General features: G+C 33.6%; 2 protein-coding genes across 7 annotated transcripts; both read left to right on the top strand.

Annotated features, from left to right (window-relative positions):
- Positions 1 to 27,561: 27,561 nt before the first annotated feature.
- Positions 27,562 to 192,445, top strand: LOC118199055 (inactive tyrosine-protein kinase 7-like). 4 transcript variants are annotated; one of them, XM_035370845.2, is made up of 13 exons: positions 27,562 to 27,791; positions 71,855 to 72,169; positions 156,587 to 156,874; positions 157,734 to 157,881; positions 160,855 to 160,994; positions 167,875 to 168,171; positions 173,808 to 174,095; positions 174,660 to 174,929; positions 178,143 to 178,415; positions 180,000 to 180,194; positions 182,132 to 182,341; positions 186,149 to 186,381; positions 186,992 to 192,445. In XM_035370845.2, the coding sequence occupies exons 1-13, from the start codon at positions 27,722 to 27,724 to the stop codon at positions 187,568 to 187,570; spliced, it is 3,306 nt and encodes a 1,101-aa protein (XP_035226736.1). In that variant the 5' UTR covers positions 27,562 to 27,721; the 3' UTR covers positions 187,571 to 192,445. The 4 variants fall into 4 exon arrangements, with proteins under 4 accessions (XP_035226736.1, XP_035226737.1, XP_035226738.1 ...); XM_035370846.2 differs by having other exon boundaries at positions 182,135 to 182,341; XM_035370847.2 differs by lacking the exons at positions 27,562 to 27,791; positions 71,855 to 72,169 and adding an exon at positions 149,260 to 149,462.
- A 9,051-nt stretch (positions 192,446 to 201,496) lies between these two features.
- LOC118199054 (dual specificity protein phosphatase 3-like) lies at positions 201,497 to 230,354 on the top strand. 3 transcript variants are annotated; one of them, XM_035370842.2, is made up of 2 exons: positions 201,497 to 201,878; positions 229,719 to 230,354. In XM_035370842.2, the coding sequence occupies exon 2, from the start codon at positions 229,737 to 229,739 to the stop codon at positions 230,274 to 230,276; it is 540 nt and encodes a 179-aa protein (XP_035226733.1). In that variant the 5' UTR covers positions 201,497 to 201,878; positions 229,719 to 229,736; the 3' UTR covers positions 230,277 to 230,354. The 3 variants fall into 3 exon arrangements, with proteins under 3 accessions (XP_035226733.1, XP_035226734.1, XP_035226732.1); XM_035370843.2 differs by lacking the exon at positions 201,497 to 201,878 and adding an exon at positions 221,253 to 221,335; XM_035370841.2 differs by lacking the exon at positions 201,497 to 201,878 and adding an exon at positions 221,259 to 221,362.
- The last annotated feature ends 58,004 nt before the right edge of the window (positions 230,355 to 288,358 follow it).

Consider the following 288,358-nt stretch of genomic DNA (forward strand, 5'->3'; position numbering starts at 1 on the left):
GAAATTTATGAATTCTATCAACAATAAAAGGCTAAAAATATTGCACAACATCTCTGCAAACTGAGAGGATTCGATAAGTATCAGCAAATAAAATGGAAGGAGTTTTATGAACACCTCTTTTTTTTTTTTTTTTTTTCCTTAATCTCTTACTAACTTGAGTATTTTTGTAAAAAAATTCAAATATGATCACTGCAAGCAGCTCTTCCTTAGCAGGTTAAAACAAAATTTCCTGACAGCTTCAAAACTAGCGTGAAAAAATGAACTCAGATATTTTTGCATTGAAATAACTTAAAAATAACCTGTACGCAAACAGATTTGAATGATAGAGCTAGCTGTTACGCTATAAAGTTTTATAAACATATATTTTAATACCTATCGAAACGCATTTAACTTTTGATCATAAAACGTATCATTTAAAATTCACAGAATTCTTGAGAAGTAACTCGGACTATCTTGAGATTTTCTGCTCTGTTTTTCTCGAATTAATAATCCTTTTGCGCAGGCACATTTTTATTACAAAAACTGTTAAATGTAACTGAAATATTTTTGAAATAAGAGTTTCTATAAAATATGAATGTTGAAAATTTGAATACTACTTCAATCAACTTAAGGAAAATTTTATGACATCCTTCATAAAATTCTTAAGGCATAATGTTTATTTCAGTCTTATATTTCTTGAAAAATCGGCACAGGGAAGTTGACATAAACATGGTAAAATAACTTTTAAGTTCAATTATAGAATAGATTGAAATAATGAAGTAAAACAGAATCTGTTCCGACATTTTTTAGACGATTTTGCTTTACTATAAAAAAATTCGCAGGTTTGGAAAATTTTTTTTAACTGCAACTATATTTTTGAAAGTGTAAATTAGCGTTGCTTCTTGACCATTTTGTTTTCATGCAAATTAAATTGCAAAGGTAAGAAATTCAATGTTAAAAAAAGTTGCGAAGTAAAAGGACATTTGCATAATCATTAAAATGCTGATTTGAATCTTAAAAAACGGAAAAACGTAATATGGCCGAAAACCGAAGGCGCTGCAGAATTCTCTATGAGGTGTGGTGTATTTTAATTATGGCAAAGCACACTAGGGCTATCTGCCTAAGGAAAGGGATGCCTTCGTGGAGGACTTTCTAAGGGAAACTGGCTCGTATACACGTTACACATGGGAAAAACCACGAAAACATCCATGCAGCCAGCCCGTTCGCGGGATTCGAACCTCGGACCGAACTACCAGTGTTCAGCGACTTTACCGCTCGGCCGCTGGTGGGCCCAATTCTCTATGAGAAAAAAATTATTCGCACAAAAATGGGAAAATGTTATTACAATAAATGAATCTTGGGTACATTTAAATGACCCCAATAAAATAGATTCATTCATTTTCATTGAAGAGAAGGAAACAAATCTTAGAACACGGTTCAAAAAATCTAAAAAATGTTTTTCAACGGGATTTATGATTGTTGCTGGTTTTTCATATAACGACAAATAAAAATTGAAGAGAGGGCAGAAAACTGTTCAAGTCCACTTCACATATTATCAGGAACATACGCTATACCGAATTTTCAAATATGAAATACCTTTTGCTTACCCACATCACCATCAATCAGTAGAGCTGCATCAACACCAAACAAGCAGCCGCATTTCAAAATCCACTGTTAATTTCCTGGAAAAAATAGAACAAGAAACTTGTATCAAAACCATTTTAAACTTCACTGTGCGATTAAAATACAATTACAGCAATACATACTGTTATTCTTAAAAATACCTATTTTATTAGCTTCGTAATTAATAAGGTACCACATATAAATCGCAGTGAATTTGTATTTATTCGTCTCCACGCGTTATTAAACTTTTAATGTACAAAATTAAGTTTAAAAATGATATTATGCTATATAAATTCATGAATTTTTTGCTCATGAATTTTTAACAGATATAACTATTAATTCAGAAGTCAAACAAAAAAAAAAATCAGCGTTATATTTACAAAATTTTCACAGGACTAGTTTCGATGGTTTTACCGAACCACCATCCTCAGCTGCAAAACCACAAATGAGCAAGATAGGAATTAATGATTAGATAAGATAAGAAAGCCTGTACAAGAATAAGCAAATGGCGCCATCTGTTGGTGAAGCCAGAACTAAAACATAATTTCTTTAAAGGCCGAAGGAAAATTAGGATTGGAATTAGGATCGTTAACTAGAACAGAAAGATTTTTATGAATGTGAAATCACTCTAGAAAATCCAGTTCTCCAATGGAAGATGTTTTTTGAATAATTTTGGCAGCAGAAAAATTGAAAGTGTGATTTTCGGACCAACAATGTTAAGTAACAGAAGACTTCTGTGTTTCCTTTTTTCTAACATACATACATACGCCTCATGTTCCTTGACGAGAAATTTTAAGGCTCTCTTAGTTTGGCCAATGTAAATTAAACCACACTGGCAAGGAATCCTATAAATATCCCAGGAATTCATATCCGGAATGGGGTTCTTGAGTATGGAACTCGGAATTTTATTGATGGGAGAACAAACGACCCGAAAGTTAAATTTCTGCAAAATATGTGCAACTTTATAGCTAATTGATGGAAAGAAGGGAATGACAACAGAATTTTTATAATCTCCTAAAACGAGAGTGTGCCTTTTAGTGTGTTGAGATGAGAATTTTTTAACTACTTGATTAATAATGTTGGGTGAAAAGCCCCTGTCAATAGCTATTGCTTTTAAATAATTTAGTTCTTCATCAAGGGCTAGTTTGGAGGAGCAAACTTGAAGAGCACGGAAAACATAGGAATAAAATGAAGCTAACTTTTGTTTAGTCGGATGACATGATTTAAAGTGTGGTTATATAACTATATTGTTCATCTTATCCAAGATAGTAGAAAGACACCCCTTCACGTCGCTGTAGGGCTTCGACACCAACCTCGTTAAGAAATAATTAAATTTTCTATCAAAACTAATGCGTGTTTCGCATTGCATTCAGTTCTCCATATTTTTACAACTTACTTTTTAAAATTAGATACATGAAAGAAAAGGAGCGCTTTTTTAACATTTTGTGTGTTACTTTTATTTTATAAATATCATATTCTTCGCACTTAAAAAACCATAAAATTCAATTCAACAGCAATATCGCGAAATATTTAAAAGAACAATATCTTTAGAATTTTCGATACGCAGTCTCGCGCGCTGGAGTTTTTTTTGGGGGGGGTGGAGTACAATGTTGCCATTGCGTTTGTTAAACACAAATTCGTTAAATGTTTTCAAAATATGAAATAGATAATAAAACAAATTCCAAATTCGAGCTTCCAGATGCCCATATTGGAGTGGAGGACCACGTTATTCAGAATTTTATATCTCTAGGTACCGTTGTTTTTTCTCAGTGCGAGAACATACATACATTCATGCAGATTGTTCATTGTTTAATTTGTTTTAAATATAATGCAGGGCTCTGATATTTGGTGGCAACAACTCGAAAAGTAAAACGCCGTTTACAGTGAACCAAAGCAAAATGCCAAAATGAAATGAATAGCCCTTCTGTGCAAATTGCCAGTTTGGGCTAAAAAAAGGATTTTTAATGCAATAGTAAAAAGATCCCTTAAAAAATTGAATTACGAGGAGGTTGGGAAGAAAAAGAAGAAAAAATAAAGAAGAAAGGATGTTATTTAAAAACTCAGATTAGATTCAGTAGCTTTCTTTATATGAATTATTTAGTATTTCAGGGCTCTCTGCTTCAGTGAAGGAAAGTCTTCGTGGAGGACTTCCTGAGGAAATTTGCCTCATATTCATGCTACACATGAATCCCGAAAGCTCCCAAAACAGTTATTGGGTAATCGCCGGAATTTCAGTGGGATCGTACTACCTAACGACTAGGAATTTTACTGCTCGGCCGCTGATGGGATTCTTAATATGGAATAATTTCTTTTAAATTGCACGCGTTATACCTTTTCTTCCATGGTATTTGAGCACATATGAAGCAAGTCTTTCATCAAAAGAAAACAATTTTCACTGAAGTTTCTCATGACAGAAACATCGACTTCTCACTTCAGAATGTGTAAAAAACGTCCGAAAACGGAAGAAATAGTTTCACAGTTACAATATTTACCGAATGATAATAAATTATTCACTCAAAAGTCTTATTAATAAATCAACATACGTCTTATCAGGCTAAGTTCAGTGTACGTCTCTTTTAGGAAGTAGTATATTGATGACTCTAAACAAAATCAATACCTTGAAACAAAAATGTACACAATAGTTTGTTAGCTTTAGCACGAACAATTTCCTTTAAACAAACTTTTATTCAGAAACAGCGAAGCAAATTGTTCTGTCTAAACATTAAATTATTTGAAGCGCTGCCGCTTTTGATTTATGAACTAAAACTTCTTGACTTTACTCGGGGCTTGTTAGAGCTCTAAAGAACTTTCCATCAATTCCGGAGCAAGAAATATGTCTTCCAACAAAGCAGCTGACGTCAGAAATATTAATGGACGCATATTCCGAATTTAATATGAGAAAACGGGAGTGTGGGAGGGATACAGAAAGGGGGCTGCGTGTTTCGAACGCTCCCTCTCATTTCCAAAGTAGGGTCCGGCTGCTAGGCATTTTTTTCTTCCCTCTTGTTGAGATCCCATCGGATCGACGATGGGTACAAAACAGGGGCCATTGGCTTTTCTGAAAGAAGAAAACTGGATAAGCAAGCTTTGGGGCCTTTGGGCTCCCGCTTGGCCGTAGGGGGGCGGACGCCAACCTTGTTAACAAGACAAGTGAAGTCCGCTTTCACCAGTTCCCTAGGGTTACTCGCAACAGATGGAGCGTATAGCGCCAAACAATGACGCCAACATCGTTCGCGAAAGAGCCAAACAGTTTTTAGGACTTTTTGCCAGATATGAAGTCTCGAAATAGGTCAATACGTTGATAGGCATTTTTTATTAAAATTTTTAATAAATTAATGCTTAATTTTATTTGTCAACTAAATAAATTTTGTAATTATAAACCAATTAAAGAATAATAAGAGCGGAAAAGAAGAATGATCTTGGGAGTGAAAAGTTAAAATTTTGAATCATTGTACCATTACCACATATTTTCTAAACATTAAGAAAATGTCGGATTTCTTCTAATAGACAAATAAAATCAATATTGTAGTTTTCCAATCTTCTCCCATTTTTCGACTAGTCAAACAATGATTAAATTAAATTTTAAAAATAAATTATAAAAATATCATCTGATCTTTGTATTCAGATTCTAGCTGACACTCCAAACAGTTAAGGCATTCCCCAGAAATCAGTTCCAGAGACAAAGAACATAAAATCATACTTTTAAAAAGGAAGCGTTCGAAAAAGCGGTATCAAATTTTAGAGAAGAAAAACTACCGTGATTTTATTCCTTTACAAGTTAAGACCGTTTTAAGGCTTCACAACGCTTTTTACTTATTAACAAAATCAAGTCTTAATTATTCAAGACATAGCTGTTAACTTTTTTCAGCGAAGCTTGCAGTAGTGTCCAATATTTGTAATATCCCGAAGTTCGCGAAGCAAAAACAGTAACACCTTATTCCAGCAGTTGAAACCTCCGCTAATGCAGACAGACCTAATAATCACGTATGTCTACAAATTCCTGGGTTAAAGCACCGTATTTAAGGGGACCTAGCATTCTGTCATATTATTGTAACTAAAATGTACTTAAGTATGAGCACCTCTACAGAAAGTATTCAGTTTAAAAGTAATTTAAAATCATTTAAGCTATGTAATGCACATTTAAGTAATTTACATAGTCTTTCTGATATATATCTCACTTCCTTTAAACTGAGCATGTGTATATACAGTGGATGACGTTTAATGTAATGTGTTGTGCATAACTATTTTGGTAATATTATCCGAAGGATAACAGTATGCGATGACAAAAATATCCTTCAAACTATCAGTGGACTTTAATATAACTAAAAGCATATAAAAACTTATTTTCACAGTATTTTAATTAGGAAAAAATATTAATAATTAATTTATCCGGGAGTATTCCGCAAAAGTTCATGTACGAACTATTCATATTAATAATGTTTCTGGAAATTTGTTTCAGAAAGCGACAAGCAAATGTGGTCCTTCATTGATGCTGTCACTTGAGTTTTTTCATCAATATCTACCCAAGCATTAAATTCATGTTAGTTGGAGACATTTTTAGTCATTCAGCTTTCTTTATTTCATCATTTATTAAAAGGTCAGCATATAAAAAGCAGCTTTTTATTATCTTTTCTGAGACGCAGTTCCAAGACTTGAACATTACCTGAAATCAAAATCAAGGTTCTTGACGACTCAGTTCCTCGGCGACATTGAGAATTTATATATTATATTGCCACCTTATTCAAGGAGTTTATCTTTTATTTGATGGCGTTATTTCAGTTTGAAAAATTCATTCTATAATATTTTAATAACATTATCGAATAGTTTATCAAAATAAGCGATGCGTTTTTTATGTTTTCGTGTACATGCAGGCGGGACAATTCGGTAATAATATCCGAATGATAACATTAATGCTGTCACATTAAGCAGCGCCTACTGTATAGGTCATTGTAACGAGATACGAGGGCCATCCAGGAAGTAGATTACGTTTCCGTCTGTGTCCGCTAGGGACGGGGCAAGCGCGGCCATCTTGGGGTCAGAGCGTTGCGCAGCTCAGTCTGCATCTAGCCGTGCTAGTGAGAGGTTCGTGCTGTGCTCCGTTCAGATACTGTGACGGTTTGAAATGTCTGCGTTAATTGAAAATCCCGCGAGCTGCGAGGTGCGCTCAGTAATAAGGTTTCTGACTGCAAAAATCTGTAAACCGATAGAAATCTATCGGCAGCTTCGTGAAGTGTATGGGGACAACATTATCACTGAAGGTGGAGTGCGTCAGTGGGACATAAGATTTCAAAATGGCCGAACCAATGTTCACGACGAAGATCGAAGTGGGAGACCCAGCATAGTGACCGCCGAACTTCTCGAAAAAGTCGATGCTAAAGTCCGTGAAAATCGAAATTTCACAATAACGGAACTTTCTTTGAGTTTTCCACAAATTTCGCGAAGTTTGTTGCACGAAATCATCAGCGAAAAGCTTGGTTACCACAAGTTTTGTGCAAGATGGAAGGCAAGAAGAAGTAACGAAGTGGTTGAAGGCGCAGGCGGCCGAATTTTTCGACGAAGGAATTTCCAAGCTCGTTCATCGCTACGATAAATGCCTTAATTTGTATGGTGACTATGTAGAAAAGTAGTATTTGAGTGTGGCTTTCATCTGTATATAATAAAATTTGTTTCCTATACTTTGTTTATTTTTTTATTCCAAAACGTAATCTACTTTCTGGATAGCCCTCGTATATCCACCCCCCCAAAAAAAAATACGTTCAACATCTTTACAACTTTTCACAAAACCATGACCTAATTTTTTTAAATGTTTGGTGATAAACTAAAATCCAAATGATTTTATATTCAAGCCTTTGTTTATTCGAAACTGAACACACACACACACACACACACACACACACACACAAAAAAAAAAAAAAAAACAGAAATAAATTTTTGATACATAAGTATAAAGCGCAAAACAAAAAAAGATATTGTAATACATAGCAAAATTATTACAATTAATTCATTTATGATATTAATTTTAGTCGTATAGTTAGTTGTTTATCACAGAAATATATCACAATATTCTAGAACGTAAATGGGATAAGAAGACAATAAAACTTGGAAATATTTCCTAACCCTAATCATAACCTATATTAATGGCTCAGCTTCTCCATCCAAAGAAAATTCATTATCAGTTGCATGTGTATTCTACTATGTTCTTATCCGCACGCAAAGTTTCAAATTTCTGTCTATCTGCATAATGCATATTAGTTTCTTTTGTCTTCAATAACGTTAAGTGGTCCTTCTCTGTATTATGTCCTCATTTATATGCGACTCTATTACTCTACGCTCCTATTGTGTCGTGCATGCCTCATAGTTCGTAGATCATAGTCAACTGTATTCTAATCATGTTATAACAATTATTCATTATAAATTATGTATTACAAGCTTTCATCTGCTTGGTTTTTAATGCACTATTTATACACTGAAATATAATACTTTGTTTTCTTCCATCAGTTTGTTCTTGTCTGTTTATATTTCGTATTTAGTTCACTTAAATACTGAAAATTTGGAAGAAATTGGAATAAAATTTACTTTTTATGCGATTTAATTTAATTTATCTGTTTCTTTCTTTGTTTGGGTCGAATCCTAAAACTGGATTTTCATCCTTTTTCACTGAAACGATTTTTTTTTTTTTTTTTTTAGAAAATTTCCACACACACATAGCTGTTATGACAATATAATATTCCACAGCAATTAATTAAAAATCTGATTCTTCTTTCCTTATTTATTTGTTATTTAATGCTGAATTTTTCTAACAAATTCTTGTTTAACGGTTAAATTAATCATCTTAGAATTTCGGTCTTTACCCGAGATCGCTACATTAGGAAGCTGGGAAAAGTTGGAAGTATGTACAACTATCCGACTGTTCAACAGTAGGCGTTCACGAACAACAACGGCAGTGGACGACTGGTATATTGTTCTTACAGGCGAGAAAAAACAGGCGATATAGAGCAAGAAAACTGGCAAGACACATGCAACAGACTACTAAGATGTCCGATGTCACGTTTTACCGTAGCTAAGAGGCTGCGAAAACGTAGTCTGTATGCAAGACGACCAATACGGTTTGTGCCATCAACGCCTGCTCGTCGGAGACGTCGGTTTCTGTAGTAGCGGGGACATAACTGGAGTGGGATCGAGTGCCCATTACGGATGAGAGTCAATTTAGTCTGACGAGCGATTCTGGGGGTTATACACATCTGCAGAAAAGAGGGAAACACGCAACTACCCACTCTAACATAATCGAAAGAGACCGTTTTGGAGAGGTGCCGAAATTCTCGTTTGGAGTGGTATCGTGCTGATAGCCTTACTGACTTCCACATCTTTCAAGGAGGTTCAATCACTGCTGTCCACTATTGTATCGAGATTCTCTTGTCTCACATGCGTATGTTTAGAGATTCTGTGAAAAGAAAAGACTTTTTTTTGGGGGGGGCAGGCGCCTGTCACATGAACATTGCTGTTTTCTCTCCAGCTGTGTTTGGAGCTACCTTTTCAATAAGGTGTCTTTTTTATCATTTTGTTTCTTTGTTTGGATGGTTTTGCTCCCTTGTCCCTTATTTTCATGTCTTGAGGACCTTATGGTATGATTTGGGTCGACGTGGCATACTTTTGAACGACTTTACATTCGAAAAACGATCTCTTCCTTAAATTTTGTATACCAGTGTATTAAAACATTAACTCCATTTCAAGGAACGATGCAAGTCAGAATATAGTCATCGATGTGATTATATTCAACTCACTTTAAATTTCTCTTGAACAATTTTGATTTAGAATATGCCAATGTAAGCAGTTCTCCAATTTTATTTTTAGTCACTTATGATCAAAAATAGCCAAAATCATTATTCTTATGGCACTTAACCTAGTAAATTAAAAAGTTTTACGCATTTTATTAAAAAATCTGTACAGCTATGCTATTGGTTTTAAAATACCAAATTACCAAGATCACCTAAAACACATTGTGATCGAGAGGTTGGTGGTAAGGGAAGAGGGATGGGAGACCCTCAAACTCGTGCCCCACCTCCCGGGATGCTCTCCTTCAAAATTGAGAGCCAAACTGAGCAAAGTCGTACTGTCATCCGTGTAACTTCTTAGCTAGAAGAATCAAAATTAAAGCAAAAGTTTAAATAAATGTATTTATTCACACGTCGACCTAACTGTTACAGAAATTGAAGCAACACAAGAGGAACAAAACCTCTGCTACTTTGCAAGTAAACAAACACACTTTCAAACTCAATTAAATGCTGAGTACAAATTAACAAAACTAGCCTAAATCTTGGTTCACCTTTGACTAAGTACTCGCGATGAAATACTTTCCTAGTCGACAGTTTCTGGCACTTCAATATATTCTCACGTTTCTGCATTTTTTTCAGTCAGTTGGTTCTTCTAATATATATTTTCTTTCAGTCAGTCACTACATGGTTAGGTGGATGCACAGCTATGCAGTTTATATTGCTGCACAGATGAAAACAGTCTGAAGTATGGCTTGTTAAGCCTGCTTATTTGTGCTTATTATCATGTTTTTGTCATATCAACTAGTTGAAATGTCAAAATGACTTACGGGAACTAAATTTTAGCTCTGTTAATCGTTGTAGAGAAGTTTTATTTTCATCATTCAATTATTTTTTTTTCCCTAAAAACCATAGATGGAATTACTGAGGTCTCCTTGATAGCTCCAAGAGTAGTTGTAATGTAGACGATAAAGAAACAAAAGGTAAACAGTTACAGCTCTTAATTACTTTTGAAAGATTTTTATTTAGAAAACTTTTCTCGCAACTAGTTGCGCTTAAGCACCTGTGGGGAAAGATCGCAGTAGTATAACTATATTTGGAACTTGGTTCTGGAGATTGTATTTTAAAATAAACTCCAAAATTTCAAAAGGACCGTCCTTCCACATCCCTGTTTCGTTTGCCTAGTATATCGGAAATAAAACGTTTGAAATACTTCCATCTTAACGAAAGATTCTTCCTTATTAATAGTTAGTTGATGCTCGTAATTTTCATTTAAAAGTTTCGACGGAATAAAAAGAGTATAATAAGGCTGTGTAGCTTTTGAAATTTCATGGTGATTTCTTTGAATACTTTACCTCGAGTAAAAGCTATTTTTTTCCTCATTTGAATTCGGTTTGCAATTCAGAATCTCATCATTCTTTATGTATCCTGATGATCCACATGATTAACCCCTATAAGATAATGTTTCACTTGAAAAAGGCTGCTCCAAAAAACATGCCACTTGGGGCGAATCGCCCTCCTCTAACTATATCATTACATCCCTGCAATACCCCAAACCGATCACCGATGTCACATCTGGATCACCATCTGGAGGCATAATACCATGCAATTTTTAATTTTTTAATTTTACTGCTTGTTGCCGGGACATGGCCGGGTTGCTGGATGCCCTCATTTGTGGTTTTTGCTTGGCGCAGCCCTTGTTTGTCATAAAATCTTGTCGATTAGGTGGATGGGGCTGCGCTCTATTTGTACCATGCAATCGCAAGCAGGATCCTATGTCGTTTTTGGCGTATATGAAGTTTTTAGTGCGTAGAGAATTTTATGCAATATCTAATACTTTGCCCTTGTATGAACCTGTAATGTCTCGATATCGGGATGTTTCTTTAGATGGTTGCGACATCTGGACGATACCCAATTAGTCTATGCAAGCCGACGGGTGTCCGGAGCTGCTGTCACCTGCACCATCTGAAAAAAAGAATAGAATGAAGCAGAAGAAGAGTATATAAAATGTATAAGTTCCCCTCTCATATGACCACATCTCATATAATTTCTTGACAAATCTATTCATAAAGGGACTTGGCCGTTTCCCACATACTATTTTGCTGGAAATCTAAGCGAAACAGGTATCTGCATATGTGGGAAAAGGGGTGACCACAAGCATCATAAATTTAGCTGTCAACTTACAAAAGAAAACAATTTCAAAATCAGGCAGCTAGTTACACCAGACGATATCAGATATATCGTGAGTGTGAAGCAATTAAGAAAAAAAAAATGTCGAAAATTATGATATAGCTCGTGGAATGTGACAGAACAGAAATATGCCAAAACTAATAAAATGAAGTTTTTATACATGCACCCAATAAGATCTTCTTTGAAACAAATAAAAAAGTGTGCTTATGAACAACGAAATATCAATATAGACCTAAGTATTATCAAGATACTATTAACTGAGTTAATTAACTAACTTTTCAAAGCAATTAATCTCCGTCCATTGAGAGCAATTATTATTATTATTATTATTATTTTGTCTCTCCTTTAAAATATTTTTAATCTTTTACAATAATTTAAGTTTTTTTCAATTCTAAAGTTTCGAGAAGTTTTCTTTTTTTTTATTATTATTATATTTTAACTCTAAAGTTTCGAGAAGTTATTTTTTTATTATTATTATATTTTAACTTTTAGCACACACTTGCACAAGAGTTGTTTTTAAAAAATTGTTCTTTTCGTTGGAGATAATTTCTTCTTATTAAACAAATTTTATTACGCGTCAATATATAAATTCACGTATATCTTCGGAAATTTTGAATAAAAAACTCTTATTTTTTGCAGGCATGCTTAGAAATATATCTACTTTAATATGATGGTAAAAATTTTATAGGTTATAACTCAAAATTCTTTTCGAAAATTTATAAAAATTATTTAAAAATACAAATTTTAAAAATAAATCATAAAAAAATGGGTTAATTTTATTTGAAATGAACCTAAATTTCGAAATGTCAAAAGAAGAATCAAACATTAAAAATCAAATAGTAAAAAAAGGGAGAATAATATATATATATATACCAAATTCAATTAACATTGAGGAGCTAAAATTTTGAGAGCTAGTTTTTTAAAAACCACTCGTGCGATTTTTACAAAATTTGGCAGTTTGACATAATTTGAGTCGTAGAATCGATATAAAAAAAAAAAATCTGATGTGTACACCACATGACTTCCTTGTACGGAATATTAAATTATACGCATTTTTTCTTCCATTTTGTTTAAACTTATTGGATTTACTTATATCTACATCGCATAAACACAATAGACAGCGCATAAACCAATATACGTTTGGCGTGGCCGATTGAAACCAAAATACGAGGTGCACATCTACATGTTATAGTAGTCCTATATACAAAATTTCAACGTTCTGAGGCTACTTGTTTTTGAGTTATGCGAGATACGTACGTACGTACATACGTTCGTACAGATGCCATGAAAAATTCTCTTCAGAATTCATTTTAAAGCAGTTTTTTAGTTTTTTTGGAGGAAAAGAGTCTTTTATTTTGTCCTGACGTACAGATATCACGCAAAAACATCGTTAAATTGCATTCGAAAGCGGTCAAAGTGGATATTTTCGTTGAAATATGCTGCCTGAAGCCTTTCGCGATTACAATACTTCCTTTTTATTTCATACAAGGAAGTAAAAAATGGTATGTCCTTTTAGAAAAAGTCGGATTTTGGGTCAAAATACCTATATTAAAACAATTTAAATAAATTTAAATTCTTAACAAATACGTATAAAAGTAAAAAAATTTTAAATTCTAAAAAAGGAAAAAAGCCAAAATAATTTAAAATAATTTTAAAAATGTGCAAACATGTAAAAGATTTAATTCTCGAACTAATCTACAATATCATTTAAATTCAGAAGCATAAGCAAATCAAGTGCAAAATCTATCCATGAAAATAAAAAACTGGGAATTTAAGTGTTATTGCTAATTAATTCACTAAATTAACAAAAATGAACTATTGTATTAAACTATTTAAGTTAATTAAACTAAATTATTTAGAGAGCGAGTTTAAAAAAAATATATATATAGAAAAAGAAAAAGAAAGTTGTTTTTAATAAAAGAGAAACAAACCAGTAATTAGCGCTAAAGCTGCTAAGTACAAACAAAATTGTTTCATAAGAATAAATTGAATTTAATTAAAAAAATTAAATTTAAAGATAAATTTAAATACATATTTAATTAAATATTCTTTGCGCCATTGCTGCAAGGAATGAAATTTAAATTTAAATAAATGTAAATTCTTAACAAATACGAATAAAAGTAAAAAAAATTTAAATTCTAAAAAAGGAAAAAAGCCAAAATAATTTAAAATAATTTTAATATATATAAATCTAATATATATCCTAAGTTTCTCTTTCGAGACATGTGGTGTGGTGTGGTGTATTTAATTATGGCAAAGCACACGAGGGCTATCTGCCTAAGGGGAGGGATGCCTTCGTGGAGGACTTTCTAAGGGAAACTGGCTCGTATACACGTTACAGATGGGGAAAACCACGAAAACGCCCATGCAGCCAGCCCGTTCGCGGGATTCGAACCTCGGACCGAACTACCAGTGTTCAGCGACTTTACCGCTCGGCCGCTGGTGGGCCTTTCGAGACATGAAAAACGCAATTTGAATTTCGTCAATCGGCCCAGTTAGAACGGGAGATATAGAAAAGCAGCTGTCCCCTCTTTATTTATTTATTTATTTTTTTTTTTCCCCGCAGTGTACATAGAAATTTATCATATTTAATTTGGAACACAGATCTTTACCGGTGACTGATGACACACATCGTTACCGCGTTGCATCGCAGATACCTATCGTTTAGGCTTATGCATAATTTTCGAGAATTGCTTAACTTTTGTTTGTGCAGTACAATATATATCTGCGTATGTGTAAATGTATATGCATTCATATATGTAGGTATATGTATAAAAAATCCTCTCAAGAGGTCGATGGTAAGGGAAGAGGGGTGGGAGACCCTCAAACTGTTCTTCCCCCGAGGTGCTGCTCTTCTTCAAAATTGAGAGCCAAACTGAGCAAAGTCGTGTTGTCACCTGTTTGGTGGCCCAAGCTCTTGCCAACGACAGGCGCAGTCTTTCCTCCTTGCCTTGATGAAATTCTTAGGCTTGTCCTGATGTCAGACAAGCGAGGTTAATTACAACAACAACACAACAAGCTATGTCATATAGTGAGGAAGAAACGATATAAAATAAATATAAGAAGGGGACGAAAAATGCCTAAAATTATTGAATATTTCTTTAATCAATAATATTTGTTTAAAAATATACACATATTTTACGCAATGTATGCAATATTAAACCGTAAGTTAATATGTTCTCTGAAATTAACAACATCAAGGGAAAAAAGAAACTGTTTAAGCATTAGATAGTCTGAAACACATTTAATGCATGGTTTTGTGTCTTCACGGAGAAACGCAGAAGTATATTCATGTTTCACACGAAAAAACTGCGCAATTATTTGCATTATGAATGTATTGTATGCAACATATTATAAAGAAAAATGTAACAAGGTAAATGAAAGAAACTATTCTTTTAAAAAGTATCGATGAAGGAAAAGGATTGGGAATTCCTGACCTTATGAAATGCAAATTTAAGCATCTGCAAATAATTAACAGAAAAATATTTAATTAGTATTAAATTTTAATTATTTAATAAAATTAATTAGTATTAATGGATAACACAGTTATCAATAACAAGAAAATAAATTTTTTTTAAATTTTAAAATGTGTATTTAAGGTTTAATGAACAAAGTTTAATTCTGTAGCTGTTGATAAAGCTTCTGCTTCTGCAGAGGCTTTCGTATAAAAGTCAATTTAATTCTTTCTCACCTGCCCTAGAAAGAGGAAAATTAAAATTTATTATCAAACAGTTTTATTCATTGGATTAAATGCGAGGGGAAACTCGTTAACTCATCTCCATTTACGTATCTGTTACCTTACCATCCAGAAATTCTTAAACGTTCTTATTATGGCGTCAGTACCTTTTGTTAATAGCCACTGGAGCGGGAAGCCACATAAGCAGCGTGAAATTCATTTGCGTGATTCCCAAATCTTTTTGGTTGGAGATATCATATTCATCCAATTCGTCAAACAGCTCATTAGCTCTTCAGTTATATGATCAATGGAACATGTTAAACTTCTCAGCGTAATTAGTACTTAATTAGAGGGTGACACAAACAGAACACACCCTTGTTACTTCCGGTTTCGCATTCGAATTGTGGATCCAGCAATTTGAATTCTTTGATATTGAATAACTATGTCGCACGCAACCACTCTCCTCCGTTGAAAAATATTCTCAATATTTTAATGGGATATTCTATTATCACCATTCGATAGACTTTACAAATAATAACATTATAATTAAGGATGGAATATTCAAATCCTCTAATCCCACAGATCTTGAAAAGATTCAAATCTGAAAACTCAACACTTAGAGTATCTTCGCCATTCAAACATTTCGCAACTTAACCTAACACACCATTAAATGTTTTAGAACTCAAAACTTTAGAAACAGTAATTTCGTTGAACTCTAGTAGAACCACCTATTAAAAACAAAAGGGTTACCAGTAATACTTTTGGGGCTACTCTAAATGCCGTATTAAGAACTGCTTTTACATACTTTTATTTCTGTTAATTTTTAGGAAAACATTTATCATTCCGTTGTTAGTGTTTAGTTGCTTGTTAACATATAAAAAAATCCTGTTACTTTTCTACTTGTTTTGCCTCAGAAAAAAAATATGAAAAACTGCAAAAAATAGGAATTGATATTCGGACGGTGGAAATAAATTTTTGTTCCAAATTGCATAAATGAAATAAACTCGGATACTCAGAAGTAATGTATTTTATGTACTAAATTCTCTTTTTATTTTCTTAATAAACATTAATGTATTTTGGAAAACTACGTCCTTAAATTTATTTTTTATTAAATGCAACTCAAATCTCGCTTTAATTAAAAACTTTAAAATTAAACAGAGATTTTTTCCCTTTCTTTCTTATTATTCTTCTGTGAAGGATTCGAGAGATTCCAGATTCGAAAGATTCGAGAGCATTTTAAAATTTCGAACTCAATTCGAATACTTATGGAGTGAAACCTGGATTATGTGTGACCCAATTAGCAGAGACTTTTCATAATTCAAAGAGAGCCTGTAAGCGGTGTGCATCAGGTTTCATTACAGTGATAAATACTTATCAAAAAGCACGATATCGAACATACGGAAACTGCACATAACAGATATAATATAAATAAAATGGAAACGACGCATTTGCGTACTGAATAACAGAAAGCCACTGCAGTTATACACATATAGGTACTGAGATGAATACGTAAAATGGTGCGGGAAGAGGAAGGGAAAAAATGGGGAAAAAAGTGAAAGGAAGGGGTAAGAAAAAGAAAAAGAAGGAAAGAAAGAAGAAAAGAAAAGAAAGCAAAAATTGGAATTCAGAATTCAAGTTTAACAAATGAAACAATTTTAAATTCACACTGAAACCTGCCTTCAAACAGTTTTAATACGTTTAAAAATTAAGTTCCAATAATTAAAGTCATAGAATATAAAATTCTATATTTAGAACGAGATTTTCAAAATGAAAATTTCAAATGTTAGGAAAAATAAATTTGAAACTGTCAGTTTCACCCATGCATGTGTCGGAGTTGCGCAATGTTTATGGGAGTCACACAAAATTTTCGTCCCTTCCAGGTTTGATGGAGAACACTCCGGGAGACGAGTCTGAGGATCTCTCACCTCTCTTCACGCTCGTCCACCGCACAGACACTATACACTTACAAACATACATGCCTTCTCCGAGGTTCGAACAGACGCTCTCCCGTACATCAGTCAGGTACGGCAGTTCGGTACGGCTAACCACTATCCCGATAACACGTCTTATATGTTAATGACGTATGTATTTTCGTAACGGCAAAAGTAAGCCGAATCTTTTATCTAGTAGCAAAGAAAATTTGCAAACCGAAACTTTTAACTAACGATAGAAGAAAACCGGAACCGTAACTCCGCTACTTTTAACTACTCCATATGGTAATCCCCGCCTGTTCTTAGGCTTCTCTGTTTTGCTAACATGTTGTCAGCCGTTTCGTTTTCATCGCTATTTGCAATTTTGCGAATTCGTGAAAAGCAAGTTAATAATTATAGAATACCGAGAGCACGGCTTGTGCTAATTTAGATGCATATATTTCAAAGATATTATGCTAAGAATAATATATATATATATATATATATATATATATATATATATATATATATATATATGTTTAATTGCCCCTGACTGTAGACTGCATCTTTTTCTTTTTTAAGCCAACCAATCCCAATCATCGTCGTTATTACAAACTCAAGAGTTTCATTATATCTAGCTATTAATTAAAAACTCACGATATTTCTTTTAATGATTTAATTAAAAATAAGTTTAAAATAGAGAATCTGTAGTTTAGTAAACTCTAAATATATTCAAAATAACATTTTTGAAGGAAATTATGCGTTTCCTATTTTTTATTTTCCAAAAAAACAGCACCAATATGGATTTTCCGGGGGGGGGAACTTGTTATTCAAAATTGCTCCACTCTAAGTAATTCGAATAAGTGGGATTTTGCTTCTACTGCGTAACAGAGATAGAGCATATTTTTATGTTTATGGCTCTTGTACATTAATTTTATAATAAACAATTTATTAAGGACGAAAATATATATAAATGGGATGCATTATTCTTTGTCTTTAACTAATACTTAAATTCGCTTAAATATGGAAGGGGATTTAAAATAGGCAAAGAAGCATAAAAATTTTCGAAATTTATTATATTAGCAACTTTTAATCCGAAATAACTGTGACATCTCTTATTCACAGGTAGCAGTTAGCAGTCGTGAGACAGTTTATAAGCTCTGCCATATTATTGCTGTCGCAGCTTGCTATATCTTTCTTATCTTTTTCAGCAATAATCGCAAAACACACCTAAACAGTCATGCATTAGAGTCCCTTCATAATGTTTACTTATTCACACTTAATTGTAGATAAGGATGAGTATTTACGTAGATCAAGCTTGAAAAGCAAAGCTCCACTAACATACAAGTTCGTACTTGATATCACAGTTTAAAATATAGAATAGTACTTGGCATACGGCTGAATGCTCCATGCTATAGATAATTCTAATCTTAAAAGGAGACATTATTCTTTTCTACCAAAATCTTCCTTGCAAGAATTGCAATATGTACTTTCTTATCTGCTTGTATAGGTAGAATTTTTTGTTTATGATCCACTTAAAGCACATTATGAAGATAATAACTGATAGTGCAATCCATTTCTAGAAAACAGCTATGTTAATGAATACAGATACATCCCGATTTTAAATTAAGGTATATTATGTAGTTAGTTATTTACAGCGCTGTTATTCTTCTGTGCATTTAAATTAGTGATGCTCTTTGTTTTTCCTTTTGCTATCTGAAATTAGAAACGCAACGAAATGTGAAGGTACTTCAAAGAACTTCGCAACAGATAGGCGATCTCCAATTAAAAGATTATCTCTCTTATAATGTTACAGACCCTCTCCGCATCGTTCGATTCTATTGTCAATTCTATTGACTGCTATAAGTAATATTAATTTTTAGTAACTTTCAGGTTTTAAATTTCCTTCTTGATTTTTCAGTAAACATTTGTTAATTGATATAAAAATATGACATATAGAGGTAAAAATATTCTTACTTCTTAAGCACACAAAACATTACGCCAAATTTCCCTTAAATTTTTTATTTTTATGGTTACTACAATGTTATCATCATACGATGATTTACGTTTTTTTTTTTTTGTTTTTTTTTAACACGATATTTTCTGGGACGATATTTTAAAACTGAGTTTTCAAACCTCTTTATTTTTTGTTACGATGTTCAATGTCTGCGCTGCTTTCTGCGCGGTTTCTTTTCTCCCAAGATACTATTTTGTATAATAATGTTTTCCTCTTGCCTCGTTTCTTCGCAATGTTTTCGGCCGCGATGTTTCCACCTGTGTTCCACTTAGCGCTAGTGTTTCTGCGGTGTGGAAAATCTAAGAAAAGCTATGAAGGTAAATATAGAGATTTCCATTAGTACATTGCCTGGCTAAACAGTTTCTTTATAGTTCATTATCCTATTAAATTTTTGGCTTGTCGGTTTCTTAAGTTTTTCTTTTAAAATTACAGCCCATGGAACGCATCTTTTCAAAACAGGGTAAATTTTTAGCCCAAAAGGGTGGTAGACCGGAAAGCCTTTTAGTCTCAAAACGGAATCATTGCGCTGTATTATATTTAAATATATTAAATAATGAGGAATCTACATGAAATATGTATGTTTCTCGCATTGTGAAAAAACGACGGTACCTAGAGCCATCAATTTTGAATAACTTAATCCTCCACCCGAACATTGGCACTTGGACGCCCGAATTTGGAATTTGTTTTATTATCTGTTTCATATCTTGTAAAATTTTAACGAATTTTTAATTAACAAAGTCAACGATTTCAAAACCAGCCATGGCAACGATGGGAGAGAACACTTTTATCTCCAACGCGAAAGACTGTCTATCGGAAATTCTAAAGATAGGCTGTTTTAAAATATTTTTAGCCCTAAGGAACATTAGGTCAAATGCACAAAACGTGTATTTAAATTTAAAAAAAAAACTTGTGCGGTTTAATATAAAATCTGTAAGCTTTCATATTTTTTCAACATTTATTTTTTCAAAAGTTTAATAGTCTGTAACACGTCAGTCAGTTGAAATTTGCTTTCAAAATGATTCTCGATGTGATTGCTTTGAAAAATCAAATAAATTATTTTTGTTTTTTCAAATTGTACCTTTTGTATGCTAGTTAGTTATAACCTAATGTCTCTACAACGGTAATTAAAATGATAATAAATAAGCATTCAAAATTTGTAACTAACTATATTCACCTCCAAAAACTATTCCATATGATTACAACAAAATATTAAGTTTGCAGACTTAATATCTCCAGCAGTGCACACATAAAATTCTCAGCCAATGCTACAAGTTCTGACACTCGCTTGAGGGGGTGGGACGAGTTATGATTACAACATGATGATGATAACTATTAGTTATGATAACTATTAATTTCACTTTGGCGTTTTGCGTTGGTTCATTATAAATGTCGGTTCACTTTTCAAACTGTTACCCCAAATATTATCGCCCTGTATTATATTAAAAAAAAAATTAAACAATGAAGAATCTGCATAAATGTATGCATTTCTCGCATTGTGATAAATAACGGTACCTAGAGCCGTCGAATTTTGAATAACGTAATCCTCCTGCGAATATGGGCATCTGGAAGCCCAAATTTGAAATTTGGAATTTGTTTTATTATCAATTTCATATTTTGTAAAACTTTTAGCAAACTCGAGGATTTCAAAGCGAGCAATGGCAATGGTACACACACACACACACACACCAAAAAAAAAAAAAAAAAAAACATTTTTATCTCCAGCGCGCGAGACTGTGTATTGGAAATTCTAAAGATATGCTCATTTTAAAAGTATTTTGTAAAACTGCTGTTCTTAAACTGAATTTTATGGTTAAGATCGAAGAACATGATATTTAATAAATAAAAGTAACATACAAAATGTTAAATGAACGTCCCTTTGGACGTAATTTAAAATCTGAAATCTTTCAGATTTAAAGTTTTTTAACTGTTTTTTTTTTTATTATTATTATTTTGTTTTTATTTTTTGTTTTCCTTTCTTGTGAAAAGTTTTGATAAAATAAAATGATGGTGATCATTTATACGAGGGTAAGTTGAAAAATAAGTTTCCCTTGTCGACTGTGGTCAGAGTTGTGTATGAAAGTCAAAAAATAGAATGAGACATTAAAGATATGACATACCTTTATTTTTTCACATAGGTACCAAGTACATTGAGACATTTTTCATATCGCTTGATAAGCTTCAAAAAGCCGTCCATTAAAAAAGCAGGGCTTTGCATATGGAAGAAGCGTTGAACGGCTTGTTTCACTTCAGTATTGCTTCCAAAGCGCCTTCCCCCGAGAATTTTCTTCAAAGCCGGAAGCAGATGGAAGTCGCTTGGTGCGAGATCAGGACTGTATGACGGATGATGTAGGCGCTCCCAACCAAGAGTTGCAATATGGTTTTGCGTTGCCATCGCCGAATGTGGTCTGGCATTGTCATCCAACAGCAGAACGCTAGATGTGAGAAGGCCAGGCCGCTTTTTCCGAATCGCCTCTTTCAGTTTCGACAGGGTGTCATAGTAGCGCGTAGCATTGATGGTTCCGACCTCCAAAAAGTCCAGCAACAAAACTCCTTGGGCGTCCCAGAAAACTGTGAGGAGCACTCTACCTGCAGAGGGAGTTGTCTTGAACTTCTTTCGGACAGGTGATGACGGATGTTTCCACTCCATAGATGCGGCCTTCGATTCTGGTGTGAAATGGTGGACCCACGTTTCATCCCCCGTCACAATCCAAAATAGAAAGTCATTGCCATCTTCATGGTAACGCACGAGATGTTCCAGGCTGACCCCCATGCGTTGTTCCTTGTGTGTCGAGGTCAATTGTCGGGGCACCTATCGTGCTGACACTTTTCTGTATCGAAGAATGTCGTGGATGATGTTTTGAGCTCGCTCTTGTGAGATTCCAAGTTCTTCCGCTACTTCATCGATGGTGATACGCCGGTTCGCTCTAATCATGTCATCCACCTTCCTAACATTTGCATCATTTGAAGAAAAATCTCGGGGAAAGGCGCTTTGGAAGCAATACTGAAGTGAAACAAGCTGTTCAACGCTTCTTCCATATGCAAAGCCCTGATTTTTTCCTGGAGGGCTTTTTGAAGCTTATCAAGCGATATGACAAATGTCTCAATGTACTTGGTACCTATGTGGAAAAATAAAGGTATGTCATATCTTTAATGTCTCATTTTTTTGACTTTCATACACAACTCTGACCACAGTCGACAGGGGAAACTTATTTTTCAACTTACCTGCGTAGAGAAAGATGAAGGTGAACTGATCTGTCTGGGAATAACTTTATTGTTTGCAGTAAACTATATGAATGTCCAACCAGCTTTCAAGCTTTTCAGGAATAGAAAGGGAAAAAAAATTTCTTTGGATGAAATTTTCTCCATGTTAATTTTAAAAGGTGAGCTTCAATGGATTTAGGCAGACAAGGGAAAAAAGTGTTTTATATTAAATTTTAGAGCGGCAACATCTTTCACAATTCTTCTTGATTCGTTTCCCTTATATATATATATATATATATATAATTTTTGACCAAATAGGTCTTTTTCGTTTGTTTTTACTACTTTACTTTAAATTATATATATATGTATATAGGTTGCATAATTTATTGAAACAGGGCCTGATATAGCTTGCAGGGACACCTTTTGGGCAGTCTAAATCTAGGTAATTTTGCTTTAGTTTTTCTTAATTATGCTTGTTTCTTTCGCAAAAATCCCAGAATAATAATTACGTTTCCTTATTCGTGTACTCATTTTTTCTCAGATTTATCAGAAGAGTATAACAATTCAAAGAAACCTATTATTTGGGATCAGCTAAGTATTTGGAATAAAGCCACTATTTAACCCTTTGAGGGGCGGTATATAAAATAATTTAAATTGTGGTAAAATTTTGCATGAACTATAACTTATGGACCCTAAAGACACAAAATTGAGACTTAAAAAAAAAATCTAGAGCGAAATGCTAAATTTTGAGAGCCGGTATATATTTTATACCGGCGCCCCTCTAAGACATTTTTTTTTTTCCAGGTAGCTGTCAATTGTTAATTTTTGATTTTCAAATTAATTTTGCATACTTTTGATGTGCATCTATAGAGATGGGTGCTTGAATATAGTTATGCAAGTCTTGAAGACAAAAACTTTTAAAATTTCGGTAAAAATTTAAAATTAAAAAAATAAAATTTATGTTTTTATGCACTTTGATGATGCAACCCGGCTGAACATACTTATGTAAAATATGGTTAAAATGCTTTTGAACTTGATTTAAATTCAATATTATTATTTTATGAAAAAAATAGTAAATATGACACTGCATGCGTAAATCATATCATGCTGTAACGGAACTAGTATAATATTACAAGGAGAAAAATTTTAAAAATTAAAAAATGAAACACTAGGACTCAGATGAGAAAGTATGTTGCATTTTTGAAGTCCTATTTTATGCTTTAGATAATATGTAAAAAAACCATGGTTCGTGCTATGATACGAAGAATCCCCCCCCCCCCCACGCACACACACTTTAGATTATCGAGGACCGTAAATGCCCCTTTTTCTATTTTTTGTAAATATAGGTTGTAATATATCTTTTTGTTCAGGAAGAAACGCCGTTAAACAACTTTATTATTTTATACACGTCAACGCCCTTATTTCGATTTTCAATCCCTTTGGCCTCCCAGGGGCTCCTTTTTAACATTTGGATAAATTCTAGTTTGCACCTAAAACGGGCCTTAGAAATATTTTCCTTCATTTCACCAACTGTGAAATTTATTTCAAAAACAGCCTGCTTGTAACCTAACCTTAAATTTCTCTTGCGTTCCCTAGTCTTTCATCTAAAATTAACAAAGGCGATAAGAATAAAAGCATGCTTTCAAATCAGCAGTTTTTGTGATTACACTAAGAGATGGACCTTCAGTGCACTTCCATTTCCCGTATTTTTGAGTGAGCTTTCTCTTTGTGTGATCTTATCATACCACACAAAGGAAAGAAGGCGTGAATCCCGAATGACAAATCAGTTGTCAATCACCTCCTTTCATTTTCGCTGGATTCTAGGATTTTCGAAAACACGAAGCCACGGGTGTCTTTTGGGGGCTAACATGTCACATTTAACCCCTAAAATTGTGTAAAATTCAAGAAGGTTAGAATATAAGGAGGGAGGGTTCGCAGTTTCCTCCACTATCGGGGAATGAAACTCCACGGAACAAGCGGCGTCCATGTTTGTAACTTCAAAACATTGCATTACGGCAGTGAAAGATACGTGTTTTTAAGCTGTTCCGTGCATATATTTTCCACTAAAAATATGTAAAATTTATAATGAAATACTTCGCTATTGTTAGTTTTTTGTTTCAAAGTTATAAAGATGATATCCGTAATTTACTACGTACAGAAAATCATTAAGAAATAGTTCGAAATCTAAATGCATGCGCATAACATTAAAGCCTTTAAAAATAGAATTTGTTTAGGTTTTATTAGCAACCTGTTGGGTGTACTTTCCAGTTTTTCCTTTAAGAAGTGATATTTCTGATTTATTCACAATATTGTAATTTATTAAAGAATAATTTAAAATATATTTAACCTGAAATTAAAATCAGATAATTATCTAAAAAAATAGTCACAGGTTGCATTTTTTTAAAATGAAAGTTTGAGACTCTTTTCACAACTAACAACCTTATAACAACAAGAAAACAAATATTAATAAAATAAAACAGATTTATGTGAATTCAGTGATTTCAGTTTATGCGCGTTTCATATTTATGAATCTCAAAGAAATTGCCTTGAATTAAGCTAAATTAGAGAAATATACCTATATTTTTGGATACATCTTTCCACATGTTCAGTTGTGTAAATATTTTACTTACTTTTATCGCTATACTGCACACAAATTTGTAAATTTATGCAAAAAAATTTTAACAACAGAAAAGTAAGTTTATCTTGATCAAATGCACAAATTATATTCTTAACAGTTCAAAAACTTTAAATTGAATAATAATTAATACATAAAGAAAAGCATTACTTTATTTAACACCTTTAAAATTCATAAAAATAGTAACAATTGGTGTCTTACTTTTCATGAAAATTATCAAACGAATTACCTAAAACGTTCAAATTATAAAGTTTAAATCCTAGCATACATCATTGTATGTTAAGGAACAAAGATACCAGTTATAAACAGAAACATTAAAATGTATTTAACATATTTTAAGTCCCTTTTTTTTACATCTGGAAAGAAAACAACATGGCATTGTGATATTTTTTACCATAGTTATCAAATTACATAAAAAAAAAATAAATACTTACGCGTGGAAAGTAATCCCAGGAATCTTTTCAAAAATCTGTTTGTGCATCCGTATACAACACAAGCTGACATGCTTCAAAAAGAAAAGAAAAAAATATTGCAATTACAGACTTCCTTGCACAAGTCACAGCGATAACATGAACATGGCCGCCAAGCTTCACCGTTTGAGTTGAACCTTCCCTCCTTCTATTCTAACCTCCTTGGTAAAATTTTGACCCCAGACGCAATTTTGAATTAGATCTTAGTTAGTTAGAAGTCTTTCTCTTGGGAAAGGGTGAAGTGCTGAAGTTAAAATTTTAGCTAAATAGAGAAGAATGAAACTCGCGCAGAGTAAAAAAAGAATAAAAAGAAACAAATATACTTGCATTCAGTCCTAGTGCAGGGTCAGTAAACTCCCCATTCCTTCATGAACATAATACTGAATCCTAAACAACTTGTAAATTAATCGTAAACAAATTATTACATCATAAACTATTACAATGTAAAGAAATGCTGTTTTCTCACACAGTAGAGAAGGAGAAGCCTGGTGCTGCCATCTATTGGCAAGGTACCCTCAGTAGGGGCGCCGGTATATATTATATACCGGTATTTAAAACGCATGCATAATCTTCTTTTAATTATCAGTTTTGATTGAAATGCAGTAAATATAAAAGGTTCAGCATATGTACGTTATATATTTACAGATTTTGAATTTTTTCTTTCCCTCCAATAGAATTTATCAATCTTCAAACATGATACCCTGGAACGAGGTATATTAATTTCATAACTGAAAAATATTGAGCATTCATAGGGTGGTGCTGCCATTTAGAATCGAAAGGAAACACTAGAAACTTACGATTATAGCTTTTGGTGTAGAGAAATTAGAATTTTTTCCGAGGTTAAAAAATTGACAAACAACCAGTATATAATATACCGGTGCCCTTCAAAGGATTGATAAGCCTTTCGACCAAGTATGCCTAGAACACTATTGAGGAGGCTTCGTAGGAATTGGACCAATTCTCCTGGACATGATCTTCGGCAACGTTCCTCTCCCCCAGCTACGAATTTCCATGGTTTTTTTCTTCGGTGATTCCGCTGGAATGATGATCATGCATTTTGCCGAACCACCAAAGTGAAACGTCGATCAAAGCAGTTTTCTTTTCAGTGTTAATAAATGAAGCTTAGGTCTTATTTTATTACTGTATTATTATTATTATTATTATTACCGAACTTCTATTATTATACTATTAACTACTATTATTATTATAGAACGAAGGAACCCTTTGAGACGATTCGCGATTTTCTTGTCTTGCTAAATAGAAAGTATTGCCATCTGAGTGAAATGTCTGTTGCGCAAGCGATTCAGTGAAATAAATACACAGCTACGTCATGAATAATTACATTTTTTTCTTTGCACGACTATCGACTTGGCATTAAGTTAGGAGGAAGTAATATTATATTAGTTTTACCCCTTCCCTTTGGCCTTACTGTTTTGACAGTCCATATATATATTTTTATGTTGTGTATCTTTCATTTCTGTAAAACTGATTTTCATAATTGGCCTTTCATAATTGCTTTGCTTAAATTTTTTTCGGATGATCATCATAAATTTGCATATCAAGATCAGCCTGCAATTTCTTTTCAATGTTTTGATTCTTAAATTTTCTTTAATTTTTATTTAAGGAATTTTACTGCTAAATTTTTTTTATGTTAATTTGTAATCTGAAATTTACTGGTAGCAAGCATATTTTTTTTAAAAAATTTTTATTTATTCAAATTATTGACACTAAATGCTTAAAATTTTGGCCGAGAAAAAAATTCAGCGTAAAATTCTTAACTCCGAACTTCAAAATATATAGTTCAATAATCCGCGCTTTTGTTGCCAGAAGAGCGATGAATAGTTGCAATAAGAGAGCTTTTCTACCCAGAAGAGATCATCATGGCGGATTAATACACAGAATTTCAGAAGCGACTAAAAGATATAAATACCATATAATCTATAGAAATCTACAATTTATAAACTCTTATCAAATATTTAAAAATATATATTCAATTTTAAACTCCTGAACTCTAACTATATATAGAACTATATTCCAACGCGCAAGGAGAAAAATGTAGTTCCGGTTCGCGGTTTCTTTGATCGCTCGGTAGCTCAGCATTGTTGCATTCCGCCAAGTGGCCGAATCAGTTGAAAAGTGTGATTTTGTGAAGTTCAATTTGTGTTTTGCACAGCTCGTTTACGCTTCCACGCGCATTTGACGCGCCTAATTTTCTGAATTAATATGACCCTCAGATAGTGTCATCGTAACGATGGCAGTGAACGTGTTCATAGCTGTGAAAATGGATATTATTTCGCGGCAGGCTGTACGTTTCGCAGTTGGTAAGTTGTCATATTTACGTTGATTTTTCTGTTCTTTGTTATGGAATTGTTATAAACACGTGATGAAAATTTTCGCTTAAAATAAGCGAAAATATAAACGAAATTTGGAGTTTATATATGATTAAAAAATTTCCTGACAATAACGAGTTTTTAAAAAATTTCCTGACAATAACGAGTTTTTATATATAATATAAGGAGTATTTGGTATACAAAAATCAGCTGACAAATGTTCATTGACAGTTGAGTGATTGACATGCTCATGCTCATTCAGGTTTGTTTTTATGTGCATCGAAAAAGCTGCGATGTTGCTTTTTTTCCCGCGCTAAAGATATATTTATGAAGTTAAATTATATTTGCTTTGTGTCATGATAATAAAAAAAGGATAATGCTATCGGAAAAATAGAAAAAAAAAAAAATATTCGGTACTTTTCTGTTACGAGACTGGATTCGGAAATGTATGAATGTATACGCGTATGTGTGCATGTATGTGCTTATGTATATACACACATTCGTGAACACGTTCATATGTACATTTCTGGATCCGGTTCTGATAATAGAACAGTTGCAAATATTCTAGTATTAATTACAAACATTGTGAAATAAAAATAATTAACAAAATAACTGACAGCAGAATTCTAATGCGCCTGCAGTATCGGACGTTTCGAAAGGAAACTAATAAACAAACTTTCTGCTGTGTTTGATTTGCTTCATTATTTATCTTTTTTAACATTTTGGCGAATAGCAATTGGTTAGCCTTTTTATCGGCGATGGAGGAAAGAGGAAAATGATCGTTTGTATGCGCGTTACCATAGAGATAACTGAATTATTTATAAGTTTCTGAATTCTCTGTTACTAAATATGAATTTAAAATTTAGTCTGAGCGCATGTTTTTATGTGCATAGTATCTTTTAAATTTTTATTTGTTCTGCATAATTTAACAGGGAAATAGAGAAGAAAATGTTCCGGATATCAGTAGAACTCTCATTTGAAATAAATAAATAAATACAAATATTTTATAATACTCTGCTGGAAATTTATTGAAAATACGCACTTTGATTATGTCTTTCGTGTTTTTTGTTTAAACATTTTTAATAGTAGATGCGATTTTGTTTTTTATATGTATAAATTAATTCTTTATTGAATGCGTCTCATTGATAATTAACAATTATATCGTCGACACCCAGCCAAAGTAAGGCATCTGCAGCTTTTTTTTTTCACTTATTGCCTTTTCTGTCATATTTTTTGACTCTTTACATTATGGCTAAACGAGAGAGATTAAAAAAAACCTGAAAGCTTTCAGATTTTACGTTACGCGCAAAGCAAAGGGGCATTTTTTTAAACATTTTTTTGTGTTACCTTTATTTATTAAATATCATGTTCTTCGCACTTAAGCAATAAAATTCAATTCAATAGCAATATCGCATGAGCATATTTGTAGAATTTCCGATTACAGTCTCGTTGCGCTGGAGATGATTTTTTTTTTTTTTTTTTTTTCCCGTACAGCCATTCCTCGCTTTGAAATCGTTGAGTTTGTTAAACAAAAATTCGTTGAAGTGTTACCAAATATGAAATCGATAATAAAACAAATTTCAAATTCCAAATTCAGGCTTCCAGATACCCATATTCAATGGAAGATTACACAAGTCGAAATTTGATGGCTATACATACCGTTGTTTTATCACAGTGCGAGAAACATACATACATTTATGCAGCTACTTCATTATTTAATTTCTTTAAATATGACACAGGGCTCTAATATTTGGTGGCAGCAGTTTGAAAAGTTAACCGACATTTATAGTGAACCAACGCAAAACGCCAAAACGAAATTAATAGTAATCATAATTAATAATCATCATCATGTTGTTATCATAACTCGTCCCCCCATCAAAACAGTAAGCGAGTGTCAGAACCTGCAGCATTGGCTGAGAATTTTATGTGTGTACTGCCGGCGATATTAAGTCTGCAAACTTAATATTTTGTTGTAATCATACGGAATAGTTTTTGTAGTTAAATATAGTTAGTTATAAATTTTGAATGCGTATTTATTATCATTTTAATTACCGTTGTAGAGATATTAGGTTATTTTATGCAGGAGAAGCGAGAAATGAGCAATGCCCGGCCGGGAATCGAATCTAGACCTCTCGAATACGCGCTGAATGTGCTAACCATTACACCACGAAGGCATGCCGGTAGGAGGAAGAAAATAGTATACTTATTTGTTAATACTCTGACAAAAATGTATGTCATAATTAATATGGAATTTTGATATTCACAGATTATATACACCGCATGTTTTTAATCTCAAAAACTTAATTAAAATATACTTAAAACGTAAATGCAACTTTAAAATTTTAAAATAATAATTATTAAAGAAAAAAGAAATTTACTCGATTTTTCGAACTTTAGCGTACTAAATGGGAGGTGATTTAAACCTGCATCTTCACAATTTAAACTACGGAATCAGAAAAATTGAAATTACAAATTTATATTATTTTATTTTTTAATCATAATCAATATTTCTCATATAAGTATGTCATATTTAAAGTATGTAAAAACTGGATCAAAGATTATGGCACGTGGTTGTGGCAGCGCTGACGTTAGCTTACATATGTTAATAAAAATAGAAAAATTTTCAAAGAATGTTAACAATATTTCTCGATTTAATAATCAAAAGAGAATTTCTCATAAGTTTAGAAAATATATTTCAAAATATGTTAGCAGTATTTCTTGGTTTAATAATCAAAAGATAAATTTTCCATATGTTTTAACTGCCCTCGTATGAGGATGATGGAATTTTGTTTACTGATCATCAGTGTAAAGGAGAGTAGTTCAGATTGCATTGTTAAAGTATGCAGGTCTTGGATGAAATATTATGGTGTATTGTACATTTTAATAGATTTAGTTATTTCACGTGCACTCTATGAAAGCTACCGTATAAAATATGCCGTATTAACTGTTAGATAAAATGACGTGACAAACGTAACCTGAAATAATAATGATTTATTTACGTATGTTGTAATGTAATAGAAAATACCATACTTTGTATATTTGCCTGTTCTCACTGGATTGATGATTAATTTTTCAAAACAAACAATGCACTTTTATAATAAGCGTAACTTTTCCAAAAAAATATGTAAAACAGCATTTTATATTTATTACTGACATGTTATTTTGGAGTTGCAACGAGCTTCATGTCTCTTACGTATACGTTTTTGATCGATTATTTGATGATTTATCCAGCTATCGATGAAGCGCTGCAAGTAGCCTCATAGAAGTGCCGTTGACTGATATTAGATTTTCACGATTGGTATCCTTTAATAAATCTCTTCACTGCAGAAAAAATGAACGATGTTTTATGAGAGTAGTTTTTGATCAAAACATTATTTGTTTATTTAAAGACTAATTCCTGATTATTCTACAGCAACGGGTTGGATAATAAAGAATTAAATTATATATATAGAAATGATGAATGATGGCCGAATAACACTAAATTGCCAAAGATCAATTATTAAAAAAGATCTACTGAAGGGAAAACAAGTTATAAAGAAATAAAAAGTTGATAAATTGACATTTATGACAAAGCCGAGGTAGCTGTTTCCCTGAAGAGTGATGCCTTCATGGAAGACTTTTCTGGGAAACTGATGGCCATTTCACTTTCTGATGATGCAGTACACATACATAATTACCGATTAATATAAATCAATATATAACTTCATATTTGTATCCTTATAATAGTAAATTATTTGATTGGAAAAGAAAGCTAAATGCATTACGCTATGTAGTGAACTGTATAGAAATCGTCGAATCTTTACATTATAAAACAAAATGCTTCAAATAATTTTCTCTGGAAAGGTATATGTTCTAATATGATACTTCAAGTAAAAAAACGTACTTTAGTTAATCAGCATATATCGATTGTGGTAACATTTTCTAAACAAAACATCTTCTGGTTAGTTAATTTAATACACAAAAAATAACAAAATAGAAAGGCACCCTTTATAAGCATTGTATTGATAGTACTTACGTTGAAAACGTCGGTATAAGACAGAACAATAGCACATTTAATTTCACGGTGGCTCCATCCTGATCGGTAGAGTGGTTAGCGCTGTTGGTTGCTGTATCATTGGGTCCGGGCTCGAATCCCGGACAAGGCTTGGATAAGTGGATAGTACCTATGCAGCATGGGTGCAAATAAATGGTGAGCTAAAGGACCTTTTAAGAGGTTTGGTGGTAGGAGACGAGACTCTCAAATTCGCTCTCCGGGAGGGCAAAACTTGAACGGAACATTCCCATTCCGTTCGAGTTCCATTCTCACAGATTAAAATCGGTCGTCTTTTGTATTGCATTTTGGGCAATCAATGTTCTCGGTGATGAGAAGGCTGCATGTCCGATGGGATTGGTCATTTCGAGCCAATACACTAAATTGTAAAAGTTCCGCCATTTGAAACAGCAACAACAATGTAACGGTGGCCAGTAGGCAGCCGTAGTATAAATTAAAGCGCATATATCTCTCTATAGAAAACTGTTTGGCGCATGTTGTCCTACAGCGAAAAAGATCCTAATTGTCTGTAAAAAGACAGGCATTGTTATAGCGATAAAACGTATTCTGCAAAATTTAATATTTCTTTAAGACACAACTGGAAATTATTTAATATAGTTGCAAGCAGTGTTCGTACGCCGAAGTGAGAAAATTACACTACAAAATTGTAGACCTCAGGATTTTTTTTTTTTTTTTTTTTTTAAGTCAGAAAGAGTCATCACTGAATTTATTTCCTTCAACTTATATAGTTTACAGTTTGTTACAACAGATATGTAACATTTTATTTTAATTGTTCAATACGATTTTCATTACTGTTGTTTGAAGCTTATAGAAAAACTTGGCTATTTAATATTCGTCTGCTCAGTTTTGCTGTTTTATTCTTTTCGAAATTCAAGCAGAATATGTATAATTTCGAGATGGGGAGGAAAGTGCAATTCTTCGATAATTCCATTTCAGTCACTAAATGTGAAAAAACATGCGTTATCATCTATTCAAACAACTCTTAAGTGGTAGAGACAGGAAACACCTCTCTCTTATCTTTATCTTCCATATACTATATTCCCTTGTTCTATTTTGAAAACGAATGCTGTCATCGATAACATACTTCTCAAAGAAGGTAATAATGCTCAGCTTCATGCATCATTCATGAACTCCGTTATTTGTAAATACAAGTATATTTTGAACTTGTATTTTATACTTAAAAATTGGATGCGAATTAAAAATTGTCCTTACATATTATGACATTTCCTTTCCAGTTCCTTTATTAAAATCTGCTACGCACATTTCGAAATTAAATAAAAACTGTTAACTTACGAAATTTTTCTCACCTTCAAAATTTCCGTTGAATTAATATTAACTTTTGCTTTTGAATTGCTTGTTTTTGTTTAATGAATACATCATTTTCAAATTTATTTTTCTTATTTTAATCAGTTAATTTTCTCATTCGTTATTTATTTATTTAACATCTCGAAGTAAACCTCTTCAAAATATTTGTTGTTTTCAGTTCGCTAATTTCGAGTCTTTGCAATAGACAAAGTATTTTCATTTCAGGGAAATATTTGTTGCAAAACTCCTGCGCAAGCGATTCTGGGAAATAAATGTAAATCTGTATCTTGAATAATTTTTTTTTTTATTAAATCTCTATGTGGCGTTAATTTATAATGAAATAACATGAAACCACCCCACTCCCATCATTTGGCTTTGCTATTTTGAAACACGTATTTATGAATATTATATATATTCTATATATATTCTAAGTTTGTGATTTCTGAGCGGCCTTTTATAACTCTTTCGCTTCAAATTGTTTTAGGCGGGAAACCGAAATCCGCGTACTAAGATTAGACTGCAATTTCTTTCTAATCTTACGATTTTTACATTTTTTAATTATTTAAAAATATTTAAAAATATTTTTTTTTGGAAGCTTAATGATAAACTATTCGATATATTTAGACTGTAAACTGAAATATTCGATACGTTAGACTGTAAACTGAAATATTCAGACAGTAATAAAAAAAAAGTTTGTTTGATTTATTTTTTTTTGGGGGGGCGGGCACATTCCCAGCATTTTTACCTAGCACAAATAAACATTTCATTTTACACGGTTGCAAATTAAATATATGGTTCATATTACGAGAATATCAAATGTATGGGGCGACATCTGCTTTTAAATTACGGTGTGGCCTGGAAGGTATTTCAAGGACTTCAAGAATGTGCAGCCATTTTTCACGTTGCAATAAATATGTAAATCTACCATCTGTCAGGATGGAAATGTAATTACGAGTGATGAGAAGCTGTATATCATCCGTACATTTCATCTTTTTTAAATGACAGGACCAATTCATAAACGAGTTACTAGAAGAACAAAACCGAACCTAAACACTTTCTTCCCACCGGTCGACGCGTTAAATCTTGAATAAATAAACCATTAAATTTATTCCACCTTATTAAGTTACTAAAATATAGTAATCTTTGGTAAAATTACTTAGTACATTAACACGTGCACTTCTTTTAAATGCCAAAGGAATTTGCATAAATGAATGAGCTTTATTGTTATGAACAATTTAATGTTTCTTAAAGTCCTAAAGTGGCTTTAACCGCCGACTACTAAGCATGGAGAGCAGATGCATTAAGCGGGCTTAATGCTGCGGAAATTGCAAAATGCTCCTTCTCTCGACCGCTGATAATTTTTTAGAGCTGCAGCAGTATAGTGTGCTGTAAAATTATAATAAAAAGCACTCCCGTATAATCAACCGGTTGAATAATCCCAAAATTGCTACTATAAAATGTTTTAGTAGGCCTCTTTTAAATCGTGCTTCCCCCTTCACTTCAATCTTAAACATGAATGAAAGAAAAGTGCATCTGTTTATTTAAATTTGGTTATGCATTTAAATGGATTGTTTATTTATTAATGCTCTGTGTGAGATAATTTTTGTGCGTTTTGCCTACGATATCCAAAAATGATCGTAGTGAACCATAGTGGTAGTTTTTGTTCGTTTTGCCTATGATATCAAATACGATCGTAATGAACAATGGTGAATTTAATATAAAGATTCAAACTTTGTTTTTCTAAATATTGCTTTGAAGACTGAAGGAATGTAATTCCAGATTAAAAAAATTATATTAAACTAGTAACAATTTATTAGTTTGATATAAGTTATTTTCTGGCTCCTTTCTGCATACCTTCGTGGTGTAACGGTAGCACACTCGGCGCGTATTCGAGAGGTCCAGGTTCGAGTCCCGGCGAGGGCATTGCTCATTTTTCATGTCTCCTGCTTCAGAATTACAGGGAGAAGGGTAGCTGTAAATTCATTTGAGATGGTGTAGGCTGCTCTTGATATGATTAATGGCATGACAAGAACAACTACCCTAACCAATTGTGCAGAGCATGTAGCAAAGTGACTTTCTTTATGAGTGCACTTTATCTTTGTTGAAAGGCGTAAGATAACTCAATGCTGTTATTTCATATCAAGTTCAATTCTTGCCACCTGCTTGAGCTCGCAGTGTGAACTTTTTTGGTTTTCCCTGCTCTCCGCATATGATGTATGTAAATATGAGCCATTTCCGCTTGAAAATCTTGCATGAAGAAACCCTTCCTAGGACAGACAGCCTTCGAGTAATTAGTTATAATCGCTTGACTTGAGATATAAAGTCTATAATATATTTCGTATTTTTATAGGCATTTGATATTTGTGTGCCGGTATTAATGGGCGTTTGATAATGCTTTGTGTTTAAGTGCATTCAGTTGAATAAATGCGAAGCACACAAGAGCTGTCTGCGGAAGTTTCATCCCAGTTTTAATAGAGAGTATTGCGGGGGATAGATTCAGGATCTCACGAATGCAGGCAATGGTTTTGCCTTAATATTTTGTAAGAATTTAAGGCATTTATTATTAACTGAGTAATATACAGGTAATATGTAACCGAATAGTATACAGGGTGTCATAAAAAATTTCACCGATATACGAACCCCTATCCGCTGAACCAATCGAAATGAAATTTCAGACAGACAAAAGTCTTGTTTTGCACCCGCTAAGTCTTTCTGCACCGATGGGCGATTTCAAATATTGCTATTCGAGCTCTCACAGTTATGGTTGCACTGAAAACATTTCGAAGTTTTCGAATGGCAACACTCACTTTTTTTTTCTGCGCCAAATCGATCAGCGCACTGGAAAACCATAAATCGCGTTGGAATGATACACCTACAATGAAAACTGTCGGCTTAAAACATTTGCAGAGGAGGGCATTTTAAAGGCTATGTGAAAACACAAAAGAGGAGAGGGAAAAAATTCTTTTATTGGAACTAAAAGTTTTGAACGTGCCATCTTCGCAGATAATAATGCTTTGCATGCGAGAGATAGTTACGAACAACGACGAGCGTAACATCGCTGTAGAAATTTGTATAACTTCACACTTTATGGCATCTTTCAATTCTGAAAAATCTCATTAATTTGAGTGAATGCCTTAGGTTTCAGATGACCTCTGAATTAGAAATCCTTTCCTCTCTTGTATTGTCATTGGTCCTTTGCAATGTTTTTCTTTACAAATGCTTTATGTTGCCAGTTTCGTCACACGGGTATCATTCCAACGCCATTTATAGTTTTTTTTAATGCGGTGATCAATTTGCGCAGGAAAAAATGGGTTTTGCCACTCGAAAATTTCGAAATTTTTTTCCCTGTAACCATAATCGTCAAAGCTCTATTGTTTTAAATCTTCACAATCTCGAGCGCATACCTTCAAATAACAATATCTGAAATTTCATTTCGATCGGCTGAGCGGATAAGTCGCTAGTAGTTCATATAGTATAGTAGAGAAATTTGTTTGTGACCATCCTGTATTTGTTAATTGTTTAAAAAAAGTATAAATATTATCATAAAATAAACTACATTTTAATACATGCTAAAATTAACCGAAGAACTCAATGAATATCTCGAAGTCCGGAAGGTATTAAGATTTTTCCAAATAGACGAAGGTGGTTAGTAAAGATCGCTTTTGCTGGAAAGTCATCGAGACCACTGAGTAACAGCTGTCGTGCAGTAGCACTTCTTGGGATCATATAGTGGGTGTATACAAAAGACATATAAGCAAAATGAGAAATTTCTTGTAAGATAGGAATGATAAATTTGTAGCACTGCTTTTTTTCTCTCTCCTGGTCTTTCAAACAGCTTTTTCTTTGCTTAATTATTTATAAATGCTTAATATGTTGTTTATTTTAGAATATCTTTTCCATGGACGAAAACTCTACTATATATGTTTCCTTTCGTGTTAAATATTATACGCTTTGATCGCCCCGAAACAATTAATTTCCCTTTATATACTCGCCTTTTCATTTTTATTCCTTCTAAAATGATTTCATTTCAAGCTGAGATTCAAATGGATTTCTAATGTACGTGACTGGGGTACATTTCTTACCGGAAGAAGCACTTGACGAATTTCAGCTTTCACATGATCTCCACCGTGGATAAAAATAAAATTTCTATTGTTTTCAAACTGATCTGGTAATTGGTGGGGAAGCTTTTTAACTCTGTTATGGACATAGTGCATTGTTTCATTGATTGCTTAAAAGAGTACAGAATACTACTTCATGTCCGACGACAATGAAAGGACGCGCTTCGTGGTTCACTGCCATCATCATTTTGTTTACCTTAGTGCAAATTGCTACTGCTCATGTTTCTTGAATTGCTCAGTGGTCAGTAAAAGTGCACAGTATAAATAGGGCATTGTACTAAGAGTGATTAAGGGCATTTTGTGCCAATCCGTAATGATACATGTAAGAAAACACGCAAAATTCAGCTATAAGTTTACGTGCGATTGAAGATGTCAAAGAACTTAAACATTCTTTAATTTTTCTTATATGCGTAACAGCACTAAATACCAGAAAAAGTCAAATAAAAATCTTAAATATTTTTTACTTTATTACTTATGGAATAGGATAGCAATGGAGTGTACTTACACCTTCCTTGATGTGAAATATAAATATTTCATTGTTTTCTAAGGAACCATTCCATACATGTAGAAAAATTTCGGCTGTGAACACAGCCATTTATTCACCACTTTCTTTATTCGTTGCAAGATTTGCAAGACTACTTCTCAACGCCGCTTTTAGAGTCCAACTATCGGTAAATCATTAGACGCCGAGGTCCGAAGACTACGGTAGATGTGAGAGATACCGAAATTTTAAATCTGTGTGTGTGTGTGTGATTATGGCAAAGCCTCGAGGGCTATCTGCCTAAGGGGATGAATGCCTTCGTGGAGGACTTTCTAAGGGAAACTGGCTCGTATACACGTGACACATGGGGAAAACCACGAAAACGCTCATGCAGCCAGCCCGTTCGCGGGATTCGAACCTCAGACCGAACTACCAGTGTTCAGCGACTTTACCGCTCGGCCGCTGGTGGGCCTTTAAATCTGTAATGGTTGCAACAGTTTTACGCGCCCTAGGATATTAGCACATGCATTCAGAAATCCACATCGCTTGAAATTCACTGCAGGATACAGGTATTTCTACAGCAGATCTGCACATATTGCTCTGGCGGCTGTTTTGCCCTTTGGCCATATAATGTCTGGAAATTACTCTTTATTCATAAGTTCCCAAAACCGAGTAAATGTTAATTTTTCCCACCGGTACTATTGTGCAAAATATTTTCGATTTCGGTGATGATAAATTATGAAGCCACTTCTTGTCTTCCAACTGATACTAGTGAACCTTTGATTTCATGTTTAGTGACATTCGTAGGAATCTATCACTGCTGGTTTCCAAGCAAAACCAAAGTACGTCACTCGCAACCAGTCGTTCTTTCAGTTCTTCAGTTGGCATAGCATCTATCTCGCAGAAACTTTATTAAACTGTAAAACATCTTAGAGAATATGGTGAGCTGATCTATGGTTGATATCCATAGAAGCGGCTGTCTCTTGCATTGTAAAAACTTTATCACTTATCTCCTAGTTTCAGAGAATCAACCTGTTTTGAACAATTTTCTACTGGATTTACCACGAAAAGAAAGACACTGCACTTTTTCCTCCGTTCTGCAAAAAGTTGCAGTTTTTTTCTTCTTCCAACTAATCAGTTGTCTGAATAAAAACTTATCTCTGTGGGTTTATGGAGTCCTGTACATCAACCTTTTTCACCTCTTTCACGATTGCTGGAATTTCATTCTCTCACTCTCCTTTTCGATACTTGAAAAATACCTATACTTTTATGTAGATTTAGATTATTTTGTAACATATTTATTACTTAACAAAAAATATTGGAATAAAAGTAGTTTTAATACTGAGCTGCTGAATAAAAGGTTGATCGCGTTCCGCCCTGGTTGAGAACCCCTTTTTCACGTGATAACTCTTGAAATCCGCAGTGGGTGGCAGTGGTATCTTATTACGGACATAACACAAAAATTGTACGAAATAGTTGTCCTTTTTAAAATCTTTTCATGTGTGATACCAGCTTAACATGCTGATTATATTTCATCACCGTTTCAGTTTGCGCAGTTATGTTCGACGTCAATATTTGGTGAAATTGATAAGGTCAAGGAGAATCATCTTGAGAATAACACCGTTTGCAAATGTTGATGCAGTTCTTGCTATGACAGGCATACGTCACCATACTAATCAATAGTTAAAAAAAAGAGAGAAAAGAAAAACAAAACACTGCTGTTCTTTGGAGCAACAAGCTTTGCTGCTTCTTCGGAACGAAAATAGCGGAATAGCGCCATTAGAAGACAGCCGCTGTGTCATTGCTTGGTTCTTAAACATTTTGCTACTACCAATATTTCTTAAACATTGCTAGTACCAACTTTTAGAATAATGGCTCGATTTTTCAAATTTTTAGCAGTTTAATAGTTTTTATTTGATTTGATTATCTATATTAAACTTACGTATGGTAAGAAGTATTGAGTAGATCCATTCCGGGGTGACTGAATTCCAGAGGCTGAGTAGCCATGTGTTCTCCTGCCTTTGAATATTCTGATGGCAGTTTCATCGAAGCCTTCCGCAATCATCACAATCTATCAGTTAATTTTTATTTTATTTTTTTATTTAGTTTAGAAAACGGTATGTTATAAATATGTGTTTTGTTCATTCAACCTTTCTTTCATGATTTTTTTTCAGGGTCGTTGTAGCCTTCTTTACATTTAAGGCCATGAAATTGCCCAGAATATTGCATCAACCATCCAAAGTTCGGAATGTCCGTAATCTTGCGAATTTTAAGAGAAGATTTGCATCACGTTTTTTAGGAATCATTTCTATTTTTTTTTTTTTTTTTTTTTTTAATGAGTAAGAGTCTGGAATTGAAAGGTGCTTCAGTAGTCGGGAGAAAAACACTGATTCCCAAAATAATATTTCAGTTGATGGTACAATTAAAGAACGACCACAAATTCTCACCGCAGTGATTGAATTTATTATATGATGATGGTTGATAAGATAAATATTTTATTAATGCGTTCTTTAAAGTATGTGCTTGCTGTGATAATTTGAAGAAATATAAATGCATTGTTACAGAATAACGCACAGATTGTCTTAAAAATATACAATCCTTTTTTGGGATCTCTCTATTTTAATTGCAGGAGATACTGATTCGCCCATTGTAACGTTGAAAATAAAAGCAAAAACTGAAAACATGTGTATAAATTCGAAAATTCAGCGACAATCAGTTGGAAAACATTTCATTAAAACCGCAGAACGCAGGTACTTGAATAGTCGCTCTTGTCTTATTGGAAAAACAAACTGGTTGTACGGGCCCTTTCGTGTTTTTCACTTGCCTGTGTAAATATATTCTTTAGAAGGTCTTTACGGGAAGGAATCACTCCGATGATAATGGCCATGTGGTTTCGATAATTAAATAATTTGATCTTTAAAACACCTGAGTTTGAGTTTCAACTAGTTTTAAGTATTCCAATCATATTTTATTCTGTAATGTAAAGAAATGATTTATGTTTTAAAATTAATTTTTATATTTTTATGAGTAATACGAAAAGGTTGTGGTTTCTAAATCATATCAAAATTTCCATCAGTTTTTTATGCACTATCTTTTATAGAAGGTGCGAGAAATGCTTTATGCTAAATTTAATTTATTTGATTCTAATTAATTTTCTAATTAATTTTATTAGGAATTGCAGGAAATAAGTAGTTAAAAGCCCATTTGTCATATCATTGAGCTGAGGTTCGAAACTCGAAGAGATCTGGACTTCTGTGAATGTATAATGTCGTTACGGTAGTCTTCTTGCTCAAGAAGCTCGTAAATCTCTGGCCAGTGTAAAAGCTGTTTAACAGTCATCAAGTGCATTTTCTTATTGCTGTCATCCACTAGTTAACTGTTATCTTAAATCTCAATTGGTGTTTGAAGAAACAAATCGACCTTCGAATTATTGCTTGTTCTCGTGTTAAATCCCCTGAAAGTATCACTAAGTATCCAATCAGAATTACGAAGTGTGACTAACTGTTAGAACCATCGCAACCCTCATCCTCCGAGCACTGGAGGGAGCATCACTCACTGTCGATGGACATGTCCAGGAAATCTTCGAGACCCTGTCTCGTATTTCTCATCGTATTGTCATGGGAATCGAATTTCGATGGCAGTAGAAAGGAAATCAACTATTCTTTTCTTTGTTTTCTCTTTACCTTCTCCTGCTAGAGTTGCTTGGACCCTATCAACCAGCGGTCCGGAAGGCTGACTTTATTCCCACTGGATGTTGCCACCTTCTTCTTCGTTTTTTTTATGGATCTGAAACGCATTGGAAATCATAACTGCGTTAACAAGGAATCGCCTTTAAATTGCCAGCAATAAATCCTGTTTCCGTTATTATTGTCAAGAAATACTAAATTCTACCTCAAGTATCAAAATAATACTTGTAAAGTGAGCGATACTTGGAATTCCTTTGGACAGAGCAGTTTATTTTAATATATAAATATAGAAATAAATAAATTAAATAAATAAATATTAAAATAAAATAAATAAAAAACCACCTTGGTGATTTGTCGAAAAAGCTTTGAGTTGCAAAGAAATTTGAAACTATTGTTGATAGGTTATTTGGCTATGGCAGAGCCCACGAACGTTGTTTGTCAAAGAGGAGGAATGCCTTCCTGGACAACTTTGTAAGGGAAACTGCCTCGTATTCACACTATACACAATGAGGAAAAAACAACAACAACCAAAAAAAAAAAAAAAAAAAAATGAACTTAGGTCGAACTACCAGTATTCAGCGGTCTTAATTACACGGGCATTGGTGGAGTCGAAACTTTCCTTGAAAAACGCGTATCCTGAGAAGGCAGTGTGTGCGGTTGTGGGGTGATTGTGTTGGGGCAGGATATCTCGAATGAATTAAAATAAATGGAGAAATGATCGAAAGGAATAAGAATTTGGAATATATCAGGAGAAGATCACGCAGGAAGTTAAAAGAACAGTATGTATATCAAAGAACTATTAAAACTGGTCTGATGATTTATTAATTTCAAGGTGTTTCTGTGTAGCAGCTTAACTTTTATGGAAGAAAATGTGTCATTTTTTCGCTTTTGTAAATTCACAGCCAATCGGGACATTAGGAAATACAAAACTATGGGTGCTAAAGTTGCTTTGGATATATGTTGATATGAACTTAATAAAATGAGACAAATGCGTTGCCAGAAGTTGTGTTTTTTAGTCATTGCAAAAGTAAATAAATATTTTCATCAGCAACATTTCAGTGATATCTGATGAGGTATTCTTTGGATTCGAAGCGCACTGTGGTGTAGTGTTTTTTAACTCAGGCCAAATTTCATCTTATGTCACTATTTATATTAGTAAAGTAACTCGATAGAATTTGAGAGGATCTGATGTAAAGATCTCTCTTCTTCATGAAGTAAAAATTGCTATTTTACCTCATAAAGAAGAAATATCAGGGCAGGGCTTTAGAAATGCATAGAGTTTCTTTCGTTTTTTTTTTTTCTCTTTTAATTTGAATTTCATACAGTTATTGTTTTTCATATTACTTTCAAGGTGAAAAAAATATATTAAATACTATCTAAGTTGTACAAGTAGACTTTTACTGACAAAAATCTACACAGGATGAGAAGATGACGAATTTGGTCTTACAAGAGATGTTTTGCTCATATTTTCTTTTTACGCCCCTGAAACCCGATGATCCTCAAATCAAAATTTCATGAATTAAATTACTGTGAAATCTACTCATGATGACTACCCATGACTCTAGATCATTTTATTTTTCAGTGGAAGTTTAATATAGTGTTCGGTAATGTTCGGAACATATTTATTTATATTCTGTTATATACTTGTCATTATCAGAAATGATCACATACAATGCTGAAAAGAAGTTCACCACAAAAGAGTCTTAAAATACGAGTAGTAGTTAAGGATCTTATTGTAAGCTGTGGATGATCTTTTGTTGAAGCTGGCAACATTCGGGACCGAATGTTTCTTAAGTAACAATAAGTCTTATTAAGCATTTGATAAATTGAGAGATATTTTTAATGATAATTGATAGAGATGTGTGTATGAAAATTGACTTGGGACACCATAAAAATTGCACCACAGAATATATTTTGGATGTAAGGGGTCCCTGTTCCCTTTTTAAGAAAAAAAAAGATAATGGTTTTTTTTCTTCTTTTTTTTTTACCTGTCTCATATTATACAATTTTAAAATAGATTTTGAAAACTTAGTGCATGAAGTAATCAAGTAGAAAAGGCTTTTTATACGCCACTGTTTATATTTTTAGACGCGCTTATAAATATTTTCAGTTCTCGAGAAAACGATTGTAACTGTAGAAGTCCTGTATATACTGTCTTCATACTTATAAACGTTTTAAATATATATATCTTTATTTTTCTGTCGTAGAATAAGGGTAGCTTTCTCATTAGAATATTCCATTTTATATAAAATGTGATCCTCTTTCTTTTTGTCGCATATATTTTTCTTACATTATTTAGACCAAAGGGCGTTAGCCCAGAAGGCCTATTAATTTCATTCTGGCATTTTGCGTCGATTCAGTTTTCAAGCTGTTGCCACCAACTATTACAACCCTGTATTATATTTAAAGAAATTAAATAATGAAGAATCTACATAAATGTATTTATGTTTCTCACATTGTTTTAATGGTACCTAGAGCCATCGAATTTTGGATAACGTAACCCTCCAGCGAATATGGGCATCTGAAAGCCCTAATTTGGAATTTGTTTTATTATCTATTTCATGTTTTGTCGGACATTAAAGAATTTTTAATTAAAACTCGACGATTTCAAAGCGAGGAATGGCAACACTGTACGGGGCGGGAATAAAAATTTTTATCTCCAGCAGGTGAGACTGTGTATCGGAAATTCTAAAGATATGCTCATTTTAAAATTATTTTGCGGCATTGCTATTGAATTGAATTTTATGTTTTTTAATGTAAAATGTCGTAATGTAAAATCTGAAATTTTTCAGAATTTTTGTTGTTATTTATTTTGTTTTATTTCTGGCCTTACCGACACCCTTAACTAGATGTCAGATACACGAAATTTCTCTGTAGTGCCATACTCCTGATCAGAGGTTTTTCTAACTTCGTTTTCTCCTTTGTTAAGTAACAAATATTCAGGAGTGCTGAAACTCTTGAAATGACGCATCACAAACACTAGCTACATTAAATTTTCCTTCACAGTAAGTTAGTATCTTAAATCAACATTCAATACAACACATACTTTCAACACACCCTTTGGATGCATATTTTCGTACTATTCATTGCACTCCGGTACATTTATCGATAGATGGCTTTATATTTCTCTCTTCATCTCTCTGTTTTTTAAGACCTAAAAGAATGTTAGCCCGAACGAGCTACTAGTCTCGAAACATCATTTTGAGTCCTCCACTATAAACGGCTGTATCTCTTTTCAGATTGTTGCCACCAAATGTTATCGCCCTGTATTATTTTTAAAGAAATTAAAATAATGAAGAATCTACATGTATGTATGTGCCTCGCTTTGTGAAAAAATGGTGGTACCTAGAAACAAAATTTTTAGGAACGTAATCCTCCACCAGAATATGGGCACCTGGAAGCCCGAATTTTATATTTCTTATTTTGTGAAATTTTAATGAATTTTTGATTAACGAGCTGAACGATTTGAAAAGCGAGTATTGACAATACGGAAAAAAAAATTTTTTTAGCTCCAGCGCGGACGGCCTATCGGAAATTCTAAACATATACTGTTTTTGCGTATTTGTGAGTTTGTTGTTGAATGAAATTTTATGTGGCGTAATGTGATATTTAGTAAATAAAGTTAACGTACAAAACGATAATAATAAAAAGACAAAACAATAAAAATGCATTGCGACCCATCTTACTAAGAAAACTGAACGTTGATATGATAAACTGAGAAAAGCTAAAAAAATAGAAAAATGCATGCCAACACTTAACACTGCAGCGAGAATTCTGAACTTATGCTGCTATTGTTGCTTTAACATTTTTATGATTTTGCTGTTGAATTTAATGTGGCGTAAGTGCGAAGAAAATGAGGTTTAATAATAAAGGTAAAAAGATAAAAAGAAGTGGGTTGGCAGGAGCGAGTGAAACAGCAGACTGGTAGACTGAGAGCTTAAAAAAAACCTTAACAAATCCTTTTGGGCGATCGTTAAAATCTGAACCTTTTAAGTCTTTTTTATTACTCCGTTCATATTGGGGCTTTCAATTTTATTTTTTATTTCCTCTTTTTTACCCGGTCTTTCAAATTCGTATAAAAAAGACGGAAGTTTTCTTTTCTTCTTCTGAAATACAAAATTGTCCTTTCTGTTTATACTTTACCTTCGAATCTAAGTTTGATTTTTCGTTCTGCGCGCTGAAGCATGTAGTGGGTGCAAAACAAGGCATTTTTGTAATTTGTCAGTCTTTGCCTGAAGTTTTTAAATGAAGGCTTTTTTAAATACTTTTTTTTTTCGCTTTTCTTTTGAAGAAGCATAAATGCGTTGAAAATTTAACATAATTATAAGGGGATGAATAATTATTGCAACAGTTATTATGCACAAACAAACAATAATAAAACATATTGAAAGATCTATATTGTCGTAATCAGATGTATGTCTTGTCACAGGGCGGCAAAGAAGGAGTGTTGCAACAGCTTTTTAAAAATGATATCTGATTTTGTTAGAACCAGAGATTAAAAATCTAGAAGTTATTTAGGATCATCATTTCCACAGCATGTTTTGATATTTTTGTGGTATAATATGCAATTAAATGAAGTTAACAACAATCTACCATCATGACTGCTGATCACCTGCACTTTTTAATAATGCATTACAAATGTAACTGCATTTTATAAAATTTTAATTTTTTAAAGTTTTTTTTCCATTTCTTGTTTAATTTGTGATAAGTCTTATAATCTTTTTTTACAAAATTGTGTCAGACTGTATAATCGCTTGTGAATTGAATGATGTATCTGTAACATTCAGTTTCGGACGATCGATATAATCCGTAAGCTTTTTTATTCTTCTGGCAGTTGCTGACTAGACTCCCTTTCTGAGTATCCGCTACATTAATAGTCCCAATAGAGAGATATAGACTCGTATCCTAGAACATACTTCAGGCAAAAGATATTCCCACCCCACTTGGATTTCACTGACCATGCGACACTTTTCCAGGCTAGACGACCTAATTCAACTGAGATGACTCAGCTGCCTCCCGAAAAGCACCCCACTTCGCCAACTCGTAAAAGACCTCTCGGCTCATATCATAATTCAAGGGGCACAAGAGGAATAGGGGACATTGAAACTAACATTCCTCCCTCCTTGTGCATTAATGCCTATCCTCTTTTACCAAGTATGGAACTTCCAGATGGTTTATTTCTTGCAGTCTTTTTCTTTTAGGTTATTATCTGTAATTACCTTTCCTATCTTCCTATTTTTCATTTTATCCTATTTTTCATACTTTATGACTATAAGTTAAGTTTGCTTCTAATTGTGTTGCTTAAAGGCTACTTGTCTCTTCTATATGGAATAATATCGTTCTTCATGTAAAAGGGGCCAAATAATAATCTTTTCTTAAGTGTTTATATTTTTAAGAAAAATTATGTTTTCGACGTATATTGTTTTTAAAGAATTAGATAACACCTTTAATTCTTGCGTTAAATTTCTGTTACATGCATTTTTGATTGCATTGTTTCGTAAACGGCATTTACACGAGCTGTTAACTTTCCTGCGTACATGCAGTATTGTATTTTCTTGCAACAACTGATATCAGGGTTGTCAAATTCACTTTTTAAAACAGAAATCGAGATAATAGTTGTTTTTTTTTTTAGCTTTGTGTTAACTGTACAAAGCTAACTCATTTTTTAAAAAAGAATTAAATTTTCTTTTACACATTAAAATTATTCACATAAAAATTGACGCTTATTTTTATAAGCTCCGTTTCAATTATTCTTTGGTCATCTATATTTGATTAGTTTTAGTTTGATTTGAAGAATTCATCTGGTTTCTTTTAGAAGGCTAAAATTAATTGTGTGAAAATCACATTAAATTTCTTATGATTCCAAAAAAATTTGGTTTGGAGGGAGGCTTTTTACATGCGAAAATATTCCTATTTCCATAATCAAACGCTTGCAACTGCGAAATTGGCCAACAGTTTTTTTTTTTTTTTTTTTTTTTTTTTAAATCTTTATAACCGGTAACTTCAACAAAATCAAATTTGGAAAAGTCTATTTCCAAAGTATATGTCTGAAATTAGTATGGACCATGATAAGATAAAATGACAGACCTCTCGGATTGTTTGGAACACTCTCAAATTATACGCTATCCCGGATTTTGTAGTTTATTTAACTCTTGGGTTTTATATTCAGTAGATATACTAAATTTTGCTCCTTCCGATCCTTCTACTGAAATATTTTTTGTGGGATCAGAATGTAAATAATTCAGTAAAGTAATAACTGCACGTTCTAGATGCAAGGCTCTTAGGAAGCTTGTGCTGTCCACAGAAAAAGATTTTTTGTTTCCATAAGTGTGTGAATAAAACTTAACTTCCCCAAGAATATATTTTTGCTAAGGAGACTTACCCGATAGAAAAACTGATTATAAAATGTCGTACTTAGAAAGATGTTCAAGACCTGAAAAACTAAATGGTGAGGCGAGCATAAAATTGCAGTTGAGACGAAATGATTCGAGATTTTTTTTTTTTTTTTTTTTTTCCCCTATTTTCTGAGCAGGCATATCTTTCATCCTCGCACATTCACCTGTAACATTACAATTACACTGTGCAGACTAGGAACAAATGTGCAACACAGCCTGCATTTTGATAATGTGCAGTAGGTGAACAAATGAGAAAACTCTCTGCGGAGAGTATTATCCTTCTTTTAAGAAGTCCAGTGCCACTCTAATAAAAGGAAATTAAGAATTCTTTGAAACAGAACTCGCTACAGATAACTGTGGAGTAAAATCTGTTAGTAATGTAATGTTGATAGACTAAGAATGACAAGAGTCTGAGAGATGTATGAAAAGTACAGCCTGAGCCCATTGAAATATTAACGTCCTTACATTGTTTATGTTGCCGAAACGGTCTTCTGACAAATTGGATTCTGCAGAATGTGGTCATTGTAAAGTCGGCGGATGTCCTGGATTGCGCGGAACAATCCCTCATTTCCGTGCAGTACCCTACATAAGGTCATGTTCCGGAAAATTTCACGTACTCTGTAAATACCAATTAAAAAAAAAAATATGTTTCAGATTTTATAAATATAGTTGACATGGAATTTGTTAGTACCTCTCCATGCGGTCATGAAGTTGCATCTGTAGGAATAGAAATGCATTAAGTAATGAAGTTCTGTAGGTGCATATTTTAAGGAACTCGCTAGGTACACAAAAGGATCGTTTTGTGAAATAATTCCCGTATTTCTATTCCAGCTGCTTTTACGTACTTGGAAAATTTATAGTGAAATTAAATTTTTTGGAGGAATTTTAAATGGACCACTTTTTGAAAATATGGTAAAATGTAAACACGTTTAGGAAAGCTTAATTTCCCGAAGAAGATATTTTTAGAAGACGTAGCAAACATATCTTCTAATAAATTATTCAGTGAACTGATGTATTTAGAAATATATGACACTCAAAAAATTAAACGAGTGCCCGATTACAGAATTGAAAAGTAGGTAAAATTTTTTGCGTTTGCAGAATGGTTATGTTTCTTTCAAATCTGTAGCATTAAAGTTGGAATCAGCTTATTGGGAATATTTGCATCAACACAGCGTATATATGGATAATAAATGCTGTAAAACCTCTTACGGTGAAACATTCTAAAAGTGGAGTGTTCCTGAAACATAAACACTAGTGTTGAGCGCCACCGATAATTATGGCGCATTCTTTGCCAAAAAGTAGAAATAGTTTGAAACCGTGGCATCTGTTTAGGTTGTTTCACATAACAAGTAAGCCATTAGAAAAACCTAAGATCATTAATTGATTGAAATGATAAGATTATGCTTAAAAAATTGTCGACACTTCTTAAAGCAAGCGATAATGTCTTAAGCCCGCGTTAGATTCTGGAGGCTCAGGTTATTTATGTTAGGTACCTTTGACAAGGTTTATATCACAGACGTCATTCTTTTCCGCGGGAATAATAATGATTGCTTAAATCTGAGCTGTACGTTTCATGCTAACACATATACAAATTTATTTAAATTTATAAGCCTTTATTTGGCTGTATACTTTTATTGTTTGACTTTACGTCAGTGTTTAATCTGCATAATTAAAATAAACGTATTTTGTTTTCGGAGAACATGCTTTGTATAGTTTGTGTAGTAGTAATGTTCTTCATTTAGATAGAGACAAGTAACAACAATTTGAAGTGCGACGATGTTTTTCTAAAATAAAATAAGCTATTTTGATCTTTAAAAAAAAAAGGTTCCTGTTTTCCAAAATGTAAATTGTTTTTAAAGAATAAAGTGGCAAAGTAGCAATAAATTTGTTTTGCATGCAATTTTTGATTGTATTATTTTATACGATTGTATTATTTTACTCGTATATATGTTTCTTGGCCGGATTGTTTATTTATTCTCCACGTGTGTTTTTAAATTATGCATTAAGGTGTGTTATTAGTTTCTCTTTTGTGAGGTTACATATGTAGCCTAAAATTATCTTCGAAATCTGCGCGAAGAGCTTCTCAAAATATGTTCTGCGCCTGATTGTTTCTTGTTTCGATATTAAATATTTATCACGATCGCATCAGAAAGTAATGGAAAAGTTTTTTCGCTTTCCTTTTTACTGAAAAAATGTTTTCTGTAGAAATATTTCTTTTGCTTGAGTGCTGTTTCCTTTTACAAAGACGAAAAATTAGATTTAAGAATTGCTTCACCGAAATATCAACTTTTTTGTTTCCCTTTTCCCTAGGAAATATTATATTAAAAGACAAGAGAGTTCGCATTACGTGCTTCCCTTTTCTCAGATAGCCTTTCACGCATTTCTGCCACGTTGCTTATGACTAAATGTTTTCAAAATTAATTAGATTTTTAGGAAAGCGTTTCCAAATGTCTGCTGTGTCGCTATCTAGAGAACGCGATTAATAAACAAAATTTATAAAATATTCTACGTAGTATTTTGTAAATAGGTTGTAAAAAAACAGTTTAAAATCCAGCTAAAATTTTGTTAATATCTTCCGCAGGTTGCAAAGAACTCAAAAATGAAATAACCACAAGTGATAATCTTGCAAAAAAATTTCATGCAAGTATTGTATTGTTCAGTCATTCATATACATATAGATACACCGTTATTTGATCGAAAGATCAAATGCTGACTTAAATAAACGTATACGAAATAAAATATTAATATCAGGTATGTCACCGACAAATTTTATTCAGTAATTTATCATTTACCTTTCTGAATGCATTCGTTGAATTGAATTTCACAGTTGCGTCGATATTGCGAATATGTGTGCGATTCATATTCTTGAAAAGCAGATGATGGCAACTGGTACATGAAATGAATAATCCTCCTACATGTTAATTAACTGTTATATTGTTTAATAAAAGTTTTCATTCATTATTCTTTGTTTTTCGTTGCACGTTGCTTTTTATAATGATATGTGAGGTAAAAAATAATAAGAATAAATAATTTTTAGTCATATGCAAGTACATAATTTTTTTTAAAGGTTTTGAGTATATATTATTTAAACTGGTATTCGTTCATTTCAGTTTAAAATAATGTCAATTCAGTAAGAAGAAACTACTATTATGTACAGCAGCTACATACCAGGTCTAAACGGAAGTGTCGGCTAGAAGTTGGTTATGGGTCATGTATACTCAGTTTGACTTAAATTTAGGAACGGAAGCCACTATGTTTACTCAGATTGAGGAAGTTCCAAGGGGAACAGTTCTTAAATTTTTCTTTCTTAACTTCTAAGTGTAGATTTATATAGTTAAAATATCACGTTAGCATTTGGTGAACTGATATTGCCGCTGTCTTGCTCTAGCGGCGTGCTGGTATTGATATTTTGCATCATTGAATCTCTGCGTTTCCTGTCAAAGGAGGTCAAGCATTGAAAAAAGGGTGAGAGGAACATATAAAGTTAAAAAATTATTAAACGAAATAGTTTCGCCATACAGCATACGCATCAGTGTATGTTTATATCTTTTAAGACTTGTACTATTTAAAATTTGTTCTTTTATCCATGCATATGTCAATGATGTTGATGTATTTTCACATCGTAGCCAGCATGTTTGGAGCATCGTAGCATCAAAATTGGGAGGCGAAACTGAGGGAAGTCGTACTGTCACCTATGTGTACGGTGGTCAGGCAATGACAAGCGCAATCTTACTTTCCTTGCCCTGAATGAATTTTGTGGGCTTGTTCTCATGATACTGCCAGACAAGTGAGATAAGTCATAACACAAGACTTTTCGTTAAGAAGTTCTTAAATTATTGAAAGCAGTCCAGCCTAATCTGCATGTAAAATCTTAATCCAGTACAGTCATGATTAACTTGCAAATGCTAAATTATCTGCACGATCTACGCTCTCTTCACGTTTTTATGTTCATGCAAAATAACCTGCGTATAAGCCCATAATTTTGAATTATCTACGATCTTCAACTTTTTATGTTTACTGCGGTATAAAATTATAGTTAGTAACATAGCTAGGGTTAAAGAACTTAAACAAACGATAAAAAAATAACCTGTCGTATCGTATTGTGATATCCATCAGTTTCTTTAAAGGTAGGTAGTTTGCTTTTACGGTTGGTTTGAAAGGAATGTGTTACTTCGCCTTTTTTTTTTTAAATCATAAATTTTACATTGGTATCGTTCTCTCCTAACGTTACTTTATAGGCAGTTTAGTAGTCCGTTTTACAAAGAAATAATCTCACAATAAATGGTTAGCTTTATTTTCTTGTAGAAGACACCTCACGGTTTTTCTGTCGAGTGATATTTACAGTTTTGGTATGTTATTGAAAAAGTGTTACGAGTTTGTGAAATTCTGAGCCAATATTGTAGGCATTTTTCTTTATTTGAAGAGATAGCTCTACAATGGAGTAGGTGCTGTAACTATGGGCGTTCTTAACCCGTTCGTACCAAACCTGGGCATTCTGTTGCTGAAGGCGTATTACCATTTCAAGTACCTCATAAGATATTTTATGAGAAACGAAGTAGAACTTTGAGACTGCGTAGGAATTTTCAATATAGCTGCCTTCTTTAAAATTGTTCATGGATCGAACGCATTTTAAGCGAAACTAAAGCTGAGAAAATTTGGTGTGCGTCCCGTACATTTAGTGCATAAAGCTTTCTTTTCAAGAGTGATAAATTCTTCATCTTCTATTAAATAGACTAGGAAAGGAAGTAGAAAAGAAGCAGTACATGTATAACTTGAATTTATGTTTATTTGTTTTTGCTGAAATATTTATTATTGCGACATCATGTAGAATACTAATCATTCTTTTTTCAGCAATACGTGCTCATTATTGGGCGAGTGGTTAAAAACCGCTGACGAATAATTTCGTCCTGAGTTTGTTTTATGGCGTAACGACATGATTATAGGGTGTGTTCTTAGCTGTCTGCATATATAACATAAATACGAACTTGTTTCCAACTGAAATTCTTGACGGCGGTAGATGGAAATGTGTGTTTTTTCATATCATATATCAACCAACTTCTTCAAAGTGATTTCTTTTTCCTCCCCTCTTAAAAAAAGGCCTTTTAGAGTATTTAGCTATTTTATTGATGTACTAAACAAATACGATTAGGTCCCCTCCTCCCCAGTCGCCCTTTAAAAGGGGGAGTATGTTTAAGGTATTTTATTCTTCTTTTCCGCATGCCTTTGTGGTGTAATTGGAAGCATGCTCGAAGCGTATTTCGAGAGAACCAGGGTTCGAGTCCCGGCGAGGGCATTGCATATTTTTCACGTTTCTTGGATCAAAAAACCTAACGACTCTACAGTGTGTAGGGTGCTAAGCTGAAATCTACATATCAGGATTAGATTGCAATTTCCTTTTAATTTTATGTTTTTTATATTTTAATATTTTCTAAACGTATTTTTGAACTTCTTGAAACTTCAATGATAAAATCTTAAAAGTAGTTTGAAATTCTGTGATTGCCGTTTTTTATTTTATTGAATTTCTTTTGCCAAATATTGGATTGTCTGAAAAGCATGATACATTTTTTTCCTATGTTCTTCAAAAATCCTTTATTTATATAAAGAACAATAATCAGTCAATAGTATATCGCCCGTTTTGTTCGATAACTTTTCACTTTCTTTTAATATACTTCGTAATTCCTCATTTACAAAAGAGCCTAGCTTTATCATCCAAACTCCAATAATTTTCTTCAACGACTAGACTTGTATGTAATCCTGTTTCCAAGCTCCTACCAACGAGATTTCGATTGTGTGCTGTCGTCAGCTGGACAGTTTCAACAAATCGCATCATCCAGAAACTTCCAGAACTCATTAATTGTATTGGAACTATATTCTGTCCCGTGATGAGAGACCACAAACATATTTGATCGCCTGTCAAAAATTATTGGAGTTTGGATGAAAAGTGTTGCCACGCGTATTATACTCGCCCAATCTTGTGCCGTCAGACCTTCAGTTGTTTCTCTGTCTTCAAAACATTTTTCGTGGTTTAACATTCAATTCAGATGACGCTATAAATCAGCATCTTGTTCAGCTTTTGGCCGATAAAGCTAGGTTCTTTTGTGAATGAGAAATTGTGAAGCTCCATAAAAGGAAGCAAAAAATTATCGAACCAAACGGGTAATATACTATTGACTGATCATTGTTCTTTATACAAGTAAAGGACCTTTGAAAAACATAGAAAAATGACTTTGCAGGCAACCCAATGGTCTCTGTTAAGAAATGAATGATCTACAGCATTTTCGTACGAAATGACTCAGGTTGTGAGTCAACTTAGCTCCTTAAACTCGTAGGAGAGGCGTAAAAATACACACGCGGAAGCACTATTGATCCGTCAGCAGAGTGCCGTAAAAAGGGAAAGTTTGGAGCTTTCGTTCAGTGGGGCGGAGTCTTATAATTTGCACGAACGGCCCGACACGCATACCTACCAGTCGTTGCTAAGAGAAACCACCACAACATCTACCCTTTCTTCTCCAAAGATGTTTTATGGCTAAAATTGCCTTAGTGGGAGGTTCTCTGTCATCGGACATAGAATAGAATAACCAAAATATTTAAAAAGCATATATATGTTTCGTTCATACCGTAATATGTGGGCAAACAGGGAAGGCAGAATGCTTCATTAGAGTCTCTAAAATCTCTAACGTATAATAGATGAACAATGAGAGTTTCTTTTGTCTTCTTACCTGTAATGAGAATTATGTACTTGAAATTGATAACTTGTCTTAGATTGCTGTTTCCGATACTTTTGTGATGTCATTCATATATTTTTCGATGGATTATCGTAGTTCAATTTATTGTTGACATTTGTATAATTTCCCATCTAAATATGTCGACCTCGAAAGAGATTCTTCTCCGAGTAGGTAAGCTTTTCCCATTCAGAGAACTTTATAAAATCTGTACGTGCATCAAATCAATTTCAGAGATTAAAAGTTTTCAAAATCAATGTTTTAGGATTTCTTATCGGAATGTTTCCATTTTTCATTTCATATGAACTTACTGGATACATTTATAAGGTATGACACCAATTCCAAATTTATTTAATACTCATGCTTATTGGTAATGCTTATATTTTGAAAAGCTGTTAAAAGAGTGAGAGATTTAAATATGTCTAACTCGTAGCATAGTAAAAAATATCAGTTCTTGAATTATTTTATTTTGAGATGAGGAAAGTAGGCTTTTGTTTATGAATTTTGAGGCTCCAGGTTTATGAATAAACAGCCTTTGAGATTTTAATGAACAATGTGTTATTCTAGGGTCTCGGTTATTTTCTATTATTATTCTTGTTTTTAGCCTAAAGAAAATTAGCCAAGTAGGGTTATAAGTTTCAAAACGGTATTTTGCGTTGATTCACTTTTCAAACTATTGCCACCAAATATTTTCGCCATGTATTATATTTAACGAAACTAAATAATGAAGAACCTGCATGAATGCATGAGTGTTTCTCGCATTGTGAAGAAACAGCGGTACCTAGAACCATCAAATTTTGAATAATGTGATAAACTTTGAATTGCAACCGAACATGGGCACTTGAAAGCCCGAATTTTTAAAATCGAATTTGTTTTATAATCTATTGAAATTTCTGTAAAACTTTATAACAAATGTTTGATTAACAAACTCAGCGCGCGAGACTGTGTGTCGGAAATTCGAAAGATATGTTGCTTAGCTGTTTTTAAATATTTGTGATATTGTTGTTGAATTTAATTTTATGTGTTTTAAGTGCGAAGACATGATATTTAATAAATAAGTTAACGCACAAAACATTAAAAAACGCACTTTTGAAGGTAATTATTTATTAATTTTTTAGCCCAAAAGGGCAATTTGCACAGAAGGGCTATTAATTTCGTTTTGGCATTTTGCATTGATAAAGTTTTGAAATTGTTGAAAATAAAATGATCGTGTGATCTCTGGCGATCGTGCGTTTGGCAATCGTATGACATCTTTTTTTCTGGCAGGCCTTGCGATAAATGTTTGTGTAAACAAATGTTTAGAATTCGGAATGTAACGGATATTTTTTGCTTAATAGATTACTTTATTCTTTTTCTCGGATTACCTGATTAATTATACTTTAATTATATTTCAGTCTAATATGTTTATGTATGGGATGTGAATTAAAATAAGAAAAAAACTTGGACAACATGGTCTTCGTGCAAGAATCACGTTTATTCTTTTGTGAAATAATATAATTTTTTGTGATACTGCTGTTGAATTGAATTTTATGCTTTAAGTACGAAGAATATGATATTTAATAAATAAAGATAATGCAGAAAACGTTAAAAAACACCCTTTAGGCGTAATATAAAATCTGAAAGCTTACTGGATTTTTTTTCCCTTTCTTTTGTGAGATTCAGCCTTAAACTCTCTCTTCTGTAAGTAACTATTTTCATTATCTTCGAATTGCTTTGCTCGAATTATGTCTTCTTTGGGATTAATTTGTCGAAACTAGCATGCAGTTAAGTAAAAATGTGTACAGTAAAACTCCTATAAGGCCACTAACGATTCCAGGTGATTGTAGTTTGTACACAATAGCGATGTGTATTTATGTTCTCAGAAATATTGGCGACATTCAGAAATTGTCAACTCAATCAGGTGATCGCAGCGAGAGGGCTCAGTGTATATTTATTAGTTACCCTGGCTTTAAGTTACAAAACTGAGAGTTACAGCATTTAAAAATATGCGATTTTTTTGGGGGGGGAGGGGAGTACAGAAGAATCGGTTATAATGTAAGCCGCAGCAGAAGTATCAGTAAAACGTGAAGCTATACGAGTGTTTACTTAAGCTGGTACCAGATTTTAGATAAGAACTCCAAAGGCTAGGTACGAGAAAGGTAGAAGTGAGTGGGGCACCAAAAACTTTGCAGTACGCTAACCATCTTTAAAAATCATCCCCCCACCGCGGAACCATTAATACATTCATGTGTTTGAATGGAAGAGGTGACGGACTGTTGCTGGGTGTCAGACTGCTTTACTCGCGTCCTGCTATCCCTTTGAGAATTGGAGGAGACTTTATTTTTTTTATTTTTTATTTTTAACTTGTGAACAGTGCATTACTATTATTCACGTTACTCTCGATGTGCATTCACATTTGAACTCCATCCATATTTCTGTATTGTATATTCTCATTCAGTATCCAGTAACTATTGTTATTCCATTTCCTCACCAGTACAGTAACTTTTGTTATGTGTATACATTTGAACGGGAGGACATAATGTTATTTTCAATAGTGTTATTACTATTTAAGGTCTGTATACTTCACTTATCCAGTTGACCTCTTTAAAACTCGGGAGTTCCACATTTCTGATATCACAATCGAGTCTTTGGCGCATGGTATGTGTTCCGTAGTACATGTTCATCTGAGCAATTTTCTGTTTTATTAAATCGTACAGCTGTACGATCAGTTGTTTCAGTGGATATACACATTATTTTTGTTACTTTTGCATAAAGCCCTTTTTGCTCTACATGTTGCTTATTTAAATTTCCATTTTTCTTGTTTTCTAGAGCATATGTGCATTGTTGTTGGTCATAGTATGCGTAAATCTGCTCGTGGTTGTCTTTTAACAAATTTTGAGCGTCATACTTCTTTGCGTTAAATATTGCGTTAGAAGTGAGTGTAGTGGTCTTATTGTGCTCTTTTTGAAGGAATTCGTGTATGCGCCACCTCTTGTCGCTTCCTCCCATTCTTGTTGCCAAAACTTTTGTGTGTGCATATTTAGAATCTTCTTCAGGTGTGTCTTGGGAAACGCACATCAAAGAATTCTCCTATTTGCTATTGTGCTGCCTCTTTTGCAAATACATCTGTAGCATCGATACCCGAATTGCCACTGTGGCCTTTTATCTGAAGATAATAATTTTTGTATTTTGCATTCTTTTTTATACTGATTAATTTCGAACGCAATTTTAGAGTTGTTGACTGCGAAGTGATAGTATTGCCGCCTAGCTGTCTGATTTAATTAGATGTTGGGGATTCTCTGGTCATTCGGTATAGTGCTGCTTTTGTTGCCGAAAGTCCTGTTTGGTAGACGCTGTTATTGTTTTTCAGGTATTCTTGGCATTTTATACAATTTTTGAGATTCTTTGCGTATGGATGTAGACCGTTTCCATGTATATTGGTGCCGTCCATGAATACTCTGTTTTCGTTGTTGATGGACTCGGCTGTTCCTTGTTGAAATTTTATCCTTGTACGCGAGACAGCGGAAGGTGTGTTGTAGGATTGGGGGGGGGGCGGCATTCATATTCGTCAATTTTATAAAGATGGTAATTAAAAGAAATATTCTGTTTTAACTGCATGACTGTTGTATATCTTAGTCTAACTGCTTCTAAATATAGAGGGGTTGTTCCGGCTACTATGTTGAAGTTGTATGGAATCCACGTATTATGCATAAAGTAAACTGTCTTTGAACTGAGGTTAGAATTCTCTTTTTGCTTTCAGTCATAGGTATAGTCTAGAATCTTCCCTAATTTAATTACTGCTGGTATTTTGAAACTTAAAGTCGATAAATAATTCATTTGTTCACTAGGCGGTATGATAAGTTGCAGCTTAGAATGTGAATAAAATCAAACAAATGAATATTTTACTTTTGATGCTCCGTTTTTGGACAAAATTAGGATTTTTCTTGTATTTTATGGTTATTTTTTTCGTAGCTTTTTAAAATTGTTTCATATTTACTAGTATACACTGTATTAATCACTGTAAAAAATTTAAACATGTGTGATTAATATATTTCGTGTTTTAAAAGTTTATTGTTTGTGTTTTCATATTTTAAAAGCAATATCTATTTCCCTAAGCAACCGAAGAAGCTGTATTAAGATGTCATCTGCTTTGTTTTTTACGCATAGCTGTCAACTTTCAAATCATATTAAGCTAAAATTTGAAATAATGAATTAAATAATTTAACGTTAAGCTGTAATGGTAAGCTAATTTTATTCTTATATATATATATGGGGCACACTATACTATTTACAAACACTTTGCACTATTGATGTCGTATAACGTAGATCCATTATAATGAGCAAATGTAGCGGATTAAATACTTATTTTTATTTCAATTGTCACGATTCGCTAGTTCAGATACATTTTACATACTGTTGCGTTAGGAAGAGCGTCATCAAGCAGCATCTTAGTGAGAACAGAGATAGAAGCACAGTGCGCAGTTATCCAAGTTATCCAGGATGGAAGCTTACCAGGAGAAAGATTTCAGTTCTCCAAATTTTGAGTTCAAATTCCAAATTAGCACGTCAGAGGTTTGGTTTATGTTCTGCAGTTAGTTACGTCATCAGCGTTTTTAAGTCGTACGTATGGATTGATCTCGAAATGATTATGATGCGGAGGAGGACATATAAAAATCTAAAGAAGAAACTTGTAGAGACATTAGGTTATTCTGAAGAAGGAGAGAAGAAAAATGAGCAATCCCCTCGCCAGGAATCGAACCACGGACCTCTCGAATACGCGCCGAGCGTGCTGACCACTACATTACGAAGGCATGCTAAGAAGGCGGGAGAAATACCTTATATTCTCCCTGTAGAAACTGTATTGCACCAGATGGCGCTGTGTGCGCTTGAATTCCTTGGACTAGTGCAGAACCTTGATGATTGAGAGAGATGTAACACGAACGCGAAACACTAACTAAAGTTTATATGTGCTTCCATTTATTGCAAATGTATTTATTCTGTCGTCAAATAAAATTTAGGGAAAACGACAAAGGCGAGAATGCGTCTGACAGGTAAGCGAAATTTCTGTATAATTTATTATTGAGTTTTAGCGACAAAGAATGTATATTCGTATTTATACTCTCGACCCAATCGCAAAATCCTGGGGGGTGGAAAATCATCATCCACCAACCTTTTATTTTGGGCGCCAGTGTAGAGTTATTAGGTTATTCTGAAGAAGGAGAGATGAAAAATGAGCAATGCCGGGAATCGAACCACGGACCTTTCGAATACGCGCGGAGCGTGCTGACCACTACTCTACGAGGGCATGCTAAGAAAGCTGGAGAAATACCTTATAAACTTAAAGAACTGTTTCTAATTAAGTTAGTAATTTATTAGAGGTTTATTTTCTTATTTTATATCTGCATTTCATTAACTGTAAATTTTGATTTTTCCGCCTACATCTTCCCAGCTTTTCTCTGCCACCAGCTTTTCGCAAACGCCTCCTCGCCTCTGTACAGATAGATTGTAAGTCCAAAATATGCTTCTATAATAAATGGAATAAAACAGGATTCTATTTCTGTCCCTTCATTAATCCTGTGATCCACTCCAATCCAGAAGGCAAAAGTTGTTTTTCTGTTTTAATTCTTATGCAACTGTGAAATTTGGCTGAATCGTGAGCTTACTTTGCAAGTGATTTTTGACAACTGCTGATATTTCTCTCGCGCTAAGGAGGAATTTTTATAATTGCAGTCTGTTTAAGCTGTTTGAAGTTATTTACTGTGCTATTTGTAATTAATTTTTATAATAAATAGTTTCTACCTGATTAATAGTGATCATTCAGAGAGATATCATCGCAACAGTATATATGAGTTAAATATGATGTGCACATAATCTTGCAGTAAAAATTAGCAGGATATTATTAAATAATTTAAAGCAAATTAAATACAAATTGTTTGACCATTAAATAGTAGTTTAAATCTTCATAAAATGTTCTGCAAATCTCTATAACACTTTAGAGAGAAAAATTAGTCTGAAAATTGGAATTTGATATAGTTGATGTATGTTGCATAATTAATTTTATTAACAGACAACAACATCGTTGTCCGAGTGCCCCTCCCCCCCATCAAAATTTTCTGTACAACTTTTCCTTTAACACTTGCTTATCAGCATTTCTTCTGTATTTACATTTCAAAGAGAAGATATGAATTCAAACAGAGTAAAAACTAAGAGATTAGCTGGATTAGAGTAAAAGCTAAGATTTACCAGAAGATGCGGAGAAAAAGACTTGCCAGTCCCGCGTTTTTGCAGAAAGAGCTGACAGCTATGATTCAGCTATAGACATATGTGATTTTCTCTTCTACTTTGTTTGCTGAAGTATAATTTAAAATTTATATGCACTGTTTAACTTATTTGCAATCATTGCGTGTAAAATAACCATTAATGTAGCTATTACTAAAGTTCGTTGTTGTTACCGCGCATAAAAATCAGAGTTATTGAATTCAAAGAAGCGAACATGACAGTTTCCTTTCTCTTTCTATCCATAACTCTATTAAGAATAATTTTACCCCTATCAACAAATTACATCAAATGCAACATCCGCGAATCTATTATGTATGATCCACCTGCCACGAAGCGAAAGAGTTCAACAAAGGCAAGGTTTTTTGCATTCTTATCCGAAAAAGAAAACAGTACTTAAGAATAAATTTTCCTTTTTCGCTGAGCGCAGCTGCTATTCTAAGCATAAAATTATGGAATTCTATTCTCCCTTACGCTGGCCTCAGGGTTAAGATGGTTAAAAGGAAATACAGACGAGAGATTGAGATTCGGTCAATGCTTGAGAGACTAGATTTTTCTTTCTGAAGGTCTCGGACGGACCACGCCCACTCTCGTTAATCATCGCCAATGAGTGATGACGGGCAGGTGACGTCACAACAGGTGGTAATACTATGTGGACTACAGCCGCCATTTTGTAGCCTAAACTGCTGGTATTTATAGTTTTATTTATGTTATTTTTCCTTTTTTTTATTGTACTTTAATATCTCTGCAAGCCGTAATTTTTTTTTTCTTTTCTCTCTTACTTGGATGGCTAAGAAAGGAAAAGTAAAGAAGAAAAGTTTTGAAGTACCGCAAGATTTAACCAACGATAAATAGCGGAATTCCATTGGCTAGGAATATAGATAATCATTGCTTTTGAACAATGGTGGCCGTAATTTGTGTGGATAAATGAGTGGTGCAGTCACTTGATTGCTCGTATGTACATGGCTAGTTGACGGTTATGATAGGTTTCAAAAATATTTCCTCTGTCGAGTGTTGCCGTATGGATTCAAAAATTTATCTTCCCCGTCGAGAAAATAAACAAACATAATTATTCGTACTTCGTGAATATTATTTCCTGGAAAATTATAATGCATTTTAAAAAGAGTGAAGCGGGGAAGAAGAGCTATCTTATTGATATTTTTAAACTTTACCATTTAAGTATTGTTTTTGATATTTTGATTATAAATGCAATAAATTATGTATGTGTGTTTTTTGTCTTTAATAATATAATTAAATATAGATTTTGAAAACAACCAGTAACTCGATAAGTAAGCATTTTATTTAATCATTATTAAATTTTAAATAATATTTTAGTCCTTCCGGCCAGGAATTCATGTGGAATGTGTTGTTTTCTTGACGTGTGAATTAAATATCGCGGTGAACACACACGTAACGTTTCCTTTCTTATTCGTTAACGGTAATCCTTGATTTCGAATTTTCTAAATGTGTAAAGCGATTGTAATTAAAGTCCTACTTTCAAAAGGCTGTAAAAAGCGGACTGCTGGTCAGAATGACCTGAATATACGCGAAGTAATAAGAATTTGTCTGGCAAAAGAAGAAATAGGTTTAAAAAAATACGTTTTTTTAATTTGCCTCTAGGCCAAAAATCGTATAAAAAGAGAAATCGGTGATTCGGTTTTAATTGTTCGTAGAACTGCTTATTAAATACTAAATATGCTGTCAGTTTCCTGTCACAGGTTGACATCACAAAACAGCATGTTCCACGGCAGATCGGAGTGGATGCTGCTGCTGATGTGAATGTGCTGCGTAATGCGTGTTTTCAGTTCAGCAAAGTTTGCAATCACATCACTGTAAACAACATTTTTCATGTAACCCCGAAGGCAGAACTCAGAAGGTTATATGATCGAGGTAGCTAGGCTGTTAGAAAATTATGTGTGGTAATTCTGCTGTATCTGAAATGGATATTCATAAACTGCTTCACTAGTCTTGAAATGTGCGAAAGAGCACCATCTTTCATGAACTTCCGCTACCCATATATGCACGCTGTTGAAGTGCTGTAATGATCTGGATGCACGTGAGATTCATTTGCGATTGACGGTGTAAGTAACACAATTGGTGCAATGGAAATAGGTTATCCATTGCCCATATTCTGCAATTTCGAGTATTGGCAGAACCATGGAAGTGGAAAAGGGCTTCATTTGTCCACAAAATGTTTCATGGCTATGCATTGTTCGTTTCCATCTAAACAAGAAATTGTTGGGCGAAAGTTTGAGGTATTGCTAAGTCAGCAGAAAGCAACACTTGAACGTCCGTAATTTTGAATGGATAGCATTGCAAGATTTTGGTAAAATTTCATGAACCGTGCTGATAGGCATCCCTAAAGATCGGGTAATTCTTACACTGCATATTCACACAACATTGCTCGTTTCTTATTGCAATGCTATAGCCACATCTTCCACTGACGCTATTGCTTTCCTCTCTTCAAATCCCGCATCAAATGAACCGGTCTTTTCGAGTTTATGGATCATCTTCAGACCCTCGACAGACATCAGACCGCAGCTGTATCCTATTTCCGTTAATGTCCCAAACTTCTTGAGGGCAGTTGACAACATTCTTGTAGAAAAGTCACCGTTCTTGTAGAAAAGCTTCGCAAGGAGAGCCTGGTTCGTCACTGTGAGAGGCATGGCGAGCTTCTCTTACTGAGCGTTTTTACTGGTATATTTGGAAATAATGCCGAAGGCCATTGGTGTGTTAACAGTGAAGCGCAAGACTCGAACTTCCGTAGGCGTGGAGTGGAGAGCTGAACTCTGAGTGAATATACATATTCACTGAAAGAAACTAAAAAACAAGTTCCTGAAGTGAAGGAAACAAAGTATTATCCTCATAAACAAAATAAATAAAGTAAGGCTCTGGGAAAAAAAAATAAGGAGTCAATACAAAGAGAACTACCGCTCGACATTATAATGTACCATTCTTGGTTTCTTGACAGTACAGACATTTGTAGGATCATAATTAGCAGATGTAGGGGATTTCAGGATAGATGGAAGTGGATGTGTTGTTAAAGAAGTGATGAGGATACATTAAATTATTCCCAAAAATATCCAAAAGACATTCTGTACATGTTCTAGAAGTATTGCACAAATTAAACAAGTAGAAAACAAATTTATTACCCTGTTAATATGTTAAGATTTTGTTTGGGCTTATGTACAGAAAACCATTCCAAGAGATTGTTTTTTGAAAGCTTGGTAGGCATTTAAAAAATGGGTTCATCCCATGTTGAGGAAGATTCTCATCAAATATACCTGGAATTGTTGGAGGTGCTAAGGCAACAAGAATCAGCGTAATATTCCTAAATTTGCAGAACTCGTTTCGGAAATGACTTCAATTATTTGCAGTTCTGCAAATGAAGAAGATTTTACATTTTAACATTCGAAAGTAGTCCGGCAAATTTAGGAATATTACTCTAATTTTTGTTGCCTTAGCACCTCTAATAATTGTTATTTAGGGTGTTATTTTAACCCATACTTGGAATATTTAAGGCTGATTTCTTTCAGTAGATTATAAAAATATTCTAAATTGGAATATGCTCAGAACATTTTGCAAATTCATTTCTGAAAAAAGCCTTTTGTTCTTCTCTACTTTTTAATATTTTATAGGGGTGAATCATTTGTAACAATAAAGTAATCTGTAATAATTATATGTAAAACCAAAAACAAAACATTGCTCCAGTGAAATGTAAATGTTTAAATATGTTGGATAATTAAGGAAAAGTTCATTCACCGCATTTAAGTGAAGTCTTTACAGCAACTGTCAACCTGTAATAATATTAGAATGCAAGAGTTGTTTCGTTTGATTGACAAAATTAGTTTATTTTAATTTCGAGAAAGTAAAATGTAGCAAAAATTTGAGCAACGCGAAAGGTTTTTAAATGCGTATAAATTAAATATTGTTGTCTCAAAATTTAAGTTTTTAATAGTGTAATAGATTCATTTGAACATTTAATTAACTACATCAAATTCTGTATCAAAAAAGTCTAGTAATTTATACTTGTATTTATTTCAAAGGGAAAACTAAAAAAGCAAGTTATTTTATTTTTTTAGTTGTGTTCAAAAAGAAGTTCTGTTACTCTGCAGTGAGTTAAAGAGCGTTGTTGAGCTAATTTTAATTGGAAAGAAGGAAAAAAATATCATTTGTGCTTTCCCGTTTGATGCTTAATTGTCACCACTAACGCTTCTCACTTTTAATGAAACTGATTTCTAATTAACTAACTGAGTGAGAAAGATATACAGTTATTTTCCTACCTATTTTATTCTTTAAAAAAAAAATTCATTTAAATAAAATTGTTTCGAACTTTTTTTAATGATTTTTAACATTAATCGTTTAACCAAATCTGAAAACTTACCCGAATAAAATGTGTTCTCCTGCATTTATGCACTAATTTAAAATACAGTAATGTGCTATAACTTGAATATTGTTTGAAAACTAGTAACATGAAATGAGTTGGCTCTTGTCTGCGATTCAGCATATATATCTTTGCGGTATCTAAAGTGCAATCACTCACTCTGAATTTTACCTTGGAAATAAGTCAAACATCTCATGGTGGCAAAACTGATGATATAGGAGGATGAGAGACCATGCGTGTTTCGTTTCCACCCAAAACTTGTTTTGTCACCAAAACTTGGTACTTTCTTGTGATGGATCAGCGGGTTCTTATCTTTGCTCAAGTGAGTGTTATTTGACAAAGGTCTAATGTTAACAACTTAAAGTATCGTAATACAACATAATTGCTGCCTGACTTGAAGGAACAAACTCAATGAAATCAACCTTCTCAGCACTTCTTCATCCTCTGAGGACAACAGGCTTGCTATAATGCTTACGTTGTTATTGCTTGTCCTCAGGAGGAGGAAATTTATTACGGCCAAATCCCGGTAGGGCTGGGCAGGCCCTTTATTTTGTGATCTGTTATCTTAGAACCGTGACTGAGAATTAAACTCCCTATTACGAACTTAAACATGGATTTCATAGAGGACATTGCGACCAGACTGGAGAAGATGCTAGACTATCCTCCCTGATGGACGAAAGCCTTGACACCATATCTCGTATCAGGGCTGTTGCTAGACATACTTCAGTAAAATGACTTTCAAGGAGCATTCCAATCAGGGTTCAAGCGCTTCAGAATTGGTGCAGAAATTCAGAAGAAGTGAAACGAATGGAGACTAGATTTCATTCTATTAACTTTCAAAATGTTAATTATCCCTGCCCAACTTCATTTTCATTAAGTTGATAAAGTTGTGTTAAAATGTAAACTGCAAACAGATGTTTGTCGCCTTTGGACTTTTGAGAGAGATTTTTTTTTAAATTTCTGGGAATTTTAAGGTAAGTAAAATAGTCTATGTACCTGAATAGAAATATTAATCATATAAGTCGATGCATCTGTTAAATAGCGGAATGAATAAAAAATTGTTGAAAATTGAACGTCTCCTCTTCCGAAATTTTGTGAAAAATATGCCCAACATGAGAAAAGAACATTCTGAGTGAATAATTGAATTTGCCAATTAAAAATGCTTAGTTGACTGAAATTTAGTGCCGTGTTTTAATTGCCGTTACTCTTTCTCTTCCAATCCTTTCCATCTTATCGTGCCTTTAAGCCCGTAATTATCGCTGCCTAATTCATAAAAGAAGAGAAGACTTAATTGAGCTCTTTATCCTGCTGAACTCAATTGCAAAAGCTCGCTTCCATGCACATTGGATGTTTCGGCCCCAGAGACAGGTTGGATATCGAATGAATTTCGGAACCGTAGGATAAAGTAACAATTTTTTCCCCTGCATCCTCTTTTTTTCTCCCCTTCGTTCTCTTCTATTGCAAGTTTAGTAGTGGTGTCGAATTAGAGATTCGAATACGTTAGTTTCGTCCGCAAATTAAATTCCCTGAAGGCTATAAGCATCTACGAAATTCCCGAAGTTACCGCCACTTTCATTTAATTCGTCTACGATTCCCTCCCCATTCAACTTCGCTTTAAATTTACGTTCAAACGTTTCTAAAGTGGTGTATTTTTTAATCTTTTGCTTTTTCTGTCTTAACGAGTGCAAGACGTTAAATAGCAAAACTATTTTTTTAAGTGGAGGATTGCTGTAAAAAACTGTTTTTGGTTTGATGCCCTGTTTTATTGTGATTGAGATGTGCAGTTTTTCTTGACCGCTAGGGATGCTTCATTGAACCACGCAATTATTTTATTTTCGTTTGTTTTCGAATGTTTTTATTAGAATGAAGACTCTGAAATTTTAGAATACTGCAATTTCAGCGTTTTCCAGGATGTGTTACTACAGAACAAAGTGCGTAACGAAACAGTGTTATGCGCGATCATTTTAATACATAGAAGACCGTATGACCACGATTCAAATATATTGTTGCGCACGTTCGGGTTCGTAATAAATTGAATGCACAAGTCCGATGAAAAGTGAATAAAATTTTACTGCGTACAAAGTGGACGGTAGTTATAAAAAGGTTGACTACCCCTGATTTAGATGGTAAGTGACGAGAAACTCCAAACCAGGTTGATTCCTTTGAGTTGCGTAAAAGATTTCATTTTTATGAGTTTAATAATATAATACTACAAAGAAAAGAATTTGTGTGTGGGGGAGAGGAGGGAAAAGTGAATTTTTCAAGATATGCCTCGTCATTTCTTTTGCGACGGTTACGTCTATTCTCTGTATTCAGGTTAGATTTGTCTTCAATTATAGTACTGCGAATTTTCATATATAAGCAGCTATCATACAGTTTGATAGCCGGAAAATGCTCATTTGTTAAAGGGAATCAAATCAATGTGTAATTCAAATCATTCAGTTGATTATCCATAATTGAAATCTTTTAATAGTGTGATTAGCAAAAAACGATAAACTAATAATAAAATAGTATAAATTTACTATCCATAATTGAAATCTTTTGATAGTGCGATTAGCAATTAAAGCGATAAACGTATTATAATAAAATAGCATAAATTTACAACGTTTTGAATATTCGATTATAATCGCGTAGAATGAATCATGGTAAATCTAATACTTTTAAGAGATTAAATATATAAATAAATGAAATAAAAATTGCCGCGTTATATCGAAGGGGCATTAACCGGAGTAGCAGTGAAGGAGGCTTTAGCACAACAACGAACTGAACCCTGCAACTCTTTTGTTTTATAGATGGATGGTATACTCACTAGATTCTTCAAAAGGATGATAATTTCTTTGAATCCCACATGCCTATCAATTTTTTACTTAAACTCAGCTTTTTACATAAGCCGAGTTTAAGTAGGGAATAGCTAATAGTCGTTTTCTTTTACGTGTTGTTAGATTTTCATAATTTTTCATCGGGTGTTGCTTAGGCAGCCTCTTTGCAGAGCTGAGAACTTCGCAAAAGACAAATACATATCGCATATATATAGTGATGTGATCTTTCAGTCGTTTGTCTGACATTTAAAATTTTTTGTTAATCTTTGCCTTGCAAGCACTTGATTTGTTTAGAGTAAAAATTCATTCGTTCACTAGTATTTTATTTCAGTAAAGTGTAAGTTAACAGTTTCATTTAACTTACAGGATCATAATATTTATCTTCCGTAACTTCTACTCGAGGTCATTTATAGTGCTTGCTGAGATCTGTATTTAGGGGGCCTAGGCTGTGAGGATAATTACGTAGGCATCCAGTTGCTAACCTAATATCAATCCTTGGGATATCAAGAGTTTGGCATATCATCTTTTAGCAAAAAGTAAAGGCTGTCGTCCTTTGACAAAGAATGATGGCCAGCAAACTTTTCAACTGATTTTGTAGCCCATGTAAAAAGATTTAAATCAAATTTATCTCCTCTGGAAACAAAAACAAAAAGAAGTATTGAAGATTTCCGTGCAATTGCTAAGCAGCTGACATAGGAACAACCGCCTATCTCTTTGTGTACTGTATTGCATCTGGTTTACCAAGAACAGGTACAAGTTTTAATTAATTCCTAAAGCGATAAGTTTCGTAATAATATTCTTAGATGCTGTTTCTAATTGTGAAGAGAAATAGGAAGAGGATATTTTTTTTTTTTTTTTTTTTTTTTTTTTGTACAGCGTACTATTCTTATAGAAATTATTTAAAATTCCTGTTTCTTGTATGTATGTGTTTCTCATGTTTACGATTGCCAAGAGCTAGAATCGATAGAAGTTAGTTCCGTTATTCAATTTAGATTATGTAAATAATGATTCAGTTGTATATACTGGTTTATGTTATATATATTGAAAACAAAAGATGCCAAATGTAAACATGGATATTCTTCAAATAGCTTTCCTTTTCTAGTGCTCATCGTCAAGTCGATTGATGTTATATATGTTGAAAGGAAAAGATGCAAAATGTAAATATGGATATTGTACAAATAGGCTTCCCTTCCCTTGTTTCGTTTTCGTTCCGGAAAAAAAAAAAAAAAAAAAAAAGTGGAAAAATGTGGGGGAGAAGGAGAAGGAATGGTGCCATAAATTGTTCATTGTGTGATAAAGTATTTACCTGTGCTCACATTTTTCAGGTGGCTGTCTGTTATCGTCAAGATAATATCAGATGTCATATTTTCTCTAGACACGTTCTCGGAAAGTCTCCTTGTTGTAACTTTTGACATTCGCCGATGTTGCTTCCGCCAGATCATGGGCTGTAATTCACTGATAACTAAATGGAGTAATTTATCAACTTAATTTTGTATTTTCTAAAGACATTTCGTAAGTCTCTTATCCTGGAATTTGTTAAACATTAGGAAGACGATAGATCGAGTGAAATTTTGAGCATTTCTTGTATATATTTTTAAATACAATAGTAGAACTGCAGTTGTAAGGATTCCTGTTGTTTGGCACTCGAATTATCTGGATTCTTATTATTCGGAACTTCATTTATTCGAATCAGTTGTTCATTTTAAGTTAGGTATTATGGAGCTTTCTTATATGTTTTTAATTTTTTCGTTGACTTAAATTATATAAAAATATAATAGATGCATAGCATATTTTAAAGAAGAAATATTAAATTAATTTAGATGATTGCGCAAAAAAAGTTGATTATGCTTCGCTATACCTGCTGTTCAGATTTTTCAACTCGCTGTCCTAGGGGGGAAAACTTGCTTTCGAAATGGGTTGACCCCAGTGTGAACGGCCCTTAGTTGAAAAATCTATAGCGGAGCTAGTCGACACATGGAACTGACTCCTTTAGTTCAGATGAACTTAAGTGTGAATGGCCCTTTAGAGTTACTTCGCGTCATCTGGTTGTGAAAACTAACTGTGGAACACACAGAGATCTGTTTTGTTCAAAGCTTCTTCGTACATTTGATTTTACATAGCCTCGTGAGATGAAACCAATGGATTTTATATCTGGTTACCTAAAGAGAGAAACTATTACCAATGGATGATTGTTCTTTCATTCACATAGCGGAAGCCCATCAGCAGGTGAGTGGTAAGACCACTGGATGCTGGTAGTTCTACTCAAGCTCAAATGCTATCGAATGGCCGTCAGATGTCTCTCACGCTTTTAGCTGGTAATCGCAGAAACAAATGCTAAGACTCATATTTGTTCGCAACGGGTCAGTTGTGTTCATATTGCTTTTACACCCTATGTAACTAGGTTACAAATCTGAAGTCAGTTAGCAGATTAATACCCCAGACAGACTCTAGGAACTTTAATTTGGCACATTTTGTATTGGTTACCAATAGGGAATTACTTGCCGTATCAAATTCATTGCTTTCTGTTCTAAATATATAATTGTAGCCGTTTGCATGCCTCAGAATTCTAAAGTGCAAATCACACTACGTGTCACAAGTTCATTTTTGGAGGGTTTGGTTTGGTTTATTTAATTATGGCAAAGCACACTAAGGCTATCTGCTTAAGGGGGATGCCTTCGTGGAAGACTTTCTAAGGGAAACTGGCTCGTATACACGTTACACATGGGGAAAACCACGAAAACGCCCATGCAGCCAGCCCGTTGGCGGGATTCGAACCTCGGACGAACTGCCAGTGTTCAGCGACTTTACCGCTCCTCCGCTTGTAGGCCTCATTTTTGGAGGGTAGTTTTAGTAAATGTTCATAAATAGTGGAAAAAATTATAATTATTTATGTGTATTAAGATGTTGTAGTTTCTGTTTTTTAATGAAAGCTATTTATTCGACTGACGTCAAGTATTTCAGCGAATGGATTTTACTTGAAATATAAACGCTGTTATTCATGGGATAGTCGATAGCTCGATGTGACTCCTCTAAATCCAATATAAGGAATATTTCTGAAAAATTTATGAAACGTGGCGTATCCAATAAATTTTACAGAATTCTTTGCCATTCTTTGCCTTACGGATATTTATCAGGTTCGTAAAAAATATACAATGCTTATAGAGAAAGCTGTCTGTATAAGATGACTGTAGTAAGCTTATATAAGCTATATAAGAGTGCTGAACTTAAAAAATGCTGGAGTCTGAATTTGGGTATAAGTAAAGTAGCATTTCGTAGATTAAGGGGAGGACGATCCAAAGTATAATACGTCGGGCTTTGAAAGTATGAAGTTCAAAGTTGAATATATATATATATATATAATTTATTTACTGAATAATATTGATTAATTGATTATATTATCTCCTAAGTTTAATTATAGTAGGATTATTATAAAAATCAATTAATCAATATTATTTAGTAAATAAGTTATTATTAACTTACTTTGCATCAATTGCGCAAGTAGTAATAACTTGTTTTCGCACTAAATGAATTTAAGATTAGATATATAAATGAAAAAGCGAAAAGTCTGATCTCATCATATTTTAATATAAATTTACCAATGCTAAGTCAGGAGGAGAGAAAAAAGGTTTGATATTTTATATTACCTGCATGTTATCAATTTTTGGTGTTCAAAAGTTTTGTATAAAGGTGGTTGAATGAAGTTAGGATACAGTCATCTTTTTTGTATATTGAGAATAAATAGAACGCCAAACAGAGACACTTAGCTACTATGAATGTGATACTAAGCCTTAGTACTTTTAATGATTAACTTTTGATATGATTTTAATTAATTTTTTAGGATATATATTTTTCCTGGTTGTGGCTTATGGTCAAGATAGTTACTACTTTCAGCCACATCCTCAAGACCAGGACGTCCGCAAGGGTCAAAGTGTCACCCTAGAGTGTGGCGTATCCAACAGCCGACATGTAGTATTTTACTGGACGTTAAACGGCGATCCTGTCGCTAATACATCCCGGAGATACCAAGATGGAAGCAACTTACACATCACAAGAGTCGATCCTTCCAAAGACCTTGGTGAATTTAAATGCATAGCTACCAACGTTACCACAGGCATATCCTTGGCTAGTCAAGGAGCGCAACTGAATATTCTCTGTAAGTAGTCATTTTCTTTTTTGGAGCAATGAAAAAGCCTGTAATTTAAAATGCGATAGATGCTGCTTAAAATAATCATCATTTAGCAGAATGGTATTAGAATTATTATGTCATTTCTAAACGCATACAAATATATGAAAAAATGGTTATTACAGATCGTTAATAGCTGTTACGTTTGTTATTCATTTACTTGGTCCTACCGCTCACAGAATTTCTCAAATTACTTAGAACTTAGAAGTTAGGGGACTTAGAAATTAGGGGAGGAACTTACATTGGGGGAAATATTGTCGTGGAAACGTCATCGATAAAAATGGGTGTTTAAGGGGGGAGAAAGGATCTTGAGAAAGTTTAATTATATAGATTTCTTTCGAGAGAAACATTCTAGGATTTAACATGTTCCGTTTATGACAAGGATACCTATTTTATTTTATTATAGCACAAAACTTTTATGACAAGGATACCTATTTTATTTTATTATAGCACAAAACTTGAAATGTTTTTTTCCTCGAGAGTTAATGTGCATTTATTTGTTAAAATGTTATATACTAGTAACCCAGTTAGATTTCTTCATGCTACTTTGTCGTCGTAGATATTTTATTACAGTGATAATAATAGGCAAGTTAACGTAACTTACATTTCGGTAATTTTAGTGGCTAAAAATCCGAGAGCAGAGAGATTGTTTTCAATGATAGTAGTTTAAAATGCTACAAGACGTATGTTTAAGCAGATTTCTATTTGTAAACTGTTCCGTATCATTGTATTTCCATCATGTAGACTAGCGGTTCTCAACCTTTTAACTAACGCGTACCATCTAAACAAAAATTGAAAACCTTTAGTACCACCACTACAAAGTACTACTACCACCACCATTCTTTAACAAAGCTCAGATCGCATAAATTTACGAGTGTTAGAGAAAAAATTAAATCAGGATGTTGGGCTCGTACTTTGCTTCTTTGCGTACTACCGGTTGAGAACCCCTGATATAGACAGAATATCCAAAAGCGCAGTTCGAAGTTATTTCCCCCACAGACACCACCACCACCACCACCACCAAGAAACAGTATTTAGATATAAGGTAAAGTGAATTTGATCTATCGACAGTCAAGGCGGTCGATGCTGTTAAATACTTGCATAGTAAAGGTAAATCAAACAATTTTGATTAGTACAGCTAATCAAAAACTCAACTAATATTTTTAATACTCCATCTTAAAACCCTTATATACTGTGAGGTTATTGTGTATGCCACTGATCTGAATAGGTGAAGTGATATTATAAGAACTTTAAGTCGATTAATGGAGAAAATGATTAAATAGTCGCCATTCTTTCTGAAGGCGCTATAATATGCCGCCAAGCTTATAAACGCGCTCCCCGTTTTTTAATATTTTTTAATACAACTTTAAATTGTAATTAAACGCATTTAAAAATATTAGTAAATTTGTATGTGCAAAATTTATGTAAGTATTATGCGCAATTCCTACTGTTCGAGGATTCGTCTTGAAGAGCATTTGTTGTAGGAAATAAGACCTACTTTTTAATACTGTGTCTAGAATGTTGTGAATAGTCTTCTCTAAAGAGGCTTATTTCTCTACTTATCTGATCAGTTACAGTATGCAGCTAATGGTCAAGTAGATAAGACCTGTGAATATTGGTAGTTTAACTCGGATCAGATCCTAGCTAACTGGCTGGATGCTTGGGCGTTTTGGTAATTTTCCGTTGTGTAATGTAAATAAGGCTAGTCTTCCATAAAGCTTTCAGTTTATTTGTAATAGAGTAAAATCTGGAGATGGTTCATGAGAGGACTTTCCAAAAGTTGATTTTCATGTTTGCATAGTCTTCTATTCTGTACTTAGGCATCCACAGAGAATCTTCGTATTTAATATTCAACATCCCTTTTATAAGTAATCCTTTTTGCGTGAGCATATGTAATATTTTAAATGCAAAACTTTTTTTTTAATTTTAAGTTTATAAAGTGTGTAATGTTTTATTTATTTTAGCTTTACGAAGTGTAATAAGTAACGTCTCCCGAAATGGAGAAAAAAAAAAATTATTATTAAAAATGAAAAGAAATTTCATACTTCGTAATCGTGTGTGCAGGTTTTTATTTTCATAAATAATTTCATTTTTATAGTACATTAGTTAACACCAGAAATAATTAACGTACCATTCTGAAATTATTGTTTAAAGTTCCAGGTATTTTTAATGTTGTGATTTAAAATACTGCTTCTTTTAACTTAACCTGAAAATGTAAAGTCTTTTTCCTTTGAAATCTTGTTATTTAATTTCACAGAAGATAATAAGATAAGTTGCACGGTTTAAATTTTCAGATTCAACTTTTGTGATTTTTCTCTTCTTTTCTCTCTCCCCTCCTTACAGTAGCGTCTTTTTTTCTCTCTTTAGAGGTTTAAGATTTTTTTCGGGAGAAAAATGGGTACCGTTCCCCCCCCCCCTTTACGATGTTTTTTTTAGATCAAAGAACATACGTCAGTAATTAGTTTAATTGAATTGTTCTTATTCGCCTCTTGTTTTTCAGACGCTGGAAAAAATATCTTTCTTGGATTCAAACCGACCCAACTCAAAAAAAATATACAAGTCTCGATAAAAACTTTTAAAAATTCCGCAAAATTAAAATTTTTCTTTATTGAAGAATAAGAGCTAACTATGTTTATATGCAAGATTAAAAAAAAAAAAAAAAAAAGTCGATAACTCGAAATTATTTCTGAAATTAGCAAGCCTCGGTAATTCTTCATTTTAATTGATGTATCTCCCCTTTCTGTTCTAAATTGTTTATAATAATTTTTAGACTGCGTCTTTCCATTTCATTGCTTGCTTATAAAATCGTCTTGCTTTGCGGATGGCTGTCATACAGTCGCACCACAAAATTGAACCAAGTCTTTAAATATCGCGCATACATATGTGTGTGCCATGCACTTATACATACCGCGCATTTTTTAGATGTTTTACATGTACTTACAGAAATATTTTAACTAAAATTTTTGTCTTCAAAATGTTCCATTTGATATTCCGTATTCTTCACTATTTTTCTACACCGTAATTTTCGAGACCTTTTTTAGTATCGAAGGAAGTATTTTATTCCAGTCCTCTTGAATAGCTTTAGCGCAAAAATCTGTGGATGGTATATCAGGAGATTTCGTAGGGATATGAGTGAAGATACACGTTTATTGTTTTATTTTTCTAGGAAATTTACAGTGGATTTTGATTTGTGGCTGCTTGCTTTGTCTTGATGCAGCTGCACTGATTGAAGGCACTCTTGAGTTAAGAGGAGGTATTTCATATTTGAGAAGTGGGTATAAAATTGCAGTAGAACAGTTTTCTGCACTCTCTTTAATTTTTATTTGTCTTTATATCGAAAACCAGCAACAGTTATAAATCGCTTCGAAAACTTTCTTTACATTCTTTAAACCTCATGTTCTAAGATTTTTTTTCTTCTCTTTGCTGGGCCTACCAGCGGCCGAGCGGTAAAGTCGCTGAACACTGGTAGTTCGGTCCGAGGTTCGAATCCCGCGAACGGGCTGGCTGCATGGCTGTTCTCGTGGTTTTCCTCATGTGTAACGTGTATACGAGCCAGTTTTCCCTAGAAAGTCCTCCACGAAGGTCATCCCTTAGGCAGATAGATTGCCATAATTAAATACACCACCGCTTCTCTTTGATAATAAATGGATCTATTTTTATTGCGGTTATTTAAACAACCAAGATTCATCTTGGGGATCATTGTGATAACACTTTTCTATTTTTGTCCGAATAATTGTGTCTTGTAAAGAATTCTGAAGCACGTTTTACTTCCGGCGATATGTCGTGGAGTACGACTATGTACATTACGTTTTTTCGCCCTTTCAGTATTTAATCAGCATTAATCATTTTGTTTACATTTGACACTTTGGATATTTTAATGATTATGCAACTGTCCTTTAGCTTCGCAAATTTTCTTGTAACACGGAAATTCTTATCTTTGCAACATTAGAAAAATTCCATTTCCAAACTTTGACGTTTTTGTCCTTTTTTATTGAAATTATTATCTGTCTTTGCTTTCGATTTTCAAATATTTTTCATGCCAATAAATAAATAAACAAATAAAATTTTGATTTCTGCCAATTTGTTTTAACGAGTACTGGTGACTCTCGATACAGAGGTATAATCTCTAAATACACTTATGAAGGAAATTAAAATTTATATCTTATTGTTATTTTTTTGTCACATGAATAAGCAGTTGTAAAACTATATATAGTTAATGATGTTGATAAAACTGTATATATTTAAAAAGTGAATTCTACTAAATTGCTGTTAACAATAGCTTCAGGGTTTTTTTGATTCAATTGACAGAGCTTTGGGAATTGCTGCTGCCTGTTTATTACATGAGCGCAATAAACCTCGTTACGAAATTTACTCCTCGGGAAGAAAACGGAGATTAGCAAAATTATGAATCGTTGAAAGAAGTCTACTGAAATGAAAAATTTTTATACACGGCCTGATCAAAATATACATATAGGGTACGCTTTACATTAACAAAATTGTGGAAGGACTAAAAATAATAAATGCCTTTGAAAAATTAATTCCTATGTTTTTAGCAGAGGTTCTAACCTCTAAATACACTCTGTTCGAATCACTTCTCAAATGGTTGCCATCAAATGATATCTTAATGTGTTATTTTAAAAAAATTAAATAATGAAGAATCTGTATTCTATGCATACTTCTCATACTGTGGACAAATGACAGCCACTTGAGCCGCCATGTTTTGAATACACGTAATCCTCCATCCGAATATGTACACCTCAAAGCTCGAATTTTGAATTTCGAATTTTTTTTATATATATTTCATATTTGTACAAATGTAAGTAATTTTTCCTTATTCAACTCAGCGATTAGAAATGAAGAAAAGTGGCAACACAAGTTAGCAGTAAAACATTTTTATCTCGAGCATGCCAGACTATATCTTTCGGCGAAATTTATGGTATTTCTCTCATAGTTTTAATCAATAAACCCGGCTATTTGAAAGCAATGCGTTGCCTTTGCGAGAAATAAAATACTTTTATTTTCCCTTGCTCAGTGTATTGCCATTTAGTAAAGCGTAAGATATTTAACTTTCAGATTTAATCTGGAAGGTTACTGAAACTGTGCAATTTAAAAAGCAATATAAACACAGTTCTTTAGGTTTATGAGAGCGTAAAAGATAGGGAATGCTATTCAATATAATTTGGTGGACGGTTTAAAAATTTTCCTATATTCGAAATTTGGCATTTCATAATTTCTTTACATACGTAAATTGCCATCTCTTTTATTATTGTTCGAAAAAAAATTTTCGTTTTCTTTCTTATAACTAACATTGAAAATTCGTGAATCTTCGGTGTTCCCCCTTCCCCCCAAAAAATCTTTCCAGTCGTTATCTAAAAAACCTGTTGAACATTTTAACTCAAGATTAGTGTTATTGATGTCAAATTTCGTAAAAAAGAACGTGGTTATTACAATTTCGGAGGACATGAATCATTAATATCACCTGATTGTAAGCCCAGTTCCTGATTCTTGATTTTCTGGTCACAATTCCATATTTCACGTTCCATATTCATTTTTTTAAGGATTGAAAACTCTCAAAAGTAATTATTCCTCATCTGTACTTGCTTTGCTTTAAAACATTTCTGGAAAAAGTGAAGAATTTTAACTGTTCTTCATATATTTTATCAACTTATGTTCAAAAATGAACCTCAAGATTCAAGAATTTTAATTAGATACTTATTTCATTAAATTTCGCGTGTATTTTCTTAATAAAAAAAGTGTAATTTTAAAAAATGTGTTCTTAAATTTGCTTTCCATTAAAAGCATATTTCATATTTTCCTTTAATTAAATATTCTTTGTGAAAAGCAAAAATTTTTTGAAGTATTATTTTATGAAAGTTTACAGAGATTGGAAAACCTTCAATAAGAATGCTGCATGGAGTTTGCATTGAAGAATTCGTCACGTTTTCAGCAATAACTGCTCTCCGTAGGATTTCCGATTACTGCAGATCTGATAATTCGAGTAGTTAATAAAAATAATTTGCATTAACTAACTGATCTGAGTTTCTTGTAACATTGTGAAAACACGTTAATTTTGAAGTGAACAAATAAATTTTGATAATTCTTTTAAAATATAATCTAAAATTAGGTATTTGAATGCTTGATTCATTTGTTTTGTTCTTTAAATACAGGTTTCAGGTTTTCTCATAATTAAAAACTTAAAATATTAATTAAAAATCTCCCCATACTTATTATTAATTACTCATTTGAGAAAATTAAGAATTTGAGAGTAGAAGTGATTGGGAATTCTTATAATGCATTTTTCAATTATGCCATCTGCTGCACTTTAGAACTCTTACATGCCCGGAAATCGTCTAAATTGTTCTACTGTGGTATGGTAGCGCTTACGCGCGCCTGAGCCCGAAATGTTAGGGAATTCCGAGCATAGATCTAAAAATGAAAGCAAGATGACAGATTTAAATGTTTAAACTCATCTTCGGCGGTGAAGGGTTAAAAAAACACATAAATGTTCTTCTCGCGATGACAGCTATGTAAGTAGCTTAATGAGAGACTCTTTAGCGGCAAATTTGGAAATGCGCCAGCGTTAGAAAGCGATGAAAGTTTTATTTCGCCATAAATTTTAGGATAATAAAACCGCAAAAGAAACATCTCTTTCATCAAAGTGAGGGGGGAGAAAAATAAATGATGTCTATCGTCTTTAACCCTACTTTTAATGAGATGTGTTAATAAAAAAATTTTGGAGGATAATATGTCTCAATTTACATTGGTTTGGTGTTAATAAAATGTAGCTTATTTTTATTTTTTTTTTCTCTTTGTTTTTCTCAAAAGTGTCTAGAGTTGTATTATTATTTCTATAACATATGGTTGTCATTGGCTAGTTGAAACTGAATAGGTGGATTTATTTGTTTCTCGCCAGAGAAAGCTAAATGTAGTCCAGCTGCCTCTGCTTAAATGTAGTCCTCGCTTGCTGTTGTGATATAACTGGTAGCCCGTTCGTCGTGTAGCGCTGGAAGATCTGTGGTTCGAATACCGGCGAAGACATTGCTGACACTTCTTGTTTTCTGCTCCGAAAGTCTGGAACTAAAATGATTAGTCGCTACCTGAATTTTGGTGGATGGGGACTATAAAGGAATTATTACATTTTCCCAATGCGTGCTTTCGTTTGTAAAGGTTGCACGTTCTTCTAGCAGTAGAAGATTCGTGGTTCGTATCTGGAAGAGGACACAAATGATTTTTAGCATTTCTTCCTTCGAGAAAAGGGGAACTTCATGTTCACACAGTTTAAACCATTGTATTTAACTATTGTTTGAAGCCGGGTCATAAAATCGGTGAGACTATGCTAAAATGTTTTGAGGCTACTCATGTATTTGAATAATGTAAATAAAGTTTAATTGGCTGAATGGATATGAATTATATTTGATAGGTATTTATGAAATAATTATACGAGATCTGACAAATAAAAAACAAGAATTTGCTTACAGGACAGTTTTATTAGTGATTAACTAAAAATCACTTCTGGACTTCTTCACGAAATCTCCTGCTGTTCAATACACTTACAACAGCGTTTCTCACGATGCAGGAAAGAGGAGTGAAAATTACGCAATTTTCAAAATTGTCATCGTTTTCCTTTTAATATCTTCAGGATTATTGAATCGATGTATTTTTGTTGTAGGATTCAACTTTGTGGAAAGAACTAAGTCGCACGGTATAAAATCTGGTTTTTAGGGTGGATGAGATATTTAGTTAGCAATTCAGTGAATATTCAGTTAGCAAGAAAGCTGTTAGAATTTGAGCGTTATCGTGATGAAAATCCAACCTCTCGAGGTCAAATCTGATTCTATTCACTTAAGTTAGCAGCTAAAATGTTCCAAAACTTAGCAATAAGACGGTTGTATTAATCATCTCAATCGGTGTAACGACCTCTTCATTAACCAAACTGCAAATATATAAAAAAAATTCTCTATTAATATTATTTTAAATTCAAAATACAGCATAATTAAAAGGCAAGGAACATACTTTCATATCAGGTTTCAAGGTTTATTCAGTTCCATTACGCATTTACCATACTGAACGTTGCCAGAGACAAAAACAATAACATGCATCATGAAGCATTTATGCCCTGTATAGGTAATTTCACCATACAAGACAGGCAATTTATTAAAAATTTCATACGGTTTTTCGTCTGATTTAACGAAAAATCAATAAAAGTTCACTACTAAAATTTTGCATCAACCATTTAAATGACAAGGTTTCGAATGGTACCCTTTTTTTTATTAATATCTAACTCCGCACCCTTTGTCGCACGACTTGGCGGGAATGTTACTGTAAATGGATTCGCAGCAATATTACTGATTCCGGTGTTTCAAATGAATTCTCATTATTTAATTGTCTTGTATATTTTTCTTCCCCAAATTCAGGAAACGTTCGTCCTGATTTGATTATGTTATTAAATAATACACAGGGTGGTCCAAAATTATTGACCGCATTTTACATTTGACTTGCGTATGCAAATATACCTCATGTGAAAGTTATTTAATGTTTAAAATTTAATTGTGTAAAATTGTTTTAAATTGTCTTTCCAAGAAAACAATAAACATGTACTCACCACATTTTTCTTTTCAAACATGAAATGCGCTCAATAATTTTGAACCGCCCTTATATATATATATATATATATATATATAATAGCACAAGTAAAAGCCGGAGCAGTATCGATGCGTGCTTAGATCCATATTGAAGGAGAATTTTGATTGCGTCGTATGCTAATAATGTTATCTTGGTAATATCTAAAGAACTTGGCAGTCGAGGCAGTTTTAATTCCATTTTTATTTTCAATTGATATTTGTGGCCACAATCAACTGGCACAATCAACTGTGCCTTTCCACAGAAGGTTTGCATTTTTGCTATTTTGAGATAGAAAGCAAGCCAGCGAAATTACGTCTTAGCACAGTAGAGAGCAAAGCTGAAGTCCGTAATTATGCAAGATGGAAGCACGCGAAGAAAAAGTTTTGGTTTGCAATTTGGTGATTGGTCAAGAGGCATCTGCATCAACGCTTATGTAAGATCGCATGATTAATTAGAATGACGCAATTTATACTTAAGTGGTGTTTTTAGGACAGACAGATGAAGTTCCCAAATGAAATAGAAAATAAAAGAGGTTATAGTGAAATAAATTTAGAAGTTTCCTTTCATATTTTTTATCTTACATATATATTGTGCCATTTAGAACAACAAATGCGTATTTGTTCATTTGAACTAACTGATGTAAAGCTGTAATGCTGTTGTACTAACTGATGTAAATGTTATGAATATTTTTTAAATAAATAAATTTGTGTTTAATGTGTGGTAATTTTTCATTGGTAAAATAATGTATATTTTCGTTAATTACTAAAAATGGCTTTTAAGTCGCTGGTTTGAGCTTCTAAGCTGTAGTTTATTTAACTCGGAAAGCAAATTCAGAGTTTTTTTTATCTACAAGACTGCATTACTAAAATGGAAAGATTCCATACAAAAAGAATGATTTTACGTAAAGAAATAAAAGTGTTGAGCTGAAAACTGACCAGAGTACAATTAAGGAAAAAAATAAAAAACGTGATAGATCAATACTGAATAATGAGTTTAATCATCCGATTACGATCTCACTAAGAACGAAAGGGATAGACTAGAAGAGAAACACGCTAATGTGACAATCAAAATCGTAAAAATGGCCGAAGAATCATTAAGAGCATCGGCTACGAAGAGATTTGATAAAATCAGCTGGATAATTACTTTTTAATTTGTAATTAATTACTGTGCTCCGTATCAGAGAAATTGCTATTGCAGCATTTGCCTTAATGTTTAGAATAATATTACTAGCAATATTTGCGTTAGTCCTAACAGTATGAAATATAAGCAATATATAATTATGCTGTTCACTGCTGTACAAATGGAAGGCTGATTTAAATTTTCTACTGATAAGGAAAAATATTCTCATGGTGATGTAATTATCTTAAACGATGGAAACTCGAAAAAGGGAAGCATGCATTTTTTTACGCTTACGTAAGCTTCAGAAGAAAAAGCTAAAAAAACGTTTTATTAAATGTATATTACTTCAAGCGTGTTTATTATTTTTGGGCTTTTTCCTGCTTCGTTGTAATGAAGACAGGAAGAAAAAATAATATTTTAATATTTAAATAAAAAAAAAAGTGACATTTAAATCCTAGGCAGTCGTCAGAAATGAAATGAACCGAACAGAAAAAACCTGAAATGGAAAAGCTTTAATAAGTTCTTCTTTGCGTAAAATTAGCTCTGATGTTAAACACAATATAATGCCGAACTGAGAATTAAAGTAAAAAAGAACACCGAAGAAGTGGAAGTGTATATAGTGAATAATTGTAAATTTTTACCAACGTCAAAATTATATTTTTCAAGGTTTAGGTTCTTCGTATTAGAATTCATAGATGAAAATGTATTGTAGGATTGTTTTGAAGTTTTTATTTAATTTTATGTGAATAAAATAAGAAAAATATTGAGCTGTTAACTACATCATTTTGCATGAGAATTCACATTATTTTCTTAATATGTATGGTATAAAGTGGTCTGGAAGTGGCTGTCGGGCAGTTCAACATTTTATCATAATATAGTAAGATACAGATCACTGGCCTATGTGTGAAAAGACCACAATCCAAATAAAATAATTTATTAATCCTCAAAAAGGCTGGGAATAGAATTTATAAGTTGTAAAACAAATTGAAGAATTTAATTACTTGAAACAATGCGAGAATTTACACGGAAAGAAATTATGCATTCGTGCCGTCGTAATCGCTTCATACAGCAATCTGCTATTTCAGTTATCTGCTGTTTAAAACAGCTAAAATTAGTTTGAAAATTAAAGAAATTAACATTTCTTAATTTACAAAACTCGTTTCAAACGAGAATGAAGTGCAATGTGGAGAAACAGCATCCGAAATTTTTTTCCTGCTCTGTCGTTTATTTGTATGTCTCGACTATGAGCAAACACCGACCGGCGTAGTTGAGAGAGATTATTTTCAATGCATATGCGATGCTTTGATATTTAGTAATTTCCCAGTTGTTAAAATTATTCTAGATACTTTAGAGCAGGGTTTCTTAAACTTTTTCCAGTCGCGACCCCCTTTTATCATTGAGATTTTTTCGCGACCCCCAGGACCCCATAATCTTTACAAAAATTCTTTGGGACCCCATAAGTATTGCGCAAATCCGACACACGCGTGAGTGAAACTGTCAATTTTTTCACTTGTACTGTAATATACTTTTGCAGTTTTAGGTCACTAATTTTAATTTCTAATTTTAAGAAATAGAACAGTGTGAAAATTTTAAATAAGTAACAGATGAAATGACAGCGTCACGTGCAAAGGAAGGAAAATGAACGCTTATATTATAAAAAGAATGCGTCGGAACTTTTTTTTTTGTCTGTATTGTCTTACCTTTATCTATTTTCAGATACATTGTGTAAAAATATTTGGTAATTGTAAAATTATTATAATAAGTTAAAGAAATATCAAAACTGCTAAAATTTTTGGCGACCCACATTTTAAGAAACCCTGCTTTAGAGTGTTGAGTACTTCTATTCATTGCTGTATAATCTCGTAACCATCAGAATCCGTTACTTTATGTGTAATAGATAGAAAGTGCAGATTTACAGCGTAACATAGATCACAGTCGCTTAAAACTGCATGTATTATACTGCAGTTTCTTTTTATAGCATTTAAATCAATGAAAACGTTGAAAACAGGAAAATAAATTACCAGCAAACTAATTTTACTTGATTTACTTAAAAACAAGCGATCCGATAACTAGAGCTCAGTGTAGTTTAAGAGTCCAGCTAGCTTCAGTTATTTTGCATTCTTGTTTTCAATCGCGTTTCCTATTTTTACATAGTGTGGTCCATTTTCAGTTAGCCGGGAATAGATTAACTAAACCCTCCTTTTTTTAAGTGTTTATTGAGGAAAGATGGCAAAATTGCCATTATAGATCATCAGCCTAAAACGGAACAGCGTACGTAAACTATAAAAACGTTAAAAAAATGCATAGCAGATGATCTCATAGTTTTTTGGAGGGTCTTTTGTTCTCATTTTATTTCATTGTACGTAATCTGAAATTCATAAACATTGTACAATAAAAAACTAATCGATTTTTTACGCGAATTAGAACTTAATGACACTTTTCAAGTTCTTTTGTAAATGCTGTTTGTTGTGCCGTTTATAACTCAGTTTCTGCATTTTTAATAATGTTTAATTATAGTATTAATTCTTATAGTCTTCTATTAATTACAGTGTGGTGTTTATGTTTGAATACTTATTTAATTTACATAATCAAACGGTTTGTATTTTCATGGAGGTAAACTGTTTAAAAATACATTACATTGCAGATAGTAGCTTTCTGTTAATTATAATGGTAGTTATTCCTTGGGGGGGGGAATTGCTCTTAAATTAATCGTGATTTTGAGTTAATTATGGACGTTGTCCCTGGTTATCTCAATAAATAGGGAGTTGAGGGAACCCAATTTTTCCGCAAGTTAAGCTTTATACATATTTATTAATTATTGGCATGATACGAAACTCTCGGCTAAAGGAGAAAATTTAACCCAGTATTAAAGTTTTTGAATATTTACTTTATGGTGCCTTTCGGTTCTTTAGATTATTTTTAAGCGCATTAGCACTGGATTGCCTGTCCTGTAACCCAGCATTAGTCGAGCGGATGCGACGGCTTAACAGTGGTAGTTCGACTTTGGTTAAAATAATCCTATCAAAGTGGCTAGCTGCGGGGGATACGGTTTATTTTCATGTGAAATGAAAATATGAGGTCAATTTCCTTTAGAATATCCTCCACGGTGGCACCTCTTTCGTTAGGCAGACATCCACTGCCTGCTTAATAAACCAATCAATCATCTCTTGTATTGCACTTTATTGCGTATGTAAGGAGAAACCCTTTTCTTATTTAATTTTATTATTATACTAATCTAAACAGCATAAGAAATATAATTATTTAGAAAGAGCTATTCGCATTGTTTTTGTACCTCTCTCTGTTTTTGATAATGAAATGCGAAAACCTCAGCTCATACATTTATATAAAGTTCTGATGGTCCAAGCGTCTCCGATGTAAGGTATTTATTTCTCTGTAAGATTATTTTTAAGTTACGACATTAAATTTCCTGATGTATAAAATTTGAATTCTTCACTTTCTTTAGATGATGGAAATGAAAAATAATTTTGTTATCATTGCTGAAAGTGTGCTGAATTGTGAAGATTTCTTTCTGTATTTATTTTATTCTTAAAATACTTCTTATAAGAAATTTTAAAGCTGTCATTTGTATTTTGATACAGTAAGGGGTTTTGTGCCTTTTTTTAAATTGTGAACTTTTAATGTCTTGCCTTTCGTTGTATTTTATTTAAATATTCCCTACTTCGTCAACAAAGTATTTGTCAGAGATTGTGGAAAATATTTTACAAAGTTTGTGAATTTTGTCCTCTTTTTCTTGAGCGTATAAATTTATAGTTCATTCAGGAAAGTGCTTCTTTTGAAAAAATATTTGCGGCCCAGGAGCTGCAAAAGGAATAAGTTTATTTTTTCGCTCAAACCCCTAAATGCTTTATTAGCTCTTAACTTCTGTCAAAAATCCGTGCGATTTGAATCCCTGTGGGGCCATCTGGCGTCACGCTCTCAAAGCATTTTGTTTCTTTGCCAGGCTTCTAAAATTCCCTCGAGTTCGAGTTGCACTTCTTACGGTATTTAATTATTGTTCCCATAGCAACCGACACGGTTTCGCTATGATTGCGATTTCCACTTCACGCTGATTTAAGATGCCTCGTAAGCAATCCCCTCTCTAAATCGCAGATTTTCTCGCTGTTCCAAAATAGAATTGGAACATAATTCTTAAGGTTGCAGTTACGTCTAGATTAAGGTTTGAGGGTTTTTTGGGGGGGGAGAGGGGAGAAATTTATGAACATACTTTCTGTCCGATCGTTATCAGGCGCGAACGTGACTTTTCCACAAACTCTTAAAAATTTCCTTTTGATCGGAAACCGCAACTTTATCACAGGAACTCTTTTGTTGATGTTCTTCAAAGAGCTTCATTCACTATTCTGAGGGTCCTAACGCCCTTTTTGAGCCCTGTCACACGCCAGCCGCCGAAGCAGGCGTGAAGAACCAGATAAAAAGCTCATTCAGTAAGATTTTGTTCCGTATAACGTAGGAAGAGGAAGAATACCAACCTGCCTCATCGGAAAAACAAGCTGCGGGTCACGTTTTAACTCTGTCAAGAGCCTGCCCCCCCCCCCTCGTAAGAGTGATTCTCCTTCTCTTTGGAGATTTTCCTCTCTCTAGTCCGTTTTCCCTGTAACGGACAATTTATAGGTATCGTTTTTATTGCCGTAGTAAATCGGCCGTGTGGTTTCTGTGCACACGTGCACCTCTGAGTTACCTACCGTTGCCATCCAGCTGGCGTTTGGTAGGGGTTGAAGAAAAGGGTGCTGTAAAATATGATTCATGCAAGGGTTGTAATCTGCTACTCCCAGAACAATTCCGGGGAAATGTTCGTCGTTACTCACTGAAAAGTTACAACTTCAGAACCCTACGATACCAGAGATTTAGGATGTAAGTGAAGATTGTGTGAATCCGATGTATCAGCGAAAAGGGTATTTTTTTTTTTGTTTGTTTAGGAGTTGTTATATCTTTCTGAGGGAAAACTGAATATGATTAAATTATTAATATTTTATATCTGTACTTAAATACTTATACTGTATATAAGGCAAAAATGTTTCTATCAGAACTCCAACTATGTGAACTAATTAATGCATCGGTGTGCACCGAAAACTAGAGAATAATAATTATAATTGTAATAAAAGAAAGAAGGTATAAAAAGGGTCTTGCATGACCTAAAAAATAGATTTTGCAGAAGTTTTAAGTAAACAACAGTATCTAAAATTATCAACTTAAAGTAATGACAATTAAAGAAAAGATAGATTTTTAGATTTTCCTAATCAGGTCTTGTCTGCTCGACAAATATCAGTATTCTTCCGCTTAATTTGGCACATGCTATGCAAAACTATGGCATCAATAAATCTCTTGATCCTTATAACATAACATTAGTGGCGCTTCCTTCTTATGAAAAAAGAGCTTAGGCAATGTTGCCAATTGCTCCTCCGCCAATTGATCATTTAAATCAAAGGTTTTAAATGGTAACTCCCGTGAAAGGCAAATAATAAATAAATAGATAAGATCTCAAACTGACACCAAATATATATCAGCAAAAGATCCCATCTCTAAATTCAGGGTGTCGGTTAAATCGTGAAAAATCCCAATTGGATGAAGAGCCGATTCAATCCCTCCCAAACCACCAAACAAGGGTGATAGTGATCCTTATAGTTAAACAGTTTTGCACCATTTTTCAGTGCTTCATAGATCATTCCGGATATTTCACGTTTACCCCCCTTGCCGTTTATTGGCATATCACTGGATTTATATATTAATGGATTTAAACCAGTAATATATAAATTCAGTAATGTACGATTTAATGGATTTATATACTAAAGTCATATATTACTTGATTTATATATTACAATCATATATTACTGGATTTATATTTTACAATTATATATTACTGGATTTAAACCTTCTTGGTCTGATTAAATGCTAAAGCTTTCATCTTGCACATCTTTTTTCACCAACTGTCCCTATTTTCATCTCTTATATTTTAACATTTTGGAAGGACAAGAATGAATTCAGCAAGTTCTTATACTTTCAACAGAGATATTTTCCTGTATGATACCAGGACCTTTTTTTGAGTCATAAATTAATATTAAGGTTTCAGTTTTATCCCAAGCCAGATTGAGATCCTGCATTAAGAATGAGTATCTTCTATAAATTCACAAAAAATTTTTACTCCCAGATTTTTGTGCAGGTATTTGGGAATAATGAAAACTCCATGAATTTCTGCTTTTGAAACCATATGCCATTTGTGCAGTATAATACCAACACCCATATAGCTAACTTGTGACCACGCACTGTTTTCTTTAGCTTCGCAGTTATGTTCAGTTTGTGTATAGTTGTCCCCCCCCTCCCCCCCTAAAAAAGTTACTTCACATGAAGCAAATCTTCAAGTATCGTTCAGAATCATATTTTTCGATGAATATGTGTTCCTGAAGATTAATGATGAATAATGATTAATGTCATGCGCCTCCTTGGCCGACGCATAAATAATCCGCTTATGGATAATCGGAAGTTCAGAGTTTTTAAGACCTAGACGAATGAAAGAACCAGGATCCCAACTGCAGACTTGAAAAGTGACAGGTCTACACACCAGCGTCAAAAATAGCTCACACCAGCTGTGAGATAAACACCGCTTTCCGTTTGCAGCATTTTATATGCACTACCCTGAAGTATTGATGTAGGCAACATATGACTTTCTGTTTTCCATGCCATACGACCATATGTCAGTGATTACAAAATACATCCATTATTCTGAATAAGAGAGGTTGTAATTTCTGCATTACTGTAGTGTTTCAAAGACAAACTCGTTCGGAATTCGAAGTTTTTAATTTTCTTTAAAATTCAATTTCGTCATCTACCAAACTAGATTTTCAGGAGCATGGAAAATGAATCGTGTCTGCTCTCTATAAAAACATCTGAAATAATAATATTCTGAAATTGTATAGACAAACCGAAGTAATAGTTATTATATCCATTCTGCTTTAGTGAAGGAATTTATCGAATAGCTTTAGTGAATAAATTCTGCTTTAGCTAAAAAAAGGTACTTTTGCCAACTAATTCTGAAAATTCCAAATGAGCCTTTTAACAATTGGTGGTGGAGTTTCATACGAAAGGGTAGCATCTATGGATGTACAATTTCAACCGGAAAGACGTATAATAAATTATTTGCGATGTTTGTTCCTTAATTTCTTCATATTTATTGGTGGCTGCGTTAGTTTTGACGTTTGGAAGAGATAAGCTTAAAGCTGTCTGCTTTATATCGATGTTAACGTAACATCGATATAAACTAGTATTAAAGTAAGCTTGATATCACTTGCGTATCGCATTAAGGAAAATTATGTTTTAACTTGTAAAGAATTATCGTATGCCCCCAAGAGCGTTGCCTGGGTTTAAGAGATTAGGAGTTTAACTAGCAATCCTGGGTTCGAATCTTGGAGAAAGCTAAGTCGAGTTATCACGTTTCTTGCACGAAAAGCTTATCTATACAAACTAACTTTCTTGAGGAAAACATCTGGTGATCCGTAATTGTTTACCTGGTAGGTATTTCGATATTGTTCTGTCAATAATGATGTTGTATTGCAATCTGTTTTCTGCATTGCTTAAATTATGTTCGTGTCGCAGGAATAACCACGAATTGTTAAGATGCCTGCATGACAAGCCATTTCTAATTATGTGCAATCCGCTGTAGTTGTGGAGATGTATCATTTGCCAGTAACAGTAGAGATGATGGAGATCAAAATGCCGCTATATATTTATTGTTTGTGGTAATTCCTGCGGCTAGAAAATAGCTTGTTAGAAATATGCAGTGGCATAGAACAAACAGTATTCAGTTTTAACAGTAAAATTGTTGATAAAGCTATGCGGAAATAACAAGATGAATGGATATTTGTTGTATTATTTTCGACTATTCGCGGTTTCACCTACAGACTTGGTACTTGCAAGAATTATGGAGCGGTGTAAAATAGCACAGGGTAATTAACTTCTTGGTACATCATTATTGACAGAATGCATCTAAATAACGAAAGGAGCATAATTATGGATTAACCTGTGTAAAAATAGTGTCTTTTCATTCTTCCTACAAAAGTACTGTTTTTCCTTGTAGCCATTAAATATATTTATTTGTCTTAACTTCGTTTAAAATTATGATCCAGTGAGTAAATACATTAACTGTTCAACTCCACATTACCTCCTAGCTTGGGAGTCTTCAAAATTTATTATACATATTTTTGGTAGACTGGGAAGTTAAGTATAACATTAAGTCAAACTTTACTGATTACCGCTATATTATGTATTTGAATAGTGCACGAAAGAAAGTAATTCAGTATTTTGATCAATTCCAAATGAGATTTTGAGAAAAATAACTAAAATAGTTCACTGTACATGCGGCTGCGGTCTGCTGGTTGTAACAAGCGTGACAAGCTACCCATTTGCGACGATGCCGTGTTTGCGCTGGCATAAAATTACTGGTTTCCACAGAGTCTCACTTTGTTTCCTCAGGTGCGGCGCCAAATTAGCGGATATTCAGTTTCTCTTTATTTGCGGGTCTGATTATTCCTCGAACCGTAAAGCCTGCTCTGTAAAGAAGCGGAACATTTCCTTCTGTAAATATACTCCTAAAATGAGCCTAAATTGTATTCGCCTTGAAAACAACCTACCATGGCTACTGACTACCCATTTTCCAGTTACTCTCCTGCGATTTTCCCTTGGAAATCCTACCGCCCTTTAGAAATTAAAGCAAGAAATGAAACAAAGGGGATGCGGCTGGGTATGGAGAGAGAAAGGGAGAGAAAGTCATCTTTGCGCAGCTTTCAGCTAAAATTAAGGTCAGTCACGTATTTTTTTAAAAGCCCTTCTCGCTAATCGCTTTTTCCCATTAAGAGAACGGCGCTTAATCAACGAGGTATTAGAGATCATTTTATCATACCGCCTGTTCTTGAAAGTATGAAGGCATAAAAGACGTGGTGGAGATTGTTAAGTGCTCCTCCAGATAAATTTCATTGTTTTCGAAATTGTGTCTTGAACTCAGGTGAAATGACTTTTGGTAATTTAATAGAGAGAGAGTATTTTCTTCCGTAAACTGATTCAAGTTCTTTTAACGACGTAATCCGTTGAAAGGGTTGGTCGTTTATTATAGAAGTTAGTAGATGTTACGCTTCTATGCATTTATTAGTGCGGGGTATTTCATCCAACGTTAAAATTTGCAGGAGAAATGTATTTCATTATCTTGGTCTCCAGTTATGTCTTTTCATTAAATGATTTCATATTATATTACTGAGACGGAATCTTCAGTGAAGAATTTTAATCATTTACTCTACGATAACTTACGCTGGTGTAAATGAGACATGCAACATTAAAAGGCTGGCTATGCCAGAAATGGTATTCTTAGTGTGGCACTATATTTGTTATATGTACAGCAGAATCTTAGTCTATCCTTACAGCAATTATCATTTTCCGAATTCAGTTCTACATAAATAACGTTATTTAGTCCCTCATTCATTGGTCTTTGAACAGTTCTTTTGTAGCGATAGTGATTCGTCAATTACATTTCCAGCACGGCATTTTTTTTTCATTAATCGTTCAAAAAAAGAATCTGGAGTGATTTATTATTTGTATTATCTTCTTCATGGGGCTGAACACTAGTAGTTTGATCGGGGTTTGAGTCTTGGTGAAAGAGCTGACTGTCCAGGAATTTTCTTGTTTTTTTCCCTGTGAAATGTGAATACAAGCTAGTTTTACATAATACATCACGTAACATAGAAAACCGTCCACGAATATGGGGCTTACCAGCGGCCAAGCGGTGAAGTCGCTGAACTGAATACTGGTAGTTCAACTCAGGCTCTTTTATCTCAGCAAACGGGCTGGCTGCTTAGGAATTTTCGTGGTTTTTTTTTTTTTTTTTTTTTCTATGAGTAGCTGAATACGATCTAATTTGCTTTTAAAAGTCTTCCGTGAATGCATCTGTTTCCCTAGGCAGATAGCCGTCGTGTTCTTTCTCATAGTCTAATTCCAATTCCTAAACCTTTCTCTTTGGGCTATTAATTTGCCAGTATAATTATGCTACAACAGTTTGTATGTCGTTTCCAGCTCCGTTTCACGTTATTAGCATCATTTCAAAATGTTATTTTGTTGCGAGTTACAATTTTTTTTTTGTTTTTTTTTTGTTTTGTTATTATTATTATTATTGTAACGAGTCTGCTGTTTAGAGAACGCTGTCTAAACTCTTTAAATGATTGCGGTCTTGCGTAGAAATAGTCAATAGAGAGGGCGTTTAATGCTAATGTGAATTTATGCTTTCAGAAATAGAATGCTCTTTCAGAATAATCATTTGTTAGAGATGGTCTACCGTATTTTGAATCAAATCTTGCAAGTAGATTTATGGAAATGAGGGAATAAAAAAAAGATTTTTTTTCCCCGTAGCATGCATAGTGCAGCGGAAGTGGAATATCGAGTCAAAGCTAGCATTACATGAATCTTTCAAAGTGTTCTGGAGGGCAAGCATTCTACAAAGCCTGCTTGATAAATATTTCATGGGCTGCGAACCCAAATGGTAACAAAAGCTTCTCCAAAACCTTTCTGATCCCTTTGTTTTATTTTCTTGCCACACATTTGGGCGTTGAATTCTGCTGCCATTTCAGAAAGCTTTAGTTTGCTGGCGGTAAAGAAGAAAATAGAATGTATAGAGTTCATTTCTTCTGAAATCAACGCCAAACTGCGTTGAATTTTCCGTTAACTAAAAACATTTTGTGTGAACTCCAGCGTATAAAAAATAATGGTCTATCCTTTTTTAGGGATATATATATATTTTTTTTTAAACACGAGCTATTTAAAATGCCTATTATTTTGTCAAGAAATCGTATTTATTATTGTACAAAAAACTTGCAAAACACAGTGGAGATCCAGATATTTATTCTAGAAGAGAAATTACAGTTTTGGTAAATAACTGTTTAATTCTAAAACACTCTTTATACTTACCATTATGATACGTGTAAAAAAGTGTAACCCCAAATGCTCTAAATGATCCGTGTCTTTTATTTTTGATGAGACCTTTCTAGATTACCTACTTAAGTATTACTTATTTGTAGGGGAGAAAAAAAGGAAAATTTATTAATTCTCAGAAACTATTGTAATAAACAAATATGATATTTGCATGTCTGTGATCAATAGTAATAAGGCAATTTTGTATATAAATGATTTAAAAAAAATTACTCAATTATGTATGAAATACAGTAAAATAAATTATTTATATAACGTAGATATTTTTCTCGTGTGTTAGATGAATATCAAAGCAAATCATGTTCATTGTAACGTTATTTGGTTGTGATAGTTAGTTATGTTTATAACGTTCTTGGTTAATTAATAAACTAATTCGTTTAGTACATTTGTAGAGACATTAGGTTAATTGGAAACGCCGGAGAGATGAAAAACATTAGGAAACGCCTTCGCCGGGAATCGAACCACGGACCTCTGGAATACCGGCCCAACGTGCAGAACCACTACACCACGAAGGTACGCTAGGAAGGCGGGAAAAATATCTTATATACTCTCCCTTTTAAAGGGCGACTGGGGTTTTTAGGGAACCCAATCGCCAAATCCTGGGTGTGGAGAATCGTCATCCTTTACCCTTTTGGTTCGGGTGTCACTGTAGAGACATTAGTTTAATTGGAAACGACCGAGAGATGGAAAACATTAGCAAACGCCTTCTCCGGAAATCGAACCACGGACCTCTGAAATACCGGCCCAACGTGAAGAACCACTACACCACAAAGGCACGCTAGGAAAGCGAGAGAAATACCTATACATTTATAAGGTAATATTATTCTGTATGAGAATTAAGACAGCCGAGTTGTTTCAGGAATTAAGACATTCTTATATTGTTTTGAATTAATAAAAATGAACGAAAAGTCATCATCCACTATTGCTCCCCAGTTAAAAATTACTTTGTGATATTATAAAGTCACAAAGGTGTTACTCACTTTGTCCACAAAATTAGTGACGGGAAAATTTTGATGTCACATTTCTCTAACACACATACATTTAGACTGCTGCGATTTTTAAATGAAGTCTTCGGAGGCCGTGTGCACTTCTGCGTGTGTATTTGAAAACGCTGTTACGGATGCGTAATCGTTAACACTGTTGAAGACTTCTGCTCTCCATGTACCTAGATTGTTATTAATTTTTATAGAGATTTCTATTGTACTTAGATTCTTTATAATTAGTGTAGGGATTTCTGTTTAGTGTTTTGTTACGTATTTGTTATTACTTATTATTTTTAATAACGTTTTGGAAACACATGTCTTGTTGTCTTATTATTTCTGCATTTTCTCTTCCAGTGTACTTCAGAAAATACTTGAAAAATGTATGAAATTCTTTGCTCGCTTAAAATATTTAGGAAAAAATTATGCTCTTGAGGTTTTATTAAATATGCTGACGGAGTAATTTTAACAACTCATGAACCAAAAAATTCACAAACCCAGCAAAATGATTTTAAGCACTTTCTATTGAGTTACTTGTTTGTTGATCAGCCTTGTTTGTTCAATGTATTTCTTACGGAGATCCATTTCATATTTATCCTAAAATCTTATCTTATGATGTCAGGAAGCTTATCTCGAGGGGTGTATTTGAAGCAAATATCCTATTTCATCCTCCGTTTCCGCACTCCTGCGAATTCTTTCTTCCTGTTTCCCATCTGTCTTGTTGACGATGACATCTTTCCTTGCCCTCTTCAACCCTTCAGATAACAATCCTATCCAAGAAACCAACTAGTTGCTTTTCGGCAGATCACTGGATGCATGAAGATTGATAAGTTTCTTTGAAGGAAGGGTGCATATTGTCTGATTGTTTTCCGGTGGAATTTTTTGGTGCACTAAATGAACTGCTTTTGTTTGTTTCTGTAAGATTCTGATTTTAATTGCATCATTGCCAAGAATGGATTTCAGTTTCAGTATTATGCGTTAAAGATCATCATGCATGTTCCGTATCATGCATTACGAGAAATGATTTTCTTAACTTTGTCTTATTTTTGGAGTAAATTCTTATGCGGTAATTCTGACGTCGTAATGAGCAGCAGATATTTGCAGAAATAAATGGAAATTTGTTAAACATAATGCCACACGCATTACTTCAACTATAATCATTTTATTTATTTATTAAAAAAATTAATACCTCGAATATTTTTTTATATAATTATAAAAATCCTTCCTTTACAAACAGAAGACGTGTCAGTACTTTGTTGCCAATTGACAGCGTAAGAAAGTGAATCAATTAACATATTATTTTACTGCACTTCTTTGTAATACTTTGCAACGAGTATTACTGTTTACTGTAAAAAATGCTTCTAATACTTTATAATATATTCCTTGCAAAATTTGTAACACTACTACTTCAGTACAGTCTTGTCTGCATCCAAAATTGAATGATAGTTATAAGATTTTACAAAAACGCACAGATTACAGTTCGTTCAAATGATATTGCAACTTCGTTAATATTTTGATATTTTTCGACTAACACCATTTTCTGTAAAGGTTGAAGCTTTTGAAACTGAAGTTCGTTTTAATTTTCGTTTGAATTTTATTCAGAAATAAAGTTATTTAAATGAACCCTCTTCAATTCAATATTTTTTAATGGTTTAAAGTCCCCAAGATTTTTAAATGAACCCATTAAAGTTGATAATATGATATAGCGTTCCTTTTTAAGATATTAATCAAAATATTTGCATGTTTTTTAAATTTTCCTTAATTAAAAAAAATATTACGGTTTAAGATTACTCTTGGTGACTGCTACTTTAGTCCTGTAATCAATCCTAAGGAATAGAGTTATCACTATATCTGGGATAGTACGACATAATCTTACGAAGGTTTTAAAACAACCTTTTATTTAAACAGAACTTTCAGCATAAGGGCTCGATTTTATGCTAAACCCAGCTTGTGGAAATGCAAATTAAAATAAGAATAGACAATTCGAATTACACGTTAATCCGTAGTTTAAGACTAAACAGTTAATAAATAATAAGCTGTAAGCTGGCTCAATAAATTACCGGAGCATCAGATTAAAGTATCGGCGGCGAGAGGAGAAAAGCCGAAATAGATGCTGGCAAAATCTAACCGCTAGCGCGCATGCCAGGAACTCTGTCTCTCAAGATATAAAAATCTCAGTTTAAATGCGCAACCAACTAATATGCATTCTGATAAGGAATACAGAAAAAATATTTTTTTATGGCGTCCACTAGCCATTATAAGGCCGAAAAAGTTAAAGTACAGTTTCAAATCTTAATAACTGGTTATGGTAAACTCTTCCTTGAAATGTTAGACTGTAATCTAAAGTTTTCAGATTTTAAGTTTTTTAATACATTGCAGCATTAATTTTACATTAAACCGAAGCAGTAGTATTTTTCGGAAACCGGAAGGTAAAGGGGAAAAAAGTGTTCTCCTAAGAGTAAAGGCCTATGAATTGTACCATCATACAATCTAATATACTAATCAAGAATTTCATCCCGATATTTGTGAATGTTGTAGAGCAGTACTCTCGCCGGGATTCCACCCCTGGACCCTCAAACACTCAGCGAATATGCTTCCAACTACACCACGAAGGTAGACGCAAAGGAGGTAGAAAATTGGGTGTGGCCTGTCATGACCAAAAGATCAACGTGTTAGGTGGGTCGGGCTGCGCCCGTTCTGGTACCTTATACCGTTAAAGATCAGTTTGATTATCCAAAGAATTTTCTATTAAAATTACAGCATTACCGCTTCTGCATTTTTTTTTTTTTTTTTTTTTAAAGAATGTAGGACTAATTGATTCAAAACCGTAATAAACGAATGTTCATTAACAGATAAATGAATTCATTGTTCTCATTCCTAAAATCTGTAGTTGACTGCTCCAAGTAATATGCTATGTACGAGTAACTCAACAACCAACTTTCATTTGCTTCAAAATCTCTCCCCCCTCTTTTTTGTATGTGTATATACATTATATCTATAACCCTTGGTCTTCAGTTAAAAAAATAATATGTGTAGATATATTTATGAGATATACCTTGCCAGCAGCATATACTGGAAATGAAAACCTTGTATTTCATTGCATTGGCTTAAAGGGCTCTGCATGTATCTTCGTGTTCCTAAGCACCTTATCCATATTGCGAATTGCAACAATGATGTCCCTTTACAACTCTTCCGAGGTATCTTTATTGTTTATGAACAAACACAGTTTATTTGAATATTCTCGCTAAGAGTAGCCTACACTGGTAATATCTGTAAGTTTCGGTGATCGTGGCCTTTGGATACAACGACCAGAGAATCCATTAAAGGTCAGAGAGAATGAATCATATCCAAGACTTCTACAACATCTCTATGATGAAAATTATTGTAAACTGTTTCACCCCTGCTTTATCCAAGAAGTGATTATCATCCTTTTACAGTGACGCAGTGAACTATCAGGAAGTATATTGGAAAGTATCTCAAGTGTCGTAGACTATTTCATAGAACAGGGGCCTGATAATGCAGAAAATTATACACTCTTGAAAGTGTGGTCTACTCTTAAATTTTACATGCTTTATGTGTAATCAATCATCTGTGCGTGTATGCTAAGATTTCATGTAGATTTGAATCTAAAACTATAAATAACTTGCTTAAAGTAATTTATATATTCATTATGTGTTCAAATTATATATTATTATATGTATTATTATATCAAATTATATATTATTATTAATTTATATATTATTATATGTAAAATTCAAATGTTTGAAAAATTCCTTGATTTTTCGAGGGAAAATATTTATTTATACTACTTTATCCATACAAAAACTATGTCGAAATTCACTCTAGTAGCATAGCAAAGAATTATTTTACTTCACAGAAGACATTATTTTATCTTAAGCCATCCGTTTACGGTTTAATATCCTTAAAACGATGCAGATTTAAGGAATCACATAGTATGCATCAAATTGGGGAGTCCGTAGAGCAACATTTCATCACGTAATGGTCTAAGGGTCATCAGCGTAAGAGATATATATTGAATGTCTCTTTTTCTCCTTCCTGCGTAATGAAGATAAATTGTGATCCTACTCGTAGCCCTCGCTATTGATTTGTTCGACAGTATATTTTAGTTTCCTAGAATCATCAGTCAATTTATAGCACGGATACAGCCGAAGCTGTAACCAGAATAAAAAATATTGGGAAAACAAAAAAAAGAAGGAGGAGGAAAGAGCACTAGAATTCAAGGTTAAAAATCTGCAATAGGAATTTATAGTATTTACATAAAAGTGTCGATAAATTAGGCAACAGTGTCCCCCAAAATTTTTTGTGTAATTATTTACTTCTTCGTAAAATACACATTTTATTTTTGTTTTTCTTTACTAAGCCCGTTGCCAACTGCCAATTGATTCTCTTGGCCAATTGCTTCTCAGCAAATGATAATTCTATCAAACATTCAAAGCAGTCTCAAAGAAGATCTAACGCTGATCAGCTTGTCCATTGATATTTGTCATTGTAACGGACATCGAAATTTCATTTTGTGTGATTTTTCATGCTTCTTGATAAATACATGGTGTAAGGGGGGTCGTGTTGAATGGGGTCATAAAAGAGTCCTTTAAGTGTAACAATAATTTATTAACAGGTATAAGTTACACACGGACATCACATTTAATTTTAAGAATATTACAGAGCAAGAGTATGATACATCTTAACAGGTTCATCACTTGGCTTTTACTGAAGTAGTTCTTTGGGTACTGAACAGAGGGCACTCTCGTTGCTACAGTTAGCCCAACATAGTGCATATTAACAGCAGAGTTTATATTAAAGGACTGGTTACAATAGTAATATAACTGAAAATGTTAAGTAGAAAATTTATCTAATGTTCCTGACCACTAAACAACTTAGCTTATTCTATTGTGAATGAGCTCGAAAGACTGTCGTTAAGTCTGCGGTGAGTCAAGATGATTTAATACAAAACGTGTTGTGTAATAATGAATAACTCATATCAGTTATTAAGTATTGGGCTAAAGGTCAAAGATATGGGTATATGAGTATTTACTACAACTGTATAACTGCGGAAAACAGACTAGGCCTAAAGAGTGATTCGTGATTTAAATTAAATACTTGGTAATAGGATACTATGCCAATGTGAGTAGCACTTGTGGTCTTTTAGAAGTGGTCTTGTGGTTTGGCGTTAAAGATTTTAAGAAAACGCCTAGTTTTTGATTGTAGAATTTCAGTTATTTTCCAATTCTTTTCGAACGACAGGGCAAGAAGAAGTCTTTTATATACATTTTTCTAGCTCGCAAAAAATCCAAAATTTTACATTCGATTTTTCAAAGTTTGTAGCTTCTGTCTATCGTAAAGATAAAAATAATAAGTCCGGCCCTATCTGTATACAGTTTGAAATTTTATGCTTGCATGTTCCGATTTGCCTGAAATAATTTCACAATTTAACTTTTTCAATACGAATTGTTGATATAATAGCTTTGTCGTAGAGAAATAAATTTAATAATTGAATTTATCAAATTTGCCTTGTATACAATTTGAGCAATGTGTGATATATTTACATTAATATCCATTTTCGCAATTTTGTTAAGGGAAGGCTTGACGAATCTTACTCTATGTTTAGAACTGTTTTAGAAATGGCCGTAAAATAATTTGTTTTGTAAAGATTTTTAAAGATAAAATAAAATATATAAATAAAAAGTTTATGTTAAAAAAATTTAAAGCCTTTTATCAACGTAACTTTTTTGATTCGTTTAGTAACTTATGTTCAATATCTACCCGTTTATTTAATATTGTAAAAGCAAATGTGTTATTAGAGTTATTGCTTTGCTAGGCTAAGATATGAGTGTCCCTCCCCATAGAAAAAACATCGTTTCTGGTCAAAAGAACGTTTCATTCTGATTATCGAGTTCGTTTACTGAGGATGAAAGATCCGCTGTGATTGAAAAGATTGTATCGAAGATTCGCAGTGAACTTCTGCCCTCGTGACTGTTCATCATCCTTCGTGAGACCTTCATCGCCGGGGAACAGGCAGAATGAGCGTTGCCCCTTTCGGGACCCCAAGAAATGCACGTTCGCCGAAGCACGAACTCCCATAATTGGGAGACTTTCCGCAGAGTAGGAATTTTGAAATGTCAAACCTTTTGAGTTTCCATTTTGGTCCACAAAACCTATTTAAATTTTCTGTAAGAGATTTTATGTAAGGTTATAAATGTAGGGTTACAAATGCTATATATTTATTGGTGTAATTTAAGTAATAAGTACTCAGAATGGTAATAAACTCGGGACAAGTGCCATATTGAAGTACCACCTCCCCCCAAAAAAATATTTTGAATATTTTGGATAGTTGACCTTAATATCTTTAGTATGTTTAAAAAATATTAGTGTTTTTTTTTTTTTTTTTTTTTTTTTTTACCCGAAGGGGCAGTTTGCCGAGAAGGGCTATTAATTTCGTTTTGCCATTTTGCGTTGTTTCACTATAAACGACGAATCACTTTTCAATTGTTACCACCGAATATTAGAGGTCTGTATTATATTTAAAGAAGTTAAATAATGAAGAATCTGCATAAATGTACGTATGTTTCTCGTATTGTGATAAAACAACAATACCTAGAGCTTTCAAATTTTGAATAACGTACGTTTCTACCCGAATATGGGCATCTGAAAGCTCAGATTTGGAATTTGTTTTATTATCTATTTCATATTTTGTAAAACTTTAACAAAGTTTTGCTTAACAAACGCAACGATTTCAAAGCGAGCAGTGGCAACACTGTACAAAAAAAAAAAAAAAAAAAAAAAAAAAAAAAAAAAAAAAAAATCTCCAGGGTGCGAGACTGTGTTTCGGAAATTCTAAAAATAAGCTCATTACAAAACTATTCTGCGATATTGCTGTTGAATTTAATTTTATGATTTAAGTGCAAAGAACATATTTAATAAATGTCCACACAAACACACAAAGCACACAAAACGTTTAAAAAAAGTCCGTTTTGGCGTAGTGTAAAATCTGAAAGCTTTCAGTTTTTGTTTGTTGTTGTTGTGTGTGTGTTTGTATGTCAAGGTAAATGTCTACGGACATGAGCGAGTTTGCTAGTGTGTAGGAGATTCTTTTTTAATGATTCTACTAAAAAAATATACTACAACCATGTTTACAGTGGAGTGCAGAGTAAAATCTATGCTTAAAGTGATTTTCGTACCATTTCAAGAGAGCTATTTTATTATTTTTACGTGATCATCTCAAAATTCGTTTCCAATTCACAGAAATCACGATTCCTGCTTGTGCGCCTCTGATTCTGATAAGCTGTCATATCATTTTACAGTAGAATGTTCCTGAACATTTAATATAAGCATGAAATGTGTCTCATGTAAAATTACTTGGATGAAATTAGGTTGTACTATAGATATACTAGTGTGCAAAATTTAAATAACAAATTCATTTTTTAACATACAATCATGGAATTGTTGAAAATGATTTTTGGCGATCAGTTACTCAGTAGAAAGGTGATGCTTGAGCAAATGTCAGCACCTGCAAAACGCGAGGAGTCAGCTCGCGCAGTGGAAGGCAACTTGAAAAAGAAAAAAAGGAAGGGGCGTTTCCAGACATTCTTCTGCAAATGAAAGTGAGATTGTACGGGCAGTATGGCTTCAAGAAAACATCAGGACGCCTTTATATGTGGTGGAATGACCGGCAAGCTTGAGAAGGAACGTAGTTTGGCGTATGTCGCCCAAGAGTTTGGAATTTCTAAAAGTGTTGCTTCACAAGCTTGGGAAGCCCTCCAAACGACAGGTACACCTTTAAGAAAGGTTGACGGTAGTTTTCAAGGAAAATGACCGTGACCGATAACCGATATATTACCCTACAGGCGAAAAGAGATCGAAACTAGACACTGGCCAACATTGCTAAGCACTTACCCGTATGGTAACCGAACGACAGGTGTTACGGTTTACTGTGGCCAGGCAACTTAATAAAGGTGGACTATGCCCTCGCCGTCCTGAACGTTGCATGCCATTGACAGCAACCCATCGGCCGTTTACAGTAGTGTGGTAAACACAAAGACTGAACACCTCATAAATGGGTTCACTTCTTGTTTACCGATGGCAGTCCTTTCAGTGTGACAAACGATTCTCGTCGGCATTTGATTTGGAGAGAGGTAGAGACACGCTTCCGTTATATTAATAGAAGGGAGAGAGACCGTTGAGGTGGTCCTGGCGTGCTTATATGTGAAGGTAATATGATGAACGGAATGACGGAGTTCCATCTTTCAAACGGAGGTTCGCTTACCTGAGATCGATACTGTGATGACGTTATCCTCCACGTCCCGCGCATCTTTTCCGGGGTGTCATTGGTCCAGGCTTTCTTTTTATGAATGACATTGCACGGCCGCACAGGACTCATGATGTGGAGCTTCCGGAAAATAAAGATACAGACAGAACGGATTGGCCATCTTTCTTCCCTGAATAAATCCTATTGAACATGTAAAAAATACTTTAGAGAGAGGCCTGGCGGCATGATCTTACGATCCGGAAAACACCAGCCAACTGAAACAGATGCTTCTTGAAGAGCGGGAACTCTGATCCCAAGTACTGTTAGATAATCTGTTGTTGAGTAGCCACACGCGGTGCAGCGCAACCATTGCAGTTAGAAGGATATGACTGTCATATCCCTTAAGCTCTTTGGTTTGTTAATCTCCGTTGGCCAAAGATTTTTTTTTTTTTTTTTTTTGTATCAACGCCATTTTGTGAATAAAGGCTTTTCTACTATTATTACTGTAATGCGTCCTATTCGTTTTTTTTTTTCCTAGTGTAGGTTCTTCATCCTTGAAGTACCACACCGTATATCTGCAGTATGAGTTTTATGTCTCCCAGTTGATTTTTTACGGAGTTACGGACATAATCAGAGAAATTGCTGAAGTTTTGAATAATTGTGTATTTTTAAATGGAGTAACGAAAATTTTTAGTATGAAACAATCAGCTAATTAGCAAGATCTCACCACCAGTAGCCTAGTGAGTGAGGCAACCAAATACTGAAAGTTCATCATGGGTGTAATGCTCCATATGAATGTGAGCACGAATTGGTTTCTTATAAATGTTCCTCTCTGAGAGCATCATTTTGTTGATCCTGCTATGGTGCCAACCCTCAGATGATGGAATGTGTATGGGGTCATCAAGAACAAATAACTGCAAGAAATAGGAAGCGAACAACACCCGCTGTGCTGCCCCATCAATTTTTTGAATTGTGACGGCGATCTGTCAACAAATTTCTAGCCATGTTGAGAGACATCAAGACAGTGTTTTTGCGAATGAAAATAGGGAAAACTACCAGTCTTGTTTTATATCTGATAACAATAGTAAAATAATGCATATTGACAACTGTAAAATAGGACTGCTTGAACTGTCAGATGCCGAATAGGATCGCTTGAACTGCTTTTTTGAAGCGTTTAAAGTACAGTGACAGCCATTGAAGGAATAACAGATCCTATTCAGGACCACTTCAGTGTTTTCTTACAGTAATGTTATATAATATAATATTAATAACCTAGTAATCCTCTGGTAATGCAGCAAAATAAGTACTTGTAATTCCTTTGTGTAATTCGTTAGTTATTTATGTGTTGTTGCTTTTCGTGTGGTTTAATGTTTCATGTTATCAGTTTCTTTGACTGAATCGTGGTTTACGGTCGGTAGGTCAACTTTTGCAAGAATACTTGCATTTCTTTCATATTATGTGTCATGTTTTATAAACTATTTACAATATGTTTACTATTAATTTTCATAAAGGACATTCACACAACCAAGGCTTTTGTTTATTACCAAGGGATGTCCACTAAATGGGAGTACATTAGTCTACTTCGATGGTACTGGGATTTAGGAACTATTCGTTAACGAGGAGTATTCACTAAAGTAGAGCGCTTGTTAACAAAGGTTCGACTCAGTTGGTTTTTTTTTTCCCTCATTAACTGTAATTTTAGATCAAATTATTAATTTTTATGTGCTTATCCATTTATTATTTTTTATATTTCATATTATTCTACTACTGTTCATTTTACCATCTGTTAGGGTTTTTACACTTTTAGTATTAGGAAAAAAATCTGAAAAATAAAAATTTAGCAAAAATTTGTGAAAGCTAATTATAATTATCACGTCAAATTTCATTCAGGACTCAGCATCATTTCGTAAAAATCAGATTAAGGATCAAAATTATGTCTTGGAAGGTGGAAAGTTTTCATTGCAATGGCTTCGAATTCATTGCAGTAGGAAATGCAGAAATCACAAACGGATTTCAGACGACGCAGTAAGACCGAAAATGGCGTGAAACGTAATTTTGTCATCTCACCTCAACCACTCGAATCTTTCAGCAAGCACGCGATCCGCGGTCCTTGTCTTACCATATGGGACTTCTCATTTCTCCTTCAGTGAACCTGAACACTTAGGATAAGGGAAAAAAATCGTATCGTGTTCCCAGATTTGGAGAACGTTAATTAAGAAAAACGGGAGAATTTGTTTTCTGTGTCCAGTCCCTCATCCAAAATGAGTTAGTTTCTGGAACGAAGGTGTCAGATTACAGTCTTAAGTGATTTTTCTTCTGTGACTCAGTTTGATTCTTCCCCTTCCCTTCAGCCGAAAAATGACAGATATTATACGCCTGCTACGTAATTCAACCTTTAATTGTTTGGTTAAAAAATATATTGTAAGAGGCTTTTTTGCTATGTATGTCAATCTGGTAATTTTTTAGACGTATTTTTTTGTGCACTTTTGCTTCTTTCATCACCTGTTTCAGTGAATCTAGAGTGGATCTTGACAGTAATTTACTCTGGTATTTCCTGTCTTCTCGCTAATTTTAGAGTTGCCATTTTCGTATAAAGTAACACTTATCTTGGCGCCAGTTCGACTGAGTGATTCTTAGTTCCTAACATGCGATTGTTGTTATGACGAATTAGGTGCGAGTGGCGTTATGACCTTTTCTAGTTGACGTGTATAAAGTTTTCTTTATTGCACTGGCCAATGAAACATATTAGTATAAACATCTTCTAGCGATGCCATCTGTATCCAGAAATGATCTGATCTAACAGTTGGAATAATGGCATAATTTTGCATAAAAAATGATGTGAAACAGTAATACTTACGAATTTATTTTGACTGGAACACGTTCATAAGAGTGCCGCCTTAAAGGTATTGACACACGATGAGGTTGTATTTAGTTTGATAGTTGAACTTAAGTCCTGTAATCTTTGTAGACAATGATAGTTGAACTTAAGTCCTACAGTCTTTGTAGACAATTAGCAAGATATCACTATGTCTGAAATAGTTTGACAAAGATCTGAAAATAACCTTTTTCTTTAAATTGAATTTTTAACAGAGAGGGCACAACTTTTGTTACAGTCAAACCACTGCTTGTGGGAATGTAAAATAAGCAGTAACAGACACTTCTCTTTAAACATTGATAAAGTAGACTACGACTATATAGTCGAATAACTAAATAATAATCTGATTTAATTTACAGGCGCGTAAGTTTAAAATATCGGTTGCGAGAGAATTCAAAGCCGAGATAATTACATTTAAGACACAGCTGCCTGAATCTAATAACGCAGCACGGGTGACATAAACTCTCTCGCTTTTTCACTATAAATTCAAAGAAGATGAAAAGACCAAAATCATTCTAGCTAATTAGTTAACATAAGAAACTTACATTTTTCCTCATCAGAATTTAAATACTCGCAACGAAGATCTTTAATGACTTTGGCTAAGATTTTAAATTCTAAAATCTTAACACAGGAGCTAACATTTAGAACTATATAATTAATACTTTAAAATTAAATTTCAGTTATACAACATTTGTATTGGAACAAAAATTTCATCTATTCAGTACTTCATATTTCATCGCCTTCTAGAAATCTGGAAGGGAAAGTAGTTTAGCCATTGAAATGTTAAAGTTTAAATTTTACAGCTTGCCAAAGTTTACAGAACCTTTATCACTTTATTTTTTATCTGAATTCAGTTTCCTCACCCCGCTCTCGAGCATTGCAATGCGTGAACGTATTTTTTTGTCTACGTGCTTAGAGACCTAATAGGTTAGTTCCTATTATTTCATTAAGAAATGTAATTTTTATCCAAGTTAGGTGCTATAATTAATACCGTTAACTAACTGACTAATATTACAGAACTATATTTGACATATTGACTTCCAAATTTTTGTAGTTGTGTTAAATAAACAGCCTTCCTTACTCTCTGGACTGTTTTTCTAATTCTGAAGTGGTCTGATATTTCTGTAAAATACGTACTTAAAACTCGCGTGGATAACAGGTCTTAATTCATTATTGTTATCTGTTATGGTTGTGTAAAAAAAAAAAAAAAAAAAAAAAAAAAAAAAAAAAAAAAAAACGATTATCAATAACTTCGTAATTTACCACCCTGTTCCTAATATCTGTTAAATCATGGTCTTCGGAATGAAAGGGATCGTTCAAACACGGGTAAATAATTTTGAATTCTGGGTTTGCTTGCGGTTCTGCAATAATTATTTCTCGTGAATCTTCAATTTTAGAAGGTAACATGGGCACGGTTCTATCACCATATTCTTTCCTGCGAGTTGTTTAATTATTAAATTGTGTTCTTGCAATTTAAAAAGCCCATCTTATAAGTATGATGATAAATTATTCCCGGAATACAAGCGTACAGTGGCCGATCCATGGACACGGTAACAGGCTCTTTGCCAAAATTAATTCGAAATTTTTGCTTCGCCAGCAGGATTGAAAGTTTTTCTGTTGGTAGCGGTATAATTTCTCTGAGCTGGACTAAGTGTTTTGCTAAAGTATGTAACCAGCTGTCCGTCATACATAAGCGAGGCTCATATCGCAAAATCCTATCCATCTGCGGCGATTTCTAGTTTACAATCCACTTCAGGAAATTTCAACACGGGAGCTTGGATTAATGCCGCTTGAGAGCAAAATCTTTGATGAAAGTTCTATAATAAGAACATAAGCCCAAAACTGATGCCGATTTCTTTATAATTCTTCATCACTGCATTGTTAAAATCTTCCGTTTCAGTTCCTCTATGAGATATTTTATAGGCCAGATACCGAAATTGTTTGGCTGCAAATTTATATTTTGCCGCATTCACCTTTAAATCTACTTTTTTTAGAAGCAAAAGAACTTCGTGCAAAACCCGAAGGTATCAGTTGTATCGCTTGTGACTATTATGTCATTTAAGTAAATAAAAGTTCATTTTCCGAGGACAGGTTTTAGGATTATAGCTCTTTGAAACATGGCGGGTGCTTCTTATAGGCCAAGCAGTACTCTAAAGAAGGCGTAAACCTCTGATTTCGTGATAAATGCGGTTTTTGATGGGTTCTCTAGTTTCACACATATCTGGAAACATTCGCAAGTGAGGTCTCTAGCATCGTCATATATTTTGTGTAGTTAATTTTCTTTATTATTTCCTCAATTATTTGTGAGGAGTTAACCGGATATTTTGTTATGTTTGTTTGTTTGTTGATTTCTGTTATCAATAGCGAAACAGTATCATATCAGTGAAGCGAGATTATTTTTCTTTCAACATAATACTATAGGTATCTTGACTATTTATGGGGTATTATAATTTTATTTTTCAGCTTTTCTGAAATGTGCTTTTCTCTGATTTCCTTCTTCAATTTGTCATAGCGGTAGGGGGTTTTTTGATTTGCTCTTTCTATTGAGTGACTGACTACCTGGATCAACCCTGGATTATCGTCAAATAAGTCTGAAAAATTAATTACCAAATGCCACAATTTTAGTTCTGTCTTCCAACTTCAAATCCTTCAGGTTCAAGGTCGGCGGCTGAACTTACTTTTCCACCAGTTTCTTAATCTCTAACTGCATTGTACCTTCCTAAAATTTAATTTTTCGCGCCATCAGACTTTAAAAAAATGCACCCCTAGTATTACATTATCATGTAAATTTCCTACAACAAAAACAGTTTGATAAATAAATAAAATTTAAAAAATATTAATAATAAAAAACAAAAAATAAAGCGACTCTCTGGTGCTCATTCATCTACGTATTCACAGCATTCACACTGTTTGCCTTGTGGCACTCCTGCTACGTCAAATATTATGTTTCATCTAAAATTTTTCTTGTAGAATTTTTCTTCCAAAAAACTATTTTGCGTCCGCTTATCCAATAAAGTATATTCTAATATACTATTTAAAACAATCTGAATCACTGAGAGGAACACATTTTTAAATAACATCGTATTTAATTGGATATGAGATTGGTTTTTTTCTCTGTGGGGTGACTGTATCCTTAGTATTGCAGCGCCCCTGCTTAGTTGTAAGGCTTCTTATTCCCCCCATTCTTCCCTCTTGTGATTTCATGGTTGATTTACTTCCTACCTCCATGTTTGATTTATTTTGACGCCGCCATCAGGGGACAAAAGTTTTTTCCAGTTAACAAATTGGCTATTGCTGTCAAACTTTGGTTTTCCTTTCGCTACAGGTCTTCGAAAACGTTCGCTAAAATTCTGCTCATATATCGATGTATGTTTATTCATTGATACTGGCCTGCTTTCAAACTTCACTGCTAATTCAAATAATTTTTTAGCTTATCATAGCAAAATAGCAAAAATCAAATCATCCACCTTAATCTTATATTTGGCAAAAAGTTCCGACTCTTAATTTCACATGTCTTTCGTCACGGGGAACGCTTTCAAATGGCAGTTTTAATCACTTATAATTTTCGCTGCCTAATTCACACAATAAAAATTTACCGGTGTATTTGTACCAACTCAGTGCCTGTCCTCGAAGAGCAGCTATTGGGAAGGGTGACCTTTTGTAGTTCTACAGTGAGAAAAAACGAATTTGCAATTGTTCCAAGACGGCCATTACCAAACTTCTGCATTCAAAAGTGGTGGCCGGTTTTATTGATGTGCGCATAGTGTCTAAAGGGGGTTATTACATCTAGCGACGGTCCCCGCTATACGGGACTTTTCTGATAAACGAGATTCTGGTAGGATTGGTTTAAACGGGAGGGTTCCTAGAAAAAACAGCTCCGCTGGAAGCGAAGTCCCGCCTAGCTACGGAAACGATATTCCGGCTACGCGGGATATTTCGAAACTTCACCGAAAATGTTCCGTCTGAATCTCTGTCCCGGGTAGAGATCATTCAATCAGGCGAACGTTTTGCGTCTGAAGGAGCACGCAATCCCAATGGGAGCGATAATCGATTACTCTTTGGCCTTCAAGTCTGTTTAGTAAGTGAAAATGGTAACCTAGCTAGGTTTCGTGGAAATGTGCGGTTTCTGAGAAATGTCCCTTTCGACGTCCTGTCCCTCGTAGCCGAAGCATATGTGATAGGGACCTAAGATGAACTCGGAGCGTTCCCTCGGACTTACTGGTGTCGAAAAGACTTCAAACCTTTGCGGGGACGAGCAGGCTAAAACCGATGTTGTCTTAAGACATGGTTCGTAATCAACTTTGGATCCACGATAACATTGTATTTAGTGTGATATCTGAAGTTTAGTCTTACAACCTCACCAGAGAAGTAGCGAGTTATCGTTATGTCTGAAATAGTTTGACAAAGGTTTAAACGACCTTTTTATTTCAACCGAACTTTTAACATGAAGGGTGCGACTCGTGTTATAGCTGAACCAATACTTGTGTGGCGATGTAAAGTAAGAATGACAGACACTTAAATTTAAACGTTGAGATCAAGTAGTCTGCGACTATACTGTCAAATAACTAAGCTACAAGCTGGCTCAAATAATTTACTGGTGCGAAAGTTTAAAATATCGACTGCGAAAGAATGCTAATACATTATAAGATAATTAATACATTATAAGATAATTAATACATTATGAGATAATTAAGTTACATGAGATAATTAAATTTAAATAGAGCTGCCAGAATCTTAACAATGTAGCGCGAGTAGCATAAACTGTCTCTCTCTGAATAAGATCCAAAAGCCATTAAAACTGATTTGCATTCTGGTGAGGAATGCGGAAAGAAAAAGTTATAAAGATCAAAATCATAATAATTGGTTAGTTAACGTAAAAACCTTGCAGCCATAGTGTAAAATGACCCCTATTCGAAAAGATGAAAATTTTTATGTGGATCCCCCTACCCTTCTGAAGATCGATTTTTTAGTTTGAGTAAAGCAACTTTCATAAAGATGCTGGCAATTTTATGCCAAGATGCTGCTATGCAAGTGATAGTTTTGTTTGTCACAGTAGCGAACATAAAAACTTTGCTTTCATGGCGATTCTTTATGAGGATGATTTTTTAGTCCAAAGCGATTTAAATCCCGAAGGACTATTAGTTTCGTTTTGGCATTTTGCGTCGGACTCATAAATGTCGGTTCACTTTTCAAACTGTTGCCACAAAATGTTAGAGTCCTGCATTATATTTGAAGAAATTAAATAATGAAAAATCTGCATAAATGTATGTATATTTCTCGTATTGTGATAAAACAACGGTACATAGAGTCATCGAATTTTGAATAACGTAATCCTCCAACGAATATGAGCATGTGGAAGACCAAATTTGAAATTTGAAATTTGTTTTATGATCGATTTCCTATTTTTTAAAACTTTGACGAATTTTTGATTAACAAACTCAAGGATTTCAAAGCGAGCAATGGCAACGTTGTGCAGAAAAAACATTTTTATCTCCAGCGCGTGAGTCTCTGTATCGGAAATTCTAAAGATATGCTCGTTTTAAAACTATTTTGCGATATTGCTGTTGCACTGGATCTTATGGTTTAAGTGTGAGGAACATATTTAATAAAGAAAGGTAACACACAAAATGTTAAAAAACGCCCCTTTGGACGTAATTTAAAATCTGAAACATTTCAGATTTTTTTTTTTTTTTTTTTCATAGATTTCATTTAGTCTTCTTAGAAACTGATCTGCATAAGGGAGGCTGTACATAAAGATTTCTATCTTTTTCGAATTGTGGCCGACTTGCTTTAAAGTGCTGGTTCTTTTCATTGTAAGAATCGATCCATATTGAATTTGATATTCAATATCTATGACCAACAACAACGCAATTAGTCCTATATTAGATGTTCTGTGCCACTCGCGTACTTTGTCGTAATCCAAATAATCCATCTTACATATATTTTTTCATAAGGGTATCTGTGTGGTTAAATTTTGAATCGCCAGAGAAGTGGTAATCTATCAAATGTAAATTGAAATTTTTTATGTATTTACCTCTAGTGTCAATACTGCAGCGAGCGTTTTTAGCGTGTCATGAAATTTCCTTTTTTTTATATACTTTTTTATACGTTTTTACCGTTCTCCTTGTTAATTTCATTCGTGTATATGGGAGAATAACATGTAAAATGCCTTTGAGAAGGAAACTGAACTGTAAAATATGTCAGCCGATTCTAACCAGCGTATTATCTAATGAAGATTTGCGAAATTTAAGCAGTTAAAAATATTGGTGGATGTTGAGGATGACTTGTCCGTCGCAAACCAGAGCTTAGACAGAGAGCAGCGAAGCCTTAAATGAGAAAGACTGTGGTCCTTTTTTTTATGAAACTAAATCACAGTTTCAGCATAAGATAGCATCAGAATTAAATGAGTTCTTTCAATTTCATGAAATTTTATTTTAGTAATACGGAAACCTTAAAAATTGATTCTAACTTTTTAGCACTTTTTCATTCCTAAGAAGCAAACAGTTAGACAGAAATTGCAAATTTTAAGGAAAAAAGGATCCTTGTCCTGCGTATCAAAACCTTATTCTCCAGGAAGTGCAATGAATTTATGAAAGCTTATTTGAAAAAAGAGTAAATGTTTTGTTCCCGAAAGTACTAGAAGTGACATCCAAGTTACACTGTCGTATCCACAGTTTCGGTATTAATGGTTTCAATTACTCCGGATTTACAATAGAACGGGAAAGAGTAAACGTTGTTTATGTTCCCTGTACATGTTACAACGAGCTTAACGTAACGAAATAATAAGGTAAGTGGTTCAAATATGTCCAATTTTAGTGATTTCCTATGGTAAAGCGCATTTGCATATTTTTTAAGCTAAAAAATCAGCGCAACACTGAAAGTGATTATCTCAACATCATGATAGTAATAAACTTAAAACTATTTCTTATTCCGAACCAATGGTTTCGATTTTGGGCGTCAGAATTGACTGCTTAAGCGGTTTCCCCCTCCGTTTTATTTTACAGATGTGTCTCCTTAGCAAGTCCTCGACAGAAGCATCCCTTGCCTCTTTAGCCATCATGTATTCTTGCATAATAAATTATTTAGCTGCTGAACTATTAATCGAGGTATATATATATATATATGTAGTATCCGTAAGTGCGACACAACCACCACAGGGCCTCACCGATGCGCCAGCAGCGAGGTGAAAGATGAGTATGACATATACAGAGAGACTCTTCTGCTATCCCATGCGAAGGTGGTGAGATGTCTGTCTACACGTGAAGGTGTAGAATAAGGAACTGTAGTTTTCCACGCGAAGGTGGTAAATTGACTTTATAACATTAGCAAGTGCGAGTAGGCACTAATCCGTTATGTGATAAGACTGGTAAAACTATACAGAATCCTGTTTGTATCAAACGGCACTTGTATTTAATCTAATTTGTACCTTTTCTGATTATCTTTATTAAATGTTCTGTGGTGTGGAAAACAAAGTTGGAACTGTTATTTAGCATCTTCAACTCCCCTACTACAGAAAATCTGGGGGCCCTGTCCGGGATATTTGGATATTTGGATACTTCAGAGAAGGTACTGTGAAAACTTTGCTTTATTTCTTTCTTGAAGATAGTGATACTTTTGTTTCGTTTTTAAAATGAGTTTCCTAAATAATTTAAAGAAAAGTGATTTAATAGTAATTGCGGAACAAATTGGACAGACTGTTCCAGAAAATGCTAAAAAAGCTGAAATTAGAAGAATTATCGAAAATTCTGATGTTTTCAAAACGAACGTTGAATTTGTTCGTGGCGTCGTCAAGTCGATCGCAGAGGATCGGACGCCTAAAACAAGTAATGAACACTATTTGTTAGAGATCGAACGTCTTAAATTAGCTCAAATTGAGAAGCAGATTGAATTAGAAAGTTTAAAATCACAATCATTATCGAGTGATAGAAGAAACGCGCAGACTAGTGTTGAAGATATTATTAAAAGCGTCAAAACACTAACTATAGCTGTACCTCAGAAACCGGAAGCTATGCATTTGTTTTTTCAGTCACTTGAGAAAGCTTTTACTACTAAAAGTGTACCAGTGGAGTTAAAATCAGAAGTGTTGATTAATATATTAGGTGATAAATGTAATAATGTTCTAACGTATGTTTCTGAACAAGAAATCGCGGATTATGATAAATTAAAAACTCTAATCTTGAAAGAATTTCAGCCAACACCGCGTGAGTGTTTGAACAATTTTAAAAATGCGCAGAGACATTCATCTGAATGACATGTTCAGTTCGCGTCTCGACTCAGTGCAACTTTCAATTATTATTGCAAGTTAAGAGAGGTAGATGACTTTAAGAAATTGTGTGATCTTATTGTATCTGATAAGTTGTATGAAACTCTTGATTCTAAAACAAAGGAACATATTAGTGTTCGGGAGGGTCAAAGTTGGTTCCCACCTAATCAATTGGGAAGAGAATGTGATTTATTTTATTCATCCAGGGGTAAATCTTTAGTTGATACCAATAACACACGAATCGAAACTCCAGAAAATAAAAAGCTTAATTTTTCCAAAAACAATCTTAGAAAAGCTCAGAGCAATTTCAAGGATTCAGGGAAGTTTGTAAATCAGGGCAGTAGTAAACCAGAACGTATTTGCTATGTTTGTGGGAGTAAAGGGGAATTATTTCATTTTGCTAGAAATTGTCCCAAACGGTTAGGAAAGGAGGAAAGTTTGTCTCCAAAAAAGGTATCTGGGTTAGAGATTGACTCGGATAATGCAGCTAGAAATAAGTTAGAATTTATTGAACTGTTGATTGATGGTAAAAAAGTAAAATGTTTAATAGATTCTGGAAGTGAATTGATAGTTGTAAAGAAATCCCTTTTTCCGAATAAATTATCAACTGGATGTATAGAACTCAAAAGTTCGTTTGGTCACGTGGTTAAAGCGGAAACGGCTAAGTTTATTTTTTCTTTATGCGAAAGCAAAAAACAAAAAGAGATTGAAGCAGCGATAGTTGATGAATTGATAACAACAGACTGTATTTTCCCCCCTTCCTGTCTAAAAATGATCTGTTGCGACCAGGTGATGATTACGCAATATGAAAATGATTCCGTCTCTTCGGAAAGGAATTTTTTGTCTTTTATTTCTGCAGCCATTGAGGCAGACAGCGAAACAGATTTATGGCATATTAAAGATGAAGGATTACGCAATACTGTTTCCACTCTTATTAATGATTATAAACCGTTAGAAAAGCCGCGCAGTACAGACTTAAAAATGAAAGTAATATTAAAAGATGATATTCCAGTTTCTCAGCGTTCGAGGAGAATTCCTTTTGCTGATCAAAAAATTGTTGATAATCAAATAGATGAATGGTTAAAGGATGGGATTATAAAGCCGTCGTGTTCAGAATATGCTTCGCCAATTGTTTTGTGTAGGAAAAAATCGGGCAAGACACGGATTTGTGTTGACTTTAGGCAGTTAAATAAAAAAATAGTTAAGGATTCTTTTCCTATGGCACAAGTAGAAGAAGTTTTAGATCGTTTGGGTGAAGCAAAGGTTTTTTCGACATTAGACTTAAAGAATGGTTTTTTTTCATGTTCCAGTTGAGGAAAACTGCACTAAATATTTGGCATTTATTACTCATTCAGGCTTGTACGAATTTCTAAAAGCACCTTTTGGTTTGTGCACGTCCCCTAGTGTGTTTCAAAGATTTATTTATAATGTGTTTAGAGATTTAATTCGGGATGACACTGTTGTTACTTACATGGACGATTTTATTATTCCAGCACGAAATGAGAAAGAAGGTTTAGAAAAGTTGAAACGCGTTTTAGAAGTAGCCAAAGAATATGGTTTGGAGATTAATTTTAAGAAATGCCAATTTTTGAAAAGAAAAATAGAATTTCTCGGGTATGTTATTGAGGATGGTACAATTCGCCCCTCTACTGAAAAAACCAGGGCTGTTCAGAATTTCCCGGAACCCAAAAACCTTAAGCAGATTCAAAGTTTCTTGGGCCTTACTGGGTATTTTAGGAAATTTATTGCCAATTATTCAAAAATAGCGAAACCATTAAGTGATCTTCTTCGTAACGGAGCAGAATTCAAATTTGGGCCTGAACAAAAAGATGCATTTAATAAATTGAAAGAACTTTTATCCACAAGTCCGGTTCTTCATATTTTTAAACAAGGAGCACCATTAGAATTGCATACAGACGCAAGCAGTCATGGTTTCGGCGCTGTATTGCTACAAAAGTCAGATGATAGACAGTTACACCCCATTTACTTCATGAGTAAAAAAACGAGTCTCCAACAAGAGAAGCTATCTAGTTATGAGCTTGAAGTTTTAGCTATAGTAGAAGCTCTAAAGAAATTCAGGAATTACCTTTTAGGATCTAAGGTCAGGATAGTTACGGATTGCGATGCTTTCCAGAAGACCATGTTTAAGAAAGATCTAACTCCTAAAGTGGCGAGATGGGCGTTACTTCTAGAAGAATTTGACTACGAAATTGTTCTCAGATCTGGGCAACAAATGAAGCATGTGGATTCCTTAAGTAGAAACGCGGTCATGATGGTTACTTGTTCTCAGGGAGAAATTACAGCCAAAATTGCAGCTGCGCAAAGAAGTGATGAGCGTCTCCAGTTGCTAAAATCCTTAGTCGAGCAAGGACTAAAGAAAGATTTTCTAGTGAAAAATGGAATATTATACAAGTTTGACAGAGGTCATGAGTTACTTGTGGTACCCGAAGTATTAGAGCTAGAAATCATACGTAGTATCCACAACAAGGGACATTTCGCAGTGTCTAAAACAGAAGATCTGCTAAAAAACGACTTTTATATTCCTAACCTTAGAAAACGAATTGAGCAAGTTATTTCAAATTGTGTAGAATGTATTTTGTGCGACAGAAAACGAGGTAAGAGCGAAGGGTTGCTGAATCCCATACCAAAAGATAGTATCCCTTTGAGCACTTTTCATATCGATTTTATAGGACCATTACCTTCGACAAATAAGAACTACAATCACATCTTAACCGTGGTTGATGCATTCACAAAGTTTGTATGGCTCTATCCAGTAAAGTCTACATCAGCTCAAGAGGCATTGCAGAAGCTGAAACTGCAACAATTAACTTTCGGTAATCCTTTGAGAATTATAAGTGACAAAGGTACGGCGTTTACCTCTAAAGACTTTGAAGATTACTGTAATCAAGAGAAGATCCAGCACATATTTACAACTACAGGCGTTCCTAGAGGAAATGGACAAGTGGAAAGAATTCATCTCACTCTGATTCCAGTTCTATCTAAATTATCCATAGATGATCCAACCAAGTGGTACAAATATGTTGGCGATGTACAAAGGATCTTAAACAGCACTAAGAGCAGAAGCACAAAGAGTTCTCCATTTGAGCTTCTCACTGGTGTTAAAATGAGAAATCGAGAGGACTTAAAGATTATGGAAATTCTTGAAGAAGAAGAAAGAAATACTATGATGAAAGATCGAGAAGATATGAGAGAAGAAGCAAGAAAAAACATTCTAAAAATTCAGGAAGAGAATAGAAAAACATACAACAAAAAGAGGAAAGAGGCACAAGTATACAATGTGAACGACTTAGTTGCCATACAAAGAACGCAATATGGAGGTGGTCTAAAGTTAAGGCCAAAGTTCTTCGGTCCATATCGTGTAACAGCGAGGAAAGGCAAAGATCGTTACCAGGTGGAAAAAGTGGGACACCATGAAGGTCCTGGATGTACCACTACAGCAGCTGATCTCATGAAGCCGTGGACTTCTACTATATAAAACCATGTGTGGTTCTTCCGCACTTTTCTTTTTGTTTTTTTCCCTTTTCTTTCTTTTTTTTTTTTTTTTTTTTTAATTTATTTTCAGGTGCTGTCTTGATGTTCCAGTGTTGCTGATCCGTGTTTTCGAGGACGAAAAAGCGTCAGGAAGGCCGAACTGTAGTATCCGTAAGTGCGACACAACCACCAGAGGGCCTCACCGATGCGCCAGCAGCGAGGTGAAAGATGAGTATGACATAGACAGAGAGACTCTTGTGCTATCCCACGCGAAGGTGGTGAGCTGCACGTGAAGGTGTAGAATAAGGAACTGTAGTTTTCCACGCGAAGGTGGTAAATTGGACTGTACTGTTTAATACATCAGCAAATGCGAGTAGGCACTAATCGGTTATGTGATAAGACTGGTAAAAGCTATACATAATCCTCTTTGTATCAAACGGCACTTGTATTTAATCTAATTTGTACCTTTTCTGATTATCTTTATTAAATGTTCTGTGGTGTGGAAAACAAAGTTGGAACTGTTATTTAGCATCTTCAACTCCCCTACTACATATATGTATATACTTAAATGCTTAAAACACATCGCCATAATGCATCTGTTTTATGTTGTAGCTGGAGGCCTGTTTATTATACCCATCGATTCTTGGTGAATTCTTAAGGTGGTGTCATTTGAAAGAAGTTATGTACTTGCATTATGTCACAGACGGGATTAGATCTTTTAGCATCCTAACTTAACACCTCGATCTGAAGTGGTTGTCACAAGTTATATAACAACCCCATCGCATTATCTTGATTCAAGAAGAGTGCTCCCAAAGCTTTGCCGACCTGCTTATCATTCCTTTCGGCGTTGGAGATAAGAGGCCGACCTATCACCGCTCCGCCCGCCATACACGACCTGCGATTCCAATCTTTCATTAAAGCGGCGGCATCATCAAAAGATAGATAGTTACCTGTGGAAAAGAAAAGTAGGGGGAAGGGAATTGGTTGAGAGAGGGGGTATTCAGAAGCAATAACGAGAGCTGGAATCTTTTTCTCGGGTGAAAAGGGTTGTCCCTTTGATTCTCTGCAATTGAGCAAGCTCAACGAAATAGTGGTTTCGCTCATAATTTGCATGGGAATGAAGAGGTTTTTATTGTGCTTCTTATAAAAGCCGTATTAAAGACTTCAACACAGAGTTTGTCCTGGGAAGTAAAATCGCTTCTTTAAATCTTCATTTAATGGCTAAAGTAGGGGGGGGAAACGTTGATTCTCAGCATTGCAATAAGTAGTTTACCGTAAAAAGTTTTCATTTCTTTTTAGTGTAAATAATGATCGCTACTTTTCGTATTTGTGTGAATTTATTAAATCAGGAATTTAGTGTATGGTAATGTTACGTAAGTGCTTACATTATTCTTTCATCCGATATTTAGAAAACGAAGGAGGTGTATGGATATATCATACTTGATGTCAATACCATAAACTAGAAAACGTCCTACATCAAACTTTGAGATTTTTTTGTGTACCTCATAACGAAAAGATTTATAATAGTTTACATGTATTGCTATAAAATATCTACTGAAAAACACTTTAATCTTCTTTTTCCAATATATGTGTTTTTTTTTTTTTTTTTTATTTCGAGTCCATAAATGGTCAAGTGAATAAAACCGTCGAGTTCAGGTAATTCGTCTCACCATCACATTTCCGCGAAGGCAGCATGAGATTTTTATGATTGTATGTTAAAAGTGAAAAATGCATATTTTCTTTAGCATATTCTCTATGAAAATCCCTCCTGAAGCAAATCGTTCTTGTGTGCTTTGCCATAAATAGTTAACTTCTTTGCATTCTATTGATAATTTTTGTTTGATCACAATAAGGGCCGGACATTTACAAGCACAATAGAGGGCGGACACTCATAACGATGTCCTGCCATGGAAGAGATATCAGTACCTTAACGCAAGTCATATACTGTTCTCCAAAGCAGAAACCTTGAAGAGGGAGTTTTCTAATGCAGATAACTTTTAAAAAGTAATAACTAAAGATATTGGTGTGACCTCTGAACGGATCAGAAAACGCATGTAATGGGTCAAGAACATTTAATATCATACAGAATTTGATTCAAGTTAAAAGTAATTTAGAAGTTAATTCAGTGCCAGAATTGATGAGAAATTTATGAAAATTGGGAGCGTTGGGAAGATTTAATAAATTTAAATGACAGTCAGAGCTTAGAACATGATGTTGCCTTTAGAAATTTTCAAAAATCTGTAAAGTTTGAGGACAACAAATATACAGCTTGCTTGCCGTGGAATGAGCATGCAGGGGAAATTCCTACATAATTTTGAAGTAAGCGAAAAAGGATTTGAATCGCTATGATGCAGATTTAAGAAGAATCCGAAGTTTCAAAGCTGTGATTAGATCAACATTTACAAGAAAGTATCGCGGAAGAATTTAGTAAAAACTGAGAAAGAGTACTTTTTTTACCGTGCCAATCTTAGAGAAAACAGACACTACAGAACTTCGTTTTGTCTTTGACGCCTCATCACATGCTAAAGGCAAACTATAATTGAATGATTCTTTGCGTTCAGATGATTCTTTTCGTTCCGAATCAGACGTTTAAACCTGTTTCGTTTCTTATAAAGTGATGTAAATAAAGTACTTGAAACTTTTGGAAAATCTAATATCTGCGGCTCTCGAACTTTCCCGAATTCCAACGTGCGTTTCTTATTGGCATGAACTTTGGCCATCCGTGCAATATAGTGTCCATTCTAAGTATGTTGATATATTCTTCTCTTTCTTTATTAATACTTTTTCGTTATTAAGGATATAAACTTTTATTTCGGGTAATTCTTGATGCCCCTCAACACAGATTCATTACACTAACTGGATGACGATACTCTCTTTCGTATAGTTTGGGGGGCGTCAGATGGAAAATATAAATGTATTGTGTAGGTTTTCGTATTTTTGGCGTGGGGTGGAGGGGAGTTTTTCGTCAGCTCAAAAGAGTTAAATTTCACATAGTTCATTTTTAGTGAAATCTTTTACTTTATGCCCTCTGTCTCTTCTGTGGTCTCAAAAATAACCATGTATCAGTATACTGTTCTGGAATTCCTCCTAATGCCCAGCTATCCACTGTTTCCCAAAAAGCATTATTTGTTGATGATATGTCTGTAACATTTTCCTTGCTAGATGGTATTGTTCGTGATTCAACGCTGATATGTAGTTGATGTTTTTTTGCAAGAGAATCATTAGGATATTTTTTTCCCACCTCCATCAAACAATACTTCTCAAATAGAGGTTAAGCTTCGTTAACGACAGAAATCCAAGTCGGATGTGTTTCTGTCTTTCTCACCGCACAAGAAGTAACCCAGAGCTCACTGAGATTAGGACTGGCTTTTGGGGGTGGAGAAATAAAAGAACTGGGGAACCATTAATTTCTCCGGAAATGGACGCGATTATAGGAAAGCCGTTTGTGGATATCATTCATCTGGAGAGAACTCTGGTTTTGGATTACTTTCTGGCCAACAGTAATATTATGATTATACGAGCATACTTTTTGCATAGAGTTGGCAAGTGGTGAACCACAAAAATGATGTCTGTAAGTGCAGTTTTAAAATTTTTTTTAAACAACGTTACTTCTTGTTTTAACATTGGCTCATCTTTTTCAGAAATGCAATGAAATAATTTAATACAGATCAAATTTTACAAGTGACTGCTTTACCAGTAACAGCTTGCTGAACCATTCCTGTTACACCTTTTTGATATCCGTAAGGGACTGCGTATGATTTGTAAAATATTTTTTTTTCTTTTTTGCATTTTATGACATTTAAGAACTCACTTTTTAGCCGTCTGGGAATTTTGTAACTTTTAAATTTTTCCTTTGATTGTATTAATTTTTTTATGCTGGTATTGTAATCTTGTTCTTTACAAGAACCTCTCGAATAATCGCCGAGTGTGCCTTTATACCACGAAGCCATGCTTAAAGTAGGGAGAAAATACCTTATATACTCCCCCTTTTGAAAGACGACTGGAGATTATGGGACCCAGTCGCCAAATCCTGGTGGTGACGAATTATTGTCCACCACCTTACTTCTATGCTCTCGTGTGAAAAGAAGACAATGAATTTTTTTTATTATTTCTTTCTATTATGTTTCTCTTTTTGGAATAATGCTATTTAGTCTTTCGAATCAGATCTAGATCATTGCCGCTTGGGAAAGAAAGTAAATTTTAAATTGGGAATTTGAAATATTGATTTTTTACTGTAATAGCGTATTTCTAAAATTCATATCGGAACAATTGGTGCAAGTGTGCGAGCTGAAGTATTTTTTTAAATGTCTCATGTCTCTGATAAACCATAACTACGTCCTGATCCTTTAGTGGAGACATAACTAAGTTTAAAAGTTTAACATCCACCGAGCTAGTCCTCATTATTATTAGTTTAATAATTATTAATTAATTATTAATTATTAGTTAGCTAGTTAATTAATTATCATGTTGCATCGTAATTTATAATCGCTCTTTTGAACATTAATTATTTTTACAATAATTATTACTCTGAGATCATAATAATTACTAAACTAATTACTAATATACGTCATTTTATTTAATTAATTTTCTATTTTCAAGTTTAAAGATACTAATGCTTTGAGACCATTAATTGTGTTGTCATATGTGGCTCAAGAGATATTTTTAAATTAAAATTCTTTTAATTTATTCGTTTGGCTTGGCGAGTGTAATGAAAAGTGTTAAACACAAAGGCGAGACTAACATTTGAAATAGTTGTGGAATTTGCTCGAAACCGTTCTGGTATTTCAAAGATAAGTTCAACTCCGTAATTTTTCCCTCCGATTCGTGTGAGTATTGAGGAAAGGGGTTGGGGGGGCTGACTGCACAAAGCGTTTTCGAAATATGTGCGCAATCATTAAAATTAATGGTAATCTCCTCCCCCATAAAAAGGGATGTTGGCAACAAAACTTTCTGGGTTTCGATTGAGAGCAGTGATAATTTTGCTATCGATCCGAAATGAGGGTGTTCGTGGTTATGTTATTTGGAAACCGGTTAATGACTGTGTTTGTAATTGCAGTAGAAACTCCCCTCTCCCTTTTTTTAAAATATGTTCAGAAGAGGAAATAATTGGAAAATGTCTGATGGTCTAATGTTAAGGAATATTAAAAAAAGTGGTGAATAACACTTTCTGTGTATCATGCATTTGAATATCCCTTACGAACAAGCAGATGTACGTTATAATATGCAATATATTTCGATAACGTCAGTTGCATTTTTGGGTGTATCTTTAGAGTTATTTCAGTAATGCCATTCTAAATTGTGTGTTGATTAGGTTCGTTGGGATTTAGATTGAGCAAACAAAGGTTAACTAAGTGTAGGAAGAGAAACTGGCTCGTATTTCTGTTGCGCTTAAGGAAAACCACAAAAATCCTATTTAGCCAACCACTTTGCAAGTCTAAACTCGGAACGTTGGAGTTTACTGCGTTTTTATCTGCTTAGGCGGTTTTGTATTGAAATATATTCTAGATTTAGTTTCAGGTATTTTATTGTACCTCTCTCTTGCTGTAGCATGGTTTCGCAGATCATATATGTAATCCGCATTAGCTAAGACGGTTTCACTTTGTTTGATGTCACTTTGTCCCTTCTTTTTGTTTGTTTAAATAATTGTCTGAAAATTCGCATTCTTTTGGTGTTGGCCCACTATGAGCTAGCATCTGTCTGCGTTTGATGTTAAATAACCGCGAGAGAAATGACATGAATAGCTAAGTGCTTTTATGTCGCATTAATTTGTTGCTTTCGTTTTAAAACTATGCCAATAGCAACTGCAAAAATCCGTTATGTACATGAAAATAAGTAATGAAACAGATGAAAAGTGGGGATACTTATATTACAATTAAAAGAGAAATATTGTTAACAACTTTGTCAGTAAATTCAATCAGTATTCTCTCTCAAGCATGCGTGCGGACCCTTCTTGCCTGTTTTTTCTTGCGCCCTCCAGCGGCCGAGCGGCAAAGTCGCTGAACATTGATGAATGGACATGAGTTCGATTTCAAGCCAACGGGCTGGTTACATGGGCGTTGTCGTAGAATTTTTCGTAACGTCTCTACGTACGTATGTATGTATGTATGTATCCAGCATTATTCAAAAACGATTACCCGTAGAAAGTTGAAATTTCATATATGGGACTGCTGTAACATCTACTCGTAGATGTGCACCTCCTGCAGTCAGAAATACCAAATATGTACGCAACCCCTTATCCAGCTTAAAAGTCCTTACGCCCTTAATTTCACAATCGTTGGTTGTAGTCATATACTTCCAGTTACAGAAGTATTTTAAATAACGAAAATATTCATGGTTAGGCAATGTCAAATTTAAAAAAAAAAAAAAAAAAAAATCATTCTCAACCAAAAAAACGAAATGTAACTTTTAATGCGGTCCAATGCTCACATTTGGGAAAGGTTTATACTCATTATGAACAAGTATGTGAGAAGTTTGACTCCTGTATGACGAAAATTGACTGAGTTATTTAATTTCAAAATTTGCAGTTTTTGATGTCGTTTTCGACTTTCTCGAGTTCGAGGAAATAATTTAACAATGAAGTGCAGTAAAAAGTGTGCATAATTTACAATAGGCCATATAAGAAAGTCATGTGGTGTTTGTAAACTGGTGCAAGAATTGCCAGAACCTGGAAAAATATATCGTTTTGATTTGGATTTGTATCTTAAAATGTGACGCCCAAAATGGGTATGCCATGTTGCAGTTCCTGTAAGGTGCGTGTGACTGTGACTTTCGGGATGGCCTCTTACTGCAACTGCTGTAACATAAAATATATTTCTAAAAATTTGCACTCAAGAACATATTTAATTTTAACTGTATTTGTATACAGTCTTGGTCAATTTTAATCAATGATATTTTGGGTGTAAAGAAGAATTTTTATTTTACCTCTTGTTTTTAATTCGTCATAGAAAATATTTTTCTCATTGACATGTGCTCCTCTTCGTACTAAAGGTATTTAAAGTGGAAGCATTCTTTAACGTTCAGATTGACCGTAAAAAATTTGTTAAAATGAATCGGCGGAACCACTTTCGTCCGGGGGGAAAAAGAAAATGGAAGTGGTATTATAACATGTTATATAAAATTAAATTTCATTACATATTAAGCTGAACGTTTTTCGGATTTCTAATTTTTTTTTTTCAGGGGGGGGGAGCTGGTCAGTGACCGAGTGTAAGTAATTGAAATCTCTGTAGCTGCATGGGCGTTTCGTGGTTTTCCCGTAGTTGACATGGATCCAGTTTCGTTTGTAAATTCATTCATGAAGGCTTCCGGCCCCCAGACAAACAGTTTTGTTTATGCTTTGAAATAATTAACTAAAAGAATAAAATCTGAAGTATAAAATTTTGAATTTTGCTTTTTTTTTTTTTTTTTTTTTTAAATGAAATTTTAGAAACCTATCTCTCTCATCTTAATGTTTCTGTAATGGAGAATATAGCTTTTAGAAATTTCCACGCAACATCGGTTGATGCTTTTAGCAGCACAAGTATATGACCGATGGAAATTTTAATCGCGTATCTTTTTCGTTGCCAACCGACCAATCTGCCGTTTTTGATTATTTAAAAGTATTATTTTTTAAATATTCATTGCTTATCACCGTAAAAAAAAAGAAGAAGCGAATCATTCGAAATTATCAGTGTTTTTGATAATATATTATAACAAATATTGCTTTATACGATAATTGTGGTAAATGAAATGTGTTTCTAATACTCTTTAATATTGTCGACTGCTAAATATCAAACTCCGAGTCTGTATATACTGGTGTCTGCATCCAAAATAAAAACAGAGATGATGCTCCGTGGGTATACATTTTACTCTTATTTTCTTCAAAATGTAAGCTTCTTTCTTAATATTCTGGTCTTTATATCTTATATGTTATCCTTTATAAAGACAAACACAAGCGATTTTAAAATTGAAATTCATTTTATGTCAAGTCTACAAAGTTGCTTTAAAAAAATATTTTTTTTTAAACTAAGATTAGCGTGCGAAATACTAAAGCAAATATGTGTAGAATAAGATAATTTTTATTGCTGATATTTTAGATCTTATTTGAAGGTGTTACGGATTTGTTATCTATTGTTCAAGAGATATTAAGTTTTGCAGGTTCCTCCCCCCCCCAAAGCGCTCACCATTTTTTGTCAATAATGTGTTCATTAATTTACTTTCCTTCCTGTTGACAAGTTAGCGTGTGGACACGTTTTACTGAAAACGTATCTGAATTGTTACTCTTTCGAAATGGAGAGTCGTCATTGAAATTCTTATCTGCCTTCGTCACGGATGGCTGTACCGGAACAGAAATAACTCTTTTTCCGCGTGGTTAGTGGCGTCTTTTTTATCCTCCCGTTTTCTGCCTTATTATTAAATGTGTATCGGTTCCTTTTTTTATTGGGAGCGGTAACTTTTTACTGCTTGCATCTGGTGTGTGCCGATATCCAAGATTTCCGATAGCAAAAGTGGCGTATGTGAGAATTTTTTTATGAACGCGCATTCCAATTTGCAGTGATAGTGGGGCATTTTTGGAATCCGGATCCTAGTTCTTGAATTTCTTAAAGCCATCGAATAAGAACAATAAAAAGTTGTTGTTGGAGATGGGGGGTAAATGTAATACATTTTTTTTTTTCCCAATTAAAACAAAATTTGAGATAATTTTTATTCCGTTCAACGTTGCCACTACTCTCTTTTACATTTTTTTAATTAGAAAGTCGTCAAAAATTTACAAAATATGAAACAGATTATAAGGTATTTCTCCCTGCTTACACTACTTCGTGGTGTAGTGGTTCTGCACGCTGGACCGGTATCCAGAGGTTCGATTCCCGGCGAAGGCGTTGTTAATTTTTCATCTCTCCGACCTCTAAAAAAATCCTAATGTCTCTACAAGATAACAAAACAGATTCAAAATGCAGGCTTCCGGGTGCCCATATTCGGGTGGAGGACTACGTTATTCAAAATTTGATAGCTCTAGGTACCGTTGTTTTTTCACAATACGAAAAACGTAAATACATTCGTGCAGATTCTTCGTTACTTAATTTCTTTAAATGTAATACATGGCGATAATATTTGATGGCAGCAATTTGAAAAGTGATTCGAAGCAAAATGCCGTTTCGAGACTAATAGCTCTTCTGGAGTAACTCCCTTCGGGCTAAAAAGGAACTGAGATGCTTAAATTATTTCTTGTTTAAAGTTTCTTAGATATTTCTCTCTTTTATAAAGTTGGCTGTATTTCCACAAGACATCAGAATGGTAGAAATGAAACGAAGATACTTAAGAAGGGGTTAAACTCACCCTTGTTAATTCCTTTTTTTATGTACGTCTTTTTATCTTCATTATTATGAACTGTTTTCTTCGCATTTTAACGTCTTATATGTCAACTTTATGCATTAAATATCATGTTCTTCACACTTACTCTACATAAATTCAACAGCAAAATTACAAAACACTTAAAAATAGCATGTATTTAGAATTTCCGACAGACAGTCTCAGGTACGGGAGATAAAAATGTTTTTTTCTCTACAGTGTTGTTATTGCTTGCTTTTCAAATCGTTGAGCTTGTTAATAAAAAATTTATTAAAGTTTTACAAAATATGAAATAGATGAATAACACAAATTCGAAATTCAGAATTCGGTCATATTGGGGAACATATTCTACGTTATTCAGAATTTATGGCTTTAAGTACCATCGTTTTCTCAGAGTGGGATTAACATGCATACATACATGCAGATTCTTCATTATTTAATTTCTTTAAAAATAATACGAGCGATAATATTTGGTGGCAACAATTTGAAAAGGAAATAGCCATTTATAAGTTTAAGTTGACCTTACATATACGAAGATCGTACTTTTTAGAAAAGGACAGAATTAATTTATTTATGGAAATGACGAGATGGCCGCGAGAAATATCAAAAGAAAAAAAAAAAAAAAAAAAAAAAGTGCTCTTTCAGGGGGGAGGAGAGAGAGAGAAAGAAAAAAAAAATATTACGTCAGCCTGTTACTGAAAAAAATTCGTGCTTTTTAATCATCTGGGAAAACAATAATTTTTTATACATTTGTTATGGTAAATAAAATAAGAGATTCTATGTAAATTCCCCATATTTGGAAGTATGGTATTATTCTGATTTGTATTCGTCATGTGATTTCTTTAGAAATTTAGGGTCTGCCTTCTTCAGAGCGGAAGTTTTTTCTGCAGTTTCGATAAATAAGGCTCTGTCTTTCTTATACGCTGTTATTTCGAACATATATTACTGTTTCAACATAGATAAAATCACTATATCCAGATGGTTTCCTTTGTGTTTTCCCCATTTTTAATACTCGTTTCTGTTTTTATATCTTTTTTCCCCACATGATTTTTACATAAGGAGGTTTGAAAACTATAATCTATCTTTACATGATTTATTTTGGTTTAACCTGATTCTCTTAATGCCTTTTAAAAATCTGCATTTGAGTTCTGATAAGTAAAGGCAATACTTATAGATAGAAGGAAATATTTTTTAGATTTAGTCATACGAGCAAGAAAGACTCCATTTGTATAGTTCACACTTTTGGAAAACGTTTAAATTTGAAAATTAAAAATGGCAACTTGGAATTTGGAGAAATCATGTTATTCTGTTGAGTTACAATAAATTCTTCTCGATCTCATTTTCAGTGCGTAGAAATAGTATATATTGGTGTAGGTCTCCCATTTAGCGTGAAAAAAGTCGAAATTTAGTTTGCATAATATAAATTTATTAAATTTTGTGACAGTTATTTTCAGATTTTCGTCATTTGATTTATTTACTAAACTTCAAATATTTTCTGTAACCGTAACTACAGTGTCTGATAACTGTAATAGAAGCAAGGCAAGAACGTTGATTCTTCAGCTAGTAAGATCCAAATATACGATTGTCTTGCAGTTTTAAAGATCAAGTTAGTCACAATGTGTCACTTCTATCATATATGAACATTGAAGTGAGCGATTTGATTATTCTGATTCCTGTTTTCATGTCGTGCACCTTTCTTAGAAAAACTAAAATAAATGCGCCAAAAAAGTGCAAGCTGTAATGAAAGTGGATTATAAAAATGATGCAATATTCTCCCGTGGGATTTATTGTATCTCATGTAATATGATATTCACTGAGAAAGTTGTAATGTTCAAAGATACTCACTATAGTCTCACACGTCACTATTCATCATTTCTTTGATGCAGAGATTTTCTACCAGTTATACTGTTTTTTACAAGTTAATTTGTTCAAATCGTTTATTGTAATTTTACTTTATTTATTTAAACAGCGATTAGTATACCATATTATTCTTTGTAATATTGCTTCACTTAATTTTATTAAACCTAGGTATTTGCTATAATTATTTAATTCCCGAGCATAATTATGTATGTAATTTTGCATTGATTTGATTTAATTTATAAATATTAAAATTAGCTATAATATTATTTCATTCTTATTTTATGATATAAAAAATAATAATTCATCCCATTTATTTTAAAATATTTTAAAACAAATGGAATTTTGATCTTTATATGCTGATGCTCTGAGAATTTCCGTGCGTGTATAATAATTGTAATAAACTTAGCAATCAAGTTTATTTATTTCCATAATATGGCATCCATTCATCAAACTTAGAATCACTTCGGTTATCAATCCTTTTTCAACAAATTCGACTCGAACCACTTTTGCTCACAAAATTTATCTTTTTCCCCCTTTCCCTCTCTGAATTAGTTCCTCTCGTTTCTGAAATTCTGTTTATCTCAGAATTCTTTTCCAGATTTCTTTATCTGCGGTTCTTTGTTCTTTTCGAAGGAAATGGAAACTTTTATTACTCCACCAGCTGTAGAGAGTTTCACTCACGTCCATTTTCTCCCCCTGCCTCTGCTTATTTCCACAAGCCATTTTAGAGAATTTCAAAGTGGTTCCATATTTTTTACGAACCGTATCTAAAAAAGAAACTTTTACGGCAGTACCTCTTAACTTTTTCCCTCAAAGCGTTTATATTATCTATTTTATTATCGTGTTTGCGTAAGTGCAAAGAATCGGTGGGCGAATATGCCAGTATATGTAAATTCTGATGTTTATGACTTCAGATCTGTGTAATTTATCTTCGTGTTGCGTTTTGTAACTATATGCAAACTTGGGAAATCTAATAATGTAACGGTATATTAATAAAGAATGAACTCTGTAAGTATCGGTTGCTTATGTATATTTAATTGTAGTAAACGGCCATCATAGCAAGCAAGTAAATTTTGCTGATTTAATGTACAAACTACAAGATATACAAACGTTTATTGTTATTGCTTTATATTCTACAAATGGAGAACCGAAACCCTGTATTTAAGACAAATGCTGTAAATGGCTGCTTTCATTAGTAACACGCGCATGGAATTCGCACATGTTTTTTACCGTTTTTTTTAGACCAAAGAAGCTATTGTAAACTGCTGTTGCTAACCACTGTTATAATTCTTTTCTCCTTTAGGTTATTCAAAGTATGCGGGTTATTTACGTAGACATTTGTTATATAGAAGTTTCGGCACCAATGTTAAATAGGAAACTACTTGCCGTGAAAGGTTTCTACTTCCTCTTAGGGAGGAAACTAAACTCTTAAGAATTTTTGCTAATTACCCAAACTTTTAGTGATCGTGTAGTGAAACGGTAAAGCATTTTGCGTTGTGAAAAAATGCATCCCGGGACCGCGCCGTGAGAGGATCGAAAACATAAGAAAAACATATACAAGATATATAGGAAAAACATATTAAATATATAAAGAAAACATACTGTAATAGGTTTCCAGATTAAATATCAGTTTATTCAATTACATCACAATAAAAAAAATCTTAACCTCATCTGAGAGTCTAAGGAGAAGTCATCAATTTGTCATTTACCCTTTTTTTTTTCATTTAAATTCATATAAAAAAAAACTTAAGGTTTGTCTGGTAATTTAAAAGGGGAAAGGGAAACAATTTAAGGCCTGAGAATTAATTTAAGAGTCGACGCTGTTTTTACATTCCAAGAAAAATTATTGAAAACCCACTCAAAGTTCAAACACAAAAAAAAAAAAAAAAAAAAAAAAAAAATAGCACTTAACTTGGTTGGACATCTTGAAGTGGAAGACTCGTATCTTAATAAGCGTTGACGTCGGCCGGGCTCATCTTTACACTGATTCTCATAATGTCGACGTTATTTTACCACTGTAGAACAGAAACAGCACTGCTGCCCAGGACGGCTATCCGCTTGGTCTTGAGAGTCTAAAGTCAACACGCAGGTAACTGGTTTTCATAATGACGAAACTAATTTTGCCTCTGTAAAACAGAAACAGGAGCACTGCTGCCCAGGACGGCTATCCGCTTGGTCCTGAAAGTCCTAAGTCAACACGCAGGTAACTCGTTCAAATTTCGCCTCTTTACCAGAACGCGGCAAGGGAGCGTGTTTGCAGCTTCCGGCCAGAAACGTTTTTTCTAGGCAATTACGGCTCGCCTGTTCTTACTCATCCCAAGAGCAAGCTTCACGAGTAACGTCCCAAGTAAGTTCCACACGCCAGTCAGTAAGTGAGTCCTCTTAACCAAAACGCGGCCGGGGAGCATATTTGCCGCTCCCCGCCGGGAAACATCTCTCGTCGTGAATTACATCTTGCCTATCTCTTTCAAGCCGGTTTTCAAGAGTAACGTCCACAAGTCCAGCCAACCAGTAAGTGAGTGAATCCAACTCGAATTTCCTTCGTCTCCTTCACAAACGCGGGCTCCCACTATGGCTTCACTTATCGCCCCCTTAATTTTGGCAAAATTTGCGTTTTCAACCCCTGAATGCGGAAATAAGGGTGATCGCGCATGCGCGCCCTTCTTCACTTAGCCAACAACCGGACCCTCAATCGCCAAAAACCTGAATGACTTACATTGAAAGACAAGTAGCAACCTTTGACCTTTTTGTCACGTACTTCATCTCTTAAGGTCAACTACACAATGAAAATTCTTCTAGAACATTCTAAAGGACAAAGCGCGCGAAATCATGACTTGGCAAAAAATTGCCTCCCTTTCCCTGCTTCTTTCACAATGAATCAAAGCTTGTACAAAATTTGCAAATAAAAGAAAATAAATAATATTCTTTTAAACTAAATAATATTCCCAGAAGCATCTGTTTTCCCCCAAAATTAAAGCCTCAAAATAAATAATTCAGAATCAAATAAAATTAAAATTTCCATAAATCAGAAAATCATTCACCTAGTTTTTATAACGCTATCAGACAAATTCTCTACATAACACATTTTCGTTAATGACCCCCACAGGAAAAAAATTCTAGTATCTAGTATTCTAATTCTAGTACTCTAAAGTATCTAGTAAACCTGCTGTAAGGGTTTCAGCACCTTGTCTTGGAGTATTATTGAGAATTAGGCGAAATTCGATGGTCATGTTTATACTGTTCTGGACAATATTTGACTTCTTGAATGAATTTTCAAAGCAGTTATTAAAGAGACTGTCGCAATGCGGTGGTAGACAACCTACCGCATGTGACTGAAATTTTCGCTTTGGACAGATTAAATGGATACGATTAAGAAAACGAATAAGTTCAAGATCAGGCTCCGTAAGTATGCGTTATACAAGGGTTTACTCTGTTATATTCCTAGTTAATCTATGTAGAAAAGTACCAGATGATCGAAAGCTGTATAATTGTGGTAGGATAGTCTTGTGGCAAAGGGAAGCTTGAAATGCAGCTATTTAGAAAGAGTGCAGTCAGTGGCTTCGTAGCTTTTCTAGAGACAGTGCTCTGAGAAGTGCAGAGAGTGTGTACTAGTTTTTTTTCGTTTCTAAAGAAGCATGATAAGGAAACAGCGATAGTCCTGTGATGATGTGTTAAATCATTGAAAACCGCTCTTCCCAAAGTGTATGTAGTGTAGTGTCGTTTAGTGTTGCAGTTTTATAATAAAATTACGTGATCAAAGCGTTATATCTCTTTGTATGTTAAAACATTCTCAACTTGTAATTATGTGCTTCGTTTTGAAACACCGTCTATGAGGCAATAGCTAATGCAAACCGAGACGTTTTATGGCTTTTAAAAATAGATAATTAAAGTCAATCTTCTTATTAATTCTGATTTTTTTAAAAAGCGGAAATTGAATTCACAGCATTTTCTTTATAGCCGCTAAAAGAAATTTGCTATTAAAAAACTTTTAGCTTAATCATATAGCTGAACAAATTTTCTGTGTCTCGGAATGAATAATTTTTAAATATGTATGCTTTTTAATTTAATTTCTGTAAGAACCGTAATGCGGTTTTTGTTTGTGTTGTTAAAATAATAACAGAAAAGTCGTATTGTAGTTCATCATTCGTAAGAAGAAAATCAGAAAATCGTAAGAGATACGTTTCAATTTTTTTTTCTTCTATTATCATAAAAATAAGTTTCCCTGTTTTGAAATATACCAGTCTTTGTGTATTTTTTCCTTCTCTTCTTCTATAGTGTGCTTTTAGTTTCGGCTTTAAGGATTGTCTAAAGCAGTAGTTCCCAAAAATATCTGGTCTTGCTGTCCACAATCATATAATTGCGATCCGTCACGACTTATAATTGCTAATTATTGCGCCTTTAATGCAGATAATTGTTCTGAAAGTAAGAAAGGCCGGAAAAGGGAGATTTCAAAAGGAAAATAATATGTAATAATTATTAATAAGTAATTATAATTTTTGTAGTTATAAGTAAATATAGATAATTATGCAATAAGCGAAAGATACTTCAAAATTTTCGTGACTCATCAAAAACTTCGGAAACCTCTGCTGTAGTAATTTTATTTCTAGTCTTGTAAATGGTTACGAAAATAGATAATAACAATTTTTAAGTAACTGATTTTAAAACTAAAAGGAATTAAGAAGATGATGTCTTTGGGGAATAGTGTTTATCGTTATTATCACAGATTATTTATTCATTTGTGTTATATTTCATATGAATCAACAGAAAACGGGGCAATTGCCGCTTTCCTGCCTCTCCTTTAAAAGGAGGGAACCATTTCGTTAAAATTGTTGCCTTTTCACTTGTTAGAAATATTTATCGCAAAGTTCATGCCCTACAAATCCAGCGAAAAAATGCTCAGCTACATCTTGAATAAGTCCTTTCTTTAGAAAGTAAATACAGATTTTCCACATGAGGTTAATTTATGCTGGTTTACTATCACAAAAGGATTGTTCATTTCTAGGACTGAGTTTTGAAACAGACCTTTTTAAGTACAGTTACACTTGAAGACTATCTCCACAAGATCAGATCTTCTAAAAGTAACTTGTATTTATGCGTGTTTAAATAAATATCGGTGCTGAGTATCACCTCTTCAAAATGACCACTTCCACCAAAAGACCAAAATCATCTGGAAAATCCTAGAGAAGGTCCAGTGCGCGTTTTTTATTCTGAGTCGTGAATTAATTCTGAAACTAGTAAGACTGTAGTAAATGTTTTAAAACTGTTTCGGTGTGGTAATCGGAATACAGAAATCAGGTTGCGGTACTTTTTTTATTAAAAAAAAATTACCGGTTTAAAATTTGAATGGTAAACTCTTTTTATATATTAGATTATAATCTAAAATTTTTTGGATTGCAATCCGTACTTCCTCTGTGCAAGTATATAATCGCGGGAGTTAAATCCTCTCTCATTCAAAGGCAACGGGCTCTTCTGTTGATCCAATAAAGTCTAGGTAATTCTCTGTACATGATAAGTTAGATTGCATATGCTTCCAAATTCACCTTTAAAAAAAAGTTCTTTAAAATGTAAATTCCATTTCTCAAAGTGGATTCTGCTAGCTGTTATAACCCTCCCTCTCCACCCCGATTAATACCCTTGCTTTACGTGACAGTCATCCGAAACAGGTAAATCTCTGTAGCCCAAACAAAAGACTCGTGAAAGCGCCCGTTTAGCTAAAAGCGGTCGCACGTGCATGAAAAAGAACGAAACAAAATAATAACAATAAAAAACTGTTTAAAAAAAGTAAAAATTCCATCACGTGGAAGCCTCTGTTTCCGAGGATGGCGACCACGATCATCTTAACTGGCATAATCTGCTTTCGTTTCCAGTGAAATTTCGTGACTGCGATAGAAAGCGCCTTTTTTTTCTCGCCACACCCACAGCAACGCTGTTTCTTCTTCCGAAAACCATCATAATTCATATCTTGGATTCCGAAAGAGAGGGAAAGTTTGCATATTACGTTGAATGTGAATGCGCACGCGGACCGGTTCAAAATACGTGCGAGTATTCAACAATATGGTTTTTAATTTCATTTGTTTGTTATTGACCACAAATTGCAGCAGAAAAATTGATTCTAGTAGGAAATGATAATTGTTTTGTGTGCTTTCGGATGTGGGTGCAAATGGCTACGTAAAAATCTGTCACAGCCATCCATCAGTCCGGGAAAGTATGGGCCTATTTATTTAGTTCACGGTTATTACTTTTAATGTGAGTGATAGTCTGGATAATGGAACTCTGGAAATGATTTGTTATTAATTGGGGAAATTTTTTTGTTATTTCGATGTCAGTTTGTTTGTCCTAAAATATTTTTATTTGCCGTGTTTTTCCATAAAAATTATACAATGCAAATTTTTCTTGAATTTTCTTCCTGCTAGCAAATGACTATCTGTCAATCAATTAGGAATGGACTGGACCATGTATTTGGTTATGGCAAATTACACTTGTGTCTATCTAGATGACTTCATGGAGAACTTTCTTAGGGAAACTGACGTGTATTCAATTTGTGTATGGGGGAAATCACGAAACACCCGTGCAGCCGTTAAATTAACAGTGTTCAACGGTTTAGTCTATTCGGTTATTCGAATAAGAAAAAAAAAAAATTAAGTTCTTTCTGAATTTATGGTGTAAATTATGAGATTATTAACTTAAAGATGGTTTGTTTATAAGGTATTTTCTCCTTCCTCTCTTCATGCCTTTATGGTATAAATGGAAGCGAACTTGACGCATATTCGGGAGGTCGAATCCCGGCAAGGACATTGCGGATTTCTTCAACTTCCTTGCTTCGAAAAAATTCTTGGGAAAAAAAAAAAAAAAAACTACAAGTGGCGCCCGAACTGGACGATAATTCGTCACCACCACGATTCGGTGATTGGATACCTTCATTTCCAGTTGCTCTTTAAAAGGGGAAATATATAAGGTATTTTCCCCCTCCTATCCGCATGCTTTCCTGGTGTAACTGGATGTAAACTCGACATGTATTTGGGAGGTCCGGATTTCGAATAAAGGTTAGGGCACCCGCCCATTTTTCACGTTCCATCATCGATATAATTTAATGATTCTACAACTTTTCTCTAGCATTTTTTATGATTTTTTTTAATTAAATAAATTTGTGTTCCTTAATATATTGCTGTTCTCATTAAGGTTGACTAGTAGCCAAAAGTCTTGAAAACAGTGAATGTGTTTGTATGTTAACGGTTTTTGTACACTTCTAGAATAAACAGGAAATGAAAAGAAAAACAGAAGCTTTTGTAAACGGGAACTATTATTCGCAATTCTGCGTGTGTTTTTCGTATAGTTTTCATGTATATGTATATACAGAGCTTCTAAATACGGGAGATAATTGAAACTGCATAAATTATTTTTCAATGTAGCCCCCTGCCTCTTCAAAAGCTTTTCCCATTATGCTGCGACTGTGTGTATTTTGAGAGTTTAGAATTATGTTGGCTGATCTCTGAATCATTGAAGAACTACTTTAATCACTTTTTCATTCGTATAAAATTTGGGGAAATTCTTTACAAAGGCAAACACGGTAAAAAATTGTTCTGAGCCAACTCAGAGAGCGACAGTCCCAAAACAACTGATTAGTAGCTGCTGCAGTTTCGTTAACTGTTCTTTGGGGGTATGGTGTCTCACTTTGTCATTTTTCAGAATGGCACCATGATTGGGTAATAGTGCACATTTCCTGTCAATGGCCATCCGAAATTCCACGGAATGTCTCTACTTCCCAATACAACTGGTCAGTAACAGCGGCAGTTCATTTGAAACGGGTCACTTCGTGAAACGGGTTTGACCACGAGTTGACCCGGTAATTTACACCATAAATTACCGGGTTTGACCACGAGTGAAACGGGTGTCAGGTGCACTCGTGAATTTGCACATTCTGTCGAATTTCTGAAAAACTAATGAACAGATTTTAAGAAAATTCGGTATGAATATACATTTATAACAGAGAATGAGATGTACCTTTCAAAAGACATTTGATGTTCGTATGATTATTACTAAAGCTCACAGTGCAAGTATGTCCAAAATCCATACTGTGATATCCAACAGAAAACGAGTCTAGTAATTCCCACTCACAGCCAGCCATACAGGTCGCGCAGCGTGACAGCATACTGGAGAGGAGCCAGGTGAGGAGTCCCTTTAGCAGTCTATCCCACTTCTTCAGACAGAGATGGTTCTCTGTGGGGTATGGTGAGATGAAATTGATCTCCCAAGAGTGTCCCAGACATGCTCTATAGGGTTGGGTTAGGATATCTTGTTGCTTTATCTATGCGTCGAATATTTTCACTTTTTAGGTAATCGTCGACCAATTCAGCCTTATGGGGACGAGTGTTGTCGTCCATGAAAATAGGAACCCAACCGTGCCTCTGAAAAATTGAACGTAGAGCTCTAAGTTCTCCTGACTGTAACGTCATAGCAGTTAGAGAGCCTTTGTCAAATACACGCAGGGCGTGCGGCCATCCAACACAATGCCTGCCCAAATCATTACACCTCCACCAGGTAAAGATCCTTTTACCTCATGAGGATCTTTTTCTAGTTTGATCAGCTTCACCACCACGATTCGTCACCACCACGATTCGGTGATTGGATACCTTCATTTCCTTTCAATGCAGAGCTTAGTATTTAGTCAATCCTAACTTATCTTTATTTGTATCCGGTAAATTGATGATCCTGTTGTTTCCTGTCTCACCTTTAACGGGTTTTCCTAAAACTGTTAACGATTTTAACGGGTTCCTTGAACTGTTAACGATCCCAGGAAATATCCTTAAGTTTGTTTAATAGTAAATTGGTAATTGTTTAATAGTAAATTGTAAAACAGTCTAGAAAAATTTCACAAATATTTAAAGGTTTGACACAGATAAATATTAATTACGTGTAAGTTGTTTTTTAATATTTGTTGAGACACGATAAACGCAAAATAGATTTTTGTTACATCACTATGTATGTCATTCATACTTTTTTTCTGCTAAACTTTGAAACCTTTTTAACTACGTCGTTAAAATTTTGCCGTTTGAAGTGAGAATGTAGAGATTAAACAACTTTAGCGAAAGATTATAGGAAATTTAGTCTATTCGGATATGTCGTGTATAACTGAGCTTGTTAAATATAATTGGGTGCAAACAGAACAGTGTAATCTTATTAACGTGCGAGATCCTTTCGTATTTCCATAACTAGTCTGGTGCTGAATTCGTATTAAGCCAATTATTTTTAAAGAAGGAATAACAAGGATTGGGCTTTTCTGTATAGAATTAATTTGAAGTGTATTTAAAGGAAATCGAGATCGTTACATATGTGATTATTTCAATTTCCTTAATTCTTTGTTAGTACACCATTAGTATTAATAGGAATAATATAAATAGTAAGCTGAAATATTAGACATGCTTCTATTTAACGAGAAATATTTGAAATGGTTTTTAAACTAAGTAAACTGTTGATAGGTTCTCAAAAATCGAAGTCAGCGGTGTTTTTTAGCATCTTTGTTATTGTTTTTCATATCTCTGGTAAATCTTCTAGAAACAGGAATATTTGCTCATTAATCGTTTTACAATACTGGATCAAAACGTTTACTCTTGTTTTGTAAATTTAGAGTTCTGAGGGCGAAAGAACTTCAGAACTGTCATTAAAAGTGCCAACAATTTTAAATGCAATTCTTAGTGCACTTTAAATTATTTAAAATTCAACTGATACCCACCAAGACTGAGCAGCTGCGCATCCTTAATTCGGATAATGCGGAGGAACACGACAGAAAATTCAAAATCTTCTCCTGCATGGTCATGTTAGTCAATATTCGATCGCGAAGATTTGAGAACATTTAGGTAAATGTCACTAAAATCACTTAATTATTGAAGGTTATATCTCTGTTCTCTTACAAGCCGGAAACAAATAAGTAACTTAGAGCATTTCAGGAACTCTTATTAACCAGTACTTATTTGCTGTCACGAAAAAACAGATATTTGCATAAATATGTAACATCATAGATCATAATATATATTAGTAATGCTTGTAATGTCATTAGATTATTTTGAATCAGAAAGATATGAAAAATGAGCATGCCCTCGCCGGGATTCGAACCTGGCCCTCTCTAAAATACGCGTCGAATATCCTCTCAGTTACACCGCGAAGCATGCTGGAAGGAATAAAGTAACTAAATTTTGCAAGGTATAGTTACAGATCTCCGCAGAATTGTTATTCAGGTGGTTTTGCCCAATCGCAAATTTTGCCGTAAAGTTATTCTAGTATGAGATTTGAAGACATCTGTGATTATTAATCACATTAAATGTAACATTGCTGTGCTTTTTGTGATAGCTGCAGGTTAATGGGTATAAGCTTAATCATAAACGGAATTCTAGGCAATGAAAGACCCATTCTTTTCGTACGTCAAAAATTTGTTTCGTAAGCTTGCCGGGAAATTCTTTTTTGAAAGCTAAACAAAAGATGGTATTTTAAGTGATAATTAAGTGAAATAAATGAAAATAGCGTAACTTTATATGATTCATGGAAATGATTGGAAACCTAATAGTTACTTCCATTTACTATCAGTAACTAGTATTTTCCTCTCTTTGCCGCGAAAATGTATTGAAGTGCAGGATGAATATTCATAAGCGCACAAGTATATCAGATTTTTATAATTCTATTTATATTATATTTGCTATGTATTTTATAACTTTTCTGTTTTAAGCTTACGAATGAGAATAATTTTTATACTTTTTGTTATTCATAAATAATCACGGAAATGGAACAAGGTAGACACAATATTTAATGATGATAACTATTTTCAAACTCAAAAATCTTCAGTTTTCCCTCTCCAGTTTCACAAATAGCGTAATAAACCCTGTTAAGTATACTTGGAAGTAAATAAGTCCCATTAAAAAAAATCATATTGAAGTGTTTTACAAGACCTTGGGATTATTTTCTACCGTTAAAAACTAGAACTGCAATCCTTCAATTGAAGATGGAGTCGCTACCGGCAGGAAAAGGGATGAGTTTTATAAAATAAAGAATAAAATAAATAAAATTTCTTCTCTCCCACGAAACAGGTCGCAATTTTATTTTTACCTTGTCAACGCGAATGCTACTAAAGCATTGTTCCCTCATTTTTCTTTCTACAGACATCAGACTACGCTGAGTCCCCCCCCCCCTTTTAAAAAAAACTCTCTATACTTCTGTAGCTTTCCTGATCGACGTTCCTATTATGTTCCATCGTTTCAGTTCGATGCTTTGTTTTCACTCTTGAGAAATGTTAGGTGCCTTTCATATTTATTCTGTTTTAGGAGGGAAGGTATGTCCGTATAACTATGATATTGATAAAAATAAGTTTGAATCAAGAAGATGGTAAAACGTGCTGTTATTAGGTGCATTAGCATTATTTTCACCTTTTGTCGGAAACCACCTCATAATATCTGAAAGAAAATAAGGGGGTTCATTTCTCCCACATTTCTGATTATGGAAATTAAACGCAAAAGTTCTTATTTTTAATGTATTATTATTTGGATTTAATTAAACAGATTCGTGTTGAAATGCTTCCAGACACCTTCATGGCAAATCAGATACAAACGGAAATTGCATTTTCTATAATATCTGTAGTCTGACATCGTGCTGCAGTAATGTAGTTTGATACAGTGATTACCGTAATAACCTGAAAGTAAAACGACATTTTTCCTATTAAAACGCACTTTAAAGAAATATACCAGATTTATATGCGCAGTCTAGCTCATATTGTTCAAGCTATTAGATTTTTCGAAACTGAAAGCCTAGAAAATCAGTTGTGCCCTCTTCGGGATTCGAACCTCGGATCTTCCAGTTGCAGCTGCGTGAGTTATCCACTTACATCACAACAGCATACAAAGGTTACACTCTGTTTGATGCTTTCGTATTTGAAAGTTGTCTAACTTATAAAGCACATTTAAAACGTCAGTATCTATTTATGTGAGAAACTGTCTTACATTCTAGCTAGCATAGTAATTAATATTGCGAAGTAGGGGGTTCTGTGTCTTAGAGAACAGCTGGCGTCTTGGGGGTTTTAAAAGAGAACTAGCTCTTATTTATGTTAATTATAAGGTAAAATCCTGCAGCAAGCCTATTGCAGTCAGCCATCTAAGAAGAACAGTTGTAGCGGTTGCTTACGATGTAACTTAGATTTTACTCTGAAACGCACGCAGCAAAACCTCATAGTATGTTTTTTTGTGCCCGCACATCCATTTGAAATGCTGGCATTCAAAAGACAATTCTGTGGAGACCACTTGTACTGCATCTATGTATTAATAACGTTATGTTAGTTTTAATTTCCGAGATCTGTGCAGGTTCAATGACGATGTCTTAATTTTATGCACCAGTTGTATTATGCTGACTTAATATCATACAGTATTCTGCAGCCTTATCCATTAGGAAATAAAAACTAAAAACATTCAAAATTTTCCTCATGTTACAAAAGAATTTTGGAATGTTCTCCAAATCGAACAGCAGTTTCCTTACGTCGTCCTGAAACATGTTGAAGCGCTTAACTTTGAGAACTGCTTTCAAAACACTCACTTTTTAAATTTGTGTAACCTGAGAGCTGTATTTATAGGTTAAGATTTAAAATGTAATATTTAGTTTCTGAATTCACTCTGCTAAGGGCACCAGATCACTGCCTCGATACGCCTGTTTTTTTCCTCATAAGAACCATTGAAATGAGCTTTGGGGACCACTTGTGTCTAGGTCGCCAAATTCTCTTCATCACACCTTGACTGCTACGATTTTTTAGTGGCCTTTAAAAAAATAACTTAGTAAATGTTTTATTCTTATCACTATTATTACATAAAAATAGTATAAAGCTTTTCTAACTGCAAAAGTGTCTAGCGGCAAAATGAGCTTTTAGGCCGAACCATTTACGAATTAATCCTCCTGAATTATGGAAGTAAAAGGATTATCGATTAAAGTGCATCAGAAACTCTTTCGTTTACAAATTAACAACAGCCTTATGGCTCATTTAAAGTCCCACCCGGTATTACAGGATCTCGCATAAACCGCTTTCCATCAGCATTGGGAGGGAGAAAACGTGATTAACAGTTTGCTTTATTTTAGTGGTGACTGGAACATAAAACTTCTGCCTTTCGAGTGTTTGGGGTGAGATGGAAACGAATTATTTCCTTCTGTGCAACCAACCTGGAACAGTGCAATTTGCAGGAACGTTCCCAGTGCGATCATTTCGATTCGCTTACCTTGACTGTAAATTGCCATAAAAGCGGAGACCGGGCAGACAAATCAATAGGCTCTTAGTCAAAGTGGCTTTTATGTGTAATGCTATCGAATCACGCAACTTTTTCGCTCTTCCATAGGCTGTATTTTTGTGGAATTCAACATCGATCTAGTAGTGGTGAGTTGGCAGGAACAACATTTGTAAAAGTCAAGTCTGTGGTTATAACTTTCACAATAATTCACTTTCCGTTATGGATTTTATCTCAGCAGGAATAATTCTTTGGATAGTTTTGTCATACTATTTACGTCAAAAATGGGCGTTTTGATTAAAGAATTTAAAAAAAAAAAAAAAAAAAAGGAAAAACTTTGTTGTACAGACATTAGTGTTTTCCGAAGGGGTAGGCACGAAAAATTAGCAGTTCCCTCCGCAGAATTAAAAATTATTGCCTTTCTTCGTGCATGCTCTTATGGTGTAACTGGTAGCACATTAGACTAACAGTCGGAAGATTAACGAGTCGAATGCTGGCAGGGCCGTAAGATGATTTTTCGCATCTTCTACTCCAAAACATATAAACTTTCGTGCTTTATAAACTATCGTGAAACTTACTTTTCCTGCCGTTAATTTCAAGTTAAATAAATTTAGTTTAAACCGTTTGCGAAAGCTATTCTTGCAATAACATTATGTGAAGATTATAATAAATAGATTCGTGTGTCACAGTTATTTTATTATAGGGTCTACCGGAAAATTCTGTCCGGTTGGGAAGTAAAAGAAAACAGTACATTTTTCAATCCTTCAGTAATATTTATTATGTAATAAAATTTCCATCGTCACCTATGAGCTCTGACCATGATAATTTTTAATGCCAATTTTGAAAAATGTCTTTTCGTTAGAAGCAAATAGCTCAACTAGTGCTTGGCCGGCATCTGCTTCAGTTTTGATTTTTCACCCTTCAAAAACATTTTCAAAGAGAGAAACAAGTAATAATCGGATGTTATTAGGTGTGGAGAGTATGGTGGATGCTTCAGCATCCACCATACTCGCTAGCTCTATGATTTTCTGACGAGTCGTCAAACCAGCATGTTGCCTGACATTATCATGATGCAGTATGATGTGCCTTTTGTTATACGTCGCCGGTCTTTTTTCTATGACTGCTTTAAAACATCCATTTGCTGACAGTATACCTCCGAATTGAGCTAATATTTAGGTTTTAAAAGCTCTTAATGTACTGGTCCTTGCCTGTCCCACCATATACACAGCAGTTTCTTATTCAGGCTCTAACTGTCTTTAAAGGTATTGGGGGCAGGTTCTCCGGCTTTGCACTATACTCTTTTCATAACGATGTTTTTGTAGATTGTCCACTTCTCATCACCAGTTATCATCCGATCCAAGAAGGGTTCGATTTTGTTCCGAGCAAGTAAATAAATACTTACGATGATACGATCATGAAAATTTTTCTCACTTAAATCATGAGGCACCCATTTCGAATATAAATCAATCGTAGTTTACGAACATGCTCCGAAATCGTTTGTTGAGCTGAGTTAAGCATTCCACCCCCCCCCCCCCCAATCACCGATGTTGTCAAAAAGGATTTTTCTCCATCGTGGCCTTAACAGTAATGACATCGATTAAAGATGGCCGCCCAGAACTTGGCTTGTCATTAAGGTCGAAATCACCTGCTTTAAATTTTTCGAGCTATCTCATAGACGTTCTGTCCGAAACTGCATTTTCACCAAAGAAATTGTACAAAGTACAGTGTCGTGAGTTTTGTCGGTAGCTAAGTTTATACGATTGCATCTCAATAATGACATGAAACACTTTTGTTTCACTTGATTGAGAAGAGCTCACGTGTATAAATGCAATGATAAAGAGAAATAGCCGTATTTGTCTCAAATGAACATGTGCGTGCGTGTTGAATCTTTAACTAACATTATCGGACAGAACTTTCCGATATACCTTATAGTACATATTTCCTAGCTGAAAAACATTATGATGCTTCACACAAATACAAATGATAATAATTAGCCCTTACGGAATATCCGTTCTTGGATCCGTTCACTGTATCCGCGGTAATTCAGATCTGCATGGGTAAGCACGAAAATTATAATCATTATGGCTTTCTGTTTATTATTATTCGAGATCATATATTACTATTCGAGATCATATTGAAATGAAAGAATTAAAGAAATTATTTTACCTGGATATGTTTATGTATGTGTCAGAGTTGTTTTGAGTTGTTTGTTTTTTTAAAGTAATATGGAAGTAAATATAAACGAAATCCATCGGAATCCCATTTCCTTAGTTACAGTTTTGTAGGGTAATAAAAAGAAAGAGAATTCCTGTACGAAAGCTTTCCTTCCCAAAGGCAGATAGATAGTCCTAGTCTCATTCTCTAGATTGCAAGGGAATCCCTAAGATAAATACGAGTCAAGTTTCTGTTAAAAGGTATCCCTCTCCTAAGAAAGAAAGCCCTTGTATGCTTTTGCCGTATGTACAGTGCCGAATTTACGTATAAGCTGCACAAGCTATAGCTTAGGGCCCCCACTTTCTTAGGGACCCCAAAATTGTCCCATATCCCATATATATATATTAAAAAAAAAAAAAAAAAAAAAAAAAAAAAAAAAAAAAAGACTCATATGCCTCATAAAGAGCTTTCATATCTCAAATAGCTTAGGATCTGCTCGCATCTAAATCCTTTCCTGCGTATGCGTATAGATAAATATATTCCTTTATATTTAATTATATGTAGCCAACTTAGTGGCCGAGTGGATAAGAGCACGTAAACACTGGTAAGTTGATTCGAGTTTAGATCTGCGATCTTGCATGAGCGTTTCATGGTGTAACGTCGTCAACATGAACCATTTTCTGTTGAAAAGTGCTCCATGAAGGGCATCCCTTCCCTCGAGCAGATTGCCCTAGTATGTTTTGCCGTAATCAAATAGACCCTCTTAATTATGCAGGAAAAGCCTGTTAAATTCAGTTACAGTTTATTTATTTATTTATTATTTTTTTAAATCATTGAGCTACTTCTCTCATCCTCCCTTAAAACCTTTACTCGCTCTACTCTCCTCCCCCCCCAAACATCTGTTAAAGATGTTAGGAGAACTGATATCCGGAACTTGAGAAAGAAACATTTTTGGAATATCCAAAAAGTTATTTCAAATATTTAATGGAAATACCTCATACAGCGAATACAAGAAATCTTTATTCATATTTCATACTAAGACTTTTAGTCATCTATCCAAATGAATTGGCAAGTTCCCTCAGGTCCGTCCGTCGAAATGCTGGATTTTAAATTTGACAAAACTGCATAAAGATTTGATGCCAATAAGCGCAGTACAAAAGTAACGAAATCGATATTTTTAAAGATTTCTATTCTAGTACCACTTTAGGAAATGAAATGCATTTTGCAAATGTAAAGATACTTTAACAGCTATTCCTTGTTCTTAGATAACGATTTAATTCTAGAGAAATCATTTTCCTGTTCAAGATATTGGAAAAGCGAATTTCCCAACATCTTAGTGTGACAATGGCATTTCCTTAACTCAGTCTATTAAACGCATCCTTCGCCTAAAGGAATGTATGGCTATCGTAAAAGATAGCTTTCTTTGCAATGTTAATCCACTCGAATATTACTCACGCAATGCTTTTATTTGGCGAGTTATAAGCCATTGTCCCCAAATGTCCAAATAAATCAGATTTAGAATACCCTGCTCTTACAATTGCATTTTGTTTCGTAGAATTTCCGAGGGTAGAGGATCATCGTTTGAAAGCTGTAATTTGATCTACTGCTATACCGGTTGGAACTTATCTCCGTATACGTATACACAGCGGCGTGTTTAACTGGAAGCTCATACTTCTTTTATGGGTTTATTGTACCCTTTCCTAAAATGTTCTGTGATCGAAAAGAGGGAGGTGGCGTAAGATATACTTTCGGCAATGAACAACTTTTTATATGAATCTCGTTTTATCTTTTAGTTTTGAATAATAGTTATTGAACTGAAATGCCCTCCCCCCTTTTTTTTTTAAAATATGATTGCTGCAGCGCATTATTTTTTGGTTTTTATAGTTTTCCTATGTGATGTATCATACCTGCCTTGTATTTTGGCCGACATTCCGTAAGCTTAGGGTTGTTTAATACGCCTTTGCAAAGACAGGATATTTATATATGTGTAACATTACTTACACCGCAAACACTGTGCCAGTAATACAACACGGATGGCATTGCGACTCCTGCGTAAAATAATACTTCTTTATACTTCTTTGTTCAAAAAAAGGTCAGGGAAAAGTCATGGTACGCGCGCGAAATGGATTACTTGATAGTAAAATAGTTAAGGATTCAGTAAAACAGTCTGCCTATTGAAAGGAATGGCATTATGGCGAACATTCTGTGGAAAACTTGCTCGATTAACGTTAGACCTCCGGAAAATCACAAAACTGGACATGCAATGACTTGAGATTTTAATTTCGGGTCGAATTGTCAGTGTTCAGCTGTTTTACGTACTTTGTTACGCTAATGGAACTTGCACTATTCGAATTTGACTAGTAGAGGTTGTTAGTGTACTATGTAATAAAAGAAATGTATAAAGTAATAGCATCTGTCACCGTTACTTTGTATTGTAAGGCAAACGGAGTTAAAGCATTCTTCGGCCATTCAGCCGCGATATCATATTTTGAGCAAAGGGTGTTTGAGCAGCGATGCTTGGATATCTTTGATCGAAAACACATCCCTCTCATGCCGAAATAGCTTATATGGCGAGGTTTCTCTTCCCTTAACCACGCTATTCTTTCTTATAAAGATGGTTCTATCGAGGATTAGCGTTTTCAGACAGTTCACGCTATCCGAAATAACTTTACGACCATCTGAAACATTCATTTTATCAATGCTTCCAGAAATATCAGTGGTGCTGAAACAAGTGTGTATTACTGTTCTCCATTTCATTTCGAATAGTTTAGTGGTACAAGCATTTTCGAGAATTTTTTAAATAGAGGAATTAAATTTCGCAGGTGTATTGTGCAAATTGGCTGAAAGATAAGGATGAAGGGGCTGACCGTGGATATTAAAATGTGCTGTGGCCTGGACAAGGTATCTAATACCTAAGAATTTTTGACTCTCTTTGAAAACTCTACAGTACACATTTAGTTAATAGGTTATCAGTTTTTCAAAGCTTATAACTGTCCCGTTAATTGTTTCCAATTCATTTTCTGTGTTGGAACCAATTAACAGGACAGTTATTGCAAGACGTTGTTGCATTCCATTATTAACTATAATCCTATTATACTTCTGCGAGCTGCGCCTATATTGTTAATCTTCAGTACATCTGAAATTATTAAGTCTATTTTCTTATAATTTACCTGTCTTTTCTTAGAAGCGATCATCTTCGTACGTTGATAGATGCTTAGTTATCAAAATCGCAAAAGTCTGTAAAAATTGGGTGAAAATAAATAAGTAACCCACATCAGTTTTAAATAATAGATTTCGTTTAGATTAATTTCTTAATAATTTCTTAATTTTCTAATGGCAATCCTTCCTTTTATAATGTAGTTCCATGTTATCTGAAATTTTCGCATCTTGTTTGACTACTGATAGATAACCTTATAATTCTTGCACAATTTTGCGAAATATGGCTTCGGTTTTGGTGCTAGTTAATAAAGGTGATCTCTCCTGAAACCATTCCCGCTAGATGTACACGTGCAGCCAATGAACTAGATTATTATAGTGATAGCTACTGTTCATCTGTAGTTGGAAGTTTTTATTTCTCATCTAAAATACTGTATTGATTTGTCTCTGGTATTTAGGAAGGCTTTATTGGGGAAGATCAGTACTGTTTTTACCATTTATATTATTATTTATCATATCCATATCGTTAGAATTTATATTGAGATGATGCATTTAGACAGTCTTAGAGCAAAATTAGAAAATACTTTCCGAGTTTGTGCTTGATTAAGATAAACTGAGGCGGTAGTCTCAGCTTTTTTTTTTTCGGGGGGGGGGAAGGCACGTCAGAGCCTGTTTTCCTTGTTTTTAATAGGATAAAACAGACTGGTTTTAGGGGACCTTCTACAATCATCTGGGAAAATAGGCCTATGCCTTGTACACCTAAGTGATAATCGGGTTTGAATGGGCAACCATGTAGTCGTATTGAATAGAAGTCGTAGTTTAAGAAAATATCATCAGAGCTTACGCATACAAAATTACATCTCGTTTTGGTTTAAAAGATGACATCTAACAGATTGTGCTTCCTGAAAGAATTTCTAGACTTTTCTAAAAGTAAACTAATTTTCATACTATAATTAAACATACTTCTTGAGTCCCCCCCTCCACACACACAAATTTTGAATATGTGTAAAGTCTTTTAAGCATACTTGTATAAAGTAACAGTCAAGTAAGAAATTTAAAATGCAAGGCTGTACTATTCGTTTTCAAGTAAACCGATTTGCATTATGAAAAAAAGAACCAAATAACTACTTATGCTAATAAACTAACCTACTAAACTGTTTGTAGAAAAATTACCTGCTTGAAGCAGGATGAAAAGTTATCATTGGGTTATTATATGTACAATATTGGTGATCGCTGATCATTTTCTTAGCTTTAGGTGCAATAATTTTCATGCAGGAATTCTCCGAACCTTTATAGAATTATTTCAAAATATATGAGACTGAGAAAGTCTGCATTGCATTCAGTACAACTGCCTATTTCAATGCGTAAACTAAATCAGTAGTGCATTTTTGAAAGATTTTAGTAGGTATCTCATTATCTGTGGTGAATGTCTCATTGCCTTGCAAAATTATTTTCTTTTGTACTTATAGTCAAATCTTTTTCAGGAATTTCTGTAGCAGAATATTTGTTCGTTTCAGTTTAGCATCGTGTTGTTTTTCCAACATTAGCTAGTATTTGTCTTTTGCATTGTTAAGCTCCGAAATTATACTAATAAACCTGTATTTATTATGTAGCAAATTAATTACTATTGAAATAATTAGCAAGCAGAGGACATTAATTTCAAAGAATCTTAATGAAAATTTAATTGGTATATATCACCAAAAATATATCTGAAATGATAAGACGTTAAGATTTCAAATCAGTGTTTTTCCTTTCTCGGCATGATTATTCTTTGATTACAAGGTACCTGTCACATAACTTCATTGATCGAGTTTCAGTTTTTTTTAATATATTGAATTAATAGAACTAAATTTTTAATCGGACAGAAAGTTCCATATAATTTTTATTTCATTACATGCTACTTAAGGGACATAATATTGAAGCTTTCGTACCAACAATTTTGCTTAATAATCTCAGAGGATGAACAGTATTTCTGAGAATAAAATTACAGAATGATACTGGGCATCGTCGATAGCCATATTCTCTATACGACGAGCATCTCTGCAGAAGATTAAAATTATTTGGAACTGTAGATGGTCGTCTTAAGGAAGTTTCACTTTTTTTCCGTATAACAACTTTTCTGCACTGCTGCATTGCTGTAAAGCTGGTTACGGAATTAACCCTTGCTTCTCTACTTACTTGAATTAATCTTTCATTTATTTTACTGTGCATGATTTTGCTCGTTACCTTAAATGGGCAAAATAACAGAAAGCGTAGCCAATCCTTTTTCCTCAGGTTCTGTTTACTTTGCGGATGCCAATTACTCCAGCGATGATAGAGTAATGATAATTAGAGTATCGGCCTGCTCTGGAGAAGATTTGTGGATTTTATGCGTAGGCTACCGTCGTTGTGGGCGTGGCCTCAGTTTTCTGGGTATCTTGGAGACGTTGGGTGTTTACACACACGCGAATTCACTGGTGGGGGAAAGCAAACGGGGCGGAACATTGTTGAAATGTCTTTTCCCCTTCACATTTTGTTGCTGGTTTCAGTCCTCTCTTTCCTAATGTTTTATTTATTTGTTTTTTTATATGGTTTTTCTTACTGCTGATGATTAAGTACGGAGCCAGTCTAGAGAGCCGAATGTACTGTTGAATGACAGCTTAAATGCTACCTGTCCACTCAATAACAAGGCGGCAAATCTTTGAAACCTGGTGGCAACATTTGCCGATTGCCCACATCGTGCTTTTGGAAGTCTTGAGGTTCTCTCGTTTCCCTACAGCGATGGTAATCACGCTGCTGCATTTGGGGGAGGAAGTTTAAAGTGAGGAGGGAAAAGCACTCAACTATTGAGTCAGGAAAAATGTGACTTGAAGAAAAGGTTACAAAAAAGAGTTATAAACCAGCGCGAAAGATAAAATTGTTTAATTCAACAACGTTCGGTTATTTTTCATACCTGTAATTACTTTTTTAACTTCCTTTTGTGAACAGCAATATAATTAGTGTAATTATTTTTATCATTGGAATGAGGAAGAATTTGTGTTATATATTTACAAGGTATAAATTTACTCAAACATGGAGGATGTATTTATTTCGGTTTAATAGTTTTAGTGTTTCAGAGGGTAATTATGCAGTCAGATTTTTGAGTTAATGATTAACATTACCTGAATCAGAAACAATTAAATTGTTAGAAAGGGATTCTAAATAAAGTTGATTGGTTTTCCGATTATAAATGGACTTGAAATATCTTGTTAAGTCATTGATTTGCTATTTGACTGTCTTGTAATAATCTAAGAATGCAGAGAGCATTTAAAGGACTTCTCCGCATTTCAGCGTTTGCAAACTAATGAATGTTATGTGTGTTAAGTATAACTAACGAAAGTTTGTTAAGTAGTTGCGTTCCTTTCCCGTATCTTTATTTAATGCAACAAGGGTATTTATAGCTTTGCTGAGATGAATTTCAGAATGTAAGAAGTACTTAAAGGACTTCTGTTATGTGTGTTTTAGCAAATGTAAATCTGTGGATATTTTTTTTAACAAAAGTTTATGAGCAACTGCAGCCTTTGCAACCTGTATTTATTTAATGTAGCTCATATTTAAGGGCAATGCTGAAATGAGAAGGTAGAGGTGTTTAAATTGTGTGTTTCAATGAGTGCATTCGTATGAATATTTTTTTATTTAAATTGTAATGAAAGTTTAAACGTAGTTGCAATCCATATACTCTTTTTTTTTTTTTTTTTTTTTAATTAATGCAGCGTGTGCTTAACAGAACTCACTACTTAAAAAAAGATTTGTAAGAAACTTTTATTTTTCTTGGTAAACAAACGAAAATGCATTATATGTATATATACAGAGTGTCTCAGTACCAGTCGATGTCATATGACTAATAACGCTACACTTAATGCTTCAACAAATAATTTGAAATTTGCAAACTGAAACTTAAAATTATCCAGTCAGAACAAAGCTTAACCAAAACTTAATCATTATAAACTCAGTTTTCATCTTAGAGCCACATCGCACTCCTTCTCTCGCTTCGTTGCCATTCAAAGCTTACTCACTGTGTCTTCATCAAAAATGTTTGCCAACAACAAAATCATTATTTTGTTAAAAAATAAAAGAACTGTTCTCTGGCCATGATTATAAGTGTCTTCATGTTCAGTATCCATATATGAGGGTAAGTTGAAAATGTTAAATGAACGTCCCTTTGGACGTAATTTAAAATCTGAAATCTTTCAGATTTAAAGTTTTTTAACTGTTTTTTTTTTTTATTATTATTATTATTATTATTATTATTATTATTTTGTTTTTATTTTTTGTTTTCCTTTCGTGTGAAAAGTTTTGATAAAATAAAATGATGGTGATCATTTATACGAGGGTAAGTTGAAAAATAAGTTTCCCCTGTCGACTGTGGTCAGAGTTGTGTATGAAAGTTAAAAAATAGAATGAGACGTTAAAGATATGACATACCTTTATTTTTCCACATAGGTACCAAGTACATTGAGACATTTGTCATATCGCTTGATAAGCTTCAAAAAGCCCTCCAGGAAAAAATCAGGGCTTTGCATATGGAAGAAGCGTTGAACGGCTTGTTTCACTTCAGTATTGCTTCCAAAGCGCCTTACCCCGAGATTTTTCTTCAAAGCCGGAAACAGATGGAAGTCGCTTGGTGCGAGATCAGGACTGTATGGCGGATGGTGTAGGCGCTCCCAACCAAGAGTTGCAATATGGTTTTGCGTTGCCGTCGCCGAATGTGGTCTGGCATTGTCATCCAACAGCAGAACGCCAGATGTGAGAAGGCCAGGCCGCTTTTTCCGAATCTCCTCTTTCAATTTCGACAGGGTGTCATAGTAGCGCGTAGCATTGTTGGTTCCAACCTCCAAAAAGTCCAGCAACAAAACTCCTTGGGCGTCCCAGAAAACTGTGAGGAGCTTTCTACCTGCAAAGGGAGTTGTCTTGAACTTCTTTCGGACAGGTGATGACGGATGTTTCCACTCCATAGATGCGGCCTTCAATTCTGGCGTCAATTGGTGGACCCACGTTTCATCCCCCGTCACAATCCGAAATAGAAAGTCATTGCCATCTTCATGGTAACACACGAGATGTTCCAGGCTGATCCCCATGCGTTGTTCCTTGTGTGTCGAGGTCAATTGTCGGAGCACCCATCGTGCCGACACTTTTCTGTACTGAAGAATGTCGTGGATGATGTTTTCAGCTCGCTCATGTGAGATTCCAAGTTCTTCCGCTACTTCATCGATGGTGGTACGCCGTTTCGCTCTAATCATGTCATCCACCTTCCTGACATTTGCATCTATAGTGGCCATGCGCGTCCGTCCAGCTCTCGGTATGTCCTCCTCCACTTGCTGACGTCCATCACTGAATGTGCGACACCATCTCCGCACCATTTGCTTTGACATCACACCTGGCCCATAGACTTCCACGAGGCGGTTATGAATTTCTGTTTCTGATACTCCACGTGCCCATTCATAGCGGATAACCGCTGTCACTTCCTCCTTTGACCACGAATTCAAAACGCACCTTCTCTCCATACCTACCGGGGCTCAGATGAGAGGCTGGTCTCCGCTTTGCGCAGGCACTGCAACAGCGCCATCTGCTTGATTTGCAGCAACCTCTACCCAATGGTGTATCGGTGACTTGCGCGTTTTCCTGCTGTGTCGCCTTTCGCCCATAGCCATTCAACGCTTCTTTCATATGCAAAGCGTGAATTTTTCTTGGAGGACTTTTTGAAGCTTATCCAAGCGATATGACAAATGTCTCAACGTACTTGTACGAGAATAATAAAATAAAGGTATGTCATATCTTTAATGTCTCATTCTATTTTTTGACTTTCATACACAACTCTGACCACAGTCGACAGGGGAAACTTATTTTTCAACTTACCCTCGTATATTAGTGCATGTGTGAATTTAAATGTAAATTAGAATGACCTGAAAGAATGAAGCAGTTTATAATTTTTATGTTGACATGCAAATGTAGGTCGACAGTCACTCAGAATAACTATCATCAGTAACTATCAGAATAAATTTTATATGCATTTGTTCGTCCTGCTTAAGTTTCCTCTTTTTGGCAAATTATGTAGCAGTTAGCCTTATGTTGACATTATAAGTTGATAAATTTTCTTTTTTTTCCTGAATTTGCCAATAACATAAAGTTCAAGCTGTGCACTCAGAAAAGTGACGTTAAAGGTTGATTGTGCCGTACGTCTTCCTCTCATGAGACAACGCGTTATAGACAACTTTTATTGTCGGTGAGATTTTTTATAGTTTTTTTACTGATTCTTCACTTTTTCAATTTACTAGCTTTCCTTATTTTCTTCATATTCTGATTGTTATATTACTGTCTACCCACATTTATGTGTTCTAATGATGTAAAAATCTCTTGTAATTAAACTATTTACATTCGATCTAAATTAAAATTTATTTCTATTGCGGCATATAAAGCGTACTGTTTTCTTCAATTTCTTCATTCAGTTCAACTTTCAATTTTTATTATACATAAATATGTAAGATATGTAAAGAAAACTTATAATTTGTAGCATGGATACGAGTCAGTTTACCTTAAAAAGTCCTGCAAGGGGCATCCTTCGCTTTCCGTGCAGTGCCTAATGCCTGAATGCGTAATAAATAAGTAAATGGAAATTTCTAATTTTAATTGGCAATATCCCCTTTTATTCTTCATTTTAATTTAGATATTACCCCATTCTCTCCTAAAATTAGTAGCTATGTAACATCCCATTGTGTTAATTAACCAGTTATTATAATTTAAATCTTTACTGTTACTTCTTTATTTAATCTACCCTGGGTGAAATAAAGATTAACACGAAGATAGATGACCCAATTTGCTTTGTATTGAAAACGGAAATTGGCGTAAAACATCTGCCTGTGCGTTTTAAATAACTTTTGTAATGTATTACGCTAGATGACTTTCATTTGGCCTGCAACTTAAAGAATCACTTGTTTTCAAACATCGGTAGGTTGTCAATTTAAACTCCACAAAAGAAGGTATTAATTTTTTCCCCCTTCTTTATGATATTGCTCTTGAACAACTTCGAATTTCAGTTAAAAGCAATTTAGAACTTCTGAACTTGCAACTTAATCCCGCTGACCAAGTTTTGACCCTGGAATAGTCATTTTCCATGGAAGCTCGATCCTGTCTGACTCATTGTAATAACGTGGAAAGTTAATGGCATAGCATGCAGATGTATGAAAAAGAAGAAAATTGGAGGCGTAGGTGAATTCAGCTAATGCCTTTTTATTGGTTGACATACATTTTTCATTAATCCAACACAAATAAAATGGGCGCTTTAGCGCCATGTTCGTAAAGAACTTTTTTTACATGGGTAACGATAAACTTGTGAAATATATTTTTGAAGGCAATTGGCTGTGACAAGTCGTAAGAGCGAAGAAGAAAGCGAGATGCGACACATTCAGAAGAAAGTGTGGAAGAGAGAGTGAAAACGTTTTGTTTCTCAATAGAAATTCTATTCAGCGACTAGAAGCCGTAATTTTGGTGAGAAGAATATATTTATGATGCTAAAGTGTAAGTTATAAATGGGAAAAATAGTATATTCCAAAATTTTAAGATTTGTTATGATTATTCAAAATAAGTAATAGATGTATAACATTTTTATATTTGTGATTTCTGCAAAAATTTTTATGAACCTTCGCTGCAGATTCTCATAATAATCATGTGGATTTTCCAAAAACAAAGACTTTTTCAACTCTGGATTGAAATATTGATAATTAATGGAATTCTAAAAATTGCTTTTGAGAAACAAGAACTTTTTTTGAAGAGGATTCTAAAATTTGCATTTGTTCTCGGAAATTGAGTGCTTAAAATTTATGTTCTGCATAATGTTTTAGTTCAAAATTTTGTGATTTATATTTTGCATATTGCATTTGTTTTGTCTTGTTGCTCAGATGCTTTCTATCGCTGAGTTCTATTGGGGGATATATAGTATATATATATATATAAAAAAAAGATAACGTAAACTGAAAATTTTAATTGGCAGTAGTAATTATCTTTCATTTTAATTTAGGTTTTCCCTCTTAAAATTAGTAGCTTTTTATAATATATATAGCAATCTAAACTGCGTCATTCCAAATTAATCCGCTTCATGCGATCTTACTTAACGTTGCAATACAGGTACCTTTTACCCAGTCACTGAATAAGATTTCTGTTGAGAACTGAAACATTTTGACGCTCTCTCTCCAGCTTTCTTCTGAATGCGTCGCATTACGCTTTCTGGTTCGGTCTTGCAACTTGCTGCTTTCAAAAATATGTTTCACAAGTTTATCGGTACCGATGTTTAAAAAGAAAAAGAAAAAATCTGTTTCAGATTTTAAATTACGTCCAAATGGGCGTTTTGTAATATTTTCTGTGTTACCTTTATTTATTAAATACCTTGTTCTACGTACTCAAACTATTAAATTCAGTTCAACAGCAATATCGCAAATTAATTTTAAAATTCGCATATCTTTAGAATTTCCTTTACAACCGATATAAAGTCTCGCGCGCTGGAGATAATTTTTCCCCCTCCCCTCTCTTTACAGTGTTACTATTGCTCGCTTTGAAATCGTTTAGTTTTTTTTTTATCAAAAATTTGTTGAAGTGTTACAAAATTTGAAATCGATAATAAAACAAATTTCAAATTCAAAGTAGGGCTTCCACATGCCCATATTCTACGGAAGATTATATTATTCAAATTTTGATGGCTCTAGGTGCCGTTGTTTTATCACATTGCGATAAACGTAGATACATTTATGCAGATTCTTCATAATTTAATTTTCTTTAAATATCAGACAGGGCGATAATGTATATTGGGAGCGATTTGAAAAGTGATACAGCCCTTTAAAGTTTTCGACGCAAAATGCCAAAACGAAATTAGTAGTCGGAATGTATCAAGGGGACTCTCTAATTATGTCCAATGTCTGAATAATTATAGAGGAACTATAAGAACTGTAAGTGAATTTATTTTCAAACGCCCGTCGCCCACTTCTCAGTGAATTGGAGGCTTAAGTTCTATTTAACCTTCATACTATTTAAGTTCCTGCATTTACTATAATCTCCTATACTATTTGGAAATGTAGTCTGAATAGAATCTTTGTGAATCGTTTCAAAGAATTCAAAATTTTGCAGAAGAGTAGAATCACAGGGAACAAGGCAAATGCACCTTTAATTATCTACTAATAGTTGATTTAAATCGCATAATTTTGATTCCGCATTTATCAAGATATATAACAGGAAAATTGTCCTTTCGCAACATTTTACTTTAAGTATGCGTTAACCCACACAAATCGTATCTGTGGAGACACAGGATCTCCAGATCATTATATAATGAAATATCCCTTAATTAAACAATTTCATATCAAATTTATTGCAGCTAATGTCATTTCTTTCCAAAGACTCTTTATTAAACAAAGATTTTTTTTTTTTTTTTTTTTTAAATTATGAGGCTATTTTCTGCATTGGGACAAGATATTTGTAGTGCAAACCAAGTTAAATATGTGGATATAATAGAAGCCTATTTACCTCTTCTTTTGAAATTTAATTACTTTATTTATAAAACTACGCATAATAGTTTTCTGTTATACATAACGATAGAAATGACTTTTTTTGTATGACGTTCGATTTTATGAAAGTTTGATCAAACCTTTTGGACTCTGTGAACTGTAGACATTATGAACTTTATTTTTAATGTCCTTGCAATTTTTTATTCTATATTCATGTATATATGTTAAAAATTTTTAAATTGGAATTATTAAAATATGAAAAACGTAAAAAATGTTGTTATTATAATTTAAAAAAATTAAATCTAGTTAATGAGAAATGTGGCGCAATATGTATTAACATTGGTAAAGACCAGATGTTCCCATTCGTCGTCAGCTAAAACTGTACTAAAAAGCTGTATACAGTTGGTTGGTAATTTAAAACACATATAATATCCTCGTTTACTTTTTACATTTTTTTAAAGAAAATTTAATCATAAATGTTGTGCGAGAAACGAATTAATTTTTCACGATGATGCGAAGACGTGATTATATTAATAATTTTATTCTTTTCAGGGATAGGGGAACAGGCTCGTGTTATTCTTCAGAGTCCAGAATCTGTAGATCAGCTGGCAGAAAATGGCGAAATGGTTTTGCGATGCAAAGTGGAAGGTAGTTCAGAAGTTCGCTTTGAATGGTTCCATAATGGCCTCAGGATGTTCCGCAACGAAAGAGTCTCCTTCCGCAACAAACGTCTACAGGTGGCATCTCTCTCTCCAGCTGACAATGGAATCTATTCTTGTAGAGCTGTAAGCGATGTTGGAGTTGTCGACAGCAGTGATAATTTTGCACTGACACTGCCCAGTAAGTCTTATATTTAAAATTAGCTACCGTGTATAATTTTGAACCCTGAATCTGATTATAATGCAGTTGCTGTTCTAATGTATAGTAATTAGCCGAGGAAACTTGCGAGGAGAAAAAACGAGGAGTTATCTTCAATATTTATTTTTCATAGTTATGTAAAATAGTATTTATGGAATTTCCAAACATTTAAATTGAAGTGAAAGCATTCAAATGAAACCATTAAAAAATTCAGTATCCATTGAAGGAATAAGGTCGTGTCCGACTCATTCATCCCGCAAAATCGGCGTTCTGCAACTGACCGGGAGAGTAATATGTTGAAAAAAAGTATTCCCAACTAGTGAAATATGTTGCGAGAGCTCAGAAAAGGGTCTCCAGAGATGAGTTTTAAATGCGTCAAGATTTCTTGTCCATTCTTCTAATTCTTTAGTTCATTCTTGTTACTTATGACACATGTGATTTCGTCATCGATAGTAGCAGCATCCAATCCAGCCAACTGTAAAATTGATAAAAGAAGATAAGGTTTTAGGCAGGCACTTCTAAAAAAAAGTTAAGTCTCTAAATTTCAGAAATCTTCGGGTTCCTCCTCCCGTTGGTTCTAGATTTCTGTTGGTGCTATATTAGCATGTTTATAATAACTATAAGTAACTTTAGCACATGTGCTAATCATAGAAACTGTACATTGTCATTCGATATGAATAGAGCGTTTTCCAGTTTCAAATTATTATCAAACTGCTTTTATCCATTTGAAGAGTGGGGATGAAATATGGTTTGTCTTATATTTTTCTATATAAAGGTTTAAGAATTTCGTAATTCAGGTTCTCTCTATACGTTATATGTAATGTATCATGTTCAATTCTAGGCGAGACTGCAGCACAAATCAAGGTTCTTCCAAAAGATATCATTGCTACAAAGAACGGAAGTGCAAGATTTGATTGCGTCTTCGAAAATGCAGCTGCCGTTGAATGGTATACTCAGACCAATGATGTGCCATTGGTAAATAATAGTAGGTGAGTGAACTGTTTGCTTTTTATAATTTACTTTAAGGAATTAAATGAGAAGTCTGGAAGTTAAAAATTGTTGTAAACATATTAACAGTCCCTTAAAATCTAGTTGCATATCCGTGACTTATAAACAGATATCGAGTTTCAATTCGGACTTGTTGAACAGATTTCGAGTTTCATTTCTGATTGATGTGTGATACCCGGGAGATCGTAGATCATAGCTTTACTTCTGGTGTCTACTACTGGGAGTATTAACTATTACGTTAAATTTTAATTATCAGTGGCCATTAGTTTTTAATATTTTAAGGATACATATTTATGTATCTCACCCGAAGGCGATTAATTTAATGTGTAATAACATGAAATAAATAGTAAGCAAGCACTAGGGCTTAGCTGAGAGCAGAGCTGGCACCATCAATGGGCTATTGAAGTACTAGATGGTCTTGGCTGAGAAGGTCTAAAGCGGCGTCAGGAGTCACATGGTGTCTAAATAGGGTTCCAGTTGGTCGCTGACCAATTTAAAATTTTTAGCACTGTGCGTAAATTAGGGATGAATTCTTGAATAAAACAATAAATAATATGTACATGTAATGTCTTTGCTTCTGTAAAAAACACAAAAGTCCAAAGTAAATGCAGGCAAAATTAATTTGAGAGGGGTGAAACGCCGTAAAATTAATAGAAGTAGATGCACTAAGTATGATATGAGTATATAGATGCACTAAGTCCTAAAGCTTTGCAAGAAAAAACAGTTCTATACTAAAGTATCGTGTTATAGATGATATACACAATGTGTGATACCCGGAAAGAAGCCAACAATCAAATTTTTTTGGCTATATTTGACTGAAAAACCATATAGAAAGAATTAAATGATATATTTGTAAAGTAAAGCAAAATTGCATTATCGACTCGTATATCAGTTCAAGCGTAATTTATTTCCAGTTTCGATTCTGAAGTCAGTACTTTAGACCACGAACGATATTCTTCTTAACAGGTGGCGCCACCAACACTAAATTTCTTTCGCTCGTATATCGCATTAGGCGCCGAAGTGTGTAAATTAAAAAAATAACGTTTCTCTACAACACAAATGAATTCAGTAAACGATATTTGCTTTACTGTATTCATTTGTGTTGTACATAAGTCAGATCGTACTCTTTCTGATGTATATCGATTTTATTACTGTTTTTCCCTATTGTTATATTTATTCATGTTTAAAATGAATCTTATTATTACTTTTTAAAATATATTAGTAGCTTTTTAATATGTCTACAATCTAAGTTGTAACAATAATATTTTCAACAGTTATCAAAAATAAGTTTATTTCATTAGCATATTTCAAGAAATTATTAGGTTTGCTTTTGGGAAAGATATTTACAACCAAAAAAGCTAATCTTTGGAATATGGTAACAGGCAGTTTGGCGACATTTTGGTAAGGCGATAAAGGTTACTAGCTAGGAGTTTAGCAGTGTACATGGATAAAGTCAAGAGTGTGCGCAATGCCATTTTTGTGCAATTCTGGGATTTTTTTTTAAGTGAAAATAGGTCGACGTGTACATGGATACCGTGTATGTGCAATTCTTAAAAATGCGGCAAGCAGTTTGCGATTCTGCACTTTCTCCCAATTTCGCACCTAATCTTCGTCATGATTAAGCACTTTTGTTCCATAAAAGTTCTAGCATAAGCGTAATTCGGCTAGCAGATTGTTGGAAAAAAATGTTGAGGGGGGGGGAAATGCCTTTACTTTGTGAAAACAAAATGGCGTCCAAACAAAAACTAGCAGGTTGCTGTAGCAGGGTTGGTCGCCAAATTTTCGCCAAAAAATCGCGAAGTTACCATAATCCAAAGATTAACCACAAAGAATGTTGAGCATTATTATTTCTAAGTTGGCTATCAAATAACAATAACTTCTAATTAAAAGCTTTGATGAAATTACAAGCATTGTTCAATAATCTAAATCATCTTACCCTTTCAAGTCCTTATATAGCTGATTAAATATTTCTGTTATATCTGCTAAAAACGTATGTCTAACAACCAGTCATCATCACCTAATTCAGGAACAAATTCTTGTTTCGAAATATATGTATTTTTGTATGTAAATTTAAAAATCTTTTTAAACATTTTCCACAACTTAGCCATTTAACATTGGTAGAACATATGATATCACCGTATTCAGAAGATTCAAGTAACAGTAAGTGTCCACAAGGTTCAGGTTCTAAAGTAATCCCAGATCATCATATTGAACCTCTTATTTCCTCTTATCTGATATCTTGCAACAAAAAACAAGAAAAATGAACATAGGGGGACTCAGAAAAAAGGCTGTATGTAGGACCTGTGTCTGTCTTACAGACTTTTGCTCTTGTACTAGAATAAGAATGTATGTGACACATGATTGCAGAGTAAAAGATTTGCATTGATAAAGAGTATTGTCTTCATTATTCATGTTTACCTCATTTTAGATGTATGTTGATCCTCTTCTTTTGTTCTCTTTATTTGAGTATCTTAAGTTTTTCTTCTTGATAAATGCAAAATACTATTTTAATGTTATTTAAATCTCATAATTAAATACTGAGGTTCATATTAATTTTCTCTATTTAATGATTTATTTTTAGTAACTAATTAATGTATTAATGCAAAACAAAGCAATTAATTAATTTGGATAATTTATGCATTAATTAAATAATGCTTAGCTTTGTTAGTTATGTTTTATTTCATACTTAGCTACCATAGAATCATTATCTATTTAGTACAAGGAATTTATTTTATTGCATTTTGAAGATCACATAATTAAATTTTTATCTGTCTTAAAAATTCTTTTAATTTACTGCATTTGGAGATTTAAAATTAAAATTAATTATCAGGTACAACTACTAATTTTTTTATTTGAAATTTTATTGTGTTTTACACAATTTTAAAAGTAATAATTCGTATTGATGAATAATGCAAAATTAATGCATATTAAATATTACAGTGTTTTCATTTTAGATTTACATTATATCCTAATGGTTCTCTTGGCATTTCTGAAATTCGAAGCAGTGATGAAGGAATATACAAATGTGTTGGGATTAGTGATATAAGCAAAGAAGCACCCCAGCAAACATATGCTGCAAGGCTTAAATTGGCATGTAAGTTACAGACTAAGTTTTAAGATGTTTATTGTTTCTTAATCGTTGTTTCATGTTACTGTAAAGTGAGTATATTATTATATGGTACTATTCCGTTTTGAGGGCAGTAAAAAAAAAAAATTGCAGCGAAAATGTATGCGCCAAATCTAGCAAACGTGCCCATTTAACAGCGTGCGAAATCTAACATATGGGCTGATTTCAGATTGTGTTAAGTTTATATAGTTCTATATTTCTTAAGACACCATTGAAATATTAGTTTAATTTTTAAATCCTTTTTTGATATCCTATGGATTTAACAATTTGGGAATTGCCCATTATGAAAAGTCTGAGATAGAATTTTAAGTAAAGTGCAGAATCACTCATTGCTTGACGCGTTTTTAAGAATTTCACATACTCAGTATCCATGTACACATTGACTTATTTTCACTTACTTGAAAAAAATCCCAGAATTGAACAAAAATGGCACTGCGCACACCCTTGACTTTATCTATGTATGACTATTATATCCCTTGACTTTATCTACCCTTGACTATATCATGTTTAGCCTTTTATAATTTATCGACCTATTGTCATTTTAAAAGTAAAAGAAAATTGACAAAAATCCAATTGTTTTTACCCTTGTAAAAAGCGGCAAACAAATAAGTGGGCGATTCTGCACTTTACCGAGAATTTTTTCAAAGAAAAGGCATCATTCATTATAGGAAATTATGTTTGAACAACCAACGAGATGACATTATGCTTTAGCGATAACTCAATAGCGAAATAGCGATGCAGCCATCCATTCAGTTATGTTTAGCAATTTTTGGTTAATCTTTTGAATATGGTACAGGTAGTTTGGCAACATTTTGGTAAGGTGATAAAGGTTACTAGCTACTACTTTAGCAGTGTACATGGATAAAGTCAAGAGTGTGCGCAATGCCATTTTTGTGCAATTCTGGGATGTTTTTTTAAGTGAAAATAGGTCGACGTATACACGGATACTGTGTATGTGCAATTCTTAAAAATGCGGCAAGCAGTTTGCGATTCTGTATTTTCTCCCAATTTCGCACCTAATCTTCGTCATGATTAAGCACTTTTGTTCCATAAAAGTTCTAGCATAAGCATAATTCAGATAGCAGATTGTTGGAAAAAAAAATGTTGAGTTTAAAAAAATAAAAAAATAAAAAAATAAAATAAAATAAAATAAAAAATAATAATAAAAAAAAAGCCTTTACTTTGTGAAAACAAAATGGCATCAATAAAAAAAAAAAAAAATAACAGATTGCTGTAGCAGGGTTGGTCGCCAAAAAATCGTCAAGTTACCATAATCCGAAGATCAACCCAATTTTTATATACTAAATTATAATAATGATCTGAATAGTTATTTACTCTTATGCTTCCATTCAGTCATGTTTAGCCTTTTATATATAAACTATAATAATAAAAAGTATTATATGAAATTAACCTTTCATCTAAATTGAAACATCAGTCTTAGATAGTTATTTACTGTTATACTTCCTTTCTTGTGTTAGGGTTGCCGTAATTATTTTTGGCAGCACTGGCATCAACAATAGTTTGGCGATTTTTTACGGCCCTGAAAACCGAATAGTACCTATTATATTTATAGTTTTAAAAATATTTTTTCCAAATAGAATAAAACAAATCTTGGCTTTACTTCCACCCTCTCCTCTTCTAAAAATCTAAAATTTAAATTATACTTTATTAATACAGATACAGGAATAAATCTTTTCTATAGTAGAATCTGTTACTTAGATGTTCAGAATGGATATAACAGATTGGACAGTTCGATAGTTAGAATAGATATAACAGTTCATATTTACTTTAAAGGTGTCTTGGAACATATTTCCAAGCCTTGAAACTTTACAAGATATTGTTTGTTGCTAATTTTTTATACTATTTTATGTTTATATAGAGTTATTTATAATACTTTACTTATAGATTATTACAATAAGTCTTAATGCCAATTCACTGAACTGAATAATACCATTTGTTATAAGGGATATATTTTTCATCTTATGTATACTTTAATATTGTGCACATGAGGATCTTTTATGTTTTGCTTGAGAAACTGTGCCCACATTTCAACTTGTCATACCAAGACATAAATTAGTTTCTTAACATAGATAGCTCCAGATGCCAGGAAATGATGCACTATAATTATATATTGGAGTTATAGCATATGTAATGCCATGTATCAGATTAGAGTTTAAATTATATATGAACATTATGGCCTCATTTGAAATTTTAGGCTTAAGTAAAATTTTCAAATCAGTAAATAATTATTTGATTAGTATTTATGCATGTTCTAAACATTACAAAATTTTTCACTTACATGTGTGCCTTGACCCATAAAATCATATTTGAAAAGTTCATAAAATTCACCCAAAATCTTCTAATTTTCCCTAAAACAACAGATGCATCATTTGTGCACAGCAAGTTGTTGCAAAATTTAACTGCCAGCAGACAATGAGAAATGTACAATACACCTTCAAAGATGAAATAAAATAAAATTAAATGCTTTTATATGGCAAAACCATTACTGCAGTTAGTTGAATAAATTCCTAACTAATAAACATACTGATGTTTGCAGTCATTGAAAAAAAACACATATAAGTAAGTAATCAAAACATTATGCTTGGCAAAGTTTTTAACCTTGAAAATTATCTAAAGCAGAGTGCCTGGGGTTGTCAGAAATTCAGGAAATTTCATAAGATGCCAGTAGTCATAGTATCACCTCATCACTTATATCACATCTTTGTTATAGATGGTTTAAAAATGAATGAAATATTGATCATTGTTGTAGGATTCATGCAGCAAAGATGAATAAACTCATTGAAAAAAAAAAGGTTTTTATAACCCCCCCCCCAAAAAAAAATAAATAAACTAAACATACTAAACCTAACATTTTAAACCCATCGAAAATTCATAGCTATTAGATCTAATTCTTTACTCAATAGCACAAAGTGAAAAAGTTTCTTGTAACATCCCAAAGATTTCATCACGATGCCCTATCATAAATATACCAGCACCTTTATGGAAGTTGCTGATTATTTGCCAAGTTAAAGACTTTCACATAGGTATCCTGATATCTTGATGAAAGGTGCATTTTTCATGAATTTCAATTTCATTGGATCTTTGGGTTTTTATGTTGTGATGCCCTTTTGTCTTGATAAACAATGTCCAATTTGGATATTAGAATAAATGACATTTATTGTTCAGGAAAATAGAAAAAAGTTTGAAACATCCAAAAGTTTTTTTTTTTTTTTTTTTTTTTTTTTTTTTTTTTTTTTTTTTTCCTCTGTGTATGGAGAAATGGGAAAATGCTTATGAACAACAGCAGAAGCTTTTGAGAAAGGTATCAGTATGGGATATATTCACCACGGATTATTGCAATTTCCATTAGTTGTTTATACACTCACTTTCAAAAGTCAAGCACGGAGAGGAAAATGCTAATTTCCGGAAGGCAATCAGAATTTAAGAGGATGCAGTTCGCTGCAGAGGTAGATAGATGGAAGTATGCAAGTATGTTAGGTAACAGCCAATCGCGCTTTGAAGAAATATGCAAAAAAGGCAGTCTTATAAGAAGCCAGCTTTATGAAGCCCAATTTTAATTAATTCTTTCAATTTTTTATGAAGGGTTACAGAAGTTGATTGTAAGTGCTGATAGAAGGTGTTTAAAACTTTCGTACAGTTTGTTTTTAAGACATACGTGTTTCTATGACTTCCAGAAGACAAATGGAAGATTCTGAGCGCTGGCGTGCTGTGGGGCGCATTGAAGCAGGACAGTCGATCACAGATGTTGCTCTTTTCTTCGGCGTTCATCATTCTTTAATTCCACGTTTATGGAAACAATTCCAAACCACACAGACAGTTGTCCGAAGATCCGTAGACGGTCGCCCAAGGGTTACAACCACTGCTGAAGATCGATATATTGCTATTGTAGCCAAGTGGAATCGCAGAGCGACCTCCACACATGTGACATCTATGGTTACAGCGTCCATTGCTAAGGTGATATCTGCAGCTACTGTACGCTGAAGATTACATATGAGTGGACTGTACGCCCAGGCACCTCGAGTTGGTGTTCCTCTATCTGTCCAATCAAGAGGGGCACGATTACAGTGGTGCCGGGAACATGTCAATTGGAATGTGTCTGACTGAGGCAATGTCATGTTTACTGATGAGTCAAGATTTGCTTTGGAGCCAGATGACAAGTGTATAAGGATATGGCGTGAACAACAAACACACAATCAATCCCCAAAGATCACCGAAAATCATGCATTCCGAGGCGGAAGCATTACAAGCAGGAATTTCATTAGGATACCGCACCAACCTGTACATCTTTAAACGGGGTTCTTTGAAAGCTGTCCAGTATCGAGATGAGGTCCTAGAACCCATTGTGAGATTGTACGCTGCAGTAGTTGGCCCTACTTTTGTTTTAATGGACAATAACGCACATCCCCATAGAGCTGACATCATCGATGACTACCTGGGGAGTAAAGGGATTGGACGTATGGCGTGGCCAGCATATTTGCCCGACCTTAATCCCATTGAAAATCTTTGGGATGCTCTTGGTCGTGCTGTATCTTCACAATTCCCACCTCCAGCCACTCTTACTGAGATGGAAGCTGCTCTACAAGAAGAATGGTGATTGCTTAATTCTGCGGTGGTTGACCACCTAATTGAAAGCATGGTCACAAAGTGTAAACATTGTATACAGATGTGGGGGGATCACATACCCTATTAATGTCTTTTTTTTTTTTTTTTTTTTTTTTTCATGCTGTTTATTTTCACTTTATACATAATTCTGTTTAAGTCTCCAGTATGTCATTATCTGATAACTTACAAAAATTTAGAATTTTTTTCATTTCTGTATATAATTATTGATTTTGTTTTATGCATAAATATAGATGCTACTTTCCTGCCGAATTTTGTGTCAATCAAAGCAGTATTTGTTGATTTTTTTGCATTTTACATCTTTGTGCTTAACTTTTGGAAGTGAGTGTACTTTGCATAACATTATTCAGCAGTTGTTGAGGTAATAAATCCCACTTGTATGTCAGTTCTTGGATGAGGATTGTCTTGTTTGCTGCAGGATATTTCTGACCGACAAATCACCTGCTCAGAGCATTCCAAACTTTTCAGTATGCTTTAGATCTGAAGAACATGCTGGCCATACAAGGCATTGGAAATTCTCGCTATGTGTACACTCCTGAACAGAAAGAATTTGGTGACATTGTGTACTGTAGTCCTTGAAAAGAACTTAATCATCAATGTCCAATTCCAAGTACATTGGAAAAGGTGAATGTAAGACAATAAATCTTTATCAGTGTATTGTTGACAGCTATAAACAAATATGAAGGACGTGCAGCCATTGATCATGTTGCCAGTCCGTACCATGATACTGCATGAGTGGTATGGTGCTGTCCAGACCCTGGGACATGCATGACAGGTGTGCGGGCATAAAGTCCTTTTCCCAAATGTCTGGCCAGAGTTTTTCAGATCTATTGTCGTCTAGCAGTAAGAAACTTATTTTATATGTGACGAGCTGTAATGCACCAGTTTCTTTTTGCTAATAGGGCAATATACCTGACTTCTACAGGTTTTGTACATGTAACTCGACCTTCCCCGAGACTAGATGCAGGTTTCAGTTGTTTTAAATGCTTTCCACAGCTGCTGAACAATGCTGTGGCCGATGTTGAATTTCCTGGCAACACCTGTTGTTTTTTTCTTTGGTCTTTTCAATGATATAGCCACTTATAAAAATCATCTAAGAGATGTCAGGAAGATATGTCAAAACTTTCAAGATCATCAACTAAATCTTTGCTGTAAAACTTTCACTTGGTATAACAGCTGCCCATACATGTCAAATGCTTTAAATCTTTTATCAGTGTTATGTGATGAACAGGCGGGGAAATGAAATCTTTCATACATACACCCCCTTCTTACTGTATCCCACCCCACATTTATTCTAATTTTCCACATTTTGCTTCCTTTTATTCTGTTATTACTATGGTTGATAGTGTTGCACATTCTTAGCAATTGTCCAGTAGTGTAGAACATGGCAAAACTGCTAATTTTCAGTATGCAATGCATGATGAATGAGAAATGTGAACATTGGAGCACAGTAAGTATGAAGACTGTGTAAAGCAAAAAGTCATTTTGATAATAGATATTTACAAGATTAGTTCAGATGAACTACACCAATTTCTACAACAATGGAATGATTGGCATTCAGTTTATGAGATGTCTGGCATGTCATCTACTTCTGTACCAGTTAAGCTGATGTTGGTGACAAGGTCTTCAGGAGAGTCAATCTGTATCTTGTAAATGAGATTTATTTTTCATTTGACCAGTTCTTATAAATAACAAACATTATTTCTTATAAAGATCTATGATTAAAATTACTTATTTCTTTATACTTTATGTTCTTTATACTTTGTCTGCTTTCACATTTCACTATGTTTTATATTATGAAATACTTTTGCCATGTTATGTCATTCCTGAAATTTGTGTCAATCAATAATCCAGGCTACAAAAGAATCAGAATCACCCATTTTTCTTTTGGGCAGAGAAATCTCTGCAATAATTATATCCTCAATTTTAGTGTAATAAAATCATATAGAAATTTAACTCTATTTAAACTAACTGTGGAATAATCATTAATAGAAAAATACATAAGAGATTTTAAAAATTGCATTTCTTTTTTATTAAAGTAAGGAACATTGAATGATACGACAATTAGTAATCTCATCTTGAGATCACTCCATTAATACAAACTGAATGTAAGTATTGAGAGCTATTTGTACTTTCAGAAATGAAGTCAGTTTTGTCTTTAAAACTACCTTTACATTAAGAACTCAAAGCTTGTATTTATTTTCAGTTATTGATGGCTTTGGTATGAGTCCCTTTGAACCTCCCGTTGGACATGATGAGCTTAAAGTTGTTCCACTTGGAAGCCAGTTTGAAGTAACTTGTGTGAAACCAGGAGGAAGGCCAAAAGTTAGAATTTGGTGGGAAGACTCATCTGGTCGTGTCATAAGTGATGCTGGACGTATTCGTGTTGATGATTCTCAGTTGATAGTTGATGGGGCTAAAAAGTCAGATACCGGAAATTATACATGTGTTGCTGAAAATATAGCTGGCCAAGAGCGAGCATCTTTATATTTTTATGTTGCAGGTAAATATGTAATGATTAATTTTAGTAATTCTTCAAGGGTTCAATAATTATTTATTAAAATTCATATTTAAATTATATTTTATTTATATATATTTGTATGTTGGGTTCATTAACATGAGGCATTTTCAAAAAGTGAGGCTGCAATGCCTCATTAAAAAAACATTTAATTGATAAAATGTCCATTACAAATTATTTACTGGTTAATGCCTTATTTGCTGCTATTCTCCAAGCATTTGTTATGTCTGGATACAAGCTTTTCTATCCCTCAGTCATAGACGTACTGTCTATTGTTGAAACATTTCAACCTGAATTTTAATCTTATCGTGGCCATGAATGATCATGATCAATGGGTTGTTGCCTCGCAAGATGTTTCTTCAGTGAAAGGATTAAGTATAAGTCACTGGGTATAAGGTTCAGTTTGTATGGCAGATGGCCTAAAACTTCCCATTTGAAATTTCTGAAATGTGCCTTTTTTCCTTTTTAAGCACTGTATGAGGACAAGCATTGTCATGAAGCAAGCATACCTAAGCTTGTTTTGAATTCTCCAGGACAAGCATTGTCATGAAGCAAGCATACCTAAGCTTGTTTTGAATTCTCCATCTAAGACATCTCAAAGTCCCATAATATGCATCAGCATTAATTGTGCTGGTAGGCATGAAATCAGTTGAAAGAATGCCTTTGTCCCAAAAAACAGTCACCATGATTTTTTTCCCTGAAATTGAAGTTTTGAATTTTTTGGATTTTGGGGAATTCATGTTGTGCACATTACATTTACTGTTGCTTGGATAGTATGTGGTGATAACCCATCTCATGTGAGGAGTCACAATGTGATTAAGAAACACATTGCCTGCTTTTGTGTAGCATGTGAGAAAGTTATGTGCAAAGCCTTTCCTTTCCCTCTTTTTTTTTTTTTTTTTTTTTTAATAAGTTATTGTTTTCATTTCACGATTTTGCGTCAGAACCCTATAAATGGCGTATCACTTTTCAAATTGTTGCCACCAAATACTATTGCTATGTATTACATTTGAAGAAATTAAACAATGAAAAATCTGCATAAATGTATCTATGTTTCTTGCATTGTGATAAAACAACTATACCTAAAGCCATCCAGTTTTGAATGACGTAATGCTGCTGCGAATATGGGCATCTGAAAGTCCAAATTTTGAATTTGTTTTATTATCGATTTCATATTTTGTAAAACTTTAATGGATTTTTGATTAACAAACTCAACGATTTAAAAGCGAGTAATGGCGCCACTCTACTTGGGGGGGGGGAACCTTTTTACCTTCAGCGTGCAGAACTGTTTATCAGAAATTCTAAAGATATGCTCATTTAAAATTACTTTGCAACATTGCTGTTGAACTAAATTTTATGGTGTAAGTGCAAATAACATGATATTTAATAAATAAAGGTAACACACAAAACATTAAAAAAAAAACTAATTTAAAATCTGAAACTCTTCTTCCCCCCCAAACATTCTCAGAATCCAGCATACACACAATTTGCCGTGCCTTAACTCCTTAGGGACCCGCCCGCAAAGAATGAAGCGTGCAGTTATGGGACCGGACCCGCTGAAATGGATCATCGCCACTGGCCCGCACATTTTCAGCAATTAAGCCTATTTTTACAAAAAAAAAAAAAAATTGTAAAAAATCAGCATTTTGATATAATGACTTCAATTTTTTGTGTACTTAATGTAGTGTTCTTAATATGTATTTAATATAAAGAATATCACATTAATAGAAATAAATTATACAAGCAAAATACGAAAATCATAACTATACACACAGAAATAAATACTAGAAACATGAAAACAAAATTGCAGATATGAAATAATAATAATAATAATAATAATAATAACTAAGCAAGAATTACTTGTAGGTAATTAAAAATTCTGCTGTGTATAAAATAATTCAAAACAAGGATCGACACACAGTCCTACGTTCCATATTTTGCACTCAAAATACGTTGCTTGCGTTCACTCTTCCTTGTTTTATAGTGCACGCAACGCATGTTCTCTTATCTTTATTACCTTTTCCGTGAAAGTAAATTTTCGGAAAATGTCTTCCAGTTAGACGAAAAGGTGGAGTGTCCGGTGATTTTGGACAAAGTTTTAAGTTTTTAAAGCCAAGAAGGAAAACTTGCATAAGGTCTGTATTTTGTCTTACCTAACATATCTTCAAATTATGGAATTCTTTTTTTTCTGCAGATAATAATAATAATAATAAATTAACTAATTAAAATAAGAACATAGGTTTGCTTTCTTTATTTTAATTATGGCACAGCACTCGAGGGCTATCTGCGTAAGGGGAGGGATGCCTTTATGGAGGATTTCCTAAGAGAAACTGACTCGTGTACATGCTACACATCAAGAAAACCACTAAAATGCACATACAGCTATCTTGTTTATTAGGATTCGAACTGCGGACTGAACTACAAGTGTTCGACAACTTTACTGCTCAGCCACCAGTGAGCTATAAGAACATATGAAATGGAAGTGGGATGGGTAAAACTAGTGTGTTATCTTTTTTATAAATGTGTAGAAAAAATTAATAATGTGTATGCTCATGATTAACAAAGATGACAATTTTATAGCAATTTTCTATGCTGTGTATTAAATGTCAAAAGTTTCTATGGACACCTAATACCCAGCATGAAATAGAAAATACACCAAGTTCCTGTGGTAACAAAGCATGTTCTTGATACATAGTGCCCTGAAACTCCTGCAGAGTGCAAGATGTGGATTGCAGTGATGCAAGTTGGTGTCTTATTGCATTCCACGCATATTCTATCAAATTTAAATCCAGAGAATATGTGAGGCAGCCTATCCACAAGATTTTTTCGCCCTCAAAATAATCGGTTACTAGTGCAGCAAGATGGAGACAAGCATTAACAGCCATTTAAAAAGGAAGTTGTTACTAATTATTTCCTGAAAAACGAGGATGAAGAACCTCATCTTTTTATATTTCAGCATTCATAATTGCACTGGTAAAATATGCAGGTCAGTGCAGATATTCAACATGATGCCCATTCATACCAGCATTCCACCACTTATGTCCCCGATGCCTTTCATGATTCTTTTAATGCTTTGTGTATTTATATTGCTCCATCCAGCTTATAACACATTTGGAATCATTTTGCAAGCAAAAATGAGACTCGTCAGTAAAGGGAATTGCGCTCCAGTCCATGGTCCAATCACAATGATCTCTTCCCATTGCAACCAAATACATCTCATAATCCAAGTTAGTGGGCTACTAATCCCTTTCCTTTCATACAGCCCTCTTTTATGCAGCCAGTGACTCATGGTATATCTAGATAATCTTATTCCTGTAACATGATAGCACTGGAGTTCTTAGAACTAGCAACTTTGGTTTCAAATGCATATTTGATAAGCGTCTATCAAATGTGTATTTTATCATATATAGTACATAAGTATATGTACTGAGCACAGCATTTCAACCTTGTTAATATATATATTAGACTAGTTATATATTGCATCAGTGTTGCAATACTTCTTGCAACAGATTCACTGTCAGCTTGGATTTCATTTCATCAGGTTTCAAATATTGTTCTTACTACTAATTGACTACAAGTCTTGTAAACTCACTCACAACAGTTCTAAATTTATGTATTGTATCAGTTAGTCTTTATCATTTATCTGAATAATAATATGTTTTGTTCATTTGCTTGTAACAGTATTAAATCTATGCATCATTTCAGTTAGTCTTTATTATTTTTCTGCTTAATGATATGTATTGTTTATCTGCTTGTTCAGAATTAAATATTTGAATTGGGGTGGTAGGAGTTTTGATGTATGTGTTTAGTAAAGTATAAATGTTATTTAGTAATATGTTACATATATACATGTACGAAGCAAGACATTTCAAAGTTTTTAATAATCATAAGCATTGTACAATATGTCTAGTAAAATTTTTTTTTGTCAACTTGCATTTCAACTGGTTTGAAATTTTGTTCCTATTGTCAATTAAAAACAGATCCTGCTTACTCACATGCAACAGTCCTAAATTTATGTATTATATCAGCCGGTCTTAATTATTTATCCATATAATAATATGTTTTATTGACTTGCTTGAAAGTGCTCCTAATGTATGTATCAGTTAACCACTTTCATTCATCTGCATAATAATGAATACTGTTTATTTGCTTGTACAGTATATTGTTTGGTTGGCCAAAATTCATGTCTGTAAGAGCCGCACATTTGAATTCGGGAATGTTCGAGAGCCACATCTAGATTTTCTAAAAGCCACAAGTTGGTATTTACATTATTATAGAAGTAGTGGAGGAGATTTTAAATAGAAAGAAATGCCTGATAACTTTGTAAAAAGAGTCTAAACTAATTAATTACATTCTTTTGGACACTGAATAGTTTTAGTTTATCATATTTCATACATATATTTTATATGCATGACCCTCACAAATTGCCTGCAAGAGCCGTATCAGGTTCGCAAGCCCCATTTTGGCCACCCCTGGTGTATTGCATACACAAGAATTGTATTAATGTTACTCTTTTTTTTTTTTTTTCCCAGTCTTGTTTTGTTTTGTTATGTTTTCTCTCTAGTCTTATTTTTATTTCTTCTTATATTTTTTTCTTATTTTATTATCATATCTTTTCCTCATCTCTCAAATTCTAAATGTCAAAATATGCTACTTGCACAGAGCAACATAAAAATCACTGTGAATAATGCAAGAGACTAATAAAGCACAAACTTGTGCACCATGTAATATTTATGTAACATAACAGTGCAATAACCTGTAATGCTTGAAGGTGCTTCAATAAATGCGTGTCTGCTGATACCTTTCTTTCATTGGGATGATGTTAATCTGTTAGGCACCCCAGCCTTAGGTTGGAATGTCATCTCGACTTTGAGAAATAACAAGAAATCTAATTTCTGTAGCTATAGCAAACGTATTTGCAGTATGGGCTTATATCAGTTACCTATTTCTTTTAGCAGTCATTGCCTAGTAGCAATTATAAGTGACTATTTTGACCCATTTTTTTTTACCCTGGTCTGTTTGTAGACATTACCAGCCCCTTTAAACCATTTTCAGATTCTTGACATGATACTTTTGGGTAGTTTTAAATCTTTACAGACCTGTGTTGGTGTCTGTTCTGCTTCCACTCTCACATGCCATTTCTCACAATCAATCAGATGCCTTCTCAACAACCTGTTCTAACATCCAAAATGAAAACTTTATTCATACAAGCCTTAAAATTAGAATTTGAAGTGTCTACCTATGCTCCTTTCCTCATATGCTGAAAGAACAGGTGAAAATATTTGCACATTTCCATGTAACGAGGGTAAATCCCATTGGGCATCAAGATAACATTGACTTTCATCTGCCAACTAGCTACCTTCCATTGAACTTCCTTTAATATAATTGATATAAAGCACCTTTTTATAGTTGTTTCTTCAATTTTCTTGCCAGTGTACTATCACATTAAAACCTTTGTATTTGTTCTAGTATAAAGTAGTTAATATTTTTTGTTACCTCAAAATATTTTTTTGCATTTGTTTGGTATTAAATGTACATCATAAATGATCTTTCATTTTTTAAACTTAATAATTTTGAGAAATAGCTAATAATTACAATTAAATAAATTCTTTTACTTTTAGCTGCACCTACAATCACATTGCCTCCAGTCAGTTTACTTGCTGAAGAAGGTGAATCAGCAACATTTACTTGTGAATTCAATGGAAGTCCTTATCCAGTCACATATGTCAAGTGGCTTAAAGATGACCAACCTTTGAAAGAGAGACCTGGACATTCTGTTATATTTCTACACAATGGAACTCTTATCATTCATAAAGTTGTTATGTCAGATTCTGCAGATTATGTGTGTGAAGTCATCACAAATGGTTTTCCTCCAGCAAAATCTGAAAAAGCAACTCTTGTTGTTAAAGGTATGTTTTTGGTGAAACGAGTATCATAAAATTTTATTATTTTCATATACTGATTGATTAATAGCAACTGGAAAGTTATTTTAGAGTTCATACTTTTTCCCTTCATCTCTAAAAATATTCTTGTAACTAACTGTTATTATAAACAGTGTTGGATATCTGAAAAGTAGGTCTTATTGCATGCACATATTAGGTTCTTTATCTTAAGACACATTGCATGTTTATATTTTGAAAAGTTAATTATTCATGTGAGAATCTCTAAGGGCATGTATGATCCTATAAATTTGGCTTCTAATTGTAAATGAAAATGTTACTAAATTTATATGTATGCTTAAAAAAGTGGAAAAGTTATAATCTTCATATGGATCATGGTTTCATTTATTATCATATTATATTCTGATATTATCATTAAGAATTACAAATGCATTTCTTTTGGGTTTGTTGAAAACTTAAAACTACTGAATATTTATTTGTTTAGTTTTTTGCATCTATACAAAATTTTATATTGTATATTTATATATATATATATATATATATATATATATTTTTTTTTTTTTTTTTTTTCAGAGCAACTGAAATTTGTCCCACCTCCTGTTAGCACAAGACTGGAATTAGGTTCATATACTAAAATTTATTGTAAAGCTAGAGGTTCAACACAACCAGTTGTGCGGTGGATGAAAGTGGGACATCCATTCTTTGATTGGCCATCTCACATTCAAGATGACAATGGTACACTTTTCTTTAAAGGTGTCACTAATGAAGATGCTGGAAAATACACTTGCATTGCTACTAGTTCTCAAGGAATAATAAATACTACTATTAATGTGGATGTTGTAGGTATGTCGTAGTGGTTATTTTGAGTGTTTCTTAATGATAAGTAATTAATTCAGTATTTGATGTAGATACTATTTTGCAATTTTCTGAAGAAATTATGTCTCTAGAAGGGAATTGAATCCAGAAATGTTTAATGATGTTTATATCTGGTGCTAGCTTTGAACTTGGTTAAATTTTCATCTCCCATTTAAATTGAAAATTTTAAAGAAATATGCTTGCTTTTATATTTTACTTTATATTTTACTTTATTGAAAAGTATGAAATAGATATTATTTAACTGATATAATTCATGTTTGAAAACTTGAATAATATGTACAGATAGAAATGTGTAAGGGTTGGTATCTACATTATGTAAAGTTCCAATTGTTGTTTGTCTAGTTTTAAAAATAATTTCAGTGCATTGTCACTTATCTAATATAGCATTGTGGAAAAAAAGCAGCCATTGTCAACATGAATTGCAAATTGTGAACATAGTCCTTTGTGTGTATGCTTTCTTCCCAAGTATGCACAATGTCTGTCTATCGTAAATTTGTGATATGAGCTGTATCCATTTATGGCCACTGCGTTGCATAAATGAAGTGCAAGCTGAGCTCGTTGATGGCCATCAAAAGGCTATGATTCATTAGTCTGTCATTCAATGCAGTGCATTTTATCACTGTGTGCAGATCAATTTATTGTTTGTTATTGTTCATGTGTATAATGTCTGTGTATGGTGTGTCTAATTTGAAAACTATTGTTGTGACATTTTAAAGCTGAAATTTATGCAAGTACAGAAGGAATGGGAATGAAAAGAAAAAATAGCTGATGACTTTAGTATTGGATGGTGTAACTATAGCTGAGTGGGGGGTCACAGAAATAGAAAAATGGTGTTCATCAAGTGTTCAGTAAAAGAAAGAAAAACTATAAAAAAGTGACAGTAAAAAGTGAGTGAAACTTTGTATATTGGATTTACACAGTTCAGGGGCAAAGTCATTACATTTTCATAATGATTTCAATGAAAAGGAGTCTCTGATTTTGCAACAAATGTCAGTTAATTCAACTGATGGAAGAAATGCTACAATATCCGTTTGTTAAGTGTTTGTGGGGGAAATCTATCATCGAATTTTGAAGGAATGGAACAATTCAAGAAAACATTTCAGTAATTAACTGAAACTTAAAGCCTCACAAATATTCAGATATTTAACTGTGATGAGTCAGGCCTTAATTACAAAATGTACCTAGTAAGAGATGTTCAGCTAGAACTGAAGCAGCAGCGCTCTTCTATATGCGTAATAAAGAAAAGCTGACAATTTTATTATCTTTATCATGCAGTAATGCTACTGCAAACCACAAAATGCACCTTATGTAAAGTCCTGAGCCTTTAAAACAGTTTAAAAAAATGCTCTTCCTCTTAAAATACTGCAATCAGAATACTGCAATCAGAATGCTGCATAGATGAGCAGTGAAATTTTCAAAGACTGGTTCTTTAAGAAGTTCATTCTTTCAATAAAGAAGTTTTTGAAAGAAAATAATTTTCTTAGAAAAGTTTTTTTTTTTTTTTTTTCTGGACAGTGCTCCAATCCACCCTAATACTGAGGAGCTTCAAGATTATGACTTTAAGGAAACGTTTTTGTTTCCTGGTGTAACTGCCAAACTGCCATTTGTAAACCTGTAAATCAGGGTGTTTTGGAAATAATAAAAAGGAATACCGCAGGAAGGTACTGTCCACAGTGATAGAAAAAACTGAAGAAGGACAAGATATGATTGAAAAACTTTAATGAATTAGCGTAAAAGATATTGCTTATTGAGTTGTACAGGCCTGGATTGCTAGACAATGATGAAAGTATGAAAATGGAAAGCATAGATGAATTTGAAGAAACCATTCTACCTTTAATGCAATATACTTCTGGATGTTTCCCATGCACCTTTGCAAGAAATTAAAAGTTTGATGGTAATCAGAATGAAGTGACTGATAAAGAAATTGTCATTCATATCAGTTGTGATGAAAATGATAATCAAGATGTAACCAACTAGTTGAGCCTCACAGAATTTCACATAACAACAGAGTTCAGTAAATGTAATTAAAATATTTTTAGCAACAAGAAAAGGCTACAGGAATTGATATAATGATGCAAAGATGATGAGAATCGGCAGCAAGAAGAAGGAAAAAATACTCATCAAGAAAGCAAACTACAATAAAAAATTTGTTTCAGTCATCACAGGACTGAACTTTTGAAGTACTGTGCTTACTGTATTTAACTTCAGACTGTTCTTTCTGTTTTGCTGTAAAACATGATTATTAGCCTTATAATGCGTTAAATTGTAAAATAGTTTGATGTTTAATAGGCTTTTTCTTAACACCTCCATATTATCTGACTTGCTGCTTGCCCATTTACATTGAATAAGCGAGAATCTATCGTACATATAAGTATTATGATATAAACTTTGGTGTAAAGTATTATTTTACATGCAGATTTTAAGCATTGTATTATTTAGAAGTATTTTCTGAATTTTATTTTGGTGATTATAAAATTGCAGTCGTTTTCTGTAAAAAAAAATCCTTTAGTTTACATAATCTTATTTATTTATTATTAAGTAATAAGAATACAGTTTGCTTAATTTAATTTCTGTAGGCAACTAAGATATGTGATTTCAACATGTAAAATAACAGCACAAAAATTCTTTAATCCTTGTGAGTGTCAGGAGTTGAATTTCTTCTGTACATGCAGTTAGTATTTCCAGTTTGGATAAAAAAATATGGAGTGATTCTGGAAATAAATATAAATCCCTAATTTCTTTCAATCTCACTATTAAAATTTTCAATAAAAATTTTATCAGAATATTTATGTTTATTTTATTTTTTACACTGAAGAAAGTTTGCAAAAAATATTTATTTCTGTTCAAGAAGTTTTAATTAAAAGTGGTGGTATCAGTTTACAATGATTCATTTAGTATTTCAGAGTGAATCAATAACAAATAGTAGTCAGTGTAATGATATTTGTTAACTACCCTTCTGATGCCCAATGTAAATCTTATGTTTTCTTTCTTGTGCATTTTTGTTTAATCTATGCATATTTTCTCCTGTTGAAGAGACCAGAGAACATACTCAGGGCATGCTTTAAGATTTTATTTTAACATCTTGATACTTACAGAATATTTTTCTCTTTCTGCAGTTATGCCTAAATTTCTTTTTCTTTTTCTGCAGTTATGCCTAACTTAATTTTTCTTTTTCTGCAGTTATGCCAAAATTTGTGATAGAGCCTGAGGATACTCAAGCTTATGAAGGCTATTCTACTATGCTGCACTGCCAAGCTTCAGGTGATCCTATGCCTGCTGTTCAGTGGGACAAAAATAATGTCATGGATAATTTTGATCAGAAGAGATTTCATGTGATGGAAAATGGGACGTTATACGTGTCTGAAGTGCATATGGAGGATGAAGGAAAATATGGCTGTACAGTTGGAAACAGTGGAGGTTTTAAAAGAGCTGAAGTCAATTTGAATGTTAAAAGTAAGAAAAGATATTTTTATGTGGTATAGCTTTTTCTTAATTACATTAGTAATGAAATATTGATGTTATTGTTACTTTTTGGGGGGAAGTGGCTACTTTTTCTTGACTGCCAAACAAATGTGGCTTCGTACATTATTGAACTTAAATAAAATTTTTAACTTTAATATACTCTTTGATGTATGAAACTGCTAGATACTTTATAGGCCTCTTATGTTTCTGTCAGACATTGGGAGCAGTATGGTGATAATCAAATTATATTGGTTTTCATAAGTTAACATTTAATTATGGGGTGCCAAATGAAAGTCATTATTCTGTAAGGCATATGACAATACAACAGTTGTACTGCTTTTCAGTAGTTAGGACAGATGCAAGTTGGAGACAATTTAAAAAAAAAAAAAAAAAAAAAAAGAAGAAGAAGAAGAAAGAAAGAAATTTATCATTAAGGAATTATTTTGTGTATTTGATGCCAAATAACTCTCAAATTCTTTTTTAAATGTAAAATTACTGAAGCCATTTTGTCTTTTTCATCTGATTATATTTTTTGATTTCTCTATACTCCAACTTGCATTTTATCTGAGCCTCACATCTTGATAAATGCAAAACAGATATGCTATTTCCGATTATTACTAAAAAATAAATTATGTTTGAAGAAGTTTTAATTGCCCCTTTTCCAGATTTTGCTTTTGAATATGGCTTTAATGGTTGTGTTTTAAAACTGCCCATTCCTTTACATGCATGCAGAATTTCAGATCAGTTCATAGACTGATGTTCAAGCGATAGAGAATAAATTCATACACTAATTATCTAAGCAATACACTCATTAAATGAAACCCACTGGTCAGCAGTACTTGAATTGTTCAAAAACTGTGGTGTCTTTAATTTTTTATTTTATTATAGTAGTGTTAGGGGATCAAAAAGTAAGGCAGTTTTTTATAGTGCAGCCCCCCTTTTTTTAGTTGAGTATAACATTTGATATATACATATACTTGCCTAGCATGTTCATACCTCATAAATAAGTATTTCTCGCAACATTTTATTAGCATATTGTTAATTAAAATTTTGGGTTGAATTCAAGAAAAATATTTCTTTGACTTCTGTTATTAATAACTTTAATTACTATTTAACTGTTGTAGTGGTATACTAAGTACTTAAATGTAATTCGGTAATAATAATCTTGCATATTATGTGTTTTAACTAGAATTTTCATGTTTGGTTGTAACAATTTATGCAAATGCTGGCAAATAAATACTTTGAAATGTATTGCAGATTAATATTCTAAGTGCAACATTTCATAAAAAAAAAGTCCTAAAATGTAAGTATGTAATGCAGAATTTAAATTTTTTAAATGAATTCTTGTAAGCAAACAAGATTGAAAAAGTCTTTTCTAGATAGATATAATTTTATCTTGAAATATTGCAGTCACCATGAAACTTATCAAAAATTACAATTTCTTACTTGCCTCAGCTCATTCTGTGACAAATACTACAGATTTTAAAATTATGAAACCCTGCTTCTTGGTAATATTTTTATTTTAATGTGTGTTTTGATATTATGACTACATTAATTTTTAATGCTTCTTTTCAGGTGCTGAATATTATAGTCCTAATAATGCTGGAAGAGGTTTCAATAATGATAGTGAAAATACTATGACTAAAACAGTTACAGTAACTCTAAGTGCAGCTGCTATGTATATGGGACTAGTCATCGGACTGATGGTGTTTTGTCGGATGAGAAGAGCAAAGAAAAAGGCTAGGTTGTTAGCTGAAGCTACTGCTGAAGGTTAGTTTCTTAAAAAAGCGCTTTTGAACTTAAGTTTACAATTTGTTAATTTTTTTGTGTAACATAAATGCAGTGGAATATTTAATAGTATAGCCATATTTATATTTGAAGATTAATAGTGTAGTATGAAATATAAATTATATTCATTAATAACTGTTGCTGTAGAAGGTTTGACCATGAATGCACATGTTAATCTTTGCAAAATAAAGACATTATCTGCATTAATGGCCTTCTTCTAGTTTTAATGTAGATTTCAGATCTGTCTGTGTGGAAGTAAGCTGGCTTGAAAGCAAAGAATGTTGCCAGTCTCACTTTCTGTGGGTTAATTTTAATGGTCACTGAGATTCACTCACAGAATAGGAACATTTTACCTAACTATTCTGTTGTTGATTAAAGCGAGGGATCGTAGTTGATAATAGTGCATTTTGGCAGTTATGCTGGTATATGATGGAATAACTCTTAAACAGTAGCACAACCTGAAATTCTCTGAAAACATACACTTTTTGCATTTGGATCCTGAGGCCTTGGTTGTTCACTTTTTTCATTGATAGAGAATAGCCTACATTGCATTATCTCTTAGTACCTTTATCAAGTGTAAAATTTAGTTTGGCAGTTGGATTTTAAGCTATAGTATAAACAATCACAAAAATGGATTTACTTAAAATAGAGAAAATGTTATTTAAAAATGGGGGGGGGGATCTGAATAGTAGCTTTTGTTGTTGTTTCTTCATCCTTCTCTGAGAGGATCTCAACTAGGTCTATAAATTCATCATGTCCAAAACCTTGTATGCACCTGCCATTGGCCAGGATCTGAGACACCTTACAGGTGACTTTTAAATTTTTTCACAGCTCCATCTGTTTTGAAGAAGAATCAGGGAATGGATCAAAGGTCTTTACCCGTTTTCCCTTATAACCAACCTCTCAAGAGTACTTTTGGCTGGGCAGTATTTTCTGGGACTTTTGGCCCAGATTAATTAATCCCTTTTTAATTCCACAAAGACATTATGCATGTATAAACATCCATGTTTTATCCAAGATTCAAAACTTTAACCAAGCTATGACAGCCAATTTCCTTACCGTCATGTTAGGAAGGTGACATATTTTTTATTTAGCATTTGTATTATTTTTTCAAGCAGAGAGAGGCAGAAAAGTAGCTTCTAAAAAAGGCTGAAATATATACACCAGGAAGTAGTAATGACATGACATAATGTGTATGATAAAAAAATATGAGAAGAAAATGCCAATAAAACCACATCTAAAATTAACAAAAATTAGGCAGATACCTCTGAAAAGACTGTTCAGAAAAATATCAGATACAAATAGATGATGTATTCTGTTCTTTTCTACCTCTGAATTTTTTATTTTTAATGTTTTTTTGCTTACAACTCTTCATATATTAATTTTAATTGAACATGAATAAACATGCTTCAATAACTAATTAAACAAAATAGTAATCAATATATCTTTATGCAGATACACTAATTCCTATTCACTCTGTCTTATGTGGATTAAGAGTTTCATCAGATATGTTTTTCATCGCTAACAAAATTTTAAGTTACATATCAAATTATTATTATTTAAAGATTTAAGGATGTCAACAAATTTTGTTTTTAAAGTTTACTATAATTGTTTTGAGAAAATATATATGTAACTAAACCTTCTGCTAGTGGACTGAGTCTTTTGCTTATTATTAAGGAGTATCTATGAGACACGAGTGCAATGGTCTTCTATTTCAAGGATCTGAGTGTTCAGGACCTGACTAATAATGGGAAGTTTCAGCTAGGATATCTTGAAGTTAAATTGTACATAAAATACATCTGAATCTTTTTCTGTTCAAAGAATATCAGATTAATTAATCCCTTTTTTAAATATCTTATCTGTATTCCATGTTTTAGAATAACAGTATCAATTTTTAAAAGTTTTTATATTTTTTCCAGTAGCTAAAAGTGAGAATGGAACCTTGCCAAATGATACTGAAATGAATGCATTATCAACTAAACCTTTAAAAGATGGAAGTACAACAAAAAGTGATGGGGAGGCTCAGTCTCATAGCTCAGGCTCACATTCTCATTATTCGAAACGAAGCCGAGCTTCTTATGATAAAGCTCATTTTCCAAGACAAGAATTACAGACTATGATGCTGTTAGGTAAGATTTGTAAACTTACTTTTTATATTGATGCAAACTCAGAAAATTTTATTTGTAAAATGTATGATTTGGGTTATTTATGTGAAATCTTGGAGATTGCATATTGTACAACAACCGTAACAACAGAAAAACACTGAATTCTTGTTGTTAACTTCAGGAAATAACAGTATACCTCTACTGCAATATATAATATGTATAATACAGGCACTAGTAAACCTTTAAAATAATGTCCTCTAAATTTCTTCTTTCTGCTTGGATGCTTTGTTTTGGATGATGCAGAAAGATAACTCCTCAACAAATTCTCCACAGATAACACTTCTCAACGAATTCTTTGGAATAGTGTTGCAGTACACTCCTACTTTTTGCCTGCTGCTGCACTATCCTGTTGGAACCAAATTTTAACTTCCAACTCTCTTACCTAGTATTCTGCCAATCTTCATTGTTCCTAGCAATATTCTTTGAGCATCTCTAACAGAATCTGTCCTAAAGAAAGTTTTGACTGCTGCAATCTAGTTTCACCATTTTATACCCTTTGACAGTGGTAAACAAACATTTTGGCAGTGCGACCCAACTTATGACATCAAAGTAACATGTTGGGCCAAAAGTTAAAATAATTAATAAGCTAATTCTACTTGCTCAAAAACTAGCTCTATACGAGCTCTGTGTACGTGATAGGTAATATTAAAATCAGGAAGATGTTAAATTTTTTTTTTTTTTAGCTTAGGAACTTTAAAAAAAATACTAAAAGAAAACATTTAATTAGACCTATGAGCAGGTTTCTTGTTTGCATGCAGTGGTATTTTTGGCTGCATTTTGCTCAGTTTAAGTCTTAAAAGTAAGTTTACTGCAAATCTGTTTCAGTACTGAGAGAAATTAGGAAAATCCTAACTCACATGTATTAAATTAGGCAACTGGTACCTTTAGTGCTGCATCAAAAAGTTCTGGATATTCATTTTGAACTTAAAGCCAAAAAAAAAAAAAAAAAAAATTGCTCAGTTTAAACTCTTTGAAAACAAATTTTGTCTCTCCATCTGATGATAACTCAGTTTTTTGCTTAAACAAAATGATAAATTTTGGGGTAATACACGTTGATACGTTCAGATTCAGTAAAAACTTTCGGAAAATAAGTACAGTCAAAAGTCGTTAATCCGGACTCATCGGGACTTCGACGATTCCGGATTATCGATTTTTCCAGATTATAGATCATCAGTTTAAATCTCGTTAGATGGCATGCAGAAATTCTAAAATTAAAAATATGAAACCGTAATTTATGAAATAAAGAACAATTATGATCTAAAGGGTATCAAAATAATAACCTCTGTCACTTTTCTTCGCTATCGGAAGCGAATTATAATGACGAGGAACTTGTTTTAAATCATATCAAAGACGGAGCATGTCAAGATGAAATATTACATTTGGTAAGGAATTATAAGCAAATAAAATAAAAACATCTGTGCTGAAGATACGGATAGTGCTGACAGATCAACTTCCAATTCATTATGCGCTCGCCGCGGCGTTCCCCCCGCCGAGCAGCGTGAAATTGATAAACAGATTTCGGATTTCAAAACATACTTTCGCTTTAGATCCTTTACATATTAACAAATATATATCGGAAATTCTATTTGATATAATCGAAAGTTTAAGCTTACTTTTATAAAATTGCTCTTACAATCTGCAAAAAATAATAAGCCGGATCCAATTCGAAAATTAAGGAACATCGCAATAATTAACATTAACTGAAATAGGTAATTAGATAATTTTAGCTTATACGTCCATTATACATAAAACGCGCACGCGAAAACGTATTCTGCACTTGCGCACACTCATATGCGCAGTCGTAAAAGGTCTTACGCGCATGTGTCAACGCGGCGCATGTGCAGAAAGTTTTTAGTTTTGAGGTCCGGATTATAGATCATTCCGAATTATGGGTGTCCGAATTAACGACTTTTGACTGTATTATATTGATATTTTGAGATCTGTCAAGGGAATTGTTATAGCTATAGTAACCAGTTGAACAACTTTTAAATAATTTTCTATAATAAAACTTTTTAACTACAGCAAAATTTCCCTCTTCCCCTCTGTTAATTTCCATTTAGCATGTTTTGCTTTATAAAGAGCATACAGTTGAAGTCTTGATTGAACCTAAAATGAGGTGGAAAAAGTTAATATAATATTGTGTGGGAGGATGACACCTGTTATTACAATAAAAGACCTTGAAGTGCCTAAAGAAACAGACTGTAGTGGTGCCATCTGTTGAGAATGTCGTCTGTGGTTTGAAATACTGAAGTCACTGCTTAGGGTTGAAATCAGAAATAGATGCTTTATAAACTGGCACTTTAACTGTTGAACCACAAGTTCACTCATCAGAGAGTAAGATGGAGATGAGGGGTCTCCCTCTTTAATTTGATACTGATGGAAAATGTTTGTTAAACTAATAAGAATGTTCACTAGCATGTTTTCCTATAATACATGATTTTATTATTCTCTTTGTTCAAGAAATATTTTGTTGCCACATTATAAGATCTTATACTCATACGTACTCCATTTTATAAGTCTGTGAAAACATTTCAAAATTTTATACTGAAGGATATAGTTTTGGGATGCTATAACTAAATGATTCAAATTTTTCCCTGTTCATGTACAGATAGATGTATTACCATTTCTGTTAATCCTTTCTTGATCTGGTTTCTTCATGTGTATAATTTGTTAACACAAATGGTAGATATCTTGAAAAAAAGAATCTAGATTTTATAATTCTTTCAGTTATGTATTTTCATTAGTTAATCCATTTAACAAATTAATACAAATTGTAAAAATTACACACCTGACAGGGGGATTGCATTTGTTTGTCTTTAATCACTTGCACTTAAAGACAGGTAATTATAAAATGGGAAACAAAAGGATCAAGAGTTGTGTGCTTAAATAAATAAAACTGCAGTATGTATCTTCTTCCTAAAATGATGCTTAGTATGAAGAAATGAAATAAAAATGAGTAAATTATTCATTTCACTTTTTTTTTTTGGCATTTTCTAGCCCCCCTCCATGCTCTTTTCTTAATCATTATAAGGACTCTGTTATCAGTATGGAAAGTAATTAAACTGTCTATAACCCAAAGAACTGTCTGAACTTTAAATGGGGGGGGGCAGGGAGAGAGAGAGAGAGTTCATGCATACATCTCATAAACTTTAAAAATGATTTGTTAAATGTGAATAATTATTACTTTTCGAATTCAATAAAAGCTACCATTTACCATGAGTTAATTTGAAGATGAAGGTTTTGATGGGTACCAAGCTATTTAATCAGACTGTTATGTAAAATGTTCTTGATATTGTGACCGAATATCATAATATGTAGAAAATAATGATGTCATTTAAAGTTGGGAAAAGTCAAGGTTAGACTAAAAAAGATTTTGGGGCGGGAGGGGGTATATGTTTCAAAGAAGATTGACCAAGGTTCCTTGCAGTGTGTAACGTTTTCAATAAAATCAGGGCTGCTGTAAATATGGATTTTCTTAATTTTTAAATTTCAAATAGATGTACATGTCTTTCATTGTTATAAAAATTCATGTTGTTTTATGTTATATATACCCACTTAAAATTCTTAATTCACTTTTTTTCAGTTACTGTTAGTAGAAGAAATTGCAGTTTTGTAATTACTAATTAAATCTACTCTATTAAAAATGTTTCCTGCTTACTGTTAATCGCAAATTATTTCATAGTCTATTCCCATTTTAATTGCATAATTATAAATACTAAAATAATATTTATTTGTAGAATGAATGACTGAACTAACTTCTGTCTTTTAAAGGGCATGGTGAATACGGTGAAGTTTTTTTGGCCAAAGCTAAAGGCATAATTGATGCTGAGACAGAAATGGTTGTAATGGTAAAAGCCCTTCAAACAAGAGATGAGAATGCTCACTTTGAATATAAACGGGAAATGGATATGCTGAACAAACTACGGCATGAAAATATCACAAAACTTTTAGGAATATGTAGAGAAACAGAACCTTTTCTTTTTATTACAGAGTATAGTGACTGGGTATGTTTTATTATAACTGTTCTTACTATTCTTTAATTTGATATTAAATTATACTTATAATTTAGATGAAACTTATGATCTACTAAATTGTTATTTGATAAAATTTAATTTTTAATGGAATACTTGAAATATCATATAATTATTTATTTAAACATAAAAGGTTGTAATAAAGATTGTATAGTTTTTTAATAATGTTTATTAAATTAGTGATTATAAATTTTCTCTCTCTCTTTCTGCCTACACAGTTTTTTGAATAGAAATATGAAACATCCATATGGTATTTAAATTTGTTCTGACTGATAAAATATGCTTATCAGTCATACACTGTAATTGCTTTAAATTGGAATTATATATATGCTATTGTAGTTTTTGTCTTTCTACAAGTAGAAAAGCATCCTAAGCAATTAGTAGATATTTAATTGAAGGCTTCATACTTCTATTTAAAATAGCAAAACGTGAGTAAAAGTTAAATCTCTCTTCTTTGAATACTTACTTTTAAAATTTCTTATGTAAATCATCTTTATAGAATCATCAAATTTTGATAATAATTAAAATATTTTTTAAATTAAAAAAAATTACAATTAACTAACATTGTTCTTTACTATTATAGGGAGACTTAAAGCAGTTTCTTCTGGCTACGCGACGAGACAATTCTAGGAAGGGCCCTAGACCACCACCTCTTAATGTACCTCAGATATTAGGCATATGTCATCAAGTAGCAACTGGGATGGAATACCTTTCTAACCAGCGATTTACACACAAAGATTTAGCCACCAGAAATTGTTTAGTCACTTCACGATTAAATATAAAAATCAGCTTCCCCAGTCTTTCTCGGGATACTTATGCTGAAGAATATTTCATGTACAGAAATCGAACATTGCCTATACGATGGGCACCAGCTGAAGCAATTCTTGAAGATGAATGGTCAACAAAAAGTGATGTTTGGTCCTTTGCAGTTCTTGTGTGGGAGCTATTCACACAGGCAGATCTGCCATTTTCTGAACATTCAGATGAAATAGTGTTAAAATTATTGAACAGTGGTGAACTCAGGTGGAAACCCCCATCTGGGGCACCTTCATCTTTATGTTCTTTACTCCTTACTTGTTGGAGTTCTTGTGCCAGAGACCGTCCTACATTCACAGATGTGGTTCTGAAGATAGGACAAGTGACAGTAGATAGTCATTTATAAACTTTAAATTGTAATCAATTTTTGGCACATTATTATATTCAAGTGTAAATTTTTATCATTTAAGTCATCAAGAGTATAATTTTAATATAAAATGGAATTATTCATTATTATATGTTTTCATTTGTGATTCATTTATTTATCAAAATCATAGACTGAAAGCTTCTGTAGTATCTTGCATTTAAAAAATATCCACTGTTATCCTGCAGACTATATGCAAGGTGTTCTTCTTTTTTATGACCATTGCATTTAATGACACAGAGTTAAATGCAGAAGTACTCAAATAAGTATACTTTTTTTTTTTTTTTTTTTTTTTTTTTGTGTGTATATGTTCCTGAAAATGAGAAATGTTGGCTTATTTGTGTTACATATGGAACAACGTCAAATTTCTGTTCAAAATGCTCAAAATTTTTTCTAGCATATATAAATATGTGAGAAAAGAGACATAATAAAAAAAACTCCAGGTAATTTTTCTTAATGTTATAGGCTATTATATTTATTAGTTTCCATCTTAGTTGATAATAATAAGCATTTTTATTAAGTACATTGAAACTGAACTAAAACTAGTCCAAAAATAAATTTTTTCTGAAGAACAGAGGCAGATAATATGTTGTGACTTATCTCTGAAAACTGAACTAAAACTAGTAAAAAAATAAATTCTTTCTGAAAAACAGAGACGAAAAAGCCCACAAATTTTACTGTGTCATGGAGTGCAAGATTGGCATAGACTTTTTGCCAAACTCTATTCCGATTTTGAGGGTGATTCCCCCGCCCTGGATAAGAACCAAGGGTCTCTCAATCCCTCTTCTTCTAGCATCAAACCTCTGAAGAAGACTTTCGACTAAACATGTATTTTAATTGCTGGCAAAGACACTATACGCTTACAAACATCCCAGCTTTCTCTGGAATTTCAGCCTGGCCTTAATGATAGGCAGTCAGCAATGCTAACCACTATACTAATCAGGGCAGCAATCGCAGATCTTTGTTTTGAGAAAAAGGAAGTGAAGTTTTATGCATGCAGTTGAAATGAATGTATGCTAAAAAATGTATAATTAAAAACTTAAGTTTTCACATGTATTTTAAAAATATAAAACTCATTCATTTGTTGAAGTTGAGATAATATATACTAAGAGTAAAATGCTGTGTAAAAAAAAAGTCCCCCTTCCATTGTGTTTCTCTTAAAAAAAAGTTAGGTCACAGAAAAAATACTGTTTTTAAATGCCAAATTACATTAATATGCAATGACAACAATCATTCGTTAGCCCTCATGTCAGTTTATCTTAGGCTTTATGATAATAAAGCTTGAAAACTAAATCTTATATATAGTGTGATTTGAAACAGGTTATTCTTAATTTTTATTGCTTTTATGTATAGCCAGAAATTTTATTTATGCTTCAAATTAATTTTCTACATAATTATGATTTTTCATTGTACCTAGATAGTACATTAGAACAATTTTTGAAGGTGTCAACTGTTCATCCCAATAAAAATGCTTTGATTTCAAAAGGAAGAAATGTTTTTAATACTTTCAAATGATTGATCAATTTTTTTTTTTTTTTCAATGCAAATGCAATTAACTCTTTTTCATTCTTTTTGGAACTGTGTTTTTTCATTTTCTGTTAACACCTAATGTATTGCTGCATTTCTTTTAGCTAATCCATTATTTAAATGACTTAGCAGTTCTAATTAATCATTTAAGTAAAGGATTTGTTAAAAAAAAAAAAAAAAAAAAAGAGGGAGACTGATGATGTTTTAAATTAGATCAAATGTTATATATTTACCATGGAAAAAAATGTATTTTTCTGTGAATTTCTACTAAGTTTCATTTACATTCATTTTTTGTATGTTCTAATACACCACAATTAGCTACAAAATTAGTATTTTATAAATGAGTCTGTACTTGTTAGGTCATTTTTCTTAGACCATAGCCTTTTTAGGTATATTCAATGTTCTCTTCACACTTAAGCAGCAGTTTTCTTCAATTTTAAAGAAGTAATGGATGATTGTTACTAATTTATGATAAACTGTATTTCCTGTATGAGCACATGAACTACACAAGTGGTCAACTAGCATGGTCTTAGAATAATTTGCACAATGCATTTTGTACCATGCATGAAATCCTGCATTATTATAACTTATCTGAATCATAAGTATTCTTTTTGTAAATTTAATTTAAATAAAATAAATGTGTAAGTAATTATAAAATGCTGTATAGCTTTTCAAGGTTATGCACCTGGGGTGTGAAAGACATTAGTTATGTAATTCACTTAAGTTATAGAACCATGACTTATATAGTGTGGTGCAATATCTCAAGAATCTGTCTTAAAATTTATATGCAGTACATATATTATTGTATATAGTATTTCATTATAAGATGCTCATTTTTGAATTGTTTAGACTGTTTTATATATGTCTGTGCGCTTAATTTGTTTGTGTGTTTATATGAAAGCATCTAAAACATACTTTTTCAAATTGTAAACAGTAAGTTCTTGCAGCTAACTATAAAATTAAATGAGATATTTTTTAACATTCATCTTTTTAATAAAACATTTTATGCGTATTTTGATCGAGTGTTATGTTACTGATACATTTTCTTGCATTTTAAGATTTTTAATTGTGATATTTTTTATATTGGACTGAAATTTTAAAATGGTAATTAATTGAAACTATAGTAAATAGGTAATACAAATGTTTTTGTCACTGATACAGTGATATGAATTCGAATCTATTGAAACATTTGCCAAATTTTGATATCTTCCATTTTTATTCATTAGATCATTATCATTAAACTGCATTAATTCTGTGTAACCGATTTTATAAAATTTTCATTTTTACTTTTATGTCATTCATTATATATAAATTTTATGCAATAATAATATCAAGAAGTAACAGTTTCCAATTATTTCTATTTTAAAAAGCTCATATTATTGAGATCCTTTGCATTTGTTATGAATGAATGTTATATTATTTAGTAGACTTTGAGGTATTTGTTTGTGTATGGTAAGAAATTAAATATGCAGAAAGTAAAAATTATTATGTAATTTCCTTCCCCAAATCTTGTTTTTATAGGCTGCTTGTAAACAGTATTATTTTTCCAACATTTTATGTAAATAAGATAAATTTTCTGAATAAGTAAATGTGTTTTAAAAAAATTTAAGTCACATTTTTTATTTAACCCCTTTATCTACAGTGACTGGCATAGCCCGCGTACGATGGTCGGGCCAAACCTAACTTTCACGGGCATAGCCCGCATACAATGGTCGACCCAAATCTTAACTTTAACAGGCATAGCCCGTGTACGGTGATCAGGTCAGAATTGAATATTACGTGGAATATTTGATATGCAATTACAGTCTAATGCAATAATTGTGGTAGACGCAAGTATTAAAAAATGTTTATTTATACATTTTGTAATACTTGCATACTCCAAAACTCCAAAATTCAAAATTAGTAATCTGTAACAGTATGATATATTTCAATGCATTCTGGTACATGTAACGGAACTTTACACTTTTTACACTCGTGTTCTATGTGGATTTTCTCATACTTGATCTGCATACTGATTCGTTTCGGTTACGATATTGTTCCAAAATATGTCATCAAATATTAGATTAAATATATAAAATTCTCCTCTACTTTCTCCTAATTGACATAAGGCTTCCTCTCTTATGCCAGGAGTCATTGTATAGTCCCAGGTTTTTGGAATATTTCTTAATTCTTTCCAAAGCCAGGACTCTGGTAGTTGATCGTCATCAGATGTATGATCAATAATTATTTGCCTATACTTTCTTCAAAAATTACATAATTCGTCATGTTTACGATTGCCCAGATTAGCGTGTTACACAAGTCGTGCAAATGTTCCGAATGCTGCGCGAGCTTGTATACAATTTCGGCCTAACATCTTTGAATCTAAATCGTAAATTAAGGGGTTAATTATATAGTCTTAAATGCTTTTCTCAGTTTAGCATTCTGCACTCTAAGACTTATTACAAAAGTGAGATATTTTTAGTGCATAATATATATTTAAGTTCAGATTTTCATTGCTAGGTGATTTAATATTGCAAAGCTGTGCTCGTTTAAATTCTCTATAAAAATATTTGCATGTCAGAGATAGTTCATTGTGAACTGCTGTATTATTAGTAATACTAGCATATGCTCAAATATATGCTCATAATATTAGCAATATGCTCAAAATTGCAAATAAACAAATACTGTATAATTTTAATTTTCACATTGTGTTCTTTCTTATCTGATGTTAACAGTACAAACTGTCAGTGAAATTTTGAACTAAAATGTAACTTATGCGAGAAAAAATCTCATCCAAGTTTTTAGGTACAAACTATGGTGTAGTGTGCGAGTTCTCTAATTTTATGATTTATATTTAATGATGCCAGGATCTGTTAATAAAAATTTAATTAATGTGGAGGACAAAAGTATGTAGGCATGGAAAATAGAAAAAAAAAAAAAATTAAAAAGAAGTTTGAAATATTGTATATGTGATTTTGAAGTATGTTTCATTAGCTTCATGTGTGAAAATTTTGATTTAAGATATGTTTTCTATTTTGCATAATTAAACCTTAAGCTCCTAAAATTTTGTCGTGTTCTGTGTATTTAGTTGTTATGAATATTTTTGTAAAATGGTGTATTACATTTGTAAAATACAAATGTCTGAATTTATAATTTATTTCAATGTAAAGCAAGTCCTCTTGTATTAAATATGACTCAACTACTGAATATGTAAATAAATTCTACATGTTAATTTATTTTATATTTCTTAATGTTATGCAGTTTCTGTATATTGCAGATAAGAGATGATGTCACTAGTCATGTAAGGCTGTATTGTTACTAAATAAAAATGTTCCTCTTTTTTTTTCGAAATTCAGTAGTATTTACTTGCTTTTAAATTTTTAATAACAATATTGTGAAACAACAACATAAATCAGCAATAACAAATATATATAGGGGAGAGTAGCCTAATTTGGACCAATTTTGTATTTTTCACTATATAGAAGGATGGAAGAAGTGCCAATAAAAATTAAGTAGTAGAAAATAAACTCACTAAGTGTACCTTCAAAATAGAACCATTTATTAAATTTTAAAAATTATTTATAACGGTCAAAAATGAATTTAAAAAAATCGTGTCATCAGTTCAATTTAGGAAACCGGTTTCCTTATTTGGACCACTAGTTTCCTAAATTGGACCATGAGCTTTCTTAACGGAAATTACAACAAAATTACAAAAGAACCTTTAATTGCAGTACTAACTCCAGCACACCGAGTATGTATCCAAGCGTGACATTTCATGTTGTATCATTTCTTCTTCCTTGGTTTATTCACATAATATACAAAACCATGAATCACCAGTCTCTTTTTTATGTACAGATCTACTTTTCTACTACAGATAAGAACTTTCCTTCTTGTGGAAATATTTCTGCAATTAGCTTTTAAAATAAGTTTAAAGCACGCTTACGCATACTTCGTCTCGGAGACGAATGGTTGCCATTCCCATAAGTTTTTCGAAGGTAGCATTCTAGAGTTAATTATAATTTATCCATGAAAAAAATGTTGTTGCCGAAGTTGGATTGGTTCAATTTCGGCAACTGTTTTCGGTCCGACTTGGGAAACGAATATTTAATGATTGATATTGTACAGAAATGTCAAACTAACATAACCTCACAAAATTATAATTGCAAATTGTAGATAAATAAGCAAGTTTTCTGATGGTTTAATAAGACATGTAATAACTTACATTTAGACGAATTAACTGCTTTCACACGTATGTCGAAATAACAGATTTTCTTCTTAGCCAAACGAACAACACTTCTCTCAATGTAACCACGAGGCGTTTCTTTATAAACACAATTGCATTAACCTCTTCTACATCTACATATAACAAAATGCCTATCTCAAATCTCTCAGATATCATCAGTACTTGTATATCATAGCGGTCTAAATTAAGCTACCTTCCCCTCCTACATGACAGATATGATTAAAATGTTCTCATAAAGTCCGTGCATAATTGTCAATTAGTAGTTAATAATCATTTAAATCTCAATATTAAAAATTTTCAAGCATTTTAGATTTTATTATATGTAATTCTCTTTTACAGCAACTTTAGAATATGTAATTTGATCAGCATGAGAAAGACCTAGTCTTCACATGAAATTTAAAGCTGGCTTTAAATACAATGTTTCAAAACTAATAGAGAAAACTTAAAAAGGGGATAAACATATTAAAATGAATACTTCATCATAAAATGCATGGTCACATGTGCAGTAAGTGCTTTCTATTTTCCCATATATGCCATCTTTTGCAGTGCAAGATATGAGACACTTTCAGTTATTCATATGAAAGAGATGGTTTTTCACATTCACCATTGTTATTCTTTCAGTATTCATATATTTTGTATATGTATCCCAGTTGTGGCATGGTTTTCTTTCTCAACTGATGACTTTGGTATTTTTAATTTATAATGACCTTGGAGTTTTCTTAAACTTTTGTCCAAGATAAATTGTCTTGCTTCTTTATATCCTTTTTCCCTATCCCACCAGGGAAAACGTCAGTTTTACACTTAATCATGTAGTGTATCTTCACTGACCTTATTTTCATTGAGCTAGACACATTGTGCTTATGTGATATTCATAACTTATTCATCATGTTAGTAGCGTATGGATCGGTTAGTTTGGTTTGTGTGATTATGGCAAAGCCTCGAAAGCCATCTGCGATCGGGGACGACTTTCTAAGGAAAACTGGCTCGTATACACCGTTACATGAGGTAAACCATAAAAACAGCTATGCAGCCAACCTACCAGTATTCAGCAAGTTTACTACTCGGCCGCTGTTAGGCACAGTGTATGAAGCATCATTAGGAATGAAGTGACGGCAAACATTATTATATATAAATTGCATTGCATTGTGAAAGATGACATGTATTTACCATCTTTCACAACTCATATGTTTTGTAATGACAATGCATGCCCCGTGAAATTCATCATATAGTCAATATTTCTTCATAAAATACAAGACCACATGAAAGTGTTTACTTCAATGTGTTCTTTCACCCTTTAGAGTTTGTTCCATCAGTTTTATAGCATCCTGTAGAATTACTATTACAGTGAGAATTTTCAGGAAGGTGTATGTATTGGAACCGCAGTCTTCTAGAAAACTTGTCATCTCCTTTAGCAAATAATTTGCCAACACTTTTAACATGATTACCATTGAGTGTATTTTCATCTGTGGTTTTTCATAGACTAACAACATAAGTTTCTGTTATACATAACTGCTGCAGGATTTTTCATATATTTATAAATATATATATAGATAAACAATGAATTTTCTCATGAAGAGCAACTTTGAAAGTAGCTATTATTTCTGAGGACGTAAATAAGCACAGGCATTAACAATATCTTTCCGCAAAAGACTAAAATTGGTTGAAACAATAGCTGCTTGTCTTAGAGAGGTTTCATGGTATTTAAACACTCAATGCAGTTTTCTAAGCCTAAAATAATAATTATTCAATATCAAAAATTAAAAAGTTATAGGTTTTTGTAATTTTAATTTAATGACAAGTACGTAGGATGGTTATAATTTTCACAGAAAAGTATTAAGGATCCAATTTTTAAAACTGCATTCTTACGACATTAAAAGAATTCTTGTTCTGAAAAACTCTAAAGCTTGTAGAGACATTAGGTATTTTTTTAGGCCTGAGAGATGAAAAATAAGCAACCGCCTTCGCCGGGAAACGAACAATGGACTCTGGATACTAGCCCAGCGTGCAGAACCACTACACCACAAAGGCATGCTAGAAAAGTGGGAGAAATATCTTATATACTCCCCTTTTTAAAGGGCGACTAGGGTTTTCAGAGGACCAATTGCCAAATCCTGGTTGTGGAGAAACCTCATCCAACGCCCTTTTATTCGGGCGCCACTGTAGAGACATTAGGTATTTTTGGAGACCGGAGAGATGAAAAATTAGCAACCGCCTTCCCCGGGAATCGAACCACGGACCTCTGGATACCGACCCAGCGTGCAGAACCACTACACCACGAAGGCACGCTAGGAAAATAGGAGAAATGCCTTATAAGCTAGTTAAAATTATTTGAGCCTCATTACAAAATATTGTATTGTTTCTATGTAACTGAATCAATATCATAAGATGGCTATTTATTTCTACAGCAGAAGATTTAGTAGAAAGGTGAAATATATACTGAATACTTAATTAGCTATGTAAAAATAGAAATCCTTAAGTAATTATTGTATGCTCAAATTCTTTTAAATTAGATAATTATTTGTGTAATCGGATCACAGAAGCACTAGAAGATGCCAGTCAGCTCTGTGACATTTAATAAATTCTGTTTGATTTTTTTAATTTTTATTTATTTATTTATTTATTTATTTATTTATTTTTATTTTTTTTTTTTTTTTTGTATGAAAATTGTTTGGCTTGGTGGCATGCAGTACAGGTTTGCTTCGAGTCCGAATAAGACAATGCGTTTTTTTATTTTTTGCCCTTGCAGAATCCAGTCACTTGGGTTCCGTTTAGACGGTGGTATAAATGTCATACCCACTTTAAGCCAAGCTATGTTGCTGTGTAACCAGACCTTCCTACGTTACAAAATCTAGTTGAGAGGTTTTGGCATAAAGTTTGAAGTTTTCAACTTTACGCTGACTTCGTATAAGAATAGACCAAACAAAGCGAACGCACGAAACCTATTGAGCCGGGAAAGCTAGAAAAGTAGACACGTTCAACAGCTCAATTTTAGCTTCTCCACTTGATTATCTGTGTGTCTTCCCTGTCTCGCAGGTATAAACGGAACTCCCGCATTTTGTGCCTTATGACTATGCCTCTATGACATTTGTACCACCATCTGAACGGAGTCTTAAAAACCGTTGATTTGAAGAATCTTTAGTTGGTGACAAGCGAAAGAGCGGAATGAGACTTCCGAATTTCCTCTCCTGAGAACCAACGAAAGTATCCCTTGTTTACTTTGCTTTATTCAATTAGCCAATTTAACATTGTACTTAATTTAATTAACTGATTATTTAGTTCCATTAATTTTTAATTGGTTGCAATAACACGTGACACTTTCTGAATCCAAAACCTTTCACTACACACATGACGTTCGAACACAGTATACAATATAATACCTGTAATCAAACTAATAAAAGTTTTGTTGATAATTTATTGCAATTTTTCTACATAACAAAGCTTTAAGGTTAGGTAATGAGAAATAGCAAAGTTTTATTTCTGAAGTGGTCTATTTTAATTTTGGATTTAGTATATTTCATCCCGTTGAAAAGTTTTTGGTTTCTCCTTTCTCTAGAAGCTTTCTGAAAAATATCTGTAAAAACCGAATTTTTTTTAATATGATGCTGATTTTGAAATAGTGAATATTAATGATATTCATATGGAAGCAACTATTTAGAAACGATAATAAATGCTCAAGAGATTGCTAAAAGTGTTTAAATATTTCTCCGTATATCGAACATGTGTACTGTACAGTTTATAAAAATAAATTAGTTTTTAATTAGACGAAATGAAATTTTATGGAAAAATGACTTTTGGAAGCAGAAATTTAAAAAAAAAAAAAAAAAAACTAATTATCTGAATACATATGATAGGAGCAAAACGAGAATTAAAAAAAAAAAAGAAATATTAACTTATTATTGGCTACATTAAAACTTTCCAAAACAACTCTCTAATGTTGAAGCAAAAATGATTTTATGCAATAAACAACATAAGATAGACTTTGATCCGCAAATTATTAAAAAACATTAACAGTAAAATAAAACAACTTTTTATTGAAATTAAAAATGAAATGAGCAAAATATATGCAATTTTTTTTTCAAAATTTAGATTCTGAAGAAAAAAGTTCGTTAACCTGCTTTCAAAAACATCTGCTAACAAAGAAATGTTGCCGAATAGGCTCTTCGCCAATAACCAAAATAATTCGACTTTCTGTCTTGTATAAGAAAAGATTTGTCTAGTCAAAATCAATTAATATGTCGGCAACAAAATATGTCTAAAAGAGTTGAAATCTATTGGTTATGATAAATATCGGACTATATTTTACATTTTCGAAACGGCTACCAAAACCATAGAAAACTTTTATCATCTGAAAGATGTATATGCTTCAACTCACTTGAATGTCATTACTTGGTTACTTGTAGTTTTATTACCAACAAATGAACTCTAATTAATCCAAAATAAATATATAGCCTTAGAAATTATATTTCTGAATTTAGCTGTACGATTTCTTTACTAATGATGCAAAAGTTAAAGCCAAAAAATATAAGCAAATTTTTTCCGTTTGTAATATGCTTCTAGTACTAAAATAATCAAATTAATTTTTTACTATCGCAGTTTTTTTTTACTTAAATGAATAAGTAAAAGCAGTTTTTGTTTAAAAAGTGGAGAAGAAGAAAATTAAGGGAAAAAAAAAAAAAAACATAACAGTGTTGTATAGTGAAAATTTACTGTATTTTATTTATTTATTTATTTTTACAGTTCTGGGTTTCTCGGTGAAAATTAGAAAAGTATTACTTTTTTATCTTTAATGCCAAAAAAAAAAAATGCTGTTTTTTACAATCTGTGTTTTCTAACAGAGTTGTTTCCACAATATTTCTGGCCGAGGCACTCTGAACATTTGATTATTTGTACGTGGTTATCCTTCTATCCTTCGTTTAAGAAGCTCTCAAATTATTATTTTACTTTTCAAGAAAATGTGTAATTTTTTGAAAGAAACTGTTAGTTTTTATCGTAGCGAATCTCATGCTAAGACTTGAAAAATTAAAATCATAATTCTAATTAAGGCTGCGGGGAAAATGTCTTGTGAATGAGATTTCTAATGGTAAAAATGGGATAACTTCAATCAAAGGTTTTCCATATTATTATTTTTAGTGCTGAAAGACTTCAAAACAAAAATGAAGGAAACATAAGTGCACAGGAACTGCGAATGGAATCGGATTTTATCATATGAAGAGTTTTTTGATGCTGTGATTCAAGACGAATCAGTGGAACATCCCTAGAGTGATGAAGGTAAAATAGCAAGTATCCACAACAAGAAAATAGTACTAGGAGTTAAATAAGGTATTACAGCATTCGTATGAGTAAATTCAATTCAAATTTAGTTGTACTATGCGTCATACTATTTGAAATAATGTCAGCATGAGTCTAAAAAGGAGGAATAAGCAAACTTTTAAAAGAAAAATTATATAGTTAAATAGTTTTATAACTTTAATTTATAGACTTATTTTGGAAGCATAAACTAGTTCTCAACTCCTACCAGACGTAAAGCGAATTATCGCTGTGCCTGAACTACAGTGAGTTAAAAAGGTTTTAACAACCTTTTTATTTAAACAGAACTTTGAACATAAACGCAGTTCTTGCGATAACAGGATCAGTCACCACTTGTGGCGATGTAACTAAAGTAACAGTCATATTGAAATTTAAAAACGTAGACTAGTAGTCAAATAAATCTAAATTTAAGCTGGTTCAAATACTATAACCGGCGTATCAAATTTAAATGTCGGCAGCAATAACGCAAAGCCGAATACATTACAAACTTATCAGAGCTAACAGAAACTATGTAACGTGGCCTCGAGGGGCAAAAACGCGCTCTGTCTTGAAACCCAAAAAACTCAGCTTAAATACTATCTAACTGATTTACATTCTGGTGAGGACACGGTAAGGAGAAGTTATAGTAAAGGTTGAAATTACAAACAACTGGTTAATTTCAAATAATAACCGTATTAATTAAACTATATTTTAAACAGTGCAAAAAAAATTGTAAATCTCTAAAGCACCTAATTTTTGTTACAATTCCAGTGCATTAATTAAAATTTTGTAGGATGATTTTTGGTTTATCCGGTTACCTGTCCATTATTTAGCACCGGTAATCAGTTCAATATAATTCCACATCTAGAAATATGGCTTTATAATTTAACAGGTCACTTCTTTCCTTCCAGTAACTTCCATGTCTTTCTCTTTAAAAAGAAAAACAACGGGGAATTCTATTTTTTGTTTTGTTTTGTTTCGTTTCAGGAATGAATATCAAAACAATTTTAGATTAGAATTCTATTATAATCTTCCTCTTTGGGAAATTGGAAATCCAGCTTGTACATTGCTCCACTGCCTTACATGCGTGTATAATATTAATCACTAAACTGCTTTGCACTGCGTGAAATTCATGGTTGGAACATGATGCATCACCCAATATCTAGGATTATTCATGATGGAGGGGATTGTTAGGGGCAGCCATTATCTCCCCCACATATTTTGCTACCTTTTACCGCCTTCTTCATTCCTTTACATATTTAACCCCAGCTAGGGTCAAAACGATGTACAGGAGCGGAATTCGATGGTTGGTTCACAAGCTGTGAGCCCTCCAATCAGATGCGGTATTTCTTTGGGAACCTGCAAACACTTTTTTTTTTTTTTTTTTTTTTTTTTTTATGATTTTCTATTAGATGTATGTAAATTGAGAACTACTACTTAGAGTGCAGATGTTCCAAACAACGAACGCTTTCAATTGTGAATCTTTTATGATAAACACTCGAGAAGAACGAAGAATATTGATGTCTAAAATTTAAATCAGTATGATTTGCACTGATAAAAATTCATCACAGAATCAAAGATTGCCCCACATAGTTAATGAGCCTCAAAGTTTGCAACTCTTCATTTAAGAATGAACTGTATGCAGCTTGTAAAGTTAAAACAAAATTACTGAAGAAACGTCCCGTCGATTCACAGGTATTCTCCGATTTTATTATCTTGAGTACCTTTTGTTGAAACAGCGAAATTTTTCATGTTAGCATTCATGTACTATAAGTATATTTTTCTATCATTTTCGCTCAGTATCAAATTACTTGTAGGAATGCGCAAATGTCTGTTGCATTTGTTGACATTATACCCATTACCCCACACGTACATCATGCTATTTTGTTATCTTAAGTACTGTTTTATTGATATTATGAACTTTTAAAAACAAAACGATATGTAAAGTAAGTTCATCGTATCGTTCATTGTATCAATTTACGTACAGAAGATATTTTAGAACTTTAGTGTTGCTGTTCGTGAATACTAATTAGTAATTAGCAAATTTCCTTCGCTTTTCTAGCGTTATTAGTACTTGAAAAGCAGGCGTTATTATTTCCACTATGTGAGCTTCCTGTCCTGACAAAATAGAATTATTTTTTGGTGAATTTAGGAAGACAAGTAACAAACCTTGCACCCATATAATAAAGGAAAATTATGTACCTATGTCTTGAATAATTAAAGCTTTTTTTTCATTAAATTTATTGTGCTAAGTCTTCATTCGACATGGGTTTGTGATGAAATAATATTACATCAATTCCCCCCCCCCTCGTTGGATCACTATTTTGAACATTTGGAACATATACGATTTTATGTTATGTACCTTAAACTAATAAGCCTGTCATAAGTGTGTTAGTTTAAGATGTTTTCAGATCTTAAACTGAAAACTGAATCTAAGGATCAAATTGATGTTTATTTATTTATTTATTTTTGACATGAAAGGGAGATGAAAAATTGTTCAGAACTCCATTACAAAATATATATGTCACGAATATAAAAGATGCGTATAATAAGAAGAGAAGATATGTATACCATGAATAGGTATACGAAGAATACTTCTGGAATATGCATAATGTATCGGAAATTAGAAAACATTTTTCTATGCAATTATGCGTAAATATAAGTTAACAGTAACGTAGTTATAGTAAATGTTAATTAGTCGTTATAAGTCATTTAACTTTATGAACTGGCAAAATTTTCTGTGTAAAAACTTAACTACTCGTAGAATGAATATTTTATTCACAAACGATTTTTATTTTTTTAAAGTGTATCATTAAAAAGAAGACCGAGCTTATTGTTTTTCAATCTAAAACATGCCAAAGTATTGTCAGTCTTCCGAGAAATATTTTCTTAAATGTCATTTCATCTTGCATCAGCTGATGGAATAATACACATGTTTCTTCTGAGAAAACAGAATCATGTAAAGCGTCATTGTATCGCTCTGATTTTGCTCCATTAGATGTTACAACAGAGGTGGCTTCTTTGAATCACTGCTTGATCGTGTTACGTTAATTTACTACTAAAGCAAATGTCCTAATTTACTACTAAAGCAAATGTCCAAGAAATCAGAGATCGGAACATCTGTCTGAGTAAGTTTGGGAGGGGAAGGGGCAGAGAGTGACCTTGCTCCAAAAAAAAAAAGAAGGATTTTATTTCGCATTGTTTGAAGACCAGGTTTTTCACACTTGTGGCATAAGGATTCAGCGCATAATAGGGGTAAGTTATTTAACCTTTTGCGTTTTTAATTTCACATTTGAATTAAATTATTGATAGGTCTTTCATTCTTCTTGATAAAAAAATGAAAGAATTGTTGATTTTTCATGAAGCAAAATAGTGTTGTTTTCAGGAGTATGTTTACTAAGCCTTAGTAGAATTTAAAAACGTGCGACAGTTTAATTCCCAGAATAGCTAGATGGTACTGCCTGTAATTTGACACATCAAAATTACGCGAATATTCTTGTTTCGGGATGTAACTAATTTAATACGTGCGTACATTTGAAACTGATAGAGTCAGACATTAGTTATTAGCTAGGAAATAGCTATTGAAGCATATTTACACTTTGAGACAGAAACTGACCACCGAGATTTTAAAAACTATGTTTAAATCAAAATTTGCATCATAATCGTTAAAGAATCTGTGGTCACCAAGTAAAGATGACACACAAAAAATAAAACAATGTTAATAATTATGGAACAATTTAATTGCAATAAATATTTACAATTATTTACTCTTTCTGAGAACTTTAACGTATTTTAAATCTATCCACCAACTTACATTTTTAAAAGAAATGTTGTTCTTTTATTTTAGGAAAATTGTCTTCATATCAAACGTTTGAAATTAAAATTACGATAATGATATTTTCGTTTCGTTAAATTTTAAAAACGATTTTTTAAATAAGCTTAAATTTTATTTTATTGTTTTTATGTTACTCTGAGATAAAATTATTAATATTTAAATATTTTTTGAATTCTTAATACGTTTGTACTCCTAAAGATCTACTGAAACGTAAGAACTTTTGGCTATGGCACATTTTGTACAGGCTATGAAAAATCGAGTGTTCTGACTAATATAAGAAATTAAAAGACGTGCCAAACTGTGATACATAAACCCCGGCCAGAAGCAAACAGCCAAAAATAAAAATTATGGACGTTAATATTAACTCAGTGTGAGGTATGATATCCAGTTAAAAACTGACAATTAAAAAATTGCAAATTAATTTAAAAAATCGCTACGTTAATTTTAAGAAAAGGATTAGGCATGAGAAAGATTTCTGAAAAGTTAATACACAGCTATCACAGTGTGCTTCCTTGAGAGATACTTTTTGACAAAAAAGCGATTATTCATTTATATATCTAGTATAAATCTCCATCAGGTAACATTCGCGTTATGGTTGAATAGCCATAAGTGGCATAAGCTGAAAGTCGTTGCTTTGTTGCTTAACGGAAGCTGATATAAATATTTTTTCTAAATGTTGTAGTTACTGGCCAAGATGGTATAAGAAGAGACCAGTCACAGCAATGCACGGGAGTTGAAGATCCATAGATAAATTCATACATGCACAAATTTACTTTTCCTGCTTGGGTACGCCTTAGAAATGCCCACTTTACTTGCTTTTATAAGATCAATTCAATGTTTTGGGGCAATATATGTAGATATGGGGGCCCTCAAAAACCAGGGACCTAAGCTTGGGCTTCATAGGTTTAAGCAATGATTAGATTCTGAGTCTACCTGGTTCTAATGTCGACAGTCGAGGTTTGTGGCCAGTTCTGAATAATGTGCAAGGCTACGGCAGTGAAGTAAACTGATTAGACTGACGTTTTTTTCTGTTGTGTAATTCTCTGCACGCAATCAAAATAGCCTGCATTATGTACGTTATTTAAATTTCATACTGTGTAACACTATTATTAGGCGAAATTTACGGATAATAGGAACGTATAAGAGCATTGAAAAAGACACTTGTAATATCTGTAAAGTATCAAACTGTTAAATAATGTGACTGATCCGATGTGTATATCGGAGACATAGTTTGCATAAGCAATGCATATGTATTTTGCAAAAGAGAAATACTAACTTGTATTTTAGAAAAGAATATATGAGATGTATCAAATCATGTAATAAATCTAGTAGATCAACATTCTTTCAAGCCTGCATGAAGTAATATTTTGGGAAATAATAACAAAATATCTAATATTTTCTATGGGCATTGAGATTCTGAAAATATTTTTATATACTTGAAGCTGTTTTATAATATATGAAGTTTACAAACTTTTATAGCACATCCTAATTCTTGATAAGTTTTTCACAAAAGATAAAAAATATTTGATTTCTCCTTGAAGGTTTTGGTATTTGTAACAACCGCATTAAAAACTCGCATGATTTTCTAAACAATGTGAAATTATTCCAGTTCTTTGAAGCAGATAAGATTATGGTCTAAAAGTCTATGAGATATTAAAATGTTTTTATATGAAACGAAGAAAACCATGCATGAAGTTTGGTAATTCGTTAGTGAAAAACCCATGTCGAATGAAGACTTAGCACAATAAATTTAATGAAAAAAAAGCTTTAATTATTCAAGACATAGGTACATAATTTTCCATTAGTGAAAAACCTCTTCCTTCTCTCTCTCTCTCTTTCCCTAGCTTTACGTCAATTGATGTATCACAATCAGTTTTTATAATGCTTGTAAGAAAGTTAAGAAACAAGTGTGAAATAAATAAAACAGAGGAGGAATATCGAAATACATGAGTAATTCATAGTCTGCCTCACACTATGACTCACATATAAATGATTCGGCATTTTCAAAAGTGATTTTCAATAGCGCTTTTTTTTTTTTTTTTCCGTTATGATTGTTTTTACAGTTCCTACATTGCTGTTCTCAGCATCCTTCTGCCTCTTACCTATATATACAGATGCATTACATGGTTTTTCCTCAAGCAGGAAATCCATCGTTATGGAAACTTAATCTTTAGTAAATATTCTGTCTTCAGTTGCTTATTTCTGATTCCGTCCATACAGAAATTGAAAATCAATTATTAAACTGAGTATTAATTGATAAGCGAAGCGAACTTGGCTGAAATCTTTTGCGCTGTATTAACGATACAGGATAGTCCTTAAGCTCGCTTCTTTTAACCTTTTAGCAATTAAAGTGAAAAAATGTGTTCCCGTATCAGTAAAACATTAAACCTTTTTTGCTCCCATACAAAGCTCGTATACAGGATTATTTAGGAATACGGCTGCACGTGTGAAATAAATATTTTGTTTCCAGCTGAGGAAGGTAAACGTGAAAGTAACAAAATCCTTATGCTGAATACACGCATGTGCGAATGAAATAAGCTGTATTTTTCGCACTGTGTAAAACACACAATGGCGTAATATTTCCTGTCGTACAGGGTAGAAAAAGTAGAGATGGGACATTCGAATCTTCAAATTCTAGATATCTTCCGAGAAGTGAATCAAATTCCGAAAGTCAGAATTTTTTGGTCATTCGAATCTTTCGAATACTAACCTAACGGAAAAAAATTCAAACATTTGTAACTCAAAACTTTGGAAAGCTTAGTTTTTTGACATCATTAAAGGAGGAGGGAAGGCGGCTATTGCAGCTTCAGAGTAATGTGGATTACGTAGCAACTTCAATTACGGTGTTTGAAAGTAGCATCGCATACAATTTCAGTTCTGTATTAACTGACCTATAGCTTTGGGTTTGCAATTTTGAACTGCTAACTGAGATTTGAGCTGCTGCTCAAATACAGTGAATCTTCCTTACGACAACCATTTGTAAAAAGAACAATATTCTGAGAATATACTCAATAAATATCGGTATTAAGAGTCATCTCTCTGTGTCTCTAAGGTTACCTCCAAACAAAATTCTCTGGAACTATGGTTGCTCGTTTTACAGAGGGTATATTGTACTTTTATCAATTTATACTGAAGAAATAACATGAAAATACAAATTTGATGTGTACTTCATTCGCATCTTTTAATAAATATAAACATATTTTTTTAACTGTTTCTTAAATCTGGTTTCTACTTATCGCAAATTTATGATTTTGCTTTAATTAAAAACTTTCATCCTTATTTAAAGTTTTTTAAAAACATTTTCTTCTTGTTTTAAATGTTATTCTAAGGCTTTAAGAAATGCGAGTACATTTTAGGATTCGGATTCTCTAAGAATATCTCTAAAAATCTCTAAAAAAACAAGAGTAGCAAAATAATAATAATAATAATAAACAAACCAAAAAAAAAAAGGTTATTTGAAAACAGAGATTAGTTTAAAATGTTGCGTATATTGAAAAATTCTAAGCTTTGAGTTCCTGAAAACGCTATAGCAACAAGAGGAAAAATACCGAACAGCCTACACTGTTTTTTCTCCTTTTTTTCCTTTAATTCAACAATATGTCCGTAACTGCTGTGACGCCGTTTATCAATTGACCCTCGACACGCCCACTTTATTTCGGATCACGTTTATGACTTAAGGAAGATGGATCACGAATGTCAGTTTTATTGACTGACTCGACTCGTCTTCCAACCAAAAAAAAAAAAGCATATGTTTACAAAATCTGGAGGGTGAAAACTTCACAATGATCTGATTGTTATAAACAGATATTGTTATTCTGTACAGAAAAATCATAATAAATTATCTTAATAAATGTAACTGCACTACAATCTGAAAATGTTTCGCGTTATATAAACTTCATCATTTCCAATGCCGATCTACTGAAAATATTACATATAGTATATATACCTTTTTTTCATACTAGATTTAAAGCATATGCAGCACTCTATTACTTCTGATACTTCATGAATTACAAATATACATACAATTATGCTTTTGTAGCCGTTGTTTAGTATCCAAGGTTTACAGCGGAGAGACAAAATCTTAAAATTGAAGGCAATAAACGATTGACAAGTTAACAGAAGACATGCCAGATGAAAAGGGGTGCTGAAGATTATAATTAATAGCTGTAATAAAATTATTATGTAATTGTTAAAAATTCTTTGGTCTTTTTTAAACAGCAACCGAAGAATTTTCAACAGAAAAGTTTTGGAATTGTATTTGGATCCTTATGAATTCCTGAAACAGTTCAAAATAAAAGTTAAAAGAAATGGAAACTTATTGCCATGATAATTATTTAATTAAAATTAAAATAATCAAATAAAGTCCGCTAAAAGTGTAACAAAGTAAAAATTAAAATGTAAATTTAATTAAAAATGTTTTGTAATTTAAGTAATTATCAAGATACAAGTCTGCTCCGACCTGACCTTAAAATAAATAATTGTAAAAATGAACATTATAAGAAGAATTCTCGAGTAAGAAAACAGAAAACCCATTGGGTAACTAACAGTAATGAACTAAAACTTCGAACCAAAGAAGAAATAGAATTGCTTACTATCGATATCAGACAACAAAGCAGAGTCACAAGCAACGACCGGTGCCTCAGGAAATTTCCCGAATTCCCGATAGCCCTCTCTACCCCTGTGTGTGTGTGATAAATAGATCATGGGCGGTCATATTTGTTTCTTCTTTTTCCTTTTTCTTTCAATCTCTCTCATTTTGTTGTTGAAAACATTTTTTAAGTCAACACAGATAAATTACGACTGTAAGTCCTCCTCTTGAAGAACTATATCGATACCTTTTACACTGTTCAAATTTTATCAGCAGGCGTTAGCAAGTTGGCAGTAACGAAGCGAGAGTTAGAATGCAACGTATCTAAGATCAAAGTTTAGTTCAAAATGATTTATTTTCAATTTAGGTTTGTCTCCATTGGCTAATTTTAAGTTTTGGTTTCCAAATTTGAAACTTTTAGTAGTTGAATCCTTATGTAAGTGCATACGCCATTAGTTTTATTCAAGAATCGTATGACATGGATTAATTTTGAAATGAAGCAATTTAGAATTATTTTTAGGATATAAGCAAATATACAGCCACACGCACATATGTGTAAATATATGTAAGAGTTTAAAAGTTGTTGACAGAGAAGAGAACATGATTTACGGAGTGACAGAGCTTGGTGCATAAAAGATGTTAGCAATAGCAGCATCCGATTCTATACTTTTTTATTCTTGAAAAGCGCATACATGATTACACAGTTAAATTGGCTAAATTTACTCTCCTTTTCTTGATCACACTTATGCCCTTTCTTCTTCTTTACAACAATTAATTTCAATGAAGAAAAGAGTAGCAGGCGGGAAGCGACTTATCAGACTTGGCTTATTAAATTTAATTGCGGGAAAGCACTTAAGGGCTGCCTGTGTAAGAGGAGGGATGCGTTCGTGGAGGACGTTTTCAGGAAAAGTGGCTCGTATACACGTTACACATGAGGAAAACTACGAAAACACCCATGCAGCTATACCCGTTGGTGAGCCCGAAAGTTATCAAGACAGAAGCAAAAAAGAGAATGCAATGGGTCTAAGATTAAGACCTGAATCACAGTGATTTAATTTTGTTTCAGTTTTATTCTGATTGGTTAATTTTAAATTTTAATTTGCAGATTTGAAATTATCATTAGCTGCAGCTCATGTAAGTGTCTGGTCATCAGGTCGAGAGGATTAATTTTGAAATTACTCAGTTTAGAGAGATTTATTATTAATAGTTACTATTTTTAGGATAGAAAGGGGAGCTAACAAATTAAAATTCTGAAGAGTTAAGACACTATTGTAAATTGAAATTAGACATTTGGTTTGCATATTTTTTTTCCTATATATATATGTTGATTTGCAAGAAAGATGTTAAGTCACTTATAATTCTTCATTTAAATTTGATCAAAAGTACTTATTAGTTACTTAATTAACAAACTTCTTCGTCGCTTCTGAAACAAAAAGCCGTTTTTATTTTTATTAGTCATAATTTTAATTGCATTATTCAAAATTATTTGCAATCAATTATTTAAAAATATAATTTTTGACTCAGTAAATATTAATTTAATGCATAAGACATGATCAATATTGTACAAAAAGTAACATATCACATGTATGTGTAAAATACAAGTGTAAACTTTAAAATTACTCCAAAAAGAAAAGTACGTCACACGTTTAATAAATATAAATTTAAAATATGAAATTATCTCGTCAGTTTTGCACCAGATGCCGCCACCAAAAGTTCCTTTCCACTAAATTTATTCTTGTTTTTATTTTGCAAGATCATTATGTTTTTGAATTCCAGAAGGAATTGCCGAAACGTGACCTTGACCATTACGTAATAATTTAATATATTTATCAATTTGTTTCTTTTTTTAATGCAATCTAGAAAAATAAATCGGACTTGCGTAACATCCTATGCAAACTGAATTATTATTTATTTGTGCAGCTTTATTGTGCAATGATTTTAGACGATTCCTAAATTTCTTATTTAATTATTCAGTTTAAAAAAAAAAAAAAAAAAAAAAAAAACTTTCATTGAAAAATTACTGAATACTTTACGTTTTATGTATGTACTGAATACGCCGAATCATTTCGTATAAAGTTCTTAACTTCAATTATCCGCAATTTCTCTTAGACGTTTCTGCGAAATATTTTGTTAGACCTTGCTGAATCCTGAGAGGTTCAAACTTTTGGTTTGGAGTTTGCTTAGGATTATTTTGCATTATTACTATTATTATTATTATTATTGCGTGAATTCTAGTAAAAGTAACATTCAAGTTATTAAACGAGAAAAGTAATCTAACAATTGGGAGAAATTTGGAAATATTGGGAAAATAGCTGCAATTCACCAATTTATTTACAAATAACAAATCTGTTATTCGCAAAGTAATAAGCAATCTAGTAAAGTTCACAAAAATCAAAATCAGAAAATACGATAAAAATTCGCAAAAACAGTTGTCGAAAAAATTACTATCGAACTTATAATTTCGAAAAATTTCGTGTTCATAATATTATCTGAAATGGCTGCAATCTTGAGAGATCGAATGGAGAAAACCACAGAAACCTTGTGTTTTATTCTTGATTATAGATTGTTACCGTGGGCATTATCATTCATCCATAGGCAATGAGGAGACCTGGGAGAGGAAACAACAGTGGTTGAAGAGCCGCCCCAGGCAGTAAAGTGGTTAGTGACTCTAATTACTCTGCAAAGGGCCCGGGTTCGAATCCCGGAGAAGGCATGGATGTAATTTCTCTGTTCCTTCTTAGGAGGCAGCCCACCAGTGGCCGAGCGGTAAAGACGCTGAACACTGGTAGTTCGGTCCAAGGTTCGAATCCCGCGAACGGGCTAGCTTCATGGGCGTTTTCGTGGTTTTCCCCATGTATAACGTGTATACGAGCCAGTTTCCCTTAGAAAGTCCTCCACGAAGGCATCCCTCCCTTTAGGCAGACAGCCCTCGTGTGCTTTGCCATAATTAAATAATCCAATAATCCAGTCCTTCTTAGGAGGCAATGGTGGTCCACCTATTAGGCGCCTGCATAATAAAGAGACCACCGCTTCCAACCTTAGTAGTGACCAACGCCTATAAACGGCTTGAGCCCGCTATTGGAAAAAAAATACTGGTCCAAGGGATTGTATGAGGGCACTGAGAGACAAGTGGGCAGGAAAAAATGTTTGAAAATTTGATGGTTTACTTCTGATAACTAACAAAACTGTGTTAGTCCATCCATGGCACAAATGGGTCCAAGTTACATGTCGTTCCTTTTTTCTACACAAATGGATCGGAAATTATAAGCACTCGGTTTGTACAGTGACATCAAGTATGCTCGAGTAGCATTCAAACTGTTTTGCAGATTTTTTGCAATAAATGCTTTGAAAAACCTTTAATCATCACCGTTCTGTGTTCCGTACTAAGTGATGAATTTTAATTAATAATTTGAAGCGATAAAAGTGCAATAAATACTTAAATGCATTTCAATACGCTAAAAAAAGTCTCATACATAATTATTGCAAAGGTAAAAGAGTTGCGGAGTATAATAAATTTCGGAAAGGAAAAAGGTCTCTTTAGGCCAGTGCTTCTTAAACTTTCTTCATTCATGACCCCTTTTTACCATCTAGATTTTTATCGATCCCAGATATTAAATATAGAATAAAGATATAAAAAGAAATATTTCCCCGTATGTAATTTACTTTTTCGGTAAACAGTATACATATGAAAAGAAATAATTCTTGAATTTGTTTCAAGTATTTAAAAAATAATGAAAGAAAAATCAAATTTTAATGAGAAGGATGTACTTGCTTTTGCTGCGTAACAAATAAATCTTGGTGCAATATTTGACACTGCTAAAGATAAAGCATCTTTAGTGTTTTTCAGCAATGAATGGTATTTGAATTTAATAAGCATAAAAGCAGAAAATGTCGTTTCGCAGAAGTATGTGCTGCCTGAAAGGCAGAATGGAAGATTTAATGCCATTTCAGAAATTATGGGAAATTCAATTCTTCGATTCAGAATTCAGTTAAGGATTTTTGTGGAGTTTGAGTTTTTTTGTGGATTTAGAGTTTTAAATCTGAATGAGAAAGCTCAACAAATTCCTTTTCGGTTTTATATCTCATTAATTTCAACTGATATTGCTGCGTGCGTACCGATTCGTAGTAGATCGAATGAACACAGCTCCAATGATAGGTGGATAAGATTTATTTTATTAAATGAAACTCTTCAGAGACATGGAACTTCCCACAAAGATAGTCGTACAACTATTCACAATATCACAAAGCACAATCAGTAGTTACACTTCAAATTAAAATAAATGTTAAACACTCCGCAATGCAAAGCGTACCTAAAGAAAAGGCTACCCGGAGATATCTCAGTACTCCGAGCTCAGGCTATCAACAACTGACTGCAGTCTGGTCTGGTCTGCACAGTTATTGCCGAACTATCGCGCTATGCGCGATTTGTCCCGCTCATAGTGATGAGTCGGTACTACCGAACCGGGTATTTTGTAACGGGTACTTAGTTGTAACGGTTACTGAAAATCGGTACATCCAAGTACCCGTTACTTCAGTACCGAAATCGGTACTTTTCGGTATTCGTTACTTCTGTACCGAAACGGGTGCTTTTCGGTATTCGCTACTTTGTAACGAAAATATGCGTCTCTTCTCGGTATTTCGGTATTCGTTACTCGAGGATCGATGAGGGTTCAGCTCACTTCGGTTTTGGTACGAGGACAGTAGTATCTGGTTGTATTTGCGAAATGGTGATAATGCGCTCCTTGTGTTCATGAATGGCCTGCTCCTCAGACACTTCCGTAGTTGACATGTTTTCTGATATTCAAAATCTTCTCCGTACAGATAAAATCAAACACGTGGTGACCTGGCAGAGTGCCTTCAGTGCGCAAAATCGTTAGCTGCATATTTCGGTACTCCAAATCGTTACTAAGGCACTTCGGTACTCCAAATCGATACTAGGGTACTTTGGTACTCCAAATCGTTACTAGGGTACTCCGGTACAGCAAACCGTTACTAGGGTATTCCGGTACAGCAAACCGTTACTAGGGTACTCCGGTACAGCAAACCGTTACTGCGGTATTTCGTTACTTCGGTACTCCAAATCGTTACTTGGGTACTCGGTAGTTGAAATCGGTTTTCGGTACTTTTCAAAGTAACGGTTACTTGAGTAACGGGTATTTTGTACCGGGTACTTGTCTGTACCCGTTACTCTAGTACCGGGTACAAGAAAGTACCGAAGTTGCCCATCACTACCCGCTCATGAAGAATAACGCCCAGTGGGCACTTGACATTAAGACTTCGTGACAGTTTGATAAAGGTCTGAGGTGGTACAGAGGGAGGAGCCTAATGTATGGCAGGCGTAGAGAGAGGTCAGTCATGAAAAGTAGGCGTGACTACCAACCATAGCAGGAACGCAGAGTCCGGAGGGCGGTTCTATCTCCTGAGGCCGGAGCACACTAGAAATTAAGTAAAGTTAATATCAAGTTCATCATGCAGCAAAAGTAGGAGAAAAATTACAAGTCCATTTTTATCATCTGCTCAACCATTTCCAGGGCAAGTAAAACTTTATCCTGCGGTGATTCTATTTTCTTACATTTTCCCACAAATTCTAGGAACTTGACTGCAATCATCTGTAGGTTTTTATCTATCGCGAAATCCAATTTAGCTGGAGTGCTAGCATCTGAGTGGGATTCTGATGGCATACTACTCTGGATTGGTTTTTCAGACAGCGAAGACAAATTTTCACACTGTGGCTTCCGCGCTGAATTCCTTTTCTTCTAGTCAGAGACAACACGAACTTTTGGTCGAAATTTGCATAACTTCGAAGCAGCAATATGTTTATTCGAAGTAGCAATGGTCCACAAGGACCGAAAGATGTTCATTAGGTATAGCGAATATGCACGAGGCAAGTGACGTACGTCGAAATACACACGTGGTTAAAACCAGAGAAGCATCGGAGACAGACCACCTTCACGCATGAAAGCCACCCCTCGAATGATGAAAACTGACAGCAGATGCTTACTTCGGCTTTATATAGTTGTCAGTCGGCCACCGAGATATTTCTAATACTTCCTGCTTCTCGAAATTACTGGAAGGCAACATGAGGGTCGAATTACGGTTACAGCTAATAGAGTGATAAATTATATTTATTCAATTGCAATACCTATTACGGTGATACAAGGACCAGACCAATGATCGCCAAGTTTGGCGACTTTTGGTGAATTTTCGCCAAAATTGATGACAAAAATTAGTCGTTAAAACCGTTGCCATCTTGGCAATATCTCGCTAAATTACCGAGATATTCATTTACACAATGTTAAACGGACTTCCCCTGTTTTAAATTTCCGGCATAGCTTGTCTCTTTAGATTTTTCATGTTACATTATACAAAAGAATACAAGGTGTTTACTTATAATTTCACTAACTTATTCGTAACAATATAATTTCTTTAAAATTCTCATTAATGTAATTTTTTTTTAAATTCATGTATCTACGAGTAAATTAAATTTTCGCAACCTTAACATGAGGCTCGCTTAAACTGTGGCTCACGACCTCTTCGGGTCGCGAGCCACAGTTTAAGAAACGTTGTTCTAGGTGAACGGGTTGGCTGCATAAATATTTCTTAAACACCTTGATGGAAGCTTCTTCCAAGTTGCGTATTGTTTTCAATAAGCGGATTTTGCGTCCTCGCAAAAATAAAAAATACGACCGCTTTAGAGAATTAGTTATTGCAAATCTCATGCGCAAACCATCTAGTGAAATAAACGCATAACTACGTCCTGAAAATTTTTTTCTACTAGTTATATTTTTTAGTTTCTTATCCATCTAACAATCATTTAAAATAAAAAAGATGATAACAAGCTTTTCTCCCCTATCATTTTGCATTGCTATTTTCAGCATCTCGTTATAAATTGAATTCCTAGAAGATTTATTCTTAAACTAGTAGACTAATTATAACCGTCTAGTTTAAACTTGTTTTTAGGCATTAAATTAGAATTAACATATGATTCCATTTTTAAAATTTCGTAATTTTTATTTTTTCAAATGCATATACTAAATAAATTTAATTATTAATTAATTTAATCTTATTAATTTATTAATAAAATTTAATCTGGAATTTTCAGATTGTAATTTAATTATTTTTCAATGTAATTTGCATTTGTGACAGGATTACTTACCAGGTTCCTTTAGAAAAATACCTATAAAGATATGCCTCCTAAAACAAATAACCCTCGATTGATTCTTAGATACGCAGTGTTTCTAGCATTTTAGTAATGGAAAATAAATTATTTTAAACTTTTTCTGAGGATCCAGTTCAGTAACCTATATAAGTTTTTTTTTTTAGTTTATGCACGCTAAATGTTATCTTTAACTTTAATGTGCTATGAAAGTAGGTTATTGAAATCCATTTTTAAATTAATATCATTCTGCTGGGATAGAGCAATTATATGTTAGCATCAGCAGATTATTCTAAAAGTGCTTATTTTTAATGCAGATTTTGATTTTAAAAATATATTGCTATTAAAATGTTGCTTACCTTAACTAGAACTAATATGAAAAGACCTAAAGCGTTTATATAAATAGTAAACAGATAATGATAGATAAATGATATATTTAGAGGAATTTATATTATACATCATGGTCATCTTACGTTTTATACTACTACCTTATCAATAATTCACATTGCCGAGAGAAATGCCGATTCTCAGAGTTCTATCAAATCTTGCAACATTGTTTAATATATCGTTTACATAATAAAAAGACATTGCTTATCACTGTAAAAAATTACGCGACTTGAAAGATAACAAGATACAGTGGAGATCTCCATAAGATGACTATCCACAATTCCAAATGAATTCTCTCTTCCAAAAAAAAAAAAAAAAAAAAAGTTACTGCAGTTACAAAAAATAATAATTAAGGGTGAAGAGTACTTATTATTTTTTGTGTTTTTAAAATAAGATAATAAAGCAAATTTAAATTGGCTGAGATTTTGAATAAAACTCTATTGGTTTTGATAGCGGTTTGACACAAGGTTCTTTAGGTCAGGAGGAAAAAAAATCAACTCTTTGCGGGCAAAAAAGCAACCTGAGATTACAGTAGATTTTAACTCAAATGAGCAATTTGAAATTCGCGCGGATTTTTAAAATCTACGCCAGACTGAGGTCCCCCCCCCCCAATGAATTAATTAAAAATATACGCCAATCTAAGACTGGTCTTTTCTTTTCTAATGAATTAATTTTTTTAAATCTACAGCAATTTAAGTTTGCTTTTTGTTCATGTATTTTATTCAAAACCTAGCCAATTTAAGGCCGCTTTTTGTTCATGAATTTTATTCAACATGTACGCCGACCTGAGGTTTCTTTCCTCCCTACCATGAATTTTATTCAAATTTACGCCAACCTGAGGTTTCTTTCCCTCTAAGATGAATTTTATTGAAAATCTACACCAATCTAAGGGTGCTCTTTTCCCATGAATTATTTTTCAAAATCTACGCCAATTTAAGTTTACTTTTTACTGATGATTTTATTCAAAATCTACGTCAGTCTAAAGTAGTTGTGTTAACGGACGTATTCCTGATAACGTAAACAAGCATCGGTACTGAACCTTACTTCTATAAAAGAAGCACCTTTACAAAAGACCATATTTCCCTGGATCCATAGGTATTGTCTTAGAGAGAGCTCCTTGTCATTTAAATATATGTAGTTTATAACATATCTAAGGGGAAATTTTTATAAAGATTAAGGTTTAAATATTGCGTAATATATACAAAGTACTTCTAATGCTATATATTTCTTACTTCATCTATGGAATAATCGTTAGTACTTTGCTTAGCTGCTACTTTCCCACATTTTTATAAGAATTTTTATATGCATTATTATTCGTTAATTATATAGCTTGCCAAATAACAATCATTGATGCAATTCTAGGTTTTCCATCCTAAAGAGTGTAGGCGTATGTTTGAGATATGTGATAGTTTAAACCAGAAAATACATATGAAGAAAAACATCTGCCGTCTATCTCAAATTTAGTGTTCCTATCATTGAAAAGTCTTGCTTAATTTGGTGCTTGGAATAACTAAGCAAGTTAACTAAGTTCCAGTGCAATGAAATATGGCCAACAATTTGATGGAAAAAGTATCGTAGTTGTATCAAGATACAAGGAAGAAGATACTCCAAATGACAGAATCAAGACAATTTTTTTTTCTCCATCTTCGACGTCATATCATCCTAATTCTTCCGAATCAAAGAAAAAAATGGAGGAGGATTAGGATAGAGTCAAGGCTACCATATCCATAAATTTTTGTCTCCACCGCCCAGCTCCCATGATATTCTTTCGCCACATACATCAATCATGGAGATTTTTGTTGATGAATTTCATTTTTTAAGTCGCCTAGAACTGAGCCGGGATTGTGTCACCACTAATGGCTGTCACGGTAGTGCTGGAGATACGCAGTTGCATTAATAGCCCAATTAAATAAATTAATAAGTTCTTTGCTCCTTTCGCTTCGGCTTTTGGCCCGTTTAATTCGAAATAAAGCATAAGGGTCACTTCTCCTGCTTCTATTTAGTTTCAACCGTAGCTTTTGGAGATAAAAATACCACCTATATTTTTTTATCGATATAGAGACAAACCGGAAAGACTGAATGACCTGCAGTTCAGGGCATTGAAAGGTGAGCCCATTTATCATAAAGCGCGAGCCATAAAATGGCGCCAAATTTTTTTAAAGCATATCTCCGCCATATAGTCATTATTTTCCCTAGCGTATGCAATACGTATCAAGCACTACATCATATAAAATTTGTTCCAGGAATTTTTAGATCAATGAGATCGCAATTTGGGTTCGCTGTGTTTGTGGTAAATGCATATTTTAAACAGAGAATAAACATAAATTTTAAACAAAGAATTTATAAGTATTTATTTGTAAAATTTAAATTTCTTTTGCAGCTGTAAATTTTTCTCATACAGTTGAAGAAAAAAAAAAGTCTTCTAAATAGTTTTAAGCTTTTAGGGACGAAATATATGAAATTCTGCAGCAGACTCTTCGGTGATTGACAGATCTAGAATGAAACTGGCCATAAAATCGTTCTGTCACCAGCGATTCTGTCTCGTTCTGTCTAACAGCAACGATTCTGTTTCGCTCTGTTAAAATCGTTCTGTCTAACAACTGGCGTACCTTCTAACTCACCCTTGATTACTCACGAGATCAATTTTCAGGGGACCGGGCATGGAAACTGACAACACAACAGAATTTAACAGTTTTGAACAAAGTGAATTGGTTATTTAAATGGCAAATAAGACAGACGTTACTCTATTGATCCATTATTGATGGCAAGTTTTCTGCCATTTGCCAATCGTCAGACGTAGCCAAGCTTGACGGCCATTTGACGACATTTTTATCCAATCCCTGTGTAACTGTATTTAGTCCAGCGCTTATACAACTGTAACTGAATCCGACCCTATGTAAAGGGCTATTCACAGAGTTTATATGAGCTAATATAGTAAGTTCCATGTGTCGAGTACTTCGCTATGAATACTGATCATCTGCGGTCAAGTCGTCGATTACCAAGAGAGGGGGACGTTAGAAGAAAGAGAAATCGGATTTGAGGGAAAATGTAGGGATCGATTAATCATCTAGCTTCTCCGCATTCTGTTTCATAGAGGAAAATATAGAAAAACTGTATTCTTTGAATTAATGCAATTTTGTACTATGAAAATGGGCTAATAATAGCTAAAATAGAAGTTAAATACAGCCTTTTTTAAGGCGCATATTTGTCACATCAATGACTCAAACTATCACGTAAATATTGAGTTTTGTATTTCGAATGCTATGTTATAAATACGAAGTATCTGAGAAATATCACCAGAGCGTACAGGACTGTGCCAACAAATGTAATACTCAGTATTGCAGGCTTCCAACTATTATTATTTCTGGTAGCGCAAGAACAGGGCTTAGCGGAAAAAGTCTTAAAATTAAGAGTAGATGTCACCACACACGATTCCGCGTATCTGAACACTATTTGATCAAGAGTATAGCAAACAAACTAGTTAAAGAAAAAAAAGGTTAATCAAAATGAGTTGTGGTTTCGTTTTTCCGATTGCAAAGCCGTCTTAACAGAGTATTATATTTAATCTTTAAATTATTCCAATATTATACGGAACAATAGCGGGGGCATTATTCTGAACTAGAATCCACTAATACAAATCATATTTTGGTTTCAAATGGTTTTCATTAATTACCTTAATAGTGTGAATATTTGTAGAAATATAGGTATAAATAGTTATAAATACTTTATTATTAATGCTTATGTACCATATTATTAAAAAGCTTATTTTTTAAATTACCTCAATTTTTGTAATGATACGCAATAAACTATTATAATATGAAAGAAAAAAGAAGTAAAGTTAGTTATTTGCTTATATTTGGAAAATTTACATCACACAATATATATAGAGAGAGTATCTGTGATTGCTTTTAAACCACCCACTTGTTGCATTGAAAAGTGATGCGTTGTTATAATTTCATAGATAAATTAAAGTGCTTATACTCAGCGAAAGACAGCAACTCACTTGCGACAGATATAAATGTTTAATGCCATGGTATTTTAATACTTATGCTTACTTTAATGTAATGTGAAACGAAACAGTAAGTATTTTATACATCTCTAAAAGTCAAAATTCATTTTCATAATCGAATAAAATTTATGACACTGAGAAATTACTTAAAAAGTATTTCTGAGTTTCAAAGAATTTCGAAAGCTTTCCTTCACATTTTATCCAGGCTTAGAACTGGCAGATTAGATGCAAATTTAACAAATGGGCTGGTCGAACTTCGCTACAGCTTACTATTGTACTCGTATATAAACATTTTTGTAGTTTTCTTTAAATGTAATGTAAATATGAGCTTATTTTCCCTAAAAAATTCTCCAGGAGAACATGTCTTTGTTAGGCAGTTCTCATATAGTTCGTTACATTCAGTTAAATAAACACACAAAGTCCCTACATTCTTAAGATGATTAAGTATTTAATTTCGTATTAGATGGACGAAGATTTTTAGAAAACTATGATACCTTTTATAAACAATTATAGTTCTAATTAATGCTGTTCAATTGAAATTGGATCGGATTATTTGTTAACAGCAGTGTTAATCACGCTTCTCTTCTGCGTGAGAAGTTTATGAATTTCTATCATTGTTTTCAATTTTCGAAAATCTTTTCATGGAATTATTTCTCACTGAAGTTCAGCGAATCACGTAATGGATGAAAATGAATATTGGAATATATTATGTTTTTATTTTGATTTATTTAAAAAACGTAGCTTTAATTATTTGTATAGAATACCTGCATGCGTTCTCATATTGTTTTGCTATTCTAGAATAATGCGAATAAGAAAATTCCGACTAAAAGTTTTAGAGACTGCTCAGTAAGTTACTAGTGAAGAACATCCATCATTTTCGATTGAATACTTTTCTGTGTTGTTTTATTTGAGTGAATACAATGCTGTAATCTTTAAAACAATAAATTAGTCTTTTATTCTTAATAGAGAGATAAAACAATCATTTGTACAATATAAACTATTTATAATTACGATTTTTTTCTCTTCATTGTTTGATAAATTTATGAATTGCTTCGTTGGCTAAGGATAATCAAATTTCCACGATATTTTAAAGCTGTAGGTCTAAAAATTCTTGGGCATAGATAGTAGATGCTAAGTATTTACATATTCCTTCCAATGAAAGCAACGCGTGTAGTTCCCATATAAACCTCGACTTCCTGTAAGGCAGCAGGAGAAATTTCGACGTGTATTTTTGGATTCCAATTCAGAAGCACTGTACTCTGTCCAAAGCCTTGTCGAGCTTACTCATTGCCTACGGACGTGAGTATTCTCGCTTCGCTAAGGATATTAAGAAGGAGAGATAATCAATCTTTAATCCGCTGCGCTGCCGGCCAGAAGGATCTTAGCTAGGAACCACGTTCGAACATCTTTTTTGATTCAGAGTCAAGGCCCCCTGAGTAAAAATCTTTATAAGTACAATAAAAGACTTGGGGAGGAGAGCGGAATAGATAATGATAGAAATAATTTACTCCAAAATCATCTTGCTGAGCGTTATTCTCAGGCCTCAGTTAAATCAATGTAAGGTCCGGGGCGTATGCAACCGGTGCGGTAGCACCGGGTGGCAGAATTTAGGGACGGCAAAATGTTTAGAATTTAGGAAGCAATCGGGTGGCAGAATTTTGGATTCCCAGAGTTTGCACCGGTGGCAAAAAATCTAGCGTAGGCCCTACTGAGGTCCTAGACACGGCATTCTTTGAAGGCTCTTGTAAAGGAAAAACAGGATTACAGGAACAGGAAAAAATAGGATGTTATTTCTCTAAATTCTAAGGCCCTGGTTCTGGCGTTTGGGAACTAAGCGATAGGAAAGTGTCTATTATGATATTCGAGACCAGTGGACATAATCAAAAAGGTTAGTTGCAGGATTTTAAATTATATCATCATCAATTACATGACTGCTTTCGTCAGAAAGGGAAAAATTGTTCATGCTATTTAATAATTAGGAAATTTCATACTCCAATCTTCTCCCTTTGCTTTAAAAAAAAAGAGGTTATTGCACTAACAATTAGCGACAGAAGTTATTCAATCGTTGTTACTTGTATGTTTTTGTTCTGAATGAGTAAACTTACAGATTCACTAATCTTCTGGTGCAACCGCAGGATTTATTAACTTTCTGATAAGGTCAGAACCCACCGGCAACGGACACTAACGTGAAGGAGACAAAAAAACTTCCCACATAAACATGAGTCACCCGTTTTCTCAACCGTAAGGCACGCCGCTTCATTTTGCTTTATTGCATTTTTTACATCCCTTCTCCACAATAGGATTCAGAAGAGATAAAATACAACCTTATGTTAATCCCAAACAGATTTTTGAAAGCAATGGCTTTTGACTCCTCCGTAATTTCAAGACCGGAGACAAAATATTACAGCACACACTACCGCTGACGTTTTTTCGCCTGCTAACAGTCACGTGACAAATAGCAGGCCAGAGAAAAGAAGCACTGTAGTTGTCGCAGATAACAACGCTCGAAATCCAAATATAACTGCAGCAATTGTAAAAACCTAAAGTATATTCCTGTCTTAGTCATGAATCTAAATCCGTCACAAAAGTTAGAGTGATGCAGCGCCCCCATGCGTAAGCCGAATAAAGAGCACCAAATTAGATTCTGTATAATCTCTGCCTGTAAAGTCTACGAGGAAAGAGATAGGCTTTGTCACCAGTATTTTGACATCGAGCGACAAGTAAAATAGGATTACAGGTAATTCCTGTTGAAAGACTGAGAATGGTATGGCTTCCTGCTGCGCGTATCTCATTTGGTTTATGTCTAGTTAAGTCTTTAAACAGCTTATTTTTCACTGACATCAATGTTAGCATGCCCGAAGAATTGTTTTTTTCCCTAACTATCATGTGTTCGAACACATGTTGTTCGAACACAAGCCATTCGGGCAAAATGAAAATACTCCAATTTCTTTATACTTTTTAAGGATAATTTTAAAAATTAATAATAAATGGGGGTCAAATTCGCTGTAAACTATAGTTTCTAGAGTAGCATAAATTATTTTTATTTATACAATTAGGGATGGGATACTCGAACCATCGAATCCCGCGAATCATAAAAAAAGATTCGAGACATTTTTCTCATTCAAATTCCTAACTTAAAATTCAAAACTTTGAGGAGATTAATTTCACTGACGTCCAACAGAAGAGTTCATTAAAAAAAAGAACGCCTTTTTTAAATCCTTAATACCACCTTGTGGCGTCCCTAAATGCTTCAATGTCAAGAATTTAGTTTTTTATGTTTACTGTTATTATACGTTAACTTTTGAAATATACCTTTCCCCTCTATAAATTTGCATTGATTAAAAAAAAAAAAAAAAAAAAAAAAAAAAATCTGAAATCTTTCAGATTTTAAATTACGTCCAAAGGGGCGTTTTTTTAACGTTTTGAGTGTTACCTTTATTTATTAAATGTCATGTTCTTTGCACTTAAACCATAAAATTCAGTTCAAGAGCAATATTGCAAAATAATGTTAAATTAAGCATATCTTTAGAATTTCCGATATACACAGTCTCGCGAGCTGGAGATAAAAGTATTTTTTTTCTATATAACGTTGCCATTTCTCGCTTTTAAAGCATTGAGTTTGTAAATCAAAAATTCGTTAAAGTTTTACAAAATATAAAATCTATAATAAAACAAATTCCAAATTTGGGATTTCAGATGCCCATATTCGCAGTAGGATTTTGTCATTCAAAATTTGATGGCTCTATGTACCATTGTTTTATCACAATGCGAGAAATAGACAATCATTTATGCAGATTTTTCATTATTTAATTTCTTCAAATATAATGCAGGACTCTAACATTTTGTGGCAACAGTTTGAAAAGTGAACCGACGTTTATGAGTCCGACGCAAAATCGCAAAACGAAAACAATAGTCCTTCAGGGACTAAAAAATAGTACTTCAGGGACCTTTGGACTAAAAAAAAAAAAAAAAAAAAAAAAAAAAAAAGATTTTCGGATGGTTTCGGAAGAATTATCCGAGCCTTTAAAAAAGTGTTGCATCTGTTGATGCTTTGGTCGTAAGTGAAAATGATATTATTTAGGACACCGGATAATGACGATATTTATGGTTCAATAGATGACGATACCATAAATTCTTGGTTTGTGCAGGAAAACATACAGAAGTGATCTTTTCACATTGCAATTTTACTCCCTACTTCTATTATACATACTAGTTCGAATATTTATCACAAACTAGCATTATTCAGAAACCAACAGCATTCATTTCTGAATTATTGTTTCGAAAATAATTATTTTTACTTCTTTACTGTTTGACTTCTAAATTAATATTGTTTCGAAACTCTGAATAAAATGCGTATTTTGAGTCCAAAGGGGCAATTTGCCCAGCATTATAAACGGCGAATCACTTTTTAAATTGTTGCTACCAAACATAAGAGCTCTGTATTGTATTCAAAGAAATTAAATAATGAAGAATCTGCATAAATGAATGTATGTTTCTCGCATTGCGATAAAACAACGGTACCTACAGCCATCAAATTTTGAATGACGTAATCCTACGGCGAATATGGGCATCTGGAAGCCCTAATTTAGAATTTGGAATTTTTTTTTGTTATCGATTTCGCATTTTGTAACACTTTAACGAATTTTTGATAAACAAACTTAACAATTTCAAAGCGAGCAGTGGCAACACTGTACGGGGAAAAAAAAAAAAAAAAAAAAAAAAAAAAAACAGTTTTATCTCCAGCGTGCAAGACAGTGTATCAGAAATTCTAAAGATTATTTTGCGCTATTACTGTTGAATTTTATGGCTTAAGTGCGAAGAATATGATATTTAATAAATAAAGGTAACACGCAGAACGTTAAAAAAAAACCCCTTTGGGTGTAATGTAAAATCTGAGAGATTTCAGTTTTTTTTCTTTATTTATTAAATTCCTTTTAATGACAGCAGGAACAAGGCAAAATTACTGTTTTCCGTAGAACAATTGCCAAATGTTTGATCGCATAAATTCGAAGATTAGAATTCTCAACATGAACTTGCACTATCTCTGTTTTCTACTTCCGCAATATTTTATTTTAATTCTTTAATTATTTCCTGGTTTGCTTACTATGAATATAAATACAGATTTAGTTGTATTAATTTTATTTTCATTGAAGTGAATGATAATGAAAAATAATTAAATATTAAATGAAATTCAATATTAAATGAAGAAAACAAAAAATGGTTTTACGTAAGCAATCACTTGACAAGGCCAACGTATGCTGTAAAATAACTTTCTTTTCATTTTATGTCACTTTATTTCACTATTCCTTCTTTCTTTACGTTATTTCCTTGTTTCGATTTTTTTTTCTTTTTTTTTTTTTTCTGATTTCTGATTGAAACGTCTGACGTCTATCTGACTGAAAGAATTGAAATGACCGCGCTACGTGCAACTACGGCCGTTTACGTGACTTTTCATTTCACCTAAAGAATTTCTTTTCTCTTCCGTGGTTTCGTGCAAAACTTCTTTAGTATATATACGTTACAAAAAAAGTGACAGTTAGTTTCTTACTTTTGCACTCAGTTTTCATCTTTGAAAAAAGAAAAAAAAAAATCTTTCATCTGGCCATTTTAAAACTTTACCCACACGAACAGAACTTTCTTTCTTCCGTTAGTTTCACGCATTAAAAACTTTTATATACCTGCATCAAAAATGTTAGAAGTTATTTTCTTGTTTGTTTAGCAGCACTTTTATTCTAAATAAAGTTTCGTTAAATTTTTTTTCCTTATGCTTATGTTAAAAAGAGTATAACTAGTTCTAAAAGTTCTTGAAAAAATGCATAAAAGGGATTTATAATTGAAAAGAAAAAAATATTACCAAGTCACTTCCGAATATAACCGTATATATATGTGATAAAAACTTGGAAAGACTGCTACATAATTATAAAGATGACACTCGAAGGAGAGACTTGTAGACAGACGTAGCCAAACTGAACATAATCTTTATTGCTGGACATGAACTCATTATCGAAACAATATTTTTCATTACACATGATCATGGGTGCAAGTTGCACACTACAATTTTATATAGAGTTAGATATTTTAAATAACGGCGTAGTTAGCAGCACGACAATGCACAGTGAAATGAAACAGCGTCCAAACGGCAACAGAGCTGCAAGATAACTGCGCATTTATCCAATATGGCAATCTGTTAAGAGAAAAGTTTAAGTTAGAAAGGTTTCAGTTTTCAGAGACGTCATCAGCGTTGCGTAGGCCATGCAAAATGGATTGATCTAGAAATGACGCAATCCAGGGAAGCTGAAACAATTTCTAGAATAGAAAGGAAGAATTAAAGGGTTACCGTTAGTTTAAATTATACTTTTATTTATATACTTTTTTATCTTACACACACACACATATGTATATATATATATGCGTGTGTGTGATATTTTGAGTGACTAGTTAGGGACTGGTACTTTTAGTAGCTTGCAGTCGTAATGCCAGGAAGCTAAGAAAAGGAATGACGTAGTTTTTTGGAAAGCAGTATTTATGCCGAGCAGATGCATAAGTATATCTAAGTTGTGATTGGTTAATTTTAGGTTGTTATGCAATTTGGAAAGATATCGAATTGGAGAACATATAAACTTAGGGGGGGGAGAATACCAAATTTAGAAAAGTTAATTTTGAGATTGCCAATTATTTCCTAGAGCAGACATCGTATTTGTTATATCTTACAGATAATGTAATTATCAATAATTCAAAAAAGCCAAATATTTGTGCTGCTAAGTAATAAAATAATAAATTTATTATAAGTGCCAGTAGTATAATTAAAGCCCGAAAATAATGTATCCAGTGTATATGTAAAGAGCTATTAAGTCGTATCGAACGTAAAACTAAACGACCTAAGGTCTCGTATTCCCTTGGCGAAAAGCATACCACTTTAAAGGTCGCTCGAGGGCAGGAGAGACTATATATATATATATAGTATATAAGAGAAACACACAGATGTTACTTCAAAAGTTTTTATCACAATATATTTACTTCAAAATTTTATGATGAATTCCGAGTAGAGAAGATAATGCATGAATAAATAGAGCAGGATTTTTTATGATCGCTATAACGTATTAGAAAAATACTTATTTGTGGCATTTAGGATATAATATGAAACTTGTGGCAAAATATTATTTTTATGCTGATGTACAACACTTATATAATATGGAAGATAAATGAAAGTTAGGTAAAGACTAAATTCGAATCACTAAATTCTCTCCAGAAAAGTCGAAACTCGTAGAAAGTTCCTAGAGGTCTAGTATGGTTTAGGAGAAGATGATCAGATAATCACTGAATTTGTTACAATCAGCGTTCTCCTTTTGATAATTGCTTTGGATGGGCTCAATAAAAATTCTAAAATTGAGTTAAGACATTCAATGTTTTTTTTTTTTTTTTTTTTTTTTTTTTTTTTAAAAGGTTAACAGTCGAAAGATTCAATTTTTTTCCCTCGAGATTCTTGGGATTCAAGTATTCTAATTCCATTTCCTAGTTGGGACGAATTTTGTACCGGGTGAGTTGAATACACGAAGAAGAAATCTCGTTTAAAGACACCGGTATAATTGCCTATTGCATAACAAGCAAGGTAATTGTGGTTATGTGGCTTGTAAATTAACCTTTCCTGCTGTATCGTTAAGTAGGCTATTTGGGGCGGAATGGCCTCTTAACAAGAGATACATTTTCACTTCATTCTGAGAATAAAGATAGAAAACAGAAGTTTAGAATAGGTGTTGTTCTTTTGCGTAAGCTGCTAAGCATGTTTTCTTTGTACTTCTACTGAACTGAAATCGACACTTTATATACATCGAGCATCATTAGCGGTAGGTTCTGAGACTGATTATGTGTTTACTCCTACCATTATTGCTTTTCTAATGGTTACTTTAAAGAGCAAACTAAAGAATTTTTTAAAAAAAGAAACAAAGAAAAATAATAAAATCTGAATATTTTCAGTTTTCAGATTTTAACAGTTTCTATGTTACCACAAATATTATGTTCTTCGCACTTAAACCACAAAACTAAATTTAACAGCAATACAAAATAATTAAAAAAGAACTTATCCTTAGAATTTTAGATACACAGTCTCGCGCGCTGTAGACAAAAATGTGTTTTTTTCTCCCTCCAATGTTGCCATTGCTCGCTTTGAAATAATTGAGTTTGTTAATCAAAAATTCGTTAAAGTTTTACAAATTATGAAATAGATAATAAAACAAATTCCAAATTTGGGTTTCCAGATTCCCCTGTTCGGGTGGAGCAGAACGCTATTCAAAATTTTATGGCTCTCGGTACCGTTGTTTTATCACAATGCGAGAAACATAGATAAGTTTATACAGATTCTTCATTATTTAATTTCTTTAAATATAATACAGAGCGATAATATTTGATAGCATTAATTGGAACAGCCTTTTAAAGTTTTCGACGCAAAATGCCAAAACGAAATTAATAGCCCTTCTGAGCCAACGTCCTTTGGGCTTAAAAAAAAAAAAAAAAAAAAAAAAAAGTGTACGCATTTCGCCTAGAATTCGTGTATATTTTTTTTTCATGTCTTATGCATTAAGAAAAGTTAACGATGAAAAGTTATAGATAATTTAATTTGGGGGGGAGAAAAGTTTTGATTTTTCAAAATTTAGTTTTGTACCTGTGTTTTTTCATTACCATACTAGTCTTACAATTTTAACATTTGATAATACTTTAAACTGTCCTCTACTATTATATAAAACTGTCGATCATAACGGTATAAGAAATAGGATTCCTTTTTACTTTTTATTTGACATTTCGAAATGCTGCTAATGTTTTCACATAATAGATAAATAGTTATCCTTTACAAATAAAAGCAGCAAACACGAAATGCAATTTTGTCAAGGGTAGCTGATTTTCGTTTATTTTTCATATTACAAAAGTTCTTTGCTTATAAGGGAAACGAAAATGGTAAACTAAGTAATACACTGAGTACAATATTTTTAATACGGATTGCAATATTTTATGTGTATCTTTTTTTAATTATTTTAATTAAGATAATTTGGTAGCCTGTCGAAATGAAAAGTATTGCGACTTGAAGGAAATATTTGTTACAAGCGATCCAGTGAAGTAAATGTTCAGCTATTTTTTGAATAATTAACAGTTTTTTCGTTAAATAAGAAAACAAGTTTCCACATGGCGTTATTTTACAATGAAAATAAAATCACAGGAAATTTTTTTTTCTACTTTTCAGCATTTCTGTTCTGAATGCTCACTTCAAGTACATAATTTTATACTCTATACCTCGAAGTCCTGAGGAATTAATTCTTACATTAATAAAATAACTTTAACTGTTTTGCTTAAAATCATTTGAAGGTTAACTAGAAATCTGCATTTAAAATTTTTAAATTAAAAAACTTTTTTTTAGCTTTTAGAAATTTTAATGATGTTAGACTACAAATTGGAATTTCCAAATCGGATTTTTATTTATACAAATGTTTCATTTATACAAATGATAGAAGCTTTTTAATATTTTGATGTTTTCCTATTTATGTCGTTTTACATTTAAAAACAGAATGTAGAAAAAATGCTGGAAAATTTGAAATTGAAATTCGAGTTTGAATTTAATTTACTTTAGCAAAAAAATTAGTTTTATCAGTTCGCAAGAGTTAGTTATTATTTTTTAAACCAGGAAGTTATCAAACTGCAAGTCTCCCCTCCTCTCTTTTCTTGATGAAAAACATTTTCTGAAAGGGGGAAAAAGTACAGTCCAATGTCTTTTACGGTGCCATAATACCTCAAAAAATACTTCAAATATACCTAAAAATACCTCAAATAATAACTCAAAAAGTAATGTAGCCAAATACATTAAAAAGAAATGCTCTAATACTTCCCAGACTGGCATTTTATATTCAGCAGTTTTTTTGGGGGGGGGAGGACAGAAATCTACAGCGTAATTCAGTTACTTGATGATTTGTTTTGCCTTTTAATTTAAAAACAGAATTCAGTTCTTGTGTTTCAGTGTAGTAGGTATGCCAGTTTTATTTATTTTTTTATTTACCCCCCCCCCTCCCACGGTTTTACACACGATAGTAACTCATTGCTCTTTCTAAAAATGAAATCTGTTTAAAAGCCGGGGAACGACCTGACCTTGTATAAACATCCGACGATAACTTCCGGTGAGGACCCATGTTTCTTAAATTCTGTGATGAAAGAAGTTTTTTCTCCCTTACGAAGGAAGGAAAGAAGCCGTAGAACAAAATGTGTGCAAGAGAACACTTTGTAACAAAAACATTTCCTTCTTTTAGAATTGTGATTCATCTTGCGAGCACAAGTGTCCAATGAAACTACAACCAGTCTCTTTTTTTCCCCCTGTGCTTTTGTTAAAAAAGAACAACATTCCGAAGACAGGACTAAAATGTTCTATTAGGATTTTAAAACAAAATTCTAGTAGAATATTTTAAGGAGGAGATATTAAAATTTTCTGGTTTACCATGCAGAATCAGTAACGTGTTTTCTACTAAATGATCTTGAATGTTAATTTTTTACTAATTTCAATAAATATTTGACACTACCTAAATGCGGCAATAAAAGTTAAGCAATAAAATATTGAAGTCTTTCATTTGTATTGATCTTTAATTATTTGGCCAACAATCAGACATGATAAAGAAGAAGTATATGAACATACTCACATACAATGAAATAAAATTTACTATCATTGCCATTTATTCACCAAATACCTTTAATTCGATATTTTCTATGATTTCCTTCTGTTACAGATAGCTACCTTGAAATCCCTAGTAATGGTCCCCTCTAAAGGGTAGTCAATAATTCTTTCAACCTAATTAGTATTTGATACTACTTTTCTGAGACGACCACCAACACGGAAACTAAAAATGGCTTAGAGTTGAAAATTGTTAAAATCGTTGTTGAAATCGTGTTGAAAATTGTTGGAATCGTAAAAAATCGTAAATGTTAGTAACCTTCTCAGGTTTCTTGTATCTCAGGTATCTCACTGTATTTTGAAAGAAGCAGATGTGGAAAAATTTTTGCAAATTCTAGAGAACATTTTTCCTTTTTATTGCAAATATTCTTGACTATTTTTCCATTTATGAACTATTCCTTACAAAATCTCTTTGTAGGCAACGCATGGAAATGCGATGTTGTGCACCATCGAAGAACTGAGGAAAATCTGCCTTTTTTCATCGGCAGGAATTCAAGAACTGCCTACTACCGATTACGATGAAGTTTACCCAGGTATTCTTTTAGGCAACGTTGCTTCAGCGTCGGATGTGGACAAACTTCGCAAACTGGGTGTCGGATATGTCTTAAACTCGGCTTACGGCCCGGACAGGGCTTTGAATATGATCGAAGCTCTGCCTCCCGAAGAGTACGGAAAAGCTGGAATAGTGTTTCTTGGAATTCCAGCCATTGACATGATGTCCTTTCCACTACGTGATTATTTCTCTCTGGCATGTGAGTTCATACGGGATGGTCTGGCATCTGGTAAAAAGGTTCTGGTGCACTGTAAGCAAGGGATCAGCAGATCCGCGGCTTTGGTGTTGGCATATCTTGTTCAAGAAGTTGGACTTGAAGTGCAAGAAGCGACAAGGATGGTTCGAAAGCAAAGGGAAATCTTCCCCAATGATGGTTTCCTCCAGCAATTATGCGAATTAAACGAACTTAAACATAAAAAATAGGTGATGATAACATTCATAGTTATAATTCCTGAGCTAAAATAAAAGTAAATTTTAAAACAAGGTTTACCAGATTTTTATGATATTTTTGCTGACACATACGTTGAAAATCGAGGTAAATGTTAACTCATCATGCAAAAAAGATTTCTGCGTGCTATAGAATTTGTTTTCGGCATTATAAAGCAATGCTGGTAATAAGCATTAATAAATAAAAAAAGCTTTTAAAATAAAAAAATTCAAATATAGATAGAATTAAATCCATATTTATGCACATTACATTAAATCCATATTTAATGCTATGAAAGCAATACACTCATATATTTTGGATTGCATTTAAAAACTACTCTATTTTGTCACTAATAAATGTGAAAAGTTTCATACATATTGATGGGATTGGTCAGAGGAAATACGCATTCAAGGCAGAAAAACATTTTCTTTTTTCAAGAGTGTCGTAGATGGGAACATTGCTTATTGTTTGTTGTATAAACGCTTGTTGTTTATTCTATAAATATGTACATATATATACATCTACAACAATCACAATATATACATATCTAAAACAATCACAGTATTCTTCAGAACAGTGAAAGAAACATATATTCCAATACGAATGCACTAGAACATCGGTTCTCAACCTTTTAACTAACGCTTACCATCTGAGCAAAAATTGAAAACCTTTAATACCACCACTACAAAGTACTACTACCACCAGCAGTCTTGAACAAAGCTCAAATCGCATAAATGTACGAGTATTAGAGAAAAAACTCAATCAGGATGTTGGGGTTTTAATTTTTGAATTTAGTATTTAAAAATACTTTGCTTCTTTGCGTACCACCTATTTTTGTCTTGCGTACCTCCAGTGGCACGCATACCAGCGGTTGAGAACACCTGTACTAGAACAAATAATACACATCGAATGCACATTCCACTTTTACAATTTTGAACATACTGGCACAGCACCAATTTCAAATAATGCACTATAGCTACTTCTCCATACAAAATTAGGCTTAACAGAAAATTTTATAAAGACCATAGACAAGAATGGAAAACACTGTCTCAGAAATCAGTTTCCAGAGCAGTTGCACGAAAATGAAAGAGGGAATATTCATCAGTTCCCAAATTCGGGGGTCTCTTAATTTTTTTTTCATAAGAATTTAAATGATGAACTAGTGCAGGGCCGTTAGTTTTAGAATATTTTCTAAATTACCCGAATGTTTTAGTTTAATATCAGTCTCATGTGTAGTGCACATGGGAGTGCGATATTTTTTTATAACTTAGGTCAACATAAGCATTTGCTATTTTGTATATTAAAGGAAGCTTTTAAACATATCATTGGAGTAAATAGACAGGAGTAGTAATAATAATTTTAGTTTATTGCATTATGTGTTATCTTTTGTGCTAAATGAAAAGGATTACTTAACCAGATATCATAGTAACATAAATACGTCACTGACTTAATTAAGCTTAGATATTAACAAGGTTTATTTTGGCTCTTTTGTCACTTAAGTTCTGTAATACAAAAGCATTATGTATTACAAATATTTTACTGTCATTTTTGTATTAAGGAGGATAAATTTAGTCAAAATTACCTTTTCTTATTCATGCAACCGACAAAAATTTTAAATTTGTTTACTAATGTAATTCATTTCATTAACTTAACACTGCTATGTTAGGGATAATCTAAAAAATTTTTAGGCAACTGTGAATAATTCTGCAGTAAATTACAGAAAAATTTTTTTATAAAATAAAAATTCACAGCTATTTTTCATAATCAAATTAGCTAATTTTTTAATTAATTGCAAGAAATAAACTCACTTAATTTCTGTTTGATTCGTTAAGTGTGAAAAATCTACTACATTACAAGTTATAGGTACAAAATTTATAGAATTGAATTGTTGCTAAAAGAAGATGTTATAAATATTTATTTTAGAAATTTGGAAGATTTGCAAAAAATTCTGGAAGATTTCTTGTTATGATTCTTTTTCTTTGTGGTATTAAAGGAAAATTTTTAAAGCAAAGCAAAACAAAAATTAGTGGAATTCTTGGCTGCGTTGATATCTGTGTTTGATTGGTGATCGCTTCAGGTGTTGGGGATGGCTCACCTAAGCTACGTTCTGTAAGATCGTATTTCTAAAACGGCAAAAATAAGTGATTTTGCATAAAGCTTTTATATCCCGCAGATATTCTTCCTCTATTTTCTACAAAAAGATCGCTATGTGCTGAAGTTCAGTTTTTCCTTCTTAACTACGAAAATACATACAACGACTCTGGTAATAATTATCTGGTTATAATTATCTATATTATAAAATCTGGTTATAATTATCTGGTCTCTTAAACAAAGAACCCTAGCTTTGGAAATGATTCTAGAAGGTACAGATGAGACTAGGATTAATTATTATCTGTTTCAATTCCTTCATTATGAAAATATTTTCCTTCATATTTTATAACTCTCCATCTTGAAGAAGAAAAATAGTGATTTTCTAATTTTAGGTAGGGGAGGGCACGATTCGAAGATGATCTATTAACTTTTTTTTAGGAAATGAATTTCATTTGAAGATGTAAAATTCAGTTCAGGAGCAATATCGCAAAATAATTTTAAATTGAGCATATCTTTAGAATTTCCGATACACAGTCTCACCCGCTAGAGATAAAAATGTTTTTCTGTACAACGTTGCCATTGCTCGCTTTGAAATCCTAGAATTTGTTAATCAAAAATTCGTTAAAGTTTTACAAAATATGAAATCGATAAAAAAAACAAATTCCATATTTCAAATTTGGGCTTCCAGATGCCCATATTCGCAGTAGATTTACGTCATTCAAACCTGGATGGATCTAGGTACCGTTGTTTTATCACAATGCGAGAAATATATATGTAAATTGATGCAGATTCTTCATTATTTAATTTCTGCAAATATAATGCAGGACGATAATATTTGGTGGCAACAGTTTGAAAAGTGAAAAGGACATTCAGAGTGATTCGACGCAAAATCGCAAAACGAAAACAATAATCCTCAGGGACAAAGCCCCTTTGAACGAAAAAAGGAAACGAAAGATTTAAAAAAAATTCTACATTTGTAGTAAAAGTATTCTTTTGTCATTTCGTGCTATCCTTTTTTCCTTACATCCTGCCTGAAAAAAAAAAAAAAAAAACCTTCGCTTTGCCATTTATTAAAAATTTGCTTCAAAAAGAGAGGCGTTGATAATAAAGAAAGAAGGTCAAAGAATCAAATCCAGATGCGCATGCGCTTTTTGTTACTGCTGTGAAGGTAGTAGCAATATAATTATTATTTGCAGACGTATAATTAACGAAACTAGTAGTTTAGGGCCACCGTAGTGGTTATCCATCATCAAAAGAAACATAAGCCGTGAAAATGTGTCACCGAGACTGTTTTCATCCAAAGAACTTGAGATGGCACCTTATGCTTGCTGTACTCTTCTAAATTATTTTACACTATTTTTAGTTGTAAAAGCAATTTTCAAGGTTTAACTGCAAATTTTTCAAAAGTAATTTTTTTGCAGTTTTCTTTTAATGTGAACAATTAAAAGAAGAAATAAAACATTTAGAAATGAAATTCAAGAAAACCAATAATTTTAAAATGAACCGATTGATTACGTATTTTAAAAAAAAAAACATTCTCCTCCCCAAAATTACTACCAATTTGGACTAAAATGATCATTTCACCAGTAATCCAGTTTGCCGAATCTTTATTTTTTTCGGGGGGCGTACTTAAACTTACCAAATTATCTACTTGCTGCAAAATATCTGCAGTTTAGTTCAGTCATTTCACAACTGCATTTAGTAAATATAGAGTCTTTATTATAACGATTGTTAAGCCTTGTTAACCTCTTCTGGAACAATGCTATAAGCAATACTAGCTAGTTATAGTATCGCAACTTCTAAACTGCAGTAGAAACTCGAAAGACGCTCTTATCAGATCAAATACACAACTTAATTCTTCAAGTTCAGCAAATTAAACTTAGTGATTTGGTTTACTTTGGTTAATTCGATTACGGCGAAGGGCTATCAGCTACTAAGCTTAGTGATTATATGCATTTGGAACTATTCTATAATGATTAAAAAATGTAGCACAAAAATAATTAAATAAAAGAATAATAATTGAAAAACTCTTTATTGTGATATGCGTGTCTTCAAAGACTAGTTCGTGTTCTAGAAGTTTCAAAGTAACTAACTACATTGTAAGGATTATGTTAATTTTATTAACAATTAAATTTTAAGTTAAAGCTCCTTTCGTGTCAAATTCTTAACTTCAACTTACTACTTCCGGCCAGAACGTAGTTTTGGAACCACTCTGAATACTTAATGAGGAGGAGCGGTATTTAAACCGCGAAGTCTACTTGCTGAGTTAGAGAGAATCAGAGTTTCTGATTTGCGCGCGTCTGCCTTTTGGCTACTCTCTCTCAAAGCTGTTATTACGCTCGGCCGTACTCAGGCCCTTGATAAGCTACGTAGTCAAATAGAGTTAAGAGGCCAACTCAATTAGAATCTTGATAGCTGCGGCTATATCTCTTTAGTTAAGCTTAGTTTTAGTTTATTTCTTAGTCTTTTAAGTTCAAGCCCAAGTGTCGGCTTAAATTGTACACTCCAAGACGGAGTTTTGTTAAATCTTATTGGAATAATAAAGGGTTAGTTACCCTTCCATTTGGTTGTTTCTTGTTACACGAACTTAAGCGATTATTCGCTAACTAGTTCTTAAGATTCGTCACTTTCTACAGTAACTGAGAAATACACTAGTGAGAATCTTACAACATCAAAGAAACTACAAATATGTATACCAAAACTTATTCTTCAACACATGGCTACGGGAAGCTTAAAAGAAATGGCATCTATGAAGACAAATGCGCAATTTAAACGTTTTTCTACGCAGTCCCTTACAGAAAAAAAAAAAAGCATCTAAAAAGTAAAGTGTGCAACTTTTAAAATTCCTCTTCCGTACAGAAACTTAAAAATATTGCATTTGCGAAGTCAAATGCAAAACTTCAAAATTCTTCGTTCACACAAGACTTACAGGAAATTAAAAAAAACTACGTCTGGCAGATGTATCAGGTTCAAAGTTCCTTCTAACCTTCTTCGGAAACATGCAAGGACCTGACTCGGAACAGAGAGCTTACTAAAGCTATGTTCAAAACTGTGGGAAGTAAACAGGATGCACAAGAAGGGTATACAAAACCCTTTATTTTTCTCTATTTACAATGACTTCCGTACTTCGGAATACACCGACCCGCTACTTGGGGTCAAAACGTAAAAGTATAAAAATAAAACTAAACTCTAATTTAACTTTAGAATAATAAACGTGGAAGATTGGCCTTATATTAACAGGAAGCGTATGTAATACAGAGAACTGTGAACACTACAATACGTTTAAATTTATCAAGAGGATTAAAACCTCTGGCCTGGAAGGCAACAAGCAACTGCGTAACTTCTAAGGTAAGCGGCCTGCTTCGACTCACTGCTTCCTCTCTCTCGCTTGGCAAATAGCCACAACTTAAATACTTGGCGCTCGCCAGACAAACTTTGCATAAAAACCTTAACGCTTATAATTCTGGCCGGAAGTAGAAAATAAGAAGTGATAGTAAAGATTTAAAATAAAATAAACGTTAGTAAAACTTAAGATCCTTACATACTTCCCGCCAGAGTTAATTAGTTTGAAACTGAGGTCTAAAACGACCTTGTTGAAAACTTTTAGCTCTAGAATCTAACGCGAGGCCAATCTTTTACAAATATTTTTCGCTAGAAACTAGAAATTTAAAAGAAAGAAATTTGTTTTTACAATAGCAGCTCCCAGGATACACAATTTTTTTTCATCTGTACTGCATCTAAACAGGAGCTTTTATTCAATTCTGGTTCCTTCCAGAGATCTGGAAGGAAAACTAGTTTAATGAAATGTTACACAATGAAATGGCAAGTAACATATATAATTATACTTCTCTTAACATTCTTATTTCATTCATGACTATTTTAATTATCTCTCCCCGTGCTCTCTGACATGTGTTGTAAAAGAACACCAAACACGAATGTGTTTCTGTCTACGTGTTTCACACTTCCTCCTACAATCAAAACACTAACGTGTTAAAATTCAACATGCCAAGACCTCGTAACACACCCTAATTTCAACTCTAAACCCTGAGGTACTATTCTAAAAGTGTCTAACTCTGAAGTGTAGCGTCAATGAGCCTAACTACATCATTTAACCTTTAACACATATGCACCATGATTTAATCTGTTTACAGTCACACGAATAAAAAAAATTTTAACATTACTTTCACTTTTACCATATCACGGTATTTCTTAACATTTAAAATAACAGTTCACATTGTATATAAGAACATATTAACATGCCGTTAATTTTACACATTTGAAAACATACATTAGTAGTACATTGTTAACTTCTATTCTTTTCAAAGCAAGTGCCAATTCTTTCTACATTGAAATACTACATTTCAAAAAGTCTTTCAGACTAAAACTTCTTTCTTGCTAGCATGTTTTAAATAAAATTTATACAATAACTTTTTACAATATTTAAGTCTTTACACAACGCTATTATACATCAACTTTAGTTTTACGCGCGAGTAATTGAAAAACATAATACCAAAATCGGTAACAACACATTTCTCGTCATTTTGGCGATAAAGGTAGACCTCGCATGAGGTAAAACTTCTTGAAATCTGCCACTTGCAGTAAGAATGAAAGATTAACTTAAGTTTGCAAAGTAACATAAAATTTTACTTATCTTTGTGATATTCGGACATCCTTTTCTGGGCCCAGTCCTTAAAGGTATTGCAGATAGTAGTTTGATTTATCCTCCTTCTTGTACGGGCTCGCCCTTCAGTGCCTTCCTCTCGAAGCTTCCTTTTTTCACCAGTTCGGTCACCCTTGAATACCTTCTTTTTCTCCTCTGCTTGTGGTCTTGGCCGTTTGATGGCAGCTGGTCTTGGCGGAACCGGGAACCTTCTTTCGTGTTCCTGCTTGGACCTCGTTGCTGGCCGTTCAAATTTTCCTTGTAACTTTTCCTCCGCCGTTGATGGCCCTTCCGCAGTTCGGCGGAGAATCCTGTCGGATGAGTAGATCTTCCGTTTTAGAGCCGGGTTATAGTTGCCGTCGTTTCTCCTGGTTCTCTTCACATCCGTCGTCCTTCTCCCTTCTTCATTCTGGGGGTGAACTCTCTTTTCTGGACGGTTGAACGGCTTCTTTTTCTTGCTACCTTCAATTTTTCCGAGGGGAAATTTTCTTTTCACTTGCTCCTGCCTCTTAATGGCTTGCCCTTGTACTTGTCGTTTTTCCACCTCTGGAGCTTGTGTCTGCGGTGTCTGCCGTGCCGGATCCTGCAAAAGATCTGAAAATATTTGCATTTTATTACGATCGAAGTAGGGTTTGATTTGATCAATGTTTGCGGAGCAGGTTTCACCATTTCTGGCTTTTAACACTACTACAGCGTGAGTTATTTTTTCTATAACATATGGTCCTTCAAATCGTGGAAAAAATTTGGCAGTCTTATCTTCTGGTGCTGAAGAAACTGAATGCTTAATTTTTAAAACTTCATTCCCTACTTTATAAGTTACTCCCTGTCGTTTCAAATCCTAGTAGAGCTTCTGTTTTCTCTGTGCTACTTCCGTATTCTTCTTTGCTTCCTTAATTAGTTTTTCTATATCACCCATTTTAAATTCTGGGGCTCTTTGTTGCACATAAAATAATTTATCTAACGGCGTTATAATCTTTCTGCCTAGAAATAACGCAGCAGGAGTTTTGCCCGTTGTATCATGTTTCGCGGTCCTAAGGGCGAAAGCAAATTCATTGACATAGTTATCCCAGCTTTTATGAAAATTTTTAACATAACTACGGATAATTTTCACTATATTTCTATTGACCCGTTCCGCTATATTTGAATGCGGCCGATACGGGACCATTTTTAAATGACGTATGCCCAGTTTTTGGCACATGTCTTCAAATATATTACTTACAAATTGAGGACCATTATCCGATATAACTTTTAGGGGCGCCCCGTATTTTAAAATATATTTATTTAAAATAGAATCAGTAACTAATTTCGCGGAGGCTCGTTTTAAGGGAACAATTTCGGTCCATTTACTAAAATGATCAACCATAACAAGGAGATAGCGACTTTTATTTAACTGACTTTTTGGGAAAGGGCCCAATAAATCGATGCCAATTATTTCATTTGGAAATTCGGATTTAATACTATTTAGAAACCCGGCCGGGCGGAAATTAATATAATTAACTGCTTGACATGTTGGGCAGGACTGGACATACGCCCTTGTTAACTTTTGCAGTTCAGGAAAGTAGACTGCCTCGCGTACGCGTTGGATAGTTTTTCGAATACCAGCATGAGAAGCTAAAGGGCTGTCATGGAGCTCCTGCAGGATATTTAATCTAAGACTAGCTGGGATAACAGGTCGAAATTCGTTGTTGGAATTCGTAGTTTTTGTATAGAATAATAGACCATCTATTAGTTCGTAATGGGCCGCCCTATTTCTTATCGCCACAATATCTTCGTGGCTAAAATTTTCAGGATCCTTTAAATACTCATAAATACTTCCAAACTCAGGATCCTTACCCAGTTCGGTTATTACAGTTTCTCGGGAATTTATTGTACATGCTGTGAGCATTGCCACCTTTACGGTATTACCTTGTTCATCTATTTTAATTCTTGATAGGGCATCTGCTACGATATTTTCCTTTCCGGGGGTATGCTTGATTACCAGATTATATTCTTGCAGCTTGAGTGCCCATCTTATTAACCTTGGGGATAAATTTTTCCCTGAGTACAATCTAGTTACCGCCGCATGATCAGAGTACACTGTTATCGGCGCCTTTCCAAAATAGACTCGGAACTTTTGCACTGCTAACAGAACTGCAAGTGCCTCTCTCTCGGTCGCGGAATAATTTCTTTGTGTTTGATTTAAAGTTCGGCTAAAAAATGCCACGGGCTGCTGATTTTGCGAAAGTACCGCTCCTACCGCATAATCCGAAGCATCCGCTGAAATTTCTAAATTCTCATCCTTTTCAGGAAATTTCAACACAGGGGCTTGCGTTAATGCTTGTTTTAATTTTTCGAAAGCACTATTGGCTTCGGCCGTGCACGAGAATCTTGCCTTTTTCTTTTTTAATTTTAACAATGGCTCAGCGATAGCCGCAAAATCTTTTATAAAGGACCTATAATATGAACAAAGTCCTAGAAAAGAAGAGAGCTTCTTTGCCGTGTTTGGAGTCGGATACTTTTGTACAGCGATTATTTTTGATTCGTCTGTCTCGATTCCTTTTTGAGATATTTTGTAATCTAAATATTTTAATTCAGGGGCTGCAAATTTGCACTTTTCAACATTAACTTTTAGACCGGCCTCATTTAATAAAGAAAACACCTGTCTTAAATCCTGTACATGTTGGTCGAGATTATCACTAGTAATAATGATATCGTCTAAATAGATAAATGTGGACTTTCCAAGAACAGGTCTTAACACAATGTCCATGCATCGCTGAAATGTTGCCGGGGCCCCTGAAAGGCCAAACGGCATACGCAAAAATGCATAAGTGCCAGACTTGGTTATAAAAGCAGTCTTAGGCACGTCCTCAGGCCTAACCCCTATTTGAAAATAACCAGTCGTTAAGTCTAAAGTCGTCATGTATTTGGTGGATTTTATGTTCCTTAGAATTTCTTCAATGATCGGTAACGGATATACCGGATATTTAGTTATGGAGTTTAATTTACGGTAATCAATAGCGAATCTCCACCTTTTTGGATGCGTCAAAGGATAGTCATTATTTTTCTTACATAAAACCACCGGGCTAGCATAACTACTTGAGATGGGCGTTATGATCTTTTTACGTAGCATATCGGTAATATGCCATTCTATAATTTTTTCCTTATTCTTATCATACCGTTATGGTTTTTGACGAACTGGCATTGCATCTCCGGTGTCAATACTATGGTTAGTAACCTGAGTAAATCCTGGAATATCACTAAATAACGAAGCAAATTCACTTACCACTTGTCGGATTCTTCCTTGCTCGTCATTAGGGAGGTGGTCAAGTTTTAACATCGGCGGTTCAGTCTTTTCTGCACGAACTGGTTTCATTGTCAGTTTAAGGGACGCTTCATTAAAATCCAGTGTTGCTTGTACTTCTGAAAGAAAATCTATTCCTAAAATTATATGTGCTTGCAGATTCTTTACCATAAAAAACATCACCTTTACTTGTTCGTCCTTGATACGGATATACAACGGTACTTTACCTATGCACTTACATTTTTCTCCTTGCGCCGCTAACACTGTCGTATTATCCGAATTATATATGCGATATTTACGAAAATACTTCCTAAAAAAATCTCCTGCCACACAGGAACACTGCGCGCCTGTATCCAGGAGTGCGGTGGCTGGGATATTATTCACCAACACTTCAATCTTCGGAAGAGTCAAATTTTTCACCATTACTGTATTTAACTTGAAGGAAGAGGGGTTTTCGTGGCCTTCGGATTTCCGCACCCTCCCGTCAGCAGAAATCCGTTTTAGTTTAAATCCTTTTTTGTTTCCATGCTTTCCTTCTTTTTCCACTGGCCTTGAGACTTTTTTCCTGGGTTGCTATTGAACTGTCGACGTTCGCCGGCTGTTTTTGGATGCTCGGGTTTCCTTGCCCACTGATTCGCTTTGCCTCCGTAGCCGTGTGCTTGAGTTTGCTGTAGTCTTGGCGTACCAAATTGGTTTTGCTGTTGATATTGGCGTCTTCTTTCGCGTCCGCCGTTCTTCTACTTTCAAACTGGATTGGTAGCTCAAATAACGTTTCCAGTGTAGTCGGATTTCTCAATTCAATAAAGTCTTGCACTTGGGGTAGTAACCTCGGCACAATCACTTGAATTATTTCAGGATCCGGACGGTTTCCTTACAAGAGTTTGAAGACGTGAATTTTTCTTAAAATAAAGCTTGAGAGGTTTTCGATTCTTAGTTGATATATACTAAAAAGTTCCGTTTCTAATTTCGCACGATCCCTTACCACAGGGAAGGCTTTTAGTAGGGCAGTCTTGAAATTCTCGTAAGTATAGGTGGGACTTCCTGCTTGACCCAAGAGACTTCTGCCTATACATTTGAACCAGTTAAGCGCTTGGCCCCTCAAAGCGCTGGTAGCTAAGGTAACTTTTTGAAACTCGTGCACGGGGTAGAGCATGAAGTGATCATCCAATTTTTCCAAAAAACTGGTTACCGGTGAGTTTCCATTAAATGTTGCTTCTGGTTTCATCGAAGCGCGCATGGTCTGGACGATGTAACCAAATCCTTCCAGGGCGGCAGCTGGCATTTCTGGATTCTGAGCCGTTCCTGCAGGCAGCACAGGTTCTTCTTGAAACTCGGCCATGGTTATTCTTCTTCGTTGGGCGCCACTATCAGGTTCAATGTTCCTTCTAACCTTCTTCGGAAACATGCAAGGACCTGACTCGGAACAGAGAGCTTACTAAAGCTATGTTCAAAACTGTGGGAAGTAAACAGGATGCACAAGAAGGGTATACAAAACCCTTTATTTTTCTCTATTTACTATGACTTCCGTACTTCGGAATACACCGACCCGCTACTTGGGGTCAAAACGTAAAAGTATAAAAATAAAACTAAACTCTAATTTAACTTTAGAATAATAAACGTGGAAGATTGGCCTTATATTAACAGGAAGCGTATGTAGTACAGAGAACTGTGAACACTACAATACGTTTAAATATATCAAGAGGATTAAAACCTCTGGCCTGGAAGGCAACAAGCAACTGCGTAACTTCTAAGGTAAGCGGCCTGCTTCGACTCACTGCTTCCTCTCTCTCGCTTGGCAAAAAGCCACAACTTAAATACTTGGCGCTCGCCAGACAAACTTTGCATAAAAACCTTAACGCTTATAATTCTGGCCGGAAGTAGAAAATAAGAAGTGATAGTAAAGATTTAAAATAAAATAAACGTTAGTAAAACTTAAGATCCTTACAGATGAAATAGTCAGCTTAAAAGCTTTTCCCTCATTTTTTGTAGGAATATAAATGAAATCGTATCTGGTTTGTAGGAATATAAACGAAATCGTATCTGGCAGATCAAATTCACAACAACATTCTTCTGCGACTTACGTCTCGCAGAAATTTAAAAGGAACTGAATCTGGCAGATTAAGTGTGCTATTTTGAAAGTTTTTCGACAGTCAGATTTATTGGATATGAGCACTCGGAACTCTGCTATACCTGGTTATCAGTTAACAAGTATCCAAACAGAATTTTCTTACTTAACACCAATGAAGTTCACTCAGAATACAAATTAACAAACAACATGCAGTGAAAATGAGGGATACAAATACTTATGAGGACAGTTCAGTTCAATCTGCAGCGACTTTGCTTGTCGTGAATGACTCGTCGAAATGCACTTAATCATTTAAGGCGTCATGCCAAGGTCTTAAAATATCCAAGACTGGACCTCGCCACTAACAGAGTAGCAAGCAATGAATCTTCCTTCACCTTCGCTAATCCCATCTATTGGCAAACATTACTCTTAACAACGTCTAAAGAACGTTCACCAACAACAGTTATACCAAATGAAGATGATGCCCTTAAACAAACTAGGCCACAGGCCAATTATCCTTGCGCCGTAATTCAATTATCGCTTGCAAATAATACGTAGTGTTTATGCCTGTATATTTTCGTGTTAGTTAATTAGTATCTTCTGGAGTGAACTCTTGTGCGTATAGAGATAAGTATTTGGAAAATTAGAATAAAAAAAAAATAAAACGCTACACATTCAAAATGTTTAATAAAACCATATGTATGAGTCTTCGTGTTCAGGACTTTTGGGTTATACACGAAAAAAACACTTGGACAATACACTGCAAAATCCTTTTCAAGCATTTGACAATTTTCAAATATCATACATTCATCTTAAACATCTAATGTTTTTGCAGTTTTTTTTTAAGTAGCATCTATATTACTATTGACTCGTCCAATTATTTTCATATTATTCTTTCAAACCGTGCTAAAACTTGAACGTGAAAACAACTCAAAATTCTTGCTCATAATACGACGTCAGACAGGAAATAACAAGACGTTATCACGTTCCCGTTTACAAGGTCTCGTAGCGTAACTGGTGGCACATACCACTAGTAGTCGAAAGATCTGCGCTTTGAATCCCGGGAAGGCATACCTGACGTTTCCCCTTCAAAAAATGTAATGTCTCTACTGATTTAAAATGTTATGTAAAATATACTGATTTAAAATGTAATATTTATATGTCAGAAAGGCGTGAAACAAAAATAAAAACTTGAACTTCCTTTCATTACATCTTTTTCTAAAAGAAAAAAAACCATAACAAAATATGTTAATGTATATTAATAATTTAGTCAGAATAACCAGATCCACAAAGGGAAATTATTTTCTGTTCAAAACTGCTCAAACTAGGCCTCGATTATCAAATCTGTAACTGATCGTCGGTCCCCGTGGAACATGGGACTTCGCGATTTAGGGTTCTGGAAAAAAATAAGTTATTTAAACAGCCCAAAAAATTTATTTCTCTAGTTTTAATTTAGTTTCTCTAGTTTAAGATCCTTTGAAAATTTCTAGAGAATCCCAAGATTATAAAAAAAACATATTTTATAGTTAAAAATTACTCGTTTTATAAAAGCGATATGTCGTGCATGTAACACAGTTAAGGTGTTTGAGTACACTATACTCTATTTAGCACAGTTTTATTAAAGAAGTTAGAATTACTGTAAAATCTTTCTTTAACAAGTCAGAGAGTTTGCTTAACTCAATGCAAATCAAAGTAACAATCTTCACAAACGTTTAAATCTAAGTGTAAAATAAAGAACTTACAAGAAATAAAGAACTTACAACGGGCTCATTTATAAGTTTTAAATAGCTTCAGGTTTACCTATTAGGCAATATTATCAGAAGTATATTCGATAAAAGAAGATAACATGCTGAAATGAATGAAGCACAAATACAATGTTAGCACTAAATCTTTTTAAGACTTCTGGTATCTGAACCAAAGTAGAATCGTCTTTCGGCAATATCGTTTGGCGCTCGTTTGTTTTTGACATTGCCGAGTTTCATCATGTAAAGTGACACTAATTTATTCTAACAAAATGTCCTGCTAATATCAAACACTTGTGGTGCACTTTTAATTGTTTTGGAGCATTATTTCAATTAGCTGAATCCTTTCAATGACATTCAATGTTCAAGCTGAATGAATTTATTATCAAATGTATGATTTTCAAAAACGTTTCAGTCATAATCACAATATTTTTACATTTGTTTGGATATTCAACTAGAATTTCAGTTCTGATTTTTCAACTATTTTTTTAGGTTTCATTTCAAAATCATTCAATATTCTTCGAATATTTCGTTTTAAATAATCGAATTATTCCCGTATCAAGAAAATGCAGCTCACATTCACACTGTGGAGTAACCAATTTTTGGACTTCAAAAGTGATCACTCGTGAAACCCACATTATTCCTCTAGAAATTTTCTCGGGAATCAGGGTTTCAGATTATTTGCAATGAGATTCTTAAACGTAGTGACTTATCACAAACAAAAATGTCTGATACCATAATTATTTTTTAATTATACCTCTGCCAGGCGTGGAGGCAGGATTGTATTAGTGTGCTTCATAACGGCAAAGTACGCAGAAGCTATCTATATGTCTAAGTAGAGAAATAGCATCATGAAGGAAAAACTGGCTCGTGCTAAATTGAGCAAAACCACGGAAACGAGCATATAGTCAGGCATTTCGCAAGGATTTGAATGCGAGTTTGAGTTATCAGTATTCAGCAGTATTAATTACTCGACTACTGATGAGCGACATATATAAAGAACATTTATATTTATTTGCAGAATTTGGAAAAGGAAGAAAAGTATAATAGCGTTCTATCTAAGAAAACATCATTTTTAGTTTAAAAATATTTGCCTTTGAACCTTTTGTTCTTAATATTTTTAAAAAAATAACACCCTTGAAGTAGGTAATGTAATATACGAGTATGCTGCTACCCTTCTGGCTGATAATAAACGGTTAACGCAGCACACACAGCACCGATTAAAACAAAAACACAGTTAAAAACATCAAATCAAAATTCCCAGTATTGTTCTGTTGCCATTTATATAGTTAATCAAATCCTTTGCAAATTTAAACTCGTTCCTGTGGAAATAGAAGTCCTTTATGTTACCATGTTTTCCCCTAACATGTCGCAATAATACGCAGTCTTCGACGAAATGTCGTGCATTGCCTTTAGGACTACAAAAACTAGAAATACCTTGAAGTAGGTGCATTATTTTTCATTAACGTAACAAATTCCTGTTCTAACAAAAGAAAATCAAAATATTGTATCGAAAATTGGCATACATTTTTTTAAATCGAACAGCGGCCACTTTTTTGTCTCTTTTTTCGACATTGGCCACTCCTAAGGTCGCAAGTGGGGGCGCTTTATTGTGGAGGAACCTAACAGGCGACCACTGTTACCTCCTATGAAGGGATGGACAGTTACAACATGGTTCTCCTTGATTCGAATCCGAACTCTTCGGTATCCCAGTCAGACTCCCCTAACCACTGGCAGCCTTACAAATTATCGCAGGCACGCAGCCTCTGGACTTGTTAGTTGAACGAGAGGCTGCAGTGGTTAACGTAAGCAGGCTACGACACACCATGAGCCTCTGGGGATAAATCTATATCCATACTGATTGTGAGCATCACATACCGCAAGCTCCCTGCCACCCTGCTAAAAATAACCTTGTGGACACTATCTACTTTAATAGATCACAGGATTCGGGATTTGCAAATGGTGTTTTCACTGATGGCTCTAAAACTCCAGGGGGTACGGGAAGCGGTTTCTGTACACTTTCTGAAGGAGCTTTAACGTATGAGTGGAAAAGAAAGCTGGCTTCTGAAAACTCTGTCTTTCAGGCGGAGCTCATAGCAATCAGAGCAGCTCTTCTCCACCTGAAGAATAATCTCACAGTGCCCAATATCATCTACACAGACTCAGCCTCAAGCCTCGCTGCGATAGCTGGAATTCGTTCTCGCAGTTCTATCGTCAGCAGCATTAGAGACATTCTAACCCCCATGCCTGCTTCGCAAAGACCCTCACTCATCTGGGTGCCCGCTTACACGGGAATAGAAGGAAATGAGAGAGCAGATGTTGTCGCAAAGGAAGCAGCGGATTCATCCACTTTGCGAGAAGTCCCGACCCTTAGGCCAGTCTCGAACCTAAAGAGTCGGACATTCCATCAGCTCCTAAGAATATGGCAAGAACGTTGGAATCAAGCCTCCACAGGTAGACGTGTTTCAATCTCATTCCCAAGGTCAAGACAACAATCCAAACTAATAGCAATTACATAACGTATTTCCTCACTGGTCATGGGCCATTTCCTTCATACTTCTGCCGCTTTGGCTTGAGAGAGTATGGTAACTGTGAATGCGGGGAAGAGGGTCGTCTAAATAATTTTGTGTTCTTCTGTCCACACACAGCACTTAACAGCATCAAACAATCAGGAGCCAGATTCTGGCCAAATTAGTTCCAGAATCTACAAAGTAACAGAGTTGCCCAACGGAAACTGAAAACAATAATTGACTACTGTACTAGCAATTACTCTTCTGATGTTGGAAGATAGTAGCCATAAAAATCTATGTAAGCTAGTTCAATAAGTCAGCAACAGAGTATGTGATATGTATGTTTAATAGGTTTTCGTTCACAAAGTTCGTTCGCACTTTATGGTACCTAATTTATATTAAGGATCACGCGTACCTCAATGGCATGCTTCACGTAAACTTTAACTATCATGATAACGTATATTATATAGATGTATATATGAATATGAATGAGAGTATGTATACTTTTATTTGCTTCGGAATATATATGTATGTAAGTGTGTATATATCTGTGTCTGAGTTGGTATCTATATGTATATACATATATTTTGATTGTACTCTTCTTCAAGTGCCTTGTATGCACATGTATATTTCTTTGTACATTGTTGTATTCTTCTTCAAGTGCCTTGTATGCACATGCATAGTTCTTTTTTGCATTCTATAAATGTCGTCTGCTCAGCCGGTGCTGCGGCCTGGCAGCTAGTGTTTGACTCCCGCTGAGTTGGTAACCAATTCTGCGTGGATATATCGATACCTGGGTCGGAAGCCAACTCAGCGGTTTACCTCCTCTAACCACTATACCATCTGGGCGGCTCAAACTGACATATATGAAACAATGGAAAGAATCTAGAAGCAGATTTTGGGCAATTGTCGTCACGACGCGAAATATAAGATCTTTAATTTTTCTTAGAACTCAGAAACAACGAATGAACTCCTCCATAGTTTAAATTTTAATTTTATATTTTTTAAGAATGTATCCAAGTTTTTATTTACTTCTTTAAGAATGTATCTAACTAATATAAATTAAACATATTTTAATATACTAATTTTCATAAGCATTTGAAGCTTTCGATGAACATTGTAGTTTAAATAAGCAGAATGAACATTGGTTTGCAGCTTGTTCATTCGTGGTTTGCAGCTTATTCATTTATGGTTAATAAAAAATGAAATATTTCTAGCTCCGTATGTTACGTAACTGATACAGAGTTCATTTTTTTCCAAATATTTACTAGTAGTACTTTTTCGAGGTGTTTTAACGTAATTTAAAAATTTAGAGATTCTTTTCCTGCCTTCCTCTAAATGAAAAATACAGATAGATTTCCATTATCTTGCATAAGATGTTAAGAGAGAGAAAGAACTCCTCAGTTAAATTTCGTTAAACACATCTTTAAGGTTAAAAAGGAAATGCCAAAACTTGATATTGCTAAATGCGAAAAATTTCACTCTCGCTCTCATTGTTATCCAATATCTCATCGAGTCGAAACGTCTGTAATAAAATTCAACATTGCGTTGAAAATTCAACATTCGCATTGAAAATGACAGGACAACTAACAATATGTGACATCTATTTCTCCAAGGAACAAAGATTTTTATTTAAATAAAAAAAAAATATGCTTTTTTTTTTATTATAACGGCCAACGACGCGTATCGAATTGACAATCTTCTGAATTGTGGAAGAACTGGAACAACCAAGACAGGTCTCAAAAATGAAAAAATAAATATTAGCCACTCCGCCCAAAATCCTTGATTGTACACAAACATGAAAGTGCGATCAAGAAAAGCGAAGGCGAACCATTGTGTATGCCTCGTTTGACTTTCATGAGGAACATCTGTGTAAATCAAAGTGAAATAACCTCTTGAACCGCAGTGGACAACCAAAGTGATCTTGTTTGGGATGGGTAAGCTTCAAATATAAATGGATGGATTTGATAATTCAAGGTTTCATAAAGTATATTACGTAATCTATTTCCTCTGAAAGTTCTTTGTTATTCGCATTGTTCAAATCTTGTACCTGAATTTCATTCCAGTGCAAATTGTTTTCTTTACTATCACGCTATAAGTGTCGTATTACTTCCGTTACAGGTAATGGTATTTAAGCGAGTTCAATTTTAACACTGATATTGATAATAATAAAACAGATGGATGCTATATTGGTTATATCTCCGTTTATAACATTGAAGTGCCTGAAAATTCAACACTGATATTGAAGCGAAAACAAAAATAGCAATACCACGGATCTGCTAATTTATTAACTGTTTATCTATTATTTTAACAACCCGCTTCTTATAAGTCTTCATTAAATTTCCAATAAAGACTTATACTTGGAAAAGTGTAAAATATTTATGCCGAAAACTTATAAAATTAGTATGAATCTTCAAGAAATTAATGTACCAATGCATCGTAACAGAAGAATACATTGGAGCAAAGTTGATGGTAACGGCTAGAGATTTATTCAGAATATTTTGCAGATCATACAAATTTTCATTGTCTTTACCATATTAATATCATGCAGTTCTATCCTACAAAATTATTCGGTCGATTTTAGATCCATATTCCGTTGATCTTTTGAGTAGTAGTTATGGTAATGCATTGCTTTATTTCCATGGAACGAAAGGGAAACTAAATGGACCACCATTCATTTTCAAAAAATAGTGTGTGCCTGTTTCAGTGAAGCTACGCAGCTCGGGAATTAACCGTGCAGCTGCTGATACCGACTACAGTTTTCCCAGTCGCCTAAACTGCCGAGCTTAACTTCGTGTAGTTGTTCCTCTGGCAAAGGTAAGAATAATGTTAAAGCTACAATGCCATTCTCCCAAAATTTAATGGAAACAAAACCACCTGTTACCATAACTACAGTCACTTGGATCAAATAACGCTGGCAGAATGTGAGCAGAATGTGAGCAGAATTGGAATGTAAGATAAACATTTGTGTGTCACAAAAAATTATCACGAATTCTGTGTCTTACCAACAGGTATAAGAATGCTTTTTAAAATAAATAATGATCCCGGCACAATTTTCTGCATCTATATTAAAGTTGAAGGAAAAAAAAACTATTGTTAGTAGGGGTTAATCCTTTTTTTTTTTTTTTTTTTGGTGTGTGTGTGTGTGTGTGTGTGTACTGCGTTAAACCATATATTTTTTTAATAACCTTCAAACTTGTATATGAATGAATAGCTGAATCCAGCCTATAAAGAATATTCGTCTTTTTGTAACTAAATCTGTAAACAGAAATTTACAGCTTCACAAAGGAAAAAGAACACATTGAATAACTTTTAAGCAGAAAAAGTTTTCTGTTTTAAATTTTCAGGATTTGCATTTGAGAATAAAGGAAATAAAAAGATTAGTGTCTCAAAATGTTTGCCGTCAGAAGATACAACGAAACGAAGTCGGAATAACCTGCTTGAGTTGGTCTATTGGAATCGACCTTATCCCTTTTCTTCACGATGTTTCCAGATCTTCTATGGCTTTCGCTCGATCTTTCCAGACTTGATCTTTAACATCGCCCCACAAAAAGATCTTGACAAGGGAAAATGTCAAGATCTTTGCGAGCTATTCTCCAAGCTGCGCCTGCACCGACGTCAAGTTGTTGAGCCAAATGTCGAGTGGTGTTGATAAATCAGGATAGGGATGCCAAAAAATAATTCATCACCAAAGCGATTCAGGAAGCCTCTTGCGACGACACGATTATCATAGTGACTTTTGAGAAAGTCCAGGACGTTTCCTGTTGAATGTGGAGGAGCTCCCTCCTGCTGAAACCATGTGTTTTGGATCCATTGTTCGTGGTAAGCATCAGGAATAAACCTCGTAAACCCAAATAGAGTTCAGAATTAACTGTATGGACAAAAACTATGGATCTAAAATGCCACCAGCACACAAACTAACCATAACAGGCAGTAAACATTTGTGGCTTGACAACAAATTCTGACCTCAAATCTGATAATTTTGATGATTAACTAAGCCATTCAACCAAAAGTGTGCCTCATCGGAAAAAAAAAAAAAAAAAAAAAAAAAAAAAAAAACGATATTAGCACATTTGAAACCAGCGTTGATAATTTCGCACATGGTATTGAGGAATTCCATGTGCGAAATATGTTGCCAAACTGAATTTTACAAGGGAAAATGTCAAGATCTTTGCGAGCTATTCTCCAAGCTGCGCCTGCACCGATGTCAAGTTGTTGAGCTAAATGTCGAGTTTATGTTGATGGCTCTTTCTCCATTACGTTCATGACAGCCGTGTTGTTTTTGGGAATCCTGTTTGTCTTTTGTTTGGTGTTCATGCCCACGTTGTCATCAGCCATTGAACCTGTTCCTTCAAACTTGGCATTTCATGCTCTTAACATGCTTGAAGTTGGCTTTAGCCTATTTTTAAAGGCACTATACCACTTCTTGAGTATTTCTGCAGGTCACAAAGATAAAACGTTTTGACTAAAAAATACGCACTTCGATTGAATATCGGTACATTTTGGCGAAAAACAATATTCTTCCAAACTAACTAGAGTCATAAATAAGTTTCTTTAGAGTCTCTGCACATGTGCGCAAAATATCACGTCACTAATTCCACTCGTTGAAGAGTTAATTCAACTAAAGGCTTCGCTATACCCTGTGAAGCACCTGCAGATTAAAACTACAGTCAGAATTGAACCTAAAATTGTGTATTTAAATATTTCGTAAAATGACATGATTTTGCTATGCCATAACAATAAATAACATTACACGATAATATTCTAAATTAATAGTACATTAATGACATACTTAAAATTTATTTCGGGATATGTAGAGGAGCATCAAAAAATAGGAACATAATGCTTGCACTTTGGCTCCATCTGTCGCAGAAAGGCTGAAATCGTGAAAGGATGGTATAATTCGTTTCGAGTTCACTGCATAGTGAATGAATGTCGTAACTATATGAATATTCGTAGTTTTTTCTATGACGAATGTAAACGTGAATTAATTTTTGTCTGAAAATTCTCCACAAAGGTATTCATTTCTTTAAGCAGATATCCTTGGGAATCATTCCTATCAGATAATTTTGAGATGTTTTGATTTAACTACTAAAGCTTAAGCCTCATTTTGATAGAAGTAAGATGTAAGGCTTGTTAAAAATTCGACAGCTAAGCACCAAAAATTAAATTGGCTAATAACCGGTGTATACCATGTCGAGGCTTCTTTTTGATTGGAAGGAGAAAATTCACAAGGAAGGTGATTCTGAGGGACAGATTGAAAATTTCATGTTTTTGAAAGATGTAATAGACAGACTTCTGAAGAGATTTTGACTCATTAGGCCAGAAAAACTTCAATCGAATAGCTGGTTTACGCTGCATATTAAGGCGGCGTCACACTATTCTCTTGTCATCAAGCAATTTCTAGCAAAAAAAGTAACACGATTCCAAAACACATCCGCTATTCGCCAGATTTGACTCTTTCTCTTCCCTAAAGGGAAGTCTTACTTCATCGCCTGTTATTTTTAAAACAATCAAAAGATTTAGGAAGCCGTAATGACAGGCTTAAACACATTTCAGAAGATGAGCGCTACACAGAAATCGAGTATCTGCATGAACATACCAAACACTGTATAGACTTCCAAACATTATATGTTGAACACTAAAGAAATAAATATACCTTCGCAGCTTTTGATTTCATACAAACTTAGTCTTAAAACGTCGGAGACACACTGTATAACAACTGCTCATAAAATATCTTTTTTTAGTGTATTTCAGAAGCTAGAAAATGAAGTTTAACTCTTGAATGGTGCAAATAAATTATAAGGTAAATGTATTTCATATTTTACTTTAGGATACACATGTATGATGTATTTTTTAGAGGAACGTATTAGATTGCAAAATAGAAGCAAGGGATGTAAGCCAACTTGAAGTTTACTTGAAGTTTACCGGCAAAATTCAACCTTAACGTTAAGTTACTCGTTAGATATCTTGAACATTATATGAGATGTAAAGAATGTATCTGTTGCTTACTTATACATTATGTATACAGTGCTTAAAAGTTACAGTACAAAGAATTTCCTTTCAATATTCGAAATATTTACGTCTAAAACGCAGACGATAGTCTGAAAAAGTTTTTCATCTTTTAAGAGATTCCAGTAATAACCATAAAAACCGTTAGAAAACTTTCCTTATTTTCTCTGAACCAGTATATTAAATCTTTTTCTCTGTAAGGATTATGTTAATATTATTAACAGTTAAATTTTGAGTTAAACTTCTTTCCTGTCAAATTCTTAACTTCAACTTACTACTTCTGGCCAGAACGTAGTTTTGGAATCACTCTGAACACTTAATGAGGAGGAGCGGTATTTAAACCGCGAAGTCTACTTGCTGAGTTAGATATTTTCACACCTTGTCTCTGCGACACCTTTGTTCTGTTTTTTGTACTTCCAGGAACCATATTGGACGACAACTGGCAAAAAGCCTGCAATCCACGCAGGCTACGTTTAGTATAACAGCGGAATTAGAGAAATTGCTGAGTTGGAGAGAATCAGAGTTTCTGATTTGAGGGCAACTGCCTTTTGGCTACTCTCTCTCTGAAAGCTGTTATTACGCTCGGCCGTACTCAGGCCCTTGATAAGCTTCGTAGTCAAATAGAGTTAAGGGGCCAACTCGATTAGAATCTTGATAGCTTCGGCTATATCTCTTTAGTTAATCTTAGTTTTAGTTTATTTCTTTGTCTCTTAAGTTCAAGCCCAAGTGTCGGCTTTCACTGTACACTCCAAGACGGAGTTTTGTTAAATCTTATTGGAATAATAAAGGGTTAGTTACCCTTCCATCTTATTGTTTCTTGTCACACGAACTTAAGCGATTCGCTAACTAGTTCTTAAGATTCGTCACTTTCTACAGTAACTGAGAAATACACTAGTGAGAATCTTACATTTTATGTAATGTTAATTTTATTAACATAATCCTTACATCTCATTTTTTTTGGTAGTAAATGGATTTTCTATTGCAATCAGATAAGTATATCCAAGCCTCATTAATTGTAACTATATATTTAAATTTTTAACCTTCCAAATAATTTTCATACAGCAATCTGCACATAGTCTTACACTGAGAAACATGTTTCGGCGTCAGGTGATGAGCATTATGCTTTTTTGTTTTCATTAGCTTTAAATAAGATTTTATAATTTTGTTTACAGTTCCTACAGAGATATTTAAAAATTTTGAAATAGTTCTTTGGGGGGGGGAGAGGCTGAATTTTTCTTTAAAACATGAGATGCGACTTTGGATTTAATAAGAGCTGTACGTACCTTTGTTGGGTATGCATTTTTTACCTTTATCCCAATCAGAAAAATTATAAATGCGTTATATATTTTATGAATGGAGAAAAATACACACATATTTGTAAAATAAAATTAATTTTTAATTTAATTTTCAATATTATTTTAAGTTTTCTTTTAAATCTAGTTATTTATTGCCTTTACAATTCTAGAAACAGTAAAATACTTTTTATAAATTTTTCTGAAATGCGTCATTCCAAAATTTATATATATCATGAGCCCATACGTATGTACTCAAATAACGTTAAAAGTGAAAATAAAATCTTTAACCTAATAGTATTATAACGAAAATTTTTATGAACCAATAGTAATTAAGCGATATTATGTCCCCCTGTTAAAAAAACGAAGCAACTTAATCATTCTTAATCAAACGTCAGAAACATAATCTTGCTTTTCTCACGCTTACTTTCGTTCAGAGCAGCGTTTGCAGCTTATCTCTCTCTCCCTGTCTCTTTTTTTTTTTTTAAAAAAATAATTTCAGTCCTTAATTGTAATGCTGAAAATATGTGAAAAGTATGCCTGAAATTATTGAACGGAGTATGGGGTTATTTGTATCGCTTTATTATGTTTATTAGTTTACGAATACCAATTATGCTTTTATAAAGACTATCTGTGAAAGTGCTACAACTGCATCTCCGTTGAAAAATTTCCGCATCTTTATGCAACAACTCCAGCAACATCTTCTTCCAAGTCAACATAAACATTATTGTCCTTTTCGACATTACACTCTTTAAGGTTTGTAACATGTATAGGCAATTAGAGTATAAAGTATATTAAATTTTACAGATATAGCGAAAAAGTATTACGATAGTTATAAAAAAATAATTATTTACTTATCTGCGATTTTTAATTGAAGCCAAGCAAAATGAAACAGCTTTTGGTGTATTTTATTACATTATTGTATTATTAGACGTAAATTATTATAAATTGCGTATTGTTAGATGAATTATAACATAATGAAGACCTGGCACCGTATTGCAGTGTCAACCATCCATTGTAAATGATGCAAAAAACATACGAAAAAAAATTAATGCTTAGATTTGATATATCATAAACATTTTAATGTGCTAGTAAAATGTTCTAGAAAATATGGCAAAAAAGCAAAAATGCGCACTATCAAAAATATAATAAAGTAAAAAAGAGCTAACCGATAGTTTGCGAAATTAAAGATGACTTTAATCAATTATTAAATAATTATCAAGTATTGGACAGTCCGATAATTTACTCAGAAGCAGGACCTTCAAAATTCGAATCTGATAACTGGTTATGCTGTTGCAAAAATGCTGCTTTAGTATTAGCTATTCCTGTATTATTCATGTAAATCTGAAGGCATATTTAGATGTTTAGATGCATCGTCGCGCATGCAAATTTCTTCACACACCTTCGTCCATTTCCACGAATTTTCTTCAAGGTCGGCCAGGTGCGAAACTTTAAACGGAGACTGAAACAATAGCAAAAAGAAATTCGCAAAGAATTTTAAACCACTCTACTCTCTCGCTGGAAAAGGTCAATTTAATTTTGAAATCTGAATGATACAAAAAAGAATAATATTAGAAAATGCTTCCAGAATATATTTATCTGCGATTACGAAAGCATATTTTCGTTTTATAGCACGGAAACGCTTGCGAAATTGTAATACGTTTGGAATCTTCAGCCTCTGAAGGTAGTTTTTGGCATTAGAAACATGCATAGCTTAAGTGTTTTTCATTTATTTGAGCTACATTATGCTATCAGGGTATTTATTATCCGCTTGCCAGAGATCCATTAACAGAGAAAAGAAACTCTCCATTAGCATCATTTCTAGTAAAAAAATTACGTTCTTTTTCTCTTCAACCAAAATTATTTTAAAAAGTCTTCCGTATGTGAATCAAATTTTCTGGAAGCGTATTGCATCCGTAAAAATTTTTCCGCTCTGGTTAATGATCTCAATTTTAATCCTTCTTTACAGTTGCTTTTTCAAGCATTTGTTTCTTGAATGCTTTTCGTTTAACTTTCAGTACATAGATAGCGCCAGTACTTTAGTTTACGGTCCATTGAGCTACTAGAATCAATCCGAAGTTATCTGAGTTGTTCTCTCGAAGGCACCTGTTTCTTTTATGGCATTTTCCTTCCCGAAGCTGAAAAAAAAAGGTAATGCTCAACCTTCGGAGCTACAGATTTGCAATTTGTTTACATTACGCCATTTCATATTGCTTATCATTATATTCTTTAACGTTTATTACTTCAGCGTGTTATTTTTCTTACAAAATAATACGCTATTACTATATGACGAGGCTTAATATCTTTGCTGTCATAAAACAGGGACGAAATCGTCATAAAGAGGTCTTAAAAAGCCAATAATGATTGTACATCAGTATTAATTATCCGATCAAATGCACTGAGAATCGAAACTAACTCATTCGGAATTAGGCTTTCATCCTGAACACAACTTACTTGGAGTCCTAGCTGCTCTCTTCTTACGGCAAAGATATCAAAATTGTAAACGTTTTGAAATAGGCACAAGTAGTCTGCCAAGCTGTTTGTGGTCGCAAAATGTTTTTATAAAAGAGAAATGAATATTTAATCTGCCTTGGCTGCCAAATTGCTCTTCATTATAGATCAACATTCTATGCCATCAATATTTCTACAACATCATAACTTCTAAGCTTCGCTTCATTATGTAGTATATATATGGTTGTTTGGTAATGTCTCTCGGACGCCGTTGTGTGTTGTCTGTTTCACGCGGCAATCCCAAATGAAATATCTGAACTAACGCAAGCCAGTAATGAAATTCACTTCTCTTGTAATTCTAATTTCAAATAAAAAAGTGTTGTATATTATTTTGTGCCATTGTGTCATCTAAACTTCATTTCAAAAAGTGTGAGAGCATATTCCTGAAATAGATGTTATTTAATTCTTTGCAAATTTTACTACAAGCTCTTGTTTACTGAGGAACCGTCATGTTGCTATGTTACTGAGACTGGTTACGTACTGATAGGCCCAGGTTCGAATGTATGTCTGTGCATAGTGTATAGAATCTGTGAGGCATGGGATTACTCAAAATACTGAGTTAAAAATCCTCTCGAATGGTTCCGTGGTAAACAAAGAAGATTAGAGCTCCTCGACTGTCCCCAGGTGCTCTGTATTGGAGAGGAGCTGCGCAGTTACTGCGGTGGGACTAACTATGCAGTAAATGGTGAAATTCTGGTGTCACGCTCAAAATTATTTTCTCCCATACGATTCTGGTATTCCCCGTATACGCTCCGTTTTTTAATAATTTTCACTTTCTCACGAATAGAAAGGACATAATGATTTTTTTGGATAAGTACTCTATAAGTCTCTATAAGGAAATTACCTGTGAGAAAAAATGGCAGAAGCAAACTAAGGGTCAATTCAGTAAAACAGCGCATAAGTGCGGAAATAGAAAACAAAGCAGTAAAAAAATATGACCCGAATTATTATTTGATCAGAAAAGGCCGCGATTCTGTATATGCATATTGAATCTCAAACCTGGTGCTCATCCAGGAAGCATGCGAGGAGAAAACAATATATATCTCAGGGGTGATCTTGAGCACACGTATTAAGCTTCTCCAGAATCTTTTTTAGATTTCCTATTTGGTCATTTTGCCCAGATAATACTCATACTAGTAATCATATGTATTAGTTCCAACGGGACACTTTTGAGTTTCTGTTTTGAATCATATTACGGGCTGTTTTCTCTTGGTGAACATTTTGAAAGCTTGTAAAGTGCTTAATCTTTTATTTTTGTTTTTTCTCTTTTTACATCTATTCTTTATTTACGTATTTCTTTGATAGCAGGATATATGCAGTAATTCTCAGCATTTTTCACCGATGTACTCCTTTCGCGGTTGCTGGACAATCATTTCCCTTCCCCTAAAAACTCAAAAAAATACATGCACACTTATTTCAATTTGGATTATTTCTAATGTGTTTTATAAATTAAAGAAGAAGTATAGGAAATGTTGATAAATATCAAAACTTGATTAAAAGTAGTTTTTTATATTCATAAAATAAAACCGAATACTTATCACGTAAATAAAAGGCTGAAAGCACTTCCCCCTGAAACTATAAGGGGGAATTCCCCACTGGTTGAGAATCTCTGTTCAAAGAGTGTATATGTCTTTTTGCACAATGAAGTTTTAATGTGTATATGTCTGGGTACGTCTGCATATATTGTTGCGTGCATACGGGTTCGTAATAGATTGAATGCACACAGGTCCGATTATAGGTTAATAAAATTTATTTTTATCTAAAGAGACACTTCAAAGTTTTGGAATTCTCCACAGAAATTCTCTTAGGCTGCTATTACACATCCGTTTGTTTCGAAAGAACAACTGTTTGGAACAATTTTTCTGCTTTTTCACAACAGCCAACCACCAAAGATCACTTTGAGGTTAACACAGGGGAAACTGGTTCTCCATTACAAAGAAGCTGATAGCTTATTGGTTGAAAACGAACAACTTGCAATTTTTTTCGAAAGGAAGGAAAAATTCGTGGGTCTTTCATTCAATAGTAAACCAGACAGAAAAATTGTCCGAAACAATTGTTCGCGTGAAACAAATGCGTGTGTGATATGGACCTTACAGGTGTTCACAGTATAACACAATACAATCAGTAGTTACGCTTCAAACTACTAAGTCCGTTAAACACAATACAATGCAAAGCGCATCTTAAGAGAAATCTGACGGAAATATCTCTTCACGCTGAACTAAGAACTCGCAACAACAATAACTAAAGAATTAACTAACCGAGAGCAGATACTTTCTCTCCGGCTATAGTTTTCACCCGCCGTCGAGATACTATTAGTACTTTCTGCCTCTCAAAATTACTAGAAAGCGATATGAGGGGTGAATTATAGTTGCAGATAATATAGCGATCAGTTACACTTATTTAATTACAATACCTATTATGGTAATATGGACAGGAGCAAAATGTCGCCAAATGGTCTCCAAGGCGAGGTATTCCCAAATTACCGAGATACCCATTTACTCAATGTTAAATGGACTTTCCCCTATATTCTTACTTTTCCGGCTTAGTTGTTCTCTTAAAATTTTTCACGTTACATTACGAAGCAAAATACACTTTCACATACGTATAATTGCACTAAAATCTTCTATCTACCTACAAAGTTCGTAATAATGTGTTCCAATGTGTATATATCTTTTCGCACAATGAAAATGCGTTCCCCCATCGACGGGGAAAAATTCGACCTCCCCGCCTTTGATCGTTATAACTGTCTGATATAATTTCGCCTAAATCATTTCTACTCCTTTCGCTTCAACGGAGGGGTTATCCATTCGATAATCTTCGCTTCTCCCTCGTTCGCCCAAAATCGAAGATTGTTCTGCGATTTTCTGCTCTTTAAGATCTCGGCTTAAACATTTTCTAAAACTAATCTGTATAAAATTAAAATATTCTATTTAACAGTACGGCATAAATAACAGTATTTTATATCGTGTTATTATATATTTATATGAGTATTGCTACATTCAATAAACATGTGCAATATTCTAAAATTTTAATTCATTTGATAACTGCACACTTATTTAAAGCCTTTTGACAAATTCACGAAATAATTTAAGAGGGTATTCCTTTCACTGAATGACTAAATTGTGATATTAAAAAAATTTGCATTTTACTAATTAAATGGCTCCTTTTTCCTTCTCAATAAGTAGTTTGCTGAGACATTAGGTTATTTCAAAGCAGGAGAGATGAAAAATGAGCAACGCCTTCCTCGGGAATCGAACCACGGATCTCTGGAATATGCGCCCAGCGTGCTGACCACTACACTACGAAGGCATGCTAAGAAGGTGGGAGAAATACCTTATATACTCCCCCTTTTAAAGGGCAACTGGAGTTTACAGGGGACCCAGTCGCCGACTCCTGGGTGTGGAGAATCATCATTCACCACCCTTTTAGTTTGGGCGCCACTGTAGAAACGTTAGGTATTTTTTTTTTTTTTTTTTTTTTTTTTGGAAGCAGGAGAGATGAAAAATGAGGAACGCCTTCTCTGGGAATCGAACCACAGACCTATGGAATACGCGCCCAGCGTGCTGTCCATTACGCTACGAAGGTATGCTAAGAAGGTGGGAGAAATACCTTAAATATATCCACTCTGGAAATTTTATTTCGCGGTTATTCCGTTCGACATTAAAAAGAGAGATAATGAGGGTTAAAAATAATGTCTTTTTACTGCATGATAGTAAGTATTATTTTATGTGTGTGGAAGTTCAATTTGTGAAACTAATAATGTTATCAGGCTTATTTAACTATTATCATAAGGAATTTACCAGCTTTTTTATTATTGTTAAGAATCTAAATTTGTGCATTCTGCGCAAATAAATAAACGCCTAAATTAAGATTAAAATTGTTCTGTTCAAACTATTATAATGTTTATGCAGTGGCGTAGCTAGGGTGGGGCAAGGGGGGACATCTGCCCCCGGGCGCAGCATCCAAGGGGCGCCAAATTGATGCTACGAAATTTTCTAATGAAATATTTCCCATTCTTAACACACAAAAAGGGGCGCAAATTCTTCAGTTGTCACCGGGCGCTGGAAACTAGCTACGCCCTTGTGTTTATGCTAGAAAAAGCATTTATCCGCTGTAAAATGCATTACACAAAATCAAGTAAAGTTTAAAAAACTGTATACGCAATGATATGGCATAAAATTACATACACACACACACATATATATATATATATATATATATTACTAAATAATATTTTTTATAATAATGATTATACTATTCGGGAAATTTTTAAGAAACATTTAATTTGAAAATTAAGAAAATGTAAACAGTGTGAAACAAACAAAACATTTTTAACTGAATATTTAGCAAATTGAATTAGTTAAATTTTACTTGAAAACTCCGTAAAAATTTTTTATTACTTTTTAATTATGAAAACTGAAAAAATGGAATTGAAATATGCAAATTAATTATTTATATTCTAATTTCTCAAACTCATCAGGGAATAATTACTCAAAATAGTAAAACCTAAACAATTAAAAAGTACTGTATGCCTGTTCCGTTCTTCTTGACTATTCGAATGCAAAACAACAACAACAATAATAATAATAATAAAACCCGAAAGGTTTCGGATTTTTACGATCGCCTAAAAGGGGTTTGTTAAGGTATTTTACTCGCTCGATTATTACTGAGCTCGCACTCTACTAGTCTGCTGTTACACTCAAGCCTACTATCCTCCTTTTTTTTTTCTTTTTCTTTTTGTGTCTTTTTAGCTTTATTATTAAGACCATTTTGTTTGCACATACGCCATATACAATTCAACATCAAAATTACAGAACTTTTTGAAGCAACATAGCAGTGTACGTTCAGAATTCCCGATGCAGCCTTAAACGTTGGCTCATTTTTCTGTTATTTTCAGTCTTTTCTCGGTTCATATCAATGTTCAGTTTTCTTACTAAGATGGCTTTACAAAACTTTTTTGTCTTTTTATTATTAAAGTTTTGTGTGTTTACTTTATTTAGTAAATATCACTTTTATGGCAATTCCATTCAACAGCAAATAAAAATAAAATTTCAATTCGAAATCAAACAAAATATTTAAAAACAGAATATCTTTAGAATTTCCGATAAACAGCCCCGCGCGCTGGAGTTAAAAATGATTCATTCCGTACAGTGTTGCCACATTTCGCTTTGAATTCGTTGAGTTTGTTAATCAAAACTTCGTTAGAGTTTTACAAAAAAAGAAGTAGATAATGAAACAGATTCGAGCTTCCAGGTGAACCCGAAATTCGAATTTCGAATTACCGGTCTTCCGGTAATATTCGGCTGGAGGATTACGTTTTCAAAATTTAATGGCTCTAGGTACCGTCTTTTTTTTTTTTTTTTTTTTTTTTTTTTTTTTTCCACAATGCGAGATAGTACATACATACATTCATGCAGATTCTTCATTATTTAACTTCCTTAAATATAGTACAGGGCGATAATTTTTGGTGGCAACAATTTGAAAAGCGATACAACGCATTAAATGTGTTACGACGAAATATGCTGTTTTGAGACTAATATGCCATTCGGAACCAACGTTTCTTTTGGGGTTATTTTTGCAACATCTGAAAGAGCCAAGAATATACCCCAACGCGAATTCAGTTCTCGAAATCTTTAAAAAAATAAAAATACTAAATAATACAAAGATTTAAAAACTTACAACACTTTAAAGAAAGAAAATTCTAGATAAAAATGACGCCTTTACACAATAAAAATAAAAACACAATGGCCAAATTATCTTAATAAACTAAACTGACTTTCTAATTTTTCACACAGCAATATTTGCCGTTTGGGCTAAAAGAATTTTGAAAAACTATTATTTTAGTCGAAAAAGACAAAACATTTTTTTATTAGACAATCTATAACAGTAAATTGTATGGTAAAAGTCCTGAAAAGATATGAAAGTAAAAAGAAAAAATCTGATGTGTACACCACATGACTTCCTTGTACGGAATATTAAATTATATGCATTTTTTCTTGCATTTCATTTAAACTTATTTTCGTTCATATTATAACTCATAATGCACAAAATTTGTATCATTTAAAGAATAGAATTATCTAATCGTTGCCACATGTTCTATTCAAATACTATAATAAAGCTAGAATGATGTATAAAAGAAATTAAGCAAAGAAAACAAAAAAAGAAACAGTTTTTCACAGACGACTGAGTATTTCTCATTCAATTAATTCAGTTCTCACTTCGCGAGAAGGCAAAAATACGTAAAAACTCAAAATATCTATATGAAATCTTAAACACTTATTTCCTCGAAAAAAGTTCCAGAAAGGATTAAGCATGATTTAATTGGCAATAATAAATGAAGGCGTTATCTTTGTTGTTGCGAAGCTAAGTTTCTCTGGATTGGCAACAAATCCACTAGTCTGCTGTTTCAAATGAAAACAATCAATGGCCGCCATAAAAAAAAAGCTTAGCGGCACTTAAACAACTTTAAAATTGTTGATAATTCTAAAAATATTGCATACAGGTTTACTAAATGCATAAAAACCTTAACCGGAAGATAAAAACAACACAATTCAATCATTTTTAAAGCAAATAATGTACAGTTTACAAACATATAAGAGTAAAGAAACTGAGATCACTGAGCCGGGTGTCAGAGTGGATATGTATATAAACATATTTATATACGTTTGGTGTGCCCGATTGCAACCAAAATACGAGGTGCACATCTAGATGTTATAGCAGTCCTATATACAAAATTTCAACGTTCTGAGGCTACTCGTTTTTGAGTTATGCGAGATACGCACGTACGTACATACGTTCGTACAGACGCCACGAAAAATTCTCTTCAGAATTAATTTTAAAGGAGTTTTATAATTTTTTTGGAGGAAAAGAGTCTTTTATTCTGTCCTTACGTAGAGATATCACGCAAAAACATCGGTAAATTGCATTCGATAGCGGTCAAAATGGATATTTTCGTTGAAAAATGCTGCCTGAAACTTTTCGCGATTACAATACTTCTTTTTTACGTCGCACAAGGAAGTAAAAAGGAAAAAAACGTACTAGATTTTCTTTAATGGAGCAAAAATTACGTTATGCGATTATTACTCAAAACGTTATGCGATTATAAAATGGCGCTGTGATTTTAGCATTCAGACTGAGAACGTGGGACCGAAGGAGCAAGTTTACCATTTCTGGTCTGATTCATTTCACAAAAGTTTAAAATTACCCAAGATTGAATTCACAAAAGTTTAAAATTACCCAAGATTGAATTCACAAAAGTTTAAAATTCCCGAAGATTGAAAAAAAGTTCTTGACACTGTACTTCTAACAATTAAACTTGAGACCTTTATTCATTATTATTAAATATATGCATGTGTGTGCGTATGCATATATATCAAACGTAATATCTTTTGATGATTGGGTTGTAGGGTTTATATTTATTTTAACTAACATTTATTTTAAGTTTAAACTATATTTCCTGTCAAGCCTTACTTTCCCCTGGAACTGCCAATGCCAGAATATGTAAATTTTAGTAGAACGCGCAAGGATTCAAATTATCAGCGGAAGTATTATGATTTAAATAGGAAGGAAACAAGTTCGGTGTGTGATATTCTTACTTCACGAGCGCGGAGGTAGTTTGCGAGAAATTGAAGAACCCCGCGTTTCGGCCTATGTGCTTGGCGGGAAGTAGTGTTAATCGTTCAAGTGAGCTTCAAGTCTGCTGAATTAGCAGCGGTGTTGTAAAACGCGGTGAGTTAGTTATTTTAGAGAGCCTCGTAGTTAGAGTCTTGTCTTTAAGTTCTTTTCAGGTTATTATTTTTATTTGACCGCCGAGTTGGCGCCGTCTGTAAGCGTCAAGAGCACGCAATTGTAATTTATTACGTTGAATAAAAAGGGACTTAAACCCTATACAAGACTCTGTGTTTTATCCTGTTTTCACAGTCACCCCTTGGTTGCGTGCAAGTTGGAGGTAGTTACGTTACATTGGCGCCCGAACACTTATCGAACTGAAATGGCCGAAAACTGGATGGAAGCCGCTGGACAACACCAAGAAATGACAACTCAGTTGGAAGGATTTGGATACCTGGTCCAGACTTTGAGAGCGTCAATCAAGCCAAACGTCCATTTCGACGGAAAAAATTCGGTGGCGGTATTTCTAGAAGGTCTAGAAAACCACTTTCAGCTCTACCCTGTTCCCGAAAGACAAAAAGTTGCCATCGCCACATCAGCACTAAGAGGACAGGCCGCGCTCTGGTGGAAAAACATAGGCAAATTTTTATTAGGGGAATTTGGAAGCCAGACGTATACATTTGAAAATTTCAAAAAATCGTTAGTAAAGGCCTTCCCCATAGTGAAAGATCGCGCACGGCTGGAAGCCGAATTATATAGTTTCTATCAACGGGATATAGCAGAATTGACGGACTTTATTCTACGAAAAATCAAGCTAACGGATATGCTGTATGGAAAGAAACCCGATGCGGAGATTATTGAAATAATATTACCAAGATTGTTACCCGCTGTTCAAGACTACTTTGAAATTAGAAACCCAAGCACATTGCAGGAACTCTTCGAATTGGCGGTGAAGTTTCAAAATCGCAGAATAGCGGAAAAAGCGAGAGGGGAAACATATTCTCAAAGTACCCGAAGGAAATCTTCAAAGGAGGAAACCAGAAATGGAAATCGCTCTTATGGGGGAAAAAGCTATCAAGCTAACGCATCGAAACTCGAAGGTCAAGGCCCAAAAAGAAAATTTGAAAATAAGCATCCGCGTACCCAGAAGACACAGATTGAAAGGAAAGCTTTAAACGAGTAGAGGGGCCTGTGAAAGGGAGGGTCCAGACCCGGGAAGTTTTAAAAAAACCCTCAAATAGACATTTAAATACGGTCATCGTAAAAAACTCACAGCTACCAATTATACAAGTCCTGGTTGGCGATGTACCAGTAGAAGCCCTCATCGATACAGGAGCAGAAGGAAATTTTATGAGTGAAAATTTCTTCAAAAAGAATTTTTATAGGGTACGACTATTTAAAACCAAAAATCCTGAAATTATAGCGGCGCAAGGAAAAACATGTCACTGCATCGGGAAATTATCATTAAACTTACAGGTAAAAGAGGAAAGTCTCAAAGTATTAATTTTTGTGGTGAAAGATCTGCAACATTCTCTTATTTTAGGTATGGACTTTTTAAGGGCCGCGAGGGCCAAATTAAATTTTCAAGATAGTTCCGTGGTGTTGGAGATGGACCAGAGGGTGGTGGAACCTGTGGAGACACCGCAATTGGACCTTAGCCATCTGAATGACCATGAAAGGAAAGCAATACAGCAAGTGGTGAGTAATTTTTCTCATTTGTTTTCAGAAAAACCAGGAAACTGCCAAATAGTGACGCACAAGATTCAATTAAATGCCGAAAAACCTTGTAGGACTAAGCCATACCGTTATGACAAACAAAAAGACTTAATCATCGAAGAACATATTCAGGAGATGTTAAAGAATAAAATAATAACGCCCATAAATAGTGAGTACGCGAGTCCAGTCGTACTATGTAGGAAAAAGAACGAGTTTCCTCCTTCGGATAAAAGGGCTTGGAGGTTTGCTATTGATTACAGAAAACTAAATAGTATTACCAAATTTCCAGTTTACCCTTTGCCGGTTATAGACGAGATCATTAGACAGATCAAATCGACAAGATATATGTCTACTTTGGACTTAACGTCTGGCTACTATCAAATAGCTATGAGACCCGAAGATATACATAAAACCGCGTTTATAACAAAATCGGGCACTTATGCATTTTTACGCATGCCTTTTGGGTTGTGTGGGGCCCCATCAACATTCCAGAGAGCTATGGTCATTGTTCTAAAGCCTGTCCTAGGAAAATCAACTTTAATTTATCTAGATGATATAATTATAACGAGTAGTACGTTGGAACAACACATTAATGATATAGAACAAGTTTTTAAATTATTAAAAGAGGCCGGTCTTACAATTAACGCCTCAAAATGCAAGTTCGCAACTAAAGAACTTAAATATCTCGGTTATAAAATTTCTCAGAAGGGTATAGAAACGCAAGATTCAAAAATAAAAGCTATTAAGAATTTCCCACCGCCCAACACCGCCAAGAAACTTTCTTCTTTCCTTGGGTTATGTTCTTACTATCGGTCTTTCATAAAAGATTTCGCTAATATTGTTGAACCACTCTTAGTAATCAAAAGAAAGAGAGGTAAATTTACGTGGACAGCGGAAGCTAACACAGCTTTTGAAAGATTAAAAGAAGCGCTTATTAATGCCCCTGTTTTAAAATTCCCGGAGGGGGACGAAAACCTGGAAATTGCAGCAGATGCGTCAGACTATGCGGTGGGTGCGGTTCTTATGCAAAATAACCATCCTCTGGCATTTTTTAGTAAAACATTGAATCAGACACAAAGGAATTATACAGCTACAGAAAGAGAAACATTAGCCGTATTAATGGCTGTACACAAATTTCGAGTTTATTTCGGCAAATCGCCAGTAACAGTCTTTTCGGATCATGCGGTTGTTGGTAGACTTTACTCGGGGAAAAACCTAACGCCCAGGTTAATAAGATGGGCTTTAAAACTCCAAGAATATAATATCACAGTAAAATATAAACAGGGTAAGGAAAACAATGTAGCTGACGCACTTTCTCGTATAAAACTGGACGATGAAGGAAATGAACTTAAATGCGCTGTGTTGACTTCAAAAATTTTAGATTCTAGAGATACGGTTATTACTGAACTGAAAGCTGATCCTGAATTTGGAAATATCTATGCTTATTTGAAAGACCCCGAAAGCTTTGAGCATACAGATATCGATGCGATAAGAAATAGAGCAAAAAACTATGAAATAATAGATAATTTATTATTCTATACAAAAACAACAAACGAAAATCTTGAGTATAAGCCAGTCATCCCAGCCTCGCTTCGATTAAGCATTTTGAAGGAGTTGCACGAAGCAAAAACAGCGGGCCACCTAGGGGTCAGAAAGACTTTAAAAAGGGTACGCGAGGCGGTATATTTCCCGCAATTATACAAAATAGTAACGGCGTATGTCAGGTCCTGCAATCAATGTCAGTTAATAAATGATATTAATTACAGCCCGGCCGGGTACTTAAATAGCATTCGCGCTACATTTCCGAATGAAATTTTAGGCATAGATCTTCTTGGTCCCTTCCCCCAGAGCGAGTTAAATAAAAATCGTTTTCTTTTAGTAATAGTAGATCATTTTTCAAAATGGACAGAAATTGTTCCACTTAAACGCGCGTCAGCCAAAACAGTCGCAGATGCATTCTTACACAGATACATTTTAAAATACGGTGCACCGATAAAAGTCATTAGCGATAACGGAAAACAATTCATTAGTCAAATATTTGAAAACATATGCAATGGACTTGGCATACGCCATATCAAAATGGTTCCCTATATAGACCACAGGCTAACATAGCAGAAAGAGTTAATAAAAATATAGTAAAAATAATTCGCAGTTACGTGAGCACACATCACAAGCGCTGGGATGGCTACTTAAATGAATTAGCTTATGCTTTAAGAACGGCAAATCATGATACCACGGGAAAAACTCCAGCAGAATTATTCTTAGGCCGAAAATTAATTACGCCTTTAGATAAATTATTCTTTGTGCAACAAAGAGAGCAGGAGTTTAAACAAAAAGATGTGCAAAAGCTGATTGATCAGGCGCTTAAAACCTCGGATACGGCAAGAAATAGGCAGAAAATATATTATGATAGAAAACGCCGTGAAGCAGATTTTAAAGTTGGGGATAAAGTATTGAAGCGGAAATTTTCTTTATCAAGTGCCCCAGACAATTTTACGGCAAAGCTAGCTCCAAAGTTTGAAGGCCCCTATGTAATTCAGGAAATCAAAGGAGTAGTATTATATCTTAAGAACGAGAGAGGGGAAATCTGTAAAGCAAGTCCCGACCAGGTGAAAAAATACTATAATCCAAATGATTTTGAAATCCTTAAAAGTTTCTTGCAGGACTCAAGTCTAAACGAAATAGAAGGTCCAGAGATAACAACTATTCCACCACCCAAGAAACAGAGAACTAAAGAGAGACCTAGCCCTTCTACAACCCGGACGTCGGTATCAAAAAGAAAAAATAATTTTAAAACTCCAGCGTTTAAGAAAAACAAAAATACAGATGCACCGGGTAAAGAAACCGTGGTAAAGAGAAAAACACCACCTACAAAGGATTGCAGGAAAAATTATACATCAAGGAGAACGCGCACACGGCCACAGAGTCAGGTGCCAGCAAGGCCGCCGTTCCGGAAACTGAAACGGCAACAGGAGGCACAAAAATACGAGGAATAGAAGAAATTCAAGAAGGACTCCAGACCGGAGGACGTCAAGACCAGCCGTCCCAGGGAGAAACGGAAATGCCAACAACCAGACGATTACTCCACCAAGAGGCCAGCATGTAGAGGACGCAAAAGAAAAAGCAACGTGGACGACACTCGGAGATCAATAAGGAGACGATTGACATCCATGAAACCTCTAACTTGGGAGCAATATTGCCAAAAACGAATGACGGAATTTCAAGCATCGAAAACTCAAAGATAAGTTAAAACCTTCTATAATTTTTTTTTCTCTTTTGTTCCGAAATGTTATGCATAAGTACGAAGTTCTATGTTTTGACGAAAGTCAATATGTCTCGGTTGAGACTTAGTTTTGTTTTACTTTATTTAGCTAAGGCAAAAGTAGCATTTTCTTTAAGTGTAAAAGCTAAAAACAAGCATTTTCTGTTGGTCGAAAGACTAATTCTGTTATGTTAAAGCCAAAATTTGGCCGAAGATAAAAATAACTTCGTATTCTTGTATTAATAAGAATTTTACTTTCAGTGCCGCCAGGTTGGCGAAGAATGAGTAAAGTAAAAATTTATTTTCTCTTATTCATTTTATGGTAAATTGTAAAAAGCATATGTATTAAAATTTTGTAAATGTATGTAAATACTTGAATGTTATGTAAAAGTAGAATTTAGTCTAGAAGCATAAAATTGTAGATGCTAAAAGTGAATGCTTAAAAGCAATGAAGTCAAAATTTAAGTATTAAATTGTAGATAAAGTCATGCTTTAGAGCGAAAGCCTGCATGTTTAAAGATGAATGAGGGGGAAGTTAGAATGAATGTGTTTTGTAGGGTTCTCCACCTACATTTGAACTTTTAAGACTATTAAAGTAGCTCATTGAGTTGTAGAATGTCGAGTAAGGTGTGTCTATTTGGTCGTTGAATTCTAACAAAACATGGTGGTTAGGGGAAGTGTTGTAAGACTAAAACACGAATATTCCCGTTTGACACCACACACGGTAGAGAGCCAGGGTAAAGTTAAATTAATGCTTGAAAAATTGAATGAATGTGAATTAAGCAATAAGTAAGAAAAACGAATCGTTAAAAACAAAAATTTATTGTGTCAAGAAAGTGTAAATTATAATGTATGTAGAAAGATACTGATACTTATTCCTTCCAGATGCTGGAAGGAAAGACCAAGATTGATTGATGAAGTCCAGGAAAAGTTGCTGTAAGAAGAGAGCTTTATAACGAGCAACAGAATTTTAGTATACAAATTGTTACATAAGATTTTTTTTGTGTAAACGAGGTTCTCGCCAGTTAGTTCAGAATTAGAGAAACTTACAACAGGTCGTTTGTAGGACCTGCTTCCAAGTTTTCCAAATTCTGGCAGCGGCAAATGTAGGGTTTATATTTATTTTAACTAACATTTATTTTAAGTTTAAACTATCTTTCCTGTCAAGCCTTACTTTCCCCTGGAACTGCCAATGCCAGAATATGTAAATTTTAGTAGAACGCGCAAGGATTCAAATTATCAGCGGAAGTATTATGATTTAAATAGGAAGGAAACAAGTTCGGTGTGTGATATTCTTACTTCACGAGCGCGGAGGTAGTTTGCGAGAAATTGAAGAACCCCGCGTTTCGGCCTATGTGCTTGGCGGGAAGTAGTGTTAATCGTTCAAGTGAGCTTCAAGTCTGCTGAATTAGCAGCGGTGTTGTAAAACGCGGTGAGTTAGTTATTTTAGAGAGCCTCGTAGTTAGAGTCTTGTCTTTAAGTTCTTTTCAGGTTATTATTTTTATTTGACCGCCGAGTTGGCGCCGTCTGTAAGCGTCAAGAGCACGCAATTGTAATTTATTACGTTGAATAAAAAGGGACTTAAACCCTTTACAAGACTCTGTGTTTTATCCTGTTTTCACAGTCACCCCTTGGTTGCGTGCAAGTTGGAGGCAGTTACGTTACAGGGTGATAATCGTGATAGAATTAGCAATAACCTTGTAGATTTGCTGGCGTAGATTTAATCAAGAACTCAATCGATTTTAAGCAAACAGGTACAGATACAAACTTTATCCGAAGAAAAGAAATTTGCAAGACTGGATCAGTCTTGCGGATTTCTTTGCTCATAATGAAGAGAGACGTGTACCTGCTTCTCTTCTAAATCAATTGATTTCTTGGCTAAATATACGCCAAACACAAAGTTTTGTTGCTTTACTAACTTTATGTTTCATTCTGGCGTGTTTCTCCACTGTTTTGAGAATTAGAGAGGTTTATTACGTGGATATAATGATGACATTTGCACACAAATGTGGTCGATGGCAATTTTATTTCCTGATAAAGTAAGTCTGAGACCTCATAATCAGGTTCTCGCATTATCATGGCTGCGATATGCAACCATCTTCATAATATTCTTTGAAATTTACATCTTAGACAATGAATAAAGCAAAGAAAGGTGCGATGCGTGTTAGCCGAAGTACGGCGGAGAAGCGGGAAAGAGAGAACACATTCAGTAAAGCGCGAGATACATAGTCAAAAGTTTCATTAATCTGATTACAGAAAAGATATCCGCAGTGCTATGTATTACGTAAGACGCATGATGTGGATTAATTTTGAGCAGACGCAGTGCAGTAAAAATTTTTAGCATAAACTTTATTTAACTTTTCAACACCTAGGCTTCTATAATTGTAACAGCTCACAACATATCGACATAATTTTCTAATAAAAATTTCGCGGATTAATAGTTTTCCTTTTATAATATTATCTTTTCATCTAATTCTCTATATTTCAACTGGGATCTCCGTGGCTTATTGCCAAAACTTAACATGATTGATTCAATTTCTATTTAGTCCTTTCTTAGAAGTTGTATTGATGCATACATGTTTAAATGGGAACCGGCAGCCTGTTTATTTAACTTGCAATGGCATCCTTCAATGTGATTATTAATTCTGGCTCCATCATTTGAGAAGTGATTCGAGATATTTTTGAAAAAAAATATAATTAAAACTTAGAATTAAGATTACGCTTTATTTAAAATACTTTTCATCTAAAATACTTGTGCCTTTTTTTTTCCGTTGATGCAAGTGATTGTAATTCATAAAAGATGTTTCTAACGCCATATGTTACATACCATGGCACAGAATAATCGTTTGATTGTACAATCTTTCTGACATACTGGAGGCACAGAGAAAAATATATATAACAAAATATTTTTTTAAGTTCACCAAAGTATTTTTAATGATAACTGAATGAAAATTAGGTGATGGATGTATTTTTCCCATCTGGCCCAAAAGTTTGAGATTAGGAGGACAGTGTGGGAAAAATATCTCCCCGCAGGTAATGAGGCAAAGGAAAATTGGGCGAAACGTCACTACAGTGAAAAGACATATTAACCGCTTAAGGTGTATTAGTAGGAGGCTACCTATGTTAGAACCACAAGAAAAAAAGGAAACAAAATACTTCTACTTACACCTGAATTGAACCCATACGTTTGTTTTCAGGCTAGCAGTCAGCCTAATATACCATTCAAAGTGGCATGTTATTTTTTCTTGGGAAGTTTTGCCGCGTGCTTTCCTGTTTTCTCCCTTTGATTTCAAGGATACTGGGCATACTGGACATCGCAGGATACTGGGCATATTGGATTGAATTATTTGGTAATGGTAGGTTATCTGTCTAAAAAAAGGGAATATCTTTGTAGAGGATTCTTTAGAGAAAAATAGATCGTATTCATGTTACAAATGAGGAATACTACACAACTACCCCAATCGTTGGAATAGGAACCCGAAAATCAGACTTCCAGGCCTCTGCAGTCATATTCAATCAGATCCCGAATCAGCGGATTCAGGGTTTTGACTACCGTATGGTATTCTAGGGCTTTTGTCTCTCTGTTATTGATTAGTCTAGAAGAGGAAATACAACGAAGAAGATCACCACTAGTTCTAGACTATTTTTTTCCTCTGAGTTCCTGTACATGTGCAATTATTTCATTGCAACTTTAATAGCACTTACAGTTATTTGTTCAAAACGTCCGTATGTCCGTTATCCCTCCACAGCTCGAATGCCCTCCAACACATCCACTTTAGCAGTTGCGGTGTCTCGCATGCTGTAACAAGCACAATTCCCTGCAAAGCATCATTATCCACGTACCGTATCTTCCTGACTTACGATCTGATGACCCACAACAGGGTATCGTAAGTTCCGGACTTCGAGGCGGCTAATAATAAAGTCTGATGAATCCAAAACACTTTTCAGATCACAAACTTTTTTCTCCCACGTGATTAGATTCTGAAGACTTATCGAACCTATCACGAACATTCTTTCAAGCAACTCCCCCCAAGCGTATTTTTTTGTTTTTATGAACAGGAAACAGGATTATGAGGAATTATAGGGTGATTTCCAGGAAGTCTAAAACCTGAACACATTGGCTTTATGGTGGGAATTAAACGTTTATTATACAACAGCATAAGATCTATAGAATTTCATTAACTGTATTATAAGGTATTTTCTTCCTCCTTTCATCATGCTTTCGTGGTATAATGGTAGCACAAACGTCACATATTCGCGAGGTCCAGATTTGAGTTCCGGTGAGGGCACTGCTTATTTCTCATGCCTCCAGCATAAAAAAAAAGTCATGTCTGTACAGTGGCGCCCGAACTAAAAGGTGGTGGATAATAATTCGTCACCATCAGGATTTGGCGATTGGCTCCCATAATGCCCAGTCGCCTTTTAAAAGAGGAAATATATCACGTATTTTCTCCTTCCTTTCTGCATGCCTTTGCCATATGGTGTAACGGTAGCACACTGGACGCGTATTTGAGAGGTCCAGGTCCGAGTCCCGACGAGGACATTGCTCATTCATCTCCTGTTTCATAAAATTCTAACGACTCTAGAGTATGACCACGAAATGGCTTTAAAAAATCATTTTGACTTCTATGCTTTGACTGTACTGTACCTTTTTTGAATTCACTGACTTTCGTATTCCATGCTTTTTATCAAGTTTTACGAGTAATGAGACCGGTTTTTCAATGAGGATTGTTTTATTGTGAGACAAAATGATGGACACAAGAGATTCATGTCAGTTTAAATTTCAGTAATCGATATAATTTGATAAATTTAATGCAGATTCAGCCAACTTCGGCTTTGTAGTTTTATTCTGAACTTAGCTTCACAACGAGGGATTCGGTAATTTTATTCCACAACTAAGCCCCGATCTGGATATATCTTTTTATCTCTTTTATGACCACAATCTTCGCTTTGACATCTTCTTTTATAGAGAAAAGATCAGTGCTCTCAAACACAGAGGATATTTTGCGTTATCATATAAAGCATTTTAACCTCTCTGGATTTTAATAGAATTCATCATTTTTTTCCCCTGGGACTTTTTAGAACTTAGGAGAACTTTTATCGAAAACAATATAGTACAATAACCTAACAAGATAAAAAGAAGGGGAAAAAATAGTGCTTCTAAATTTTGATCCTTAGGTAAGGTCAAATGTGGTACTAATACAAATCGTGTGACTGTTTTGGTACAAAGAGCAAAAGGTGAAGCGTCATAAACTTACCGTCCGTTGCACTATGCAAGAGAAGTAGGGAAAGAAGTCTGAATTGGGAATGACATTCAAAGTTCTCTTCGGTTCGGACTGAGAATTAAAACAACTAGTAACAAAATTCGGCTTGAAAAAAACTGAATCGGGACATGGCCAATTTGAAATTCTTTTCACGTTAGTTTCAGCTACATTTGTTCGCAAGGAAGAGAGCATAGCTGTCTTTTGAAACGAGATGAACATTTTAATAATCCCATTTTACTAGATTTTAAACTTCCATTTATTCTAATTATCATTATTATCATCATCATTTTGGGAAGTGGGTAAGTAATATGACAAGCCTCAATTTCAGTTTTTCATCTAACTGCAAACAATTATGCATTTTACAAATGCGAAACTGCTAAAACCAATTTAAGAAAATTTTTTTCTCTGCGTCCTCTTCAGAGCACGTCGCCGCCGAAACGTCGCACACCAAATGACGGCACGCACGTGCGGAAGCATCTAGTCAATTACTTTCATTTTCCGACTTCAGGTGATGTGGGAGGGGAAGAGGTCTTGATGTAAGATTAGCTGACGGAAAGTCAATAGAGGACGAGTAGCATTAAAAACGGCGCCTTGACTTGACGTGTTAGGATAAAAATGCGCTAGCAGATAGTCATTGGCGCCAGCAAGCACCCTAAAGAGAGGGACAATGGGGAATAACAGACTCTCGTCGAAACCCACAAAATCCGAAGGAGGTAAATAAATTCCTCCCAAGAGGTCGTATAATCGTCTTATCAGCCGTTCAACGGGATTCCAAGTCGGTACCATCTGCCATATTTGGTCCGACGCGAGGTGAAATATGATAGCTCTATGAATGTTTTGAGGTACGCGAATGAAATACGTATTTTTTTAATTAAATGTTGGTTTACGCAGACTATGCAAATAGCATTTCTAAATGAATTACCCTATTAAAGATTCTGCAGCAAATTACTTATTGAAAACAGAAAATTCTTAATAAACGAACAAAACATTGTGGGGGGGGAATTGTTAAATTTTGGATGGAATATTCGAACCCTTCAAATCTCACGTATCTCAAACATTCGAAATCTTTGCTTTCCAATCATTTTAATCTTTCTAAACCTAATTAAAAAAAATATTAAACTTTTTAACACAAAACATTGGGAAAATTAGCGTTATTGATTTATAAGAAAAAAAAGTTTCATTTAAAAAGAACGCAACTGTTGCACTTCCAGTATTCTTTGGTCACCAATATCACTTGACGGCGACTTGAGTACCCCACTCTTCAATTTCTTGAAATATTTTACTGTTTCATATTTAATGTTCATCTAGGTTAATTGTAAACGCAATTCTCCAACTTTACATTTGCTTAAAAAAATCTGGAAACTAAAATAAAATTTGAACAAAAATCTGAAAGCTCTCAGATTTTTTATTGCGTCCAAACGGGCGTTTTTTTCATTTAGAGACACATACACATTTCGAGAGCAATTGGGCTGACGCCACATTATGCTAAACATATTTGAAAGCAGCATATCCTTAGAATGTCCAATAGACAGTCTCGCGCGCTGGAGATAAAAATAGTTTATTACTCACAGAGTTGCCATTGATCGCTTTGAAATCGTCGAGTTTCTTAATCGAAAATTCTTTAAAGTTATTATCTATACGAAATTTGAAATAGATAATAAAACAAATTCGAAATTTAAAATTCGGGCTTCGAAGCACCTATGTTTAGTTGGAGGACTTCGTTATTTAAAATTCAGTGGCTCTATGTACCGTTGCTTTATCACAATGCGGGAAATATACATACATTCACGAAAATTTTTCATTTTTTAATTTCTTCAAATATAATGCAAGGCTCTAACATTTGGTGGCCACAGTTTGAAAAGTGAAACGGGCATTTATAGTGAACCAACGCAAAATCACAAAACGAAAACAATAGTCCTTCAGGGACAAAGCCCCTTTGGACTAATAACTAAGTAATAAATAAATATATCTTAAAAATTAAATGAAATATTAAATTGTGTTTACTTTAAAAAATAGATTTATTCTGAAAAATAAAACATTCATTCTGTAGTCAAGTACATAATACGTGACGTAATGAGCGCCTTTATGGATTAAACTAATGCTGTAAGTATGTAAAAGTTGTCTCTTAATACATTCATTACAAGATATCAGCAATATGTAACGCCTTTTTATAATATGAAATATAAATTCAAAATCTTCTGTCATAATATTGCCAACATTCTTAATACAGTCAAAAGTCGTTAATTCGGACACCCATAATCCGGAATGATCTATAATCCGGACCTCAAAGCTACAAACTTTCTGCGCATGCGTCGCGTTCATGCATGCGCACAGGCGTTTACGAGAGCGCGTAAGACCCTTACGACTGCGAATATGTTTGTGCGCATGCGCGTTTAAATTGTAACGGAGTTATACGCTAAGCTAAAGTTATCTAATTCAGTTAATGTTGCCGATTGCGTTGTTCCTTAATCTTCGAATTGGATCCGGCTTATTATTTTTTGCAGACTGTCAGAGCAATTTTATAAAAGTAAGCTTGAACGTTCGATTATGTCAAATAGAATTTCCGATATATATTTACTACAAAGCGAAAGTATGTTTTGAAATCCGAAATCTGTTTATCAATTTCACGCTGCTCTGCGGCAGAGGGGGGGGCAGAAACGTCATTATTAGATTATGATAGATTAGAAAGATTATGTCAAATAGAATTTCCGATATATATTTACTAATATGTAATTTGTATCTACAAAGCGAAAGTATGTTTTGAGATCCGAAATCTGTTTATCAATTTCACGCGGCGGATTGGGAGTTGATCTGTCAACACTATCCTTATCTTCAGGGCAGATGTTTTTATTTTATTTGGTTTATAATTCCATACTAAGTGTAGTATTTCATTCTGTCTTTGATATGATTTAAATCAAGTTCCTCGTCATTATAATTCGCTTCCGATAGTGAAGAAAGTGACCCAGAGGTTATTCAAAACGAAAACATTTCGATTGACAAATTAGTCGGTATTCTCAACACAGCAATTATAGGACTTGAACAGCGGAACTTTGTAACTAAACAAGAAATTATGTCTGTTTAATAGAATTAAAGAGAAAGTATTATCACATGAAACGAAGCAACTTACATTGAAGGAAATGTTTAATAAAGTAAACAAATAAATATTAAGCTTTTTTTTTTTTTTTTTTTTTTTTTTTTTTTTTGTAAATTTTGATACCCTTTAGATCATAATTGTTCTTTATTTCATAAATTACGGTTTCATATTTTTAATTTTGTAATTTCTGCATGCCATCTTACCAGATTTAAACTGATGATCTATAATCCGGAAAAATCGATAATCCGGAATCGCCGAAGTCCCGACGAGTCCGGATTAACGACTTTTGACTGTAATTAGCATTTTACCAAGCAAGATAAATTTAAGATCTGCTGCAGTAGCTAAGAAAATGGCAACATGGTTGTCCGCGTGCATGATTAATATTGTGCTAGCCTAATGCAACTTAAGGTAATGAATGTGAAAAGCAGTAAGCCTCGAATTTAGATCTTTCTAATGTCAGAACAAATGTTTAAATAAAGACAGATAAATACTGAGAATAAAAGAAATAAAGAAAAGGAAAGAAGTATCAGTTTGACTTTCAATTTGTTTCAAGTCGTTTCGTACAGAGATCGCAGCTTGTAAATGTTTCTCTAATTTCGGGAATATCATCTTTACATGAAGAACTTCTTCCTCAGCTACGCGTAATTACAGTGGTTAGTGTAAAAATGACTACTAACTGCTTAAAGGTCGAATGAAAAGGTGTTTCACAATAATCGAAAAATATCAGAGCCGGGATCCGATTGAGCACACGCGGCTATAGAAGACACTTTGTGTCTTTAGTATTATCGAAGGGCAATGAACTAACGAGTCTGGAGAGACTCGCTACAAAGTGTCTTTTCCGTCTAACTCTTTAACCATTCAAACTACTAATAGGACATACATTTCCCAAGAAGATAAAGAAATATTCAGTAAAAGGTTTAAAATCGTGTATTTATTACAACCGAAAAAGAGATTACTTAGTGTTTAAAGCTCGCGTTTTAATACTATTTCAAATTATCGTCCAGTCAGAGAAGAACTTGATTCTGAAAAAGAGTGAAGTGTGTTCTTTCATATCTCAAAATGCGCAAGAAATTTTCAGCTGAAATCATTACTCAGTACAGTTTGACTTTCGTCAATTAGAAGTATTTTATTTGCATTATCAAAGTTCATTTTAGGCTAATCTCTAAGAAATTTTCAAATATCATTTCAAAATGAAATTCTGTTGACAAGACAGCCAGAAACAGAGGATTGTTCTTATGCAAGTCTGAAAATTATGCAGAGAAAGAGCACACTGTATTTTTTCAGTTAATTTCGGTATAAAATGTTTTTAGCGAGAACACGAAATTTGAAAAACAAATATTTAGAAGGGAGGAAAAGGAGGAAGAGAAATAATAAACTACTCTGGATTTATAAAATTTTCGGTAAATAAGTGTATTCATAATAACATACACAAATGTTAAAAATTGGCTTTGCTGAATGCCAATTAGAATAACATGCTAGTACAACTCAAAGCTACGTTATTGAAAGACTTTCGTCTTAGTCTTTAAAAGCTAGCTTTTGCCATCAATGCGACACTCAGTTTCTGTTCCTGCTTTTTAAAAAGGGATTCCATAAAATTCACGTAGCTCCGCGAGTTTACTCTTTTATGAAGTAACAATAACACAGTATTAACCCTTTATTAAATTGCAGTAATAAAGTTACTTTTATTTTCTTAAAAATCAACACTAGCTAATTTTATTTTGAAATGAACAGATTGCTATCCGTTGATATACTTTTAAATATCTTACAATAAAATAACTATGTTTTTAAATATCTTATGTGTAAAATGAAAATGTAGCAACATAACACGAGCAATGTTTAAGCAACTAAGCGGTCCGTACAAATAACAGGTGTAGAGATATATGGCCCTCGTTGAATGAGTTTATCATAGTTGATATAAAAGAAGATGTTATTTATCTTCCCTTATTAAAAGCGATTATTCTGCTTCAATCACAATTATGAGAAATACACTGTTCTTCAAAATGAAGGATATTGAAACTAATGAAACGTAATCGTTTCTTATTGAAAAATGATTAAAAAAACTCTGCACAAAAGCATTATTTAAGATAAATGACCACGTTTGCCAATTGATAGTTCTGAAAATATCGAACTGAAAGTCAAATATATGGAAATTAAAAAATAACGAAACAAACTATCGCCCCAGTTTTGCAATTAATCTTTTTTAAATGTGGTTCATGCTCACCTCTGACAAAAATACATTCATACTTTTCATTTATCAAATAACGTTACATAAAACAACAAACTCAAATTCGAGCACAGGTCCATTATGCAAGATGTTGTCAACCGCCTAATTTGCATATTTCGTGCGCTAAGCTGCGCAGAAACTCACTGTTGCAGACAATTAGCATAAATAATTCACTCTTGGACACTAATTTAAATCACTGAGCATACTTGTTTTCAGATTATAATGTTCTTTTGATGAGCAGTGTAGAATTTTCTCTAAGCGTGGTTTAAGATGTTTGAACTACTGAAACGTAAATCTGCTGCCCTTAGCTACCCTGATTGAATTAAACCCTGCTTACGAAAATGTTGCTATTTTTGGTGAGGTTTCGACTTAACCAAGCTTGAACTAAATGAAGAATTCCCAAACAGTTCACATAACAAGTAAATGTAATTGCGGTCTTTATTGGCACCCAGAATTTATAGGTACATACACAAACTTTATTTTTTTTTCCAGTTGCGGGTTCTAGCCGTTTATAGGCGTTAGCCACTACTAATGGCGGAAGCGGGAGTCTCTTTATTAAGGAGGCACCTAATAGGTTGGGCACCGTTGCCTCCTATGAAGGGACAGACAACTTACATTCATGCCTTCTAAGGGATTTGAACCTAGACCCTGCGGTACGGCAGTAAGAGTCACTAACCTTCTGCTTGTGCGGCATGTACACAAACTAAAACATGCAGTATTTACAATTACAACAGTAATTAGAAATTCAACATTTTTCTCATTTTTTTTTCCTCAGAATACGCTGCATTTTGGGTAAAGTACCTCATTCACAAAATCTTAATCCACTGAATGGACAAGGAACTTTGAATTCTTTATTAGACAAGTACTTGTAAGAGCAGGACTACTAAATGAATTGTAGCCGACTATCTGTCAAAAAATTTTGCATCTAATCAGCGTTTTCTGTCCTCTTATTTTTTTTAAATAGTTATTTATAATAATATTTTTACAATAATCTTAAGGAAAGAATTTAAGAAATGCTAGAATGGGTAGAAGAGCTTAGAAAGAAGTTAATAAAACTGTAACGTGTTCTTGAAAATAAAAATAAACCCTTGCAAGTGGACAGCAACTAACATCAAAAGAAACCAGATTATTTCCTTTTGATGCTAAACCGCTGTTGAGAAAAATATACAAACTTCAAGACCCATTAGTGGCCAAAGTCTTCACCGCTCGGCTTTACCGCACTGGTAGTTCGGTCCAAGGTTCGAATACCGCGAACAGGTTAGCTTAGCTGCATGGGTGTTTTCGTGGGTTTTCTTCCTTGTGTAATGTGTATATGAGCCACGAAGGCACCCTTATGCTTAGGCAGATAGTCCTTGAGTGCTTTGTCGTAATCAAACAAACCAGACCAAACTTCAAGGAAAAAGCACTAAATTTGCTATATGTGACCTGATAGGAAAAAAAATAGATCATATCTGACTGATAAAATAAAACTGATCGATGAATCAAAATATAGTGATTAGCGCTGGCACATCTCCCAAAAGGATAATAACTCTAAAAACCATATTAAGAGTTAATTACAAATATTGTCATGTGCAATGACTGAATTTCTCTTTCGTCATATTTCAGTTTAATCATATGTTAATAATTTTAAACGATAATTTGCGTTAGCAGTTTTTTAAAATGAATATGAATGTGACAATTAACTTTAGAGGAATCAAAAACAAGAATATATCTTTAAAATCGAGGGAGGGAAAAAAACCCCCAAAAGTAAAAAAAAAAAATTCTGTATACGAGCTTAATATTTAATAGGTACTTCAAAGTTCCTGGACCTGCAGAAAAATGAGTTCTGTGTCATAATTTTCTCCAGGTAGTGAACGCCATACTTCCTGAAAAGTGGTTCATAATATTGCCGTATTCGGAATCCTTTTACACCCAAACTAATTCAAAATCATACTGGAATTCTTGCAGCTACGATGTACTCTTGAATTAGGCATTTGTGAGAATCTAGTTTCGTAGCTATGTGCATGCGTCCCTTTGAAATGCGTAACTCATTTCCTGAGATCTAACTATTAAACCCGTGTTAAATTCATTTCACTCATCAAAACGCTTGTCATTTTCAGGTCAAAAAAAGTAGCTCTAGAAGTTTTCACAGATGTTTTGCAGTTTACTATTCGTACTGATAAATGCAGTCAGTAATGTTTGCATAGCAGGGTTTTTTTTTTTTTTTCCCAATACAGGCCTTCAAGTTTCATTACATCACCATCAGACGCTCTTCGTTTAAAATCAAATATCAAGATTTGGATCATTAACAATAATAAAACCAAATCAATATTAGCGAAGGAGGACGGCAATCAGAACGAGAAATGTGGCCAAATATGGCGGCCATTAGCAATCAAGGATTTAGTATACTTGTTGGATGTTATCTTCTGCTGGGATTCCAGATTTCTGAGAAACATTGTCACTGATTTCACTAACGGAAATTTATAATTTAGTGGGGCTCTTACGTCGTGTATACACATAACATGTGCGTGTATCGCTCCGGATGTACTTTACAGTCAATAAATAATCCGATGTAGAAAAAATTCCACTTTTATCAATGGCTGAAGAGTAGAAGAAATTGCTTTCTTAGCTCATGCAGCAGTTATTTAAAAAGAAATATCGCACCTAAAATGGAATTTATCTTGGGTATTTTATCGATTTCCTTAAGTCCTCATTCTTTGAGCAGCATACGAGCATTAAAACCTGCTTCTGGACCACTGAGTGATCTCCAAAGTGAAAAGGTGATTCAATGATTCGCAATAGACATCAGAATTTTTAATCGTAAGGTATTTCAAAATTTAAAAAAAAATTAATGTATATGAGCATTTTTAAAGCTTCAGTTTACATTAACAATCGCATCGATTTTTATTCGTCTTCCAATCATTTTTCACCACGTCCAGCATACAATTCACAGATTGGAAACGTTTTACGCTAAAGATGCTTAGGAATAAAAAAATCATACTATGAGTAGATAGTCTCAAAAAAGTAGGCATTTGCCTATAGTATGACGGTAATAAAAATGCTATAGTATCAATTCCAATCTGCTACGCGTTATAGAATGGCCAGGGAACAATAATAGTTTTACTTACAATAGTTTACAAATTTTCGGTGCTTTGATATTGCATTTTTTTTAATTTACACAGTTTCATAGCATTTGGGCTAAAGTCCAATTATTTAGAAACAAACACGTCTTTAGCGTTTCCGACAGAGAGTCTCGCGCGGAGATAAAAATGTCTCTGTAAGTGTTGCCATTTCTCGCTTTCAAATCTTTGTTAACCAAAAACTTGTTGAAGTTTTACAAAATATGAAGTAGATAATAAAACAAATTCCAAATTCGGGTTTCTATGTGCCTAAATTCGGGTGGAGGACTACGTTATTCAGAATTTGATGGCTCTAGGTTCAATTGTTTTTTTCACAATTAGAGAAACATACATACATTCATGCCAATCCTTCATTATTTAATCTCTTTAAATATAATACAGGGCGATAATATTTGGTGGCAATAATTTGAAAAGAAAGGGGAACAGAGATTTATAATGAACCGGTGCAAAATACCGTTTCGAGACTAACAGCTCTTCTGTGCTAACTCTCCTTTGGGCTAAAAAAAAAAAAAAAAAAAAAAGAATTTGTAATATATTTTGAATGTGTGAACTATTTTATATCTTCTAATTTTGTCAAAACTATGATAAAATATCGCAGATAACTCTTTGTTAGCAAATTCTCTGCCTCGAAGAAGCCTTTGCATGCATGTCATTAAGTAGTCCCTAGGGCATTCATGAATAAAATAATATCAATTCTGCATAATAGCAGATGAAATTTTCAGCCTAAAATGGCAGTTACCCTCTGAGAAGAGAAACATGGGTCCTAACTAAGAAAATCTTGTTACCGTTATGTAAACCTGTAGAGACATCAGGATTTTTTAGAAGCAGAAAAGTTGAAAAATAGCAAACGCCTTCGCCGTGAATCGAACCACGGACCTCTGGAATACCGGCCAAGCGTGCAGAACCACTACACCACGAAGGTACGCTAGGGAAGTGGAAGAAATACCTTATAAACCATCTAGTATTACATAGAATCTAAAAACGCACGTGAACCAGAGCAAGCTAGTGATCCCTAAAATCGGTAACCGTCATACATATGGATTTGGACTATTGTGTAATGGCGATGGCAATGGATTGGAAGTATGGGAATGACCATGGCTCCAAGCTAGTGAGTGTTCCATTGCGCAGTACATTTTTTGACTTCCGTGATCGTCTTGAATTCAGCACTGATAAAAATAATTTTAGGTATTTTGGAAGCAGATAAAAAAAGAGAAATCGAACTGGAAAATCACGTATTCAAAGTAGAGGGCACCGCAAAGTCCCAAATCAATGTTTATCTCGTAGAAACGTTGTAAGAGGAGCTGAATGCATCAGTACTAATTTACGTGAGCAATTATGAGCAATGTTAGACTCCATCATATCTTACTCGATAGCTGTCGAAGAAAATAATGACCAAACGGGTATTGCATTTGTGGGTGTCCTTTCAATGGAATCTTTTATAGACGAAAAAAAATAGGGTGATTTACTTAAAAATGCTAAAAATTGCCTCACAAAATATAATTTACCATGGAACAAAATATTCTAACAAAACATTTGTCAGAAGAGCAGCTTATACCTGGTTTGTGAGGAGAACAAACAACAAGCGACAATTTCATCAAAACTGAGTGAACCTCTCTGGTTTATAGCCGTCTCCTTGCAACTAGACCTTTATGCCATACTAATATTATGATCTTTTCATTTTTATCTCAAATTATTAAGGAAATGACACTTCTTTGTCTTTTTGTCACAAATGAAATTTTGTCATTGTCAATATTAAGTTTCCTTTATAGCTATAACACTATTTTCACATCGAAGCAGGAAAATGAACACATGAGCGTCTATTGTGTTAAAAAAAAAAAAAAAAAAAAACTGAAAGCTTTCAGATTTTATTTTCAGAGCCGAAAAGGGTCTTTTTTTAAACTTTTGTGTGTTACCTTTATTTATTAAATATCGTGTTCTTCGTACATAAACCATGAAATTCAATTCAACAGCAATATTGCAAAATAATTAAAAAAAGAGGATATCTTTTGAATTTCCGACACACAGTCTCGCGCGCTGCAGATAAAAAGGTTTTTTTTTTATCGTACAGTGTTGCCATTGCTCTCTTTGAAATCGTTCAGTTTGTTAATCAAAAACTCGTTAAGGGTTTACGAAATATGAAATAGATAATAAAACAAATTCTAAATTCCAAATTTGGGCTTCCAGATTCCCATATTCGAGTGAAGGACTACGTTATTCAAAATTTGATGGCTCTAGGTACCGTTGATTTTTCATATTGCGAGAAACATACATACATTCATGCATATTCTTCATTATTTAATTTCTTTAAATATAATGCAAGGCTCTAATATTTAGTGGCTACAGTTTGAAACATGAAACGCCGTTTACAATGAACCAACGCGAAATTCCTAAACGAAATTAATAGCCCCTCTGCGCAAATTGCTCCTTTGTGCTAAAAAAAAGAAGGAAGGGAGGAAAGAAAAGAGACTTTTTTGACTCGCTTTGATTTCATTTCAAAAGTTTGCAGTAATTTGCACAAAAGTACCGAAAAATGATTTTCCACCAGATTTCTCTTGATATGTAATTAAACTATCGTAAATATCATAACAGGTCCCACAGCCGAAAACAAAACTAATGGGTTGTTTTTTTTACTCTTAATTTATATTCCGGTATAGTTACACAGTTCCATTTGTAAAATTTGCGAATCCCACAGCATAGTCGATACTGAGAGCTCCATTTCTTTAATAACCTAACCAAGCCTGTTCAACCTAACCACATTCCTGCACTTCCTGTTTCAGTTTCAAAGCACAGAATGCATAACCGAAATTCCAAAAGCGCTCTGTCTAACGGAATCGACCAGTGGGAACGATTGCCGATTCTTGCTCTCATAACTCCACTAAATACACTGTCAAGTCCATCTGTCCGTGACGTTTCGGTAATGAAGGTCGACTTCTTGCACTTTCTTCTTACTCCCGTATTGCTGTCACGACTTGTTTATTCCCTTCTTTTTTTATTCAGTTCTTTTAAAGTTTTAAGTTCGAAACGGCTCGAGAATGTTAATGAACGTTGGGTTTAAATTTGTGACGTCTCTTTTAAGGGGAGCAATAAATCTTTTCCTCCTCTCCCCTTTTCCGAACGTATGTGTGCGCGTGCATGTTCCGTAAGAAGGAAATTGTCTGGAACAGGAACTTCTGTACAGAGAGTCTTACGTCAGTGAAACGGAAATATGATATGATGTAAAATATAACTTAGAAGCCAAAACCTCTTTATTAAGATATTATGAAACACTACAAAAATATCTCGTTCAATATGAAACTTTCACAGACTTTTTCCATTCAAAAGCCATTTAGATTAACTTAGATTAAAGGAAATTTTCGGCAAATGCCCTCCTCCCACACTTGAATAAACAGAACTTCTTAAAACCTAAAAGGCATTAAAAATAAAAATCACAGGATAAATAAAATTCAAGTAATATTTTTCTAAATTGTAACAACATTATAACAAAATTTTTGTAGTGTGATAAAAATATATATATTTTAAGGAAAAAATTCTTACTAATTATGCTAGTTGTGGATATTGTTTGTAATATGATTAAAAAATTTGTATACACTTCTAAAATGATTAGCTTGCTATGAGTAATACTTACACTGTTACTGTATGAGAACAAATGAAAAATATTACTCTGTGTGGAACTGCTGAAATTTAGTAGTGTAGCGTAACGTGACATAGATAAAAAAAAATGGAAAGATAAGCCTTTATAGACGGCATCAAGAATAAATTTGGGAAAAAATAAATAAGTTTGAGATATTTTTCACTATACAACCTCCAAAAGAACTGGAACAGTTCAGTTTGACACACAGCTCAGTTGGTTTTCAATACAGTTTCGATACCAGTTCGTATGCGGTTCATTTGGTTTCAGAACAGTTCTTTTGATTTTGGAGCTGAAACAGTTCTTCTTTTTGAACTGGTATAACAAGCCTTATAGTTCTGTGATTATTAATAAAAGAAATATAATTTTAGAGTATTTATGTGAACCTCAGTGATTTTCACGTGACTCTCGTGGGTCATGACTTCATGGGTCCTTGATTATTTTGATCGGTTTCTATCTTCAGACTTCCAATTTGATACTACGTTATGAAAGGAAAGTTCTTTCTTACAAATTGAATAATGAATTAAAAACAAATTTAAAAATATGTTATGTAAGATGAAAATTTAATTTTAATTTTAGACTTTTTAATGTCATTCTTAATTAGCAAATCTCCCTTCAGTATGCATTTAATTTTACAACAAACTATTCTTTATTTTATTTCAGCAAAAATTTAATGGGTAAGTATTAACTCACGAGTCCTTTGGGAAAATGTTCAAACTAATTAAATCATTTCTAATTGCTAATAACCCTTGACATTGACTCATGGAGAAACTAAAAATAAACATTGGTGGCAGTTTAAGAGGCACTAAAGCACTAAACTTTCATCTAATCCCATGCAGTAAGACGCCATTAACAGCCAGTAACTTAATTTGGCAGTCAATACCATCCTATAGTGAGTAATAGTCATCCTACAGTGAATAAATAAGTCAAGAATTCTGTATTCACTTGCAAAATTTCAGATATAAATCTCCCTCTGTTAAATAGTTGCTTTCGCCAAATAAGCATATATTCTGTCGGTTGTAAAAATCAAGCTTATGAGTGCGCCCTCTCCAGTTGTGTTATTTGCTGCAATAACGCTATGAAAAACTATGTTTGAAAAAAGAACTATATCAAATGGTCATGAAGATAAAGATATGCCGAAATATTTTTAAGTAAAAGGCTTGCATGCCACCTCAGACACCTAATGTGTTACGCTTTACAGTGTTTGAGCTGTGTCAAGTGTGCCACAACTGCATATTTATCCAAACGTTTCTCTATCCTTTTGTACTAACATTGCTTTTACGTCACCCTGAAAATTTATTCAGCGCTCCAAATAAGGGGAATATTTTAACAGTGCATGACTATTTATTTTTATTGAAGAAAAAATATCACTGTATTGATAACCTTCATCATCTCAGATTAAAAATTACTTTTTTTAATGGCAGAGCACATTATTTAATAGCCAATTAGCTTACAACTGGCCTACAAGTGGCCGAAAGTGGTGACCATTTCATTATGGAAGCACCTAATAAGTGGCCACCGTTGCCTCCTATGAAATGACGGACAGTTACAACCCTGATTTCTCCGGGATTCGAACTCGGGCCCATCACTACGGCAGTCAGGGTCACTAATCATTACGTAAACAATGAACTTAACAAAAGTGTACTTCGAACTTATCAAAAGTTAACTTACAATCGAGTTTATATGAATATACGAGTAGAATAATAGCCTACACACATCATACACTTTGGGCTATGGAACTATCAGCTGCCTGAACTGATGTGACTAGCCTACTCTGTGGATAACTGCAATAATAGTACGGACACATATAGTTAGGTGTGTAACTGATAATACGAAGTTATGACGTATTGAAGTAGATATAGGTTTAGAGGCTGGTTAATATATAATACAAGTTCCACTCTCCACAGCATAGATCCTATCCATGACAATGTGATGATGATTAATTTATTGTATATTTTTTTTTCATACGAACTATTATGTAACAATTGTTGTAAAGACGA

This window comes from Stegodyphus dumicola, chromosome 8 (assembly GCF_044657685.1).
Source record: "Stegodyphus dumicola isolate Sdum_Otavi_A_Nest chromosome 8, ASM4465768v1".
NCBI classification, from domain to species: domain Eukaryota; kingdom Metazoa; phylum Arthropoda; class Arachnida; order Araneae; family Eresidae; genus Stegodyphus; species Stegodyphus dumicola.

What these genes read in the sequence shown, in the direction of transcription:
- LOC118199055 (XM_035370845.2), top strand. Translation starts at nt 27,722, where the DNA reads ATGGCAGTGAACGTGTTCATAGCTGTGAAAATGGATATTATTTCGCGG. An exon ending in AGCAACTCTTGTTGTTAAAG is followed by an intron (nt 174,096 to 174,659) that starts GTATGTTTTTGG and finishes TTTTTTTTTCAG; the next exon opens with AGCAACTGAAATTTGTCCCA. An exon ending in TATTAATGTGGATGTTGTAG is followed by an intron (nt 174,930 to 178,142) that starts GTATGTCGTAGT and finishes CTTTTTCTGCAG; the next exon opens with TTATGCCAAAATTTGTGATA.